Source organism: Bicyclus anynana, chromosome Z (assembly GCF_947172395.1).
Source record: "Bicyclus anynana chromosome Z, ilBicAnyn1.1, whole genome shotgun sequence".
In the NCBI taxonomy this organism is placed as follows: Eukaryota; Metazoa; Arthropoda; class Insecta; order Lepidoptera; family Nymphalidae; genus Bicyclus; species Bicyclus anynana.
Window position 1 is genome coordinate 14,678,243 of NC_069110.1, and position 267,923 is coordinate 14,946,165.

Here is a 267,923-nt window from a genome sequence, read left to right on the forward strand (position 1 = left end):
AAGGCAGGTCCTGCTGAGAAGATACCGGCATCTTCTAAAATCATCATTCTTTACAATATTTATTATCATTAGGGACATACAATAATTCATTCCTCCTAATAAAAAAGAGCCTCAATGGCTCAACGGTAAAAGCGGTCGGACTCATCACCGAGGGGTGGTGGTTCGATTCCCGCCCCGTTGGTCTATTGTCGTACCCAATAATCCTAATACAGTCTTTCCCGACTAGTTGGAGGAGAATGGGAATTAGTCATATTTAAAAATATGAGAAATATTCTGTTTAAAAAAAAATCTACTTCTTGTGAAAAGATCAAAGCCTCCAAGCTTCTTTGTCATTATTGAATTCATTACTTGTATAAGCCTAATGTAACTTTGTGCAACTGCATTTTATAGCAGTATTAGTCCTAGTAGGTACTAGTAAAGACGTGGGTGTAAATAAACCGTTGAAGATGAAGATCAACTCTATATGAATTCCTAGAACGTTTGCACCCTCTATAACGTCATAAGTAGGTATTCTTAGTACTACTTAGGATACACGTTTCATTGCTCGATTCATATTCCAGGAAATACAGCTGAAGCACATTGCTTTGAAGGCTTAGACGTACACGTGTTCCTCTCTTGAAGCTCTTGGGCAATACTTCTCAAAGTTTAGCAACCACAACACACTTTATTGACGTGACAACGTCATATAATTTGATGAAGCCGGCCGATCCGAAAAAAGATGACGTCATTCGTTGTTCCTTCACTCTAGGGTTGCCAACTTTTTTTACAAGAAATAAAGTAGGTATATTCTGGTGTATAAAACAGTAAACAGTATTTTAGAAAAACGAACATTTTCTTTTGAAAAATGCAGTATTTTCTTATGACGTTGTCAAGTTCTATCGTCCTATCGACAGTAAACTGACTTTACAGACAACCGATTTTTTTTTATAAATATATGTTGTTGGTGGATTATTATATTAATCCCACCAACAGCATCTTCACCTATAGGAATAACAATGCGTTGCTTTACTTTTGATGTACCTACAGTAAAAGAGCTTTATTCATTTCATTTGCGCTTCCTTTATCCGCGTTTTATACTATTCGCGGATTTAAAAATTGCGAGCCAATTCCTTTATTCACGGCTAAAGAGTTCGCCATTCGCGGATCTGATAGCCGTATGGGACGTAAAATCTGCAAAACTTTAACTTGCAAGTTTGGCAAGTTAAAGCAAAGTAAAGCAAGATTTTTAATTTTACAGTAGATAAAATTCGTACTATGCAATCCGTACGATACGAATCAGTATGACTTTCTATACAAAGAATACTAAAATCCGTTACATGCGATGCGTCCAATACGTACGATGTGGAACTGTGGACGCCTGCCATTACCCATCATTCTCTAACTCTCATATCTAGCGTATAGTGTTTTATGTGGATCCTAGTCTTGAACTTTTTGACGACCTCCTTGGCGCACTGGTATGCGCGGTGGATTTACAAGACGGAGGTCCAGGGTTCGATCCCCGGCTGGGCCGATTGAGATTACTTAATTGGTCCAGGTCTGGCTGGTGGGAGGCTTCGGCCGTGGCTACTTACCACCCTACCGGCAAAGACGTACCGCTAAGCGATTTAGCAATCCGGTCCGATGCCGTGTAGAAACCGAAAGGAGTGTGGATTTTCATCCTCCCCTTAACAAGTTAGCCCGCTTCCATCTTAGATTGCATCATCACTTACCATCAGGTGAGATTGTAGTCAAGGGCTAACGAACTCTACAGCCTATGCTAAAATATCTTGCTTGACCGTTTCGTTACTCAAGATTGCTCGTATTAAAAAGGCTACAGCTACAGGAAATCAAAAAAGCGTCCAATTAAAACTAATGAGAGTAGGAATCCTGTGTACTTAATTAACGGAACTACAAATTAACTACGTTAGAAGTTAGCGCTTACAGGTGCTAATTTCCGAATCTACTGAAAGGATTTTCATCTGGGTTTCCAGTAAACTAAGATAATTAATTTATAGTTGAAAAAAGTGTGGAAAATTTTCAACGTAATTTATTTAATCTTTCCGCTGTGTCAGTTCTTTTAAAATAATGAATTATGTCAAGTTGTTCTCGAATTTTAACGTCTCTAAAGAACAGCAATTTATTTTTTAAATTAGTAGAGAATATAATGAGAATTTTAAATAAAATGCGTCAAACACAGGGCATGCCACGTCTCTTGCCTACACGACTAAAGCTTAACTGACACGTGCTGCTTTCTGCGATCACAGCTCTGGCGGGGTTAATGTGACTGATCTCGCCATGACTTTTCATGCCCCAGCGCAAGTTAGCGACCATCTCGCTGCCAGTGCGTGGCAAAAATGGGACAGCGGCTGAAGGCTACACGAGCGAAGAAGGGGAGTGTCAACTAGTTTTAAAAAAATCTAAAACTCACGTCCCTCGGTCACAAGTTTTGACGGTCTCCGTGGCGCAGTGGTATGCGCGGTGGATTTACAAGACGGAGGTCCTGGGTTCGATCCCCAGCTGGCTTCGGCCGTGGTTAGTTACCACAAACCGACAAAGACATAGACGTACCTCCAAGCGATTTAGCGTTACGTTACGATGACGTGTAGAAAATGAAAGGGGTGTGGATTTTCATCCTACAAGTTAGCCCGCTTCCATCTAAGATTGCATCATCACTTAGAATCAGGTGAGATTGTAGTCAAGGGCTAAGTTGTAAAGAATAAAAAAAAAAGTCCGGGGCTTTGCTCGGGGTTGTATCATGTCACACAATATTTGATCTCTATTTCTATCCGATTGTATCATTTCAATACTTGTTATTAGATGGTAGAAGTATTTCAAGTGATCATTTTGATATTCATTGACAGTATTATTTTGTATATTCTACAATTCCTGACCTTTTATAGCGATGTACTATCACAATGTGCTGCGCTTCTGATTAGATGCTTGACGATATCGAAACGTGCAACGCAACTTCGACACAAAGTTGCTACGTGTGACTTAGCCTTAAGCGAAGTACATAGCGTCGGTAGTCAGAGCTAAAACGAACAAGATAAGGAACAATGCTTCCACTGCTGCTTGTTCACGTTAACATAATAAAGAGTTCATGGCTTTTTTTTTCATGGAAAGGAAATAGGTTGTCCTTTAAATACAAAGTAGTGAATAAATTATTTATCGATTGGTCCCATCTCAAACATTTTTAGCACAATGATGATCTTGTAAGGTATTCGTGTTATTTTTTATGGCTGCGAATTAGAACGATTTGTGACCTTGTGTAACGGATGTCAGCATCGAGTAAGATTAAAAATAAAAATCTTCCGCGAACCTCGCCATCTCACCGGAGCATCCAGAACTGATGATTGGGATCATAGATTATTTAATAGAAAACAATAAAAAAACACCAGCGACGTGCGTGTCTAGAGAAAAAATATTAAAATATATACTCTATTCACCAGGGATAATACAAATCAGTCCAGTAGTTTCATAGACTATTTAATTTAAATAAACAGACAATGAAATACTTAAATAAAGTGTTTGGCTGTGCTCTTGGAGGGTGAACATCATAACACCTGACTTTATAGACACTAGGCCATAGACCTCTTTAATCCGACCTTATCGCAAAATCTGTTTTTAGCGGATACCTACTAATTATAAACTACCTCCCCGCCAAATTTCATCTTTATACAAGTCAAGTGGTTTTTGAGATTTCGTGATTTACATATAAATATTATGATTTATATTTTTTGACGGCCTCCGTGGCGCAGTGGTATGCGCGGTGGATTTACAAGACGGAGGTCCTGGGTTCGATCCCCTGCTGCTGCAAAGACGTACCGCCAAGCGATTTAGCGTTCGAGTACGATGTCGTGTAGAAACCGAAAGGGGTGTGGATTTTCATCTCCTCCTAACAAGTTAGCCCGCTTTCAACGTTATAGAAAAGCGCCAACGCTGGGTTTTAACGCATCGCTTTTTTTTCTCTCGCGTGAATGAGGCCAATGTACATACTCATGTTAAATTACTGGTTTTTAGTAGTGTCTATGCGCTAAAAAGCGGACAGACGGACGGACAGACATACGGACATGGCGAACATATAAGGGAATAGCAAATGACAAACTATACAAAAAAGAAACTAACTTTATTAACTTATTGATTCCACTAATTAGAATATTTTCTACCCACTGATCAGTTTAAAGTCGGTGCAAAATGACAATGGGCACTTAGTTCGAAAAGCCGATGGACGTTGGGGTCCTAAAATGCTGGAATGGCGATCCCGCGCTAGAAAACGAAGTGTTGGTCGACCCCCCTGCTGGTGGACTGACGAGATCGAGCAAGACATTATTTACCTACTACAATACAATACAATAACGGAGGTCCGTAATTTTAATAGTGCCTACCTAAGCCTCACCTAAGCTATTAGGAGCTTAAACATCGCTGTTTCTAGATATTCCAGGAATATGCAACAAACGTTCTAGTTATGTCTGTATAAACGGATCGTTTGCTAGTTGTTGCGTTCACAAAGGGGTATAGAGCTACTTATGTGAGTACTCCTGGTACTTAGGTACTTACCTCTATTCACTTTGTGGATGAATACCTACAATAACTAGAATACGTACAATGTAGATATGTTCAAGATCTGAAGATCTAAACCAGATCCTCTTACATTCAAAGGGGGTTTTACATGCAGAATATCGAATAAGTACCTACTTCAATAACAAAATGTTTTTATTAGGGTTCCGATGTCCACAAGGAGTACAATGCTATAATTTAACGTAAGTATAAACATAAAAAATGTCACTAAATTCGTAAAATTAAATTTTGAAAAACTATTTTTAGAGTATCGAAAATCTAATTTATTTTAAAAGAAAATAGACTTAATAGAGCTCATATAGTTAGTTTAGTTAGTACTTAGTACAAGGTAAGTGGCAACAGTGCTATACAGGTACAGTAGTACCTACTAAGTAAAGTTTACTTTATGTACCCGTTATTAAAATCTATTTTTAACCGACTTCCAAAAAGGAGGAGGTTCTACGTTCGGCTGTATGTATGTTTTTTTTTTTTTTTTTTATGTATGTCCAGCGATAATTCCGTCATTTGTGGACCGATTTTGAAAATTCTTTTTTTGTTTTGAAGGGTTTGATTCCAGGGTGGTCCCATTTTTTTCATGTCAGGATCTGATGATGGCATCCTGGAGAAATTGAAGGGAACTTTCGAAAATCGTAGGGACGGCTAGTGCGTTTGTTAGTGTTTCCATAAGGTATTTTAAACCACTACAATTTTATGAAGGTTTGGAGTTGGTCTGATGATGGAGCCGAAACACAGACGATGGAACTCGTCAACGATTTACAGCAGGTACCTTTTGTTTGGGCTTGATTTATTTGTATTGATGAGTACTTTCCACCTAGATGGGTTGTGACTATATTAAGGGTCTGATGATGAAGACGAAGGATAGTTAAGGGAACTCCTCGACGGTTCACAGTAGCTACCTTGTGTTTTGACTTGATAATTTTGTATTGATGAGAACTTTCCACCTGGATAGGTTGTGACTGTATTAAGGGTCTGGTGACGAAGATGAAGGAGAGTTAAGGGAACTCCTCGACGGTTCACAGTAGCTACCTTGTGTTTGGACTTGATAAATTTTATATTGATGAGAACTTTCCAACTATATGGATTGTGACTGCATCGGAGGTCTGGTGATGAAGACGGAGGACAGTCACCTTTCACGTTTTTCTGAATATTCATATTAGGTGTGGATAAAGGGGGAGTGAAATTTTGTATATGAGTTAAGGTAGTATTTTTAAAATTGGGATTTTAGGACTTAGATACTTATTATAAGAAAATAACGTTTCATTTGTGTTCACACTCAGTAGGTGTGCTAACACTAAAAATTAAAAAATAAAAATTTTAATAAAAAAAATTCAACCGACTTCCTACTCGAAAATTAACCTAAACTAAAAAGCAAAAAAATAACATCTTACCTATATGCTAACTTCGGATCAGTTTTAAGGCGGTGCCAAGCCAGTGATGTTTTAATTTAAGCCGTTTAAATTACAAAATTTCTGTGGTTCTTTCAGAAACGGCTTTAATTAAAACATGACACTGGATTGGCACCGCCTTCAAACTGAACAGAAGGTAGCATATAGGTAAGATGTTATTTTTTTGCTTTTTAGTTTAGGTTAATTTTCGAGTAGGAAGTCGGTTGAATTTTTTTTATTAAAATTTTTATTTTTTAATTTTTAGTGTTAGCACACCTACTGAGTGTTTTCTTATAATATAAACACATTAGCGTACGTCTTCATATATGAGGATACGCGGACCCCACCCACTTGGTCTTTCTATTGTCTTAGTGGTTCTATATAAGCGTTAACTTTAGCGTCCCATGTTCTGTGGTGATGCCCGATGGACAAAAAGACGCACTGTCTGTATAGACACAAAAAATAAAAATATTTCAGGCTTTAGTGAAGTCTCCAAATACTCTTAAGAGTCCAACATAGTATTTTTTTTCTAATTGTGAAAGTGCCGTAGGCTCCTTATGGGACCTCAGCGGCGTCACCGGGGGGTTTGAGCGAGGGCAGAAGCATCCCCTGATGGGGCCCAAAGGCAGAAGCAGAGTAGATGGGCGGAACGACTCTCTAAGGGTGTCTCCTCCGAGACTCGGACCTCGGCTTAGAGGGCCGTTCGGGAAGGGTGTTTTGGCCTGAGTCCCAGGATTTTGTTAGGGTTGCCGAGGTACTGTACGAGTGGCATGTTCTTCGAGGCGCGGACTGATGGTTTCCATGCTATCATGCAGCTTCACTCCTGCAGCGTCTTCGCGATAGCCACAACAGCATACTGGGATTATACACAGGAGAGGCTGAGCTGCCCAATGGTGGCACGTTGGATAGCGGTGCCACAGGCCATAGTAGATTAATCTATACTTATAATAAATCTGTAGAGAGGTCAATTCTGTACATGAAATATATTTCCAAAATAACTATCAGGGGGTGATAAGTGATCGATACTGACGCCAAAAATGCAATTAATAAAATTTTTGTCTGTCTGTCTGTCTGTCTGTATGTTCTTTATAGAAACAAAAACTACTGGTTGGATTTTAACAAAACTTGGTACAATTATTCTACACACTCCTGGGCAGGTTATAGTATACTTTTCATCACGCTATGATCAATAGGACCAGAGCAGTGAAGAGAAATGTTGAGAAAACGGAAGAAGTTACTCCATTTTTTAAGCTTCCGTCGCGTGTACATCCTTAATGGTTAAGGCTACATAGAAATCATGTACGACGGAAATGTTCTCCTTAAACTTATATAAAAAAACACAATAGCATATATATGTCTATCTTTTATGGTTGATTCACAATAACACGTGTAACTCCCGATTAAGCTATCGGGAGTTCGAAACTTTCTAATTATATTTGTCTACTCTTATTAGTTATTATAGTTGCTAGGGTAGGGGTAGGGTAGGGGTAGGGTAGTGGTAGGGTAGGGATAGGGTAGGATAGGGGTAGGGTAGAGGTAGGATAGAGGTAGTTGAAAGTTTACATCGACTTTCACGCGGACGAAGTCGCGGGCGTCCGCTAGTATAAAATATGTTTAGGTTCGCTAATAACACTGATATAGTTATTTAGATAAAAATTGTTACTAACACTTATTTTTAATTCTATGGTGTAAACCGAAATGATAATTTATTTGTTTATTCATTCATTTACTTAGTATCGATTATATATTCCAACATTTTTTTTTAAATATCTTCAATAAATTCAGATTTGGATCTGTTACAGTCTTAATAAAAGTACCTATAGATCTACAACCCGAGCTAGGAAGTTTTCACGGGTGATAATCTCCCGGCCCAAAACTTGTACCGTCGTTGTCTGTGTTTTTCTATGCAGCCTAAAAATAGTCAGCTGCCATTCCGTTGGATTGAGGAGATAGAGCCTCTCAAAGTTGTAAAAAAAAGTGTGTGTAAGCTCCGACGCACGAATGGAGTTTACTCTTTCAGATCGACTGTCTAAATAGGTGTATGTTGCCCCGCACCATTCACTATGTACATCTCAATACTTACGCCTGAAATAGCACGCAAAATAGTTAAAACGTAACGCTGTCATTCGTTCATCGAATTTTACTGCCCATATTTTTTTCATACCGGGGGCTATATATGAAAAATCGATTCTTAAGGAGTAGGTAAACTCAAAGAATATTGTAGTTTTTTTTTAATTCTTTCGACAAAAACATTAGTCAGCTGAAATATAGTGGTGGAATGCACATAAGCTGATGAATAACGACGATGAAGACGTAAAAAATTATAAATACATATCCATACCTTAATAATATCATAAAAGCGAAAGTAAGTCTGCCCGTCTGTCTGTTACTTTTTCAAGTATAAGCTCTTGTACAAATTTGGATGTTTGGTATAGAAATAAATTATTTATTTATTAACGGTGAAGGAAAAACATCGCGAGGAAACCTGCATACTTGATAATTTTCTTAATATCTGTGTGAAATCTGCGAATCTCCATTTGACTTTCGTGGTAGACTAAGACCTAACCTGAATGATAATGAATTTTACGCGGACAAAGTCTACTAATTTCACTTAATAATAATAAAAAAAAGTTTTAATCCAATTCAGATATCTTCTCGACTGGAAATGTTTCATATATCAGAAAAATAGTCAGCTGATCGTAGAGTAGTGGCAGGTAGTGGTGGTGGATAAAAAAACACATTCCATGATTTCTTCCCGATTGCTTCCCCGATTGAGTCTTCCTCTTATAGACAGAGTGCCAGCGACAGCTAGACCTTCGTCATTTTATAAAAGCTGAAAGTTTGTTGGCTCATGCTCACACCATAGGTATGGTAGCCTCCTATTGAGTTTAGAACGTGGTAGCTTTGAAAGTTAGCAGGTTCCAAGAATCCAGATCCTCAAGCGTTTAAGTATAAAGTGTAGTTTTTGTATATTTTCATCAGCATAATATGAGAAACTACATCCCCAGTCGGCAGTCAATTCGCGTCAACTCTTCGAAAAACACCATTTTAGATAAAACTTTAAGGATCCTTAGCGAAGGGCTGCCATGAAGCTAGGTATCAGGCTAATGGGGATATAATTTTTCATATTGTGCAAGGAAAACATAAAAAGGTTGAGGATCTGGATACTTGATACCTGCTAACTTCCAAAGCTAACACGGTTCGAACTCCTTAATGGGCTACCGTACTTACGTAGGAGCATGAGCTGACAAAAATACAGCTTTTATAAAATGACGAAGGTCTGGCGTTCCAGGCTCTTAAACTATAATTATTACTCAATAACTACAACGTGATAGAAAGAGCTGTGATAGCCCAGTGGATATGACCTCTGCCTCCGATTCCGGAGGGTGTGGGTTCGAATCCGGTCCGGGGCATGCACCTCCAACTTTTCAGTTGTGTGCATTTTAAGAAATTAAATATCACGTGTCTCAATCGGTGAAGGAAAACATCGTGAGGAAACCTGCATACCAGAGAATTATCTTAACTCTCTGCGTGTGTGAAGTCTGCCAATCCGCATTGGGCCAGCGTGGTGGACTACTGGCCTAACCCCTCTCATTCTGAGAGGAGACTCGAGCTCAGCAGTGAGCCGAATATGGGTTGATGCCGTAACTACAACGACTCGTAAAAGAGTACCATTTGTTTTTCAAAACCATCGATCTCCTATTAAAAAGTGGATGCACAATCAGAAACCAAAAAACGTCCCCACTCAATGAGTGCCAGTCCTTTTATTTTATGAGGTCAATGTACAAAATGCAATAAATAAAATCACAAAGTAGTTGAAACAATTTATTACAAAAGAAATATTTTATAATACATGTTGTCTTTTATCTTTGTATGAACTATAAAAATAGCTTAACGATTTTCGACATACTTTTTTTTGAACCGCTACTAATGTTTAGTAAAAACTAATATTTAATGAATTGTTATTATATATTTATTAAAACCATAAGTATTATTACACGATATGCTATTTTTGTTGACTTTACTTACTATATTTAATCAGACTATACATAATTTATATATATTAGTTTTAATTTTAAGTTTACAACTTATCACCATTACTATACAATAGTGTAAAAAAATTACAAATTAATCAAAAACACTATATACAAGTTCACTTCAAACAAATTAATTTAATTTTGATTTTTCTTTTAATTTATTTAATGTCTCGGCGATAAACATAATTAACAGTGTTGTCTTTTAATTACAATGTAAAATTTAATATAAATATACAAGTGACAGAATTATACCTTAATAAATGATGTTGAAAATAATTATGTATTTTGTGATTATTTCCATATTAATTTTATTTTGAATATACAGCCATATTTTTACTGTTATTCTCATATAATACAAATAAAAATCATCATCAGTAATAAAATATCATAAAATCTTACTTTAAAACACATAAAAAAAAATTAAAAAAAATAAATATAATTTCAAAACATTAAGTAATTTTTCAAAGGCACAAAAATTTTACAGTTCTTTGTTGTTCACATAAAACATTGTACAGCTTGGCAAAAAAGTGTAGAAAAGGAACTAACTTTTTTTCTCTCTTACAACACTATTCAACTTGTCAGTTGTAGTGTCTATGCTGTCAAAAGTGATTATTCTGTCGGCTTTGAAGGTTATGTTGTTATGGTTACATTTACGTGCCTCGTATGTGGGTTGCCATATTGGCGATAGTGACGCCTCTATTTTCATATATCTACTCTTTTTTGCCAGGCAATCTTAATTTCAAACAACAACATACATTTCATAGAAATGCCGTTACCTTATGTACCAAGCCTTAGTCGCGTGTCAGAAATCCCCGAATTCATTCTTCTCTGACTCCTCTTTGACGTCTTTGCTAGCTGTCGAAACATTCTGATCGCATGCGTCTTCGTTTACAATTTTATCTCTGGGGACATGTAAATCTTGACTGTTTTCTATATACGATTTGAGAGACGGCTCTTCGTTCGCCACAGACAGTTCAAACTGTACAACAAGTTTGCTGAGAACTTTTCTCAAGTGGTTCAACGATTCCTTATCACCCGGTTGTGTTTTCGCATTGGTAACCGGCTCGCAGTTGTCGTTATCGCACGCATTTTCGTATTCCTGCTTCATGGAATGTAGTTCTCCAATGGTCACAGACAGGGCAGGGTTCTCCCGTAACGCTTGGGTCAAGTAAAGGCCTTCCTGGGAGTAGAGGAAGACAGCGGGTATATCAATGTCGTCTTTACCATCCCCTGACATCGCGAACAAAGTTGAAGTCTCGTGGCTGGAGTCCTTGACGTTGTCTAATACGATCGCGAATGTCGCTCCGGCGTTTTGTATGTGGCGCGCCTTCTCTGCGAACGTGCATTGTCCGCGCCCCACTAGCGCGAACTTGCCAGCCACTTCCTTCGCGTTTGTTATGTCAGAGCACGCGTCTATGGGGTCGACCGTCACAGGAGTCCCGACGTACCTATCAGACCCGGTTATTTCCCTCCCAAACTGTGCGGGCCCGGCTGGGAATATCTTGTCGTTGATTTTAATACCAGCTGCGACCACCCCGTTCTCCATATCGCTCAATGTACTCCATTTGGACATTTCGCGCATGAACGTGAGCCCTTCGGCCGCATCTCGCGGTGGACTGGCCTGCAGATGAAAAGTATTACTGTTATTTTTTTGTAGTAATATTTGACGGAACAAGCATCAGACGCTAATTTCGGTAGTTAAAGATTTTAAATTTTCTGTGCTCTGTTCTAGTGGTAGGACCAACTACAAGCGAGTAAGCGTTATTTTGCTGTCGATAATTTAAAAAAGGAAGAAACAACCTGTTACGATGTGTAATACAGTTTAGTCTGCAACATGATACGAGGGTTCGATTCCAATGCTAATTAGAAAAGGTTTATGGGACATTTAATTGCCCAAGAAACCGGTGGTCAGGGTTCCAGAGTGGAGAACCTCCTCACAATACGCGCCATCTCAAGAATCACTACCTTGATCCAGCAATTAATCGAAAGCTTTCCGCTAAGAGACCATTGACTGAAAGGACTATCAGAACAATAATAGTCTACAGGAGTTATTATTACGGTTCGGCCATCGATCTCCTATTAAAAAGTGGATGCACAATCAATGAGCAAAAAACGTCCTCAGTCAATGAGTGCCAAACACAACTTCTTGTCACTCAATTCAAGTAGTCGCATTTGCAAATTCCACCTTAAACTCAATATTTAAGGTTGAATTTGCTCTGAATTTAAGATTTTATTGAATATTGGACTATATTTAAAGGCCTTTAGGTATAATTTTCATTATCAATAATTCTAAAACTGTCAAAGCAAATTGGCCAGTTTTTAAGTGAAATTGTCTACATGTTTGTGCGTCCTTTTATTATAAGAGATCAATGGGTTCGTCATAACATAGTTCGATTCGAGTATGGCTTTTTTTAAACTACCGTACCTCTTCCAGGTAGGGACGCTTCCCGTCAGGATTATGATAGTGGTCATGCACTACTTTTGTTGTTATTTTATGTGGCGATGCTGTCTCGGACTGCGTCGCCATAAGCGAGGATCAGGCGGCCAGGGCCTGGTGGAGATTCCGACAGCACTGCAGCGACGCGGTAACCTGCAAGAGGTGTGCCAGTTTAACAAACCCATACTCGAAATCGGAACCACAAAAGTAGCTTTAGCATTACATATAAAAAACGTGGAATTGGTATCTCGTATCCGTAGTCGTATTGTCATTATCATAATCACTATGAACCCGTCTACCTAACATGTTGTAGGTACCTATGACTATCAACCTGTATTGAATAACTCAGTGACTTGAAAGGTACTGTACAAATTGATAACCTAAGTTTAAAGGCTAACTGTGAATACTTACTGTGTTGGTTGTGTATAGTAGCTGCAGCTGTAGGTACCTATGACTATCAACCTGTATTGAATAACTCAGTGATTTGAAAGGTACTGTACAAATTGATAACCTAAGTTTAAAGGCTAACTGTGAATACTTACTGTGTTGGTTGTGTATAGTAGCTGCAGCTGTAGGTACCTATGACTATCAACCTGTATTGAATAACTCAGTGACTTGAAAGGTACTGTACAAATTGATGAGCTAAGTTTAAAGGCTAGCTGTGAATACTTACGGTGTTGGTTGTGTATAGTAGCTGTACGCGTCCATCAGGCAGTGTCAGCACAGATATGCCCATGTTCGATAGAGCGTCTATCTGTCGCGGGTCGTTTAGCGGGAGGAGCCTCGCGGGCGGTCGCGCGGCTGTGGAGCCTAACATTTGTCGCATCGGTTCACGAAGATGCTGTGTTACTAGCGAAGACGTGCTGGGGCATACCCTGTGATGGAAAAAAAACAACTTGCGTGTATCTTATTATGTATTCACTAGCGGACGGCTGCGTATTCGTCCGCCCTTAGACCTCTTTAATCCAGCTTTTCCAGTAGTATCGCTGTAAAAATGGAGTAAGTTCTCCCGTTTTCCCAACATTTCCCTTCACTGCTCTGCTCTTATTGATCGTAGCGTGATGGAAAGTATTCTATGACCTGCCCAGGAGTATGAAGAATAATTGTACCAAGTTTCGTTAAAATCCATCGACTAGTTTCTATAACGAACATACAGACAGACAAAATAATTTACTGATTGGATTTTTAACATCAGTAATCACCCGATCACTATTTATCACCTTCACCCTTGACAGTTATTTTGGAAATATATTTCGTATACAGAATTGAACTCTTTCTCTCTCTCTAATTTATTATAAGCGTAGATTTATACCATGCAAACAAATTACTAACGTATAAATAAGGCCAATTATACGCGCATAATACTTTCTATAAAGTCGGGTGAATTTTCATAAGTACGCCTTAAGGAAATACATAATACTTAAATATTATTTACGCCTGCCTGGATTTTAACAGGACATACACTGAGATATAGAGAAGATAATAATTGAACATATAAGCTACTTTTTATCGCGGAAAATTACATGGTATCTGTGGGATTTGTGAATAACATATGTTATGCATATGCGATAAAAGAGTGTATATACAGGGTGCTCGGGAGTATGTCTAAGAAACATATGGTCTAAAATGAATATTTTCGAAGTAAAAAATATTTCTTTTGTAAATAGATCTTAAATTTTGTACCTTACATCGCATCTTTATATTATGACCTAGCCAAACTTATTCATTGATAAATATCATGAAGTAGCTTACTAGTGAAGTGCGGAGTGCCAGTTGCAATATCACGTCGATATCGACAGTTTTACCACTATGACTACGTATTTTAAAATGCAAAGATAGATAAAAGCGTGTGTTACATGGATAGTCGTAATTATTTTAATTGCTTTGTATGAAAACATAAAAAGTTATTTTCAGTTAAAATAATTAGTTGTGCAGTTCGGCTCCTATAAGTGAACTTGTCAACACCTTGAAGTTATGGGAAATACTCCCGAGCATCCTGTATATTCTAAACATTACCAATAATACGATGCGGCTCGTCTTACTTACTTTTTGTACTTGTCTTCATCATCATCGAATTTTAAATTCAAATAAGGGGCAGATAATCCATCAGTGGCCAATGACAACGGTAGAAAATGGGCCTCAGTGGTTAAAACATACTCCTCTAGATTCACTGGCAAGTCCTTGTCTTCACCAAACAACATGTAAAGGTATTTGAAAGTTTCTGCAAGTACAAAAGAGTCCATTCTATCTTCCTGTACTCTGGTTCTCACGTCGTTTACTGCCGCATAGCCACATGGTACTCTAGTGTGTTGTTGCAGTGCCTTTAGGACCATTTTACCCACTTGTAAATAATGCTCGTCCCCTGTAGCGCGGTGGAGGAAGTATGTGGACTCTAGAAACTCTGGACGTAGTGGGTGTTGACCCCAATGGACCTGAATTAAAAAGTTATTAACCTATTAATATACAGTGTAATTTCTATATAACGACAGTCAAGGGACTGTACATTTTATGGCGTTATAGAGAGTCGTCGTCAAAGAAGAAGAAAAATGTAATAAGTAAAACTTTTTCGTCAACACACAGTGATTTTTATACTAAACTTCTTTAAACTTTTTTAAACTTTCAACTACTAGACAAGGGTCTAGTAGTTGAAAGTTTGTGAGCAACTAAGAAGGTCCATGACTACATGACCATGACTATTTCAGATAGCATGGGTACGGTGACAGTCGCCTGAATGACGATCATAATACGTAATAATATCGTGAATCGCGGCAAACTTTCAACTGAATTTGGGATTTTATTGAATATTGGACTATATTTAAAGGTATTCTTTAACAATAATTCTAAAACTATCAAAGTAAAATTTGCTAGTTTAAAGTGAAATTTTCTATATGATAAGGTATGCGTCCTTTTATCATAAGAGGTCAATGTTATTACTATATAAAATAAGTCGTTATTGTTACTAAATTTAGCCCAAAATTAATACGTTAATAATTAAATTTTTAATGTTATTACTCGTTATAAAGATTAATAAAATACTAGCCGTAAATTGTACGCCAGTTCAAAGTTACATCGCCCATTCGATCACGAACTGTCAGAAACGCAATCTCTGAGCGGCCGGACTTTAGTATAACTTAAATAGATTAAAAAAAACACGCACCTGAAAGTCAGAGGTGAACGCTTCTGGTATGAAAGTGTGACGTTGCATCACTTGGTACAGCATTTCGTGCGTTTCGACCGCGGGCCGGACGTCCCCTAACATCACTTGGAGACCCGGCCAGAACGCGAGTAGGGCGTCCATGAAGTTGCGCGATTGTAAATGTGGTCTGCAAAGATCAGGACACGCGGGAGCGTGTTAAGCCAAATTTAAGCCAAGAGTAACTAGCTGGCGAGGCAGAAATGTTATGTACACGAAGCACTTGGTGACAAACTGAAGCTTGGGATTTGACTTAATTTAACAGTTATTGATATTGTAAGAAAATTAAACTAAGCAAACAACCGTCACAAGTTAAAGAAATAGGGTAGTTGACTCATATCAAATTCAATATAAACAATATTAATTTCGTGTAGTGCATGGAATAAGGATCGGAAATATATCGATATAAATTAATAAAAGTTAAGGATTTCTTTTATAACTTAATTTATATATCACGTATTTTTTTAAATTTTCCAAGCATCAAAAACGCTGTCGTCCATTTTGTGACATCACTAACACACTTGATGTACTAAACGTCGAACTAATTGTTATCTAATATTTTTGTCAAACGCTCCATTTGTACGGGATTTATTATGACGTCACGAAACAGTTGAAATAAAGACTGTCATGGCCGACAGAGGTTTTGGCTAGTATTGTCAAAAACATATTTAAAAACTAACATTTTCATTTAATCACGTCTCAAAAATATATGAAAAAAATATTTTCAATCTAGTAGAATGATAATGAACTATTTAAGACCATTTAAAAAATGTGTCAACTATCCTATTGAAGCTTGAGATTTGACTTGATTTAACAGTTATTCATGTTGTAAGAAAATTAAATTAAGCAAACAACTGTTAGAAGTTAAAGAAATTACATGTAAAAGAGCAATTGATTGTCACTTACCTGTGCATATGAACGGCGAGCATAATAGGCCCTCGGCTTATATACTTCATAACAGCATTGTAATGTCTATTGAACCTGACCAAGTATTTTTCATCGCCAAGGAGTATGTATGCCTTCAAACAGTATTCATAATAAGAGTCGATGCCAGCACCAACACTTGAATCCTTTCGGACCCAGTCTCCATTGTGTATGTTGAGGACAGAGCCCATTAAGTCTGAAGACCTAAATAAAAAAAAAACAAATTATTCGACCAACTACCTTGGCCCAGGACTTTATGCCAATGCTTAATTTATGGTTAATCTGTTTCAATTACATGAAATGAGGAATTGGGTCTGGGTATGAAAATATAAGAAATTTCTAAGTCTTCTAAGAAATTTTCAGTAGCAGACTGTAGGTACGAGACCTTGCTAAACCAAGAAGTTAATATTATTTTGATGGATATTAATATTACGTTATCACACTAATCCGTATTTTAGTCCCGCTTTTTATGGAACCCCCGCGGCTCACATTTCAATGGGAATATAATTAGGGATAAAATATAGCCTTTGCTACGAAAAGCTTAAATTCATATTCAAAATTCATTTATTTCAAGTAGGCTCAGTTTACAAACACTTTAGAAACGTCAGTTAACTATTTGTAAAGATTCTACCACCTATAAAATTATAGTATTATGTATTCTGTATAATAATAGTATATTAATAGGACATTATGATATAAGTGCAGTAAGTTGAAAATTACAGCCGAGGCGATATTGCAAGCTCGAGCCGAAGGCGAGAGCTATAGCAAGGAAGCAGAGGCTGTCATAATGTACTATTACACACCTATGTCTTATTGTCCACAATCGATCCATGGCCTTGTGTGCTTTCTGTTCGAATATAGGTTGTCCTGTGAGACGCGACAGTGCAGCCATCTCCAGCACCATGGTCCCAGCACAGGCGGTGCAAGTCTCCCTTGACTCAGAGAGACCTTTTATTCCATTACGAAGGTTTACCTAGGAAACCAAAAATATGACATAAAGTATAAAGTGATTAGTCCAAAGGTTAGCCAGATCAGTTGCGGTTTTAATGTATCTTGTTCTCAATTTATATATATTTTTTTTGTTTTGGATTCATATTTTTTAACATGATGATAATGATTGTTGTAGAGCAAAAATGATGTTATAGTCAGTCCGCATTGGGGCACTGTGGTAGGTTCAAGCTCTAAGCTCCAAATCCCCTGTCTAGCTATCCTAGAAAAAAGGCCTGACTTTGTAGTAGGCCTTTAAATTGTCCCGCGCCTTCGTCCGCTCTTAGACCTCTTTTATCCGGCCCTGACGGAAAATTCGAGCGTACCATACGTTGACTAACTATAAACTACCTCCCTGCCAAATTTCATCTTTGTACATCAAACGATTTTTGATGTTTGATGATTGAACCTTTCACTTTTATCATCATATCAGCCGATGGAGGTCCACTGCAGGACAATGAGCTTTTTCTAGGGACTTCCAAACATCAAGATCGTGAGCCAAATATTTTTATTTATTTTAATTTTGCTTATATATTTATAGAATATTATGACCCGAAGACCCAGTTGTTAAAGCGCTTATTATATTTTGATTATTACTTGACTTTGAAAACATGAAAAGGATTTTCAGTTTTGTATTTATGTTTACACTTACACGCCCATGTGGTATCCCAGTAGAAGTATTGAATGCGGGCAAAAGTCTTCGACCCAGATCTTCAGCCATCGCCAGCAGTTCGCCTTTGTACCATTGCAAGGCTGGTACATCATTTTTTAAAGCAGTCGCCAATACGTGAGCCGAAAGCAAGCCACTGTAAATGGTAAACAGTATAAAAACTACGAACGTTTCACATATAAAAACACGGTCGTTTCTCAAATAGATATGTGAATAAAATTAATCACCCAAGCATTCGTATGTTGGTTTCAAAGACTGACACTATTATGTCATGGTCGAAGGTGACATCACTGATGACCAACTTGATGGCTCTGCTGAACTCTTGGAAGTCACCCATTACCACCAGGGTGTCAAGACTGTCCACAAGAGTTAAGGAAAAACTGAAACAATTTATTCAATTTAATTACTTACTTACAAACTAGTTGCTCTTTAAAAGACATTTAATCACCTGATTTTAATAAAACTTTTTAAATAAAAACTGTCAATGAATTTACTTTTTCTCCAAAATAATAAGTATGAAAACTTAACTATAGAGTAGGGTAGAGTATGGTAGGGGTAGGGTAGGGGTAGGGTAGAGGTAGTTGAAAGTTTACATCGAGTTTCATGCGGACGAAGTCGCGCTAGTCTAATATAAAAATTATTAATACATATTAATCTTACTTTCCAAGCACGTCGTCCAGGTCTCCACGGTTTGGTGTCACTCCTCTCCATCTGCCTTTACAAGTGAGCGGCATCAACTCATCTGCTGGATAAGCATTATCCATGTAGGCATCATAAGCATGGTAGAACATTTGCCTTGATTCCTCCCTTAAAAAAACAAAATACAGATAACTGTAAGTGTCACCACACACGCGCACGCCACAGAAGACAGCCACAAACGCCGCTTCAAGAAGCTAGAAGGGGTCACAATAGTAGCTGAAGCGGGCGACAGCCACTTGTGGCCGGTGGTCGACACTTATGGTCCGTGGCTGTTACTTTTAACCCATACATCCAAAATTTATCATTAGTAGCTTTATCTTGATAAGACGTTGAACGAGTGCAACTTTTTTATTTATGAAAATTCTTGATTCTGGTATCTGTAAAACTTTCTGAGCGTAGAAACGAGATAATGTACCATGCAATTTGTATAACATTGTGGCTGTTAAGTTTTATAACTATTAATTAAGCAACAGTAAAAGAAACAGCTGGTTAGTTACAACATTTAATAACCTCGTTATAGATACAAGTTGGAAGGAGAGGAGTTTACCATAATTTGTTCTTGATTAAAGTTATTTTTTTTAATGACAAGTGGACTATTTGTTATGTTAAAAAATACAAATAAATTGGGGTGAAATAGGGGTAGAAAGTTTACATTTTTATGCGGACAAAGTTGTGGGCTAGTATATATTTCTTTAATTACTGCAATGCTGCTTAAATTAATTGCAGGAGGGTAGAACAGGTTCAAACAAATTAGATGGAGGTTGGTCTGTGGTGGATTTAGAAAAACAGGTTTTATACATCCTAACCTTCATCTTTTTTACAGGATATCATGAGGAATCATGTCTATAGTCCCCAGAACCAGACTTTGTATCAACCCTTTGCTACATACTCTTAAAGATTCATCTATTAATTGTTTCGATGCTAGGGTTGTCACAAAGCTAAATAAATAGTGACTTAGGCATAATATCTCATGCTAGGCAGAGGAAAATTTAAACAATATGCAATGTACATGCAAATTGAGGGTATGGACCCTTGACACCTTTCAAAGCCACCACATTCCCTACTTCATTATGGGCTACAGCACACACTTAAAATGGGAACATAGTTTGACTAACTTTCTATAAACACACCCAGATAATGGAAATTTTCCAGTTCATGGAATAGAACCCACAGATACAGAGAGCAAGATCACTAACTCACTACCCACTGTACCAAAACGCCGCCATGATATATGTTAGGTAATAGCAGGCTCTCAGTTTAATAGTGAAGTGTGAGGTAATCAAGAGTACACTTGTTTTTGTGAAAACACTTGTACACACAACATCTCCAGTGTACAAGGTTTCAGTATCTGCTATTTTTAGTTATGGATATGTGAAAGTTGGATCTTATCAAAATATACATGTGAAAATATTAGATATAAAACTTTCCACTGACTTTTGGGCAGAAACTCTAAGCTGTCCGTTGACAACAAGCTGCTTATATACATGTGCATCTTAAAGCCAGCTTGGGCCTATGGCACTTAACTGTGGGGTAGTGCATGTGACACTAGCCTAAATATCCTACAAAGGATGCGAAACCAAATTCTGTGTGTTATTGCCAACTTGTCGAAGTTTATCACAAATAATGAACTACACCAAAAAAAGATACAAGAAACGACTCCATTATCATCCTAATATCTCAAACAGCAAACAAACAGACAAAACAGCAAACAAACAGGCAAACAGACTCTTGACTGTACTGTAGCGTCTAAAACATAAACACATACTCGACATAGACATTTGAAATCAGGACACACCACATGAGCGCCAACTCCTAATGAGGATCAACCTCCACAAGATAAAAACAACACATTTGTTTATATTCTTAGGACTAACCGCAGATTGCAATCACAGAGGCCATACAAGAAAAAAAAGCAAGACAAATGTGTGTTGTTTATGGCAACAAAAGTACATTATAATATTTTTAGTTGATCACAAACTTTCAAACTGGAAACATGGCTAGTAAAAAAAAATTACTGTGAATTTACTAGAAAAGTTTTACTCATATAACTTTCTTCTTTCCATTTAACAACAGCTCTCTATAACTCCATAAAATGTAGTCTTTACAGTATTTTAGTATTGTTTTATAGTTTACACTGTGTATACATAAATAGATTTAACTGTATTATTTGCCACTGATGTTTAGTTTAAGTTAATCTCAGGGTTAGTCAACCACAATTTGGTTAAGAAAGTCTAGTCAACCACAATTTGGTTAAGAAAGAGTAGTTTGTAAATCACTACAATATATTATGTACAGGTAATGGGGCATGATTAGAAATTAGTTTCTTTTGCACACCTACTTTTTTTAAAACATAATGGTTTGTGATACTGATGTTGAAGGCAACAAAAGTAGCTTTCTATTTATATGAATGAGTTTGTAATCAAATTAGTGTTAAAAATATGCGACGTATTTATTTAACGTTTTGTAAGAGTAAAGTCATCAATGGCTGCATATATTTTGGCAATAGAATTTTCCCACTGATTACATGACAAATTCAATGGCTTAATGATCGAATCATTACCTTAAACTCATCCTCTCTTCTTTGGACATCTTCAATAAAGTTTCCTCTACTGTACTTACATATTCAATTGTAAAAACAAGAACTAATAAAACATAATAAATAATATACATTGTTATCACTTTAATTTTAGAGATGAAATGCCATAAACACAAAAAAACAAAACAAGTAATGCTATTATTATTTTCATCAATTAAACTGCAGTGTTACGAAGACGCAATTATCGAAATCGTGAATTTATACATCGCGAAAGATAACAAATATTGAGGTGTATGTATATTTTTATTGGTTACTTTCAATAGGCAAAGGCAAAGTTGACGAATGACGTTTTAACACACGAAACACTACACACGCACGTAAACTACTTTTGTTTTAATTTAATTACGGTTCCGGGTTCTAGTCACAGGTAGAATTTTATACGTGAAGAACATCTTTCTCTTTCTTGTCTGTGGCTGCTATATACTGCGATTGTTTCGCAATCGTTATTACGCCAATGTCAAAGACATCAAGATTTGTTCAGTTGCGCTTACTTTTCATATAAACCAGGCGCTGTAAGGATGAGTTGACAAAAATCGCATTATGTTTACAGTTTTGAACTCGCAAAAGCATAATGATTACGATTCTGCTTACAGCCAGAAGGTTTGTTGTTCCATTATTTTCTTACACCCTACCCCTTTCAGTGTCGAGTTTAAGGAATGGACAAATTATTATCGTTTGTATTGTTTGTTTTATTATGACTATCCAATTGTTTATTATGATAATAGTCAATCGATTAAAAAAACACAAGAAAATTAAAAACAAGCATTTTTAAACTACTACACTCCGAAAGTTAATAATATTTCATGTCGCAAAAATATAATAGAATGGGATGAAATAGGTAATTTTTTTTTATTTTTAATCATTCCTTCATCTTTCTTCTATTTAATAGAAGAAAGATGAAGAAATGGTTTCATATTGTAGTGAAAACATGTAGTAACAAAATTAATCAGACTAGCTACACATAAAACCATTTTAGTTTATATTAAAATTTTACTATCATATAAGTTAATACATTTACATAGCTAAACGTTTCATTTCAGTTTTGTAAGATTTGGGAAACTGAGGAAATAAGCGAAGTGTATTAGTGAGGGGTAATTGAAGGTAATAAGTCATAATATTATAGAGCTCCAATAATTTATCTTTTTAAATAAACGTATCAAAGACACACGAAAGATAAATTATTGGACCTTCAAGCTCCAATGATTTATCTTTCCTCTTTCTTTATTTCCACAAACAAACAATAAATTTCCTCTTTTTAATATTAGTAGGTATAGATTTCTTTTTAATAGACATTAATATTATTTCGCTTGGACACTCAAATGTCCCCCAGCAGGAGGGTTGATTTTTTTTATAAATTTTTAATAGTGTTTTACATTTTTTATTTATTTCCTACAGATAATCTTATTTAAAATAATAACTTAATATATCCTACGTCTTAGACTATTAAAAAGATTCTTTTTAATGGTCTAAGTCCTACGTATACAAGAAAATATCAATTATTATCAAGTATCAAGGAAGTTGCGATCCCAAGTGGACAGAACACAGGGTTACCCTATGAACGGCAATAAGTGACTACAGCGCCCTCATCATATTTTCTACTCTTTTGTGTCATCTTTGACTATTTATTTCCAAAGGTTATTTCTATTAGATTATTATTGGTCTGATGGTCTGATAAATTTATAGGCAAGTTTTGGGCCGAGAGGGAATGACAATGACTGGCTCAGCGACTTAAACTAAAAAATGGAACCGGAAATAGAAACGTCAGAATTCCACAGAATTACTAACATACTGTTCTAAATTTGGCGCATTTTTTAATTGTGTGGAACCTTCGATTATGTTGATGGAATCAATTAGTCTTTTAATCATGTAAAAAGAATATTTATTTTTTTAAAACATAAATGCGATACACTTAAATGAACTTAATCCTAAAATGTATAATTTAATTACAAAAATTAAATTCTTAGCTTTATTTTTCATTTACACTGGATGTCACGTGACTTTTGATTCATCGCCGGTAACGTTGCCAACTTGTTTGGAATTCCCTAAATTGCAGGAAGTTTTAACTCAAATAGGGAATGGGGATGATGACTAGTTTGAACATATTGATTTTTATGAGATATTCGGGTCAATATTAATCAATAAATATGTAACTTTTTTTTTTTCTGGATGTTTGCAAAATAAATAAGATTATAAAATTTATACATTTTAGCTTCCTAACATTAAATGTGACATTTTTCAATATATGAACTATAATAATAAATTAACAAAACACGCCCATAAAAATCTAACGATCATTATGATCAACGACGTCATTAATATTCGTGCCATTTTGTATGGGACGTTTTTCAAGGATCCGTGGTAATGCCGCAAATATGACCCTTTAAATCCCCATAGTTCCGAAAGTAATGATCGCAGATATCCTGTTACTTTTAAAAAATTGCTTTACTGTTAGCATGCTTCTACTTTGTAATCAATTTAAATAACCGTTATCATCCCTATTATATTATGGAGATTTATTCTATACGCAGAAGTTTATAATTCTGAAATAATCTGTCACTGTACTCTCATCAACCAGTTGTAAACCCATTTGAAGTTTTATTTTATTATTATTATGAAACTAAAGTCGAACTTCAAGTCAGTCGATTTACTGAAAAAGTGCCACAAACTTATCTGCTCCGTTGAGAGTGTCGCTGTTGTCGCGCTTTTCGTATAATGATAAGAAAAATAGCCATCACAAAAAAGTTACTGGTACTAGTGCAAAAAATTTTATTGATGCCACACACTTTTTCAAGATGGCTGAGAAGATGCCAACAATGAACCTCGCTTTGGAAGCCCCAGCACGTCAACAGTAAAAGATATCGTCAAAGAAGTGAAGAAAATTGTATTTGATATCCTCGAATCACCATAAGAGAGGGTGTCGATATTTCAGTCGGTTCGTGTTATGTAATTTTTTTAGATGTTTTGGGCATGAGACGTGTGTCGGTGAAAGTTACGAACCTTCTGAATTTTGATGATCATGAGCATCGCTCAGGAGCTCTTGAATGAGACGTCATTCAAGAGCTTGGGAGAGTGATGATCCTGATTTGCTCAAAAGGGTCATAACTGGTGACAAACCATGGGTAATAGTTATGACGTTGAAACAAAAGTCTAATCATCCTAATGAAAGCATCCAGGAGACCCAAGACTGAAAAAAACTTTGTTGCCAAAGTAGCTCAAGGTTATACTGAAGGTTAAATAAAATAACTATATGAAAATGCCTAATATTTTGGCTGGTGGGAGGCTTTCTTCCATGGCTAGTTTCACCACCCTACCGGCAAAGACGTACCGCCAAGCGATTTAGCGTTCCGGTACGATGCCGTGTAAAAACCGAAAGAGGTATGGATTTTCATCCTCCTTCTAACAAGTTAGCCCGCTTCCATCTTAGATTTTATCATCACTTATCACCAGGTGGTATTGTAGTCTAGGGCAAACATGTGAAGAATAAAAAAAAAATATTTATGATTTAATCGGTTAGAGCTTACACCTTTCACTCGCTTACAAAATTTCACTACCCGTTTACCTCTGTGAAACATGAATATTTTTGCCATCGAAACAGAACCAAATGAGCAACTGTCGTCATTCATAAAGGTTACGTTTCACTTGGGGCTTTTTGCTACAGAAAATTGTATTTTTTATCTAGATACCTATGCATATTTTATTTTGGAAATCTGATGAATAAAAAGTTTGTGTAAAATCCGAAATGTTTTTATTTACAGTATTAGACTGCAAGCCCTTGAAAAAAAAATTACCTGTGAAATGAATCAACGTGAATAACGCTTCGTAGGCTGTTACTATAACAGAAAATAACTCTGAGCACTATGCTGTCATTTCCGAGCGGTACAGTTGAGTACCCGAGTGAAAGGAATTTTTCAGGTACAAATGATGAATTACGACTATTTATTAATGTACGGCTTTGTTATAGTGATAAAGATGAATAAAAATAAATGTCGAAAAACCTAGTGTCGTACTAAAGTATTGGTACCGGAAGGCAGTACAAATTTTTGATTCGCCGACAGTTGCAGACGCAATATAGGTCATTTATTACTGTACGGCATTTGTGTAATTCCTTTTGTACACATATACAGATACTTTACCCATAAACGTCGTACATATTTCCAGCGCAGGAGTCAAAATATAAGGGTCGCAAGCCTTACTCTTCACTCGCGTACTCACCTGTACCGCTCAGAAATGACGGCATAGTGCTCAGAGTTATTTTCTGATATAGTAACAGCCTTCTAAGCGTTATTCATGTTGGCTCATTTCACATGTAATTTTTGTTCAAAGGCTTGTGTCTATATGAAGATGACTTTACACTTTTTGCTATAAATAAAAAGTTTTCGAACGCAGAGGTCGTTGTTACTTTTCCGCTGATCGTAAGACCTTATCACCTTATTTGTGTTGCAGTTCATGCGCTGTAGCATGCAGGTACGTGTGACAGTTTATTTCACTCTTGAAAGTTTTCATCAATACAGATTAAATAGGCCCATTAACAAGGTAACCACTGTAAACCATTGAGGAGTTCCTTAACTGTCCTTCGTCTCCATCACAAAACCCCTAATGATTGTCACAATACATCTAGATGTAATGTTCTCAACAATATAAATTAATCAAGCAACACACAAGGTCACTGCTGCTAATCATTGAAGAGTTCTCAATTCTGTGTTTCGGCTCTATCATCAGATCGACATTAAATTAAAGTGCTTTTAAATACGCAATGAAAAATCAAGAAACATACTGACAGGCCCTATATTTACAAAAGTCCCCTTCGAATTCTCCAGGATCCCATCATGAAATTCTGGTTTTTCTGTCATGGCACCATCTTCGGAATATCTTCTTACTAACAAAAAAAAAGAGAATTATCAAAATCGGTTCATAAACGATGAAGTTATGCGTGAACACACATATCTAGAGTCGAATTAAGAAACCTTCTTTATTAAAGTCGGTTAAAAAGAAAGTTTGAAAAGGGAATTGGCCATCCCCGGCCCAAGCCTACCCGAACCACCAGGAAATTTACTTATACTTGTATTTGAAAAAATCTTGATAATTCCACTTTAATAATGAAATAATTACTTTAACAAAAACAATTTGCTACAATTTTTTATGACACTTTCAAATCATTTTTAATAAGTCCACAATGGGGACAAGCTAAGATCGTTGACCATACAGCCAGAGTTTTACAATATTTTTTGAAGACTTGTGATTGGTATTTTTGTTCGTTTTCTTGTTTGTTATGCTTGTTGGTAACAGAAAAAGTTTCAAATGTTATTTGTTTATATATATATACTTTTATACCTGATTCTCTGGGCCGGCCCTTTGGGGGATTTCGCTTAGGTTTTGGGGGAATCAGATCAGGATAAAGAGGGCAACTCTGATCGCCGGCCATATTGCGTTTCGTCATTCGTGCTGTAGGCAGGAGTGAAGCGTCTCTAGTGTTTTATGATATTTTAAAGATTATAATTAGGTACTCACATTTCTGTATGTAAAAATTGAATGAAACTTGAATGTGTATTGTGCAAATTAAATTAACATTGTTAGTGTTCATTTATAATTATGATTAAGTTAGTTTGCCCTGGGTTAAACCATAACCAACTTATTAACTAGAGAACGTACCAGAAAAGCGTCAGCCACGGAATACTGCTAACTGGATCAGGTCATGAAAATATACTTATTTAGTGCCAAATCACAAAATTTTAGTGCCAAAAATATTTTTTCGTATCATAGTATCAAATACAATCACTACCGGCTTTTAGTTTGTTTACATTTCTAATGTGAGAAAAAACTTACTCTTAACCACGTTTTTCTAACTGAGTGTAATAAGATTAGACCAATTGAATATTTAAATGACATAAACGGAATTAAATTAATAGCTTTTAGATGAAATGGGTTGCCTAATATCTCAGATTTTGGAGCGAAAGTACTTTCGCTATCTGAGCATTCTGATTCGAAGTTCGATAAAGCTATTTTAAATTTTCGTTTAATTTATTATGAATGAGTTATTCCGATGTTATGAGCTTCTGACCTTTGCGGTCTACAACTCGTCTATACCTCGTACATGTATTTCTATAGATGTACCTATCATAGGACCGCCATTTTGATTCTAGTAATCAAGACGCCAAGGGAGGGCTGAGAAGGTCGGGAGGGGGAGGTCGTCCACTATAAAAAATATGATGCTCAGTTTATTTCTTACTACTTCATGAACATTATGACAATGAAACCATAACCTTATTAGTTCTATTTTTACAGGTGTTAGTTAGATGGAAATCAGTTTGATAATATGAATGGAAGAGAATGTGGCACAATGGAGACTTCAGTGGGGTTGTCAAATACTGGCTTGTTGGAAGAGTCACACACTGGCCCATTGAAGGCTTCAATTGAGTTGTCTTATACTGACTCAAAGAAAGAACTAATTGACTCATCTGCCATATACCCCATACAGGAGCCATTGGAGGCATCCCCTAGTGATTCGACAGAGTCTTCTTCGTCTCCTAATGACTCAAAGAAGGAGTTAATCGAGTCATCTGCCAAAAACTCAATAGAAGAGCCGTTGGAGGTATCCCCTAATGACACAACAGAGTCTTCTTCACCTCCTACTGACTCAAAAAAGGAGTTAATTGAGTCATCTGCCAGAGACTTGAAAGAGGGGCCATTGGAGGTATCCCCTATTGTCTCGACAGAGTCTTCTTTGTCTCCTGCAGACGCAAAGAAGGAGTTAATTGAGTCATCTGCCAGTGACTCTCTAGAGAAGCCATTGAAGGAATCCCCTAGTGACTCAATAGAGTCAATAGAGTCTTCATCGTCTCCTACTGACTCAAAGAAGGAGTTAATTGAGTCATCTGCCAGGGACTCAACAGAGGAGCCATTGGATGTATCTCCTAGTGGTTCAAAAGAAACCTCTTTAGATGACACAAATCCAACATCACAACCAGAAAATATAACAAATGGCACTGAAAATCATTGTAGTGGTGTGAATAATCAATTGAGCTCAAAGAGCACTGACTTATTAGATAGCAAAGAAAATACTGTAATAACAGATATTTTGGATAAAGAAGATAATAATTGTAATGATGATACAAGTATAATGACTGTAGATGATGATTCTACTAACCAGGTATGACAAATACTTATCTTATTGGGCATATATTATTTATGGTGTTTTTCAGTTAATATTAATTAATTAATTTTTGTTATTAACTAGCAGACACCTGGGTTAAATTTTGCTCCAAGGTCCAATTTATCTCTATACCAAATTTCATCCTATCCTAATTGGTTTAGCCATGAAAAAGTTAACAATGAGACAGACAGACCTGATTTCACTTTAATAATACTAATATGGACATGGATTTAACCTAATTAAAATATCAGGAAACAATCTAATAAGATTCTTCTATATAAAAAATACCTTCTTAAAAAGTTTCAAATTGCCAGCAAAATTATAAACAGCCTTATGTTGGCCACCACTCATTTTGTCTTTATGTATTTATTTGTGTTAGTACAAAATAGGCGAGGCCTAGACTCACTGTCAGCTTCTGAGGAATTTCTCTTCACTGATACACACATTTCACACTATAGTTCAAAAACATTACCCTCCTTCTGACATAGTCGGGTAAAAAGCAAATGGATGTTAGGGCCCCTAGGCGCTAAAAGGGAACACCACACTGGAAAGCACAGTGTTTGTCAACCAATAGGTGGACCAAGGACATCAAGTGTTTTGCAGGGAGCCTTTGGATACTTGCAGTTTGGGACTGTATTGTTTAGAAGTCCTTGTAGGGCCTATGTCCACTAGTGGATGTCTATAAGCTCATCACTTATGGGTATGAAATATAGATAACCTGTTCTTACACCTTATTTTTGGTAGGTTATATATTTGGTAGGACAAATATACATATTAAACTTCATTGAAATTTAATATAACTTAGAGAGAAATAATGTAGATTTCATGAAGTAGGCATTCGCTAAGAATTTGAAAATATATTTTACTCTGAATTAAAACATAGGCTACTTTTTATCCCGGAAAAATCCATGGTTCCTGTGGGAGTTGTGAAAAACTGAATTCCACGCAGACGAAGTCGCGGGCGCCCGTTAATCTTCAATAAGACTAAATATTGTAATTATGTTAAATAAAACATGACTATTAATATCAGTAACCTTTTTCATACTTTTATTTACAGATTTTCAATGAGGAATATTCTGAGAAAGGGTTGAACAAAACAGACAATGAGAAAAATAACCAGGAGAAAAATAAAGATACAAAACAGGGTGACATTGATGCCAATGTATCAAAAAAAATCCAAAATTCTGACAATAAATTAAAACGTAAACGGTTGTCCAGTTCTGATGTCCTAGTTCTTAGTGATAATGACGATAGTGTGATTGAATTAAAAGATGATCCACAAGCTAAAGAAGAAGACAAACCACCACTTCGAAGAAGTAGTAGGGTTATAAAAAGAAAAAGATATGATAATATGGAAAATAAAGATTATGAATCTGATGTTGACGATGTTCCTATGAATGATGTGAAAAGCAAACATAAACCAATAATGACAAATAGTACAAAACCTTTAATCGAAATTGCAACCAAACAAATAAGATCAGCAACCCATAAAAAAGAAAATACAGTAATAAATCTAGATATAAATCGAAAACATTGTAACAGGCCACAACTTATGCACAAAAATCCAATGCCAATAAACAAAGTGACTGCACAAAATTTATGCCAAAGTATTCTGGCACGTGGTACAACTGTGACTCCTGTGAGCACCAAACCAGCTTATACACAGGCTAGTAAGTTGCCAGCTCAGCCAGTATTACCTTCTCTTACTGATGATATGTTTGTTGTTGAGGCACCATCGTTTATTGTACCCTATGTTTATGAAAAACCATCTAACATACCGTTTAGAAAATTTGTGGATGAGTTAGGTAAAGAAATAGAACAATTGAATGTAGATGATCCAAAGAAAAATGAAGAGAAGGCAGATGATACACTTGATACAGAAGTTAAGGAAATTGATAAGAAAATTGAACAAGATGAAAATGAAAATGCTGAAGAAAAAACTGAAGACAATGCAGAGGATGATATAAAAACGAAAAAGTCAGTTAAAGGTGAGCACTTATAAATGAGCAAAAAATTATATTTAATGTAAGAACCTTTACTAATGATTATTTATGAATGTATTTTGTCATCATGAATAATTATTTTCTGTACATAACTGTTATGATCTCTTACTGTTGTGATCATGTTTTTAAAAAAGAGAGACAAATATCTTAGCATTCCATGGATTCACCATGCAGGTGCTGGGTCCATTGCGTGGTAGAGAGAATAACACCGAGCAAAGTCCAGGATTTGTGACTACAGGATGTACGGTTAAGGAATTCCTTGACAATCAATCAACACTCACCTTCTCTGCTCATGTTATTCTCCCTGCCTAGCCCTAATTTGGTAAGATCCTATTAGAGTAGCTTTGAATACCCATTCTAATATAGAACTAGCTGCACTTCTAGAGAGGCCAAGGTGTTTAGGCAAGTTATAGAGAGATTTTGCTGTTAATCCTCTCGCACCTACTTCTACGGCGTACAGACTAACTACATAGCCATTTTTAGTTATTTCATTTGTTCGATCGTTCGATTTATTCACTTTCATACTGTAATTTTTAGGTAGAGGTCGTCGTAAAGTTGAAGATGATGATTTGTCTTGGGATGGGTCTTCATCAGACTCAGACGAAGATATTGATGGTCATGAAAAATCGAACATTGTCATCATCAAATCTGAAGCATCCAATGAAATAAACGATGTTCCAGGCATAACAGTAGAACCCAAAACAGAAGGAAAATCAAACATTCATGCTGACATGCCACTAGGAAAGTTTTTTACAGAAATTGGACTACATTTGGTGCAAGAGTATGTACAAAATGATCTGTTAAAACAACAAGTTAGAAAACTTAATGTTCAAGAAAAGAAAGGGCAAAATACTAAATCTATTCAGACATGTATTGCTTCACTTACAAAAAATATAGAAATTAGTAAAACTAATAATGCACCATATAGATTTAAATTACGAAAATGTGAATTTTGTACTTTCAAAACTGAATCATTACTAGCGATGAAACATCATCTGGAGACCCCTCACATGAAAAATAGTGTATACAAATGCAATTTTTGTGAGTTTGACAGTAAAAGTCCTCATGATATATTGCATCATATGGAAGCACAACACAATATTCGGGGAAGGTTGGAAAGGGCACCAGCTTACCACCAATGTGCTAATTGTCCATTCGAAGACAATGGCAAGGGTAAACTTGCACGACATCTTATTGCTTGCGCTAAAAAATTCAAGCCTGAATTCAATTTAACACCACCTGTAGACTGGGAACCACCTGCAAAGATACCAAAGGTAAAATACAAACTGTATTAATTAATATTTAACATCAATTTAAAGTTCACATTAGTTTTTCATCATCATCATTATATCAGCCGATGGACGTCCACTGCAGGACATAGGCCTTTTGTAGGGACTTCTAAACATCATGATACTGAGGCACTTGCATCCAGCGAATCCTTGCAACTCTCTTGATGTTGTCAGTCCACCTGGTGTATGGTCGACCAATACTGTGCTTACTAGTGCGGGGTCGCCATTCCAGCACTTTGGGACCCCAACGTCCATCGGCTCTTCAAACTGTGCCCCGCCCATTGCCACTTCAGCTTCGCAACTCGTTGAGCTATGTCGGTGACTTTGGTGCTTCTGCAGATCTCCTCAATAATTCAATTACATACTAATAATACATACATAAAATAGTAAGACATACATAAATTATATATAAATTTATTTATTACTTAGTTTCTCCATATGAGATACTCTTGCAGGCAATGATATTAAATACTGTTAGATGTGTTACTAGCACATGGAAAATAGGCTCAACAGAGGAAATTTCCAAATCTCGATGTTAGTTGTGGTCAGCAACAAACATTATTTAAAGAAATAATCTACAATGTTGAGTTGTGTGTTTAGGAAGTGTAAAAACTATAATATACATAAATATATAATGGGATAAAAGACAAAATTGTGCATGTGTGTTCATTGTTATAGCCTATTATTCTAATCACTTTTTGCGGTGATTTTGTAGGGACGTAACCGATCTATAGTATAAAATTATCATTGCTTGCAGGAGAAATATAGGATACTTCCTCAATTATCAATCACATAAGACCATTTTGTTGACACGTTGTTTCTTATTATTACTTTCTTTGTAGATGGCTCGGGCAAATAATCAATTTTTGGGTGCATATCATAACATGCTAAATAAAGGTCAAAGTATTAATAACAATTTTGGACGACCGGTTGTGAACAGCTTAGGAGCCTCATCGATGTGTAAACCAAGAGGACGCTCTCCAATGAATGTACCGTCCCGATTTACTCCTGTACAGGGCATACCTATTGTTCGAGGTGCAACTGGTATGTATGGAAGAAATAACTCGACCCAAGTTCAAATGTCTTCAAACTTTTCTGGGGTAAGTCATGTTATCTACTAGTATCACTGACCCAATAAATCACATCAATAGTGTCAAAAATTTGGATACAGAACACTGTAGTGATCATAATAGTGATGTAAACAATAGGGTAGTTGACTCATATCAAATTTAATATAAATAATATTAAATTCGTGTAGTACATGGAATAAGGCTCCAAAGGATATCAATTAATAAAAGTTAAGGATTCCTTAAAAAACTTAATTTAAATATCACATATTTTCAAATTTTTCAAACGTCAAAAACGTTGTTGTCCATTTTGTGACGTCACTAACACACTTGATGTACTAAACTTCAAACTAATTGTTAGCTAATATTTTTGTTAAACAATTCGTTTGTAAGGAATTTATTATGTGACGTCATGAAACAGTTGAAATATAGACTGTCATGGTCAACAGGCGTTTTGGCTCATATTGTCAAAAACATTTAAAAACCAATATTTTCATGTAATCACATCTCAAGAAAATAATATGAAAAAAGAAAATCAATCAATAATATGAAAAAAGAAAATCAACTAGCCTATCGGTGCATTTGTTAACAAATATTGCGACAACCTTTTATACCTGTATGACCGCCATATCTTTTTTTAATATGACCAATATTCTCATTCCCCTCCAACTAGTCGGGAAAGATTGTATTAGGGGTGGGTACGACAATAGACCAACGGGGCAGGGAACGAACGACCACCTCTCGGAGATGAGTCCAACCGCTCTTACCATTGAGCTATTGAGCCTTTATCTATAATGGTGTAGTTAAAAAATAATAGTTTCAACATTTTAAGTTAAAATTGTTTTACTTATTATAATAAATTACAATTAACAGAACCATGAGAAGAATATGTCAGTGCAGTCAAAGACAAGTTACCAGCCGTCAATTTCTATCACACCACTGATGAGACAACCCAACCCACTTCAGCAGTCACTGGCTCCACCTCCTGGTCAGCAGAACAAGAGTTCTTGTGTAATATGTGAGATATGTGACGGATACATAAAAGACTTGGAACAACTTCGGAGTCACATGCAATGGATACACAAAGTGAAAATTCACCCTAAAATGATACATAACAGGCCACCACTGAATTGCCAAAAATGCGAGTTCAGGTATGTTTCTCTGCACAGTTATCGTTATCAACCCATATTCGGCTCACTGCTGAGCTCGAGTCTTCTCTGAGAATGTTTGTCTAATTAATGGGGGTTCCAAAAATTTTTAAAACTATTTTCTCAACAGCAATTTGTATCTTCTATCTGTAAAAAATACTATCGACCTGCCTATAAATTATATATTATAATAAACGCTCATTTTGGGACATGTCGTTTAAATAGATAGTAACTATTAATAAGTGCACTAGCGGCTAGCTCTAAGGGGAGTTAGGGGTTTATATACAGGGTGGCCGGGGAATCGACGTTCAAAACTAAAATTTGGATGTCTTGTAACGAGGAGTTTCCGAATCACCCCCATGTATATTTTACGATGTTGCTTAGTTTAGGAGATTATGATTTTTTCTGCAATTTTGTCCTAACGCTTTCAGCTCTTTATAATTTGGGCCTGAGTTTGTATAGAGACTGGGTTTCTCCTTTTCATGTTTGTTTGATTTGTTGTATTTTTACTCTTTCTGTTGAATAATTGTAATGTAATTTTGCTCATATTTTCAGGTTCTTCACTGACCAGGGCTTGGAGAGGCATCTTCTAGGATCTCACGGCTTAGTTACAAGCTCTATGCAAGAAGCGGCGAATAAGGGTAAAGATGGTGGTAGATGCCCTGTATGTGGAAGGGTAAGCAATGATAAAGTACTTAAGAAAATTAAAATTAGATATAACTGCAACAAACAAACAAGCAGTGTGTAGCAATACAATTATACTATAATGATCAAGACCTTGGTGATTAATAGATTTAAGTTTAGTTTCATCTTATAGTTTAAGTTTTTAACCAGACTGCTGTGTGCCTAGTGGGAGTTTTCAATATTTTCATACTGTTACTATCACGTTGACGTTTACGCAAATTTATATGGAATTGAAACAGTTGTGCAGTAGTGCCACTAGATGGCGCTGTTTCAATTCCTTAGAAATTCGCGTTTACGTTACGTGACAGTAACAGTATCAAACTGCCACTAGGCCCTCTGTGCTGTAATAGTACATTATGATATAAGTGCGGTAAGATGAAAATTATAGCCGAGGATATTGCAGCTCGAGCAAAAGGCGAGAGCTATAGTAAGGAAGTAGAGGCTGCAATTATCAAAGCGCACGTCATACGACGTTTTATAACACATTTGCAAGGAAACACACTTTGAACACACTTTATGAAAATGAATTTGCTTCTTTGCCTGTTTTCCATATTATGATTACATTTTCATACGCTTGTCATTTTTGCATAGACAGCGAAGTGCGTGTGGTTTTTTTTAGGAAAACACACCAAAAACAGTCAGTATTAGGTACTAATAAAGCAAATTTATATTTATGTGTTACTGATACAGATAAATGGTTGACATTTATCGTCGAAATTATTAAAATTAAAGAATTTAATGGTTCTTTATTATATTTTATCTCACAAAGTTAATTTTATTCATAAAATATAGAGCATTTTTCTGACATAGAAACTCTTTTCCAAGATTTAAAAAAGTACTGTTCGTTTGTAGATGAATGACAAAGGTTTTATGTTACATTGTGTAATGAGATACATTACAATATTGGAATTGGTGAAATAAGCGATACTTTACAAGCAAATGTGTTATAAATGACTGTAAAAGATGGCTGCAGTAGTCAAATTTTGTAACTGATTTATGTTTATAAATAATATAATTAAAATATAACAAATTAATTATAAATTATAACAATTTCAGGTATACCAATGTAAACTACTCAATCACGTAACAAGGGAGCACAAGCTAATGTTGAAACCCGCTCATCTCTCCTACAAGTGTACTGTTTGCACCGCCACATTTGGGATGTACAAGCAGTTTGAGAGCCACGTGTACTCCAAACACAGTGTGCTATCAAAACATGGGACATCTGATAAAGATAAAACTCCAGCCCCAGTCAAGGCTGGCCAGTCATTAAGGAAACAGTTTAAAATAAACAATGACGTCACAATTACACCCAAATCTGTACCCAGTGCTGAGAAGAGTGGCGAGAAGAGTATTGAGAAGGTTAAATAAGTAAGTGTGCTTGCTGATATGACATTTTATGTTAAGATCTACGGCCAGTTTCTTCATAGCAAGTAACAGTCGAAGTAACGTCAATCAAAAGTGACGGTCTTATTCACTGAAAAATAAAGTCTTCTTTACTACTTACTACTTTTATTGTTACTTTAGCTTTACATGAAGGAACTGGCTGCTAGGCGGCAAAATTATGCAATTTTGAAAGAAGTTTCTACAAGAAATAATCTATAACAATATTATAAAAGCGAATGTTAAGTTTGTCTCTCTGTCTGTTGCCTTTTCACAGTTAAACGGCTGAACCTTGGAGCAAAATATAAGGTACTTTTAGACCTTAAAATAAAAATAGAAGTGGGTGAAATAGGGGTTGAAATTTTGTATGAATCGCAATACATTTTTAGAGTTACAGTTTTAAAAATTTTTTCATAAACTATAAAAAATACGAAATATAATGTAGTAAGAGATTTTTTTAATTCTATCTCTAAAGTGGTTAAATAGGGGTTGAAAGTTTACATTGATTTCCATGCAGACGAAGTCGCGGACGTCAGCTAGAATTTAATATACAAGTATAAATACTAGTGGACTGATTCAAGCTTTGCTTTGGCTTCCTACCCAATCCTACCCCTACCCTCTTAAAAAAATCCAATTATCAAAAAAATAAACCACCATAAGTGTCTACCAACTTTTTAATTACCTGATATTTATCGTCATATTAACAGACACTTTATTTAAAGACTTATTTGAAAAGATGTATTTAAGAACTATTACTTATACAATAATTATATAAACTTACATATAAAAAAGGATTTATCTAAAGACACAATTTCCCTAACAATATTGGAATAAAGAATAGCCCACTGCCAAAGTTACTCCATATAACATCTGTTAGTGAGTCTCGTCAAAGTTGGACCAACTGACAGTTGTTAGAGCGATTAGTTGGTACAAATAGACAGACAATATTAATTTAAAAAAATGTTAGGGTTCCCACACACGAGCTACCAGTTACAACCACAAAACGCCGCTACCGGCATATTTCCTGTAGTTTTCATACATTTTATATGGACTCGCCGCACACGGTTGACGTCGGTGGCCGCCACACGCTCAATCGGCGCTGCTCGCTTCTTGTGGCCCGCACTGGCCACGAAACGTCGATACTAAACGCCGCCACACGCCACTCGCGCGATTATAATACTGCATGTATGGGTTAAAAAGTAGTAGCCACCGACCGCAAGTATCGACCACCGGCCACAAGTGGCTGTCGCGCGCTTCAGCTACTTTTGTGGCCCCTTCTTGCTTCTTGTAGCGGCGTTTGTAGCTGTCGCGTGTGGCCCGTGTGCGGCGACACTTAATAAAAGAGTACTGTATATACTTTCATATCATCATCATCATTATCAACCCATATTCGGCTCACTGCTGAGCTCGAGTCTCCTCTCAGAATGAGAGGGGTTAGGCCAATAGTCCACCACGCTGGCCCAATGCGGATTGGCAGACTTCACACACGCAGAGAATTATGAAAAGGTTTCCTCACGATGTTTTTCCTTCACCGTTTGAGACACGTGATTTTTAATTTCTTAAAACTACTTTCATATGTATTTAGTGTTTTTTAGTTCTTAATTTTAAATTACAAACAAATACTTACATTTTATTTATTTGTATAGATAAAGACCAAAAAGCTCCATCTTCTGTTAACTCTCTACAGTCAGTTTGTTGAAATTATCGTCATTTTAATTATTATAGGTCTAAAAAAGCTTTACCCACACTTTCCAGGACGCTTTCAAGTCTTATTTTTATATCAACATTGTTAAAAATTTTAAAAATTACTAATATAAATGAGAGAAAACTACTGCTTAGCGAATTGAAGGAATTAAATTATTGTTTTATAATGTAGAATTGGTGCAAAGCAAATGTGTGTACTTTCGTGTTTGCATTGCTAAATTCATAGCATGATTTTCTCTAAAAATATATTTTGTTCATTACATATTACATATTTTTGATTTTTACTAATTCTGGACTAAACAAAATAACTAATAAAACGTTGAAATTATCGAAAAAATAATAATAAAGTAACATTGTGCTCTATATTTTGCTTCAATCGAATTTTGATGACGCAAATATCACGAGAACTTTCCATCCATGCTAAAAAAAGAAAAAAAAGAAAACAATTGATAATGAACAATTAAATATGACAAATTGCTAATTCTAATATGTTAAAAAATTTAAATAGCGTAGCTTAATTGTTTGTCTACAATGTCTGAAATTAAAAAAAGCAAAACCCAGAGCTCTATTTGTGTTATAGAAGTAACAAAATTTGTTTAATTTAAATGATTTTGTTAAGATCAATGTAGGTCATTATCATTATATAATATGTACTTATATGTCACTATGATTATATTTAATTTAACAGTTGAGATTTGAGAATTGAAATTAACACAAATAAAATAAATTTATTTGTTTTAATTTCGGATATTTGCTTGCCCCAGTTTAGGTTTTTGCCCCATTAGTGCGTTACATTACTTTGCTTTGTGTCGTCGCTGGCAAACGAATCTACGCATGAGAGACGAAGCGGGGGGAGGGTGATGCACTGTACTGTTGACTACTGACAGTGAACCATGGATAACATTTTGTTTTGTATGCATTGTTGACACTGACTGGGTGTCCTCTTGCGCTGCAACGTTGTAAGTACTCGCAGCGCAGGAGTGTTGCGATGTGTTGCAACCTTCATCATCATCATCATCATATAAGCCGATGGACGTCCACTGCAGGACATAGGCTTTTTGTAGGGACTTCCAAACATCACGATACTGAGCCGCCTGTATCCAGCGAATCCCTGCGACGCGCTTGATGTCGTCAGTCCACCTGGCGGGGGGTCTACCAACGCTGCGCTTTGTACCCCTTGGGACCCCAACGTCCATCGTTTCTTCAAACTATGTGCCCCGCCCATTGCCACATCAGCTTCGCGACTCGTTGAGCTATGTCGGTGACTATGGTTCTTCTGCGGATCTCCTCATTTTTGATTCGATCACGCAGAGATCAACAGTTGCAACCTTGCGACGACGTAAAGCAACGCACTAATGAGGCAAAGCCTATAGTTAGATTTATCTGCAGGTTTCTAATCACATATTTGTACCGTATAAATATGATCAAAAGCCTGTAGAAAATATTTAAAATTTCACAAAAGAATATTTTTTCTTTTCAGATTGTCCCAGTGCTGCAATTTTAAAAGTCTTGCCAACTTGGTTGTACTTTATTTATATATGGGCATTATGAGGCCTTCTTCATGCATAGTGTACATTCCAATGTGTTATTAGTTTGCACCAAATTTTAAATATAGGATACAAATTTTAAATATATATAATAATAATTATTATTATAATTGAAATGTTTCGCATGCTGAGATTTTTTATGTTTTTAATTTGACAATTGTGTGTTTTTTTATTTATACAATACTTTGTGCTATGAAAGTAGGCAGAAAAAGTTCATGATACATATCATTGTAATTCATGTAACTACTGTTACAAAAATACCAATAGTAGTTAATCTGTATTACGAACGATCTTCACCCAACTGTTTATTGGATGAAAAGTGTTTTATATCAAATTTAGTATGTTAAAAATTGTATTGCGAGTAGGTTGCCTAAAAAATCCTGGGTAACTTAACCATTATTTATCATAACTGATGATAGTTTTGCCAGGACTTTTAGAGGCAACATACTCGCTTTATATTTTTTAATGTACTAAATTTGATATGAAACACTTCATCCAATAGACAGATGGGTGAAGATCGTTTTTAATACAGATTGTACTACAATATATTTTAAGATTTTGATATAAGGTAATTAGTTATTCACTCAATCTAGAGACATGGATATAGTTTAGAGGGATTTCCTAAACATTCGAGAAGTTATTATGTACTTTTTCAGCCAACTTTTGTCACAATTTTCGTATTTTGTGTACCAATTTATTATTTTTGTGTATTATTGAAATAATTACGAGATTATGTAGTCTAAGCGTGCATTCAAAGGATTTGTGTAAATTTGCCCAAGAATCAACATAGATTGACATACATCTTAAGTCTTAGCTAATGTGTGTAAAAATTAAAAAAAAAACACGTTTTTCAAATTAAGTTTATTAGAAATCCTTAACGTTTATTAATTAATATCGATATATTTTGGACCCTTATTCCATGTACGAAATTAATATTGTTTATATTAAATTTGATGAGTCAACTTTTAGCAGTTCAATTTGACGTGAACATATTTTATGAATATTGATTCTTGGGCGAACTTAGTGGAGTATGATCCCAGAGCGATTTAAAATAAAGAGTAAGACGTTTATGGTAACTGTGTTCCTCTTCCTAAACTCATAATCTGATTCAGTCTCTCTCGCAAACAAAATTTTGTGTTATATTTTTTTTATAACAGAACATCCCCAGTTTGGTTATTACTATCTGTTTGACTGCTCAAATATTTCTCAGTAATAGTTATCTTCATCATATCAGCCGATGGACGTCCACTGCAGGACATAGGCCTTTTGTAGGGACTTCCAAACATCACGACACTGAGCCGCCTGCATCCAGCATATCCTTGCGACTTGCTTGATGTCGTCAGTTTATCTGGCACGTCGATTCTCTTTCTACAATTGCAAACGCTTCGAAAATCAAAAATTCTATGGGAATGACAATATCGACAGGTCACGTGATCAAGCTATCGGAGTCATTACCATACATTTTTCTGTTTTCGAAGCGTTAGCTATTGTAGAAAGAATCGATGTGCCACAAGGCTACCGGCCCTGAAAACCTAATTCATCTTTGTGAAAATAAGTTATTTCAGATCGCTCTGGGACTTGGACTATGCGTTTGCTATAACTATAATGGGGATGATGACTAGGTTTGCATATATCGATTTTTATGATACATTCGGGTAAATAAGGTCAATGTTAACTGATTTATACATAAAAAGCAAAGATTGACCGGATATTTGCAAAATAAATAAGATCTTTTATCGTACCTAGATGAAAATTCATACAGTTTTAGCTTCCTTACATTAAATGTGACATTTTCCAATTTAAAAACTATAAACATAAACGCACAAATAACAAAGATATTAGTAATTATGTTTGACCGCCCATACAAATCTAACGATCATTATGGACCTATGACGTCATTAATTCGTACCTTTTTGTATGGAGAGTTTGTCAGGGATCCGCGGCAGCGCCGCAAATCTGAACCTTTAAATCCCTGTAGTTCCGAAAGTAATGATCGCAGATACCCTGTTACTTTTACAAAGTTGCTTTACTATTAGTATACTCCTGATTGATATACAATTTAAAAAACTGTCATCATCCCTATTGTCCTTTGGCCCACGCCGCTTGTGCTAGCTTTAGACTCGTTATTAAACAGACTGATCAGGGGTATTAATAATATGGAAAATGTTTTCTTATTTATAGAAATTTTAACTAGCAATGAAAATACATTTTATTTAAATATCGTATTGATCTCTCATATTTCTAGACTTGCGTTTTTTTTTCAACCAAGTTAATTTTAAACTAATTTGAAATATTTTGTATCTATGCTTATGACATACTCAATATGCACTGTTTACCAACGAACAAATTAAAAATGAAGGTTAAAATTCGCTGGTCATTTCACACCTAATAATAATTATAATTAACTTATTCTTAATTACTTTTATTTTTATTACAGGTTTAGGTAGTTAATTTAGTTAAATATTATTGTTTTATTTAATTGTACATAATTATAAATACATACTATAAAAATATAGTAAGACTTGTTCTTAAATTAATGAAAATAAATATAATTAGTATTAAAATAAAATAAAAACAATTACATATGAATAATACGTTTTGAATAACATTTTATATAAAAACAATACATAATATGCATCGATCTCCTATTAAAAGGTGGATGCACAATCAGCAACCAAAAAACGTCCCCATTCAATGAGTGCCAAACACAACTTCTTGGCACTCAATTCAAGTAGCCGCATTTGCAAATTCAACCTTAAACTCAATTCTTAACGTTCAATTTGCTCTGAATTTGGGATGTTATTGAATATTAGACTTTATTTAAAGGCCTTTAGGTATAATTTTCTTTACCAATAATTGTAAAACTGTCAAAGCAAAATTGGCCAGTTTTTAAGTGAAATTTTCTACATGATTGTGCGTCTTTTTATTGTATGAGGTTAATGATATTATGGAATAAAAATGTTATGAAATGACATGCATTTTTTACCTTAATTTCTGATTTATTTGTAGGTAAACAGTGCGCATTGAGTATGGCTTTAGTATAATTTCATCCAGAGGATGACGGAGGATGCCTGGTCATATCAGTGTTTGATGATTGAATTGATAATGTAAATCTAACTATGATAGGACTAAAAATATCCTAGTAAAAACATGATACTAAAACTCATTAATTGATTATGAAGCACTGCTAAAACTCACGTGATACAACGTCGGAGTATGCTAGATTAGTTTCAAACCCATACGGGGCCCTTAATCATGAGCTGGTTCTTGCAACGCGACACGACAGCGCGAGCGGCCGCACAAAGCGCGCTTTGGGAGAGGGGCTGTGGGGTAAGGCGTGAAGGTTCCGTTACACTCCGACGGTTCATGAATGAACCGAAACTAGTCGGGCATACTCCGACGTTGTACCACGTGAGTTTCATAATCAATTAATATGAATAACACTCACGATGATTTAAATACTAAAGTGATGTTTTTTTTTAAATTATGACTGTTTTTCTGTATTATCATAAAATAAGAATTTATATTTTTATAGTTTATCCTTAATGACATCATTCATATAATTTATCAATCATATAATCATCTTAGTCCTCAATGGAAACTGGTTTCGCCTGGAAATAGAAGATAGAGTTTGAGAAGAATCTTAGGCCGAGGTTTCCAACTCTACGAGTATGACATAATAAAGCCCTAATCTCATTTTCTACACACGCACCGAAGCGTGATATAATGAGATGCTAGATTTCCTTTACAATATGTATTAAAGCTCCAATTTCAGGCCGCGATCTACACTGCGATACCAAGTATTGAAGTCCGATACCAGGCCGAGCTCTCCATTACATTGTCATGTTCACAATGTAATTTCAAAGTCTAAAATTTAATCGTAAGGAAAACCCTGTTTTATACGAAATGGCCCCTTAGTGTAAAATTACTTGTAAAACTACTCACTATGTAGATAATACAGAATAAGTGTGCACTATATTACGTCACTGCCTCGGCTTTAAGCCAACTATATGTATTATGAGCAAATAAATCTTTATACAATTCGATGTTATAGCCGATTCGATGGATGATTGTATCTTAGTTAACGATAATTAATTATAGTGGTTAATATGCACTTTGTATGGATTGTAGTTATACAATGTTGCCAGTTGCCAACTGTATGTATTGACTATTACGGAATTTCGAATATTAAAAATCACATTCATACTAGCAACATTTTCATAAGTATATTTAACACGCCGGTGTTACTTCAAAAGTTCATCCATCGTATATAATTATGTATATTGTGAAAAATTTCGTTTTTCTATTTTGACAGCAAAATTAATCAATTTTGTTTTACCTTTTCATGTTTATACTTTATATGGGCAGTTGTATAAATAGTTTTCAATGAAAAAAAAATAATCTAAATAATGTATTTATAATTGTCTTTTTTAAGTAATTTCGATTACATAGTCGTAATTAATTAATTCCTAGTGTAGACCAAGTAGTATTTCAAGTAGGCTCATTTAAATGTGTTTAATATATGGTTGTAAATTATTTTGTTTCGCTTATAATAAAACAATATTATAAAAGAAAGTATTTGTACCAGTGGCGTAGCCTGCCTTGACGGGGCACTGTATCAATATTAGTTGGAGGGGGGCAAATAAAGGGTAAATTTCTCACAAAAGAAATAAAAATGCTTGCTTAAAATAAATATGACAGTGAGTTTTTTAAATAAGTATGTATATGATATATATAAAATGTTTCCAACTTTTGGGTGCTCGTTTCATCCGGAAAAAAGGATTACTTTTTTTACTTTTGTCATTTCTGGAGTGAAACTCTAAAGGCAGTTTTTTTTTGGATAGCATCAGATTAAGTGTGATTCTGGATAACATTTTACTAGCTTTCACACATAAGACCTCGTATCATTGATACGGCTGATACGAAGATAGCTACGCCCCTGATTTGTACACCCAACTTGCACATTATATACCTCAACGAATCTGATATATTTCAATAACTCAATTTTTAAAGGGCAATGCTCACGCACACTCTTACAATGTTGGTCTAAAGTCATAAAATATTTACCGTGGATCTGTAAATTATATCTATATATACATGGAAACTGTTTTAGAAACTGGTTCGTATTTATTGTTAAAACAAAGTGTAATTTTTTTTTTAGATGACTCAAGCTTCATCAATTGATCATATATAATAATCTATAATGAAGAAGATCCCCTGAAAGAAAATTGAAGGACATGTCCCAAAATGGTATCAATAGACACAAGTTAAAAAGAAACATTAAATCGTAGACAGAGAAGCATTAAACAAAGAAATCCTTAAATTGCTTTAAAAACGCCATAAACGAACGCTACTACGCGAAGATCACTGACAATTTGTCAGGGTGTGAGTTACAAGCATGTTGTCATGATAAAAATTCTTAATTAATGTCAGCTAATAAATATTTTATATAATTAATTAAAAAAATGCGGGTTCCAAATTTTTTTTATTTTGGGTTTTAAGCCTTATATTTTATGTTCTTTTAAGATAAAAATAATTTGTTCTGCTTAGTTAACACTCGGATTAAAGGCCCAGCCTCAGCCCAGCCAAAATTGGGACATGTTCTTTGTTGGGTTTTCAGGCAATAATATGACTCCACTGTTGTTTTAACAATGCAAATACCTGTAATATAAAAGTAGTGAGAGATATTTATAATATGTTAATGGATATTAACGTGCAAATGTAGAATAAAAATGCTTGAAATCATAATAATTATGTGCTCTTATGAGTAACTCTGTACTTACGAAGTGATAACTTTATATGTATTTATATAATATTATGTTTAATTAGTCCCAACACTTACCAAAGTTTGGGTAACGTATTTTGTTACCAACTTAGCATACTTGAAAACACTTACCAATTGGTAAATCAATACTATAATGACGACCTGTTAGAATTTTATATCGTTCGGTCAAGATTATTGTCACAGAGTTGATGAATTGATGATGATTATAATTGATTGATCAGTCAACATCACAGCATGCTCGACGTATGGCTTGGCGCATATCGTGTTAGGCTCAGTGGCGTAGCGTGCTTTAAAGGCGCTCTGTAACAAAATTTGTTAGAGGCCTAAATGAAGGGTAAAAATTTCTCACATAAGAAACAAAAACGCGTGCTTAAAACTAATATGACAGTAATATTTGTAACTTTGGATTTTGTCATTTTTGAAGCGAAAGCTCATAGACAGTTTTTTATGTTTTTTTCCCCGGAAGTCCACTTTTGGAATTCTAAAGGCAGTCTTTTTGTTTGGATAGCACCAGATTAAGTGTGATTCTGGATTACATTTTACTAATTTTTGCTTTCATACGTAAGGGCCCCCTATAGTTATGATACTGCGGTAGCTACGCCCCTGGCTAAGCTATAACTGACATACTGATTATAAATGACATACTATCGAACTGTTATTGAATGTGCTGGCGTTGAAATAAATACTAAAAGTAATATAAACGGCAGCTAATCTCTTCGTAGTGGCGAAACCTTAGGTAAAGCGCCTCTCCAGATGTGGGTCGGCCTTAAATATTCTTTTCAAAATTAATAATTATATTAGCTTTCTATACACCGTAGTTATGTAGTTCATTAAATTTTTATTCACAATCTGCTAAGAGGACCCAGTAAACTTGCCTATACCTTGTCGTTTACAAAATAAAACGCACCGTTTGTCTTTGCCTATGAAGCCATTTAGCCAAATATAACAGCATAGCTTAGTTGATTGAATTTAGGGTACAAATAACAGATTTACCGAATTTCGTTGGTTCAACGTTTAATAGGCTGTGTACTGATTTATGACGGAGGATATAAGCATAATATATATATAGGTATTTTCATTTATCATTGAATACGGTTTGTGTTGTATTCATCACAATATTTATATTGTTCAAAGCGTGTGTTATAATAATTAAAGAAATTTATATTTTTTGTTTAAAAGTGTTGTTGATTTTTTTTTAATTTTGTCTTATTACTTTTTGATCTGGAAATTCTATTAAGTAGTTGTCTTCTAGGAAAAGAGATGCAAAATTCACGAGAATTTTGATTGTATTTAGTGTTTTGCAAAAATAATCTTAATGAATACCAGTATTTTTTTTTATTTAATGTTATCAATAAATCTTTTGACACCAATTTCTAAACAATTTTGGTTTAATTTAGTTTAGTGCATCCTATGATTCTTCACTTTATCATTGTAAATTACGAAAATAGATGAGTAATATTGTGCCCTGCTTGTAAAACAAACTCACGAATTTTCAATATACTCGTAAATTTTTTTTTTACATTATAAATCTTATTTAATTATAATTACATTATAGTAAAAAGTACAAAGTGTAAATCAATGAAATGCTGGATTGTGTGTGTAAAAAAAGGAATTCAAAATTAATGTTCTTGGAATGAAAACATAATAATATTTTCATTTGTTTGGAAAGGCTTACATTGAAATAGTCTTCGAATGAGAGCCTTTGATAGTCATATATTATTTTATGAAGGCTAAACGCGAACCATAAGCACCCTACAAGTAGGTATAGCTTGGCAAATTAATTCGTAATACTCCCAGTGATCCACGGGGGCCGGGGGGCGAGTAGCGATGACAGATAAAGATTGACCTCTACACAACTTATTACATTACGAATTAGTCTTCAGACATCTCTGAATATCCTTTATAACATATGTAACTCGATATTAGAATATACGAATATGTGTATTATAGATTAAATATATCACACTAATATTAGTCGAAAGGCGAAAGTTTGTGTGTGTGTAAGCATGTTTGTTCCTCCTTTGTGCTGCGGCTACGGAAGCGATTTGGTTAAAATTTGGAATGGAAATAGATCTGTCTTTGGATTAACACCATACTTATAGGCTACTTTTCAACCAGAAAAGTTTCCCGCGGGATTTGTGAAAACTGAATTCCACCCGAGCGGAGTCGCGGGCGTCCGCTAGTATTATAATACTCGTATAAGTAAAAATAATTGGCGGAATAAAAAGTTTCATTTGTTGCACAACATTTATTTGTATATTGAAAAAAAAGGAAACATAACAAATCTTCCTATTATATATTATTAAATAAAAGTTATTTTAATAATGATATTTAGCAGTTATTGTTGTCTTGACAACCAATAACTTAGCAAGTCGTCGGACTCATTGTCGAATATCGCGTGCGTTTTATTTTGACACTGATGTACCTGACTTATGCGCGCCGCGCGCATGTTTTCACACCCACGCAGTCATACGTGCCCCGTCGCCCGCATACCATGGGACTCGCCAACGAACTTGCCAAGCTATAAGAAGTTGACTACTGTACTTATGATAGGAGCGTACGCTAACAAAAGAACTTCAGAAAAACGAGTGACTATTGCAAGCTCATTCGTTTTTTGGGGTTTGTTACATGCTTCCTGTTGTCTACGTCTGTTTTCATGAAGTTGACGTAAACGACCGGAAGTAATAAGTTGTTAAATATGACCTTGAAAATTGTAACCCATTTGATTGGTAAATAGTTTAAGGTTAATTTTAACAGCTTACATATCACATCAAGTAGCATGTTCTCTTAATAGCTTCAAGTGCCTAACACACCACGCTGTCTCATTCGGCACATTTAAAATTGCGCATGAACAACGTGATTACGTCATAGCTGATCAAGGTTTATTATTAAATGGTAAAAAAATATTTTCACATACGAAGTAATAGAAATCGTTGAGGCATTTCTATATAATATAATTATTATTGATTTCTGCAAGCAGCAGAACATGATTTATTTAAATTAATGTTCTTTTATTTCAACAAATTATAGTCCTTGTGCTCATGAACAAAATATTTATTCATGACCTTGCTGTTCAAAGTTTCTGTGTGATATTCATGCCGACTTGAACGAAACTGAACGAGGTGAATCATGTGTGTTGGGTGATTACCTTCTAAGCCATCTTCAAGACTTGCTGCAACCGAAATAATACAATAAGCACCCTGTTTATGTTTATATTTTACTCTGAAAATTCGATAAGGTTTGAGGAACATTTGACTCTTTTTTTCTTTCTTGAAGGTTATCATTTAATATTTGTAGTTCTGTGATACATATATTATATTTCATAATTACTTAGTCTGGAAGATTAATAATAGCCTTTATTTCCAATAATATAAAAGTAATTGCAAAACATTGTACATTAAAAATTTAGTATTAATTTTAAACATGTCAATTTCAATTTGTACATTACAAGTTTAGTATTAATTTTAAACATGTTAATTTCAATTTAAAATGTTAATAAATATTTTATGTCAGAGGAATTCTTCGTCATTGTTAATATTCTGTCAGTGCTTTATGTTAGTTAATTATTGGAACGTCCTGGAAGTCTGGAAGATTGCTTGTAAGTAAATGGGCACCATGGGCACCTCTTTCATAGTTTTGAATATCATTTTTTCAAACAAAATGGTCTTGAATATTTTTTTTATAATAATCTTGGGCTTAAGGATATTATCATTATACCTATTTGACATATTATTTCATTTGATTTATTGTGAAAATGTATGCTGAATAATAATTTTGTAAAATTTTGTTATATTATTGTACGATTGTGAATATTTGGTATCATATAAGTACCTATTTGTAATAAAGATACCTTACCAACACTTGTTTTACTTAACATTCAAAATTATTTATTTTAGGCTTGGTTTACAATCACTTTTTTAATGAAACGATGCATTTTTGGAAATTCATGGCACAAGCCGGTTCAGGCAGAGCGACACCGGTGCGAATAGTTAAGCCACCTTTTAGACCTGCGTGGTCATTATTGGGTACCTTTATTGATTTACAAAATACACTACAGCTTCTAGTCAAGTTTATTATATAATTGTTATATATCATAATTTTTTCATAGATAGCGAAGTGTGTACGTTTTTTTTACGAAAATGCACCAAAAACAGCCAGTACTACTACTACTTACTACTAAAGCAAATTAATATTTTTGTGTTACTGATACAGATAAATGGTTGACATTTATTGTCAAATTTATAAAAAAGAATTAAATGTTTTTTTATTAAATTTTATCTCACAAAGTTAATTTTATTCATAAAATGTTGAGCACAGCACTATTCTGAAATAAAACCTCTTTTTCCAAGATTTAAAAAAGTACCGTTCGTTTCTAGACGGGTGATAAAGGTTTTATTTTATTTTATTTTACATTACGGCACATGTGCATTTTACTTTACATTACGATATTGAAATTGGTGAAATAAGCGATACTTTACGAGCAAATGTGTTATAATAGTACATTATGATATAAGTGCGGTAAGTTGAAAATTACAGCCGAGATGATATTGTAAGCTCGAGCCAAAGGCGAGAGCTGTAGTAAGGAAGCAGAGGCTGTAATTATTAAAGTGCACGTATGTCATATGATGTTTTATAACACATTTGCGGGGAAACACACTTTGAACACACTTTCCGAAAATGACAAGCGTATCAAAATGGAAATTTATTATTTTTGTGTTTCTGATGCAGATAAATGGTTGACATTTATTGTCAAAATTATTATAATTAATGAATTTAATGTTTTTTTATAATATTTTATCTTACAAATCTAATTTTATTCATTAAATGTTAGCTTTTTTCTGACATAATAACTCTTTGCCTAGATTTTAAAAAGTACCGTTCGTTTTTAGACGATTGATAAAAGTTTTACATAACTTTAACTATTACATTACGGCACATGTGCAGTTTACATTACGGCACACGTGTGTAATGAGATACATTACGATATTGAAATTGGTGAAATAAGCCATACTTTACGAGCAAATGTGTTTTAAAGGATTTTACTATGTCTCGGTCTCCCATACTCTTATTTGCATCAAACCCAGCTCTATTATTATTATTATATTATAATATTAGTCTCTATTATTATATTAGTCTGTGCGCCTGCCATAAATTGTTTATGGAATTGAAGCCTTGAATTCAATTCACTGAAGCACTTATCTTTTGGGAGTGACGCTACAAATTCGTCCCGAGACTTTGTCAGGACATGCGTGTATAAAACCCCTGAAATGTCACTTACCTATACATTATGGAGTAGCCTTGATAGCCCTGTGGATACGACCTCTGCCTCCGATTCCGGAGGGTGTGGGTTCGAATCCGGTCCGGGGCATGCACCTCCAACTTTTCAGTTGTGTGCATTTTAAGAAATTAAGTATCACGTGTAAAGGTGAAGGAAAAACAACGTGAGGAAACCTGCATATCAAAGAAGTTTCGTAATTATCTAAGCGTAAGCGTATGTGAAGTCTCCGGAGTGCAGACTTCACATACGCTTACTCATAATCCGCTTTAGGCCAGCGTGGTGGACTATTGGCCTAACACCTCTCATTCTGAGAGGTGACTCGAGCTCAGCAGTGAGCCGATTATGGGTTGATCAAATCAAATACATTATGGACACTTCGAGAAATCGGCGTGCAAAGTGAAGGAAGCGATGAGTGCATCGCGCACTGAAATCTGATTCCTTGGGCGAATGCAAGTCGACACGAGATAGTCATCGTTCGTCGTTCGTACTTCGTCAGTCGGTGTTACAATGTATCGGTGGTTGGTTGTGTGGCAAGCGTACTCAATGTGCGTGGTTAGCGGCATGCTGGACGTGAGAGTGCTGAGTCCGCGATATAGTGGAACGCAGGTAATAATAATATTAAAGGAGCAAACCGCGTGGCGCAGTGACTAACCATGCTATCTGCATCCTTGCCGTGGGTTCGATTACCACAACTGGGAAATATTTGGATGAGCATGGCTTTTTTCCTGCGTCTGCATTTGTTTTTATGTATTTAAGTTATTGTAGCTGACGGCCGCGTGGTGCAATGTGTGACCATGCTCTCTGCATCCCGGCCGTGGGTTCGACTCCCACAACAGGTAAATATTTGGATGAGCATAAATGTTTTCCTGTGTCTGCTTTTGTTTTTATGAATTTAAGTAATTATGTCCGACGACCGCGTGGCGCACTGACTGACCATGCTCTTTGCATCCCTGCCGTGGGTTCGACTCCCACAACTGGGAAATATTTGGATCAGCCTAAATGTTTTTTTGTGTCTGCGTGTGTTTTTATGTTGGCGCGAGCCAACGCGTTGCAAGAACCAGCTCATGACTAAGACGTATAGGCTCGAAACTAGTCGGGCATACACCGACGTTTCGTCACGTGAGTTTTAGCCATGTTTTGGACTTAATAAATTTAAATGTACCTATAGGCATTTCCCTAAACATTAATTTATACACGCCATTGGCGATCAATTATTCTCAAGTTTCTGAAAACCAAACGGCAGTACCCACGCGCCATACAAATCATGTACGCAGTGACCAACACACGATCAATTATAGTTGTGGGTGCTACAGAAACGTGAGAATAATTGACCGTTTGTGGTTATCATTAGAAATTATACAATAGAACCTCTATATTTCAAACTTGAAACAAAAAATGGATATAGTGTAGGTACCTACGTCCCTACATATTTCACAACCTACGTAGGTATTTGCTTAGGTTGTAAAATATGTACGTACGAGTGTAACTCGTGCGCATTATCTTGTTGTCTGGCTACCAAACACAAGCAATCAAACACAGTACAAACATCATTCGAGCCAGGTGTCAAGATAATCCGTAGGAGCTGTAGGTAGGTATTCGAATCAGGTTACATAGCTAGAACAGTCGCAAATTAAAGGTAATGTAACTCGATACTTAAAGTTATGAGGTCACGTTCCATAGCAGTGATGTCTTACCTATACCTATATACGTACCAACTGTTTTGTTAAATGATTAAGTAGGTATTGTGCAATAATAAATTTGCTAATGTTTGATTTGTTTGCTTAAAGTCGAACATAAGTCAAAGTAATCGAAATTTTTAACATACCTTCATTATGAACCCATTTTCGGCTCACTGTTGAGCACGAGCACTCCTCTCATATAGTCCAATAGTCCACCACGCTGGCATAATAAGTATTGGCAGACTTCACACACTTAGAGAATTACGAAAATTCTCAGGTAGGTATGCAGGTTTCTTCACGAAGATTTTCTTTCACCGTTGCTTGCTTTATGTACCGGTATCTGCATGAACAAATACCGATAAGCACATGTTGATCTGCGCAGGCAACCTGCTTTCTCAGAGAATACGTCCTAAAGCCATGCTAGCCTAGTGGATATGACCTCCGACTCCAATTCCGAAGGGCGTCAGTTCGAATCCGGTCCGGGGTATGCACCTCGATCTTTTCAGTTATGTGTATTTTAAGAAATTAAATCAAACGGTGTAGGAAAAACATCGTGAGGAAACCTGCATACCTGAGCATTTTCTTAGTTCTCTACGTGTGTGTAATTTGGCAATCCGCATTGGGCCAGCGTGGTGGACTTAGCCTAACCCCTCTCATTCTGAGAGGAGATGATTGATGATAATGATGGCACCCTAAAGCGACAGTTAAACCGCGGCGTCCGAGGTGGCATGCACGGTACCATGTGTACGAACTTTTAGCAAAGTGTTCATATCGACGTGTTCTCTGATTCCGTAAATAGTACCTGAGCGCCATCGTGGACGCCATCGCGGGTACGTTCGTCGTACCATTGACCTCTTATTAATAAGGATGCGCAATAAGCGACCAAAAAAGTCCTCATTAAGGCCCAATTCGCACGGGATTTTTTAACGGACGTTAAAAAAGCGTTCAAATACAACAAATGCGTACCTAAGTATAATTATGTTCACACGACAGCGTTTTTAAAACATTCGAGCAGTGTTGTTTTTTCAATGTTGGGCGTTGGATATAGACCTTAATATAACTTCATACTATATTTGTACGCTTTTATAACGTTCGGTAAAAATACTCTCGTGCGAATGAGGGCTAAATGAGTGCCAAAAACAACTTTTGGCACTCACTTTTTAAGTTTTCATTGCAAATTCAATCATAATTATGTTTTTTTTTGCTCTGAATCTGGTGTTTTATTCGAAACAGCTTTATTGTACTTTAAGCGAAGGTTATTTTAGATATAATTGTCATTAACTAAACTTTAAAAACTGTTAAAACATAAACGTGTTCTTTTATTAAGCCGCCATTTGCACGAGAGTTTTACGGACGGACGTTAAAAGCTTTCAAATATAGTATGAAGTTAAATGAAGGACAATTTTGGACGTTGACTATTTCCAACGTCCAAAATTGAAAATGCAACACTGTACGAGAAAAACGTCGTGTTTTAAAAACGCTGTCGTGTCAACATAATATCTTTGGGAATGCATTTGTTGTATTTGAACGCTTAATTAACGTCCGTTTACAAAGCTCTAGTGCATATGAGGACTAAGTGAAATTTTCTATATGAATGTATCTCCATTTTAATAACATCTCAATGGGCGTGCATTCGCGCGAGTTATAACGAAGTTATAACCAGCAAGTCAATTTCCGTGTAGAGCGACCAAAGATTTTTGTTTTGCGAATAAATATTGCTTTAGCGAGTTAATTTAGCTGTTGCCTGTTGTAAGCATGTTATATATGTGTTAATTTCTTCCGCGATACAATCTTATCACGGAGACTTATGCGTGTTTGTTAATTAATTAATTAGTTGTTTTCACGGCTGATGATATGATTGCATTCGTTTTGAACTGACATCAAACCGGCAATGCTTTGTTTCCCAATTTTTTGTTGTTTATATATTTTTTAAATACCTTCTTCTATTGTTGTGTACTTTCTACTACATTTCGTTAATTGTACTTACTTACTACGCATGTGGCTAATTTATTTTCTTTATTTTTCTGTTATCTTAACGATTCGTATTTTTTTTTCAGTTCGAGTGTTTTGACTACCCATCTGCAATGCCTCTGAGATCTTTTGACTCAGGTAATATTTATGTATATAATATTAAATGCATTTTAGTAAAAGATCAGTATCAAATCACGACCCAGTACTACTCGAATCCAGGACCCCATGTTTAAAATTTATAATTATTATTATTTTTTTTATTATATGATGTATGCTTTTCCCAATTTTTCCCTTATGTATAAGATGTTGATTTGTACCAAATTTCAAGACTCTGTGTTCACGAGAAAATTTCCATGCGAATGTCGAAAATTTGCAGCATAGACGGCTGTATCTTTTGATTGCATTGACTTAGAAGTTCGATTTTTTCACAGCTCTAAGGAACAGTAGACTTGAGTTTTTGATATGAGTTTCAGCTTATTTCTTCCACGCGTTCCTGAGAAAAACGTCTTGACAGTCTTGTCTTGATAGAGAGACAGCCAGACGGACAACCAAGTGATCCTATAAGGGTTCTGTTTTTTGCTTTTGAGCTACGGAACCCTAAAAAGATGATAAGTAAAGTCGTAAATTTAAAATTAAAGCTATGCGAATACATTGCATCGATAGAACTGGAGAGTTCAGAGATTTTACGGCTTTACGTACTCTCCTAGATCAACAACAGTGTCTATCCAACATTTAGAATTATTTGAAGGAAAACCCATGAGAATTTTTAGTTGGCCTGACTCGGAATTCTAATCTTAGACCTCATGGAATATATCCGAATAAGTGTATTTCTGTACTTTAGCACTTTTTTTACATATTTACTAAGACATTATCTTTTCATTAGGTTGGCAAATTCAGAAGAAATTAACATCGATGTTGGACATAACAACCCCAAGATATTGGCCCAGCGCAACTCAAGACCACAACGAAATATCACGTAGAATCGATCTGCTCTGGAACCGTGACGATATAGTCAAAGAGCACGCTAAATTGGTTCAAGACATAAACAGTCTCAAGCAGGTTATGTACGTCGCACCTGTTGCTGAAGAGAGAGATTATGATGACAGCGTTTTTCCTGAGATAATAGAAACATTTCCTTCTACTACCAGTCGACCGACCAGTACAAGAAGTGTTAGACCGACCAAATCCAGCTTTCCAATTTTGTTGCTAGGGGGAGGAAGTCGAAGACATTCAACCAAAAGTCAACCACCGAAGTTGCCAAAGAAAACAATAAGCTTAGTTGGAACAGCTGCTCCCGTAGCCAGACATCCATATCCATTCGTGATGGCAGCATCATCCCATCAGCCTGTCAGAATATGTATGCAATCACCACTCATGTACTCAACTGCTACTCGCCGTCCAAGTCTATGGGAGCGATTAGTTAGAGCAATTGTTCCCAGATAAAAGTTAGGTAAGTATTGTAATAGTAGATCGGGCGCGATGTAATCCCCCGAGAGTTATTGTACGTAGGTGATTTATTATTGTAAGCAGTTTTCTCATTGTTTTTGTTGATGCACGGAAAGCGAGAGTACACTCGTTCATGCATACTTAGTTAGGACTCGTTCATAACGGCTGTAACTATAAAATAGGATAGAGTTTACCTAAGAAATTGGTAATACATAAGTTTGACTTAATAATACTAGTGGACGCCCGCGACTTCGTCTGCGTGGAAATCAATGTAAACTTTCAACCCCTATTTCACCACTTTAGAGGTTGATTTAAAAAAATCTTGAATTAAATTAAATTTTGCATTTTTTTATGATTTATGAACAGGTTTTTAAAATTATGCCTAACTCTAAAAATGAAGGACTTTCCATACAAACTTTTAACCCTTATTTTAGGATCAAAAGTACCCTATGTTTGCTCTAAGTTCCCATTTACCATTATACCAAAATTCATCTAGATTGGTTCAGCCGTTTAGCCGTGAAAAGGTAACAGACAGACCGACAGACCTACAGACAGACTTACTTTCGCATTTATAATATTAGTATAGATATAGATAGTGATACTATTTTAGTATTTTTATACATACAATATCTAATAACATTATCGTCGGAGATTACGTATTTGAGCCGTTTACGGTCGAAAAACTAGGACCGTGGGATTCGAGCTTTCTTTTTAAAGAAATCGCAAAAGCGGTCGATTAATTGCTTTGCGATTTTTTCTCTGCCTCCCGTGATCAGAAGACTGGACTATGTTTAGGTCAGAGAATCAGTATTGCCAAACAACGTGGGAATACTGCCAGCCTCTTTGGCACTTTTTCAATGAACATCGATTCGGACAAATGCTAAGAGGCTAAGTCAGTAAGTCTTTAGATATAATTTATTATATTTCTTTTTTTATGTAAATATATATGTAATTTATATTCCTATAGGCTTAGGTAGTCAATTTAAGTAGGTAGTCTTAATATTCTTATAAAATAAACATGTTTAAGTTTAGTTGATAAATAAAAAATTAGATAATACTTAACTATAAAAAAATAACATTACTTGTACATATTACTCTTTTAGAGTAAAGAATCCCACTCAGCACATCACATCGAAAATGTAAATAAAATTTTTAGACTAAAATATAAATAAAACTAAAATATAAATATATAAATTATAATTTGTAAAATTGCAGTGATTCCAGGCAATATGTAAATATTTATTTAACACTTACCACATTCTGGGTTATGGTAATGGCTTTTTAAAATAATACCAAACTGGGTTTTCGTGAGATCATTTTTCTTTCCAATATAGCGACAAAATTTATATTGTTATTATTAAAATCATTTGCATTTGGTGGTTTTTGAGTTATGAAGCTACTAGCCCTTTACTCCTCATCTTTATCTGTCAATTTCACCACTTTCAGAATTCCCCTTAAAACGTTCCTTATTTTATCTATCCTAGTATAATATCAAAATCAAAATGCGGTTATTTATAATTTTTAACTTTTAAATCTGAAAATTCGTGTGCATTGTTATCTCTTTCTTTTACATTCTGAACCATACAACACGATAGGTGACAAGTTACAGTGCCCTTGTAAGGATTCGTCTTAGATTTTAAGGCATTTACGAGTATATATTTCTTTAATTGGAAATTTTTAAATTATTTTTAGGTATAAACATTTTAATCCTATTTTCAAAACGTATTTTGATGTTAAAAAATATATACGATCGAATTAAAACCTCTTCCCTTTTTTAAGTCGGCAAAATACATTTATGTCTAAAAACTTGATTCAACAATATTGCCTTTATTATTGAATCAAGTTTAACTTTTTACTTAAAAAGTAATGTTAGTAGGTAAGTATAATATTATTTTCTTAGAAATACCTTCAAGACATTTCTAAGAAAATAATGTTAGGGAAATAATATTGTGTCCGTGTCGTGATGAGTAAAATGATAAACCAATTGGTTGATAGGCGCCGATGTTTTACGTACATTGTGACTGACACTTTACTAATATAGGTTGTGCGACTTCAATTTATAGTGCGTGCGTCGACGATTGAGGCGTCGACCGCATGGTTGCATGTTCCACTTTTAATTACAGCAGAAGATACCTACAATAATGTATTGTCTTTTTTAAATGGAAACGTCGAATAAATTCTCACTTTATCAATGGAATTGACGATAATGGTATTGTTAAACGCCTTTAAAGCGTGGGATTGCTACTGTGATGACATAAAAGATTGCTCCGTTCTATTGTTAGTAATCCGTTCATTGGATTATGTAAATAATTATTAAATTATATACATTTTATTTGATTTAAACCTGAAGAAAATTTGCCCTGAGATGTGAGTAAAAATTGTACTTAGATCAAAAATTTTAATAATAAAATAACAACGAGATAAATTCGGGTAGGGCGGTCAATTTATACCATAGTATAAAAGACGAAATATCTACGGAAAATATACGCTTCCGAGCTCGAAGGCTTCATCCTAACTTCAGACTATCAATACGTGAATGAAAACCCATTATTTTGCAGCAGCAGTGTCTGAAACGATGCGAAACACCACCGTAGATAGGTACTAAAAGTAAAAAAAGCCAAATTAGTTAGCCTTGACACTTCAAGGGAGTCACTGCTTTTTATAGAATTATTTTTAATTTTTAGATCTTTGTGTCTTATGTAGTTACTTGAATTTTTTTATGTGTTTACCTAGACTTTACTTGAGTTTTATAAAACTACAAAATTTAAGTAGTTAGGTTCTATTGACTTGTATAATAAGTTTCTGAACAAATAAGATTCTTAGTGTGATAAGCTGTAGATATACTATTAATAGTTATAATATATAATTCGTAATCGTAATTACGTATCAAGTAGGTAAGTACAGCTCGTGCTGATTAACTTGATAGAATAACTGACTGACTAGCTCGAATCAAAATTCAAAATTCATTTATTTCAATTAGGCTTACTTTGAAATCACTTTTGAAAAGTCAGGATTGAATGGTATTGAATGGTATTTGTACTGTGTTGTTGTGTGTGATTGTGTTTGGTAGCCTCTTGGTACTTGTAATTTTAAATTGCATTGGCAGCATCCTAACTTCAGGCTATTAATACTTGAATGAAAACCGATTTATTTTTTGTTTGCCGGAACTTTATCAACCGTGTACGAAACGATGTGAAATAACATCGTAGGTAGGTAATTATGTTCTAATGATCGGTTTGACGGAGGTGTCAATAAATCGAAGTAATAGTAGGCTTGGCACTGCCTTCAAGGCGGTCACAGCTATTTACCTATAGAACTACTAGCAGACCCGGTCAAACTTCGCTTTGACATATGTGCCCTTCTTTCCTACCCCTACCCTTCCCTACTCACACTTAAACCCTACCTTACCCCTACCCCTACCGTACCCCTACACTAACGTCAACCAATTGTTTTACCTTCCCGGAACTTCTTCACTAACACTTGATTTTTATGGTATGGTATTAAAGTTCAAATTGCCTTTTAAGTATTATTACGAATTGTTTATAAAGGAATATAGATTTTTTTAGGGGTTTTTAAATTTTTCTTTCCGTAAGGACTATCCTCGTACTTCAAGGAGTAGGTATTCTAAAAATAGAATTAGCGAAAAAAGTACAGCCGTTCGCGAGATTTGCGCTTAGGAAAATTCAAGTTTCATTTTTATATTAAAGATTTTTAATTCCATCTAAATGTTTGTGTTTTATGTAGTTACTTAATTTTTTTAAAACTGTTTACCTAGACTGTTGTAGTTTTAGAACTACTAAATTTAAGTAGCTAGGTTTTATTTACTTGTTTACATAATAAGTTTCTGTACAAATAAGATTCATAGTATGATATCGTAGGTTGGGGAGATTCATAGTATCGTATGAGAGTATATATATTTTTTTTGACTTTTTAAATTTTTCGTTCTGTAAGAACCTTCCATTTACTTCAAGGAGTATGTATTTTTAAAATAAGAATTAGCGAAAAAAGTTTAGCCATTCACGAGATTAGCGCTTAGGAAGATTCAAGTTTAATTTTTATTGTTCCGTAGTCCACAAGGAAGCCTTATAGTTTTGTTATGTCCGTCTGTCCGTCCGTTCGTCCGCGGTTTAGCGCAGAGACTATTACTACTAAATAAGAATATGTAAATTATAAATGTAAACAAAATAGTACAATAAAATTTTGAAAAATATTTTTTTCCCCTACATGTAAAGTGGGGATGATTTTTTGTTCGTTAATTTCATAGTGTGGAACATCTTTAAAAGTTGTAAGGGGTTTTCTATCAACATATTTCGATTCAGGGATCCGTTTGTAAAATATGAAGCTTTCAAGAGTTAATTTATGTTGTTTCTTGTCAGTACGATTACTCAGAGTCTGTTAAACTAGAAAGATGAGATTTGATAAAGCTATATGTATATTAATTACGTCTATAAAGAGGTAATAAGAAAATTGAAAATAAAAATATTGGGGTTCCTTCCCTACATGCAAAGTGAGGATGAATTTTTTATCATCTATCTTATGGTCTGGGGTATCGTTATCGGTACTTTTGTGCATTACATAAGGGATTAAAGTGCTAACCTAATCTACGGAACCCTACACTGCGCGTGGCCCGACACGCACTTGGCCGCTTTTATATTATAGATTTTTAATTTCATCTAAATGTTTGTGTTTTAAGTAGTTACTTTTTTTTTAAATGTTTACCTAGACTCAACTTAAGTTTTATAACACTAATAAATTTAAGTAGCTAGGTTTTATTTACTTGTTTATATAATAAGTTTATGTATAAATAAGATTCATAGTATGCTATCGTAGCTAGGTGTATGGGAGTATAGAATTTTATTTTAGACTTTTTAATTTTTTTTTCTTTAAGTACCATCCTCGTACTTCAAGGAGGTAGGTATTGTTAAAAAAAGAATTAGCGAAATAAATTCAACCGTTCGCGAGATTTGTGATTAGACAGATTCAAGTTTCATTTTTATATTATAGATTTTTAATTCCATCTAAATGTTTGTGTTTTAGTTAGTTACTTATTTTTTTTAAAATGTTTTCCTAGACTCTACTTTAGTTTTATAACACTACTAAATTTAAGTAGCTAGGTTCTATTCACTAGCTTATATAATAAGTTTCTATACAAATAAGATTCATAGTATAATACCGTAAGTGTGTGGGAGTAAGAAATTTTTCTTTAAACTTTTTAATTTTTCTTTCCGTAAGAACCATCCTCGTACTTCAAGGAGTAGGTATTCTTGAGAAAATAATTAGCGTAACCAGTTCAGCCGCTCACGAAATTTGCGCTTAGGAAGATTCAGTTTCATTTTTATATTATAGATTTTTAATTCCATCTAAATGTTTGTGTTTTAGTTAGTTACTTAATTTTTTTAAATGTTTTCCTAGACTCTACATTAGTTTTATAACACTACTAAATTTAAGTAGTTAGGTTCTCTTTACTTGTTATAATAAGTTTCTTTACAAATAAGATTCAAAGTATGATATCTTAGCTAGGTGTATGGGAGTATAGTTTTTTTAGACCTTTTAAATTTTTCTTTCCGTAAGAACTATCGTCGTACTTCAGGGAGTAGGTATTCTTAAAAAAAGAATTAGCGAAACTAGTTCAGCGGTTCGCGAGATTTAAGCTTAGGAAGATTCAGTTTCATTTTTATATTATAGATTATTAATTTCTTCAAAATGTTTGTGTTTTATGTAGTAACTTGCTTTTTTTAAAACTGTTTACCTAGAATCTACTTTAGTTTTATAAAACTACTAAATTAAAGTAGTTAGGTTCTATTTACTTGTTATAATAAGTTTCTTTGCAAATAAGATTCATAGTATGATATCGTAGGTGTATGGGAGTATAGAATTTTTTTTTTAGTCTTTTTTAATTTTTTCTTTCTGTAAGAACCACCCTCGTACTTCAAGGAGTAGGTATTCTTAAAAAAATAATTAGCGAAACTAGTTCAGCTGTTCGCGAGATTTGCGCTTAAGAAGATTCAAGTTTCATTTTTATATTATAGATTTTTAATTCCATCTAAATGTTTGTTTTTTTATGTAGTTACTTGATTTTTTTAAACTTTTTACCTAAACTCTACTTTAGTTTTATAAGACTACAAAAAGTAAGTACTTAGGTTCTATTTACTTCTTTATATAATAATAATTTTATGTACAAATAAGATTCATAGGTGTGTGGGAGTATAGGATTTTTTTATACTTTTTTAATTTTTCTTTCCGTAGGAACCATCCTCGTATTTCAAGGAGTAGGTATTCTAAAAAAGAATTAGCGAAATCAGTTTAACCGTTCGCGAGATTTGCGGTTAGGAAGACTCAAGTTTCATTTTTATGTTGTAGATCTTTAATACCATCTAAATGTTTGTGTTTGATGTAGTTACTCTTTTTTTTAAACTGCTTACCTAGACTATTTTTTTTTTAAACTACTAAATTTAAGTAGCCATTTACTTACATATATCAACCCTGTTTTTCCATCCATATGGTACATTTTTTATAACAATAACATGGGCTTTATCTATCCAAAAAAGAATTATAAAAATCGGTTTACGCTATAAAAAGTTAAGCGTAGCTTTACTTTAAAATTGATGGGTAGGTAATAAATTTTTCCCTGTTTTCCTACTTGTATAGGATTTTTTTTCAAAACTTATATAGGACGTAATTCGAAAAAAAATATCAAAATTGGACCTATAAGTAAAAAGTTACGCGTGTTCATTAATAAAAAATATACCTACAGGGTGTCCTGTAAATATTGCGACATACGTAACGAGGTGATAGCTGATATCAACGCTTACTAACATAATGCAATTTTAGTTAGCCGAAATTTTGAGGTTTTAAAGCTATATCGATTTTTGTACAAAATTAAAAATTCCCATCCTTCAGTGAAGTTTAATCATACCATGTTCTGAAAAGCGTTGATTTTATACTTGGTAATTATTTTAAAGTAGTTGTTTCAAGCGATAGTTTAAACGTTTAGTTTTTTCTACTACTAAGTAAGTTTTTTCCTAAAAATGGGACTGACTATTTTTTTATGTTTAAAATTTTTTGTGTATGTAATCTTAACGGTCACATTAGCTATCACCCTGTAGAGTATGTCGTACTATTTTTTTTTTACTTGTCGTAGCCAAATTAGTAGACTTGAACTCATGACTTCAAGGGAGTCAGCTGGTTATAGGATTATTTTTAATTCCCTCTAAATCTTTATGTTTTATGTGGTTCACTTGAATATTTTTAAAATGTTTACCTAGACTTTACTTTAGTTTTATAAAACTATTAAATTTAAGGAGGTACTTAGGTTCTATTTACTTGTAAGGTTTCTGTACAAATAAGATTCTTAGGATGATAAGCACGTGATACACAGAATACATAGGTACAAGGTAGATATATAATTCGTAGGTACGTATGAAGTACATAATATTGTCTTGCTATTTAATTAAGTTACCTAGCAGTAGTATTAAAGAAAGTGTAGTAAATCTTTTAACAACGATGTGTTGGGTGTCATATGTCCTGATTAGCAAATAGGTATACATAACTACTCGTATTTTCAGCATAGTTATATTTACTGCTGTACCTATGTATTTAAGTTTGTTGCTTGTGGATTTATTTACCTACTAATACCTGTAACCTGCTTCGTTGCTTTTACTTTTCTTTATTTTCTTTTTAAGCGCTTAATAATAATACTATTTCAATTGACTACCTAAATACTACCTACATATTATATAAAAAAAATATATACTAAGTACTAAATTTGAAATAAACCAACTTATATATACGACTTAGGCTTCGTAGAATTCCTCCGAATCGATTTCAATTGGTAAAGAGCCCTGAAGGATGGCAGTAGTGCTACGTTGTATAGCAATGCTGATTCTCTGAGCTAAATAAAAGCCAGCCTTCTGGTCACGGGAGGCGTCAATCAATCTCCATGCGATTTCTCTAAAAAGAAAGCGGGTACTGAGACCCCAAGGTCCTAGTGCTTCGTCCCTATACGGCTCAAATATGTAACTTTCAACGAGATTGCTGTATCTGCGCCGCTTGAGGGTCTCTGCGGATGCAGCAGCAACTCTCGCATAGTCTAATGTGCTAGGAAGGTGTGAAGGTGGCTACGGTGTCCATGTCAGAACTTTGCGAATGCTGATACCATCCAGACGTACTGGTAAAGTTGCCTGTAGCGACACTCGGTCATTCTAGGCCACATTTAATATTTAAGCAGAGAATTTAAATAATTTTGTCAATTGCCCCAGTTATATTGTCTGTTTGTCAGCTTATGATTTAGGTTAGTATAGTGTAGCTATTAAGTTTGGACTATGATGGCTCTAGGAGGATGCATGTTCCAAGAGTCCAATTAGCCTTACGTAGTCTTAGATTCACTTTGTAATATTAAAATTGGGTTGTAATAAAATAAATAAATCTCAAAAACCGAATTAGTTGTTTTATTGTTACCTACAATACCACGTGTTGTAGATATTTAAACATGGAAAACAAGCTCGGCAATAGATTGAGTTGAAAAGTTATTTGAATTTCGAATTGTGCGCCACTTCACAGATAAATTATCAAATCTAGAATCGTTATCAACCCATATCCGGCTCACTGCTGAGCTCGAGTCTCCTCTCAGAATGAGAGGGGTTAGGCCAACAGCCCACTACGCTGGCCCAAAGCGGATTGGCAGACTTTACACACGCAATCAATTCAGAAAATTATCTGATATGCAGGTTTCCTCACGATGATTTTCCTTCACCGTTTGAAATACGTGATATTTAATTTCATAAAATGCATACAACTGAAAAGTTGGAGGTGCATGCCCCGGACCGGAGTCGAACCCACACCATCCGGAATCCGAGGCAGAGGTCATATCCACTAGGCTATCACTGCTCTGCTCTGCTGAATCTAGAATGATCGTTATAAAAACACTTACTTCATAGAAAGAACCTATTGTTTTGTAATTAAATATTGTTATCTATAAAATTAAACAGGCCAAGTGCGAGTCAGGTCACACGAAGTGTAGTGTTCCGATTAAATTAGCACTCTAACCCTCATTTAAGAGTGTGCAATATGTAATTTGGTGGTTACAAATGGTTTTGGATCTCAGATTCTTTAAAAGTTAGGAGCCTGATATTTAGGTGAATGATATTTCAAAGTGTTAGCTTCGTTATGACTATACAAAATACACAATTTGTAAAACTTTTCTCGATAGTTTATTTTTTTGAAAAATACATGTTTTGCTCACATTTTGCTTTCAATCTCAGGAAAAGCAAGCTTATTTTCTTAAATTTTTGTTTTGTATAGAAAATTAGGTGTATATCTTGAAAATGGCCATTTTGTTTTTCGTTATGTTGTTTAATTTACTTGCAATTAGGTAAAAATGGTTTTGGCGCTCACGTCATAAAATTTACGTCGCGCGTCAATCGCTCCGTGCTTTTCACTCACGTGAAAGTCATAATTTGGCGTCTCGTTTGCGCTTCGAATTTTATCCATATCGTAACGACGCGCTGCGCGCTCTTAATTCACAAAAAGTACTGATTAATACCCCACATCATAAATAAAACACATAATTTGTTTATTTGAAAATCCAATTTTTATTATATTTAGTCGACTTACTTAACACAATATTCATACAAATGACTTCATAATTCATAAGTTATACACATCATACATACAGCTAGATCGAGCAAACGCGTCCTAAGTTAAGTCAGAATAATTGGCTAATGCCGAAAACACCTGGGTGTGTAGCCATGTGGCATGTCGAGTTATCGAGTCATTCAACAAACTTAACGTCTTTCTAACGTTTTGAAAATTGATAAATGTACCTATTGGAATAACATTTATTATCGACAGTTTACGTGGTCATGTTAACGACTGATCTGTAATTTTTTATTGCTGCATGGCTACAGGCCCTGAAGACTTGAAAATATTTTTTCATCGCACTTGCTCAGAAAAGTTTCTAGTACTCGGCAAAATCTGCATTCAAAAGTCATTTTATAAAATACCTTGAAAATTAGTAATTTACAAATACCTACCATAAAATATAAAAAATTAAATAACTTTGATATAATTTATGATCCCTAAATATATTTAAATTAAATGTTAATAATTAATTGTAATAATAATGAATTAAATATAAAGAATTAATTGTGAAAGTTCCAATACTGTACCTTAATAATTAATTAATAATTAATTAAGGAATATCGATTTTTTTATTAACATTGTGTATATGGCACTAAAACCTAACATAAAATATAAAAAAAAATTTGATATAATATAAAAGTATTTTATCCTTAAAAATATTTAAATTAAATAATAATTAGTTGTAACAATAATGAATTAAATATAAATAATTAATTGTGAAAGTTCCAATACTGTACCTTAAATAATAAATTAAAGACATATTGAATTTTTATTAACATTGTATATATGGCACTAAAAATAGTATGATGTTTTACATTTTTGCATAATCAACACTGAATCCAAAAATTGCATGTTTTTTTTGTCGGTCACGCACCATGCCGGAACCACTGAATGAGTTGAAATAAAAAATCTAGTTTAGAAAAGGACGACAGTACGGCTATTCTCTAACGATGTATTGTATAACTCGCATGTGCGAGTCTCGAATTCACCGCTATCTTTCTCATTCTATAGTATCGTGTTAAACAGAGAGAGATAGAGGTGAATTCAAAACTCGCACTTGCGAGTTATAAAAATATCGTTACACAATAGCCCAGACATCACTAGCGGATCTCTGTTTGGTCTCTGTTTGGTCTATGTCCTCCAAATGAGACTTTAGTCTCGTCTAATACGACTTACAGTGGAATTCATAGACGTTGTAGGGACACCCCCAGGGAAACATTCGGCGAGAGTTTCACCTCTATTTGTTTGAGAATTTGACACTCAGCGGCTGAGTAAACCCCCAAGGGTGCCCCTGCAGGATGTCAGTCGTTTTGCACAGAATGCGCTGCGCTGAATGTTATTCAGAAGGTTATATTCTATTTTTAATTAATGAATAATTGTGTGTGTGGTGTTTTTGTTTCAGCATTTGGTAAGTACGCCTTACAGTGGCATTATTATTCAGATTTATTAATAAAATTTATTGTAATTGAAATATTAGGTTATGTCATGCTTCTGAGTTAGTACGAAATAACAGTTCATCAGACTCGTGAGACACTACCACAGGATAATAATACAAACAAGAAGACGTTGAAATATATACGCTGTACTAAACATTGTTAGTAGTAAATGAAAAACAATAGAAAATTATTAAGCAATAGTTAATTTAAAGAGAAAATTGTCAAAGAAAATTATTAAATCAGTACAGAAAAGAAGCTGTTACAAATTATATAATTATATATATATATATATATATATATATATATATATACGTGATTTTTTTCATTATTAGGTATACATTTGTTTAATAGTTATGTATCTATTTATTTTCCGTAGTTAATGGACAATCTGTTTACATTTACTTTTGTTCTTTAATTTGTACATTTTAAATAATATATAGTTGTGTGTGTGTGTATGCTTGTGTGGGTGTGTATCTGTGTGTGATATATGGATGAACAGACAAACAACAAAAAATAAACATTTTTGGTATCAGTATGGATTATGCCCCCTCCCATCCAATGAAAGCTTTATAAAATAATTTCAATGTAAATAATTGAATTTGTTACAATTGTTGTTGTTGTTATTATAGAACTACACAAGTCAATGTTAGAAGTAGATATTATCTTAAGGTACCTAGCGCACTACGTGGTCACGATCACAACCAGTGATCGCAACGACTAGTCAACTGAAAAACCGTAATTTATTGAACGTCGCACTCAGCCAGCTCAGGGTATTGCGGTCAGATATTGTGCCGGCAGAGTTAGAACTACAGAAACTCGACTCCTTTTTTTTTAATTTTTTTATTCTTTACAAGTTAGCCCTTGACTACAATCTCACCTGATGGTAAGTGGTGATGCAGTTTAAGACGGAAGCGGGCTAACTTGTTAGGAGGAGGATGAAAATCCACACTCCTTTCGGTTTCTACACGACATCGTACCGGAACGCTAAATCGCTTGGCGGTACGTCTTTGTCGGTAGGATGGTAACTAGCCAAAAGCCTCCCACCAGCCAGACCTGGATCAATTAAGAAAACCTCAATCGGCCCAGCCGGGGATCGAACCCAGGACCTCCGTTTTATAAATCCACCGCGCATACCACTGCGCCACGGAGGCCGACTAAAACTTCAAGACTGGTCGTCGACGCCTAGTGCGCTGAGTCCCTTAACTACCTATCTTTATATAAGACATCATAAATCCCTAGTTCTTTAATGTGGACAAATGGGCAAATTAACTGGGAAAAACATATTAAGCTCAATAATTGCAGCCATTGCATTAAATGATGCATAAATGAATAGAAATGCTATAGCAACTTTCCAGTCCAGCTGGAATTTGTTTAAGTATAGAGAAATATAAAATGCCATTAATGTTGATAGGATAAATATTGCGCTATAAGAAAGACCGTTCGAGTTGATCGCCACCTGTAAACAAAACATGAAATTCATAAACAAATTTCTTTTTTTTTTAATTCACTTACACAATACACACATCTACTTAGTCCCAAAGTAAATATAGTCTGTGTTATGGGTACTAAGATAGCGGATTTTATGATATAAATCTAATTATTAACTACATATTAATACTTAATTATATAATGTATAAATACACCCAGACATTGGAAAACACCCATTGCTCATCCCACATGTCCAGTTGTGGGAATCGAGCCCACGGCCGTGGGTGCAGAAAACAGGATCACTGATTACTGCGCCACACGGACGTTATATGGATGTGATAGTAGAGTTATGTTTTTTGGCATATTATCGAGAAAAATCTAATCCCAAGTCGCCGGATGACAGTCGTAGCTTCTTTGCAACCCACTAGTGAGGTCTGGCTGGTGGGAGGCTTCGGCCGTGGCTAGTTACCACCCTACCGACAAAGACGTACCGCCAAGCGATTTAGCGTTCCGGTACGATATCGTGTAGAAACCGAAAAGCGTGTGGATTTTCATCCTCCTATTAACATGTTAGCCCGCTTCCATCTTAGACTGCATCATCACTTACCATGTAAAGAATAAAAAAAAACCTTTATAGCTGGAGACTGGGCACATGAATTTTTAAATTAAAAAAATATTTTTTATACTTAGAAGATTTAAGACCTAAGGACCTTCTATAGAAACTGTATACAACTACCAAAAACTAATAAACTACGAATAGGTAAAATAAAAAAATAGGTGGGTAAAATAAAAAAATAGGTAGGTAAAATCCTTATTGTATTCTTTCTCAGTAAAATCCTCAATTTTCCAAATAGCTCAGTATTAAGAGTATCTAACCTGACCCAGGACTCGAACATAGGACCAACGAAATAGTTTGTGTATATTCTACTACTAGTACGAGATCCGGCAAAAGAAATATATACCCTCATCTGTTATTTATTAGGGCTAAGTAATAAATGACAGAAAATATTCACATTGACACATTGCACATAATGGTCATTATCAACTTATTATTCGGCTAACTGCTGAGCACGAGTCTCCTCTCAGAATGAGAGGGGATTAAGCCAATAGCCCACCAATGCGGATTGGCAGTCTTCACATACGATACGTAGAGATTTAGATGAAAATTCTCAGGTATGCTGGTTTCCTCACGATGTTTTTCCTTCAACGTTTAAGACACGTGATATTTAATTTCTTGAAATGTCCATAACTGAAAAGTTGAAGTTGCATGCCACGGACCGGATTCAAACCTACGCCCTCCGGAATCGGAGTCTGAGCTCATATCCACTGGGCTATCTAGGCTCTCACTATCACATTGCACATAGGTTGCCTAATTACACTGTGAATAAGTACTCATTACTCACCCAGTGATTGTTGGGATCCGATGGAAAGAACGCAGACTTCACAAACCACGGCAGCCCAAGACACAGCAGGATGTCAAAAGTATTTGATCCTATGGTGTTACTAACACCCATCGTACCATGACCTAAACCATGAAAAGTAAACCTTAGTAATAAAAACATAGGACCAGCATTATTCACTTCAATAATAGTGGACCGATGGAAATTATTTTGTACGATAACAATAGAAACAGAAATAGTAAAACTATTTTGTGTGGTGAAGAAGAAATTCACGATTTTCCATTTCAATTGCAATGTAAGGATGGAAATCATTTAATGCAGTCATCGTCATTATCATCATACCAGCCGATGGACGTCCACTGCAGGACATAGGCCTTTTGTAGGGACTTCCAAACATCACGATCCATCAGATAGTACTACGAGTATGTCGGTGACTTCTGATTCGATCACGTAGAGATACTTCGAGGATAGCTCGTTCCATCGCTCGCTGTGTGACTCTGAGCTGTTTTATGAGGTCCATAGTTAGTTGGTATATTGTATTTTACCTTTAATCGTAACCAAAACACTTGACACAGCTTCTGGTATGCTCGCGCCCGCTGCTACTATGATAAGCCCAGTGATGCTGTCAGGAATGTCAAGTGTATCACCTAAAACAGTTACATTTCACAATGGGTAGAATATTACAATAAGGAACTTAAGCTAACTTGTCCTAATAACTATACAAATCATGCCCACGTGGAATGGTGGCAACAATACTGGCTGCATTTTTGCGCTAGAATATTTGAATTAAAATGAAATCTTTTACCAAAAAAATTTAACCAAGTTAAAATAATATCGTACGAGTGTGACTTTTCTATTGATCGGTTTGAAGTCGATTAAATATTTTGTTAAAAAGTTTTTTTTTTGTTTTAGTGTGTCCTAGCAAAGTGATCGTAAACGCCACAGTATTAGCAAATTCGTTTACTTATTTCAGTTAAACACAAAATTACTGAACCGATTTTCGTGAAAATTAACTTCTTTAAACAAAAAAATATTTTAAAAATTGATTTATATATGACGAAGTTATAACAAACAAAAAAAAGAAAAAAAAGATATACGTGTCGAATTGAGAACCTCTTCTTTTATTTAAGTCAATAGAAGTAACAAATAATACTTTCCGATACACATGAATTCTACTAATTTATTAAAACCAAACTTAATTTATAAATTAAAAATAAGGGTAAAAATCGCTAGTCATTTTACTATATGAGTATCACGTATGTCGGGACATTTGTTTTCGGCGCCAACTCTATCTTCCCTCGGCTATGTAAACAGTATAATAAGCTTAGTGGTTCACTGGTGGTCAATTTAAATTCGCCAAACACATTTCGGAGGTTAATCATCAGTAACCTGGTTAGCCAAGTATGACTGACTTGTTTTATTAGTTACCTTGTTTTTTTACTATTTATTGTTTAGCCTTTTCTTTTAATTTTTGATTATATAGTTTTAGATATTTTTGGTTTTAATTAGGATACATTAGATTTATAATTAAGTTTTAGTATTTTGTTTTGTAACATTATTGGATGAAAGTGGTTTTGCAAGCAATGTTTACTTTAGTACGATATTGCATACGCTAAGCATGTTAGTTCATAAGTTGATTTTTTTGTATGTGTAAAAATATGTAAAAGTCGCTAGCAAGCTTAATAAATAAATAAATAAATCACAATTCACATGCTCAAAGTTAGATATGTTTTGTTCCTGGGAAAATTACTCCAGTATCCGTGGAGCATTTTGACAATTGATTATTATCAAGTTAATTTTCCGTACTTCATCTTGATGCTAGATTCAGCCACATTACAAATTGCGTGGTACGTTATCTGGTTCCTATGCTCAGATTTTGTTAGCAACCAAAAATTCTGTTTGCCACCAGAATCAAGAATTTTTGTGAAAATTACGTAAATATAAAAGTTGAGCATCTCATCGAGATGAAACTAGTCACGGAAAATTAAAATAATGGTAATCAATTGTAAAATTGCTCCCTGGATCCTGGACTATATTAGACTACAAGCAATTGAACAAAAATTACATGTGAAATGAACCGATAGTCACCATTGTACCGCTCAGAAATTATGGCATAGTGTTTAAAGTTATTTTCTGATATAGTAACAGCCTTCTAAGCGTTATTCACATTGGTTCATTTCACAGGCTTGTAGTCTATATACACAAATCAGATAGAAAAGTGTACCAACCTATAATTGTGATAATCCATGCCACTAGATACGATACTCCAGCGATCCACATTATGCACATCATTAAGGATACGGGGTAAATGCGGTAATATTTTTTGCAGTCTGGGATTGTACACCAAAGCATTATGCGTATGGGCCAGCTTACTAACCAGTACAGTTTCTGGAAGATCGATGTCGTTTTATTTGGCCAGCTCCAAATCGGGTTTGGTTGTGACAAGCTTAAATAATCTAAAAAATTAAAGATAAAGTTCATTAATATACTAAATTTAAATTTTATCTAAAGGCTCAGGCGTCAGGTAGAATTCGTCCGAATCGACGATCATAGGTAAAGTGCCAAAAGGCTGGCAGTATTGCCACGTTGGATGGCAATACTAATTCTTTGGCCTAAATATAGGCCAGCCTTCTGGTCACGGGAGGTGTCGATTAAACTCTTTGCAATTTCTTTGTAAAGAACATAACATTTTGATTTTAACATAAAATTACATTTACATGAAAATGAATGGAACTATTCTGGAAGTATACTCTTTCAAACGAAAAAGAATGTTCAAAATTGGTTAGTAAATGATAAAGTTATGAGGTAACACAATTAAAAAAATAACATACGCGTCGTATTGATTAACTCCTCCTTTTTTTGAAGTCGGGTAATAAATAGAATTGTAGTTTTTGTCAGTGATTTAAAAATAGCCGTGTTTCTTCTAGAGCTTTAAACACGACACACGACACTAATACTTAATCAAACTTTTTAAATTTTCTAAACCTCTAGAACGGCTGGAGCGATCTTAATGGGACTTTCACTGAACGATAGAGGAGGTTATGGAACATCTTAAAGGCTTAACATATTATCCCGAAAAATACACGTTTTTTTTCTTGCGGGAAATGTGAAAAAGGGAATTTCCGCTATAAATATATAATATGGTATATATTTATAGCGGAAGTTCCCTTTTTCACAATATATATCGGTATAATAGTCGGTATTAGTACGTACCATAGTCACCAGACTCAGAGGATTCATGTTTGCCCCGTTCATTGATATTTATTTTTTGTTCCCAGTAAGTGCGTTGCGGTGATTGTGCTGTATCATTACCGTTAACTGAAAAATATTATGGTAAAATGGTGAAACTATGGTAAAAAGATAACTACCTACGGAAGAGCCAAATATAACAAAATACCCACAGCAATAAAAAATCTTTACTTCAATTTAAATTTCCAAAATATAGACCTCTGTTTTTTTTTAATTTAATTACAAAATGTATAATTTTCAGATTATTTCTTGCATTTGTGGTTTTAATCAACATTATTTGCCAAATTTCATAGTTTTAGGTCCACGTATCGCTATAGTACGCGCGTTAACAACTGAGTCTTAGGGCCATAAATCATTTCTCTATATCTATCTCGCTTGCACTTATGGGTCTTATGGAGCCGTCTAGTGAAGGGTGTAACAATGAAAGACATATTATCGATAAGTAAAGTTTATTATCGTATCTTGTTCACAAAATTAAAAAAATTAACAATATTTGATTTAATATAATACATATTTCATATTATATAATTATTAACTAAATAAAATTAATCTTCATCTGAGTCTTCATCATCAGAATCTTCGTCTTCTGCCAAATTTATTATAAGCGGCGCGTGATCTCTAATTAGAGCTTTTTGTAAATCTTTGTTTTGAAGTTCTTCGGCATGCCTAACACATTTGGCCCAGTCTTCTCGTGTGACATTTTCTATGGCTCGGTGGAGGTGATTTTCGACATCTGCTATCTTGAAGGTATTATTATTCTTCGCAACTTCTCCCTTTACTTGTGCCCAAATTAATTCTATTGGGTTATATTGACAGTGATATGGAGGGAGCCTTATTACTTCATGACCTCGTTCATTTGCCAGATGGTCTAAAGCGTAGACCTTCTGCGGGTTACTGGCTTTTACTTTTCTTATTAATTCTTCAATAATTTCGTTGCTGGAATATGGAATCTTTTTCTTTGTCAACCATTCTTGAATTTCAGCTTTCCTCGTGTTTCTTGTGGGTATCTTTTCCAACTGTATCGAATGATAGCTTGCGTTATCGACAATTATAACTGAGGGCTCTTCAAGTAGATTCAGGAATTCGGAAAACCATGCCATATATGTTTCGCCATCCATTTCTGTGTGGTAATCAGCATCCTTTGATTTCACCGCTTTAAATATTAGCTTCGCATCTGGAACGAAGCCAGTCCTTGCAGAACCCGCATGGCAAACTATTAATCTTTGGCCTTTTCCCACAGGCTGATTCTTGAAACCTCCTTCATCGTTGCTTCCAAGCCACATCCTCTTTCTTGCATGGTTTTGATTAATCCATGTTTCGTCTAGATAGAAACGTGGTCGCTGATCGTTAGTTCTTCTAAGTAAATCCAATTTCCTTAAAAAGTCCATTCTAGCACAAACAATATCAGTTCTTTCCATTAAATATTTACGTCCTTCGCTATTTTTCTTATACTGGAACCCAACCTCCTTCAGTAGTATTCTCATTGAAGTGTTGCCGCATTTAAAATCGGGTAATTGTTCACGGAATTTTTCTAAAATTTTCGCCACGGATGGATACTCTCCATTCTCATAAAATGAAGCTACAGTTCGCTTCAACACACTTTTATCAAAATCGTCAATATTAGTGACGGTTTGTGGTTTCTTAAAATTTGTTCTTGGTATACAGGTACTGCCTGATTGTGATACTTCCGTCTTGATTCGGTCCACTGTCGCTCTGCTCACACCACAAACAAATGCGGCCATTTCACGTGGTTTGTTGAAATTTAGAGAAGCCACTTTATTCGGATCACTTTTCAATTCATTGAGAAACAGGAATACGTTGTGAATCAGTGTTCGAGCTTGAGGGCTAATATCGCCATGTAATTTCTTCAGATCAACGTTAGAAAATAAAGTATCCATAGTGCGCAACGAGTAACACATGAATGTATTTATTTAATTGCAGTAAACACATTTATAGCAAAAAAAATACGCAATGCAATTACATTAGAAACCGACCAATCAGAATCGTCCAAATCATTATTGACTCATCATTAGCACGTGCGCAGGTAGCCGTTTATCGATAATTAGGGTGCGCAGGTAGGCGCGCTGCACATTCCTATCTTTTTTGACTTTTATGACCGGACGACTCAGATGATAACGCGCATACTATAGAGTAGAGGTAGTGCAGGGTAGGGTAGGCTTTAAGTCAAAGCGAAGCTTGACCGGGTTTGCTAGTTTGTTGTAAGCTAAACACCGATTTTTACTCATATAGGGTTAACAATTCAATTATGAAACAATAAATTCCTTTGACGTTCAGAGTGTAAGCATATAAAATTAAAAATATACTACAGTAAGAATTTATCTCCCTCATTTGTCCTCTTTTCTATGTTGCAGGCCTAGCGCTTTAGTAGGCTGTTAAAATAGGCTTATAAATTAATAATGGAGGCCCGCGACTTCGTCCATCCTTAGATCTTTTTAATCCACCCCTCTCGCAAATCCGTTCTAAGCGGACGTCTACTAAACTGCCAAATTCATCTTCGTACGTCAAGCGACTTTTGCTATTTCGTGATGCGTGAGATTTCGCTTTTTTATGTAAAGATTAGATGATAATTATTTATGACTTATAACAATTATAACAATTATGACTTATAACAATTATTAAAAACTCTGGTTTATAAACTCCTTCATGTTAGGTAGCATGGAAGAGATCACTATTAGTGATAAGGTCGCCTGTTGCACTGCATTCTATCATTAGTTTTAAGTATGTTTTTATATTTTTGTTGTAATAAAGATATTTAAACAAATAAACATTTACTTACCGTCATAAAGTAACGGTGCTGCCTCAGAGCTGTCGCCGAATATGCAGCATGTTTTCGCCATTTTACTAAGAAGCCCGTCATATACCATGGCTACAACAAACAAGTTAAAATTAATTAAAATTCCTCTTCAGTCACACTTTTATGTCAGGAAATTGTTCCACTATGATAAAATAATGCTGATGCCCTTGGGCCTAAGAACAAAATATTCATTAATGATTATGCAACTATTGCAATTAATCAATTTGGAGAAATTATTGTTTAATAATAAAGTAATTTCAATAAATTCAACAACACTTTTTGGCGATTTTTTTCATATATTTCATATTGCTATACTGCCAAAAATTTTAGTGACTTTTTTCTACTTTACTGTTGAATCAGAAGTCTTTCAAAATGTATTGCTTATTTGTCTTCATTGTTAACTATTATTATTTTGATTAAGAAATATAAAAAAAATAGAAGAGTGAAATTAGTTTCAAAATAATAATAAATAAATAAAAAAAAGCCTTTTATTTGTGTTTTATAAGTAATGTGCACACTGCACAACTAAAAATAGAATTTAAATTAATTTTACTTACTTTTATACTAAAAACAAATTATTTTTTTTAAATGTTTTTTTTTAAATATCAATACTTACCAACAATATACCAAATGTATGCCAGGATCAACAGCAAGGCTTCGTACCAGTACACTTTTGAGTCAAGCAGAGTCAAGATGAGAGCCACGACAGCGACCGCGTACATCATACAATCACGGGATATTGACCACCAATCGAGAATTATCACCTGCAATGTGAAATAACAGTGGCAATAGTATAAAAACTAAATAAGTGCCATCATCATATCAGCCGATGGACGTCCACTGCAGGACATAGACCTTTTATAGGGACTTCCAAACATCACGATACTGAGCCACCTGCATCTTGAACTATGTGCCCCGCCCATTGCCATTTCAGTTTGTTTTCCTTGGTTTGGTTTCTCGTTGTGGAGTTTTTGAGGTGTATGTAAGCGCTAACGGCTTGACAGCCGATAAAGCTGATCGCGTGTTGTATGTGCATGACATCATGCCTATCGCGACCAAGACACGATCAGTTTTATAAAAACATCAAGCCATTAGCGCTGCAGGCATGTGAGATTAATTGATCGTCAGTGGCTGACATCAGACAAGTTCATTTTGATTACCTTTCCAGCAATAAGGGTGCAGAGTATATAAACTAAATAAGTGCCATCATCATATCAGCCGATCGACATCCACTGCAGGACATAGACCTTTTGTAGGGACTTCCAAACATCACGATACTGAGCCACCTGCATCCAGCGAATCCGTGCGACTCGCTTGATGTCGTCAGTCCAACTGGTGGGGGGTTGACCAATATTGCGCTTACTAGTGCAGGGTCGCCATTCCAGCACTTTGGGACCCCAACGTCCATCGGCTCTTTGAACTATGTGCCCCACCCATTGCCATTTCAGCTTGTTTTCCTTGGTTTGGTTTCTCGTTGTGGACCTATTAAGATGTATGTAAGCGCTAACTGCTTGAAAGCCGATAAAACTGGTCGTGTGTTAGTTGTGATGTGCATCATCACATCATGCCTATCGCGACCTACACACGATCAGTTTTATCGGACGTCAAGCCTGCAGGCATGTGAGATTACTTGACAGATAAGTTCATTTTGATTACCTTTCCAGCAATAAGGGTGCAGAGTGCAGGTACTGCGAGAATGTTGAACACTGCCGAACCTAAAATGGCACCCACGCCTAAGTCTCCCTCTGTGATGAACGTGCCGACACAATTAATAAAGAGCTCTGTACTTGAGCTGGCTGTGGCCATAAACGTTGCACCGACGATATCCGCTGGCATCTTCAAACCTGTGAATTTACATTATTTAATTACTTGCCACCATTCCACGTGGGCATGATTTGTATAGTTAGTAGGATAAGTTAGCTAGTTCCTTATTGTATTCTTTCTCAATAAAAAAAATATTCGTTTAATTTCTTTTTGATTTTAATTTTGGCTGGTGGAAGGTTTCGGCCGTGGCTAGTTACCACCCTACCGGCAAAGATGTACCGCCAAGCGATTTAGCGTTCCGGTACGATGCCGTGTAGAAACCGAAAGGGGTGTGGATTTTCATCTTCCTCCTAACAAGTTAGCCAGCTTCCATCTTTTAGTTTTTATTTATTTATATATTATTTGGACCACCAACAAAATTATTGTATACAGAATTAAAAACCTTACTAACTAGGGTATTGAAACACATATAATTAAAGATAACCACATGATGCATAAAGTTAAGTAAAGAATAAAAAAAAATGCCTCCGTGGCGCAATGGTGTGCGCGGTGGAATTACAAGACGGAGGTCCTGCGTTCGATTACCGGCTGGGCACATTGAGGGTTTCTTAATTAGTCTAGGTCTGGCTGGTGAGAGTTACTAGTTACTTACTAGGTTCGGCTAGTGGCTAGTTACCCTTATCACCCTACCGGCAATGACATATCGCCAAGACTAGGTAAGCCCGTGTCTTTACTTCTTAGAGGCCAGTGACTTTCCTTAGGTACATATTCATAGGTTCAATAACATAAATGAAATGAAACCACTTAGCATACAATATGCAAATCGTTAGAATTTTTAAAAGAATATAAAAAATACCAAAACAATAATAAAAAATAACATTTTTTTGGATGATCTGTTTTGTAAGTAATGAAATGAAATGAAATGTACTCGTACTAGTTTTACAATATCAATTTTATTTGTGGACTAGATATTATCTACAATACTAGATATTTATTCGATTTTCCGTACTATGTTATTAAATGTGGGTAATATGGATTTTATCCGCTTATTTAATGAGATTTAGATTAAATAAATATTATTGGCATAGAAGCGCTCCGGACATCTAGTGTATGTTGTCGGTAAGGGTGTAATTTTCGAAAAACGAATTCAGCCCTATAACTTCACAAACTTTACCTCTTTTTATTAATATTATTTATTTATTTATTTAAGTTACATTTTCATTATAATATTTATTTAACACATGTCATATATAAAATGTCATAATTACTACAAAAAGAACCCTGTAAGGGTGTTGTAACTACAACGTATAAGTAAATTAACTTAACATAAGTAGAGAGGCGGATTCATTCATTTCAGTCAAAAATTATTTATTTTATAATATACTTTTCAAGCTAAATCTTTTTTAATGTTGTTAAAAACTCATTAATGTCTTCTTTATCCTTAATGCTTTGCGGTAATTTATTATATATTTTATTATTAGTATAGAATATGCAACACTATATCATGGAAATGACCCACAAAGTAGGCATACCACAGGACACTGACCGCGTTGCCCATTGAATCCTTCTCAATACCACTTTTCCAATCATACTTAGTAACCAATCTGCATTCAAACTCAACAGCATAAGGGCAGATGAAAATACGAAAGGGCGTAGATTCAAATACTAGTAAACTCCAGTAGATGAACGTTTTTAGTTAAATAAATAAACCTTATCTATTATAATCTATACAAATTTTATGAAGAAGTAAAGTTTGTGGTATTGCAGGGGGTAATCTCTGGATTAAATGAGCTGATTTTCAAAATTCATTTACTACTAGAAAGCTACGTTATTTGTGAGTGTCATAGGCAATACATTTCCTCTATGTTCTCACAGGAACGGGAACTACGCGGGTGAAAACGCGAGACGTCAGCTAGTATTTATCGTTATCATCATCACTATCCACTGCTGAACATAAATAAGCCTTTTGCATGGACGTATAATGTAATTGTAAGCCTCAATAGCTTAACGGTTAGAGCTCATTACCGAAGGGGTGGTGGTTCGATCCCCGCCCTGTTTGTCGTACCTACACCTAATACAGTCTTTCCTGACTAGTTGGAGGGGAATGGGAAAATTGGTCATATTTAAAAAAACAAAGTTTAGAGCCGCCAGCATCCACCGGCTCCCGCTTGATGTCCTCGGTCCACCTAGTGTGCATCCTTTTATTATAAGAGGTCAATGTTTGCTAAGTAACAATAAAGTTTAATTATCAATTTAAAGATGAGCTTCGTGTTTGCAAAACTAATGCTTTTTATTAAGGCTTATAATATGTGTTACCTACCTATAATTTCTTAATATTGTTGCCACGCAAGATACATAGTTATTTACACCGTACGAAGAGAAACGGCACGTGTAAATGATTTGTGTAGGGACTGATAGTATCAATGAATGTTTGTACCCATTGTTCAATGACAAAAGTTACCAAAAAAGATGAGGCATCTACTTATAATACTTAGCATAAAATGTCAAAAGATCTCATAAATATCTTTGATTTATTACGAGACTAGCTGATGAAATTTCGTTTTGGAAGACTTATTTTATTCTTATTTTCCGTACTTCAAAAAGAAGAAATAGGCCCTTAAAAGATCACTTTGTTGTCCATCTATCTATCGTTCAAGACGAGTTAGCTGCGTAAAAGTATAATGTTGACCGTATACTCAAGTCTATGTCCCTTATAGTTGTGAAAAAATCAAACTTTTAAGTTTAAGTAAAGAAGATCATTCATTTATTTATTCATCAAAAACGCTTATTTAGACACTCTTAGGATCTCAAATTTCATAGTTCTAGGACATCGATGACCTAGAACTACGAAATTTGGCAAATAACATAGTACCACCACCTAGTAGAACACAAGTACGTACAAGAAAAAACTCAAAATTACATTATACATTTACAATTTTGAATACAAGGAGTCTTAATTATACAAATTATGTTATTTTTTACTTCTATTTATTCTTTGAAATATTAAAATGAAATAACTAAATCTTCAATAGTTGTTTTTAAATATTTTATTATTAGAAGATAAAACTTAAACTGATTTACCATTGAATATGGTCTTATTTGGGCCTAACTAATATTTATAGTATGTACCTACGACCTACGTATATAGTATTAATATTAGGTCCCAATAGGTATTAACTTTTCTGAGTCACAACCAAAATATACATTGCGATAGATGTATTTATTTATAAGGCAAATACAATTTTGAAATTGATGATAAGCCAAGACACTTATGTTTATATAAGGTGAATTATGCAATGACACTCACGTTCAGACAATATTTCAATTGCGGGTACGAAGTATTCTTCGCAGATGATTCCGAGCAGGAGGAAGCAGTAAATCGCCAGCACGCAATGTATCAGTATGTAGCCCTGAGAGTATGAAATACGAGTGATTTAGTCATGTAAAATCTATACAAATATTATAAAGCTGAAGAGTTTGTTTGTTGAACACGCTAATCTCAGGAACTACTGGTCCGATTTGAAAAATTCTTTCAGTGTTAGATAGTCCATTTATCGAGGAAGGCTATAGGCTATATATTATCCCTGTACGCTAACAGGAATAGGAACCACGCGGGTAAAACCGCGCGGCGTCAGCTAGTATTTTTTTGTTATTATCTGGTGAAATTGCAATACCAAAGTTTGCAGATTGCAAGTGTCGTAATTCAAATTAAATGGTGATCTGAAAATTGAAATGGCTTCCCGTCAATTTCATTTTTAAAAAATATAAATTAAAAAAATAAGTAAAATTAATAAAACTCACATTTTGTCTCTGAGTTTTGTTCAGACCATCGGAGGGGAATTCTAAAATTGCTGCAGGGGAACAGTTCTTATCCTCCTGATCGATTAGGCCAAGTAGGTGGCGGGAAGAAAATCTGACTGTCTCCTGACCTGGATGGGTACATAAGTGTTATGTGTAAATACTTATTATTATATTATAATTACGAGTATAAGTATAGCCCCATTTCCCTTGATCACACATTAACTTGAGAATCAACTGAGAAAGCTTTAACAGACATTCATCTTTTTAAAAGGTATTTTTGTATTTACAAAACCAAATGTTCGGAAAATAAATAAATAATTTTAATTTTTCATAAAACTACTAAATTGTTTTTCAGATAGCATGGATAGGGTGACAGTCGCCTGTATGGCATTTATAATATGTATTATTATCGTGAATCGCGGCAAACTTCTAAGAGTGAAACGAATTGTCACCTGCACCATCCTACGTGAAACGAACTATACCAACTATTATGTGACATTTTGTTAATCATTATCGGCTGAACGGATCTAAATAAAATTTGGCGCATAACACATTTTTTTTTTTTTTTAATATTCCCGTGGGTAAAACCAAGCTGCCAATGATAAACCAGCTACAAATTATCACACGTTTTTATGGATACTTGAATAGGTATATTAGTAAATTCTTTTGTCAAACAACTTACCAGAGTAATCATTCGTCGTGGCACTAAAGTTATTTGTAATAAAGAACATTAGCGGTACACCGAAAAACATTATACGAATACAAAATGCTATTTTAAACCTATTCCAACGCCGATTCATTGTCCAAAACATCTTGTTACCGATTATAACTTAAATACAAAAACTAGAACTTAAAATGTTTAAACTACAACGTCCTACACACTGAATTCCTTTTGTCAAATGAAAAATTCGAATATTTCACCGTTGACCCAACTTAACTTCATGAGCAAATAATATACGGTTCTTAAAATAAAATGGAGTAACATACGCGTACAAGTTACTTCGCCGCCAGCCAATGACGAGTATGTATTAAATTTTCTTGAACCCTCATTTTGTATAAGAAGCTCTTTATCATTGGATAGTGTCGATTAGTTTCATTTTATCACATTTATCAGGTACAGGGTAAACAAATAAAATCTCAGGCAATCGATATGCAATGGGTTTATTCCGTCGCGGCAATCTTTGAATATGAAATGGTAGCATATTTTTGTCAATTATGTACATATTGGATGGATTAAGTGATTACTGATATCTTAGCTGTTAGTATATAGTGACACAAATTATACATTGATAAAATAAGCTATATTTTTGATACTACACGTGAAAAGAAAAAATAAACAACAACAATTTAAAAAACTTATAAAATCAGGATAAGTTATTTGGATAAATAATATAAAAAAAAAAACTAATATTTGTCTCAGTAGGTTCATAAAATACGAGTTTTTACTTAATAAAAATAAGGAATCTTCACACTTATTAACATTTTTCTATTTATTATTATATATTTATATGAATATGGAGCTTCAACTATACTGTATATTCCTGTACAAAAATATAAAAATAATATAGTTATATAATATATGAATAAGGTTTATAATTATAGTGTTTACATCAAACACATATTATGTAAAAATATTAACGTGTATTTCGCGTTCCCGTAGTGTTGAAGATGTAGATTTTAAAGCTGAATATAATTCTAAAACTGGTGGAGAGAAGATGTTGGGTTACAAACAAGCAAACTAAAAAAAATCCTTTACCTACCTAATTATTATCATCATCATTATAATTATTTAAAAGTAAAGAAAAGTACTTTTAAATAATTATGAATAATATAATATATACATATATTAATACCCTTTTAAAAGGGTAAAAGATCCTTAGAAACTACGTAGTAAAATATGTTTTGATATTTTTATAATTTTTACTTTTTTATACTTATATAATATATATATATTAGGTATTGTATCATATAATTATATTCATTATCTAGGAAGGTAAATTTTTTTTACACAAAACATAGTTATCTAAAATTCCAAGCAGCTACTTTTGTGTTCCCCAACACAAAACCAGAGACATAGAAGAGGTACGGGACAAGCTTTCAATTTGCGTTAAATACTTACACAAAAATTACTACTAGCTGTCAGACAGCCGAAGTGACGTAGATACGTTGTTGGAGAACGAGGCATTTCCTTTTTGTGACCGAAGCGTAATAATGACTTTTACCGCTATTATTTTTTTTGACGACCACTGGCGCACAGCTGTGGTAGTAGTTACCAGAGATCCAGAGATCCTGGGTTCGATTCCGAAAATCGCCAAGCGATTTAGCGTTCCTATACGACTGAATTATAAAGGGAAAACAGGTACCTCTTCTTAAGCCCGCTTAGAATGCATCGTCACTTAATATCATTTAATTATCAAATTCATATTAAAAATAAAGTATTTTATTTTCTGCTAAAATATTCCATTGAAACAAGATTTATCGAAGATTAAAGGAGTGGGACATTCCACTATCTACTTGAGCCGTAGTGTTTAGTTTTAGCTGGTAATCTCTTATCAAACAGTCCATATAGGTGTATACTGTATACCTAGTTTATTTACTTCAATAAACTTTACTACTTAAAAATGTCTTTCTCAACGTTTTTGTTTTTATTAAACTACTAATCGGGATTAATAGTCGGGACGCTCCCGATTTTACCCGTGTATTTGTTTTTAGGGTTCTATCCTAATGGCAAAGACGTATTGCCAAGCGATTCCGATACGATGTTGCGTACCGTCAGTTATGGGTAAAATAAACTGGGCCTGTAGCCATGCGGCGCGTCGATTCTCTTTCTACAAACGCTAACGCTTCGTAAACTTACTAAATGTATGAGAATGACAGATCCGATCGACAACTTGATCACGTGACTGTCGATAGTGAATGCCATTCCCATGCATTTTTTAATTTCTGAAGCGTTAGCGTTTGTAGAAAGAGAATCAAAATGCCACATGGCTACAGACCCTGGTACCTCTTACAAGTTAGTCTGCTTCCATCTTGGACTGCAGCGTCATTAGCATCAGATGAGAGGGCTAACATGTCACTAAATAAAAAAGAACTATATTCATTACCTACGGAGTAATATTTTGGGACACACAAAGTACATACAAAATTATGACGGTTTTCTGTTTTGTGATACTTTAATACATATTATCTAAGCGCTATCTTTATTATTATTTATTATCTCTATCTCTTTTAAAGTACATAATATAAGTATATAAGATTATCTAAATGTCTAATTTCTAATTATATTTCAATCAGTTTCCTATGAAAGCACGAGCGCCAATTGTTTCTTAACTAACTACCTATATACTTAAATATACAGGGATCACTGAAAACGTATAGCAATCCCTTTAACGGTTATAGTAGTTATCATTAGCTATCAAATTGTTAAATAAAAATAGGTTAAATGGGGCTAAAATTTACCGACTACGAAAAAAAGGCTTTTCTCTTTAAGAAATGTGGGTACTCTATTTCAAAGTGAATAAAATAAAAAGCGTATTTAGTTGTTGTTTTTGGTTTTTAGGTTGATAACAGCCTATTACATAATAATAATAATACAAAAAAAAGAACACAAATATCGTACTGTTTTAGAATCATGTGACTTAGAGAATCTAAAATTTTTGAAATGTTTTTCTGTATCCTACTTATGAGTAAGAGCAAAATTATTTCAAAAAATTAGTTAGCAACTTATTTATTTATATTTATTTATTCCCATTATCACATGTTAATGGGAACTACGTGGGTCCATGGTGGTGGGTGAAACCGTGTAGTGTGGTAAATATCCAACAATTTGAAGATTCTAGTATAAGTATTTTGTGTTGTATTTAGTTCAGAATCAGAAAGGAGGAGATCCGCAGACGAACCAAAGTCACTGACATAGCTCAGCGAGTCGCAATTTATTCCTATTTATTAAAAATAGGCGCGTTTCTAAGCTATAATGTGTCTCATATGCAGCAATTTCATATACCTAGTAGGTATATTTAATAGATGATTCAAAAGGCGCGTTACTTACTATGTACTAGGTTCAATTTCATGTAATTAAACGTAATTGGTGTCGCGCGTCAGGGGCGTAGCGGGGAGTTGGATGAACTCTTAACCCGGCAGATTAGTAAAATCACAGTCGGTGTCAATTGCAAGGATCTAGTTACAGAGCTTATTCATACGCAGTTTCCTCGACGTGCAATATCTGAATAATATATCTTTTTTGAATGTATCGAAAAACAGAGTAAAGTTATACAAGCGATAAAGATAGCCAGTTTAAGTTTAATAGTTGGACACACTATAATTAGATGTGCTACAGTGATTTTAATTAATTGTAAATCTATCGTAATATTGTACATACACGTAAACATAAAAGAGCCACATCAATTAAACTGTATAATAAAAAAAATCAATTGAATGAATGGCAATTCATACACAATGCTAGCTGGAGCAGAAGCTGGGCTCGGAGTCACTCCATCACTGCGCCCGAGCGCCGCCCGACGTACGTGTATTGTATGAGAATAAATAATTGGCTCCCGTATTCTTCTTTTGACGAGCTCGCTGCCCGGCCCATTATGTGCCGCCGATCGCCGCCTGCGGCATTTGGACGCCACTGACGACGCTCCCGGTCGTCTCCGCGCGATCTCTCCGCCATCACGATGAATGCCTCCGATCGAGGTACGTTCACACTCTACCGTGTACCGTCCCCAGCCGGGACCGTGAAGTGCACGCCGCGTACCCGCAAGGTTATTATATCGAAACGGGTCGGAAGTGCGTCCTATTCTCTGTGAATGGCTAGGTCACACTATTGCGATGATAATAGGCAGGGGAGAAGAATATACCAGCGGTACGAGTGCCGGTAATTCGAAGTGTATGTAGTGGCTTGTGGCACCTGTGAGACCAGCGTCTAACCTGTAAGTATGGAAGAGTGAGGACGCGCCATGGCTTACGCGACAGGTATGTGTTGTCGGGATACTCGCTTTCTACCGTCATCTAGCAGTTAACATTCGCTTATGATAATCTTTGGAGCCCTTTGTTGGATTACCAAAAACTGTCACAACCGGTAAATTTACAAATTACGGGTGTGGCTGCGTGTACAATGGCCATCGGTGGACGAATTAATGTCCATTATGGCGTAATCTTTCCACGCTTATGAACAAATTTTAAATTATGTAGACCTTTGTTCACAATTATTAGGATTAATGCCATTAAAAGAGCCTGATGTCGTAGAATATTAATTGACTCGATTCGCGATAGGTATTTTTAGATGGACTCAGTCCGTCGAATTGACCGCTGTTAAGGCCCAATATCTCGCTTCGTATGGCCATGATATAATATAATCGTTAGATACGCTTCATTGATTGTACGAACACCAAACTTCAAAGACTAGAAAATTCGTAAAGTGAATACAAATATTCATGTTTACTAGTAATTTTATGGCTAATTTAATATGTTAAATGGTTATGACATTATTTTAAATGAGCAATTAATTATCATATTTAAAACATCAATTGATCCAGATTTGCTTGTAAGTTTTCACTATGATTTCTTATTGCTTAAAGTACATCTATATAAATGTGTAGCTGTAGTTTACTTAAGAAGCAATTTTATTGTTTAAAAACCACGAGAGTCGATTACACCTAATATTAATTACTTTTCCATCGATCTATCATTCGCCTAAACAAAATTAAACTTCATATGATCATTCAATTAATTCTTTGTCACGTCGCAGCTGTGTCTGTGATATAAAGCACGTAATGTGAGGTTTTACTATTACGAGTACATCAATGTCAGTATCCACGGAATCATACTATTGCACCAGTTTCTATCTAAATTTTATGATATTTATTGTATTTGCTTAAGGAACCTGATTAATAGGTTCACTAGCCTACTGTGTGGTGCATTATAGAAACTATAATTTTTGTGAGTGGTTGATCAGTTTGTTTCCTCGCTTGTACACTCCAAAGGCATGTGTGTAATTGAGAAAACTCCCGCTCGTGATCTTTATAGCTACTTCTTTAAATATGAGTAACATGACCAACTAACTTCTTCAACAATCTTTGATCATTTATTGTTGTTGCTATGAAGAGTTCAGAAAGCTATTTTGTTTGGTATAAATATATAACATATATATAACTAAGTTAATGATATATACTCATAATAATGAAATAATAAGCCTCCGTTTTTATATTGTAACGGTTTTAATTTATTTCACGATCACGTGGAGATACACTCTCTTCATGGCAAATTGAGATTACTTACTTGCTTTTAGTTTTGATAAGTGGTTAATTAAAATGATTTTATATTACGTCTTTGGCCGAGTTTAACGGGCCGCTTACGTCGGGCAGTTCCTAAAGTTAGAAGTAGGGGAGGTACAGGAGCGGCGCCTCATCCGGTTAACAATTGACAATTTGTTAGGGCTGTCACTCTCTCAGTGTCAGCTAAAAGACCTTGTTAGAAGTTGAAACCTGGCATCAATTGCCTGAAGATCATGACATGATCTTATAATTATGCTTTAGCTACATTGTAGCTAGCATAATTATATTGGTTCAAAAAAAGTGCCTCTTTTGACCAACTTTGGCTATGTATAGCTCAGAAATGCGGAGAACATGAAAACTTATCTTAGATAAGTTCTCATGCTCAATGCCAGTATTTTGTTTAACGTGAAATATTGGGTTTACTTTGAAGAAACTCAATGGTAATTCAGTGGTTTTTCCACCACTCGTCCCTGGCAGAGCACATGAAACCGTCGCATTATTTTTATAAATTCAAACTTATCTTAAGGCCACTATGAAAAAAAAAACAAAAACATTTTTCTTGATTTTATTGTAAAAAATGGCATCAAAATCAATATCAATTTAAAGCAATCGCAAGGGGTGGCACAAGGTAAAGAAATTTGGTACAATTTATTTAATAGTTATAATATTTATTTTAATTTATCATACATACCGCACAACCTCCTTAAATAATCAGAATAGCTTCCTGAGGTTTCGAGCCGAGACTCAACGGAAACTCGTTTGAAAAAATGGGAAAAATCATTAATTTGTATATCACTTTAATCTTACAAATAAGTTTTTTTCATTCTTTTATAAGGTATGGCAGAAAATAATATATAATAGGAGAAGTCAAAGAAAAATCCATGTATAATATGCTATATGTGTCTTTATTACATTTTCCACTTAAGAAAAGGGGGAAGCAGGATGTCGGCTTTGTTTTATCTATAGTACAATTGATACCTTTATTATATTGTCAGGGTTGGCATAGACCTTTATTATGCTCACGTGATTAAAAAAAAATATTAATAATTTTTGAAAAAAAAAAAAACAAATAATAACAATTATTATCAATGGATGTAACCAAAAAGCTGAGTTTTCTCGTCGATTACGCATTGTAAATGATAATAACGTGAAACACACGATTCCAAAATTTATTGTAAGTGCGTAAAGAATAATGTTAGGTCAGGCGGTGTGAGGTATTGAGTCTATATAATTCGAAGACCGCATTCTGTTTACAGTTTTAAACTCAGAAAAGTATGCAGATTACGATTCTGCTTGTTGCCAGGTTGTTCGTTGGTCTATTATTTGAGATACTTCCTACTTACTACTACTTACCGAAATAAAAATACAAGGGGCGAAATAGGAAAGTCCTTCATTTTTAAAGTTTATTATAGTGTTCAACGGGTTAATTGTTAATTTAAAACCGATTAAAATTACCCTTCTCCCTGCCTAGCAAATCCTACTAGAGCAGATTTTAGAATTTAACCCTTTTAGGGGTTGAATTTCGAAAATTACTGCATCACATTAATTGTAATATTTGTCTGATAGTAGATAATAACAATTTTTATAAATGTAACAAAATGTAAAAAAATAAATACTTTCATACAAACTTCGAACCCCTACTTCATCCCGTCATATTTTAATTTTTGCGACATGAATTTCATTACCGTATTATGAACTGAAATCATTTTAAATTTTAGTTGAATTCACCCAGTAGTTTTGGGGTGATACGATTTAAATAAACGCTTCTTTTTACCTTTCTTGTTTCCTATTAATATTATATTTGGATGGTTTGTTACTCTTTCATGCCGCTACTACTGAAGCAATTTGGCTGAAATTCGGAATGGAAATAGATTTTACTTTGGATTAACACATAGGCTATTTTTATCCCGACAAAATCCATGTATTCCCGAGATTTGCGAAAAGTAATGATTTTTTTGAATGTTCGTTACTTTTTCACTCCTCGACTACTGAACCGAATCAGCTGAAATTTGGTATTGAGATATTATAGCATATTATTATAGCACGGATTAATACATAGGCAACTTTTTATCCTGGAAAAATCCATGGTTTCCGAGGGATTTGTGAAAAACTAAATTCCACGCGGACAAAGTTGCGAACGTCCACTAGAATTTTAATATATTAGCAATAAGTGTAATAACGTCATGATAAAAATTGGATTGTCGTCATGAAACAAGCAATAAAACTGTTACAGACATTTGTTCAGACCTAACCCTGGCAACTAAAGGGGATAGTGTATAACAAAAGGAAGGACCAAAGAACCTCCTGGCATGCGATTTGTTGGTCCTCCCTTTTGCTTTGCAGAATCCTAAACTGCATGCTTTTCTAAATCCAAAACTGTAACAGAATGCAGTCCTCGAATTATGTACGCTCAATACCTTACAGCGCCTGGTCAATATGTCATGTTACATTATTTATTTATGGCATGTTTAAACAATCATCTTAATTTGTCTTTTGTTAGACACATAAAATTAATTAAGTCGATCGATATTTAAATAGTTTTAGTTAGAACCACGCAAAACCTCCTGTATAAAAAAAAAAACTCGGTAAATTTACAATAACGGACGTTTTTCGGTCACCCACTTTGTTATGCTGCGACTGCGCGAATTTAATGTCGAGCGAAGCGTGGAGAGTCATGTAAACTTTCAACTCCTATTTCACCCTCTTTAATTAATATTTTCGCATGTTTATATAATAAACTAGCGGACGTCCGCTACTTCGGCCACGTGAAATTTAGTTTTTCACAAATACCTCGGGAACCATGGATTTTTCCGGGATAAAAAGTAGCCTATGTGTTAATCGATGCTATAATATATCTCAATACCAAATTTCAGCTAATTCGGTACAATAGTCAAGGCGTAAAAGATAAAAAGTAGCCTATGTGTTAATCCAGAGTCAAATCAATTTACATTCCAAATTTCAACCAAATCGCTTCAGCAGTGGTGGCGTTAAAGAGTAACAAACATCCAAGCAAACATTCAAAAATCCATACAAACTTTTGGGTTTATAATATTAGTAGGATGTCCATTAATCATTTTACAAATAGATAACTCGAAACATGAACGATTTATAAAAAAAAAACTTCAACCGCTTTTTAACTCTTTAGAGGTTGATTTTTGATTTTTACAAATATAACTTGAAAATGAAAGACTATCCATACTAACTTTCACCCCTTTTTAATTTTATTTTCGCAATAAAAAGTATCTTATAAACCTTCTTCGTGTAATGTCTCTAATAGTGACAAAATTACTATTATTACAAAATATTTTTTATTCTTATTCTGTTTAAAAGTGAAAATTTTTGAAAATTGAAAGAAACATATAGTGTAAATTATTAACTGTCATATTATAAATATTTTATAGTCCATTGAAATGTTACATTTTTTAGGCCTTACCTTGCGGTTTTTAGAGGACGCAATTTTATTTTTTTGTTGTGTAGGGGGGGGTCAGTATAAAGCTAAAACCAAGTTTGTGGGGTCGCCACCTCTGTCCCGCGGCCGCCATATTGAAAATAAGGGTTGAAATGGTTTTTACAACATATCTCGTAAAATATTTACCTCATAAAAAAAACTGGTATTATTTTTTTGCAAATTAAATTTTCTACAACTTTAGTTCAGTAACTTTTTGCCGTAGAACAATAAATAAAAAAGTTATAAGCAAAAATGACAAGGGTGGCGAACCTTTGGTTTTAGCTTTGTATTAACCTCCCCTACACAGCAAAAAAATAAAATTGCGTCCTCTAAACAACGCAATCTCAAATATAACTTTTCAATGGACTGAAGCAACCATATTTCAAAATTTTCTTAATTTAAAAAGTTACTTTGTAAGGCTTCAAAAACGTCTTTTGTTTGATGAAGCCGAACAAAAAAAACATTTGCGAGCAAATTACTCAATTGCCCGGAAATGTTTCTATGTTTTCTTACCTGTAATACTCTGGTTTGATGAAAAGTCTTTAAAGTTCTGTTAATGATCGAACTTTATTTATTTAAGATCTGTACAAGTATTAAAAGGTATACTTAATATATAACAAAAAAGAATTTTCAAAATCGGTCCATAATTGACGGAATTATCGCTGGACATACATAAAAAAAAAAACATACATACAGCCGAACGTAGAACCTCCTCCTTTTTGGAAGTCGGTTAAAAATCTATTAAATAATAAAGACCAATAACTAAAAAGACATTGACTTATTATAACGTCCTCTTATTCTTAACTTATTCCTTGTACAAAGTAGATCAAATGTTATTATTATCTCTATAGCTATTGGTATTATTAATTCCAATTTACTCAAAAATTGTAGCAGGAAATACATATCAACAATGTTAAATTAGCAAAACTCCTTGTCAAAAAGATCTTCAAGTATCATAAACATTCAAATTACGGTACCATTACCGTAAACTATGTAGGTACTATTAATTTCAATGCCCACCATTGATCGAGTACTTAAAGACCCTGATCTCATTTTCTAGAAAACTAGCGGCCAATAGAGATTGTACTATCGAAGCACTTAATGCGGACTTCCTGTCTTCTCTCATTTGTCAATTTCCTCCTTACTGCATTTGACGGTATCTCAACGAGATGAGGCACGCACCATTCGACATATTGAGAGATTTACACGTCAAACATTGTAAGGGACACTTTACCTAGTTAACAGCACAATTTGAGGTGACACGCGATTTGTATGTAAGTATAGTTTAATTGGATAACGCTTAGTGCCCGTGGCTTAAGTTGGTTTAGATTGAATGTTATGATTGTCCATCCTTCATCCATGTATATTAACTACTAGGGACATAAATCGCTGTACTCATTCATCAAGATGTCCTTCTTGGTCTACGAGTGATGTTTGGTATGTCTGAGAATATGAATAAAGGTGACTACCGAATATGTTATATTGAAAATTTTAATTTAAGCGGCTCGTACAATCATAGTTAGATGACGATATATTGAAGTCAAGTTTTCTTCTGATTTATTTAATATATTTCATATACAAGATTAGTAATTCATGATCATCATTGTGCCTATTATCAACGCTGATAAGCCCTAGGCAAAAAAAAAAATTGTTAGATCATCAAACTTAATTCGTTTTATGGCTAGACAGCATTGGCGTATCTAGGATTATTTACTAGGGTGGGCCCAGGCCCACCTTAAGGGGCCAGCCCCTGACATACCGTTGAACAGAGTCGACACTCATTACAGAAACGTCGTTTACAATGTTTGTGGACGCTGGCCTCTGAAACGGGTCGACTGATTTTATTGATTTTTCTTTGTATATTTATTATTTTGGCGTCCATCACAGAATTTTAAATCGGTAGCTCAGATTTCTAGAGTGGGCTCTGGACCATCCTAGGGTGGGCCCGGCCCACCTGGCTCATCCGCTATATACGCCTATGCTAGACAGACGCAGTGATTTCTATACTTATAACTATTATTTGAAGTAGCTTAGCCGCCATTCTTAATTACGATAGTCAGTTAGCCCTAACGCTGTACGGTTATGCAATAATCGGCGAATGAAAACCGCTTGATCAGGATAGCGTTATCAACCCATATTCGGCTCACTGCTGAGCTCGAGTCTCCTCTCAGAATGAGAAGGGTTAGGCCAACAGTCCACCACGCTGGCCCAATGCGGATTGGCAGACTTCCCACACGCAGAGAACTAAGAAAATTCTCTGGTAAGCAGATTTCCTCACGATGTTTTCCTTCACCTTCTTAAAATGCACACAACTGCAAAGTTGGAGGTGCATGCCCCGGACTGGATTTGAACCCACACCCTTCGGAATCGGAGGCAGAGGTCATATACATACTGGGCTATCACAGCTTATTTGATCAGGATAGCGTTCTGCCAAAAATATTCATCCCGGCCAAAACTGACTTTTCTAGTCCATAGAGTTCGCCTGTAACATACGCGTATATTTATTCGTAAGAGCTTCAGATTATTCTCTAAAATCGGTTAATCCGGTTAGGCAAGTTGACGCAGAGGCCATTTGAGACAATTTGTACTTGTTGACTTTGCTATTTGTCGGAGCGTTTTTAGAGAGGAAGTCGCATTGTTTGTTTGTCATCAACGATTCCTCCGTTTAGCCGTACGTACATCATTCGTTATATTCAATTATACTTCATTTAATACACATACTCGTATTTCATACACATTTTAATTACAATACATTTAAGTATCTAGAAAGAAATTAAATATCACGTGTCTCAAACGGTGAAGGAAACCTGCATACCAGAGAATTTTTTAATTCTCTGCCTGTGAAGTCTGCCAATCTGCATTGGGCCATCGTGGAGGTCTATTGGCCTAACCCCTCCCATTCTGAGAGGAGACTCGAGCTCAGCAGTGAGCCGAATATGTGTTGATAATGATCATAAGTATCTAGGAGGGTTGCTATTTCAATTAAGTTTTTCAAAATCCCACAGTACACATTAATTCGATTTTTTATTATTCTAGTAGTACACGTACAATTTTTTACAAATGTAGCTTGAAATTAAAGACTTTCCATACAATTTTTCACTCCTTTTTGATTTTATTTCCGCAATTAAAGTATCCTATAACTTTCTTCGTATTATGTCTGTAATCATGCCAAGTTTTATTTAAATTCATTCAGTAGTTCCAGCGTGATGCCCAGTCAACAAAATCACGAACAGGCAGACAAAAAATAATAAAATATATTTTGGCTTCAGTATCGATTATAGGTATAATGCCAACTAAAATTTTCAAAATATCTTTAATGTACATAATTTGACCTGTTACAGTTTTATTTTAAGTATAGATTCTTTCTTTACAGTACGAGTATTAGAGGCAATGATTTGTGACAGTTTTGTCTGATCCCACAGTAAACATGAATTCGATTTCGATTTCCAGATATAAGATATATAATAATCCAGGAAAATACGTTATATTCTATTTCATTCCTTTCAGTAATTATTGCTTGAAAGAGCAGTAAGCAAACATCTATACAAACTTTTGCGTTTAATACTATTAGTAGGTTGTTTGTATTTCAAAATTTTGTTAAAAAATCAAAATGGCCACAAATTCTTGTTAAAAAGTATTAAAAAAAACCGGTTTTGTAAGGCTGTGTTAGTTAAGTAGATATTTTCATACTTAGTTGTATCTATAATTAACTTTGTAACACCTAAAACACAAAAAAATTAAGAAATGTAGATTTTTTCCGTTTCTCAACTATTTGTTTGAGATATTCCTGTTTCATTGATCTACTAGTAGACGCCCGGAAGTTTGCTCGCGTATTTTCCGTTCCCGTGGGAATACGGGGATAAAAAATACACGATACTCGGTGAAGATGTACTGCCAGCTTTCTAATGGTGAAAGATTTTCCATGATAGAAGTAGTGTTCGAGTTACAAACAAACAAACATATTTTACATACTTATAATATTAGTTTGGATAGTAAATTCCGCGATGCTATACATCTTTAAGGATAGCTCATTTTATTAGGATACATAATTCAAAAGTCCTTTCTATGTATACTAACATAAAAAATATTAATTTTAATGTCAAGGTTTATTCGTCCATGTTAAGCCCCGGGTACTTTAGATAAGAGAGATTATTATTATTATTATTACTATCGGTAAGTACTTAGACAGTACTCCTGTTCAAGATCTCTTATTTTAACGGAAATTGTTGTCAGGAATGTTACTACAACATTGTTAGACATACTATAATCAATAATTATGATTCTAAAAAAAACTATCTACATACATTGGAATGGCTTGAGCGATTTGAATATTTTAAGACTGAGACTAATAATAATAATAATAATAATATCAACAACCTTGAACTATAATTTTTGTTTATATTTATTTGGTAATCATTGGTTGGACGGAAAATTATTCTATTTTTGTAATCATACAACACTAGCTGACGCTCCTGCGGTATCATCCGTGTAGTTCCCGTTCCCGTGAGAATAGGGGGAGGTAAAGGATTAGATTTAGATTATTCCCTACAATACCTATCACAAACATTACCTATTTATAATATTAGTACAGATAATTAGATAGTATAGAAGACATAACAATAATTTATAAAAATTTAAACCGCCTAAAACATACTTAACGTTATATTTTAAAAACTACGGAACCGATTTTGATGAAACTGGCACTGTTTCCTACGTCGAGGCATCCAAACAATGAAAAAATATTTTTGTGAGTCTTTGAGATAATGTGTGCAGAGAAACTTACAGACATACTAACAAAGAAAAGAAAGATTTTAGCGTTAGGGAAAATCTAAAAATATTTTTTATAAATTTTTTCGTGTTAATCCTATCCTACTAATATTATAAACGCGAAAGTTTGTATGGATGTTTAGATGTTTGTTACTCATTAACGTCGCAACTACTTAACTGAATTGAACTGAAACTTAAGATGAAAATAAATAATACCCTTGATTGACACGTCATAGGCTCCTCTTCATCCCGAAAAAATCCGGGTTTCTCGAGATTTGAAAAACTGATGATTATGATGGTATGAATGTTTGTTACTCTTTCACGCCGAGACTACTGAACAAAATTAGCTTAAATTTGGAATGGAGATAAAATAGAACCTGGATTAGCACATACTTTTTATTCCGGAAATATTTAATTAGGTTCGTGCAGGTACATATTTATTTATCGCGGGTAATACCGCGGGGCGCAGGTAGTAGTGATATAATTGTCTGTTGTGAGATTAACATATACAAACAGAAACCCTTCACTTTTATTATTTTCGTATACTCACACTTAATTAATGAAAGGTTAAATTAATTGACACTCTAATGTTATGAATTTATGAAGGTCAGCTATTAGTTAGACAAATTGGGTTATTGATTTACTTATTGATTCTCTTGATGTAGTTTCAGTTAAAATATCAAAAGCTCTTATTTAATTATTTCAAACTTACTTCATGGCTGTTCGGTTTTTTTTTTTAAAATAATAAGCTGTTCGATATTTTTTTGATTATCAGATTCAGTATCATTTATTTGCAAGAAATATTAAATCTAGCTATACAAAGATGTTCTTATGTATTAGGTAACAATGTTTCACCATTAATATGTATCATCATTATCAACCCATATTCGGCTCACTGCTGAGCTCGAGTCTCCTGTCAGAATGAGAGGGGTTAGGCCAATAGTCCACCACGCTGGCCCAATGCGGATTGGCAGACTTCACACACGCAGAGAATTAAGAAAATTCTCTGGTATGCAGGTTTCCTCACGATGTTTTCCTTCACCGTTTGGGACACGTGATATTTAATTTCTTAAAATGCACACAACTGAAAAGTTGGAGGTGCATGCCCCGGACCGGATTCGAACCCTCACCCTCCGGAATCGGAGGCAGAGGTCATATCCACTGGGCTATCACGGCTCCTGAATATTAATATGTATACAAATATTTAATTAATAAAATTAAAATTATATGAATTAAACTAAATGACATTAAGTTAAAAGAAATATAATTACAACTACTTTTTGAAGCATCAGCAAATTACTTTTGAGTGGTAACATTTTATTTTCTTTATTGCATTCTTATCAATTTAGGTCATAAATATTTAGGTAATATAAACTAAGTAAAATAAAACACATATTATTTAAAAATGTACAAAAAATTGTGTAATTGTTAGTACTGAGATGACGGAACTTTGAATTGTATTTTTTTGGTAAATCGACGTTTTTAAACGTAAATCACATGCTTAATAAGTTACATGAAAATCGTTGGAGTCATTTTCAAGATTGATATTATATAATATCAATTGTTATATATTATATCATATATAACAAAGCTTTCATTTGTCATATTAGACGACTAAATAAGTAACTGATGAGGGTATTTGTATAACGTTCATTGACTTTTAAATTTTTAAGGCAACCTTTACGTTTTCAATTCTGTTGGGTATCTAAGTTCTTTTAACTAGTGTACGGTTTTTATTAATTAACCAAAGAGGGAACTAGATTCAATAAATTTAACAAAAAAAATTAATGATTTTATACTCACCAGGCGCAATTTCACTACGCAACCTATTTGCAATGTGTCAATATAAACATTTTCTATAATTTCTTATCCCAAATAAATAACAGATGATGGTATATATGCCAAATCTCGTATTTCTAAAATTAAAAAAGCGAAAATCACTCGTCACGAGGCAAATTAAATACCCTTAGACCCCATTTTTTCAGAAATTTAATATCACGTGTCTCAATCGGTGAAGGAAAACATCGTGAGGAAACCTGCATACCAGAGAATTATATTCATTCTCTGCGTGTGTGAAGTCTGCCAATCCGCATTGGGCCAGCGTGGTGGACTATTGGCCTAACCCCTCTCATTCTGAGAGGAGACTCGAGCTCAGCAGTGAGCCGTATATGGGTTGATGACGAGACCCCTTAATCTGGCATTAAGGGGTCTAAGGGTGGATGAAGTCGCGGGCGTCCGCTATTACTAGTATAGTGTTTTCGTCCAAATAAAAATATCTTTATTTAAATTCCTGTGAAAGATCATACACACATCTTCTGTTCACTGAACGCCAACAAATTGTCGTGATGTGTTGGTAAAAGTAAACGATTGCATGATTACCGCACGTACAATCTTTCTGTTCCTAGTGACAATCAAACTTTTTCTAACACAAGATATATGGTAATTAGCGTTGTGTAACGGTAGACGCTCACGCACGGTACTGTGCGTGTGATATATTACTTAATAACATTTAGGGTTGTCAACTTTTATCTGACGTATTCTATGCTATATCATCATCATCATCATCATCATTGTCAGCCGATGGACGTCCACTGCTGGACATAGGCCTCTTGCATGGACTTCCAAACAAAACGGTCTCGAGCCGCCAGCATCCAGCGGCTCCCTGCAACCCGCTTGATGTCTTCGGTCCACCTAGTGGGGGGTCGAACAACACTGCGCTTTCCGGTGCGGGGTCGCCATTCCAGCACCTTGGGACCCCAACGTCCATCGGCTCTTCGAACTATGTGGCCTGCCCACTGCCACTTCAGCTTCGCGACTCGCTGAGCTATGTCAGTGACTTTAGTTTGTCTGCGGATCTCCTCATTTCTGATTCGATCACGCAGAGTCGCTTTGCTTAGCGTTTGTGGACTATGAGAAAGCCTTCGATTCGGTGGAAACTTGGGTTGTGCTGAGGTCTTTGCAGAGATGCCGGATCGACTACAGGTACATCCAAGTGTTGAAGTGTTTGTATGAAAGCGCCACTATGTCAGTCCGTATACAGGATCAGACTACGAGACCAATGCTATATCATATATACATCATACAAAATTCATTTATTTCAATTAGGCTCAGTTTACAAGCACTTTTGAAAGGTCAGGTTTATGTCATAATTTAATTTAATCTAATGGTTTTAATAACAGTCGAAAACTTAAAATTAAAGTTACTAGGATTCCTTGGTCCGAGAAGAACTTACAACAAACTCAGCCATGGTTTATTTTTTTGTTTACCACCATTTTATAAACTTATTTAAAGCTTTTTTATCTAATATATAAAAATAAGTCGGGTTTTCCTTCCTGACGCTATAACTCCAGAACGCACGAACCGATTTCCACGGTTTTGCATTCGTTGGAAAGGTCTCGGGCTCCGTGAGGTTTATAGCAAAGAAAATTCAGGAAAAGGTAGGGGTAGGGTAGGGTAGGGTAGGGTAGGGTAGGGGTAGGGTAGGGTAGGGGTAGGGTAGGGTAGGGGTAGAGTTGGGTAAGAGTAGTTGAAAGTTTACATCGAGTTCCACGCGGACGAAGTCGCGGGCGTCCGCTAGTCATTTCTATAATCATTAACACTATAATAAGACTTTCCTAAAAGCTTGCGTTTAATAAATACTTTGAACTTTTCAACATATATATATAAATAAAAAAATACTTGATGCACTCGGGGACTGCCCCGGTAAAGCTATTGCATAGCATTTTTCATCAATCGAACTCTGGTTTAATAAGTTTTGCTCCTTAGTTTAACACCACTTGTCCAGTTAAGTCGATATGACAACGTCGAAATGTGTTAACTTGGTTCACGGCTTGGGTGTTAGGTTTATTTTCGTTACGGAATTTCTTGATTCGGTCGCCGCGCTCAAAGCCCGCGATAAAAGTTATGTAAAAGCTTAAAATTGATGTGTCTATCTGTGATTTGGTCTAACTGTCTGTCTTTTTGTTTGTCTGGGCTAGTATCTGCAACGGCTGAACGAATTTCAACAGGTCTTTCACTGGAAGACAGAGGAGGTTGTTGAGCAACAGATAGGCTACTTTTTAACCCGAATTTGTGGATTGAACGTGGTCAAAGTCGCGGTCATCTACTAGTCTATATTCATCATCATAATTAGCTTATATGCGCCCAATGCTGGACATAGGCTTTTCAAAGAAAACGCCACCATACAATGATCTTCCACCTTCCTTATCCAGCCACTTCCTTATTTTCTTTGGACCATCTAGCTGTGGGGTGTCTTGAAATATTATTTTACCAATAGAAAGCCATGTTATTTGGCTATATTTTATCCCCGTATTCTCATGGGGATGGGAACTACGCATGTGAAACCGTATTGTGTCTGTTAGTATAGCTATAAATAATTTAGCGAAATTGTTTATGCAAATATGTCTGCTTTACCAAACACTTACGCAGCCAAATGTAAAATCATCTATGACAGCGTTTACTCCTATTTACATATTAACCTCCGCGTATTTACCCGTACAGTTACTGATTTCGTAGAAATCTATGGAAAATAACATAAAATTGAAAATTTGGAAAAACCCCCGAAATTCATTAATTTATTAATTGCACTCTCGATCAAGTCATCAATATTCTTTTTCAGTGCACTTTCATTTGAGACCCCACTTGAGTATATTTGCAGACATTCGGATATTCTTCCCCACTTTCAACCCCCAGAACCTTTAAACAGCTCAACCGATTTTCATCAAACGTATCTAAAAACACTTTCCTGTAAGTCACTTTTCATACAAAAAAAAACTAAATTGAAATCGCTTCACCTGTTCGAGAGCTATGGTGCCACAAACAGACTGACAGACTGACGGGCACGTCAAACTTATAACACCCTCTTTCTTTATACATCGGGGGTTTTAAAAATAGCCTTATATTTGCTATTTGTTGATAGTGAAACTAAACCAAGTTTATTTGTTATAGGTACTTATATAAATACCTTTTAGCTGGTTATTCTCAAATTCCGCGTGAACCATGGATTTGTCGGGATAAAAAGTAGCCTATATATTGCTCTATAGCCTCCTCTATCTTCCAGTGAAAGTCACATTGAAATCCTTTCAGTCGTTCCGAAGATTAGTCTGGATAAACAAACATACAGGCACACAGATTGATAGACAAAATTTTAAACGCTTGGTTATATTTTAGCATCGTGTAAACAGCAACAATCACACTAAGAAACACAGTTAATTAGAAATCACAGTCAGACGTTTGAATTTTATTTATATGTATTGATGATTGTTAGATAGATAAAAAGCCATTATCAACTAGAAAGTAGGCATGCAATCATGCCCCAGACCGGTTTCGAACTTACACCCTCTGGATTCGGAGGCAGAGGTCACTGGGCTATTACGGTTCTCCAATAAATAAACAATAATGATAAGTACGTACTAAGTCATAACTAGTAAGACACTTAAATATATGACACTAAAACTTTTCCTGTCATTTAACCCAGAAAGAAGGCTTACATAGAAAATCAGATAATTTAACATTAGATGGGATCACGCTTGATGGGAAGCAAAGATACGACGTGCTTCCTTATATGCTGACACACTGGCTTTGAAGATGGTAGGAAATGAGAAACACATCATATTGGAAAGTACAAAAACGCTTCAAACGACATTATTAATGTAACACCTTTCTGTGATAGGAGAGGATCAAGATTATATAGTTCTTAGCCCGCGACTTCGTCTGCCCTTAGACCTTAATTTGACTCTCTTGCAAAATCCCAACTTCCTTGGCAAATTTAATCTCTATATGTCAAGTACTTATTGAACTTTCGCAGATGAATTCTTTAGAAAACGGGTAAATCAATACATAGGTACATATAAATAAAATTGAAGTGTCTGTCTGTGATTACATTATAAATGTGTTTTCTCAAGTGAAAACTTTTTTTACACGAAACAAAATTAAGCTTTTAAATATTTTGTCTGTCTGTATGGCTGGCTGGTTTGTCCAAGCTTCATTCTGGTACAGCTGAACACATTTAAGCAGGACTTTCACTGGTAAATAGAGGAGGCTATTTAGCGATATATAGGCTACTTTTTATCCCGAAAAAAAAACCAAGGTTCCCGCGGGATTTATGAAAAATTGAATTTCCCGCTAACGAAGCTGCAGGCTTTCGCTAGATTATAATAATAGGGGCTTAGTGCAGAGCTCCATGGAATTCAATTTTTAGATTAAAACCTGCATACCTGAGAATTTTCTAATTTCTCTACGTGTGTGAAGTTTGCTAATCCGCATTGGGCCAGCGTGGTGGACTGTAAGCCTAACCCCTTTCATTCTGAGAGGAGACTCGTGTTAAACAGTGAGCTGAGTTTGCGTTGTTAATAATAGTTTGAAATTGTTTCAGACGGCTACATTCGCAACTGTACTCCACCGGCTATCGACGACTTCCCCCCAGGACTGTTCACGGAGCTGCAAAGACAGCATGGAGCTATCGTCTTGCATGCACTTATTTCTATCTACCTCTTTCTGGCTCTTGCCGTCGTCTGCGATAAGTTTTTTGTACCAGCAGTCGATAGAATATGTACTGGTAAGTGATAGACAGAAAGTATATCATTTATTTATTTAGGAATATAAATATCGATTGGGCGAGGTATACTCGTATGAAGAAGGTACTCGTACTCGGAAGAGCTGATGAATACAGCGGCTAGCGCTGTGAAGGTTGACCCCTCATATAATGTAATGTATCATGTAGGCAGCTCATAATCGTGGTTTTTGGAAATTCCTACAAATAACCTAAGTCCTGCAGTGAACGTTCACCGGCGGATATGATGATGATGATAATGTTAGTGATGGAAGAAAACAGTAGCGTAATCACATCACATCACACTATTATATTAATATATAAATGCGAAAGTTTGTGTGTAAGTTTGTATGTTTTTTCCTCCTTTATTAGGCTATTGAAGCGATTTGTCTGAAATTGGGAATAGAAATAGATTTTACTCTGGAATTAACATAGGAAAAAGCCATGGTTCCCGCAGGATTTGTAAAAAACTGAATTCTACGCGGACGAGGTCGCGGGCGTCCGCTTGTTTATAATAGAATTAATTTAAAAAATAAACTATAATTTTATTCTATCATTAAGGTCTTAACGTTTTAATAGTACCCTGATAATACGTTTTTAAGCAATTTAACTTACCGACAGTTCACATTCATTTATTAATAAGGATATTATACAATAACAGTATTTATTTTATGGTTTTACAAATAATTGGTTTTTGTATGGCAATAAAAATATATAATAAACTTCCTAACAGTCTAAAAGAGAAGCCCTGGTCAATATTTAAATGTAAAATTTATAATTTATTATTAAAAAAAAGCTATTATGACATTCAAGATTATTTTATGGACATGGACATTTTGTAACTTATTATTTTGTAATTGTGACATTGTATTAATTTAGTTTTATTTTTTCGTTCAAATGTATTTAATTATATAAGATAATTCATACACCAGTTATGGCAAAATGTATAAAGGCTCAATTCTATAAATGTACCATTATTTTAAACCTACATTTTCATGAATAAAATATCATTCATTCATTCATTCATTCATAAACAATTGTTTTACATTACAGCACTCAATATGACAAACGATGTAGCTGGTGCAACGTTTATGGCAGCGGCTACGTCGGCACCGGAACTGTTCGTGAATGTTATCGGTACTTTCATAACAGAAGGAGATATCGGAGTCGGTACCATCGTGGGATCCGCTGTGTTTAACATCCTTGCAGTAGCTGCTTGTTGCGGTATAGGAGCAGGAATGGTATACGACTTTATATTCTTTTTTTTTTATTCTTTACAGGTTAGCCCTTGACTACAATCTCACCTGATAGTAAGTGATGATGCAGTCTAAGATGGAAGCGGGCTAACTTGTTAGGAGGAGGATGAAAATCCACACCCCTTTCGGTTTCTACACGGCATCGTACCGGAACGCTAAATCGCTTGGCGGTACGTCTTTGCCGGTAGGGTGGTAACTAGCCACGACCGAAGACTCCCACCAGCCAGACCTGGACAAGTTAAGAAAATCTCAATCTGCCCAGCCGGGGATCGAACCCAGGACCTCCGTCTTGTAAGTCCACTGCGCACACCACTGCGCCACGGAGGCCGTCAAAATTCATTCTTTATATATTGAAATTATTTTGACTTTTAACTTCGATTATGCGAATCGCAGATCTATTTTGAAGAATTGAGAAACCTCCTCTTTTTTTTAAGTAGGCTAAAAAGTCGATGGAGGTTGAAGTCCCCCTAGGTAGACTTACAGTATCAACTGGTAGCTGGCGGCTCGAGACCCTGGGTTTTTGAAGTCCATACGAAAACCAGCATTGGAAGTCCATTGGCTTCATATGGCTGTCCTATCCTATTCTACTTTTCATGTCCTCTTCTGAATTCTTGTTTTCTATAGCCTTAAAGCGCCTGTGACCTATACTGTAATAACACGGTAGAAATCGGATTGGTTACTACTATTAGGTACTATTTCTGCTGGATGTTTTGTATAAATTAAGCAAAGTTTGGAGCACCAGGTTATGCTTTCATTTAAATCTGATATAAGGAATCAGGAAAGAATTAATAAATAAACAACAAATAATAATAAATATGATTTATTTATAAATTAATCCCTATTTCCCTTGGCTATGCCGTAACTTGAAAACAACTTAACTGACTTCATTAAAAATATTTTTTATGGTTTGTCTTTAACGCAACATAACTGCAAACCCATCTCTATCACGTAGTTTATTTATTATTGAAAAGTTTACGATGTGAAAAATGTGAGTATGAGAAAAATGTTTGTGTACGAGAATATGTTTTAATAGCTTGGTGGTTCTAAGCTTCAAATCCTCTCCACACATATCTAAGAAGAGACGGCTAATTCCTGTAGTGGGCCATTTAACTGGGCTTATAATTATGATAAGCAACAGTCCAAATATTTGTGTTCTAGGTGGTACCTCTAGACTGGTGGCCTTTAACAAGAGATTGCCTCGCCTATGGAATAACAGTCTCGATTCTTATCTGTATCATGCACGACGAATACGTGCAATGGTACGAAGCCTTCCTCCTGGTCTTATTATACGGGGTTTACATTTGTATCATGTATTATGATAAATCTATTCAAAATTTTGCCAAAGGTAATATTTGTTTTATTTCCATTGATTAAGTCAGTAGTGATTTTAATTTAATTTAAACATTTGTGTTTGTCAAAACAGGAAGTTGGAAATGTGTTTCCGATATGTTAAAGAAAGATGGCGAAAAGCAAGATAATTCTTTGCCTGTTGACAATGGTTTGTATAATTGTTTTATACATATTTAACTATTTGTTAATTAGTTTATTTCTCCATAAATATTTAATTGCAGAAAATAAAGATTCTAAGTCAACGTCAACAATTAAGAATGAGTTGACAGTAGATCACCACCAACACAATGGTAATATCAAAAGTATATCTCTCTACACAGATGCAAATGAAAAGAAAGCAGTAGTAGATACTTCTCTTCAGATTGAAAAAAGTAAGAATGATGATGATAGTATAAATGTGCAAGTTGACCCTAAGGTTAGTACTATGGAAATCGCAATTCAAGGAGATAATCAAGAAATCATTCAAGATATAGAAGAGGCTAGCAAGGAACCGACAGATAAGTATGAACATTCACTATGGAAATGGCCATCTGGACGAAGTAAACTTACAAAGGTAATAAATATTTTGAAATGTAAATTATTACTAAATTAGTATTACTCATGCAAGACTGAAAATTAAAAATATTTTCCAGATAACGTGGCTGATAACTTGGCCAATTCATCTCGTGTTTCTTTTCACGATTCCGGATTGCGAGAAACCTCGATTTAAGAATTGGTTTCCGTTGACTTTTATCATGTGCATTGTCTGGATTGGTTCACTTTCTTACATTGTTGCGTGGATGATTACTATAATCGGTAGGTTTTATAGAAATAGTTATTTCAAGTGCGTAGGTACTATATTTTGTATAAACGTTTCTAAAACTCTTTAACTTTGATCGTGTTTAGGTGATACACTGATGATACCAGACTCAGTTATGGGTATTACGTTCTTAGCTGCAGGAACCTCAGTCCCAGAGGCTGTTTCAAGTGTAATTGTTGCTAAACAAGGTATAAACAAATATTTTACTTCTTTTATCTTTTGAATTTAGCATAAGTACGATGTACGATTACGAGTGTTGCTTTTGTTTTTTATAGGACACGGATCGATGGGTATAAGCAACTCGATTGGATCAAACACTTTCGACATACTTCTCTGTTTAGGACTACCTTGGCTTATTAAAGCCTCACTCACACCAGCAGAACCTGGCCACTATTGGGTTAGAACACAGTTATAATTTTATGTAATATATCAAAGCGAGTTCCTATTTACGAATGTGCTGCGAATATAAAATGCGTGTTGTATTGCTGTGCGATTTGGGCCCATAGTTTAATAATGAATAATCTCTCGATAATTCTAAAGTTTTAATTTTTAATAGTGAATTGTACAAGTGCTATAAGTATTTTAGCTTGAAATTATTTGTTTAGTGTTTTATAGTAATAATATGACTCAGAGATTTTCATAATTAAACTTTCTTGTTGAATTTGTATTATAAAACTGTATATTAGTTTTGCGTTGCGTTGGTTGTTTTTTTATATTTGTATGTAATATTCTGTTTCTTTAATAGGTGAAGATAAACTCGATGGGCCTGGAATACTCGGCCATTTCGCTGTTGTCGACTCTTCTGTTGCTGTACCTTACTTTCTGGTTTAACAAGTTCAAACTAGATGCAGCTGTGGGCAGAGCGTGTTTGGCTATGTACGCTATGTTTTTGGTGCTAGCTACACTTATTGAGTTGAATGTCTTCTTCCCGGTGAATGTGCGCACTTGTAGGAGAACCGAGCTTAAAGTTTGAAATATTAAACAGTGATCTGAATTTTCTTCATCTACATTGATGATTACAATTTTATAAATGTTTAAGAATTTTAATGTTTTAAAGCAATTTTCAATGTTCGTTTTGTTACAAAATTAGTATTTCGAGTACGTCTTTAAACTTATTTTATTATTATTGAAATTAGAGAAAAAAATGGTAGAGTATATTTTAATACTAAGATTACTTTCATTAATGAATAAAATAAAGAGCATTTAGGTTTTATTTAGTTTAAGCGTGGAAATGACTTGACACTTTTCCGTTTTGTTTTAAACAAAATGTTGTAATATAATATTTTTATTTTTTCAATGTGCAAATTGCTCTTTTTTGTTTTTTTATTGTGACACAACATACCAAAGAGTTGTAAAGCATATTATGTGGACAATATTTAGAATGATAATCGATTTTCCGTTTATAATACTGTTTTCATCTATTCCATTCAAAAACTGATGATTTGGCGGTCTTTGCTTCTACCATAATGTAATTATGGAGTTTGGATCATGATGTAGCAAAGGTCCAATCATTCAATCGTCCATGTCGAAAGCGAAACTTTTTTATTTTTCTTCGGTATAACACTATAAATCGTGGCAACCTTTGGTCTGACACCGTCAAAGATATAAACTTTAAGTTCGCCAGGTTGCTATGCAGCTATGAGAAAATGATTTCATGATGTTATTTACCAAAGCCACCATGATAAAAACTCCATAATTGCCTACCGTACTCGTATATTTGTGGTAGTTCAATCTTTTATCGTTAAATAATCATGAAGTTCTGGCCCCCCATTCTCTTGATCTAATACCTAATTATGTTCAACAAAAAAGTACAAAGTCAATAAAAATCCGTATAAATTCGGATTTTACTGCATGGTTCACCGTATGATTGTTTCCTAATAATATAATTATTAAAAAAACACAAAGGACTTCAAAACATTGACGTACCCGCGGAACTAAAAAAGGAAAAATAACATATTTTCTACCTAATCACCACTTGAAGAAGGTTCCAAGCCAAGCCAAGTTAAGCTATTAATTCATGGCGTACCTATCGTAAAAATTTCTGTTTCTCAGACATTCGTTTTGTCTTTCATGTAGTTTTTTCAGTAACGACTAAAATCAACACCACAAGGCACCGACTTCCCAGTAAAAAGTTACACGTGTTCATACATAAAAAAATATACACATCGTATTGTTAACCTTCTCTTTGTTTTCGTCGGTTGAAAATTGATGTGGATCAGCAAAATTCAGTATGGTTACCACGAATATTGCATAGATGTAGTTATTATGAAATGGTTATTCGATACTTCTACTGTCGTTTATAGGGCAATATGCTGAGCGACGTACTTTATGTCTACAATACCTACTGGTGTCTAGTTCGAATTTAATAAAGCCAAATGTTTTATTTAAGAATTTAATATTTTTTCAAGTACTTGCAATTGATCTATATAGGTTGTCATATTATATTGTATCTATTTAGTAAATTATGTATAATGGTACTATCTTAAGACCATGATTTTTTTTGTAAATAGCTACATTTACTTCGTAATGTATCAGCTATTAAGGTTTTAAATATATACAGATTTTTATTTAAAGTGTTTTTTATTACCATAACTACCATCTGTAATCGTGTCCAATTATTTTATAGAATAACTGAAAACCTTTAATCTGAGGTTTTGTTTTTAAGATTTACCGAATCGATTCAGACCGTTTTCCAGTACAAATAGATTTTCCAAAAACGGGGTGAAATTAATATATTCTATAGTTAGTACTAATAACTTTGTGCTGAAGAGAATTCTGATGGAAATAAAAGCGTATAATGTGAAAAATATATGAGTAGGATGGGGATAGATACATGTATAGAACATACGAAAGAAATAAAATGCTACTTAAATATACCTTTTTATTAAATAATTGATCAAATAAAAACCATAGCAAATCAATTACAAACTAAAATTGTTGTTTCTTTGCGTTATGTAGTCGTTTTCTCGGTCAGCTTCATCTTTCTGGAAACAAAAAAATATTTCTAAAATTTCATTAGAAGTGTAAAATTAAGCTTTTGGTTAACCAAAATCTTCAAAATCAAAATTAATTTATCAAGTAGACTTCGTTTACAAGCACTTGTGAAACGTCATGTATGACTATTTGTAAGGTCCCTTGCAGTATAAGGTTCTGCTGAGATCAGCCGGCAAGATACTTAACAGTTACTAAAAAAAAAACATATATCTGGCTATGATCATCTCATCATCAGTGCTGAGCATGGATTTCCTCTCAGAATGAGAGGGTAATAGACCAATAGTGCACCACGCTATCCCATGCGGATTGACAGACTTGACACACGTAGAGAATTAAGAATATTGTCAGGTATGTAGGTTTCCTCACGATGTTTTTTCTTCACCGTTTGAGAGACGTGATATTTAATTTCTTAAAATGCAAATAACTCAAAAGTTGGAGGCGCAGGCCTCGGACCGGATTCGAGCCTATGCCTTCCGGAATCGGAGGTAAAGGTCATATCCACTAGACTATCAAGGCTTTAGACTCAATAAAGTTTTGGGCTGTGTGAGGAGCTGCGTATTACGTATATGGTACGATGTAATAGTCCAACGGGCGGGGCATTAACCCAAGATCGTTTTCTGTATTCTGAGAATTATTTATTAGAGATTACCATAGCGCTAATACAGCTACTAGAGCGATATCATGAGCACTGTCATCAAGTGAAATCAGTTTCTTACGCTTGCTAGAAGTGCAGTGCGAGCCCGTAAGAGTTCCATCTCCCTTGCATGGAGCTCGATGTCATGCTGAGTAAGTCTTGGCCGACGGCAGTGTACGTCCTGAGGGGGCAGCCAGCGATGAATCACTGGCGTTAATAGGTCCCGGTGTACCTGTTTAATAAAAGAAACTTGAAGATTCCACGATACTTGAGAATTCAGCTAGAATAGTGGTGATATGTCGTTTCTTTCCATCATAATTAAAAAACGTTTGCTGTACTTGTATATGTGCAAATGGCTTGCCGCTTTTTGGTTAGATGAGAGGAGGGAAGGGGTAGGCTTACGAGTCCTTGATCAGTCTTTGAGATATAGAGTTTTTCTGAAAAGGGTTAATAGTTGGTGTAAGACTTCCGTACCTCAGAAAGCATGATGGTGCCAGTCGCTGTCAGCAGAAATATTTATGTTATCATTATAGATTCAAACACTCTATGCCCATTAACATGCATTAGAGCAACTTCTATAAGGAAAGAGGTCTGACTATATATTAAAATAGGCTAATGTTTTAATTTTTTGAAAAAAATTGATGATAATTAAAATGTATAAGTAATACTCACCATAGAAGGCTCATTCGGCTGCGTGAAATACGTTATAATGGATCCAGTTATTATGCATACCATCATACCGATAAATGTGTAGTAAAGGTAACTCACTCTGTACAGGAAAAACGTCCCTGATCTGTTAAAAATAATTAACAATATATAAAACACGAAGATACTTTATTTTAAAATAACAAATATTTCTTTATAATCGGATTTTATTTAGCAGTGTTGAAGTCTAAGTTGTTAAACAATTTCCTAGAAGATGTCTATACCGTCTGGCTTTTAAGGTATTGGAACAACTGCTGATAAGACACATAGATGCCGGACGCAGTAAGCTGTGTCATTTAAGGCTAGGGAAATTATTAGAAGGGCCTAATTTTTTGTTTAATGTTATATTACTTCTGAGCAATACAGCCAATCAAGTCTGGGGCCCTTATTGACCATGGGCCCGTGGCATTTTGACAGTATTGTTAGCGTATAGTTACGCGAATGCGGGAATAGGTATTGAATCAGAAATGTTCTGTTCGAGTAGGTAAGGGTACCTACCATTGATAGGCGTCGTGCTGTCACAGAAAACATAATATGTTGGTGCTGTTCGTTGCAAAGGGGAAGGAGGTACAAGAAGGCGGAGTTCCTTAGCACACACTCAAATCATGAAAAATGTGATAGAGATAAGCAACATACTGACGGTGCTCCAAATATTGCAATTTTTTTGCGCTATCGAGTCATTGACAATGATTGTAATATAATGTAGTAGTATAATATCACTTTGGCTGGTGGGAGGCATCGGCCGTGGCTAGTTACCACCCTACCGACAAAGAAGTACCGCCAAGCGATTTAGCGTTCCGGTACAATGTCGTGTAGAAACCGAAAGGAGTGTAGATTTTCATCCTCCTCCTATGTTAGAAGTTTCCAAATTTTGGACGCATGCTTAACTCGGAAAAAAAAAGATTACTTTTTTTTGACCTTTGTCATTTCTGAAGTGAAATTCTATAGGCAGTATGTTTTATGTTCTTTTTTTTCTGGGAAGCACCAGATTCAGTGAGATTGTGGATTACATTTTACTAATTTTTGCTTTCACACGTAAAGTGCCTGTAGTTCGGGTGTTCCGTATCAAACCAGAGTACATTGATGATTTTGAACTGCAGATATAACCATGATACACCAAGTTAAGTAGGTAATTGTCATGTCATTATCTCCTCTCATTCTGAGAGACTCGAGCTCACTGCTGAGCTCGAGTCTCTCAGAATGAGAGGGGTAATTGTATAAAGCAATAATAAAGTTACCGTGCATTTATGAAATTACCAGAATAATTGACCTGTCAAACTCTACAATGACGTCAGGCGTCGGTGTTGTGGGTAGAGTGAAGTTATCGGCGCATCCCGACACGCTGACCGGTTTTGGCACCACTACTATTTCTCCTCTCAACATGGCTGCCTGCGTACCCAAAGAAATCCAGCCCACGAGGAGTGTGGAAGTGACCCCACCAACTAGTGCACCCTGCAATTAAACAATATACAACTAATTTGAACTAATCTTCCCTAACTCGATCGCTTTAACAAAATGGAAGTCAACAGTTTATTGGTGTTCAATATAGTAGCTATGAAATATTTTTTTGTATCAAACTTTGAAATTGCTGTGTAGATTGCAGGAATGTCAAACCTGCTTTATTGACTTTATCTTCTGATAGACACCGAGTCAGCGAATAACACAACAGAAATAGAATCATCATCATCATCATCATTTCACTATTGATGAACATAGGCGTCTTTCAAGAATTTCCAAACAACGAAATGATTTCTCTAAAGGCGCTGATAGACTTGAGCATTCACTTCTAACAGAACATCGAGCATCAGCCGTTTTTATATTTGTCGTGCTGAACAAAGAGTCGAGCCAAGCATAGAGCCAAATATTGCTACGAACATCTTCAGAACTCTAGCAACGCTCTATTCGATCATGCAATTCAGCTCGTTAAAATGTTAGCCAGAACGCTCGATAGAATGCTCGCTAAAATGTTCTCATATTTTTCTGTGATGTAACATTCGCTCGTGCGAATGTTTCACTTGTAATGAGCATACGAATGCTCATTACAAGTGTATGCTCAAGTCTATCAGCCCTTAAGGTTGAATTTGCAAATGCGACTACTTGAAAAGTCCCCCTAAAGTTGTTTTTAGCACTCATTTAGTGAGGACGTTTTTTGGCGAATCAATTTTTTAAAAGACATCAATGATGTGTACACAAAAATGTATACATCATAATTTAAAAAATGTATTTACCGTGGCATTAATCCATGGCATAAAAAGCCCCATAGTAAAAAGTCCCAGCAGACTGCCGGCAGTGATGCCAGCTAAGCTTTTACCCGCTTGGATGAGGGCTCCCATGTGCTCCACGAGGAAAACAAGGGCCACACATATAGCACCTGAAGAGTATTAGGTAAAATATTAAGAACCAGCCGACGTCCCGCGGTTGCACCCGCTTTATTACGGCATTGGTGATAAGAACTCGGGGATAAAATATAGCCTTTGACACTCACAAACACTGTGACTGGTGAAAGAATTTTTTAAATCGGTTCAGTAGATCCAGAGAATACCCCCTACAATACCATAAACTTTACTTCTTTATGATATTAGAATGGATATGAGGAGTTACAAAATAAGCAGTTATTTATTTATCTGAAATGGAAAGCCATCACTGTTCTATTACATCATCATATCGAGCTCGAGTCTCTTCTTAGAATGAGAGGGGTTAAGCCAAGTCCACCACGCTGGCCCAATGCGGATTGGCAGACACAGAGAATTAAGATAATTCTCAGGTATGCAGGTTTCCTCACGAAATTAAATATCACATGTCTCTAACAGTGAAGGAAAAACAGCGTTCTATTACATAATCTGAGTTAAATATGTTACAACCTCTGAGCTGATTTTTGCAGAATAGACAAAGAAATCTTTCTTTGTCCTAGCCTCGTTGAACAATTTCCAAAAGGCATATTTGTTACCGGACGCACCAAACTCTGGAAGATGACTTGAAAGGAAGATGTCCTACCAGTATGATTTACCTAGTTCATAGTTTTGTCCTACTCGCGTTATCTCATACTTACGTGAAAATTAGGGTGTGGTTATGAATCAAAATTCTTTTCCTAGGCTCAAGGATGATAAAGAAAGAAAGATGTTTATTTTTAAGCAATGCCATACATCACATTATTAAATTATAAAGTAGATGCCTTAAATGTTCAATCAAACAGTGGAGCAGTAAAAGAATGCCCTGCAATGTGTGGCATAACGTAGAAAAAGGCCCTAACTCAGATTTTGCCACATAATTTCTATAAAAAAGCATGCAGCACTGATTTTCAGTTAGGACCCAGTTCAGAGGGCTTATTCTGTAACGATGTTTTGTAAAACTCGCAAGATAGAGTTTACACGGGACATCGTTACAGAATGGCCCTGCACAATACATCAATGTGAAGAAGATTATAACAATCTATAATAACACATCTTTAATAATATTATTCGTACCAATAATTACGACAATGATTTTCATGATAAAACTTGCAGTCTTCTCTGAAATGGGCTTATTGTATGCTGGTCTTATTAGGTCCTCAAATATTACTCCACACAAGGAATTCAAGCCAGTGGACATCGAACTAAAACATAATTATTATTGATATATAATTAGATTATATTTAGATTCAAATCTTATTTATACCCGCGTATACATTCCCATGGAAATACGGGAATAAAATTGGTATAATGAATTTTTCAATTGGTGAAAAAAAATTAAATTAGTCCAGTTAGTTAAAGAGCATATACAATACAACCAAACAATCAAATGTTTTGTTATTGCAATATTAGTATAGATATATCTATGGCGCCTGCTCGAAATAAATAGCGTTCTTGATAAAGGATTTCAGGCGACGATTTTTACCCGACTGCTAGAACGGTTATGTTTTTCGCGCGTACCTTGTATGTCATGTACATATATATTCCAAACCGCTGAACGGATTCACATAATTAAGATATCGTTAGATTTGTCTAATAACCCAAGTTTTCTTAGATAGGTAAAGTTGAAAAAAAATATCAACAATACGACTGAGACTGAGGTTCGAGGTAAAAAAAAAAATTCTTTCGAATATTACGATATGGGTATCAAAGTCAAGGGCTCATCAAGAGGATTTCAAAATGGCACGTAATAGTCATATTAAAAAGACCTACAATTACAAAAACATTATTTATTAATCGCTATACAAAATACGCTAGACTAGGTGCGAGCAGGTTAGGCAATCAGGATTTATAATTTTTTTAATTATTATTGACTTGTTCTAACAATAACGTCATATTCTCACCAATTTATACCAAACCTAATAGGCCAATACTTACGAATTTCGTATCTATTTGTAAAATGAAAACCGCATGCAAATCATTTCAGTAGTTTTGAATTTATCGCGACAGGCGGAGAAGTTTGCATATTACGATTTAATTATTTTATCCAACTTATTTATGTATCTGTACAAAAAATTTTCGCACAAGACACAATTGTACTAAAATAACAGATATTAGCTTTCTACTTCCACACACGCTAACTACTGGAGGCAGTTTGAAAGGTACATTATGACATTATAAGGGAACTAGCAGACGCCCGCGACGTGGTCCGCGTGAAATTTAGTTTTTAACAAATCCCTCGGGAACCATGGATTTTTCTATAATGTAAAGTAGCCTATATGTTAAACCAGAGTGAAATCTATTTCCATTCTAAATTCCAGCCAAATCGATTCAGTAGTAGCGGCGTTAAAGAGTAACAAACATCCAAACATACATCCATACGAATTTTCGCGTTTATAATATTAGTAGGATTAGAACATACTGTACCTCAAAGCAGCGCTAAAGACTCCGCTCATGAATATACCTGGCAATGCAGGTATGGATCCCGTAATGGTCATCACGAAGTAAGGCAGGAGCTGGTCACTTTTTCTAATAGCTTTTGTAGTGAGAGGATCGCAGTTCGCAAACGTCGCGTATATTACTAAGCCGGTGTAACAACAAAGTGACACGATAATAAAAATGCCGGCAGCCATTATGAAAATTGTTCTGAAAATAATTCAAATGTAACTTGATTATTTATGTGGCTATTTTCTCCGTTTCGGCTGTTATCGCCTCATGGCGTAAAATAGCACTCGTGTGAGGCATAATTTAGACTGGGATACTTCTTGTTTACATAAAATAAAATAAAATAAAAATAAAAAAGCCTTTTATTTCCAGTACAAACATACATATACAATTTTGTGAGAATTACCTACTTTTAAAAATTAATATGTAACTATTCTATGGTATTTATTTAAAAAAAACTATATTTTGCTGGAACCCCCCTCAGGGGGGGTTTCATTTCCATTTTTCCCGGTCTATAGCGATTTGAAGCCATTGTGGGCCTGCAATTTTTTTTATATCATCATCCCATCTAGAGTATGGTCTACCTCTGTAGCGTTTGCCCGCTGGACCTTTCCATGATGTCACGGTTTTGGTCCATCTTGTTTACATAGGTACATTTTATTAAAACAAAAAACCAAGTAGGAAAATATAAGAAAATAGATATTTTTGTTTAATAAATAATAAATAAATAAAATATATATTTGAACAATACACATACATCGTTATCCAGTCCCTAAGTAAATGCAGTCAGTATGAATATCATCATCATCATCATTACATCATCCATATTCGACTCACTGCTGAGCACGAGTCTCCTTTTCAAGATTAGAGGGGTTAGGACAATATTGCACCACGCTGGCCCAATGTGGCACACAGAATTAAAAACTTCTCAGGTAAGCAGGTTCCGTTTGAGACACGTGATATTTAATTTCTTTAAATTTAACTGAAAACTTGGAGGCATGCCCCGGACCGGATTCGAGCCTACGCCCTCCGGAATCGGAGGCAGAGCTCATATCCACTGTGCTATCACGGCTCTATAAGAATATACATAATATATACTTACATCCTAGCCCGCTTGAGAGATGACAATGCCAGGCATCTCTGAATCATGGCTTGATTAACGGAGCACGAAGCCAGCCAGCTGAAGTAATTTCCAAATACGGTATTCCAAAACGTATGGCGAATTGTTGGATCCATATCCATGCTGTAAAACAACATTTTTTTTAAAATAACGTAAAATCAATCTTGAACAAGTAATTTCTAACGAGGTTTTTATATTTGGGCGGTTAAAACCTAGTAGAACCTTCTAAAGCCACTATGGTCCCAAACTTAAAAGTTATACTAAAGCCATACTCGATGTGCACTGTCTTCTAACAAAAAATAATAAATATAGGTAGAAAAATATTATTATAAAAAAATCGACTGGTTATGCGTAATGAAAAGAAAAGAGAAAAACAAGTATCACAATATCCATATAAGATTTTTGCTTCAATGATCCCAATGTACATTTTTTGACAATTTTTGTTTAAATAGTAACATATATATGCATATATTTTTATAATGCATATATTTTTATAATGGTCCTTTTACGACCTTTCATTTGATACCTATATTGTTATGGTAAGAAAAAATCAAACCCTCCTTGTTTCATTTACGACCGCAATTTTTAAAATTTACATAGCAACATATATCACAATATTGACAAACCAATGACACCCTATATGTCAAAATCTATCCAGCCGTTTGGGGTGTAGGGCGTGCCCAAGAAATGGACAAACAAACACACATACATACATACGCTTGCTAAACAATAACGCATGACATTTCATAACTTCATCATATCATCATCAGCATATTAACCGATAGATTAGATAATTAGGTAGCCGATTAGTAGGGTAGTACCATAGGCTGATAAATTTTTAGCCTTCCTAAAATGAGTTATATATGGCCATCACAGGCTCTCTAGCTGCACAAATTATACATTATACACAAAACAAAAAAGTAACTTACATAAAGAAGTCAAGCCTGTCACCTTCTTTGTTGATTCTTAACACTTCTCCAATTCCACCGAGACGGCAAGTACCGTAGACTAGTACGAATATTACTCCAAAATACATAAGTATAGTTTGTAAGGCATCTGTCCATACCACAGCTTTTAAACCACCCTGAAATTTTCAAGACAGCTTTTGATTCAATAGATATACGTATTAATTTATTTTGACTCACTCATTTCTTTATTAGTCCTTTTTTTAATTTTTAACAATGTTAATATAAAAATATAATACAAAACACTATTAAAAATTTATAAAAAAAAAACCCTCCCGCTGAAGGACATTTGAATGCCCAAGTAACCGGCGGTCAGGGCTCCAGAGTGAGGAACCTCCTTACAATACGCGGGCTAACTTGTTAGAAGGAGGATGTAAATCCACACTCCTTTCGGTTTCTACACAACATCGTACCGGAACGCTAAATCACTTGGCGGTACGTCTTTGCTGGTAGGGTGGTAACTAGCCACGGCCGAAGCCTTCCACCAGCCAGACATGGACCAATTAAGAAAATCAATCTGCCCAGCTGGGGATCGAACCCAGGACCTCCGTTTTGTAAATCCACCGCGCATACCACTGCGCCACCGAAGCCGTCAAAAAAACTTAAATATATTTATTTTATTCTTCTAGTAACTGGATAAACTGTATATCCATCCTTATTAGTCCAGCAATTAATTAGACGAATGACTAGCACATATATCCGGCTTCCGGACGAATAGCTTCAGCCTTAAATTAAAAATACTAAAAGTTTCATTCAACTACTGATAAGATTAAGAACGTTTCGTTTACAAGATATACTTACAAGTGTTGTGTAGAAAATACAGACAATGCATACAATTGGCGTTATCATGTGGAGGTTGACCCCAGTAACTGGAAAATAGACATTATTATCATTTACAAAGCAATAATCTCCACCTTAAGTCGATTAGTATAATCATATTTAAAGAATATATGTATATAAAAAGTATTTTATTTAAGTTTCGCACATCAAGCCCTATCCCTTGATACCCATATTGAGGAATCGAACATTTATTTTATTTCGTTATAAAATAAATAAATTATCTTATTTAAAATAAAATGAGATTTTTACCTTGACTGAATGCTAAAGCTGGTACGTAGATTACGATGGGTATATACAATAACATTTTTATAATAAATATAACGGATCCTAGGAGACGAACATTCTGGTTGAATCTCAATCGCAAATACTGAAAACAATATTGAAGGACATTAATAAATTAAAGAGTTCGTGCTTTATATCAAGTAGGCTTAGCTTACAAGCTTATTTTTGTAATAGGTAGTCTGTATGTAGTAACTAGTGACTCTACCACCGGTCCAAAGGACTGTATCTGCTGAGAAGATCAGGCAATAAACATAACAGTTACTTTGTTACGTACATTTTAAAATAGTTTACAATGATAAAATTCATTACAATCTTTTATCTGTTAAAATTCATTGTGAATCTGAACTTAATTCAAGCTAAAAAACTCGAATATTCATTCATTCATTCTTCGTTTAACGACAATCTCGCCTACTACTTTGCACAGTGAGTTTATTATTAGACAGAGGTAATTTTGAATTCTGGAAAATGATACGAAATGATTCATACGTAAGGTCATTTCTACGCTAACTTGCAGTTAAATCAAGGATGTCACCTTAATTCGATACGTGATTTTTAAATTAGTTCGTGGTTGTTTTTTTATCTACTAATTACTTATCGCCTAACAGTGGATCGAATCTTTGCCAACTTAATATTAATATTTATTTATTAATATAGAAAATAACAAACTTAACGGATATTAGCTATTGAAAACCTGGTAAATGATCGGTATACGTGGAGGAATTTGTGCGCTTTTAGATTTAACTTGACGCTTCTAATGAGAACCAGGGCTGACTTCTACCTCACAAAGTATACTTACTTTATAATATTATAAAGTAATATTACCTTATAACTTAAGCTCTGGTGAACTTTGTAAGGTTCTGGTTAACTCTGGATCTACTGAACCGATTTTGAAAATTCTTCAACTAATGTAAAGCCACGTTACTTGAAGATATTATTGGTAATATTTTATCCTATATATTTACCTCATAAGTAGAAGTTATTTGTAAATTGTAAAACACAGGCAGATAAACTATGGCTATGGTCAGGGAAACGACCCACTCCGATAGTACAATGGTCCAAAGTTGGGTTCCGTATGTGTACATTTCAGCCGGTAGACCCAGTAACGAAATTCCGGAAACGTAACTGAAAAAAATATAAAGCTAAATAGGTAATCTTCACACAGGTACCTATAATACTTCGAAACTTAAAAAAAGGCAAACTAGCAACTCTATTTTCAGGAGAAGCTTAACTAAGCTCTACTTAGGATATATATTAGTATATATTATGGCATTACATAAAAAATAATTAAAATCCATCTTTATCCTAAGTAGAGCTTAGTTAAGCTTCTCCTGAATATAGAGTTGCTAGTTTGCCTTTTTTTAAGTTAAAGCTGAAGAGTTTGTTTGTTTGATTGAACGCGCTAATCTCAGGAACTACTGGTCCGATTTGAAAAATTGTTTCAGTGTTAGATAGCCCATTTATTGATCCCGTTTTCTTACGGGAACGGGAACCACGCGGGTAAAACCACGCGGCGTCAGCTAGTGTTATATAGAGAAAAAGTTTGTAAATGTATTCGGTTGTAGGTATATTTTATCCCAGTATGCCCATGGAAACGGGAAGATCGCGGGTAAAATCACGGCATCTATCATTGATTTCAAATTATATACACTTATTAAGATAGAAAGCGCAGTGTTGGACGAATTGCCCCTGTAACCAAGTGGCACGTCGATTCTCTTTCTACGATCGCAAACGCTTCGAAAACTAGATAAATGTATGGAAATGACAGATCTTGATCACGTGACCTGTCGATAGCAAATGTCATTCCCATACATTTTTCTAGTTTTGGAAGCGTTTGCGATCGTAGAAAGAGAGTCGAAGTACCACTTGACTGCAAGGGCAGGTGGACTGACGACATCAAGTGAGTCGCAGGGATTCGCTGGATGCAGGCGGCTCAGTATCGTGATGTTTGGAAGTCCCTATAAAAGGCCTATGTCGTGTAGTCGTCCATCGGCTGATATGATGATGATGATGATAACGATTAAATAGGTATTTTTTTATTTAAAAGAATATTTGCCATATCTTTAAAATATGATCAATATTCCCATTACCCTCCAACTAGTCGGGAAAGACTGTATTAGGAGTGAGTACGACAGTAGTCCAACAGGGCGGGGTTAAACTATCAACACTACCGCCACCGACTGTCTTTGTGCCACTCATCATCCAATAAGTGTACGTGCTTGCAGCGCTAACGGCAGGACGTTCTATAAAACTGACCGTGTGTCGCACATCGCGCATGTGATGTCATGTAGGTACATTGCGAGTAACACATCAGTTTTATCGAATGTCCTGCCGTTAGCGCTGCAAGCAAGTACACTAATTGTATGATGAGTGGCTAGCATAAGGCAGTCTGTGGTGATGGTAGTGTTGGTGGTTTAAGCAGTGTGCAGGCACATGGACTTATTGGATGGTGAGTATCTATCTTTACCGTTGAGCTATTGAAGCTTCTTTGTACCTACATTACCTTAACAAGAACTGTTTATGAAATGCGACACTACTTGCAAGATAAAAGTGCTGAATATCACTACCCACGTCATTTTTGTATAATAACAATGTGGCTCCCTCTAATGGATGTGTCACAATATGTATTGTTACTGACGATATAAAAGCTCCGTTGTTTTGTTGTCATGTCAAATATTGAATAAAAGCAAATATTACTTTACGTATTTTTCCAGAAAACAACAAAGGGCGAATCTTCAAAGAGAAAAGAGATTTTCATTTAAGAAAATTTCTATACGACAAGGATATTTTTATTAGATTTATTATTATGTAATTTAAAGAATCGTAACTATATCGCCTTGCCTTCAACCAGACGTTGAATGGACCACGCGGCATTGTTGAATCGTTTCGGTGTAGAAACATCTTTTTATAGCTTGGCAAGTTCATTGATGACACTCCCATGATATGCGGGCGACGGGGGAAAGGCCTGCGTGGGTATGAAGTAGTGCGCGCGGGGGATAGCTACCCCCCTCCCGGTCTACGCGTACCATCTGGAGTGGAAGGTGAAAGGTGAAAGATGATCGCGTATAATCTTCCCAAATAGACGAGTGTTGAAAATCCAACACGTTGATACGTGTCTCTCGATAGGTGAATCATAAGATAAAAACTACATCGAGTAACGCAGCTTCAGTAAATTTGCTCACTTGAAATCACCAGCTTGTACCGTATGATATTTCATACAAGGAACAGAGTATTCAGTAACAGGACTTATTACCGTGTTTATGGGCCAGGTAGTCATCTCGTCTTCATATATTTACTTATTGTTCCTAATTTACTTCATCAACCAATTATGTACTATAAAGACCCGGTCACATGCTCACATATGTGATATGTGGGATAAATATCCTTATGAGTTCAAATTGCCATTTATGAGATCTGAGTTCTGATCTATCAATTTATTGGGACACCCATTAAGTTAATAGTTATGGTTCAGTAGCCCTGTGGGACACCCATTATCGTAGAAGACATGCGCGAGTTTATACAGCGAAACTTTTTGTGATAAGAAAAAAGCAGATTAAGAGCGTCATTTTTATGCCATATTGGCTTAAGTAAAATAATTTTATGGTCAACCCAATCTAATGCTTTGGACAAATCACAGATTACACCAATAGCATTCTTAAAACGTAGAAATCATAGATATGTAATTAATTTTTATCAGATTCTTATTATTTGTTATGTTCTACGTGGTTTGTACCATATTTTGAGATTCAATTGTTTTCTCTTTGATGTGTGACGATCTTATAGAAGTATAACAATCAAGAGACGAATATGCAGGTTGCACCAGAGGGTACCAGCAATAAGACCCATGAAAACTACTACGATTGTGTAACAGATAGTACGAGATACGGCATAAGACATATATTATACCCTCATCTATTATTTATTTGGGATACGAAACAAATTGTAGAGAGTGTTGACATTGACACATTGCAAATAGGTTCTAGTTTTTTTATCAATATTATTTAATCATCTTTCCTCATTGGGTAGTTTAAAGAAAACGTAGACTAGTTAAAATTATATACCCAACAGAGGGCCTAGTGGCAGTTTGATACTGTTACTATCGCGTTAACGTAAACGTGAATTTCTAAGGAACTGAAACAGAGCCATCTAGTGGCACTACTGCACAACTGTTTCAATTCTATATAAAATCGCGTTTACGTTAACGCGATAGTAACAGTATAAAAATATTGAAAACTCCCACTAGGTACACAGAATGAAAACGTAAATGTTGCCTGCTTTCACGCTGCAATTGTGGTACTGCCAGATTTATACAGGTGAGTAAACGTTATTTATGTATCAGTAATTTAGTTGTCTAATACGTCAATAGAAAGCTTATTTTATGCTTAATTTACTGTATTTAGTTGACTTTCTAGTTCATGAATTTCTTGATTATGTGTGTAAAATATGTCTGGCTGCAATTTGTCACTGTGAATATTATCTTTTTTGACGGCCTCCGTGGCGCAGTGGTATGCGCGGTGGATTTACAAGACGGAGGTCCTGGGTTCGATCCCCGGCTGGGCCGATTGAGGTTTTCTTAATTGGTCTAGGTCTGGCTGGTGGGAGGCTTCCGCCGTGGCTAGTTACCACCCTACCGGCAAAGACGTACCGCCAAGCGATTTAGCGTTCCGTTACGATGCCGTGTAGTAATCGAAAAGGGTGTGGATTTCCATCCTCCTCCTAACAAGTTAGCCCGCTTCCATCTTAGATTGCATCATCACTTACCATCAGGTGAGATTGTAGTCAAGGGCTAACTTGTAAAGAATAAAAAAAAAAAATCTATCATTTATTTCTTATCACTAATAAATAACAGATAAAAGTATATATTTCGCATATGAAGGTATAAAATAAAGTCATCGGCATATGTTTTGAAAGATAGTTGGACAAACATTCGGCTTTTTAAATTTAGGAAAATTTAAATTCTGAATAATAATCGCGTCACATGTTTATTTCTAAGTAAATATATCGTATAACTTAGAAGTTTAGTTAATCACTATAATGAACAACTGTTACGTATGATTTTACAACCAGCTCTTGAACTAAAAACGTATATATTAAAATGTACACGGCAGCTTTAGATTTTAACTAGCTGTTCTTCGGCGAATCGACTCCTGCCATCAGCAATGTATCACTGCATGTAGGTACTATCTCACGGTGCTTACGGTAGCTAATAGATACGGTTGCTTTTGCTTTGGTCATATTAATTAGTAGACGTCCGCTAAGAACGGATTTTGCAAGAGGGCCGGACTAAGGAGGTCTAATGGCGGACGAAGTTGCGGGCGTCCGCTAGTTAAGTAATTATTACATAAGTTTTCGAACAATGCTTTATTTTATTGAATAGAATATTTTTCTGTAAGTCAAACGACTAATAATCTCGCTACCCTCCAATTAGTCGCAAAAGACTGAGTTAGGAGTGGTTACTGGGTACAGGAATAGTCCAACAGGTGGAAATCGAACCACGGCTACTCGCTGTTGAGCCAAGCCCCGTAGCGCTATTGAGACTTCGAGGCAGGAATAAAACCGTTTATTTAGCCAAATACATAAAATAAAAAAAAGAAATCTTGAAACTTAATACTAAGGCTTCGGCTGAATGTAGCGCTGCCTCAGCTCTATGCTACAGCTAAGTGTTATTAAATTCTCTTCTTAGTGACACGTTATATAAAACCACAAATTAGGGTAGCCCATTTATTACTAAAAGAGCTTAACGAAAGAACTGTTTGGATAAAATTTGACACATAAACACAGACAGACATCACACACGTAGAAAATTATGAAAATTCTCAGGTATGCAGGTTTCCTCACGATGTTTTTTCTTCACCGTTTGAGACACGTGATATGTAATAATAAGTAATAATAAAGGTGTTAGTAATAATAAGTATTTATTAAAAAAAAAGAATCATAATAGCATAAAACATTCGCAATAAATCACATAGTATTACTTAAATACCTGGCTATCAAGGACATCGATATGGGGAACATTCCCATCGTCTTTCCTCCCATCAGATATTCCGCTGTAGTATTCTGTTTCTTCGTGGCAAAGAATGCAAAATACACCCCGATCAACGCTGAAAGTAGCAACATAGCACCGAACACTAAATAATCTAACCAATCGAAGTATACCGGCGCTTGCGACATGTTGAGGCGTCCACGCTCGTCCGCTACCACACGAGATGTTCATCTCAGACTATATAGTTAGAGAGCTAGTGTCAAATTTGGCCTATAAAATATGTCATCAGAATGATGAACACACGGGGAGATATAGGTCAAGAATGTCAATTCATTTAAACATGGCCAAACAAAGTTTGGAATAACCTTACCTCTTGGCTCACTCCAGCTTACCGTTGAGCACGGTTCTCCTTTTAAAATGTGGGGTTCGGCTACTCCACCAGGCTGGCCCAATGCGGATTGGCACACTTCACATACGAAGAGAATCAAGAAAATTTTCAGGTATGTTTTTCCTCATGTTAACTTATATACGTATTTATATAACCTATGTATCATAAAGCCGGATAATCGATTTCCCATTACACTTATTATTAGTTACTTTAAATGTAATCTTTCTATATTATGAAGACTTTCAATAAATTTTCTTTAAATTTTAACTTGTAAAATTTACCGAGCGAGGCGAGTGCGATAACCATTAAATTTATTAAATTTATACTTTAAAAGGAAAATTAAATTTTTATGGGTAAAAAATCTTGATACACATTATGTGTTAAAAACGTGATACACATTCTTGATACACATTATGTGTTAAAGTAAACGATAGTAGTTTTTCAAACTTAAAAATGACTGAATAATATTAGTGGAATTTCAGAAATTATTAACTTTTATTGTATTACATATCTATCTAATAAAAAATTGCGAATGAGGCCATTCTAGTTAAATGACTTAAAAAATAAAAGACTTAAATAAATTTTCACCCTTTAATTTATTTATTATTAAGTAGCTTTTTTTAAATGTTTTTCTCTGCAATTTAATTTAGCACAAAAACTCATCACTTACGGTAGGTATCTTAGAAATATTATAGTAGCAAATAGACAGATAGATTTCGCATGTAAAAAATACCCGTTCCCGTGGGGTAAACTATAGCCTCAAGACATTTACAAATAACGTAGCCTTAAATAATTTTTAAAATCAGTTTAGTAGGTCCATAGATTACCTCCTAAAATCTCAAAAACTTTCCCTCTATAATTTTAATACAGAAGTATGGATGTGCCAATTGAACTAAAGATTCGTATTTTCTACCACAGACTCTTATGCTATTCGTAGCGTAGCGTGAGGAACAGGAGCTATCAGCAGTAGAGCTATATTTAACCTCCGAAGGATCTCGGACGGGCCCATTAGAGGGATGAGGATCACTAATTGACTATTTACCGGTCTACCGAGTCTTGCACTCGTCACTCTATATACGATAGTCAAAAGTTTGTGGGCGAATTCGACCTGGGTATACCCAGCCCCTGCATTATGTATAGTTTTATTTTATTTTTATTTATTGTTTTGATCCACAGTTTATACATAACTCTATAAAATATTCAGTTCGAAGTTTTGATTAAAGATTTTACAATTCCTTCTAAAATAAAAAAATCAAAATTTATTAATTTCAAGTAGGCTTAATTTGCAAGCACTTTTGATACGTCAGCTGACTATTTGTAAAGATTCTACCACCGGTTCGGAAGGCAGGTTCTGCTGAGAAGAAACCGGCATGAAACTTAACAGTTGCTCTTTCTTGAACCAACCAAATTTTCTGAACCAATTCTGTGTAATATGACCTATTCTCTACTTTGTATCATTTCTAGTTGCGTGACGGATAATTGAATTTTTCGTCACTGGAATTCGTGTCAGTTTCATCACTCCACTGCACAATTTCTGATCGAGTTTGGTTAATCTGGCTAAACTTTTCTATCTTCCACGACTCGCTTCAGTTGTAGGTGGTAGAGTCCAGTCCACTCTCTATCGTGTAACCATTTTTGTCTTTGATGTAAGGCTGGGGGGTGCTCTTTGTTCTCCTTCTTTCCTTTCCTTTAATTTTTCAACAAAAGTGGTTCTGGTGTCAACCCGTCTCCGACATGTACATAGCACGTGGAATTGAAATAACAAACTTTCAACAAGTAGAAAGTTTTATAAAAACTTATCAATCCAGGCTAATCGTTGGAATGGCTGAACTGTTTTTAATAGGATTTACACTATAGGATAGAGGAGGTTATTGCACAACATATATCCTACTTTTTTCATTTAACCCAAAAATTTGATGGTTCCCCGGGATCTGTAAACTGAATTTCACGCGGACGAAGCCGCTATTTATTAAATAAAACAAACAAATATGTGTGAGTCGTGCTTTTATTGATAGTAGGTATTGACATAATATGCTGGTTCAAACATCGATACAGACATCTAATGCGTTGTGATACTATTTGTGGCAGAAGATTAAAATCTATCTAATGGTATGAAGTTTGTATGACAACGATTTTGCATAAAGCGTGCGGAAATACACAATTCTTATCATACTGTCACATTTATAATTATTGTTGTTCTAACACATAAAAAATATTAATATTAAGTAATTAGTTCTTCTAAACAAACGACTAAAATATATTTGTACATGTTTTATGCTCGTCAATACAATGTAAAACTTATAAGTAAGAGCTTCAGCACATAAAAATTAAGAGGCTGTTTTAGCCAGGCCTTTGTAATTTTATTACTGCTGAAACCTTGTTAACCCATGTAGCAACTTAAATAGGCTTTGTGAGTCAAAAGTTTTCGAGAGTCCAAGTGTAAAGCATAATGTTTCTCATAAATCATGCCTCTAGACGTCACGTAGCATCGTAGCCAAATGGAAGGCTTGCCAAAAAAAAACAAACAAACAAAAGTGAATCCAAATATCCCTTGGTCACGCCATCACGCGTGAACGGATTTCACTATTTTTTTTTATGAGTTTGTTATTGTCAGGAGAAGGTTCTTAAGATAGAAAAAATTAAAAAAATTGAAGGGGTAATAGGGTAGGGGTAGGAGTGGGGTAGGGTAGGGGTAGGGAAGGGGTAGGGGTAGTGGTAGGGTAGGATTAGGATAGGTGTAGGGTAAGGATAAGGTAGAGGTAGGGTAGAGGTAGGATAGGGTAGGGTAAGGCAGGGTAGGGTAGGGGTAGTTGAAAGTTTACATCGAGTTTCACGCGGATGAAGTCTTGGCCGTCCGCGGCTAGTGATTGAGACAATTGAGAGCCTTGAAACCTGCTATATCCCAAAGCCATGATAATCCAAAAATTACTATGGATTTATCATGACCTGTCAAACATTAAACTTTTTTAAAATGACAAAGATCTGACCATTATAGGCTCTTAGTATCTACTGCAATAAAATATGGCAACACAATCTGAATATTATATACTCTACTACTAGTGAGTTAAAATTTTGTTGTGAAAAGTGTTTTTTATTTCCAAATTCAAATTACATTTATTTGCCTGTATAACTATAGGATTTTAAATAACGAAAGCTTACACGTGTTCAGACATTTTCAAAGACAAGGCGCACTGTTCTACACATTTTAATTGTACAGTGCTGTTTTAAATTCAGAAAACACATCACATCAATACATTTAGATAAAATAAATGTACTGGAATAAAATATGTGCATTTTATTTCTTGTATATAAAGAGCCTTAACTATGTGTCTACTGTATGGAAAACGAGGGATTCTGATTCGGTGGTAACGACCACCTACTTACATATACAAGCTTAAAAGCTATCGCTTAATATCTAGTTCTATGCATCTCCCGCGTAGATACAATATATAGACGGAACTTTTGCAGCGCGCTACGATTATTTTTTTTAAAGTAGTTAAATATAAATTATAATATATATTTTATATATATATAATTATATATATATACAACAGTATTAGGCAAATTAAATTCCCGTTCGAATTTTTTTCGAGTTGGGGGACATTAATTATATTATTAATATATCAATTGCTGTACTTTTGAGCCGATTTAGCTGATTTTGGTTTTGACATTTTTGTTGTACTCCAGGGGAGGTAAAAGTAGTGGCATGGTAGAGATAGGGTAGGGTATTTACGGTAGAGTAAGGGTATTGTAGGCGTATGGTAGGGATAGGGAGAGAGTAAGGATAGAGTATCGTAGGGGTAGGCTATTGTTAATCTTAAATTTTGATCCATCTACCATCAATCTCTGTTATTATATATTATATTATTAATTCTCATAAAGCAAAACAATTAGGTAGCTAGTAATTAATAAATAAACCAATACGAGTATACCTACTTAATAAGCCTTATCTATTTTAAATTACACTGGATATATTCGTAGGCGACGGATTGAATCGCAGATACAAATATAAAGTCCTAAATGTGCTATATTTTCTGAACAACATAGATTAAGTATTTAGATATTGTAACTACGTTAATATTATGTCAATTTATTAATAACACAAATAGCAGATCAAATAAAGTTATAAGCAGTGACAGAATTCACATGTGTTAGTTCATACACTATAATAACCTTTATTTTAAGGTAATGTATATGATAGACATCAAATATAAATAATTAAATATATTACAGGTGTCATACACACAATTTTTTTTTATTTTGCATTGTTACACAATTCTTTACACTGAAACATGCACCTACCTATAATAATAATTATTTCCACGTGATATTTTAGTTCTTAATATTTAATAAACATTTATTAGTATAAAATTTGAAAGGTAGGTACATTCTCACATCAATTAAGTGTAAATGGTAATTAACACCTATACATACATTCACATTTAAAATCAATTGAATAAATTATCTACAACATTAATATCCTGAGTAAGAATAACTTATATTGAAAAATATTACAGAACTAAAAGCTTGTGTACGTACGTCACTCATAAGACGACTTTCTGTCATACTATTATTCTATATGATTTAATTAAAATGATAAAAAAGCGACTGCGTAATAGTTTTTAAAATGTGATTGTGCCTGTGAAGTTATATATTCAAAATTATTTTCGACAATGAAGAGTTGATTTTGAAAACAAACATGTTTGTAAATGAAGTAATCAATGACTCCTTAATATTAGAAATAACATGTTAGATAAAGATTTTTTTCTCGAGCAAATTCACACGAGTATTTGAAACCTGACTAACCACTAATGCAAGCAGTGGGAAGCGATATCTTTGAATTTTACAATTTTTTTCTTAATAAACTATCTCCCTTAACTAGTATCCAAAGGAATCATTTAAACAGACCTTCAGATATGTACTCCTCCTCGATCTGTCCTTTATAGCTACGCCATATGCCGCATCCACTCTCAATATGTAATACCTATTCATATAATGAATTCTGGCTTAATAAAACGAAACTTGTTAATATTATCGAAATCTTTCTATAGCTCAATAAACGTATTATTAATTCATAGATGTCGTGTCACACTGCTCTCAGTTTTCCTAATCATATACGAAGAATTGGCCGGATCTTTTATAGGTTTTAGGTAGCGACTTGTCGCATGCATTCTAACTCTATAGATAAGAGCTATAGAACTATCTATTGCTTGGAAATAATGTGCGATGCTATTAATTATAACTTAATTTAGGCAACCGTCTTATATTAACAAATCAATTAACCATACAAGGATGATGTTTACAGCTAAAATATATTTTAGAACAACAAAAAATATTAATATTATCAACTATATCTTACCACATACTAAATTGTACAAAGCCTCTATTAATATATATATTATGTTAATATTCACAAAATGTTTATTTCTAAACATATAAAAATATAGATTACAAATGTGATTCAGCGAATATTTTGCTGCTTATAGGCATTAAGGTGAACGCGGCATTTTATTTCATTTCTATAAATATCATCTAAGTAAGACACGCTAAAATGCACTGTAACGATAGTAACTACAGATATTACACAAACTATACATCTATCACTTACTCCATTTATTTCCTTATATACAAGTTACTTTCCTATCTTTCCATGTACCAATACTACGGTGTAACACCTAGTAAATAGGTGTCGTTTACTAAATATGTGCTGCTAACATAATTTTATTTTTTAGTATGTTAATACGTTTAATATTAAAACATAGCATCACATAGTTTATTACATTTAAAAACAACATCAAGACATTTATTAATTAGGCACACCAAAAGTGTTAATAAACGATAACATTGAAGTAACTACACATAAACATACATCTATGAAAAATATGGTACTAACTTAAGGCTAGTTTTTGAAGTGCTCGACACTAAAGTCTTAAAACACTATTACTTAACCAGCATTACTGCTATATTATGAGATTAATTCTCCTCCATTTGAACAATTATAATAAATACATAATTAAAAACACGCATTCACAGACTGTCCGAATTTCGTTTGTCACGTTTATGCGATTTAATAGCGTCCATTTCACAAGTACTTAGAAAGATATCGTCAGCAAAATGATCATTGAAATCTCACCTTAAGAAAGAATTTCAAAATCGACACCCTCGCCTCAATTGACATTATCATCAAATAGATGATTAAGGAAATTCAATAAAGATAGAATTTCACGTAGATTCAACATTCGAAATCAAAAGAATCAATTATCGTTACTTTAGGACATTTTGTGTGTCTTGATTTACAAGTCTGCAGGAGAGGCGAGATCGAATCTAGATCGTCGCCTGTCCCGAGACACGGAGAGCTGCCCTGAGGATGATCTCTGTAAAGAGGATGATCGTGGTCTGGAGTTATCCGATTTGGATTTCTTCACTTTACTTCCGCCCGATGCTGGTTGTTTTCCTTTTAATGATGATACTGATATTACTACATCCGTCGAAACGCCGTCATGTTCTGAAAGTAAAAAGGGATTACATATGTTTATAATTAGTATCGTTAGTACTGAATGGATATTTTGGTGAAACTTGTTTTTTTAGAAATTGAACCTAACTAGTTCGATTTATCGCCTCCGAAAATGATGATGTGCAGGGGCACACCAAACATCATAATAATACGTTTTCCCTGTATTCAGATTAAATACTTAGGTAATAATAGGTAATATTCTCTCCGCTCCGATAGATAGATAGGTATTATCATTTTAATGTAATTTAAGAATGTATGATAATGATAATACTTACCTACACGTCGAATAACTTCACCAGCATTGTTCAAGAAAAACTTAGGCTTGCCATCCTTAACTGATTCCTGAAAGAAGAATATTTCATGCAATCTTATTAACATGAATAGGTATATCTAAAAATATTCATTATTAACCCATTTCGCATTTTTTTCGCTCCATCGCCCGCTGAGTTATTTTGAGCCTTCTTATAAGGCCCATGGTCAGCGACCCTAGTCTCGGATCCGTAGGTCATCACTGGCAACACGCATTGTTCGAAGACTTTCATCTTCAAGCACTGAGGACTTTCCGACGAAAAGATGTTGCGGACTTTCCCGAAAGCTGCCCAGCCTAGCTGGATTCGGCGATTCACCTCTTTCTCGAAATTGGACCTACCTAACTAGATTGTGTGTCGTAGATATATAAATACTGGGTGGAGCAGTGCATGAGCATTAGTCATGATCTTCGTCTTGCTCATGTGCATTTTTAGACCCAAACGTTTATATTAAAAAATATATTAGTCAAGAGAAATACCTTTGATTTACTAGATTTGGAAGCAGAGTCAGTGCTTCCGCGCCACCACAGTCACTGAAGCTGACAAAAGCCCCGCCCGGACTCTTTAGCGGGGGAGGCATCGGCGTCAGCTTCGGGCTCAGGCTTCGGTGTTCCAGCGCCAGATGTTGAAGCACCCCTGTGTGTAAATAAAACATTATTTGTATCACTCACATCAATTAGAGTAGAAGGTAAGTTTTACTCGTTTATCTCCCGCAAGTAAATGTTTGTGTGTTGTCAAAAAAAATCATTTATTATTGAATAGTGATCGTGAAAACTAAAATCAATCTTGAATTAATAATAGGCGTAATAAGGCCATTGCAGGGATTTAGTTGCCTATCTAACACACCATGCCTATTAAAAAAGTAATGCCATGAAATAATTTCTCTTCTATAATAAAGTAGTAATGGTGAACTCTACCGCGTGGACTCTACTTTCACAATTTCTAAGTATTTTTCTTTATTATTTTGATATCAAAATATATGTTGTATATTTTTTTTAAACAATTATACAATTTAAACATTTGGATACTGAAATATTTATTAAATTTAATACATTTGGATACTATAATTGAGGGCATATCATGCTGCCGCGGGAGATCACTGCTCGTACATACAAATCAGCATGAATATGTTCAGCTTAATAGGACATTGAAATGTTGAAATTTAAGGACCAAATACTGCATTTTTTAGAGGACGTAATTTTATTTTTGGGACATGTGTGTTTTATTTACATGTCCATGCAAGCAAAACAATTACTTTCAAATTATGACTGTCCAATTTTTTGTAAGACGCATAGTTTCCGAGATATTGCGAAAAAAGTGTTTTCACCCCATTTTTCAAGTGGCGACCGAGGGACAAGGGTGGCGACCCCACAAACTTGAAGTTAAGCCCCAAAAATAAAATTGCATCCTCTAAAAAGTGCAAAGCTCATGTAACATTTTAATGAACTATAAGAGCTTTATGTTCTGTGGCTGTCACGCACCGCTAACTTTTTGTTGTTCACGTGAGCAATTTAGGTACCTACTGCATATGCTAAGGAAGGAGTCTTAAGCAACTCATCGTGTTTTCGTTTGAGATAATATTTGTAATTATACTTACGTCATATCTACTCGTACAGTGTTGGTATTTTGCTGATTGCGCATTGCAAGCGTCGACACCATGGGTGGTCGCTGCGGTTTGTTTGATAATAACCGCTCGATGTCCGCCATCACCGTGTGAGTAAGTTGGGGCACAATCTGTGATCAATGTTAAAATAAATTAGCCATTTGGTAAGCTACTTCATGTTATGGAACGACAGTCTGCGATTTACATACCTCATTTTATGAAGACTGAAAAATTGTCTCTTACCATTGTTAGTACATCAGTCAATTATGCAGTTTGAAGCGTGGTTTTGGAAGGTAACTAAGGATATAGACCCTTGGAACCAACTATCTTCTAAAGCCAACACAGTTAAACTCTACAATTGGCTATGAGGTGGTTTAGGAATGTAACTAAGGATATAGACCCTTGGAACCTACTATCTTCTAAAGCCAACACAGTAAAACTCTACAATTGGCTATGAGGTGGTTTAGGAATGTAGCTAAGGATCTAGATTCTTAGAACCTGCTATCTTCTAAAGCCACCAAAGTCCAAGCTCCACAATTGGCTACCGTAATTACCTGCGAGCATATATTGGCAAACAAACCTTCTTAAAATCCATACTAATATTATAAATGTGAAAGAGTGTGTGTAGGAGTATAGTAGATATGAAAGGAGTAGGGTATGAGTGGGGTAGGGTAGGAGTAGGGTAGGGTAGGTAGGAATAGGGAAGAAGTGCATATAAGTCAAAGCGAAGCTTGCCCAGATCCGCTAGTAAGGTATGAATGGCTATCGTAGTCTGTCAGTCTTTACAGTAATGGACTTACCTGTAAAGCATGTATATTTTCTTTGAATTGCTCAACACTTGTAGCTCCAAGTAACAGGCAATTGACCGATTCATTCTTGAGACACCAGGCCACAGCTAATTGACTCATGGTGCAATCTAAAAAAATAAATAACTCTTCTATCATTATTTTTTTTTCAAGATTTTTTGCCATATCGTTTTAAATATGACCAATATTCCAGTTCCGGAAAAGACGACAGGAGTGGGTACGACAATAGTCCGGCGGGTGGGGATCGAACTACCACCTCTTGGTGATGAGTCCGGACCTATTACCACTGAGCTATTGAGGCTAATTGTGCATTAAAGCAACAGTATAAGAATGTGCGTAAAGATTTAGGAAAATAGAAACACGAAATGTCGGTCGTAATCCAGGGGCATAGCTACCGCCGTATCAGCCGTATCAATGATATGTTAAATACGTGTGAAAGCTAAAATTAGTAAAATGTAATCCACAATCTACTTTGGTTAGAAGAAACTTTATGAATTCCTTTATATTTATAGGTACTTCAAACACTGTTCACACACACTCGCTGTTCTCTCTCACTCTCACACACTTTCTGTTTTAAGAAATCTTCATATGGGCCCAAAAAATTCTGATGGTCCCCTTCAAGGCACGCTACGCCCCTGTCGTGAGCCTCTGTAAATATTGTTTAATTATAAATAATTAAAATTATAAAATAGCTTACTCAGTGTATTAGCAAGATTGGACAGATCACGTAACTTATCTCCATAAGTACGAGGTTCTTCCCCAGTTACCTGATCCTTGCTGCCTGATATTCGCAACTGGTAAAAATAGAAATTTAAAAATATTAAAATATAAACTTAAACAGGTGCACATTAAAAAATATATTTTCATATGTGCTTTTAAATTCTGAACTAGGTACAAATAACAATTTATTTGAACAATGCTCTTAACATTTTGAATTCAAATAAATGATTTACCATTTCCATAACGTAAGAATGCTTAAGATCCTTGGAGAACCTTGGACATTGTAATCGTAGTGCAAATTTTATTTTTAATTTTTTCAGTGTGGTTAGTTGTGCCGATTGGTTACGGAACGACCTATTCTTGCCACCATTCCACGAGGGCATGATTTGTATTGCTACTAAAATAAGTTAAATTGAGTCTCTTTTTATATTATTTCTCAATAAAAAAGACTAAGCTATAGTTAGGGTACGTTGAGTATAGCTTAGCAATCGGAATATTGATCGTACCATTTACGAATTTAGTTGACCTAGCGTAGTGCCGGCTTCAATATTCAGTTTCCTACTCGTATGTCTTAGAAAAGTGTTCCGTACAAACCTCGCTCACGTCCGGTACAGCAAGATCCTCCTCACACCAGCTAAATGTACTATACTTCCTGTTGAACCTGGATTTTGCAAAGAGTCCAGTGATTTCTTCACGACCCAGGCCTTTGTCTGTCGTGATCGCGGACCAAGCCATCATCCCTGGGATCAGACACATGACGCCTATGAACAAGTAGAATCACAGATAATACGACACACGCTCGTACCTCCTGCCAGAGGCCATTCGAGCTCGTCTATCTACAATTTTACTACAGTTCTGTGATTCAATTGTTGTTCACTAAGTATACATAGTAAATATAAAAAAAAGTTCTTTACAATAAATGATATACATTGTTATATATAATAGTGAGATATTTGTGTTCGATTGAACTAATAGATTGTGTATTAAACCGTCAATTTTGTTAAAAATTGGATATTATTGTGTTTGTAACTTTGAACGACATTTAACATAAAAACATACAACATAAAAAGCCGTATCAACTTAAAAGCTTGTGAAAAAAGTTCTAATTTTAAAATTTCTGGGAATATATTTTTTTCAATAGCCAATATTCTTAATTTTGTCTAAAGTACTATGTAGAACTGATTTTCAGTCCAATAATATGGCTATGCTCACTTAAACGGGTGCACTGTATAAACATCTAAAGAACTTAGTACAACATTTCAAAACATATAAAGCACGAATAATTCGGCAGGAGGTTAAAGCGTGTCCCAAACAGCAAGTAGAATTACCAGAAGTCATAATTTAGATTGGTTTTTAACTTCTTTAGTTGACTCTTCGTGCTAGTTGGGGTAGGGACATCTAATTAAACATGCATCTAATTGAACACTCAGACCAATTATTGTATAGGACCTGCCTCGCTAGACGTTACTTTTCTGTCAAAGTATATGATCAACGATCTAATGTGATTATAAAAACTGTCTATATAGAATCGATGTTAAATAGTTGTAATCGTGTTCGTCGGTTAAAGAGCTCAGTAAAAATACCTTTTATGTAATTGAATTATGTAAAAAACGGGCAGAAACTTCTAATTTAGTATAAAATATATACCAAATCTAAGCTCGTTTTCATCAGAAAATGACAGACAATTTCGTTCGTGACTATGAGTGCGATACAGGTCCTTCTATAATTGGTCTGAGAATTGTACAATATGTATAAATTTTGTACTTACCAACACCAATTTTGTGATATAACTCCGGCATGTATAGTTCAGGTTTTTCTCTACAGAACATGTGGTATTCTGTTTGTTCAACTATTGGTGTAATGCAGTTGAACTGTCTACAGTTTGTGTACGCGTCCATAATCTAGATAACAACGATCCAATATTGGTCTAAGATCCGGCATTAGAAATATATACTCTCATATATAATTCATTAGTGCTATGAAATAAATGATAGATGGTGTTCACAGTGAACCCAGCACCGGCCGCAATTTAACTAGGCAACTAGGTCAATGTAAATATTTTCTGTCATTAATTTCTTATCCCAATTTAATAACAGATGAGGGTAAATATTTCTTATGCCGGATCTTGTACTATATTACTATCTAGATGTAGTGACTAATAAATTCATTTTGTTACCCGCGACTTCGTCCGCGTGCAAATCATTGGAAACTTTCAACCCCTATTTCACCCCCTTCTATTTATATTTCAAAAAAATATTCCGACGAATATATATACTAATAATATAATAATCCTCCTTTTTTTAAGTCGGTTAAAAAAGGAGGAGTGTATCAATTCGTCGGAATACTTTTTTTTTTTTTTTTTAAAGTTATAAATTAAATACCTAATCTTTATTTAAGAAGCATACCATTTCGTAAATCTTTGAAGTACCTACTATGTTTGTGGTACATCATATATACATGGTACATCACATATACATAAATTATTTTTGTTTTACATTTTACAGGTTAATTAATAATAAATTATCATCTACTGCTAAACTTGTAAAGCTTACATCAAGTTATATAGTATTTTTATTACACGGGCTATGATCTTGTATTCGTTTTGTAATTTAACTATAATAGACCAAGAGCGTGCGATAGCCAGACAGACCTATTATGAAGAGTGAAAGTAAGAATTAACCTACCTTAAATAATTATGTTGTTTGGAAGGTAACTTGTTTCAGCCGTCTAAGTATAAACCGTATTCTAGAATATTTTCCGCGGCACATTTATTTTGAGAAATCACCAATCACCACTTATTTAACTTTACGGCAAGCAATATACCGAGCCTTGGAAAAATACTTAAGGGTCTCTAGGTTGCCACGAAGCTAACGGTATGGCGACTAGAGACACGATTTGTCATAATATCCTGCATGTAATGTTGATAAGTTTTCGTTTTATACGATCCAATATATATAATTGGCATCCATACTTACCGTTACCGACAGGCAAAAGAAAAGAAGGTAAAGAAGATGAAGAGATTAAGAGACAAAGATGAAGAGAGGAAGAAAGTAATTCTGGCTACGAAATATAAGGGAGTGTGGACTGTGTGTAAATATATTAGGAGAACTTTTCCGCCTAGTCATGAACAATAAGAAGTTTAGCGAGCTAGGATCTTCAGTAATGGAAAGGCACTTTTAGAACAAGACTTGAAGGTAGGAATGTGGTGAACTTATTCGATCGTCAACTCTAGGATTGGCAACCACCATTTTCTAATTTCAATTCCAGAATTTGGTCTACCTCAGACGCGTACAGTATTTTGTTATTTTCACTAATTATACCTATCATTCAATTTCATCAACTCAACATCATTTTAGAACCTTTTTATCACACTAATATTAAAAAATGCGAAAGTTTGTGTGAAGTGTGTGTTTGTTTGTGTAAGTGTGTATGTTTGTTCTTCCTTTGCGCTGCGTCTACTGAAGCAATTTGGATTTTACTATGGATTGACACATACGCTCCACGCGAATAAAGTCGCGGGCGTCCGCTAGTTTTATTCCATTGTATATAACATCTCGTATGGCATTGCTCTTACCACCACGGCGATAGGAGCATGCGCTGACAAACTGTCAGCCTTAGTCAAAATCAGGTATGTGTGGCAATCGCAGGCTCCCATTCTATAAGATTATTAAGGATATGGGCGAGCGGATACGTTACGATAAATGTCCTTAACTGCCAATCATTGGTGTGAAACGAACCCGTCCGCGCGACGTTGTTCTGATTCGATCATTTCTTTTGTAGGTCACTACCATAACAAAGAACCCAACAAACTCTATAGCTATTCGAACGACGCACATCCAAAAGTATGATTGCATGCTAAATATGTTTACATTTTTTTACATCTATTATATTATCTTTATGCTTTGAACCTATTGCTGTTTATCTATATCTATACTAATGTAAAATGTAGAACCGTTTATCAGGCTTAAAGTATATGTATATGTATGTTTACTACTCTCTGCAGCTCTAAAATAACTCTGGAATTAAGAAATGTATGCCTGGCGAACTCCGCGTTTTAGCATAGACGTACAAGTTAATACGTACGACGTATAGGGTTAATACAGCAAAGTAGGTGCAAAACTAAAAAAGGTTGGTATTAACATTACTTATAGGTACCTACAAATAAAATGTAGCGTCTGATTTATTCACAATTTATTGACATATAGCCCCTTCATCCGCGTGTAAATCCTGACAGTCCTTAAAAACTCTTTCCTTGAATTACTCTATCGATTGTCGACAACCGTTAAAATCCGCTGCGTTGGATAAAAAAATTAAGCGGCGCGAAGATACTAGTTCTATATGTTTTTTTTCACAAACGTTAAAAACTAATTTATCAGTATTATTTTCTGTACATGGGAAACAAAAACGCAAATCAATTACTAAAAAAAATCGTTGTTTGTTTGTCGAAATGCTGACTCGAGTTTTTGCTGGGAAAAGAGAGTCTTAGGTTACTGCAATACTTCACCGTTGTCAACAAATATACTTCTGAGTAACGAACGTTTATAAGAAGCATTGAATTACATACCTAAGTCAGGTAGTAACCCGGATCAAACCACAATAGATTTATGGTAATAACTTTGATTTCTAACCGACTTTAACAAAAGGAAGAGGTTTCTCAATTCGACCGTATATATTTTTTTATGTGTTTTCGCGCATAATGATTATTATGATTATGATTATCATTCGTCGTTTATGATTTAATTCTGATGATGATTTTTTTGTTAGAAAGGAGATATTCCGAGGGTGGTACCATAATAAGGAAATCAGGATTTGATCAGGGATCCTGGAAAAATCAAGGGGATCTATTGAAAATTGTAGATGTGGCCAATGCGTTTCTTAATTTTTTCATAAAGCATTTTAAAGCACTATAACTTAATGAAGGTCTGGAGTCAACCTGATGATGGAGCCGAAACACTGACGAGGAAACACGTCAACAGCTTACAGCAGTTACCTTGTGCTTGGGTTTGATTAATTTGTATTGGTGAGAACTTTACATCAAGATGGGTTGTGAGTGTCATTCGGGTTCTGGTGATGGAGACGAAGGAAACTCAAGGGAACTCATCAACGGTTTACAGTAGCTACCTAGTGATTGGGCTTGATTATTTTGTCTTAATGAGAACTTTTCACCCAGATGGGTTGTGAATTTAAAAAGGGTCTGATGATGAAGACAAAGGACAGATAAGGGAACTCTTCAAGGGCTTACAGTAGCTACCTTGTGATTGGGCTTGATTATTTTGTCTGAATGAGAACTTTTCACCCAGATGGGTTGTGACTGTTCTAAAGGGTCTGATGATGAAGACAAAGGACAGATAAGGGAACTCTTCAATGGTTTGCAATAACTACCTTGTGATTGGAAAAAAAGAACATATGAAAACTTTAAGAACCTACTTTTTTATAATGAAACATAGCTAGCGATTATCCACTTTGTCCACGGAAAGGAAAAAAAATATGATGTTTTAAAAGCATATTTTCACTATATAAAAGTTATACTTGAGGAGCATTATAATCGTATTAAAAGATCTAAAATTAAAAACTATAATTTTTTTTTAATTTTTTTCATTACGTCATACGGACACAGTAAACATCAATTGATCCATTTATACATTTATTTCAAATGTATAAACGGCTCTCTTAGGTTTAAGTGAAAAAGTAGGTTCGCTTACCTCGGAAGGGGACCAACGTGCCGTGCCCCAATACATAACCCATCCTTGATTGATCACGAACGTCATAGCTCGCACCAATTCTAAAATACAAAACATATTATAATAGGCTAGCTTTGACACTTTTTTTTTAATCTTAAATTGTTCATTATAGTTCAACTAGATTGAAAAAAAAATATTAATTTTTTTCAAGACGTGATTACATGAAAATTTTAATTTTCAAATATTTTTTAGACAATTCGAGTCAAAATGCCTGTGGGACATGATGATCTATATTTCAACTGTTTTATGTGGTCACGTTAACATTACTAACGGAGCGTTTGACAAAAATATTAGTTAACAGTTTTTAGTTTGACGTGTAGTACACAAAGTAACATTGTGACGTCAAAAAACGGACGACAGCGTTTTTGAGGTTTGGAAAATTAAAAATACATGATTTTTAAATTAAGTTTTCTAAGAAATCCTTAACTTTTATTAATTAATATCGATATATTTCGGACACGAAATTAATATTGTTTAAATTAAATTTATTATGAGCCAACTACCATAACAGACATTTGGGACTTCGTCCACGTCAAAGTCCTAGCCGCGGTGAAATGATTCGGTGAATTTTTTTGGCACTGCAACTCCAACGCCCAAGGGTCTCCACGGCAATAGGTACAAATATGTAACTCTCAGTCAGAGAGGCATACTTGTGCCATTTACCGGTTTCATCTATTTCTGCTGGTTGATATATTTTATGATTGATGCTTTTTTATTGATGTATTGATATAAGAGTAATCATACAGAAACATACCTTCCATGGGACAAACAGGATCAATTTTATGCAAAAGCACAACATCTATATAATCAACTTGAAGTCGTTGCATTGATGCCTTCACACTTTCTATGACATGTTTCCTAGATAAGCCCCTTTCATCTGACCTGTTAGCATGAGGACCTGTTAGCCTAGTAAATGGAGATAAAATATTAGATTCTATAAAAGCCAAAAGCATTATTTTTGTATTAATGAAGCCTCAAGGGAATCGCACAAAGCAAAAAGCGAAGAAATCATTTCGCTGAGCATGAGTCCTTGATATCATGTAAAATGCATCGCTGTAGCTTTAAGCAAAGGCCAATACCACGGAATCATAAGAGGCTAAGTTCTAACCATAATTTTTGTTCTAACAAAAGTGTCTTGTAATAGGACATTTTCACAGTTTTCACACCACACTGTATCACAGAAAACATTTAGGTTATGGCCTTTGCTTACACCAAGAATATAGTAAAATTAAATTTTTACTTTCCTTTGTTAATGTGAGAAATCATTAAATAATAAAAAAGTATCACTATATATTAAAATTTAAACTATAGTCGTTTTGTTTTTTTTTGTTATTAATCTCGGCAGTGCTTGAATTAAAAAAATATTAAACCCATTTTCAAACTACGTGAACTAATAAACTAAGTAATTTTATGAAATGACCTAGTGTAGCCTATGTGTTAATCCGGGGTATCTATCTTTATTTAAAACTTCAGCCAAATCGGTTCAGTAGAAACAGTAACAGACATCCATACAAACTTTAGCGTTTATGATGTTAGTAGGAAGTAAGATTAATGAAATTTTTTAATGTAAGTTATTGATGGTAATTTTCATTTCATTTGAACTGTATATAAATTAAGAAATCCTCTTGAATTTTTTATCTTTATGATTTGAGAATGATATGAACAAATGTAAAATTACTTTTACATGCGCATTAGTCAGTTAGCTATGATTTATATAAAATTGCTAAAAGTAATTAAAATCCTACTTAAAAAAACAATTATACGCACTTGGTACTCCAGTAAATTTTGGTTGTAATAATTATACTGGTTCGTCTCACATTTCTTTTCTTTAGTATTTTCCCTAGCTCCGCCTCTCCTCGGGCTACAAAAATTAATATTTATAAAGTTCATATTAAGTTTTTAATACTATATGCATTGCCAAGGTAATTCGGAGATAAGTTTATTATTTATGTATTTACCACAATGAGCTTCAGATAAATCAAACAAGTTGATGCCATTTTCCAAGGCTGTCATGATGATGTCTTCAGCGCAATCTTCATTTAACATCGTCCACAATCCCAAGCCAATGTTAGGTACTCTAAGACCAGACTTGCCCAAATTCTTGTACCGCAAACCAGGTGTAACTGACGACGGCATGCTAGCATGGTTGCCCATGTATGCCGACATGTTGTGCTTAGATGACATATTTATGTCACCGGCTGAAAATATATATCCGATACACTTGTTTGTTCTCTTATCAGTTTCATTAATTTGGAATACTTTACTTAACTTAAATATAATAATTTTTCATGATACAGAGTATTATGAAAAATTATTATATTTAAGGTTGTATTGTTAAGGTACCTACTATCAATAAATTAATATATTTAAGATAGATAAAGTCAAAGGATAAAAACTATGTAACAGTAGCACTTACACTGTAGTAACGCACTAAACAATATAAATTTTGGTGGGTAGAATTAAAAATTGTTTGTTTCGAGCTGATTGTTAAAATACGTACCTAGTAAGATTTATTTAAAATTGTTTCTCTCTAAGTAAATGTGAAAGAAATAAAGATTATTTGATCATAAAAGTGACAATATTTATAATTTAGACCAGTTAACATAAGTATTACAATTATGTTAACTGGTCTAAATTATAAATATAGAATTCATCAATTATAAAGATTCTTTGATCATAAAGCAGACCAAATATTTTTCGTATATTGCTGGGTCTTATTATGATGATTGAACCGTTACAATATCCAAATAATAATATAAATTTTAGACTGGTTTAATTTCAAATTGACAATCAAGATATGGGTAAGTACGAATACATTATAATAAAATGCACCATTACAACAAAAACACACATTTCAAAAAATACTTTGCGTAATTAACAACTGTGAATTCTAATTATTTATGATGATTTTGATTAACTATAAAATATTTATTTATATTAACTATAAACAACAGATTTTCATCGTTTATTTTTTTCTGTAACGTGTTAGCCCGGTCTCCTTTAGTCTATTATCTTACCTTGATCCAGCATCTGCTGCGAGTTGGCGCTAAATTCATCCATACAATCGAGCGATGCGATGGGAGCGCGACATCTGCGAAACAAACAGTTGACAAATATCATAAAGTCTATTCATTTCTTCAAAACTTTGACTATGTGAAGTGTTCGTTCTCTCTGTGCTTAGTGTTTTGTAAAAATGTCTATATGTAGTTTGAGATATATCTTGTGAAGTGTCTGTGTGTTATATTTTTTACTAGCGGACGCCCGTCTTCTTCGTGGAAATCGATGTAAACTTTCAACCCCTATGTCACCACCACTTTGGAGGTTGAATTAAAAAAAAATCTTGAATCATGTTATATTTCGTATATTTTTTATGATTTATGAACAAAATTTTAAAACTGCAACTCTAAAAATTAAGAACTTTCCATACAAGCTTTCAACCACTATTTCACCCTCTTGCAATTATATTTTAGGGTCAAAAAGTACCCTATGTTTTGGCTCCAAGGTCCCATTTACCGTTATATACCTACCAAAATTCATCAGTTCAGCCGTTAAGCTGTGAAAAGGTAACAGACAGATAGACTTACTTTCGCATTTATAATATTAGATTACAATATTTATAATTTTGACCAGTTAACATAAGTCTATACATATTACAGTTATGTTAACTGGTCTAAATTATAAATATTGTAGTTTACTTGAGATTTCAACCAGACTCTCTGAGCGTTTTTAATATATTTTTTTCATAATATTTCATAATGACTACTAGTTCTTTTTTTGTAACCTCTTTACTGTACAAACTTAAACTGTATTTTATTGAATTAATATTTATAAAATCTAGCCAAGACCAACGGTTTTATTGTTGACAGCGCTGTCGTGTTATTTTCAAAATTCATTTATTTCCATTAGGCTTTGTTTTAGTTTTAACTTTTCAAACATTTTGATTGTAAAGACTCTACCACTGTCTCAAAAAGCAGCTTTAATTTATATTAGAGTAAGATGCCAGAGCGATCTGACACATTTTACTTTCACACAGATGAAACCTTAGGTTTTTAATAACGAATCATGTGCTTTGAATACTTGAGTTTTTGTGGAGACTTGGTCTGTGACACCTGGAGATGTGAGAAAGCTAATTAATAGAAAATTGCTACTCGACTACTCAAAGTTGCTTGAAACGATTTAGATAATTATTTTTTGTTTGTGATGGTACGACAGGGGGCTATTGTACAAAAAAAAAGAATTATCCAAATAGGTTCAGGCATTTTCGAGTATTTGCGTGACTTAAATTCAACTTTCTTGTAGTTACCTGCCCAGATGTCACAGAGCAAATCTCACCGATATACAAAGCACATGATATCATATTGAAAACCTAAGGTTTCATCTGTGTGAAACTATAATATGTTAGATCACTTTGGGATCTTGGTCTATTTAGTTTATTTATTTATTAATATTTTAATGCACAGAAAACAATTACAAAGAAAATAATAAAAGGTAAAAACTCTACCAAGAAGAGCCAGCATATACTCAACGGTAGCTGACTGACTTTAAAAACTTCTGACTTTAAAAAAGTCAGTAGGGGCTGCAAAAATTGTACAGTCAAATTGTAAATCATCTGAAATAAAACTATAAATTCAGATGTTGCTGTTTAACTTAGCTGTTTGTTAATAAATTATATTATATGCTTAGATTTCTTGCAAATAGTAGTAGTAATAATCGATCCAATTTATTCATACTAATTATTCTTTCTTTAATCAATAACAAAGTTATAAATCTTAAAACACTCTTGGTTATTAGAAGTTTTCTAGCTAGTCTATGTTTCTAAAGATGCTGTCTAATATAAAGGATCTAAATCACTAATCCCTTTTCAAAAATGTTAGTGTTTATCAAATTAAACTGTATGAATTTCCTTCGTTATGATTTAACTACATTTCTATAGAAAATTGTCTAAACCTACAATCTACGTTTTATTGATAACTACATCTAATTCTGTGGTCTTACTAGTTTAGAATTTTACTAATTATACAAATTTTCTAAGTTAGATGTTATCTAATAATGTTTTTTACATGTAACTAAAAATGAATATTCAATAGGTACTGTTTGAATTAATTACTTATTGACTTTTATGTATGGTAACTAACTACAAGTATTCATCTAATATACCTACTAAATGTAAATGAAAACCTTAATTAATTAAGTATTCTTGAAAGCAGATGTTGCTTTTAACTTAAAATGTTAATAAATTATTGTTAAATATTGGAATTTATTTAATATTTATTCTCTCTCCTATAAAGGAGGGAAGCCTGGCTTTAAAGTGGGCTGTTAATATAGGCTAATAATAATAGTAATTGATAAGTATCTGCATGTCAATTTACAACATTGAGATTGTCATAAAAGGTCGCCGATAGTTGTAATAAATAAGTATATGGAATACAGAATAATTTCTAAAATTATTTTTATTTCTATAATTAGCTGATTGCAGCGTATAAGTAACTTTATTTTATTATTTCGCTACAATGCAGGTATTTATTATCTTGGAGGTATTTTGTTAACTTGCCCTTTTTATATAAAGCAATATACTTTTAAATACGTATTATATTTTCAAAATATCCAATTTTTTAGGCCAGCACATATTTACCATGGTAATATAAACATAACAAATGTTACTATATACTGAGTGTTAGAAACAAAATGTACCTACTCTAAATTCTAATTTAGAAGAGTTCGATGTTTTTACACAAATTCCTAAGAGTTCTAAGTTGCACTTAGATCAGGTACTTAGATACGAAGCGGTACTTGTGGTTCTACAAAGAGTGATGTAATATAGCAAGGAAAAGGATATTAAGAAACATGAGGCTGTGATAAGCGACAATGAGGTTTTCTGATACCATACCTGGCATATTGTAGTCGTCGCAGTCAGCATGAGGCAAGCCAAGCGTCGTACAAAATGTCGGCGGTATCTTAAGCTGTTTTGTATGTACTCGTAAGGCTATGGTCGGATACATGAAAACTGTTAATTTTACTTGTGCTTTCTGGCTTTCTGCTTTTAGCGACACACATCCAAGAATCTTCTGTGCAAAGTTTTTTTATTGATCTGACCAAAGCTTTAGATGTTCAACAATACTTAACAACAACGCCGCTAAAGATACATCGCCTTCTTGGTGCCTACTCGCATGCGTCGGTCCCTGTGCGCAATGCAGCGAAGTGCTCAGCTTTACTCACCGCTGGGGGAAGACATATAGGTATGGCGCATCGGGACTGCAGTCTAATGAAGGTCATGGGACGTGTGGATATACCGTATTGGCTATCGTGCAATTGCGCAGCAGCTTGAGTCGCAATACACAATCGATTTCATTAAATATTAAACAGTTTGACTCCTTGTAAGTACCAGAGTTGGAATCGATTGCGCAACGACTGTCGGAGGTACGTCTTCTCCCCAGACGGCGCGGCGCAAGGGTCCGCAAGGGTCCAGTTACCGGTATATGGTGGGCATGGGATTGGAGTCGACGCTGACGGAGTCGGGCGGGCCGAGCGGCGTGTGCGGCGTGCAGCGGCTGACCGTTGATTCGCTGCGCGACATGATGCCGTCTTTCCCGCCGCCCTCCCGTCCCTGCATCTCGAGCCGCCTCATTCTGCTCCTACGCTTAGCAACAGCATCTTAACTCCCTACAAATATCTTATCTGTAATGAAACGTACACTTCCACTGCCGAAGGAAAGGATATTGCGGGTTAAGTTTTAACACTCAAGGACATAAACATAGAAAAGCATGCATGCCCTAATCGCTAACATCTAGTCCTCTATTTCGAGTGGTCGACTTCAGAAGAAACATCTAAGCACTATCGCGATATACTGAAGGTAACGGTGATTAAACGGCGAGTGGGGCACTCACCAGGCTGGTGGTACTGTCTAATTGTTAAAATGTGTGGCGCTGACGTGGAGGTTTCTGCTGCGAAATCGGATACTGTGTCGTAACGCGGAGAGCGTGGCCTAGGGGTTGGAACAAAGGGCTGCGCGCGCCGCTTCCCCGCGCATGCGGCTCGCGCTCTACCGATCTGATCTATTTCTAGACCTACCAGGTACTGTGTCGATTACAAAATGTCTGGATATGATTGATTTTAATGTTGAAATACGGTGATAACCGTTCCCGCCCAATTCAACAAAAAAAAAAAGTTCACAATTTTCCTTATAAACTCAATGATTTTTTTCTTTGTTTTGATAAAAACAAAAAAAAAACACTACTTTGTGAGTAGTCTCGTTTGAAATTAGCGCCATCTTTACTTGTTTCGAACGAGACAAATGTATTACCTGTCTCACGTTCCGAACGTCACACTCCATGAAAATATTTTCTACGGAATAATGTGGATCGGCCCTAAATTAGTTGAAATTGGAAAACGGCTAAAGTTGCAATCAGTTGATATGCAACTGTGCTCCGTTAAGCATCAAAGCTCGTACAATCCTTACATTAAATTTTCCCACAGCGTAATTGTTTAAATAAGATAATTTAAGTATTTTAATTTTAGTGTATGATTTAAATAATATTGTTTAACATTGTTTTTTACTGTTTTAGGCCTTTCGGTATCGGTGACTTATTTAATTTTTTAATGTGGCGTCATTCAAAGAATTCTACTTGTTGATTCCTAACCGGCTTACATCAAATCAACTTGAACCTTATTACCAGAGTTTTGGGAGTTTCTCACGATCAGTTTGTGTAAATCGGTGTGTTGCAATAATATAAACTTCCTGGATTTAGTGCGTGCGTGCATTTCCTGGGTGCGTATTTAGTGTAATGATATGTTTTTTTTGTTTTATTTTATGATTTACTATTCTTAGCTTATTTTTAGGTGTTTGTAATTATTTGCGTGTGTGTCTATCAATCGGCATTGGGCCAGCGTGGTGGACTATTGACCTAACCCCTCTCATTCTGAGAGGAGACTCGAGCTCACCAGTGAGCCGAATATGGGTTGATAACGAAAATGAGGCATATATGGCTATCATACGAGGTTGAAAAAGCACCTAATCTGTATATATCCTATCCTTATAATATTTTAAACGCGAACGTTTGTATTGGATGTTTGTTTAAGTGTTTGTCACTCTTTAGCGCCGCTACTACTGAACGGATTTGGCTGAAATTTGGAATTGAAATAGATTTTACTCTGGATTACATACAACACAAAGGCTTTTCATCTCGGAACAATACACGCGCGGACGAAATCGCGGGCGTTCGCTAGTGGACGCCCGCGACTTCTTACTCGTGAAATTTATTTTTTTGCAAATCCCGCAGGAACCTTGGACTTTTCTGGGATAAAAATTATCCTATGTCCTTCAAGGTCCAATTTATTTTTATACCAAATTTCATCTAAATCGGTTAAGCGGTATGGCCGTGCAAAAGTAACAGAAGGGCAGACAGACAGACTTACTTTCGAATTTATAATATTAGTATGGGTATAGCCATGTATTTAATCATCATCATCATCATCATTATCATCATCATCATCAACATCATCATCATCATCATCATCAACCCATATTCAGCTCACTGCTGAGCTCGAGTCTCTTCTATAAATGCACACAACTGAAAAGTTGGAGGTGCATGCCCCGGACCGGATTCGAACCCACACCTTCTGTAATCGGAGGCAGCGGTCATATCCACTGGGCTATCAAAATGAAATCAAAAATCATTTATTTCAAGTAGGCTCAGTTTACAAGCACTTTTGACACGTCAGTTGACTATTTGTAAAGATTCTACCACCGGTTCGGAAGGAAGGTTCTGCTGAGAAGATACCGGCAAGAAACTCAACAGTTGCTCTTTTGAAAAAGTCATACAGTATTATAATTTACAATTGATAACAATTACTGTTTAGATTTCTTATAGTTTTACTTCCTGTGTGAAGGTGGAAGCTGATCCAACGGGCTCCAAGCATCTTTATCATTAAGGAACTCATTAATGTTGTAGTACGCACGACTAAGTAAATGTTTTTTAACACATTGCTTAAAGCTATGCATTGGCATGTCCATCACAGTCTTGGGGATCTTATTATAGAAGAGTACACCCAAACCTACAAAAGATTTTTTTACTCTTTGGAGACGATATGCAGAAATAACTAACTTATGCCCGTGTCTAGTAAGACGTGGGTTTAAATCTCCTTTTCGTTTGTACAAATTAATATTTTGTCTTACATAAACTATACTGTTATATATATATTGACAGGCTACTGTTAGTATATCACAGCTCTTATATTGTGTTGTAGTTATGTATTGAATAGGAATCTTAAATTACAGCTACGAGAACCTACAATAAACTTTGCCAAATAGACATAAAATCGTAATTTAATCCAATAAGTTACAATTACTAGAAAATACGTCATAGGTCTTTACCGTGAATCAAATTACAAAAGCATTGCAACTTAGGTCGGTACATTACTATCAGCACGGCTATTCTCTGACGATGTTTTGTTTAACAAGTTCACTGCGGTACGGGGTCAATTGACCTCGTATGTCTAGCGTGTTCAAAAGTTACGAGGTAGATGGACCTCGTACCGCGCCAGAGGAAAGTACAGAAAAATCAGTGCACAGCGAAAGTGTTAACTCACATGTCCGAGTTTCGAATTCACCGCTATCTTTCTTATTCTATAGGATCGTGTTCAGGGGTGTAGTTACCGCCGTATCAGCCGTATCAATGACTAGCAAACGCTGCGCGGTTTCATCCGCGTGGTTCCCGTTCCCGTAGGAATATGGGGATAATATATAACCTATAGAATTCCTCAATCTATGGGCTAACTAACAATGAAAGAAATTTCAAATCGGACCAGTAGTTCCTGAGATTAGCGCGTTCGCTAATCTCAGGAACTACTGGCGGCGTCAGCTAGTACTTAATTTGCATTATTATTTCTTAAGATGTTTTCATTTTCAATTTATGTATAGATGTGAAATAAAAATAATAGAGACTAAAGAAAATGGTTGCGGCGTTCATCGTTCTAGAAATCAAGATTGAATACATAAATCATTTATTTATAGAGCCGGGTCTGAGTTAAGCCTTGTCTATTCAAAGGTCACGTTTATTTTTGGTCTGTTACAGAAGGGATCCATTTTACTACACGTGTTGGAACATTGAAGGTTTTAGTCTTCCCGTAGGCTATAGACCCGCAGATTTAATTGTGTAGTTGAACTATTCAATAAAAACAAAAAAACTGTGTTGTAGGCAAAACTGAGAACTGTATTCACAATGAAAATCAAAATTCATGTATTTCGGTAGGCCTATTTTACAAGCACTTTTGAAACGTCAAGTTTGACTATTTGTGAAAAACTCTATCAACGGTTCGGATGGCAGGTTCTGCTGAAAAGCCGGCAAAAAACTCAACAGTTGCTCTTTTGAAAAAATCATACAATATTGAAATTTATTTTAGTTTTACTTCCTGTATTAAGATAAAAGCTGATCCAATGGCATTAAAGCAACTCATCAAAGTGTAGTAACCTCGATTTTACTAGGAGTATGTATGAGCTGTAGCATGGTGCGGGTGACATTTGCCTTAGACGTTCATAACACGTACTATTACTGTGAATCGCGGCAAACTTTCAAGAGTGAAATTGTGCGCTGTAGCATGGTGCGGGTGACATTTGCCTTAGACGATCATAACACGTACTATTAACGTGAATTGCGGCAAACTTTCAAGAGTGAAACGAACTTTCAACCGCACCATGCTACATCGCACGAGCTGTAAGTAAATGTTTTAACACATTGCTTAAACTTATGTAGGTATTGGCAGGTCCATAACTGCCTTGGAGACCAACATTAAGCATCCATCCAACACACCCAACCCTACGGCATTTGTTAACTCTATATAGACGAGATTTGAGATTTCTATTAGATAAAACTGTACAGTAAAAACTGCGCTGTCAAAACTGAGGAACGTCTGTAGTCAGCCTTATTATGAAAGAAGGCTTAGATTGTTATTAAATCAAGATACAGCTAGAGTTACGAGCGACGAGAGACGCGCGGCGCGATACCTATTGAATATTTGCAAAAAAGGTATTTATTTAATTTATTTATTCATTCGGAAGCCAAAGTTGCATTTCGTGCGAACAGATATACTTACTATAATTGTACTTGTGTTGATAGTGCTCAATAAATTAACCATTTAAAACTGAACTATCATTCGACGAATAAAAAAAAAACAATAATAAATATAAAAAAACCCAATTTTACAACCAATAGTTAGTAAAAGATTTAAATTTTAACAATAAATGAGTAAAAACACTTTTTTATAAAAAACAGTTACAGTTCCTTTTCAAGTTATTTGATAGAGTTACTAATATTTAAAAGAGGTAAAGTTTGTGGATCTACTGAACCCATTTCGAGAATTCCTTCACTATTAAAAGCCACGGTATTTTTGAGTATCATAGGCTATATTTTATCTCCGTTTTCTTATGGAAACGGGAAATAATCGGTGCAACAGCGGGGCGTTGGCTTGTCATTATATATATATATATATATATATATATATTTTTGCCATTTGCTATTAGTAAAACAGCTTTGTGTAATTTATATACTTGTAGGGGATTATGTTATAAACAATGTTAATTTACTGTAATTAAGCGTCTGGTTATTAATTATTATTTATTTAATCACACTTATAGAGGCGAAAGTTTATGTGTGTATAAGTGTGAAAGTGTGTAAGTATGTTTGTTTCTCTTTTACGCTGCGGCTACTGAAGCGATTTAGCTGAAATTTGGAATGGAAATAGATGTTACTCTGGACTAACACATAGGCTACTATTCATCCCGGCTCCCGCGGGATTTGTGAAAATTGAATTCCAGTCTATAAATATTGTCTATAATTACTGAAACATCTTTAGATATCGTGAGTTTTAATTTAGACTGTACAGTTGTTGTTGCTTCGCGATTGGAACCATTTGTTGTTGTTTGTATCAGTTTTACAGTGACTCGAAAATTAATTAAATTAAATGGATAACTACTATCTGAATAGATATAATAATATTATAAAGAAAGAAGTAAAGTTTGTTGTGTTCTAGGGGGTAATCTCTTGATTTACTAAACCGACTACTGAAAATTCTTTTACCAATAGAAAGCCACGGTATTTCTGAGTGTTATAGGCTACTAGCGGACGCCCGCGACTTCGTTCGCGTGGAATTTAGTTTTCACAAATCCCTTGGGAACCATGGATATTTCCGGAATAAAAAGTAGCCTATATGTTAATCCAGGCTATAATATATCTTAATACCAAATTTCAGCTAATTCGGTTCAGTAGTCGAGGCATGAAAGAGTAACAAACATTCATATCATCAAAATCATCCGTTTTCGCAAATCTCGGGAAACCATTGATTTTTTCGGGATAAAAAGTAAAGCCTATGTTTCAATCCAGAGTAAAATCTATTTCCGTTCCAAATTTCAGCCAAATCGCTTCAGTAGTAGCGGCGTTAAAGAGTAACAAACATCCAAACATCCATACAAACTTTCGCGTTTATAATATAAGTAGGATATTTTAACCCTGTATTCTTACGGGAATGGGAACTACGCGGGTTAGACCGCGGGGCTAGTGACCAAATAATTTTTTTTTGAAAAAATAAATAAAAAAAAAAAACATGTCTCCCACTTACCATGAAACTGCAGTTAGTAGCAGCGCTGGTTTTCAGTGGGAGCCTCCAAAAGGGATATATCACGGTATATAATACAAAAGCAAACAAAACAACATAGATACTGAACCATGACATTCTAATATTGCGGTTATGCGGTTACTGTTATGAGAATTCTAACTGTAAAATTTAAACGTTTCACCCCTTTGTAAAATTGTCTTTGTTAAATCATCAATGACAATGAAACCGCTTTGTGTATCCATGCGCTAAGATTTAATTGCCAGTGTTTTCTAATAAAAATCTGTAAATCGTTCTATCGTCAATTAATTATTTTATATTTGTCGGTACATTTGTGCACTTATTTCAATCGCCAATCACTTTCAAATTCAATTTCAAATCGGACCAGTAGTTACTGAGATTAGCGCGTTCAATCAAATAAACAAACAAACAAACAAACTCTTCAGCTTTATAATATTAGTATAGATTACTAAAATATATTGTATAAATATCATATTAATATTCCTATACTATGTAATAACAAATTAACATTGTAAAGAATGATGATTTGACAGCTACTGTTGAGTTAGCCATATAGTATAGCCAGTTCTTCTCAGCAGAACCTGTCCTCTGAACCGGTGGTAGGGCTTTTACGAATAGTCTAAGTTGACGTTTCAAAAGTGTTAGTAAATTAAGCTTATTTGAAATAAAAGATTTGATGGCCTCCGTGGCGCAGTGGTATGCGCGGTGGATTTACAAGACGGAGGTCCTGGGTTCGAACCCCGGCTGGGCAGATTGAGACTTTCTTAATTTGTCCAGGTCTGGCTGGTGGGAGGCTTCGGCCGTGGCTAGTTACCACCCTACCGGCAAAGACGTACCGCCAAGTGATTTAGCGTTTCGGTACGATGCCGTGTAGAAACCGAAAGGGGGGTGGATTTTCATCGTCCTCCTAAAAAGTTAGCCCGCTTCCATCTTAGACTGCATCATCACTTACCATCAGGTGAGATTGTAGTCAAGGGCTAACTTGTAAAAGAATAAAAAAAAAAAAAGATGTCATGAGGTTCAGGCACACAGTTATAGCAAGTCAAGTAAAGTGTAGGGTTAGAATGTTAGTAATTTCAATAAATTGTACAAAGGACTTCGAATAAGTTCTCGCCTAGCTAGCTGTAATCGCCTATGGGGAAGTTCTACCCCACCCGCAGTATTCACCGGATATCTCTCTTTTCAATAAATATATATTCCAGTCGAGTCCAGCATATCTGGCAAAGCAGCCCTCCATTGAAATGAAGATACACAAAAGTGGGTTGATTCGTAGAAACTCAAATGATGAATAGGTTTTTTTGACCTGATTTTCCTATACCTCTCGAAATAATATCTTAGCTTTTAAATAAAGCATTTGTTTTATTAAAACAGTGGGAACTTATTCAAGGTCTAATATATTCAATATCCTTCGGCAAAAACATTTACTCTAAAATTTGTCAATAATATTGACAATATCATACAATATTGTCAATGTTGTGCAGGTTTCCTAAGTTTATTATATTCAATTGATAATGTTTACGTAAAATTCCCAAACTTATTTATCGTTTTCCAAAATACTAAAATGTCTTCCCAAATCATATAAATAATTGTATACTTAGTTAAATAGATATAAGTATATGAAATAGTATGTATCGAGAAGTAACAATAACGTATTCTATTTATGTATCGCTTTGGTTCCATATAAATGAAAAGGTTAAAGGTATATTCATTTATTCAGAACCGTACACGTAAATAGCATCCAACAACTACCCCCGCAGTGTGTGGGAGTGCATCACGTCAAGGACCGCGCCCTAGCATCCTCATATTAATATGAGGATGTTAATATTCAAAATACATTTAATAAAAACTTGAAAAAAAAAAATACTTACACATTAAATATAATTATATCATTGCATTAAATTTTAATTATTATTAATTATTTAATATCTACTATACTTATAATAAATCTGTAAAGAGGTCAATTCTGTAAATGAAATAAAATAATTAGCAGGGGGTGATTAGTTATCGAGCCGTGATAGCCCAGTGGATATGACCTCTGCCTCCGATTCCAGGGGGTGTGGGCTCGAATCCGGTCCGGGACTTGCACCTCCAACTTTTCAGTTGAGCGCATTTTATGAAATTGAATATCACGTGTCTCAAACGGTGAAGGAAAACATCGTGAGGAAACCTGCATGCCAGAGAATTTTCTTAATTCTCTGCGTGTGTGAAGTCTGCCAACCCGCGATGGGCCAGCGTGGTCGACTAAGGCCTAACCCCTCTCATCCTGAGAGGAGACTCGAGCTCAGCAGTGAGCCTAATATGGATTGATAACGAACGATTAGTTATCGATAATGATGCCAAAAATGCAATCAGTAAAATTTTTGTCTGTCTGGCTGTCTGTATGTTCGTAATAGAAACAAAAAACTACTCGACGGATTTTAATGAAACTTGGTACAATTATTCTTCAGTCTCCTGGGCGGGTTATATATAGTCTACTTTTCATCACGCTCCGATCAATAGGAGCAGAGCAGTGAAGCTAATGTTGAAAAAACGGGAGAAGTTATTCCATTTTTACAGCGATACCTACTACTGCAAGGGTTGGATTAAAGAGGATTAAGGGCGGACGAAATCGCGGGCGTCCGCTCGTACAAAATAAAACGATTTTCCGTTGAGCCATTTTCATCCAACCCGTGTTATAAACTTTAATTTGATGTTATATCATTGGTTCAGGGATTTACAGGGGTAGGTGCATGTCATGATGTCTTATGCATCGCTTCAAGCTGTCGAATTTTCATCGCTCCGCGTATCGTTTGCACTTTATTACGTAATAAGGGGCACACATTTCGGGGTATAAATGTGCCTTGTCAACTTCATAACAGAATGAAACCTTAAGAAACAATGGCTTATTCAAATGATTTTTGGGGGAAAAATAAAATGGAAACATTTTAATTACTTTTTTTGTTTTGTTTTGAAATTATTTTGTAGTTCTTCTTCGAAGTCGAGTCTAAAGAAACAATTCAAAGAACAATACCACAAGTTAACTTTATTATTACCCGACTACGGCGAAGCCAAAAGGAAGGGTAATGATTTTGGCAGTCTATGTATGTATGTATGTATGTATGTATGTATGTATGTATGTATGTATGTATGTATGTATGTATGTATGTATGTATGTATGTATGTATGTATGTATGTATGTATGTATGTATGTATGTATGTATGTATGTATGTATGTATGTATGTATGTATGTATGTATGTATGTATGTATGTATGTATGTATGTATGCATGTATGTATGTATGTATGTATGTATGGATGCATGGATGTATGTATGTATGTATGTATTTCTCTCATTTTTGTTCCTATGCATTTATCTATTTCAATCTGAAATGTTTTCTTGTTTCGTTCTTTTTAGTAGTCGTCGTTATGTAGTCGGGTTATAGGTTTTAAACATTATTTTTTATTTAGATAAACAATAACATGTCAGCCGCTGTGTGATTCTGAGCTTCCTTATGAGGCCCATAGTTAGCGATTTATGTATTAGGATGTAAATTATTTGTATGTATGTGTATTACTAATACTATGGTTATTTTTGTTTTACGACTGCTGATGTCCTTAACTGTTGTTAATGTTTTCCTAAACCGAAGGTTGCCTGGAAGAAACCGCTACTAAGCGATAAGGCCGCCTTTTGTATGCTGATCTCTTCTTAATATGTTTTAATTTCACTTGTATTTGTCTTTGTGATGTGCAAATAAAGTATATCTATCTATCTATCTAATTGAAATTGGACCTACCTAACTGGAACATATGTCGCAGGGGTTCGCTGGATACTGGCTACTCAGAAATGTGATGTTTGGAAGTCCATACAAAAGGCCTTTACCCTGCAGTGGCCATCCATCGGCTGATGTGATGATGATGATTCATACAAATTTTTACATGAAGGACTTTCCATACAACCCATTCAACCACTATTTCGCCTCCATCTGATTTTATTTTCGCGACGAAAAGTAACTTCTAACCTTTTTCGTATTATGGTCACAAACACGGAATAATGAATTCTATGGAATTCGCTTCGGTCATATTTAGTTTTAAACACTCCGTGCCCGGGGGCGTGTAAATAGCGCACTAAAAAACTTCTTACATTATTGGAAATTATCATGTTGACTGAAAATAATAAATATGTTATACTTTAGTGTTGGAAAAAAGAACTTTATTGTCCTAATTTAGAGCTGAAAATTGTTTATTCTTTAAAATTACTTATTATTTTTTATAGACACAGATATACTTAAAGATTTCTTTCGTAAAAGTTCCATTTGCCACTGGTGATCTTTTGTTTTTCGAGAAAATTTAATTTATATTGAAAGAAAGGAGACTTAATAGAGCTCATGTATATAGTAAACTTTACTAATTAGCACTCAACTTGTTTATTTCAAGGCACTAACTAAAGTTTACTCTATGTAACCGTTATTAAAGTTCATTTTCTTTTATTACAAACACATAAGTGTTCGTCTTTATATATGAGGATACCCCTTGGTCCTTTATTTATTTTATTTTATTTATTTATTTAAATATAAATACACATTTTTTTTAACTTAACATGTAACGGTGTGACAAAAACTCGATTGAGTTAATGTAATGCAAAAGCGTTAGCTTTAAAAATCTCAAATCTTGCCAGTTTCATTTGAATTCATCCAGTATATTCAGCATGATGGCCGGTCAACAAATGAGTCAGGCAGACAGACAGACAAAAAATATTTTTGGCTTCAATATCAATTATACCACAAAAAACATATGTACAACATTATACTTCAATCTCTACAATTAAAATTTTCAAGATATTGTCAATGTGTACTGTGCACTTGGACCTGTTTGTTATAGTTTTATTAAAAGTAATAGATAGATTTATCATCATCATCATTATCAACCCATATTCGGCTCACTGCTGAGCTCGAGTCTCCTCTCAGAATGAGAGGGGTTAGGCCAATAGTCCACCACGCCGGCCCAATGCGGATTGGCAGACTTCACACACGCAGAGAATTAAGAAAGTTCCCTGGTATGCAGGTTTCCTCACGATGTTTTCCTTCACCGTTTGAGACACGTGATATTTAATTTCATAAAATGCACACAACTGAAAAGTTGGAGGTGCATGCCCCGTACCGGATTCGAACCCACACCTGTGTGGGCTGTCACGGCTCTCTATAGGTAGATTATGCAAATAATAATTAATATGTATATTGTTATGTATTTATCTTCACAATCACATATTATTTGTAATATTGTCATTAGATGATACAAAAATATCACGTTTTAAATACAACCAGCGCTAGCTACGAGTAGTTACGCTTCGAAAAACTTATGAGTATGCTTTAAATATAAGGGGACAGGTTCTAGTGGTAATTAAATTTTTCACTAATAAGTATAAACTAACGTCGCATGTGTATGTGTTATTTACTGATCGTTTTGATGTCGGTGCCCATCCAAGTATTATCATATAGTTTTGTGTGATATAAGTAAGTACTTCTTTATCTACTGACACTTTATACTAAAATTATAAAGAGGTATAGTTTGTGTTGCTGTAGGGGTAACTGACTTAGCAAATTCTTTTACAACTAGAAAGTCTAAAAATAAAAATAATATAAGACTTAGTCTATCAATTTTTATTTATTACATTTATGTTGAAATTCTCAACTCTACCTAAAAGATTTTTCAATTAATATTTTAACTTAAGTCTCAACTTATTAGCCAGGTTTATTATTAGTCTCGCTAATAATAAACCTAATCAGGGTTCGAAAATCTCGGAAAGGGATTTGCCTGTATTACAATGTTGTGTACCTACCTATCCTATCGAATAATGGATCGATCGCTAGCTGTGGGCGTCAGTACTAGACCAGCTTGGTCCCAGAGCGATCTGACAGAGCTTTTTTTTATTCTTTACAAGTTTGAGTAGCCCTTGACTACAATCTCACCTGATGGTGAGTGATGATGCAGTCTAAGATGGAAGCGGGCTAACTCGTTAAGAGAAGGATGAAAATCCACACCCCTTTCGGTTTCTACACGGCATCGTATCGGAACGTTAAATCGCTTGGCGGTACATCTTTGCCGGTAGGGTGGTAACTAGCTACGGCCTCCCACCAGCCAGACATGGACCAATTAAGAAAATCTCAATCTGCCCAGCCGGGGATCGAACCCAGGACCTCCGTGTAAATCCACCGCGCAAACCACTGCGCCACGGAGGCCGTCAGCATATTTTGATAAAGATGAAACCTTGGATTTTCAGTAGCGCCCCATATGTGCTTTGAATTCTCTGCGCCCCATATGTGCTTTGAATTCTCTGCGTCTTTGTAGAGACTAGCTCTGTGACACCTGGGCAGGTACCAGGTGATAAAGGTAACTAAAACATTTGTTAAGTAGCTTAAGTTCACATGGCTGATTTATATATATATATTGAAGAATACTATTCTGAACTAGTATCAAAATTGTCAAATACTTTTCATTGACCAAAACTTTAGTCCAGCCCAGCATCAAGTTCTGACATGACGATGATGATAATGGGATCACCTCAGATACACAGAAAAAAAAAAGAATTATCCAAATCGGTTTATAAATGGGTCTATAGTGTCTGACTAAACTTTTGGTGCCGTAAGAGCCGTGATAGCCAAGTGGATATGACTTCTGCCTCCGATTCTCGTGGGCGTAGGTTCGAATCCGGTCCGGGGCATGCACCTCTAACTTTTCAGTTATGTGCATTTTAAGAAATTAATTATCACGTGTCTCAAACGGTGAAGGAAAACATCGTGAGGAAACCTGCACATATGAGAATTTTCTTAATTCTCGTTCGTGTGTGTAGTCTGCCAATCCGCAAAGGAGACTCGAGCTCAGCAGAGAGCCGAATATGAGTGGATAATGATGATGATGATGAATCATGTCTGACTCTTTTAATACTGCTTCAGAATTACATTCTGATTCTGATTATTATGGCTGCTTTTTATATATATTATTTTTATATTTGAATATAAGCTATGTAATACTTTTTTTAGTTACCTTTCTTACCTGGTAGGTATCACAGAGCAAATTTCTACAAAGACGCAGGCATTCAAAGCACATGAAACACTGAAATCCTAAGGCTTCATGTTTGTAAAAATAAGCTACGTCAGATCGCGCTGCGATCTCACTCTTGCGCACGTGCCAATAGACACGACCAATCAACATAAGTTTTGAACGCGAACTGCTTGTGTCGACTCTCATTTGACATTGCGTTCGCCGTGCAATAACGTGGAGAATAGCCATCTCAGTCGTTTCCAAAGTAAATTTGTATACTCCCTCTCGCTTCTCCGTTAAATTTACTTTTATGTAAAATGTTCAGGCGAAGTGTTAGATCCGTAGAGAAAAATAATGTAACAGTAGTGCTCGCCAGTGTTACCAACCCTACTCTTTAAAAAAAAAACATACATACAGCCGAACGTAGAACCTCCTCCTTTTTGGAAGTCGGTTAAAAAGTAGATTTGCTGTTTTCACATTGATGTCCATGTTTTCTGTTTCATTCCTATTTTCACCAAACATTTTTTGTTAACTACGTAATAGATAAGGCAATTGAAAATGAAAGTGAAAAAAAATAATACTTTGATTGTTGTTATACAAAATAAAAAACAATAATAAAAAAATTCAATTCAACACCATTCGACCCCTCTCCCCCCTGCGGGACATTAGAGTGTCCAAGCAAACGTTGTTCAGGGTTCCAGAGTGAGGAACCTTCTCAAAATTCTCAAAATACGCGCCGTCTTAAGAATGCGGCCTTCTGAATCCGACCAGGCCCGCACCTGATCCGATAGTCGCAGCCTTGACCGGTACCACAGTAGATATAATGTAAGTTTAGTTCCCTCTGTCGCCCCATAGTACGCGCTCTCATTGAGTGGACGAGACCATCGCATGCGGCGCACTACACCACCGGTAGCGGGAACACTCACAGGAGCCCGCAGCCCCTCTTGCTCCAAGCTCTCCGGTAGCGGTACATCATCGACGTCCTGCTGGTGTTGTTGTTCTTGTTGTTGTTGCCGTCGTCGTGTGGTGATACCACGATGTTTTGTCCGTACTGGAGTGGGCGTCACATCCCCGCAGATGTTAGCGGGGTCTTAAATTCGTCCGACGACGACGGCGACGTCGACGTTGAAGTTATTGTTTCGTGCGCAGGTCCTGCTGCCAACTCGTCGCATATTTTCTTGATCTTGTATTCATTGTACTGTTTCTATTTGGACTGTTTGTTGCGTTAATATTTAAATTATTTGAATTTTATTTAGTAGTTTCAAAAAAATATGTCATTCTCGACGGATAGCAGGTGTCAATCACGCAATCAGCAAATATCAGCAAAAAAAAAACATGGAATAAGCCTTTTTTACTTTATATTAGTTGGTGTTTTTTAGTTGTTTGAGTTTGAGGTTGGCAACACTGGTGCTCGCGTTGTGTAGCTGTGACGTAGATTTTTAAAAATTTTGTTTTTGAGGTAAGTGTATGTTTTTATTAAATTGTTTTTGCGAGTATTAAAGAAAGACTTCCAAAAAGGAGGAGGTTCTACGTTCGGCTGTATGTATGTTTTTTTTTAATGTATGAACATGTGTAAATTTTTACTGAGTAATTTTCGAATTAGGTCCCATATAAATTTGGAAAAAAATCCAACATTATGGGTAGGAAAACAGTGGATGGTTGATTGTATACCTATTCACTGTAAAGTAAAACCACGCATAACTTTTTATAGGGTAGTCCAATTATATTATATACTGAGGCGCACAATAGTGTATATAATTGTATACAACTAAATGTTAACCGCACGGTAAACAGCAAGAGCGCAGACGTTGAAAGTTGAGTGTAATAATATCTAAATATTGTCTACAATGCCGTGTTGTGCGTTCAAGAAGTGTAAAAACTATAGTTTAAAGGTCAGGGAGTTACATACCCTATGTTAGTACATAAATATTACACTTATTTTGCGTAAATTATTATTATATTGCATATGCAGTTGTTAAAGGACCGCTTAATTTAGCTACAGTGTAGTGTAACAAGACAAATAACGTGCGTCATAGATTATTACGCCAGAATCGAAACTATAGGCATAAATGGTGACGAACAAACTAAAACTTTTGAATTTGGATTCTCGTATGTTTGTTTCTAAGTCATATTGAAATATATTTCATAAGATGTTATTAACAATTGGGACGATGACCAGGTTTAAATATTATGATTTTCATGAGACATTCAAATAAACAAAGTCAATATTAACTAATTAATACATAAAAAACAAAGTTCGGGATGTTTGTAAAATAAATAAGATAATAAAATTTCAAAATAAAATAATTTTTTTTAACATAATAAGATCTGAAACACAACATTAATTCATACATTAACAGCCTCCGTACATTCAATGTGACATTTTTCAATCAATATGTGAAGTATAAACATATGTGCACAAACAACAAAGATATTTGTAATTTTGCTTTGATGCCCATAGATCATTACATTTGATCTCATAAAGCGATGACGTCATTCTTTCGTGACAGCGCCTTTAGCGAACCGTGGGAGCGCCGCATATTATACATTTAAGACCCTTTAAAAATCCCTGTAGCTCCGAAAGTAATGATCGTCAATAGCTTTGTTAGCATATTTTTCATTTATTATTTACGCTTAAAGATCGAAAACGCTCAGTGAGCGGAAAAATAGCTCATAACGCGTTGTGGTCACAGTAAAACATCAACATGGCGAAATTCGTGTTATGGCTATAATAAAAATGCACATGACGCGTTGTGGCAATCACAGAAAGACCAAATAACGAAATTCCTGTCGTGGCTGACATGCTATTCGAACTAAATTCGATTAAAAAAAAACAGTCTAAAATTAAGTCGCTTCTGCTGTCTATTCGGTACATAAATATTATAGTACAAAAAATATATCAGTGATTAAAAATGTGGCATACTGGCTGTTCCTAGCAGTTGGCGGGCCGTAAGTTCACCCCGGTGGGCAGCAATCAGCGGCGCGGTGCCGTAAAGGTTACGTATTATATATACTAATCATTATAATATTATTAATCACTTTACACTATCCCATATTAGTATTTACATAGCACCCAAGCGAAGCAGGGGTAGGTCACTAGTTAGGAATAGTACATTTCGATTGACTTTTTATTTATCTTTAATGTTTCTCATTTCTATGTGACGAAATATTAAAATATATGGTGTTTTTTTACATAATCGTAGAAATAGTTTCTTTTTTTTCAGTCTTAGTATAAAATATCAGATGTTAAATAAATACCATCTGTAAGAAAATGACCCGAAAAGCCGGCCTTTTCACCAACTTTGACGTATGTTAGCTACCAAAATTAAGATCAAATTAATAAAAATCGCATTTTTTGTATTCTGTAAAGTTAATGAAAATCACAATAATATCAACTGGGCAATATCTATCACTATGAAGTACTAACAATAAATAGTTACTAAATTTTGACTAGCACTTGGCCGGTTATTCATTCGATATTTATACTTATAGCTTGGCAACTTCGTTCGTAACACTCCCGATGGTCCACGTGGGCCTGGGGGCGTGAAGCGAGGAATGAAACCCACGACTCATGCACCTGACTGCCCCGCACGCATGATTTCACACCCGCGCAGTATTATCCCCCGTCGCTCGCATATCATGGGAGTGTCATCAACGAACTTGCCAGACTATAAAATAAATTTAAACAGTTTTCCTTTAAATTTATCAATAATCCATATAATTTGAAAACATAATTATTAGTAATACAACTTTGGAAGAATTGTACCTTCTACTAATCTATTTTACTTATCTTTGCCAGTCGGGCAACTCTGTAATATGAGCGAGTGAAATGTAAACAGTAAACACGGGAACAGTTTGGCGGGAATCGTAGGATTACATGTAGCTCTCGTGTTATTTTCATTGATTTGCTACATTTTAGAGTTTTATTTCATAATGTAGAATGCATTATAATCAATATAGTTCTGTAAAGGTGCACAAGTGAAGTGAACGTTAAACAAAAGTGTTTTAAACGATTAATTCGATTTTCTCGGTGGACTCAAGCAAAAGTTTTAGTAAGGTCTTCGTCTTACTAAAGCATGGCGTGACTTGACTACGACTGACTGACTGCTAACGATGGACGATGGACTATATTTGACCACTTTCGTCCTAATAGGGCAAATTACTTGATATAAATTAGTACTTGATAACTGGCTAAATGTATGCAAAGCCATATTGAAAAAAGTAAACAATATTGTGCCGGTGTGCGCCCAGTGGAGTAGCTGAAAACGCCTCAGTTTTTGCGGTGATTTTGTAGACAAGTAACAAGTCTTTAATGTAATAAATGTTGTTTGTGTAGTCTGATTTTCATAAATCCTTTTTATTAGATACCTAGGACTTTAAACTTAATCCCATATTAGTTTGAAAAATAATCTATTCTAAGGATAGGAAAATAGGGATGATAAATTTATTTATCCACCCGCGTAGTTGCCGTTTCCATGTGAATAAGAAATGCTCCTATTGAAAGAATAGTGAGATCGTATAATAATATTTTTAAAATGGCAAATCTGGATATTTTCAATAGCGGTTCTAATTCTTTTAAAAGTAAAGTTTAAAAACATATGTCGATGAATAATGCACTTTAAATGCATTCTGTTTTTTGTTTTAAATGTAATTTCTTATGTTAATTCCCATTATTATTGTTGTAATTACATTTTTTTTTCTTTCTTTCTTTTAGTTTCGTATTTTTTATTTTTAGTGGTAGGTAGATTTAGTTTTTGTTTCTTTTTTTTTTAATGGTAAATTAAGAATTGTATTAAAATAAACGCATGTTGAGTTAGCCTGTAAGTGGGGTGTACAATGTAGCATATTACTTTTTAATGCATGTTATGTTTAATTAGTCATTAGTTTTTTTGTATACAACGTTGGCTTCCGAATAAATAAATAAATAAATAAATAAATAAATGAAGATGAAATATAGCCAATATCACTTACAAATAAAGGAGCTTTCTAGTAATAAAAAAGTTATCAAAATCGGTTTGGTACATCCAGAGATTACCTCTACAATACTACAACAAACTTTATAACCTCTTTATAATATTTAAAAAAAAGCCCCGCGGTTTCATCCACGTATTTTCTGTTCCCGTAGTTATATAGAGATAAAATATAGCTTAAGACATTCACAAATGACGTGGCTTTCTATTGGTAAAAGAACATTCAAAATAAGTTCAATAGATCCAGAGATCGCCCCCATAACCTCGGAAAATTTATCTCTTTTATTAATATTAGGATAAACTCGCTGTCGCCGCCGTCGTTCGCGGTATCACCAGCGTTGTTCTCGTTCCCATGACAATACAAGGATAAAATATAGCCTTTGACAAAAATAACGTGGCTTTCTAACGTTAAAATTTTTTTAGATTTGGTTTAGTAGATCCAGAGATAAAATATGATCCCATAAACCACATACTACATACATACATACATACCACAAACTTTACCTAAGTATTATATTAGAAGATTAATATTACAGATTCACAGTCTAAATCTGATTGCTGAGTAGTGTATTTTACCAATAAGAAAGCATTTACTAAAGATTCGACTTTCAAAGGGAGAATGTTGGGATGAATTTACTATGAATTTAATTGATTACATTTATTGATGAAACTAAAATACTTATTCACTATTATCCCAATTATCATTGCTACTAGTTACTACCTCACTTGGAGGAGGTGCCGAGACATTGATCTATTAATACAAGGCGTACCTATCATTAAGATTTTTGTTTCTCAGACATTCTTTTTTTATTTTGTGTGTTTTTTCAGTGATGACTAAAATCAACACCACACGGGCTTGGCACCGATATTATATAGTAGATCGTTATACAAGGGGCTAAAAACCCCATTTTAAACGACGTAATAGAAACGAAATAGAAACTGAGTTTTTAATGGGTTTAGCCCTGCGTGTCACACAATACTTTTCAATACGATTGCGAGAAAACAAAATAAATCGGTACAGTATTTAATGTTTTATTTTATTTTAAAATTAAATGTAGGTACAAAATGCTACAACTTTGGATGTTATGGGAGATGCTTTTACCCGGTAACTTAATTTCCGACTACTGTGAAGTTGAATATTGCGTAGGTATAAGGGGTAAACATGGGAGATAATTGTTTAATAAAAATTTTAATAAAAAAAATTCAACCGACTTCCAACTCAAAAATCAGCCTAAACTAAAAAGCAAAAAATAACATCTTACCTATGTGCTACCTTCTGATCAGTTTGAAGGCGGTGCCAAGCCAGTGATGTTTTAATTTAAGCCGTTTAAATTACAAAATTTCTGTGGTTCTTTCAGAAATGGCTTTAATTAAAACATAACACTGGATTGGCACCGCCTTCAAACTGATCAGAAGGTAACATTTTGTACATTTAATTTTTAATTAAATTTAATACTTTCCTGAATTATTTTATTTTCTCGCAATGGTAGTGAAAAGTATAGTGTAACACGCGGGGCTAAACCCATTATAAAATCGATTTTTATTTAGCGGTCCTCGCCTTACTCGCCTCGGCTCGTGCCCTAAAAATACCTCGTATATAATGGGTCGTTTTAGTCCCTTGTATAACAATTTACTATTTTCCCTTTGTAGTTTCGTGGGTATGGTATTGTTTAGAAGTCGTATGTATTAAAAAAAATTAAGTATAATAATGTTTATGTTTGAAATGATTTGTATATGAATTTTTAATATATATCGATGGAACTAGGTTGATTTTGTTTTATGTCTTCTCAGATATGTGCAGTAAACAAATTGCTTAAAGGATACTGATACTTTTATATTTACAAAAAACTTTCTGACTTCTGGTTGTTTTGGATTGTCTTTTCACAAGCTATGAGCCTGATTGTGTCACTATTAACCTAGTAACATAACACTAAGCCTACATACATATATTAGCCTATTGTATAGTCTGATTGTACATTACCCTGGACACGATGGAACTTTGACGAGGTCTCCTTTGATTGAAGGACTGACATCGTTGGCAGAAGCTCTCCAAGCTCTTGTTTCTTCAACATTAACACAACACGGTGTTTCACAACATCCATCGCTATCTATTGATTCGTCTAGAAAAAATAAAGAAAAAAATCTTTATCATATTATTTAGTAGCATGAGTTTACATTTACGAGTAGTTATGATTTAGATCCTTAAATGTACTCGTTATGTCCTAAACCAGTAGTCTTGGCCTTTGGAAGTTTATTTGCAACTCTTTGGTGGTTTCAGCTAAACACATAGGCTATAGGCTTCGTGGGATACATATTCAATTTATTGTATTTGGTTTTAGCATGATTTCCCTTAGTATTTTTGACGGCCTCCGTGGTGCAGTTGTACGACTAGGTACAAATCGGAGGTGCTCGGTTCGATGCCCGGCTGGGCCGATTCAGATTTTCTTAATTGGTCCAAGTCTGGCTGGTGAGAGGCTTTTTTCAAATCAACACAAATTATATTGTGTTGATTTACAGTTGTGTGTGTATGTGTATACCTACTGTGGTTAGTGCGGTTAGTACTCGGCTATGATATGTATTCACCGAGAATCTTGATTTTTAATTTCAAATTAAAAATTAATTAATTAAAGTCGAAAAGTTGATATTTCAAAAGCGCAAAGAGCCTACAACAAATTCAGCCAAGGCTTATTTTTTTTGTTTATCACCATTTTACAAAACTTATCTAGAACTAAGTACCTACACAATCGAACAATCGAAATCTGTGTAGTTAACGCATTAGCATGTTTTTGATCGCTAAGCACCAGTCAATATTTACAAAAATATTAAAACTTGTACCTATTCATTTGAAATTTCTATAAAGAATATTATTATATAAAATATTCTTTCCTTTTAAGAGTTCAAACAATATTCCTTTTTCTATCCATTTATTCCATCTAATTACGGAGAAAAGCTTGCGCTTTAATCTAGATAATCTGTAATTCATTTGACTAATGAACCCCGAGGATAAAAGATAAAAGGGTATTTCAGAAAAAGAGAGTCTGCTATTTAATTAATATTGATTGTATTCAATGGCTGCCGATTGTTGCAGTGAGTGACCCTGTTTACTGCAACCAAAGCAATGGGTTTGGTTACAACAACTGATGAGCGTGAATCTTTAATTGCCCGAGTGGTTTCGTTATCAACCCATATTCGGCTCACTGCTGAGCTCGAGTCTCCTCGAAGAATGAGAAGGGTTAGGCCAATAGTCCACCACGCTGGTCTAATGCGGGTTGGCAGACTTCACCTGCTAGTGAGTTAAGAAAATTCTCTAGCAGGTTTCTTCACGATTTTCCTTCACCGTTTGAGACACGTGATATTTAATTTCATAAAATGCACACAACTGAAAAGTTGGAGGTGCTTGCCCGGACCGGATTCGAAACCACACTCGGAAATCGGAGGCAGAGGTCATATCCACTGGACTATCACGTATCCGAGTGGTTTCTAATTTACCTACTAGTATGTTATATATACATTCATTAATTTGTTATGACTTAAGTATGGGTGGTATTAATATTCATTATTTATATTATACTCGTACTCGTAGGTGTACTTATCTTTCACATTAGTTGAATACTTTTGCATAGCTTCGTTACAGGTTATCTCGTAATTAAAAAATAAAACGCAAAATAAATACAACACCTACTTAATTATCTAAAACTAATTTGAATAGTTTTGAAAATATCTCTATGGTGACCAAGTTATATTTTTTCTTACGACTTTTAATTTTTTTTTACCTTGAATAAGTTTTAATTATGAACGAATGGCTAAAGCCACTTCAGTGGCGTGTTTTAGTTTCTGAAAGAACTACAGTATTTTTTTAATTTAAACGGCTTGATTTAATCACTGGCTTGGCCCCGCTTCAATGTGATCAGAAGATATTATTTATACGATGTTATTTTTCGATTTTTAGTTTAACTTGACTTCCAACACAAAAATATACCTACCCAGGTTGAATTAAAAAAAGTCAGTTGAATTTTTTTATTAAAATATTTATTACTAGGTACTAGATTAAATAATGGTCACTGTTTACTTACCTCTACAAGATCCCAAACGGGAAAGGTTTATAAATATGCCTTCATTGTCGCTGATACTATGACTCGATTGTGGTTTAGTCAACTGTGCGCTGCAGGCTTTCTTCAGAACATTCTGTACTGCCAAGAATATCAGAATCTTTTAATACGTTTAACAATAACAAAAGACCATAGTCATTAAATTTATAATAAAACTCACGTTATACAATGTCAAAGTATGCCCGACTAGTTTCGAACCCATACGGTGCCCTTAATCATGAGCTGGTTCTTGCAGTTTGGCTGGCACTGCGTCACAAGACCCAGGTCATATGACTTAAGGCAACGTAAGGGGTTACGTTGTAATATAAATAGACTCGCAATAGTTTAAATTAAAAAATAAACCAATGTACTTGATCGGTCTCTCATATAGGTATTACATGGTGTATTTTACAAGGTGTATTTTAATACAAATTTACCGTTCCTATGCATTTGATTGTCGAAAAATGGCCTTTTAAACTGTGTGTTCCTACAATTAGACCAATAATTTTTGAAACTAAAAAAATATAAAAGTAGCATGAAATCCATTAGAAAAGGAGTAAATATGATAAAAATGAAAGGAAAAATTAATTACAGTCGATCCGAGTTCGGGAAGTGGGAGTGAAGGGAAATGATTAAGGGGAAAAAATGGTTTATCTTTATTTCTGGAAAAACTACAAGTCCTATGGAAAAAGATTAAATAGCAAAGTTGTAGGTAATAAAAAGATCTACAACTTTTGTATTCACAATTTTTTCACATAACCTCAAAATTTAGGTGAAAAATTCAAATAACCAAGCTTTTGGATTTTTATTTTTATCTCTTTCAAAAAAAAAATTTTCTACGAAATTTGGTGAAAGCTTACCTTATTATGTCCCAAATACACTGTAATTTATTTGATTTAAAATATTAATTTTTTCGCCTCATTTTAACTTATATCAAAAAACCATCCTAATTTTCAATAGAATATTGTCGCGTCAAAATATCAGACTATTTTTCCAACGACTTTTTGTTCGTCAAAAACACTACTTTCCGATGGTGTAAGTAATATACATTGCTATAAAAAATCTTCTCGGAAAATTCAAAAAATTTACTTCACAAGAACCATTTTTTACCCTTATACAAACTTTTTTCCTTTCATTTTTATCATTTCCCTTCTTTTCCTAATCTGTTTCATCCTACTGTAATTTTTTTCACTATTTACCATTTTTAAAGGATTCGGCCCTGGTCTAAACAGGGCTGGTTTAAGTTTATTTCCATAATGTGCAGATTTAATATCTGGTAATGTTGGCTTAACTAATACTCACTCTGTAGTGCTTGGTGTCTGGTATTGAAGGGCGACTGTTACGCCATCTAGTGCCAGCTTGCCGCTGCAAATCACAGAGTCTGTGATGCGACCACGAAGTATTTAAGCCACGAAGTTCTTCAACTGCTGCGATCTATATATTTTATATATGTTTTCATATTAAATAAAATTTGCCTATTTTAGGGATTGTAATTTATAATTATTAGGTTACTTTATATTAAGTAGATAAAACTATTGTACTTTTGAAAAGTCAAGTATGTGTACCGGACAGGGCTTTTATATCGTTTTAGAAGCTAGACCTCGTTAGATGTGACGGTAAACTAACCAGCAGTTGCTCTTTTTAAAAAATCATGCCTTGAAAATAATTTCATGACATGAAAATCATGAACGACAAAAGTAATACATTATTTGTATTTTTTTTGTCGTTCATATTGTTGCTAAAATATACGAGTATTTGAGCAGGTAGCCTGATCCTTCAACAGTTACTATCATCTATACTAGTTAGGTTAGATAGATAGAGCTGTGTCAGTATTGGTACACTTCTTTTGTGTAGTTCTTTCACTACTCCGTGTTCAAAAGTTCAAAGTTCGCATTCACAAGTTGTCTAGAACATATTACTTGAAAATCAAAATAAAGATAATAAATAGATGATAATATAAAATGTTTAGTTGTTACCTCTCGCTTATGCTCTTCCTCAGCTTCGATGGCTCGTTGGTGGAGAAGTTTTATGTCCAACTTCCTAACCTCCTCTGCTTCTCTTGCTTGACATTCTTTTTCCTGATTAGAAATAGGTATATAAAATCATGATCTCTAACAGCAAATAATATATGGAACACGGAACGGACGCCCTGCGGTTTCAGTCGCGTAATGCCCGTTCTTGTAGAAATAAGTAGACAGAATATAGAATATGTCGCTCGATGCTAATAAAACCTTTCCATGGGTGAAAGATTTTTGAAGTTTGCTCCTTAAGAATCGATATTTTATATATGCCCCCGGTATAAAAAATATGGGCAGTAAAATTCGATGAACGAATTACAGCGTTACGTTTTTTGTGCGCAACCTATTCTGCGCATCTTTCATTTTTCAGGCGTAAGTATTGAGACGTACATAGTGTATGCTGCATGGCAACATACACCTATTTAGACAGTCGATCTAAAAGAGTAAACTCCATTCATGCGTCGGAGCTGACACGCATTTTTTTTAATCGGTTTGATCGGTCTTGAAAGCGTAACAAACAAATTAAATCACTTTTCCACTTATAATATAAGTATGAATATGATAGATGTCATAAAAAACAACATTTGTAAAATGTAGCAATTCTCGAAACTCAGTTGATCTAACCCTTAAAGGCTACAATGATTTTGTAAACCATTAGGAGTGCAATGGGTAAAAATACACCTGGTTTTAATTATTGGAAAAATATGTAAATAAACATATAAAGTAGCCTATAAAAAACGGTCCTCAAAATGATTATAATCTTGAAGGATTTTTTTTTTTTTGACATTTGATTAATATAAATAAATAAACCTTTAATTTGACACATTGCTTATCCTTATATCTTTCACAAATCATTTTTTTATATCTCAATGAAACCTTTAGTCCATTTACTCATTCCGTAGAATTCTGACATTTCTATTTCTGTTTCCGGTGTTTCTATATGTAAAACACTTCCCATAAAAAAAGATGACAAGTTCAACTAAAACGAAACTTATTCTTTCGATTCTAAAACTGAAATTTATACAGACTTAAGTTTCAATTTAATTATAAATCAATATAATATTATCTTAATTTTAAGCAACACAATTTACAAAATATCAAATTCGATAGAAATGACGTGGGGAAAAAATATCATCAACTAGCCAGACCAGGAAAGACAGCAGATTTCACAAACCTTTTTAATAAATTGAAGTATTATTTGCGATGTTATTTTGGACTCTATAAAAAAATTTATTGAATTTACGATCAAATGCAATTTCCATAGCTTTATAAACACCGTTTATATACCACACAAATATAGAAGCCCAGACAGTTTTTATTTGTTAACACTAGAATCGCCATCATCACAATATTGTCCCATCCGCAAGTTTGTTTGTCTGTAACTTTTTTTTTTTTTTTTAGGTCCTTGGAACTTATTGACTTTCACTTATTTATTGCATTTTATTATGTTTTTAATTTGAAACCAATAATATTTAATATATACTAATATTTATAGAGGAAAGAATTGATTATTTGTTTGTTCGTTTGTTTGCATTAAATAGGCTTCAAAATTTCTTTCTGCTAATAAAATATTATAAACACGTGGGACAAAAGCAGCCCTGCGACGAGTCTAAGTACAACAGTTAGAACTGCCATTGGACTACTTTTGTCCCACATGGAATCTATAACTATAATTCGATGTTCAATCATCTTCATAAATATATAATAAATTCATCATAGATTTAGCAGTACAACACAGTATCACTATTCTTTGTTTACCCCCTGCGAGTCTGTGCAGTTCACTGCAAGCTCAACTCAATCGAGTTGGTTTGGGTCTAGCAGGGTACGGGTCATGTGGCGAGACCACCACCTAATTAATAATGTTGATTCTTTTTACGTTTAATATTGGGGATAATGATGATGATGTTGATGAAGATGGCGATATTGGCCACGACTATGATGCTAATCGATAAATAGAGCTTTCTTTAATTACTTCTGATGTTTATTTTTTCCTAACATAGCAAAATAAATTATTTTAATTATACTATAAAGTGTGCATTATTTGGATTTTTTTATTAAAATTACTAAATATTTATTTCTGTAATAAATTTAGGTGAAATCAATTTTCATATTAAGAATGATTTTTTAGTTTGGTTTGATGAAACAAACAGCAGAAAAAAGGTTTGTGACAACTGAAATTTCAAAAGTGGAACCGGAAATAAAATTGTCCCAATTCCGCCGAATTAATAAATAGCCTATAGTAATCTAAACAAATAAATATAACGGAGATTATAATATACTGGAAGTAGTATTATCGTCAATATTTTATACATCTTCTTCATCAATATCGTCATCAACAAAGTTCACTTCCTCTGCCAACCCTTCATACATTGCCAGATAAGCGTATTCTACCTTTCAGTACCTCAATCGATCGATCTAAAATAAAAATAGACATGATCTCTTATCTTCGCGGACAGGCGCCGCCGGTGAGACGATTTTCTCGGCCTGATTTTGTTTAGTGACAGTTAAGTGCGGCTCAAGCATAACTTTTGCATTTACTAGTTAAATTTGAACATAATTATAACCACTGTTAACAATATAGAGAAACTCTGATTTATTCAACTCCGAATCATTCTCTGCAAATATAACAATGTAATCCTATATATGTATTTACAAAGTTATTAATGCAAAACTGGCATGAAATTTTATTTTTTTCTAATTTTTCCTTTATTCATACACTAAACACTAATTGTATTTTACGTTTTTTTAACGCCCATTGAAAAAAACTTTGTTGCGAATGAGGGCTTAGAGTTTTAGGCAGGTTAGGCAGTGAGTGACAAAATTAGGAAACTTTGATGACCAGTTGTAATTCTTAAACTGCTCGTTTATAGATATAGATCAATGCGAACCTTTTGCATTTGTCTTTCATGTTCAATTTTTTGTTGTTCCAGTTCTTCTTCTGGAATTGGTGGCGTTTCATCTCCACTAGATGTATGTTTCGCCCCTAGAAAGAACCAAAGAAAATAAAATATTAAAGGTGGACATAAAGTGAAGCACCAAGATGCATCCTTATAATTTGCGGGTAAGCAAAACTTACATTGTTTTATAGAATAATCAGATATTTTTTATCATTGACATCTAACCATCATGCATGTAATTGTTTAATTTTCGGTATCATGTGTCTTTTTTCCGATTTTTGTGTTATCTAAGTAATTAAATGTAATAATTTAATTGATATTCCATTTTTGAAAAAGGGAAAAAACCAGAAAGGACCATGCGATTGCCCTTTGGGATTTTAAGGGTACCTATGCTGTATGCTGTACTTATGTTTTAGTGGTGACAAGGTTGATGGGTTGTAAACAGATTACAGTTCAATATCAATTAGCATGATCTATTTTATCTCATTTTCTTTTTTATTTTCTATAGCTACATACTATGCCATAGAGTCTAAATACATATAATCATTACTAATATTTTTATTCTTCTATCATCTTGAGTGCTATAGTGGTAATATATATGAACTTTGAATTCATTACTAATGTATGTATGTATATATATATATATATATATATATATTATCAGTCGGTAGGTAGGTCCATTTGGATGGCCATAAATAAAATCTAGTCAGTCATATATATATATATATATATATATACCTACCGAAATATTCTTTAAATTGTACATACACTCAGGTATTAGCGTAAGCTTTAGCGTTATCTATGTTCTGTGCATACACTAGACCTGACATTATAATATCTGAGCTTTAACTGAACATTTATATAACTTAACCGTTTTCTATGTCGGTTGATTTTTTTATTAAACAAAATTGCAAAATATTTTCGCTAAACTGAAAAGTAAAAAAATAACATCATATGTGCTACCTTTTAATCAGTTTGCAGGCGGTGCCAAGCCAGTGGCGAATTAATTAAAGCCATTTCTGAAAGAACCACGAGTAAAAACTTTCTTAACATCCAAAATCACTATCATGCAAACGGCTAGAGTCAATGGATAACATCTTTGCATCTTTGTGATCGTCTTTGCATCTTTGTGATCAGAAGGTAGCACATATGTATCACATATGATGTTATTTTTTGCTTTTCAGTTCAATAGTGAAAACATTTTAAATTTTTTAATTACGATGTTGTTTTTCGCTTTTTAGTTTAGTGAAAACATTTTTGTGATTAAGAAGTCGGTTGAATTTTTGAAATCTCGTCCTTTTTTTTCATTTATCCATTTTTACTGATAACACTTATGTTGCAAGTATAAAAAAATATTAGGCATTTAGATTATAAATCCTTAAACCACGTCGTTATTTTCTTATGATTACAAAGTTGTTCTAGTTACAATCCCGATTTAAAAAATACCTAACGCTTTACTTGCATACAAAATTTCACTCCCCGTATACCCCTACGAAGTATAATTATTCAAAAAAACATGGAATGTATCATAACAGATGAGAAGTTCCCTTAACTGTTGCTCGTCTTCATCATCAGACACTAAAAGACATTCACAACTCATCTAGGTGAATAGTTATTATCATTACAAATTAACTAAGCCTAACTACAAGGTTAAGTGCAAGCCGTTAAGAATTTCCCTTAACTGTCCTTTGTCTTCATTACCAACCCCTTAATGACAGACACAACATAAACAATTAATCAATCCCAATCTCAAGGTAACCACTGTAAACCGTTGAGGAGTTCTCTTAACTACCCTTCGTCTCTATCACCACATCACATCGAATGACAGTCACAACACATCAACATCTAGATTTAAAGTTCTCATCAATACAAATTAATCAAACCTAAACACAATGTAACTGCAGGCTGTAACGATCGTTGATTTCCCCTCGTCTGTATTTCGGCTACATCATCAGATTGACTGCAGACCGTCATTAACTTATAGTGCTTCAAAATACTTAATGAAATAAATAAGAAAAGCACTGGCCGCCCCAACGGTTTTCGAAGGCTTCCCTCGATTTCTTCAGAATTCCATCATCACATGGTACCACTACCAATCACATGGTACCACTCTCGGAATATCTCCTTTCCCCCAAAAAATAATCATCAGAATCGTTTCGTAAACGACGAAGTTATGCGCGAACACAAATTAAAAAAAAACAAATATACACAATGTACATACGGTCGAATTGAGAAATATCCTCCTATTTTTGAAGGCGGGTAAAAATAAAGTGTTTCGAAAGAGCCTAAATACACAATAGCTTGAAGAGTCATTTTTATTGTTTGTATTAAACTTTTTAAGATAACAAATGGATTTTTGACTTAAAAGAAAAATTAAGCAGAAGTACGTTACGGTGCATGTTAAGCATGTTACGGTATTTTTATTTATGAGTACATACCAGTAGGCGGGTGGTAAGAAATCCAAAATTGGTGAGCCAGTTTAGAAAAATAAATTGAATCTTTATAGTGATCAAGGCTATACAGCTTCCGAGGTTGAAACCGACTGAATGTGTAAACCGTGAAAATTTATTCATAGATGTTTATTTTCACGGTATCGCGTATAGTGAGATATTGGCAAACGTCCAAAAGCTCCATATTCCTAAATCTGTGTTCCAATCAGACGCTCTACATAAACTAGATGGACAAGTGAAAATTCACCATAACGATCGATAAAACTCAAAATATTATCTATACTAATCTACTCGTATACTAATATTATAAAGCTGAAGAATTCGTTTGTTTGTTTGTTTGTTTGTTTGTTTGAACGCGCTAATCTCAGGAACTAATGGTCCGATTTGAAAAATACTTTCAGTGATAGATAGCCCATTTGTCGTGGAAGGCTATAGGCAATATTATATTTTTTTGAAAAATTAGGGATCCTTCCTGAAACTGCAATGCTGTAACCCACGGTGTACAAAAGTTTTGTTTACATGGAGTGCGCTGCAAAACTACTGATGTTTGAATAACATAATTTACTACAACTTTGCAGAACACATTATTTTCTACAAAAAGTGTAGCGACAGCATATATCTATCTACTATACTTTAGCAGATATAGTACCTTTTGTACTTTAATAAATTATTTAAATCAAATACTAAGGTTTACGTCATTATTTACACAACTAAACTTAAATCCTTATATAAATTAATTACTTAGTAATCAAGACGATATTATAGAGATAAGATTTCCCTTTTACAGTGTGTTAATTAGTCATATAGCTTCGGAGATAATACAAAATTTCTAAAAGGCGCAAAAATTCCACTAAAAGACGCCCCACGGTTTCACCCACATAGTTCCTGTACCCGAAAGAACACGGAGTAAAAATATGCCTATGACACTCGCAAACAACGTAGCTTTCTATCGGTGAAAGAATTTTCAAAATTGGTTCTGTAGATACAGATATTACCCCCTAAAACCACACAAACTTTGCTTAGGGTAGGGGTAGGGTAGGAATAGGGTATGATAAGGGTAGGGTAGAGGTAAATGAAAGTTTATATCGAGTTTGATGCGGACGAAGTCGCGGGCGTCCGCTAGTAGTATATAATCCTAAAAATATTGATTATCGGCTCATAAAGGTGCGTCTGGCTGGCTCAGAGAATGATGAAACAAAATAACAAAGCAAATGTAATTGAATATGTTTGTCCCTTTCGATCACGACTCGTCGGAAACGGGAACTCTGATCGGCCGGACTATAATGCAACACTAGAAAGTTTTTATTTTATTGTGATTCAACTTATGTGGATTATATTTGTCTAAAATATCTTGTATTTATACGAAATGGACATACGGATCACTCGGATTTCGGAGCAATGTTGTAGTATAATGTTAAGTCCGCCAATCCGCATTGGGCCAGCGTGGTGGACTATTGGCCTAATCCCTCTCATTCTGAGAGGAGACTCGAACTCAGCAGTGAGCCGAATATGGATTGATAACGAACAGTAGGTTATTCTCGTAGCACTTTTGCTAGATGTCTATCAACTTTTGTCTTGAATGTGCACAAATATTGTGAGTCGCTGTTTCAGCACCAACTTCCCTACTAGCTATTACCTACAAATTATTGAAAAAAAGTAGGTGCAACTAAAAACTTCACAGTCCGACTAAAAACCTCACAGTCCAACCAACCAACCATTGGAACAACAAAGTTAAGAAAAGATTTTTTGATTTGATCAGCCCATAATCGGCTCACTGCTTAGCTCGAGTCTCCTCTCAGAATAAGAGGGGTTAGGCCAATAGTCCACCACGCTGGCCCAATGCGAATTGGCAGACTTCACATACGCAGAGAATTACAAAAATTCTTTGAGCAGGTTTGCTCACGATGTTATTCCTTCACCGTTAGAGACACGTGATATTTAATTTCTTAAAATGCACACAATTGAAAAGTTGGAGGCGTATGCCTCGGACCGGATTCGAACCCACACCCTCCGGAATCGGAGGCAGAGGTCGTATCCACTGGGCTATCACGGCTACAATAAGAAAAGAAAATATAAGTAAATACCTAGGTAAACGTAGACTACCATTAAAGCTTCCAATGTCGCATCCCCATTTACGTTGAAATCAAGTTACTCTTATTACCTTTCAAGCTAATTTAATAAACTTGTTTTCCGAGAAAATAATGGCATTAAGAGGAGTTCTTAGAAAAGCTCAGTTTTTTACTCACGTATTTAAATGGAATATCGACAGTAGTTTTATTTTCAAAGACTTTTCATATTAAAACGAACATTATGAAAATATAAAATAATATTATAAATAAGCATGCAAGCAATAAAGCATGAATATTCATAACAGCATATATTGTATTCTGGAATTTTCCATCGAATGCACTGTATCTAGAGCCGTGATAGCCCAGAGGATATGACCTTTGCCTCTGATTCCGGAGGGCGTAGGTTCGAATGCGGACCGGAGCATGCACCTCCTTTTCAGCTATGTGCATTTTAAGAAATTAAACATCACGGATCTCAAACGGTGAAGGAAAAACATCGTGAGGAAACCTGCATACCTGAGAGTATTCTTAAATCTCTGCGTGTGTGAAGTCTGCCAATCCGCATTGGGCCTGCGTGGTGAACTATTGGTCTAACACCTCTCATTCCGAGAGGAGACTCGTGCTCAGCAGTGAGCCAAATATGGGTTGATAATGATGATGATGCACTGTGTTTTATGTTAAACCCACAGAGCAGGAAACGCTAAAAGCTAACGCTGATATACCGTAACACTTAATATTCATATAAATTACTCAGGTCCTTTAAGCTGTAACAAAATTAAGCTTCTTTTAGTCGTAGAATTAGATATATATTTAGAGATAGAGACTTTTTTTATTCTTTACAAGTTAGCCCTTGACTAAAATCTTACCTGATAGTACCTATGTGATGATGCAATCTAAGATGGAAGCGGGTTAGGAGTAGGATGAGACGACATCCTACCGAAACGCTAAACTGCTTGGCGGTACGTTAGCCGGTAGTGTGGCTAGCCACGGCCGAAGCCTCCTACCAGCCAAAACACTAAACAACGCAAAACTAGGTAACTAGCAATTTACGAATAAACTAAGAAGACTTTTAAATTCAAGGTTCATATATTTTATCTATATTATTCATATTATTATTATCGCATAATACGTATATTAATCACAAAATATTAGCTGACATTAGATTGCTTTATTTTTAGAGAATATAAAAATAAAATGCTACTGTGATGCTATTAAAATCAGCTAAAAAATAAATGATTATCCCCCTAAACTTTTAGTAAGCTTTTGGATAGAATACCTTATACCCAGCGTAGGTATATAGGTTTGCATGTTTTAACTTTTAATGTTCTGATACACATATTATATAAAACAGTTTAACACGCTGGAATGCAGAACCATATTAAATGCCTTAAATAATCTTAAACAATTTTAAAAGAGACAGCAATAATGCAGTGGCGTGCACTTTATACATGCATACCCTAAGAGTTGTCTTCTTAATGCTTATTAAATACAGACCATTCCAGTTTGATTAATTTTATTACTAGTGCATACCCTGATCGACAGCCTTATACACGCATGCAACAATGACTTGGTAAAACTTTAGGGAATACCTAGTCGGGCTATCAGTAAAAATCTTGTATAGTATTAAACATACAGACTATACATATGTATAAGACTAGACTAGATTATATACATTATTTATTCTGATAAATTACATTGTTTTTTTATAATCTACCATATAAGTTACCTATATACTTTTACAACACAATAACTTGTTATCTAATAACCTACTATTATGTTTAATTGTTGTCTTAGGTACCTACCTACTAATATATTACGTTTTTTTTCATGTAGGTATTTCTATTTACAACCTTTACTATGTTTCACTGTTTTACTTTTAAGTTTCCACAGTATGTGAAATAATTAAGTAATACATTATTTAAAACATTTCCGATATATTAAAAAAAATGCCATTCATTTATGTTATAGTCCCTCTGACTGACGGACACCTTCGCGTTTTACTGTGAACTTTCATAGTAATGTTTCTAAATATTCTTCAGCTGAAGCATGTTGTATCAAACACTTCATTGAATACCAGTTCTACACTTCATTTATTTGGCTACCAAATTTTGTTTGCAACCCATTTTTCTTTGTCTTTTATGCAAAGCTTTTCTTACATAATTATACGTATACGTATATGTTTATAGATCTTACTCTATACTTTAATTAAACTTAGTCTATGTTTTCTTTTATAGCTATTCGTATATACCTACCTATAATTATTCTTATATAATACTTTTTAAATAACAAAGTGGCCGCAGTAATCTCTACTTGTTAAATACTTCTATACCTATATCTAAGGTACTCGAAAATCTGAATATCATGTTACATGATATTCAGATTATACCAAGTAGGTACATGATTCATGTACCTACTTAGATATTCCTGATGCCCAGTTTTAAATCACTTGTGATTAAAATAGTTGTTAAATCTTTCTAATAATAATAGATTTTATGTTAGAATCCATCACTTCTAGTTCTATTTCAACCATCTATACAAATTAAGACATAATTTTAAATGTATCAAACATTTTTTATGCAAAGCCATATATACTCATCTCATTTCATCCTTTGATATTGAAAACAATTGAACAAGTGGTGCATCCACTCCCCGCGCACACTCCGCTAATAATAATAGTTGGCGTAATTTAAATCGAATGATTTCAAAACAGGGGTGTAGCTACGTATCAATGATACGGGGCCCCGGACTACATAGATCCCTAACGTGTGAGACTACATACATTATTAAAATGTAATCCTTAATGTAACTTAATGTAGTTCTTCACGAAAAAAAAAACATAAAAACCTACAGAGTTTGGTTATGCGTGAGCCCAGAAGTTGGAAACATACGTTAAGTCATATTTATAGCGAGCATTTTCGTTTCTTTTATGAGAATTAACCCTTAATTTGGGCCCCCAACTGATTTTGACACAGACCCCTCCAATGCACGCTACGCCACTGTTTAAAAAAGTATATCTACCTACTTTGCGTGTTGTAAGACTTGTAACTTCATTATTTTTGCATATTACATCATGATTTTTTATCACATTATTTATATTATTTTTATTATAAAAAAGACATCTTTTGACATGAAAAAAGTCTTTACAAAAATTTGGTGTAGTATAAATTGTTAGTGTCGATTTATTCAACTGTTTTTTCAACATTAATTCTACTTTATATTTAATAATTACTTCAATTAATAATAAATTTTAATATAAATAGAATGATTTCTAATGCATGTACGAGTACGTATAATTTAACATGCATCATATTACATTTAACGTCAAGCTTGCTAAAGCTCTGTATATAATAAAACTAAAGTATCTTCTCTTTTTCTATAGCTAGCTATGTAGTGCAATAAATACATTTTTATAAATAACTAGCTGACGCCGCGTGGTTCCCGTTCCCGTAAGAATATGGCAATAATATATAGCCTATAGCCTTCCTCGATAAATGGGCTATCTAACACTGAAAGAGTTTTTCAAATCGGACCAGTAGTTTCTTAGATTAGCGCGTTCAATCAAACAAACAAACAGTTTTCAATCAAACAAACAAACCTCTTCAGCTTTATAATATTAGTATAGATTGTCACATTATTTGAAGCATTTGTCTTTGTTTCTCAGAAATCAATCCGCAGGAGTTTCACTCCACCACCATCCTCAATCGACAATAGACCCCGAAGTCCTATATGGCTTAGAAAATCAGTAAAGTTTGAAGAGACCACAGCCTTGCTCTTACCCGAGCAAACTAAAAGCTTTGGTGTGGTAAGTATAAATTAGCGACCTAATTAATGGTTATGTTACATAATTATCTAAAGAACTGTAAACAGGTAATATGGTATCAACATTGACCTCTTTGGTATCAACTAACATAACTTATATATTATATATTATATATTAAAAGAAGTCCCATGATTTTCGCGCATATTTGCTCTTACGCTGCTTACTAAGTACTAGTCAATAATACCTACTATTCATTCTACCTCAATATGTATATTATGTATAAAAACACTATAGAAAACCGGCCAAGTGCGTGTTGGGTACGCGTAGTCCAGGGTTCATAGTTCAGTAGATTAAATTTTAGACCACTCTAGACCCAAAAATACCGATAATGAAACCCCACACTATGGGATAGACGAGTAAAAAATCAGCCTCACTTTGCATGTAGGCAAGGGACCCCAAAACATTCATTTTGCTAAATTTCTTTTTACCACTTCATAGATATAATAATTATGTACCCATGCCTAACATAATTTTTCTAGTTTTAATAGATACTGAGTTCACTGAAAACTTTATCCAATTAATTAACAACGGAATTTGTATGCAATTTTGTTCTGGGTAGGTTTTTAAGATGGTCAACTGTAGCTTTTTAAATAGCAATTGTTATTTAGTAGTAATAGTTTTCCTTCTGATTTAATTTTACATCCTACTTCTGTATTTTTTTTTCACGTATCCGTATATACGAGTAGGTAATATTGCATTTTCCTACTAATATTATAAACGCGAAAGTTTGTATGGGTGTTTGGATGTTTGTTACTCTTTAACACTGCTACTACTGAAGAGATTTGGATGAATTTTGGAATGGTAATAGATTTTACACTGAATTAGCACATAGGCTACTTTTTATCCTGAAAATAATCTTGGTTTCCAGAAATCAATCCGCAGGAGCTCCACTCTTCTACCGTCATCCAACGACAATAGACCCCGAAGTCCTTTAAATCTCACAAAGTCAGCAAAGAAAGAAGAAGAAACCACAGCCTTGCTATTTCGCGAGAAAACTAAAAGCCTTGGTGTGGTGAGTATAAACTAGCGACCTAATTAATGGTTATGTTATATAATTATCTAAAGAACTGTAAACAGGTAATATGGTATCAACATTGACCTCTTTGGTATCAACTAACATAACTTATATATTATATATTATATATTAAAAGAAGTCCCATGATTTTCGCGCATATTTGCTCTTACGCTGCTTACTAAGTACTAGTCAATAATACCTACTATTCATTCTACCTCAATATGTATATTATGTATAAAAACACTATAGAAAACCGGCCAAGTGCGTGTTGGGTACGCGTAGTCCAGGGTTCATAGTTCAGTAGATTAAATTTTAGACCACTCTAGACCCAAAAATACCGATAATGAAACCCCACACTATGGGATAGACGAGTAAAAAATCAGCCTCACTTTGCATGTAGGCAAGGGACCCCAAAACATTCATTTTGCTAAATTTCTTTTTACCACTTCATAGATATAATAATTATGTACCCATGCCTAATATAATTTTTCTAGTTTTAATAGACACTGAGTTCACTGAAAACTTTATCCAATTAATTAACAACGGAATTTGTATGCAATTTTGTTCCGGGTAGGTTTTTAAGATGGTCAACTGTAACTTTTTAAATTGCAATTGTTACTTAGTAGTAATAGTGTTCCTTCTGATTTAATTTTACATCCTACTTCTGTATTTTTTTTTCACGTATCCGTATATACGAGTAGGTAATATTGCATTTTCCTACTAATATTATAAACGCGAAAGTTTGTATGGGTGTTTGGATGTTTGTTACTCTTTAACACTGCTACTACTGAAGCGATTTGGTTGAATTTTGGAATGGTAATAGATTTTACTCTGGATTAGCACATACGCTACTTTTTATCCTGAAAATAATCTTGGTTTCCAGAAATCAATCCGCAGGAGCTCCACTCTTCTACCGTCATCCAACGACAATAGACCCCGAAGTCCTTTAAATCTCACAAAGTCAGCAAAGAAAGAAGAAGAAACCACAGCCTTGCTATTTCGCGAGAAAACTAAAAGCCTTGGTGTGGTGAGTATAAACTAGCGACCTAATTAATGGTTATGTTATATAATTATCTAAAGAACTGTAAACAGGTAATATGGTATCAACATTGACCTCTTAGGTATCAACTAACATAACTTATATATTATAAAAGAAGTCCCATGATATTCGCGCAAATTTGCTCTTACGCTGATTACTAAGTACTAGTCAATAATACCTACTATTCATTCTACCTGAATATGTATATCTATACTAATATTATAAAGAGGTAAAGTTTGTAAGTTTGTAAGTTTGTAACAATTCTTTGAAATGGGGTCTTCGGAACTACTGGTCCGATTTTAAAAATTCTTTCACCAGTAGAATGCTACGTTATCGGGGAGTGCTATAGATATATTATATTTCTATCATATAAAACTACTGAGTTATCGCGGGTTTTCTCTTACAGGTCGGACCGAAAAACTTACTTATTCGCATGCGCTGCCTCAACCATTGCGTATAACTGAAATAAATGTATGGAGGCTTTTTGAACCTTTAAAAGTTCTACAAAAAAGTCCGCGACACCATATATCTATTTTTTATATTTTAGCAGATATAGTACCTTTAGTTCTTTAATAAATTATTTAAATTTTAAACTAAGGTTTACGTCATTATTTACACAACTAAACTTAAATCCTTATCAAAATAAATTATTTAATAATCACAAGGATATTATAGAGATAAGATTTGCCCTTTACAGTATGTTAATTAGTTATATAGTTTAGGAGATAATACAAAATTTCTGAAAGTCGCAGAAAAGTCGCTATATGACGCCCCGCGGTTTCAATTACGTGGTTCCCGTTCCCGTTAAATATGAGGACCAAACATAGCCTATGACACTTGCAAATAATGTAGCTTTCTATTGGTAAAAGAATTTTCCAAATCGGTCCAGTAGATCCAGAGATTACCCCCGGCAACCACACAAACTTTACCTCTTTATAGACAAGGTAGAGGTAGGGGAAGGATATGGAACGTATAGGGTAGGGGAGGAGTAGGATAGGGGTAGGGTAGGGTAAGGTAAAGTAGGGGTAGGGTACAGGTAGGGTAGGGGTAAGGTAGGGGTAGGGAAGGGTTAGTGTTAGCGGTAGGGTAGGAGTAAGGTAGGGGTAGGGTAGGATAGGGTATGGATAGGTTACGGGTAGGGTTCGGGTAGGGGTAAGGTGGGAGAGGGTAGGGTTAGCGTTAGCGGTAGGGTAGGAGTAAGGTAGGGTAGGGTAGGGTAGGGTTGGGTAGGTTTACTAGCAGGGTAAGGTAGAGGTAGATAAGTTTACATCAATTTTTCCGCGGACGAAGTCGCGGGCGTCCGCTAGTTATGTATAAAAACACTATAGAAATAAACCGGCCAAGTGCGTGTTGGGTACGCGTAGTCCAGGGTTCATAGTTCAGTAGATTAAATTTTAGACCACTCTAGACCCAAAAATACCGATAACGAAACCCCACACTATGGGATAGATGAGTAAAAAATCAGCCTCATTTTGCATGTAGGCAAGGGACCCCAAAACATTCATTTTGCTAAATTTGTTTTTACCACTTCATAGATATAATAATTATGTACCCATGCCTAACATAATTTTTCCAGTTTTAATAGACACTGAGTTCACTGAAAACTTTATCCAATTAATTAACAACGGAATTTGTATGCAATTTTGTTCTGGGTAGGATTTTAAGATGGTCAACTGTAACTTTTTAAATAGCAATTGTTATTTAGTAGTAATAGTTTTCCTTCTGATTTAATTTTACATCCTACTTCTGTATTTTTTTTTCACGTATCCGTATATACGAGTAGGTAATATTGCATTTTCCTACTAATATTATAAACGCGAAAGTTTGTATGGGTGTTTGGATGTTTGTTACTCTTTAACACTGCTACTACTGAAGCGATTTGGATGAATTTTGGAATGGTAATAGATTTTACTCTGGATTAGCACATAGGCTACTTTTTATCCCGAAAATAATCTTGGTTTCCAGAAATCAATCCGCAGGAGCTCCACTCTTCTACCGTCATCCAACGACAATAGACCCCGAAGTCCTATATTTCTAAGAAACTCAGTACAGAAAAATGAAGAGTCCACAGCCTTGCTCTTACCCGAGCAAACTAAAAGCGGTGGTGTGGTAAGTATAAACTAGCGACCTAGTTTATGTTTATGTTACATAAATATCTTAAGAACTGTAAACAGGTAATTATAATAAAGGTATCAACATTGACCTCTTAGGTATCAACTAACATAACTTATATATTATATATTAAAAGAAGTCCCATGATTTTCGCGCATATTTGCTCTTACGCTGCTTACTAAGTACTAGTCAATAATACCTACTATTCATTCTACCTCAATATGTATATTATGTATAAAAACACTATAGAAAACCGGCCAAGTGCGTGTTGGGTACGCGTAGTCCAGGGTTCATAGTTCAGTAGATTAAATTTTAGACCACTCTAGACCCAAAAATACCGATAATGAAACCCCACACTATGGGATAGACGAGTAAAAAATCAGCCTCACTTTGCATGTAGGCAAGGGACCCCAAAACATTCATTTTGCTAAATTTCTTTTTACCACTTCATAGATATAATAATTATGTACCCATGCCTAACATAATTTTTCTAGTTTTAATAGATACTGAGTTCACTGAAAACTTTATCCAATTAATTAACAACGGAATTTGTATGCAATTTTGTTCTGGGTAGGTTTTTAAGATGGTCAACTGTAACTTTTTAAATAGCAATTGTTATTTAGTAGTAATAGTTTTCCTTCTGATTTAATTTTACATCCTACTTCATTAATTTTTTTTCACGTATCCGTATATACGAGTAGGTAATATTGCATTTTTCTACTAATATTATAAACGCGAAAGTTTGTATGGGTGTTTGGATGTTTGTTACTCTTTAACACTGCTACTACTGAAGCGATTTGGATGAATTTTGGAATGGTAATAGATTTTACTCTGAATTAGCACATAGGCTACTTTTTATCCTGAAAATAATCTTGGTTTCCAGAAATCAATCCGCAGGAGCTCCACTCTTCTACCGTCATCCAACGACAATAGACCCCGAAGTCCTTTAAATCTCACAAAGTCAGCAAAGAAAGAAGAAGAAACCACAGCCTTGCTATTTCGCGAGAAAACTAAAAGCCTTGGTGTGGTGAGTATAAACTAGCGACCTAATTAATGGTTATGTTATATAATTATCTAAAGAACTGTAAACAGGTAATATGGTATCAACATTGACCTCTTTGGTATCAACTAACATAACTTATATATTATATATTATATATTAAAAGAAGTCCCATGATTTTCGCGCATATTTGCTCTTACGCTGCTTACTAAGTACTAGTCAATAATACCTACTATTCATTCTACCTCAATATGTATATTATGTATAAAAACACTATAGAAAACCGGCCAAGTGCGTGTTGGGTACGCGTAGTCCAGGGTTCATAGTTCAGTAGATTAAATTTTAGACCACTCTAGACCCAAAAATACCGATAATGAAACCCCACACTATGGGATAGACGAGTAAAAAATCAGCCTCACTTTGCATGTAGGCAAGGGACCCCAAAACATTCATTTTGCTAAATTTCTTTTTACCACTTCATAGATATAATAATTATGTACCCATGCCTAACATAATTTTTCTAGTTTTAATAGATACTGAGTTCACTGAAAACTTTATCCAATTAATTAACAACGGAATTTGTATGCAATTTTGTTCCGGGTAGGTTTTTAAGATGGTCAACTGTAACTTTTTAAATAGCAATTGTTATTTAGTAGTAATAGTTTTCCTTCTGATTTAATTTTACATCCTACTTCATTAATTTTTTTTCACGTATCCGTATATACGAGTAGGTAATATTGCATTTTTCTACTAATATTATAAACGCGAAAGTTTGTATGGGTGTTTGGATGTTTGTTACTCTTTAACACTGCTACTACTGAAGCGATTTGGATGAATTTTGGAATGGTAATAGATTTTACTCTGAATTAGCACATAGGCTACTTTTTATCCTGAAAATAATCTTGGTTTCCAGAAATCAATCCGCAGGAGCTCCACTCTTCTACCGTCATCCAACGACAAAAGACCCCGAAGTCCTTTAAATCTCACAAAGTCAGCAAAGAAAGAAGAAGAAACCACAGCCTTGCTATTTCGCGAGAAAACTAAAAGCCTTGGTGTGGTGAGTATAAACTAGCGACCTAATTAATGGTTATGTTATATAATTATCTAAAGAACTGTAAACAGGTAATATGGTATCAACATTGACCTCTTTGGTATCAACTAACATAACTTATATATTATATATTATATATTAAAAGAAGTCCCATGATTTTCGCGCATATTTGCTCTTACGCTGCTTACTAAGTACTAGTCAATAATACCTACTATTCATTCTACCTCAATATGTATATTATGTATAAAAACACTATAGAAAACCGGCCAAGTGCGTGTTGGGTACGCGTAGTCCAGGGTTCATAGTTCAGTAGATTAAATTTTAGACCACTCTAGATCCAAAAATACCGATAATGAAACCCCACACTATGGGATAGACGAGTAAAAAATCAGCCTCACTTTGCATGTAGGCAAGGGACCCCAAAACATTCATTTTGCTAAATTTCTTTTTACCACTTCATAGATATAATAATTATGTACCCATGCCTAACATAATTTTTCTAGTTTTAATAGATACTGAGTTCACTGAAAACTTTATCCAATTAATTAACAACGGAATTTGTATGCAATTTTGTTCTGGGTAGGTTTTTAAGATGGTCAACTGTAACTTTTTAAATAGCAATTGTTATTTAGTAGTAATAGTTTTCCTTCTGATTTAATTTTACATCCTACTTCATTAATTTTTTTTCACGTATCCGTATATACGAGTAGGTAATATTGCATTTTTCTACTAATATTATAAACGCGAAAGTTTGTATGGGTGTTTGGATGTTTGTTACTCTTTAACACTGCTACTACTGAAGCGATTTGGATGAATTTTGGAATGGTAATAGATTTTACTCTGGATTAGCACATAGGCTACTTTTTATCCTGAAAATAATCTTGGTTTCCAGAAATCAATCCGCAGGAGCTCCACTCTTCTACCGTCATCCAACGACAATAGACCCCGAAGTCCTTTAAATCTCACAAAGTCAGCAAAGAAAGAAGAAGAAACCACAGCCTTGCTATTTCGCGAGAAAACTAAAAGCCTTGGTGTGGTGAGTATAAACTAGCGACCTAATTAATGGTTATGTTATATAATTATCTAAAGAACTGTAAACAGGTAATATGGTATCAACATTGACCTCTTTGGTATCAACTAACATAACTTATATATTATATATTATATATTAAAAGAAGTCCCATGATTTTCGCGCAAGTTTGTTCTTACGCTGATTACTAAGTACTAGTCAATAATACCTACTATTCATTCTACCTCAATATGTATATTATGTATAAAAACACTATAGAAAACCGGCCAAGTGCGTGTTGGGTACGCGTAGTCCAGGGTTCATAGTTCAGTAGATTAAATTTTAGACCACTCTAGACCCAAAAATACCGATAACGAAACCTCACACTATGGGATAGACGAGTAAAAAATCAGCCTCACTTTGCATGTAGGCAAGGGACACAAAAAATTCATTTTCCCAATTTTCTTTTTACCACTTCAGAGATGTAATAAATATGTTCCCATGATAAACATAATTTTTCTAGTTTTAACAGACACTGAGTCCACTGAAAACTTTATCCAATTAATCAACAACGGAATTTGTATGCAATTTTCGTGTTCCTAGTAGGTTTTTTAAGATGTTCCACTGTAACTTTTTAAATAGCAATTGTTATTTAGTTGATAGTTTTCGTTGTAATTTAATTTTACATCCTACTTCTGGAATTTTTTCACGTCTCCGTATATACGAGTAGGTAATATTGCATTTTACCACATAAATAATAGCAGGTATTATTATTTTTAGTTAGTTCACTCCCGGAGTTATTTTTTATGTATCCTTTTCTTATTTCATCCTATAACTATAAATATATATAACTATAAATGGTTTTACCCGCGAGGTTCTCGTTCCCGTAGCAATAAGGTGATATAATATAGCCTATGTCAATCGGGAATAGTGTAGCTTCCCAACATTTTTTCAAATCGGTTCAATATTTACAGAGCCTATTCAATGCAAACAAAAAACAAACAAACAAACAATCAAATATTTCTTCTTTAAAATGTTAGTATAGATTATTATCACATACCTACTTTATAAAGTTTTTTTCTTTGTTTATCAGAAATCAACTCGCAAGAGCCCTCAGCCACCGCCACCCGCGGATAATAGACCCCGAAGTCCTATAATGCTTAGAAATTCAAAGACAACAGAGGTAACCCCGCCAAATCATCGTCCAGAAAGTCGCAAATCGGTAAGTATTAAATAAATGATAACTACTTAATGCCTTTGTTTCTAAAGAATAGTTGTAAATAGGTAACAGATACGATGTACGAGTACGATGCTCTCAACTAATGTAATTTGTATATAATGTCAACCACTGATGATCAAGTAATCTCACATGCCTGCAGCGCTAACGGCTTTACAATTAATAAAACTGATAGTTCATGCAAATCGCGCCCAACACACGATCAGTTTTATCGGTTGACAAGCCGTTAGGGCTGCAGACATGTGAGATTACTTGATCATCAGTGGCTGACATTATAAAAGGAGTCCATTTTCCTGCATGTTGCTTGCTTAGTACTTGTCAATAATACCCTCTATTCGTTCTGCCAATTAAAACACTATTGAAAAACGTATTTAAGGCTCTCTATTAAGGGTTTCGTAGTCCACAAGGAACCCTTGTAGTTTCGCCATGTCCGTCCGTCCGTCCGTCCGGCCGTCCGCGGTTTACCTCAATTGGCCCAGCCGGGGACTCCCGACTTGTAAATTCTCCGCGCATACCACTGCGCCACGAAGGACGTCACAATCTCTTATCACATTGGCGATTTGCGGGCACGCTCAGCACTCTTGTCACAAGTGAGCAGCCTGAGAGTACCGGGCTTGTGGAGGTGTGATCGATGTCATGAACAGTCAGTAAAAGCAATTCAGGCGGGATAACAACTTTGTAACTACGGGGACCCATTAACAGTTTACTCGTAATCCGAGAAAGATTATGAAATGGACGTGTTATATATGCGGACAACAGGGGCCCCTTGTGAAAGCAAAAATTTGTAAAATATAGGTTATCTACAATCTCTTTTTGTTCCTGATTAATTGGAAAAATGGAAACATCTTACATAGGTTAAGTCACTGTCATATTTGTTTTAAGCGAGTATTTTTGTTTCTTTTTGAGAAATCTTTACCCTTTGTTTGGGCCCCTTAACTAATTTTGATACAGTGCCCCTCCGAGGCACGCTACGCCACTGCGCTGTGCTTCAAAAATCCACGCCGAACAATGGCGGACGCTCACAGCTTGAGAGCAGTGAAGCAGTTTATCCGAATATACCCTCAAAATTGCTGACAAAAGTACCCACTCAGATTAAGAAACTTTTGAATTTAGAATCAACGAACACAGCATTAAAACTAAAAAAGAGAAATATATTGAAAATGATTTGATTGATAACATTTCAAAAATAGCGCAACGATTTGATTAATTTTTGAAAATTAGTCAAGTCAATTTTTATTGTAGTCTAACTTTCCTTTTTCTTTCTGCCAGCGAGCCCCGACTGGCTTCACGCGACTTACAGTTTAAAACGCACTAATCTAAAGCATATGCCTATGAAAATAATATTAGTTCCTACCCTAAAAGACCCTACTTACTAAAAAAATGTATAAGCTTTACCTCTACCAGCAGTGGCATGCACTTCATACAAGCATTAAAACACTGCATGCAAAAAAAATATTTTGTTAATGCTTATACAATAGGTACATATTTTCCAAGTTTGGTTGCATTGTCACACTAGTACCCTGATCAACAACCTTATGAACGCCACTGTCTACCAGTAGTTAAGCTCGTACAGTGTACGCAGCGCACTTGGACCCTGACCACCAAACAAATTCTGTGATATTTCTCCCTTGCTCAATCGTAACATTTTTATATATACATAGTCACGTCATAGCTATGCTTTCTTGTGTTTTGTAGAACACAATAACGAACTAAATCATAAATAGGTATCTAAGTTTTGCGCCTTTAAAATATTTTATCTACTCTCATATCATAAAATTGCAACGATGAAATTAAAAAAATTATAATTAAATATGGTATTGTTTTTTTAATGCAATAATAGCAGGCTAACGAGTATGTGGGTCACCTGATGTAAAGTGATTACCGCCGCCCATTGCAGCGCCAAAGGCACTGCCGACACACTAGATAAATTCTTAAGTAGTTTTATTTATTAGTTCCTCAATTTATTGTGCAAATGTGTGAGGAAAAAACGATCTGGTAAATATGTCGTATTTCGTAAACATTCACAGAGCCCCGACTGGCTTCACGCGACTTACAGTTTAAAACGCACTGATCTAAATCATATGCCTATAAAAATAATATTAGTAGCTACCCTAAAAGACCCTACTTACTAAAAAAATGTATAAGCTTTACCTCTACCAGCAGTGGCGTGCACTTCATACTAGATAAATTCTTAAGTAGTTTTATTTATTAGTTCCTCAATTTTTTGTGCAAATGTGTGAGGAAAAACGATCTGGTAAATATGTCGTATTTCGTAAACATTCCTTATGGAATTTGTGTCTAGAATGCGTGGGTCGGCAGTTGAAGACAGAGGGTAGTTCTAACAACTCTTCAGAACAGCCACGATTTCACACACAAAGAATGAACATACTGTATGGTCACAAACCATTGCCTGTGCGTGTACAATAGTCGTACCGTAAAGAATAAAAAACATGGCGGTATCTATTATGACCATCATCATCATAATCAATATCAACCCATATTCGGCTCACTGCTGAGCTCGAGTCTCCTCTCAGAATGAGTTAGGGTTAGGCTAATAGTCCACCACGCCGGCCTAATGCGGATTGGCAGACTTCACACACGCAGATAATTTAGAAAATTCTTTGGTATGCAGGTTTCCTCACGATGTTTTTCCTTCACCGTTTGAGATACGTGATAATTTTAATTTCTTAAAATGCACACAACTTAAAAGTTGGAGGTGCATGCCCCGGATCGGATTCGAACCCACACTCTCCGGAATCGGAGGCACTGGTCATATCCACTGGGCTATCACGGCTCTCCATATATTATGCTTTAAAAGCCATAGATTTTTGTATACATTTTCATCGTTGTAGTGAGATGAAAATTTTCACATTGCAAACGCATCTAATTTTTTTCCTCTCAATTCCTCTTCAATTTTGCCGCCTAGCATATTCAACAAATACCTATGTAACGGTTTTAATAAAGTGCAGTTAGGACTCCAGATTTATAAGATATTCAGATTTTATTTATACTTTATAAATACACTATGGCACACGTGACTTACCTACGAGTAATAGTACAAGATCCGGCTTATGGAACTTATACTCTCATGACATTATTTAGAATATGAAATAAATGATAGAAAATTCAAAATATTCACATTGACACATTGCTAATAATTGATTAAATTTATTAATCTATTCCCTCTTTGCTTAATTAATAAAATGAGTACCTACACTAGTTATACCCATAGATATTGGTATATATATATACCCAACAAAACTGATGACGTAAAGTTTGCCTGCTTTCACACTGCAACTGTGACGTTGCCAGATATAAAAAGTTAATTAACGTTATATAAATACGTCATCAGTTACTTAGACTCTAATATGTCAAATGAAAGCTTATTATTTTATGCTTAATTTTACTATATTAAGTTTCCTTTGAGTTCATGGTTTCCTAGATTTTAATGAAGAATGTATCTAGCCGCAATTTAATTAGGCAATTTACTTGCAATGTGCCACTGTGAATATTATCTATCATTGATTTCTTAGCACTAATAAATAACAGACGACAAACTTCTAAATATGTGACGACATATTTAGAATTTGTCGTCTTACTTGAATTAGGTGCCTACCTGCCTAATATTACCTACCTAATTGGTAATTGTTTCCTTTCGTTCAAAAGTTTTATTGATATGAGATTAGATAAAGTAAGTAGAGTATGAAAAGATGCGCTTCGGTAGTATTATAAAATTAATTCGAGTTTTAATAACCCTTAATATGCAACAAGTAGAAATTCATTACCAGTAGATAATATACAGGGTGATTCGATCTTTAGTGCGGATATTTTTTTTTGTGGTTCTGTATCATTCATAGAACATAAATCTACAAACTATTCGGTACATTTTATGTAATATTTCAAAAAAATAACAAAATAATGGACACATTATTATCACTGTGTAACTGCTGGCGGCACTTCCTGACGTCCTTTAATTATAAAAAATAATAGATAGGTATCAAACGAAAACGCACAAAGATCAACGGCCCTAGGCGCGGGCGCTCGCTAACATACCAGCTGATTTTGTTGTTACCTATTACCACAGTAAAGATATTACAAGCAGTATAATAACTCGGCCGTATTTTTGAAATAAATACCTACAGCCGCGCGGCACGTAAACATGTGATAGGGCTGCCCGCCTGCAGCATTTTAATTACATTTGCTAACTTTGTGTTTCCACTTAGTTTTGTGATTGTAAATAAACTTTTTTTATATAAACAAATAAAATACTTTGTAAATTGTAGTAAAATGGGAAGTGATAAATAAAAATGCGTGTTTTTTGATTGGTTGATTTAATTAAGGCTGATACTACGTCAATGATCTTGAAGGATTGGTCGTATTCTTAAACATATTTATTTCGGTGATGCCATCTAGGTATTACCTCCACACTACGTGAACAAATAAAAAAAAAGATAAATACCTTCATGAAATTGTAGTGATTTAAAATAGATAATGAAACAATGAACAAACGCACTAATTGTCCCTACGATACGATAGTTCCCCTAGATTTCTCTAGGATGCCATTATCAGATCCTGACATGAAAAAAATGGGACTAACCTGAAAGAATATTCATCCAAACAAAAAAGAAACGGTTTACAAATGACGGAAATATCGCTGTAAATACGATACGATCCTTTTTGGAAGTCGGTTAAAATTCTTGTCACCAATGCCAAGCTGAGCAAAAGTTTTATGAGCTTGCACATTAAAGCGCATAAAATCCGCCATTTTGATTTTTTAAGAACTAAGTTACCCAGTGACACTCGGCCTATCTAGACGAGTCTAATGACATATCATTTATCAGTATGTGTGCTTGGCAAATTTGTTCGTAACACTCCCGAAGGTCGGCGCGGTCCGGGAGGGGGGTAACGATGCCCAGCGCGTACGACTTCACACCCGCGCAGTCCTTTCCTCCCGTCGCCCGCATACAACAACAAGTCATAACATTCAAACACATACTCCTCCTTTGGGCTTCGCCGCAGTCTTGTAACAAAACACAAATGATCCGAGCACAGTCACACAAAACATTGTACAAGCAGTCGAGGTTTTAACACAAGCTTATCGTACCTACTGTATCGTGATTCATGAACCGCGTATAACTACCTATTTCAATCGTGTCAATCACTTTCCTTTACTCTATTCACTTTATTTACTAATCCAGATACCTACCTTTATTCTGGAGATAAAAGAATTTACCTTATCCATTAAAAAATACAAGATTATGTACCTACCTACTAATAAGTAAATTTATTTTAAAGTCTTACCTTTCAGAGTTTCCAGGTAACTTAAAAAAAGTTATCTCTGGATGGGATAATTTTGAATTCATGCATCCAAAAACGGCACAGTATTTCCTACTGGTCACAATTAAAAAAATCTAATACTATTAATACACTTTACTCTGTTAATACACCGTGCGTTCGTTCGTCACCGCGGCACAGTCGCGACTGTCTTCACCCTACGATCACCCCATGTTCAAGGTGCGTAGGTATAGCTCGCGTTTCGACCTATGAAGTCCAACTACTGGTTGTAATATCTTTACTGTGCTATTACCTAGTACGGCGATAGGGTGACCCTCAAATTCTCTTTAAAAGTAAATAACTTAAGCTAACGATAACTTTGTTATTTTTCAGTTTAAAAAAAAAAGAAAAAATACGTGATCACTAAATTTTGTTTATGTACAAAATATAAAAATATCCGTACTAAAAAAAAAATCTTCCTGTATATGTATGTATTTTTAAACATATTTAACTAATTTTTAATAAATGACTACACCACTGACCCTTATTTATAATTCAGATTAAAATTGTTTCAATGTTTTGGAAGGATTTCTGCATTGATTTTGGAACTAGATATCGAAAGATGCGACTTCGCTTCACGTCTGGATTATCCCAAGTAAAGACACTGCGTATAAAACGCAAAAAAGATGGAGTCGAGAGGAGTGTACGTATCAATGGTCCGTACGTACGTACGACACCATAGTATGCTATCGTGAATATTTCAGTACCTCACCTTAAATATTGAAAGTACCTTAAATTATATACTGTAAAACTTAGACTTACACCTAAACTATATTGTAAAACTAAATCTATTATTATGTATATATAATGTGTATATTACTAATAAGTATTAATAAAGATTCAGTATGACAAAAGACGCGTTCATTTCCTCCTTTTTTCCATTTTAATTATTAAGTATATTATTTTGTAAGTAATTTATATATTATCTTAAGTACGAGTATATTGAAATAAACGAGTATTAAAAGATTAAAGTTATAATGAACAACTAACGCATTATGAATATCTACTTGAATTTTCTGAATACATAGTTACGATCAGCGGTAGGGGTCTAAAGATTAGTAAATTATGACCGGCCTTTGTTATTTTTCACAAATTAGTATATAATATCAAATGTTGCGCTATTTTACACCGATAGTGGACCTCCACACAATTCCAATTTACTCATAATTTTATAAATGCTATTAGGAGTTTGTTATTACACTAAATAATTAAATTTATTTCAACAATTTATTATAATGAAAAATTACATTATTTGCAATATAAAATAATGAAAAATTATATAATTAGCAAATAACATGTAAAAATATAATATCACCCCTACCCTACCCCTGCCCTACCTCTACCCTACCCCTACCCTACCCTAACCCTACCCCTACCTATAGAGTATAAAAGTAGAGATATTGAACACTTTTTTAAATTACGTAAACCTTGGTGCAGTCGTTCGAAAGAAAGCGGTCACATTTTTTTTTAATTATTTAAGTGTAACATACATTTCGAATAACCATTTTTTTTTATTTAAGATTTAATAAGAGTTGAGTCCATGATCCTTAAAGTGTACTTACTAAAGCATCGGTACTATTCAAGGAGAATAAATGGTTATATCATATTATTATTATGATCAGCAGTGGGGCAAGAACCTAAAAGACAATCTTTATTATTTTGGCTTGCCGAAAAAATAACGTCACGCTCCTGGCTCTTAAAAACAAATACAAGAGTTTTATTTTGCAACTTTGTAACTCCTCGGATTCCCTCGAGTTAATGGTACCCGATTGGACTGGACTGGTCGATTACCTTTCTACAAATGCTAACGCTTCGAAAACTAAATGAAGGGGAATGACAGATCCGGTCTACAACTTGACCACGTGACTACAGGCCTTGGTATTTCTGAAGATAATTTAGTTTTGGTTGCCCTAAACGTACCTACTGTGTGGAGGTACTGAACAACATACAAGATATTCTCCCTTATGTTGATCAAGAGCGCCCGAGTAAATCTTCGAGTCTCCACTTATAAAATATTTTTAAACTACGTATAATTATTAAAATTATGTTGCAACTATGTACCTACTATTTTAAAACATACCTATTTATACCAGAAGGCGTGATCGCGCATACAATTGAAGGCGTTGAAATTACCCTTTTTATTTAGGTGTAATTTCAGGAACAAACGATTAGTCGTGGTTTATGCCGTGTTGTGTAACGTGATTTACAGGTGACAAATTTTATGAAATTATGCCGTCTTGTGTTATTCCCTCGTGTCCAATGAATGACGTCATTTGTTATTCCCTCGTGTCCAATGAATGCCGTCTTGTGTTATTCCCTCGTGTCCCTCATGTACAATGATGCCTAAAAAATAAACTGGATGGGATTTCTTTTCATTTGTAAGTACCACGTTCAAATCTTGATATAATTAATTATTAATTTAATTTTACGTATTTAGTGGTCTTACAGAATGATGCATCTATTTTGTTTAATGATTTTCTCTACTTTTAATTTGTATGCAAGTATTTAATATTAAGGTAAGTATAATATTTATGCAGCTAAATAGATAGGTATAGGTTCAAGAACTTGATAGTGTTTTTTATTTTTATTTCATTATACTAATATTTTAAATAATAACATAAAAATTAACATTTAATGTAATACGTTATAAACTTTTACCAATAGACTGCAAGCCCTTGAACAAAATTACAACCACAAACCACACGTATTTTTATTTGCAGTATCAGTTTATTCATTAACCTTTCCACTGTGCATCCGAATTTCTAAAAACAGCCCACTGTGGAGCCATCTTTAAAAATCGAGCGTTCCAAGGTCACGCGTGTTTTAAAACGCCCGATTGCATTAAATGTATTATAGGAGCTATTAAATATATTTTTTTGTTGGAATTGTTATTAAACAAGCTAATTTTAATTAATAAATGTAATAATACAGTAAAAACAAGTAATTTTCAAACGATCCTTAAAGGTGCACATTTGGAGGTTAAGAAAGTTTTTATTTTTTTCCTGATTGTGTAAGTGCCGTAGGCTCCTTATTGGACCTCAGCGGCGTCACCGGGGGGTTTGGGCGAGTATAAAGCATCGCCTGATGGGGCCCGAAGGCAGAAGCAGAGTAGATGGGCGGAAAGACTCTGTAAGGGCGTCTCCTCTGAAACTGCAATTAAGAGAAAGTGTTTTGCTTTCGCCTTAATAATGCATGACCTGGCTTAGGGCCCGACTGACGGTCAATGATGGACGATGGACGTCTTGTGACCACTTTCATCCTAACAGGGTACATTATTTGATAAAAAAGTCTTTACTTGAAGATTGGCTGCATGCAAAAACTGCTAAGCCATAATAAAAAAATAACGAGCCAAAATATTTCTTTGAATTATTTCTCCACGGCTATTTGCCTATATGGATGCGTTTAGGGGACACATTCTAAGATCTGCTTTATCTCTTTCTTATTACTCTGAAAATGTTCATTTTAGAACCCTTGAACATTTTGAATTAATTTTTGTTAAAGAAGAGAGTATCTATGAGAGTATGATATTCCCTAGAGTTATGGGAAATGCTCCCCAGCATCCCATATACAAGTGAAAGTCATATATTTTGCTGGCCTCCGTGGTGCAGTGGTATGCGCAGTGGACTTACAAGACGGAGGTCTTGGGTTCGATCCCCGAATGGACCGAGGTTTTCTTAATTGGTCCACTGGCTGGTGGGAGGCTTTAGCCGTGGCTAGTTACCACCCTACCGACAAAGACGTACCGCCAAGCAATTTAGCATTCCGGTACGACGTCGTGTAGAAACCGAAACGGGTGTGGATTTTTATCCGCCTCCTAACAAGTTAGCTCGCGTCTATCTTAGATTCACTTACCATCACGTGAGATTGTAGTCAATGGCTAACTTGTAAAGAATAAAAAAAAATGTGCTAGCCAGAGTACACGTAGCTTAAAAACGTGTTCATTTAATAAGGATTCTATAGAAGTTGTTGAAAATTGTTTTCAAACATTTCCTCACAATTGCTAATTTGGCTCCGGAAGGGGTTGATTATGTAAAAATCGTTACTTACTCGACATAAATAATGTTTTATTTGGTTTGTAGAAATGAAATAATTAGGAATTTAACAAAAAATTGATCTTTAAAATCTCAATTACTGCTACACCATCGTAACTATACCAATTACGTTAATTCTTCTTCTTAAGGTGCCTCTCCGACTAGCGAAGGTTGGCAGTCAGTTTCTTGAACTCGTCCCAATCCTTCGCGAGGCGAAATAATTGTGCGGCGCTCGCGATCCCGAACCACTCTCTGAGACTTTTCCATACTGACGACTAGGGAAAATTACGTTAATTACGTAGGTCAAATTTACGATACCAGTTATAGACTACAAGCCCTTGAAAAAAATTAGAACTTTAAGTATAAGTAATATCTACATCAAATTGGATTTAACTATCTAATGATCATTACAAAATCAAACATTATCAACCCTGAGCTCGCGAACCCGTATATTTGGTGCATACTGCACTGGTGATGGGTTAAAGTTCCATATCGTAACCCATTAGGAAAGAAGATGCCTGGCCTTGTAGTAGGCCGTTAAAAGAGGCTAACAATGATTGTGTCATTAATAAGCTGATAAAAATGAGTGATTCTCTCGTTGTTTGTCTTCTCATTTGACTAAGTATGCACTGTGGCGGATTTATTCATTTACCGCTTGTAGGCTATTCGAATATTGCCGCCTTAAGTCGATACTCTACAAAGCGATATTTTTAGCCATAGGAAACCCCAGTAGGTAACACATATTAAAATTATACGTAACTTCGCTTACTAAAGAGTGCTGTATTATCTTCTGGTTACAGAAATGTTTGTATGTAAATTGTGATGATTGTGATTTCTTCATATATTAGGAATCAGCCGACTTCGTAAAGCATTTCGTATTTTTTTATTACTTACTATCTACATTTATTGGGGTTGCCAACAGTCAAAGCGACGTTTTGATCGCTGGTTCCTAAATTGCTGCCATTTAGAAGGGAAACATTAGAAATCAATTTATAATAATTAAAATAAGGTTCTGTGGTTCTGTACTGTTTCAAGACTGGTCCAAACTAGAAACAAATAGACTATAAAAATTCTTTAACACAATCTTAAAAAAACATTAAAGCTTTGTTTAATAGCTATATCCGTTGTAAAAATTTAAGCCCGGTTATGAGTGTGAGGATAAGTGAAAGTGATTATGGAAAAACTAATAAATGCACATGTAATATTTGGTATGGAATAGTAAATATTTTATTTACTTTTGAATAATTAAAAACTTGTAATTATATTTGTAACATTTTGATTACTTGTCCTTGGAGTTGAAAACCAACACACATTACTGAAGAAAAATGCTACTCTATTACTTTTTTATAGGGTATTGGGTATCTATACAGAATACACAATAGAGACAGAAAACTTGTGACCTCCGGAATAAAAACCGTTTTGGTAAGTACTTACATATCAACTTCCCAATCTGAAGATATTTTACCATTTCAAACAGATTACTTTATTTCACATGACTTATAGTTTCCCAACAACTTATACTTAAAGTCGTCCTGCTACAGTGAATTAGTCTAACTCGCCTTCGCCGTTCGCCTAGTCATACCTTTTTAACATAAGATAATAAAGTCTGTTATCAGGCGGTAACAAAGTGCGTGCCTTCAATAGCTGGGTCATGCCCTTACTCATATACACTTTTGACATTCTAAAGTGGACTCAAACCGAACTGGATTCCCTGGACTGTAAAATCCGCAAACTGCTGACGTCACGTCACCGGATGCATCACCCCTGTTCATCTGTAATGAGATTGCAAGTGTGAAGGACGCTTCTTGAACGCCGAGAACCTCCATAATCGTGAGATGTGCAACCTCAGAGATCATTTTCTCAAGATGAATGTGAGTATGTATCAGGATGTCTCTTTGCCAAGGGACTTGCCCCGCTATCCCTAGGCAAAGAGAACTGGCGCGAGCCTATAATAATTAGTAACTCAGATCGTGTGGCAATATGGAGGAGCAAGAAGTTGCATGGACGATTCTACAAGGCCCTTACTGGGTCGGATGTAGATCAAATAACATCTGTATCTTGGTTGCAATTCGGTAACCTCTTTGGGGAAACCGTGGGTTTTGTCTGTGCAATTATGGACGAAGTTACAAAGACGAGAAACTAGATGGCACTCTAGACATCTGTCGAGCGTGTCATCGTCCTGGGGAGTCCCTCAGGCATATTGTGTCCGGGTGTTCTCACCTTGCTAACGGTGAATATTTGCACAGACATAATCAAGTAGCCAAGATATTCGTATATTTACTATTTATTTATTTATTTATTTATTATGTCGTATTAAATAATGTATTTTTATTAAAAATAGGTAGGTAAATTGGTAATATAATGTAAAATTGTATAAAAAAATTATATGAAAGCAATGCTTTGTTTTTAATTTTGTCATGAATTCTCATTACCACATATATATAAGCTCAAAAGTAAAGCCACAGTCTCAAAGCTTTTTTCTTTTAGAGAGGTTAACAAATTTCAAAGATTTAATTTGTTTTAAAACATACTTCTTTTAAATTTCACGCTGTAAAACGCCACTGACGAAAATAATAAAGGCACCAGTGCCGATGGCGCCATCTGCGTTTAGCTTTCACCGGACAACCCGTAAAAACTATTTAAGGGCACAGAAAACATATGTACAAGTACAGAAGATTCACTCCGCAACGCAAAGACCTTATACTTATAACAAGACTGTGCACCTAAAATTTTTGCTAAGCTAAAATGAGATCTAATGTGTTTGAGTTAAGGTAGCTATTTCTTTATAGGTGATAGCTAGCAAAAAGCGGTCGTGGCGAGAGGGCTCCCAATGGTTGTGTGTCCTTGTCTGACGTCTTGCCAGCTTCACTAATTATTGGGCTTGGTAGAAATGGTAGAAAATTTTACATTTTGCATCTTTATGATTTACCAAAACAAACAATCTATAATCTTTGAAACATATTTTAATATTTATACGGTTTATATAAATAATAATAATTTCGTTGTATTTAAATCATAATCTATTAAAACTGAGTAAAAGTAATACTTAAAAGTTTTAGACTGGTAATATTAAATGCAAGATGGTGGTTTGTTTTTGTTTACTTGTTTGGTTAATTTTCGTGCTTTGATTTGCGATTTCATAAATTTTCTTATTTAACCTGTATGTTTTTCATGAAAAATGGTAAATTCATATTGTGACAGTAACTTTAGACAAAATTCAGTTTAGATTTTTTTTAAATATTAAATTACGATCTTTGCCTGTCCCCGAATTTAGTTGGGGAAAAATAAACAAAAATATTTAACTCTTCACAGTTGATGACAGCAGTTCTAATTTTAAAGTTCATTCCGGCCCTTAATTGCCTTAATTCCGGTGGGAAGTAATTTGTATGAGTTATTCCTTCCCTATGGTGGGAAGCAGCATTTTCCACCCAATACTCAGATCGAAACAACACTACTTTCCGAGTATGAGAAATAAAAAAATATTCCAATTTAAGTCTTTCTTTTAATCCAAGTGTAAGTGAGCACATTCTAAAATAATAAATTTTTACTCACAATAAATTAGGTAGATTTAGGTAGCATAGTTATGTAGCATCAATATTTATTAGTATAGGTACTTATACAATCGTTTTTACAAGCAATTTGTACTGTGTCCTGTTTTGTCATGGTCACCTAATTAGAAAAAGACACAACCATGGAAAGCCCTCTCGCTCGGACCGTTTTCTTCGCCATAGTGCACAGTCTAGTTAGTAAGTATAAGCTCTTTGCCGCAACGTCAATAAAATATATAGCAACTCTCGCTATGACATAATACGGCGAAATTCAGTTCGAACAAAATTATTAGCAAGCTGTTTTATTTACCAACAGTTTTCATTTTTATTACATCTACTAAAACAACGTTAACGGTTGCCTTCAAATAAAAAATACTTACTACTAGATTTAACGCGCGGCGATGTTCGCATATCTTGTTGATAAAATAAAAAAGTAGTGCGTGCGTCATTGATTGGTCACTGGGCAAACAATATATCAACACATAACTTTTTAAATATTCAACCACATTACGTAATGCAAGAAATTGACGTATTTTACATTGTTTGCCCCAGGTACTCTACGAAGATATGCCTACAACGTACGTTACAATGTATTTTGTATATGAAATTAAACTTCATTAAGAATTTAGACCATTTAAATAACAGGACCTGCCTCGCTAACCGTTACCCCTCTGGCAAAGATTAAAAATCTATGATTTAACGCGTTTATAAAAACTGTTGCTATAGAATCGATGTTTCATTGTTGTAATCGTTTTCGTCGTGTAAAGAGCTCCCTAAAATTGCCGGTTTGTCTAGTTAAATGGCATAAAAACAGCCAAAAACTTGTAGTTTAGTGAAAGATGGAGTAACGTTTCATTTGAAAGTATTTAAACCTAAATTTTATCAAATTTGTAATAAAAACAATTTATAAAAAGAATCTATTCTTTTGACGAAACAGCAAAACATCGACCAGTAATCGAATATTCTATGTATTTAATCTGTGGATAGTCAAAGCAATGTGTTTCTTAGTCTGTGTAAAAATTACGCGTGTGTGTATTGCGAGTCGAATTTATAGTTGTGTGTAGTGTATGGACATCAAAGACCTTATATTATAAGTATAAAGTCTTTGATGGACATAGAAAATTTTTAATGGTGTTAAATATTTTCGATGTGTGAGTTTACCTCGTCCCCCTCAAAAAACGACAGACAATTTTGTTCGTGAATTTGAGTGCGATGCATCTCCATTTTCTAACTCCTCTATGGTTAAGAATGATTGGTACGAGACTACGAGTACATAGGAAGGTATAAATTACTATACATTTCAAATAGGCGTTAAAACATTCCTACCAACCTATACTATAACAAACTTATATAGGTATATCAATAACTTTATAAACGAAAATCGGTTGGGAGGTAACTAGGTACCTAAGTATACCATAATAATATTAAAATTTATATTCTAACTACATACTTGAACATACATACAATACAATACAATGTACTGAGTTTATTCAAATAAAACAATTCTTATTCTTATTCTTATTCTTATTCTTATTCTTATTCTTATTCTTATTCTTATTCTTATTCTTATTCTTATTCTTATTCTTATTCTTATTCTTATTCTTATTCTTAATAGCATACCTAACATAAACAAGATAATCAAAGTAATTATTCGGTAAATATTATTTAAGTACCTACTTAATATAATTATTTAATTACTGTCCTACATCATTAAGAAGTAGTCTCCGATCCTTATTATTACTTATTTATGCAGCCAAATACACAACAATATTTTTTTCCCATTATTTTTTGGTTAATTATATTACAAACGACGAACGATAACGAACGGGCGAGGCACGTCGCGCAGCGTGTGCAAAAGCGACCGATCCGGGCGGCGACACTCGCCTGTTTAATTCACTCCCAGGGAACCACGACCATGTACCTATACGTTTGCGCTAAAACACGGAATGCGCCAGGCCTGCTAAGGGCCATCCCCATTTGTAGAAATCATAGGGCGAAATAGTTTAAATCTAGTTCAATTCATGTGAAAAATACAGCAATTATTTTTGAAGAATTTAAATTCAGAGAAAGAATTATTATCTTCTCTGTGATGTGAGAAAAAAAATGTGACTCGATCACATCCTTAGCTCATATATACTTGCGCCTCGTACATCGTCTCGTACCTTGCCTCGCATTTCGCGAAATAAAATGATACTCTCGCGATGCGTTCAGTATTCTTTGTGTCAGCAACTGAACTCAAGCGCCACGAGTAGCGCGACGAACTACGAGCACACTCTGTGGCTGGCCCTGCATTTCGATTTTCGCCTAGCGGCTCGTCTCGCCGCTGACGCGAGAGTAAATAAGGTCTAGTTGACACTTTTTTAAATCGACTTAATTGTTTAACGTTCTAATAGATTGAAAAATAATTATCAATTTTTTGAGACGTGATTCCATGAAAATTATAATTTTTATTTTTACAATAAGAGCCAAAACGCTGTTGGCCATGATGGTCTATATTTTATCTGTTTCATGACGTCACAAATACGACGATAGCGATTTGACGTTTGGAAAATTAAAAAAAATTAAGTTTCTGAAGAAATCCTTAACTTTTATTATTTGATATCGGATGTATTTATTTATACGTCACAAAGACGACGATAGTAATTCGACGTTTGGAAAATTAAAAAAAAATAAGTTTCTGAAGAAATCCTTAACACGTTCGCTGCGGTACGAGATCTATTGACCTCGTACTTTAGTGCGGTATGGGGTCGTTTTACCTTGTATTTTCTTTTACTTATATACTCTAAACAAACGATCCGCTGATGTACGCCTTCAAACATAGATCAGCTGGTTCTTTATTTAGCATTATCGAAAATAAATTCCTTTAACTATATTATTTTGAAGCCAAAAAAAATTTAGCTTCTTCAAGGGTTACGAGGTCATACATTACCACAGAATATTTTAGTACGAGGTCAAAAATACCTCGCGCCAGAGGTAAGTACAGAAATTCAGCGCCGCTGCGAAAGTGTTAACTTTTAATAATTGATTATGGATGTATTTCAGACAGTAAACCATGTACTATACGAAATAGGTGTCAAAGGTTTATAGATTAAAAAAATTCAAGTCAACTATGTGTATAATGCACAAACGGCTAAAGTATGATCTCCACGGTTGTCAACACAGTCAATCAATGCTGTCAAAATGGTACCAAAGAGTATGTACTCAGCCAAACTTAGACGGTATGCACTCCAAAATGTTTTACTGTGTTGGCATAGAGTAACAAAAAGATGCGAAGAAAAGAATATATAAATATAGACTAGAGTCTACGGCTGATGCCTTGACGCTAGTCGATTAATTTTAACTTTTTTATTGACATAAAATTTTATTTACTGAAAACGACGCACTTATTATGTTTATTATATATTAAATCATTTTATTTGAATGTCTTACTTAAGGACATTTTTAAAATCTGTTTTATGGATCGAATCTTTGTATAGTTGCGTGTAATAACATTTTAACATGTGCGTGAAAGAAATGTCACTACAGAAGAATAGATAGAGTACCTACCCTACCTACGTAAAATTTTAACTATTGACAATGTAGGGTATTAAAGGCTGAATTTAGCTTCTAAACGTGAATTTTGTGCCGTACCGTCGCAGGAGTAATAATCCGTTGTGATGTTAAAAAGAAGATTCGGTTAGCTGGGCTGGGTTTTGATAGCCGGCTGGCTTGTCGTAGGTGACTTTACATTGGCTTCCTATAAAAATGAACAGTCGCAGCAGTGTAAATGAAACGAATTTGGTGAACTTCTCGGCGGATCTTTCTAACCAGTTGGACTCGAAAGACGGCTTGCTGAGTTTTCCCTTCGACCACATCTACGCATGCCACTCGCAAAGTTCGGATCGAAGCCAACCTCTGGACTTGGAAAAGGAGATTGAAATATCCACACACTGTATTGTGGAAGATGAGAGCTCCCCCGAAGTGGCAAAGTTGAATGAGCAAGTTGTTGTAGCTGAGAACCAAAACAGAAAACTAAAGGACTTGATGATCTTTCACCTGGACCTCATTCAACAACAGAACGAGCTAATTACAAAGAGGGACAAACTGTACATTGCTTTAAAGCAGGAAAATGATGCAGTAAGTTTTTGCTGACTGATCAAAGGTTTTGAACATTTTGTGCACATTATGCTTTGTTTACACACTCATAATATTTAATATTAGCGTTAGTCTGCAGAAATATAACTTACAATGCTGTTCTTATAGTCAATAGAGCATTTAAATGTGTTAAATTTGCAGTGCAAAAGTAACCAATCTGCTATTTATTTCAAGTTTTTTCATCAATAAATACAATCAATCAGTCAAAACAGTTGTAAAAAATGTGCTTTGTATATAGTTTTATGAATAGTAAACACTAAATATATGCATATATGTACATACATAGTATAGTAGGTATCCGTGCTATGTAGGAAGTGTGTCCAAGGTGTACTAAAAAAAATACAAGAGTCATATATATACATGACCAAATGTTCTTGATTTAGCTGTATTGCTTAAGCTATTCACAGTAACACTTTGCCTTTCTTAGAGAATAAAACCATAAATGCAAAAAGCTATTTTTTCAGGAAAAATAAGAAACACATTTTTGATAGTTGACAAAAGCCTAGTGGTATAAAAGCATATGAAAGAAAGATATAAATTTAAAAAAAAAACAAATGAAAACAAAACATAGTGTTTTTATAATGTTGGTTATCAAAATTAATTAATTTCTTTAGCTAAGGTCTTTCATTTTGGTCTCAAGAAAACAGCTAGTTTCTAACATTTCAACTAACTAATAACTGGATTCCCTGAACTATAGTGTCCATAAACTGCTGACACGATACTTGATGTATTACTCTCATTCATCTTTATTGGACTTTCCATGTGAATATGGAGGATGTGGCTTCTTGAATGCCAAGAACCTCTATAATTGTGAGGTGTGCAATATCCAAGATCATTTTCTCAAGATGAATCAGAGTATGTATCTGGATGTTGTTGCAGTGGACAAGGGTCTTATCCCGCTATTCCTTGGTAAATAGAATTTTTGCAAGCCTATAGAAATTAGTAACTCAGATATTGTGGAAATATGGAAGGGAATTTTTTTGGGGAAACCGAGGGATTTGCCTGTGCAATTATGGCTGAACTTCTAAAGATGAGAAACTACTAGAAACATAGTATGAATGATGGTACTATAGACATCTGCTGAGTGAAACAATATGGCAGTTCATCTCATTTTAATAATTTGATCTACCTAACTGGATTGATGTCTTCATCACACTTCAGCATATCACAAGTTTTCATCAACTCGAATCTCATAATTCATAAAGGCTAAGCAAAGTTCTTGTTATTATAGTCTTTTTGGAGTCTGACTTGTTCTATTATGCCTTGTTACCGAATATTTTGACCCAAGTTAAGATACAGGGTGATTCGGTCTTTAGTGCGGATATTTTTTTTCGTGGTTCTGTATCATTAATAGAATATAAATCTACAAACAGTTCGATTTATTTTATGTAATTTTTTTTTTTAATTTATGTCTCTAAAATAACAAAATAATGTACATATTATTACTAAACAAGATATATTCAGCTTAAAAGTGATCTGGTGACGTTCTTTAGGTATCAAACGAAAATAAAATAAACGCACAATAGGGTGACCCTAAAATTCTGTTCAAAAGTAAATAACTTTAGCTAACGATAATTTTGTTATTTTTGAGTTAAAAAAAAAAAGAAAAAATACGTGATCATTAAATTTTGTTTATGTACAAAATATAGAAATATCCGCACTAAAAAAATTTTCTTCCTGTATATCAGGCTTAGACAATTTGAGATTATCCTGATCAGTCATCGACAGACTGACATATCTCTCGTGAACACTTTTGAGTACAAACAATTGTATCTTTTACATGTCTGGTTTCTATTTGTCATAAGTTGCATTTAATGGAGTTAATGGAAGCTGGATGTGTCCCCTAGAGAGTTAAAATCTCATATCTTGTCTCTCTTCCTTAAGCTTGATCATTTGGTCTGAAACACTGTTTTTTGCACAGAATTTCTCTTAAGAAATCATACTCAACTGTATGAATAGTTTGCCACCACCCTGTTATTCAAATTGTCTTTATTATTGATATCTGGTAGGAAATCAGAGTGATTTTATCAATTCTTACAGTTACAGCTCATGTTGTTCAGTGTGCCTCATACCTACCGGTTTTGAGCATTTAGTTTACATCATAAAGATGCTTTTTATCACTGTGAAGTATTTTGTTTGCTCAGGTCTTAAACTCTGAAGCAATTCGCTAGCTTAGATTTTGAATTATTAATTTAGCAATACACAATCAGAAACAATATTGGTTTGTAAAAGCTCACTCACATCAAAAAGAGACTATTCCTCATTAATTTTAATTTATCTAGGCTCCGTAAAAACGAGTCCAAGCGAAAATGTCCTCTCCGTGTGATTTACTCCAAAACCCTTCCTTTTTGATAATCCTCAAGAGATGTAGAGTCAACAAAAAGTTTGTCTTACTGTTCATAACCAAAAAAAAATTGTTTTAATAATATGTCTTACAAGCAGCGACAAGGTTTTGAATGAGAATAAAATTAACTGATTTTATCATAACATCACTTAGAAGTAGGAATATATTATGGTAATATTATATTACCATTAAATTCTCATGCCTTTATGCCAGTGAAAAAAAATTGAGCAGATGTATTAACCTATAGATCCCAAAAATTAAATAATACTAAAACATGCTTAATAGCAGTTGCTTACCATTTTATTCTCTAAGAATGGCAATATGTGTGACATCTGAGTCTCGTTGTGAACCATTATACATTTGACTGAACTGACACACAGTTGCAAAGAAGTGGGTGAGCTTACAACACAAGTTATAGTGGCTGAGCAGGAAGTAGGCTACATATTTTATTGTTGTTATGAATGGCAGTTGTCACTTTATCACTAAAATGCTCTGTATAGAAAGACAATTCATATTTTTATTTTAACTTTTATTGAACAATTAGTAGTTAGATGAGTAGGCAACTATAATCCAGAACATAATTGTTAAGTTTTTTAGACTATAAACAGTTTATTAGTAGGACTCCTAGAGACAGACAAAATACTGGATAGCCAAATAATATTACATTTCCAAACTTCCTAATTATAGTTTAAATTTTAAAATTTTAGTGATAAAGTGTCGAAAGAGCTAGGAGTATATTGCTTGTGTGACAAAAATATTAAACAATAATAAAAGTTTATATCAAACATTAAAATAGAATATTAACATGGGTCATAATTCATTTAGGAGCAGTAGTGCCTTAAATAATAAATCATCATAGTAGTATTCAATAATTTTATTGGAAAATTATAAGAACATGCTTTGCGAACATTTACTTTAAATCAACAACTATCATACTAAATCTTAACATCCCAAACAACATATTTTCATCTGTGCGCTGACCTTGCGAAAGTTCCTTAAATGTATTTGGTTATGCTGGTTCAATGCAGATTAGTGGGCAAAGGGTATTGACATTGTAATGACAAGTCAGATGTTAAGAGAGACAAGTTGGTGTAATATCGCTAAATTTACAACTCCAGGCTGATAAGAATAATTTTTACTGAAATTTTTTGGAAGACAGAAAAGCACAATATTTATAGCTCCACCCAAAACTCAAACTTGGAACCTCTTGATCTAAAGACACATAGGCTAACCATTAGAACACATCACAAAGAGGCAACAACAAAACAAGGCAGTTAAACATACATTAACTTAAACAATCTAAGCTTTATTTTTTTTAATTTCCCTGTCCCCTCCAGCTATACCTTACATTACCTTATCAGCCGATAGACGTCCACTGCTGGACATAGGTTTCTTGCATGGACCTCCAAGCACAACTTTCTCGACTGCTTGATATCCTTGGTCCACCTAGTGGGGGATCGACCAACACTGAGCTTTCCGGTGCGGGGTCGCCATTCCAGCACCTTGGGACCCTAACGTCCATCGGCTTGTCTAACTATGTGGCTTGCCCATTACCACTTAAGCTTCGCGACTCCCTGAGCTATGTCAGTGAACTTGTTTTGTCTGCAGATCTCCTCCAGCTATGCGAAGCAGTAATTGAACCATTGGCCTGGCAGATTTAAGTTCAGTCCTTTAACCATGGAGCTATTGAGACCTAATTAGGCCTGCTTTGTTACTTGGAATGTATAATATTTAAAAAAATATATTGTAAAAGTAATAAGGTATTATAAAAAAATAAAATAAATAAAAATATTGTGAAATTTATGTTTATGGAAATACTAAGTATTCAGTTCTACACAGAGGTGCATATTATATATTAAAAATATGAACATATTAAATATACATATTTAATATTATAATATATTTGTCTAAATATCTAATGCTTAGCTTTTACAGCCAAACAACATTGTCCAATATTCTGTCTGAATAGCTCATTCTTATGATATAATCATAATTAAATTCTTATAATATAAAATGCTGAGTTTAATATTAACTGAAAAGCTTATATGAGGCAAAACTTAATATAAAAGAACTTTTGAAATATAAAATATGTCTAAATGCTTATAGCTAGGTGACCTACATTATTTCCTAATATTTAGGGGTGGGTTACGCCTATCACTTTGGGATAATAAAAATAGATATTGGCCAATTCCCAGACCTACCTGATAGGCACACAAATTTCATGGTTCAGTTGTTTTAATGGTGCAATGATTTTTAAGAAACACAGCAACAAAATAATTTTATATATATTAAATGTCGCTAGCGAAGTCGTTTTAGTATTATTTAGTAGTATTTAAGTATCTTTGTAATAATAATCTATACTAATATTATAAAGCTGAAGAGTTTGTTTGTTTGATTGAAGGTGCTAATCTCAGGAACTACTGGTCCGATATTAAAAATTATTTCTGTGTTAGATAACCCATTTATCAAGGAAGGCTATAGGCTATATATTATCCCCCTACTCCTACGGGAACGAGAACCACGCGGCGTCAGTTAGTGTAATATATAACTCTTTTTAAAACATGCTAAATATGTAATTAAAAAAAAATATGTGTCAATGCATTGTAATATTGAGTAAATTAATATATTGACTTACTATTTATGTACATGCTGCAAGTAACATTTTAATTTTAATTTATTCTATAAATAAATAAATTATTTCTTAATGTTTCACTGTTCATTGCAGTTTATGCAGTTTATGAATTTTCCCTACAATGTTTAACCACCACATATTTAATTAGTTTTATTAAGCTTGATGTGAATACATGTTCACATCTCTCTTAGTAGGTCTACGCCACTCTATTCAACATGAACATCTCTCTTAGTAGTTTGTCTATGCCACTATTCAACATGGACATCTCGCTTTTAGTCTATACCACTATGCAACATGGACTATAATTGTAACTGAACTGAAAAAAATTGATTAGTCTATATGAATAAGTGTGTAATGGATGGGAGCCAAAGAGTGTGTTTGGGGATTTACTTTAACTCTCAAGCTCTCAGATAAGCCTGAGGATCCCTTTAGTGCCATTGATTACCTCCACCAGGTATGAGCTAATATTGGTAGGTTAGAGCAATCAAAGAAAAATAACTTCAGAAATACCCAACTAGCATGCGTTGCTTAAAATATGTGTTTGCATATCGAAAATCGGACTATTTGAGCGTAAAGTAAGTAAATGGTAACTTACAAAGTTGCAAAATTTTGTAAATGATGCGGTTACTTTTTTTTTTATGTAAAGTCTGATAAATTTTTGGCACTGCCAGAAAGCTTCTTCCTGTTATATAATCTACTAAATCTATTAGGGCCCTGTTATACTTCAGAACATGTTTAGCATAGTGAGCTCCCCTAAAATAATATACACTAGGCTTGATACTTATAGTAATATGTTTCATATTCTACATAATAAATTTCTACATTAGTATACAAAACATCTGTCGAAATTATGGACTGAGTTTATTTTATCTTGAACAGTATTCTGTATCTTGTTGAATTTATCTGATGAAAATTCAAAAACAGTTATATTAATACAATTTGTATATTGTGTATTGCGATTGTGAGAGGCAGGATATCATCTAGTGATCTCTACATCAGGTCTTCCTAAACTGTCGCATAGATTACAGGAGCCTCAAGTAAATTTGCCACACAAATATACTACATATTGATAAAAGTATATATATGTAATACAATTTTTTCACAATTCCAGCTTAAAGCTAAGCTGATTCGAATGGACAAACGAGTTGGGTTTACTCCAAGGCATACCCAGCAACATATCCCATCATCTACTATTACATCAAGCGTGATTAAAGCTGAACCAAGCACTTCTCAGGTAACTTTTGAATTTAAATCAAGATTAGATTGCCGTTGCCGCGTTACCGTCATTACCGCGGACACCTTAAATCAATTATTTATTATTATTATTATTGTGCAACGAAACGTCATAAAGATTGTTTCCGTTTATACAATATGCTGACCTTTCAATTTTACACTGTATAGATTTTAAACCGTTGTACATACAGAAGAATTTATTTATTTATTAAGTTTGCTAGCGACTTTTACATATTTTTACACATACAAAAAAAATCAACTTATGAACTAACATGCTTAGCGTATGCAAAATCGTATTAAAGCAAACATTGCTTGCAAAACCACTTTCATCTAATAATTTTACAAAACAAAATACTTATATTTTACAACTTAAATATAAATCTAAAGAATCCTAATTAAAAGCAAAAAAGAAAAAATTAAATATGTATTTCTGTATCTAAAACTATATAATCAAAAATTAATAAAAAAACTAAACAATAAATAGTAAGAAAACGCAAGGAAACTAATAAAACAAGCCAGTCATACTTGGCTAACCAGGTTACTAATGAAGAAGAATCTCACTAATCCAGCACTACTACTGTATACTGTACTGTGTAGTGTTCAGTACTGAAGGGTTTTGGATTATTGGAAAATTATACTAAAGCCAAAGTCGAATGTGGAATGTTTATCTACCCACAAATTAAAAATGAGGGTATAAATCGCTAGTCATTAACACTAAATAATGATGGATTTAATTAACAATTAGAAAATATCGATATATTTCGGACCGATCGATATTTTATTCCATGTAATACGAAATTAGTATTGCTTAAATTAAATTTAATATGAGTCAACTAGATACAATATACAATAAGATATTGTATCTCTTTATAACATTAGTATAGATAATAATCTATATTTGTACACCAAAATTGATTGACATTAGTAAAAGAGGTTGTCTTTTGTGTCTTTTGTATTGTGTGTATGCAAAAGACTGTCTTGTCACTAGTAGCAATCTCTGCCAGCAACTTTAACCTTTTCCCAACTGTACGAAAATACTACAAATTATTCATATGCAAAAGAGCTGTGATAGCCCTGTAGATATTACCTCTGCCACCGTTTCCGGAGGGTGTGGTTTCAAATCTGGTCCGGGGCATGCACCTCCAACTTTTCGAGAAGAAAATTAAAAATCACGTGTCTCAAACGGTGAAGGAAAAACATCGTGAGGAAACCTGCATACCTGAGAATTTTCTTAATTCTCTGCGTATGTGAAGTCTGCCAATCCGCATTGGGCTAGCGTGGTAGACTATTGGCCTAACCCCTTTCCCCCTTAATGATGATGATGATGATGATGATGATGATGATGATGATGATGATTTATATGCTAATATTTTGTATTCTGTTGAACATAATATTTTTAAATATGGATTTCAACTGTTTTCAGATGATATTAAACAGTTTTCGAGATTTGCTTCCACCAGATCAAGGAAATTCTCTGATTTCTGAGAAGAATAAGGCTTTTGGGCATGAAACTTTCGGAATAGCGAGGGTCAAGCTGGAACCACCTGGTATGTTCAAAAATATTCCTACTAGAACCTAATACATATTTTACAAATTTCATTTCATTTCAGATATATAAGTATTTGTACATGTTATTTTAAAAATGCAGTAGACATAGTAGTAGTGTAAAATTAAATATTTATTATATTATATTTTTCATTATATGTTTCAGGATCCCCAACATACAATCCGCCCGAAATATTACCCCCTATAGTCAAAGTACCGCCACCAGTGGTAGAGAAACTGAAGCCAATTGGTGATCCCTACAAAATGATTGATAATAAACGTTCGCTGGTGAAGAAAGACGTGAAGACTGAAAGCCGTTCTGAAGCACTGTATACAGTGACTTCTAACAGGTAGTTTTTTTTTATTCCACAGTAGACTTCTTTAAATTAGTAGGGATAAGAGATAATCATTAGAAAAAAATTACAACCAACTTCATAACATAAATGTACCAATGAAACTAAAAAAGGGAAAAATAACACTAATATTTTCTACCCACTGATTTTTAAAGGAGGTGCCAAGCCGGTAATCTGTAATTTAAGGCTACCTGTCAGATTATTGTTTCTCTTCTTTTGTCTATCATGTGGTTTTTTCAGTAACTAAAATCAGCACAACACAGGTTTGGCACCGACTTACTTTATCTTCGCATTCTCACGGGGACAGGAACTATGCAGCTGAAACTGCGAGAACTATAGTGACGAATATATCACTCCTATTTTCCCTTCCTTAGGATAGAAGCTTTTTTTTTCAAATTAATATGGGGCAAATTTTGAAGCCCTATCTAATTTAAATTAATTATCAAAATCGGACAACTGTATAAAAAGTAATTCGTGGTTACAATTAATGGGTATACCATCAATCATCCCCTGTATTCCTACCCTGACGATTGGATTTTTTTTCCAAATTTATATGGTATTAGGTACCATATAAATTTGGAAATATAAATTTCGAAATATACCCTTTCGAATTAAAAACAAGCATCAAAATCGTTCCATTCAGTAAGAATATACATATCGAATTTAATGTCAAGTTAACTGCGATATCACCTGATTTTAAGTGATGATACAGTCTAAGATGGAAGGGCTTACTTGTTTGAAGTTCAAGTGTCAGAGAGATCCTTAATAATGAAAGAGAGCATTTCGAGACGCCGCTATTTGTCGACAGTATGTCTTTTGTCTTCCACAGACAATACAAAGACATAGCATACGAAAGTGTTGAGGTGGCAGGTAAAAATAATTTGTAATGTGATTGTTTCAAAATGTAAAATTGCTTTTTAGCGGCAACCCGATAATCCAAAGAATACACAAGAATAGACGTAAATCAAATAACATTGGAAGCCTGAGCCGCATGTCAAAGACGCCTAAAGCTATACCAGCAACAGCCACATCTTTAAGTATGTATTTGGTATCATTAGTTGTATTATATTGTTCTGCTGCTGATCTAAAACATAATATTACTGAAGTCAATGGCATAGAACTTACAAATATAATTGACTTAATATTGAATAGACGACATACAATTTTCATACCGTATGGGTAAAACTTAAAATCAAATTAAGGACAAAGACAAACATATCTTAGCATTCCATGGATTCAGTGGCGTACACAGCATACAAAGTGGAAAATTCCCATAGCAATACAGGTTTTTAATGACTTTTCAGGATAGGTAAGGCATTTTTGCATCTATGGTGTGCACGCCACTGCCTGGATTCATTCTGTAGCTAACAGGTCCAGCACGGTTATTGTGTATCTCGGTGCACCATTCAAATAATAAGTCACTACATAATTTTTCATCGTATTTTCGTTTTTGCAATCTGCGCTTTTTAGTGCGGGGTCTCCATTCCAGCTCCTTGGGACTTCAACATTTCGGATTTCCTCATATTTGATTCGATAAACGCAGAGATACTGAGCTTAGAGCATAGCTCGTTCTATCGCCCGCTGTGTGACTGAGCCTTCTTATTAGGCCCATGATTATCAACCATAACATACTTTTCACTAATTACAGGTAAAGTACCAGAACCAAACCAAAGTTACGATAACACTTATGGATTTAATAAGAAATCCAAAATGATAAACACCTATGGGAAGTCGCGGAACTCTACAACTATTCCGAAACGAACTATGCATTTCACGGGCTCTCTCTCTGATAGACTGCAACTTATCGATACAACTCCAACTGGAGAAGATCCGTACCAGCTTGGCGAGGCTGACATGAGGGAGCAGTCCCCGATCCCAAAACTCATGCTGCAGAAAACTAACCACGGCCGTATGAAGATTTGCAATGATTCTATGGGCGGTACAGGCACACGACGCATCTACGATATGCCTGATACCAAAGCAAAGATAAACAGGTTCATGTCTGTCTACGAACAGCCAAAAAAATCGCAACCTAAAAAGGAGCAGCCTAATAAGGAACAACCTAAAAGGGTGCAGCCTAAGAAGCAGCAGCCTAAAAAGGACCAAACAAAAAAGGAGCAGCCCACAAAGACCATAATTGTCCATGAACCGGATTTGGACATGATCAAAACTGAGCCTGGAATCGCTTGGCCTTCAAACATGTTTGATCAACAGGTGAATGAACCCAGTATGTGCGATTTCTCCTACGGCGAGTCTGCTGCATACTTGCCTAGTTTGGATGCCACTGAATTCCAAGAGTTATTTACATCCGATTCTGCTCTCGAATTGGATCACTTGAACCAGTTGGATGATCCACCAGAAAAACTGGTCCCAGATAAGACGACAAAGCGTCGAATGGTGCGTACAACCAGCTTAATGGTGCCAGACGTTAAAGTAAATATGTTTTCTTTTTATTTCATGATTTGCTTAGTTTTATATTATTTTTAATGTCTTTTTAACTGTGTCCCTGGTCCGGTTGTTAGCTTAATAAATGACTACTGAAATACTGAGCTATTGTCAGGCGTACACATTTTCAGTCTAATGAGTGTTCTGATAGTGCTCGTTAAAGAATTTAAAATTATCACATTCAGGTTTTAGATTAATGACCAGGACCCAAAGGCTATGTGCTTTTTAAGGCCTGGGTTGTGCTACCACCAGATTTTCAGCTTTAAGCTATTAATGAGAATTTTTTTGGAGAAATAAAAGTGAAGAATTCTTAAGAAATACTTCATTGCGCTTCATTACGATAATAAATAAAAAAAAAACATTAATTAACTTTTATTTGGCTCTCTGTTGAGCATTAGTATCCTCTCAAAATGAGAGGAGTTAGACCTTAGTCCACCACGTTGGCCCAATGCGGATTGGCAGATTTCACACACATAGAGAAAGAAAGACAATTTTCAGATATGCAGGGTTCCTCGAAATGTAAAAAAATCATTAAAAATTAATACATACATAGTCAAATTCTTGAAATCAGTACCAATTTGATCCAGCCCAGTGAACCAACGAAGCGAACTTAATATTATTAGTTTGATAAATAGCTTTGTATGCTTGACAAGTAACAGTGTGTTAATTTTTGGATATTAATTGTACTGAATTCAAGAAACAATATTGTATATCAAATAATCTAAAAATTTAAATTAGTGATATATGTCTTAAAAATACGAGCTACAGTACTATTCGTAAACTATTTTTTCCTCTGCAACAAGAATATATTATTGAAAGCGGTGTAATGTTTTATTTTCAGGAGGAAGTTACGGATTCAAAACGTGGTATGGAAAGTCGTCGTGGCAGAAAACGGGCTTTTTCTACAACAGGCCTGGTCAAGCCGCAACCACCAAAGACCCAACCGAAACCAAAAACTGCAAAGGCAAGAGGTAATGTAACAATTCCTTTTAATATATTTGGTAGTGACTTAACCATAGAGGGTCTTATTTGGTCTTCACTTGTATACTAACTATAACATTTGTTTGATACTACGAGTACAGCAGACAAATTGTCAACAGGCTGTTGAGTAGTCATGTGTAAAACGGGGACATTATATATGTTCCATTTTTAAATATAAGGACTATAAAAATAAACGCACAAATAACAAAGATCGCTAATAGACAGATCTCTTGTGAAAACTTTCGATTCTTGATTGTTTTCAATCGCATTTTAAATACGCTCAGTTTCAAAGTTTTGCAAGTCGCTGGTTTGTTTAGAAATCTGTCTATTAATTCGTCGATATTTTGACATATCCGCTGAAGACTGTGATCTCATTTCTTGCCTTACTTCCATTTGGAAGGTGGTAGTTATATATTCTGCTATCAAAGCGGTTCCAGCTGAGAAGACTCGGGTCTTGAATGTAGGTACAATTAGGTCGGGGACTTCACTAGTCTACACCTTACAGATTCAACGTGCCTCTAATCATTCGGTGATCACGATGATCTTAAAAAGTGCTACATAGATCACTAACTGGAAAATGTTATAAGTTTTATGTTAACACTATGGTGTATGGACATGGTTGCATGTAAATTGGAGTTGGTTCAAAACTTCTGAAAATTAGACATAATTTTCTTAAATATGATAATGGTAAATATGTTAAATAGGATAATGTCTCGGCAGACAGACTATAGCTTGGCAAGTTCATTCGTAATACTCCCGTACACAAGCTGTAGTAGCAATTATGGGATTATGGATATTAAAAATAATAATATAAAAAAGAAGGCTCAGAAAAGTTTGGTATACTAGCCATCATTCCTCGGATAAAAGCATCTGGTCTCCGTAGCGCAGTGGTATGCACGGTGGATTTACAAGCAGAGGTCCTGGGGTTGGATCCCCGGCTGGGCTAATTGAGGTTTTCCTAATTGGTCCAGGTCTGGCTGGACTGGCTGTGGCTAGTTACTGCCCTACCGGCAAAGAAGTACCGCCAAGCGATTTAACGGTACGATGTCGCGTAGAAACCGCAAGTGTGGATCTTCAGACTCCTAACAAATTACCCGCTACCATCTTAGATTCTTAGATTGCATCATCACTTACCACCAAAAAAAAAACTCGTTTTTCGCCAACCGTGAGTGTTTTTTGGTGGCAGCAGTGAATATAACACCTTATTTAATTGAGATCTTATCAACAAACAAATTAATAATGAGGTTATAAATCTCTAGTCATTTTACACCTACTGATAATTTTAATTAACTTTTTCCGAAATTAATGACAATAAATTTTATTAATAAGCTTAGAACAGTTAGATAAAGTTAATATTTTTTGCATAATATTTTATAGAAAACCTTCAACATTTTCTTTTAATAAAATAGTTATGAAATGGCATGCATTTACTAACCTGTTTTTTATTTGCTTGTTGATAAACATTCCACATCAAGCTAGGCTTTAAATGACAATGAGTATTCACCCAAAATGAAGTGAAGACAAAAAACGATGTATCTGTATTCACAGTACTCACTTTAAAACTAAAAAATGGTACTTAGGCCATGAAAAATAGTGAAAGTACAAAATGCTGTGAATGTGCGTTTTCGAAGTTTCTAAGTGAAGTTTTAGACACTGACAGAGAAGTTGACCAGTTTTTGTATTGACTTACAATTAAGTTTACCAATATAAAGTTGCACTTCTAGAGAAGTCTGAAGAGATTAATAAAATTGCTTGAACTTGACAACACACCAAGATTCAGCTTAATAACGGCTTAGGTATTACGATGACTTCCATAAAAGTAATCATGTTTGGGACTCAACTTTTTAATGAAAGTTTGAGAAGGTCCCGCCCTACGAATATCTGGAAGGTTTGGGAAATAATCAAAACATGAAAGGGAAAAATATGAGCAACAACCGCATCTGCCTACATCTTAAAGCCTACTCCAAGGTATTTGAAAAGATAACTCTGTCCAGATTCAAAACATTTTTTCATGAAAAGAAAATAATTTGGATTCAGAGATAGAAGAGAGTAGTCAAAAAATGTACAGCACATTTGGCTAATAAACAATATAGCTCTGCTGTGTTTTTGGATGTTCAACAGGTGTATGACAAGGTCTGGCACAATGAAATGCTCTTTAAAGTGAAGCATTGTCTCCTACGCAACATTTTCACAATACTAAATTAATTTTTGTCAAACAGAAAATATTAGGTAAGTTCATTCATAATTTTATCTGGACCTGGAGCTTACTCGATCTTATGACTATGTATTTTTTTCTACGGTGTGTGGTGACTGGTGGTGGTTCCACTATACTACAGCCCTAGTCGTACTAGAAATGGTTTGTTGATAAACAGTACACATCTAGTATGGCTGTGGTATAGAGTGTTTCTGGTTCAGGTTCTTCATTTGAACAACTTTCGTTTTGGCCTTGCCAACTATCAAGTTTTTCTCTTCAACTATCAATGCGTGGAAAGAAGCAACTGTCATAGGTATTCAGAAGTCGAGTAAACCCCGCGATCTCCCTACCCTATCGCCCTATTAGTTTACTGAACACTATTGCCAAGGTGTAATTATTGTTCTTAACCGTTTAAAGTCTGTATGCGATCTCGCCCAAACGACACTTACACAATCAGAAAAAACAACTGACAGTGTTTTTGGCGTTTGGAAAAATAGAAAAAATACGCAATTTTCAACTTAAGTTGCAAACGTAATCTTTTACTGTTAAAATTGGTATATTTCGGACCCTTATTCCAAGAACTATAGGAAATTAATATTGTTTATATTAAATTTAATATGAGTCAACTACCCTATTATATGATAAATTTGTTTTTCTAGTAAATTTACATTTTTTGCAATTTTACTTTGAAAAAGTTGCTGTTGGGATCTGGTGTTCTCATTTCCTGAAAAACTTTATTCCTTTCCTAAAAAGCTTTATCCGAAGAATGAAAATTTAAAAGTCATCCAGATGAGTTTAAATTTACTTTCTTGGGATGGTCTTTCATTTTCTCTACAAGTTGATTGTTGTATTCATTAATTTGTATTTGCTATCTTTTGTCTTCCCTTTTTTGACAAGTAGTAATTCTTTTCTAGCTGGTTTTCAAATTGAGGACCAAGGATGTGATGCAGAGTGAGAGTGTTTACGAGCGGTTATTGTGATTCAAGATCTCAGTGATTCAATAGTGACATTAGCGGGCATTTAAACATAGTTTGTTATGTTTTATTTCAATAAAGGCATATTACGGTACTAGTATTTTATTCAAACTTCTCCTGACATATCCGGACTATAAGTACACAGTCATAGTAACTGATGCCTACCATTATATGCATTACGTCGATCATGATGTACCGTCTAGTTACGTCATCAAGTTGAGCAAAATAGAAAATAATAAAAAGTTATTCAAATCTCTTCCCCTACATATTGACAGCATGCGATAACCAAATTTGTGACTTTATCAAAGCTGCGCCAGTTTAGAAAAAACCGAGTTAAAACAGGAAATTCTGTAATGTTTTACAAATGTAACGAGTATAACCAATGTGGATTGTAAGTCTGTGTAAAAATAACACGTTTGTGTATTGCGAATCAAATTTATCGTGGTGTGTAGTGTATACACAGAATATATTTATTGGATGATTTAATATTTTCATGTGATCATACCCCAACACCTTCAAAAACAACAACAACAACTGCAACAAGTTTGTTGCAGAATTTGTGTGCGATGCATCTTCATATATCGATCATCATATCTGATTTGTCTATATTATTAGCCCATAACATAAGTAAGTATGGTAGCCAATTATAGTATTTAGATAGTGGTGTCTGTGAGAGGTTTCAAGATTTCAGATCCTCAACCGTCCAAATATAAAGCATATTCTTTTTATAAATGTACTCTCTAATTTTTCACCTTCTAAAAAAATTCACTTATAAAATTTGTCAATTATAAAAGTTTGTCAATCCATATTGTCAATATGGATTGACAAACTTTTAGAAAGTGATAAAGGTCTTATATATCACAGTTTATAGTCCACTATGAGGAAGTAGGCCATTGCAATAAGCTGATGATGATAATGATGACGCTTTTATCATATCATCATCGTCATCATCAACTCATATTCGGCTCAATGCTGAACTGGAGTCTCCTCTCAGAATGAGAGGGGTTAGGCCAATTGTCCATCACGCTGGCCCAATGCGTATTGGCAGACTTCACACACGTAGAGAATTATGAAAATTGGTTTGCAGGTTTCCTCACGATGTTGTCCTTCACTGTTTGAGACACGTGATAATTAATTTCTTAAAATGCATTTTTTACATAAAATATACAAAACACTATTAAAAACTTATAAAAAATACATTTATTATTTTGTGACGTCAATTTATTGAACTCTCGATGATTACAAATAGTTTAATCAAAATGGCCACATTTAGCTTTGGTATAGGCCCATACACTGTATGGACATGAATGTACGGATTTACGCACTGTTTTCATACGGAATCTGGCCACTGCTTTACCTAGAGATTTCTTTAGAGACTCAATCATCACTCTTATGACTCATCTGTCTCTTATGGCAGGGGAGACCAAGTCCTCTTAAACTTGACATAGTTTGTAATATAACATCAACATTTTATAAAATAATTATAAAATGTTTACTTATAACATTATTGTAAAGATGTAAATTTTAAATGGTGAAATTATCATTTGAATCATTAAATACTTAATAAATAATTTGCATGCCAGATTGGCAAGATACATTTACCATCTACATCTACCGACAACCTGTATATATATAATGCATGTATCTGCAAATAAATAAATTGATTGATTGATTGATGTTATACCTACTATTAACCTCATAAAAATGAAGAATGATAAATAGTGGGTAATCAATCGAAGATTTTATTAGTTTTAAGTTTGAAATTAGAAAAAATAAAATTAGAAGTGGCCAGGCTAGTCTATACTTATATAATAAAAGTGGTCGAATTCTATACATTTTATTCACAATTTGAGATTTTACTAATACCATTTGTAACACCAAACGTTACCATGGAATAGTGTACTACTAGCACTATCTAGGATCTATACTTATAATACGAATTCTGTACATTTTGCACATTGAAGATATTTTGAAAATTTTTGTTGGAGGGCATTATATAATCGATACTGAAGCTAAAAATATTTTATTTCGATTTTTTGTCTGTCTGTCTGTCTGTCCGTGTTTTTTTTGTTATTCGGGCATCACGCTGAAACTACTGAATGAATTCAAATGAAGCTTGGCAAGGTTTAAGCCCATAATACGGAGAAAGTTATAGGATACTTTTTATTGTGAAAATAAAATAAGAAAGAGGTGAAACAGGGGTTGCAAGCTTGTATGGAAAACCTGCATTTTTAGAGTTACAGTTATAAAAAAATGTTCATAAATCATAAAAAAATTCAAAATATAATGGGATTAAAAAAAATTATAATTCTAAAGTGGTGAAATAGGGCTTGAAAGTTTACATTGAATTCCACGCGGACGAAGTCGCGGACGTCCGCTAATTAAATATATATATAGTAAAATACCAATTTTAAATAATAAATACAGGTGATTTAAAATTTTTTTTTAAGTTTATATCCATATAATATTTAAAAAACTATTATTAAAAGTAATAAATAATCATTACAAATAATAAATATTAAAAACATAAAGAAAGAAACTCAAGCCGTTTAAATCATAAACTTTTACAATTTTCAAAGTTCTTTCCCGTGGTTCTTTATGAAAACGGCTTTATTTAATACGTCACTGGCTTGACACCTCCTTCAAAGTGATCACAAGGTAGCACGTACGATGTTATTATTCGCTTTTTAGTTTATTTTCTGATTCTGAAGTCGGTTCAATTTTTTTATGAAAAGAAAAGTCGGTCGGTCGTCGGGCATCATAGCGAAAAAGTGACCTTATGTGGATGTTTCGGTTTTGACCCCTAAAACTAGTTCGGTCGGACAGTATCAATTTGCACTGTAAAATACTCAATTTTACATTTTACTAATGAAAGAACAGTGTTTAAAATTAAGTGTTTAAAAAAAATAAGAAACGCGCTGGCCACCCCTCCTATTTTCGAAAGTTCCCCTCGATCAATTCCACCAGAATTCCATCATCAGATCCTGGTTTCCTTATCACGGAACATCTCCTTCGGAACATCTCCTTTCCAAGAAAAAAGCGGTCTGGTATCAGAATCGGTTTATAAACGACGAAGCTGTGCGCGAAAGCGCCACAGAATGCGGCAATTTCATTCATTTCTTTCACTTATTTTCATTTTAACACAAAATTACTGAACGGATTTTTCAGACAAAAAAAGAATTTTTAAAATTGTTTAATAAATGACGAAGTTATAAGGTAACAAAAATTAAACAAAAAAATGAAAAAAACACGCGTCGAATTGAGATCCTCCTCCTTTTATTTAAAAGTCGGTTATTAATTATGAAATATCCTGTCCACCGGTTGTCCAGCTTGAGGGCCCAAGCAAACTGATGGTCACAGGTCAGGGTAAGGTACCTTCTCACAATATGCGTCTCATTGATTACTGCCTTCTATATCCGACCTTTTTTTCTTTCCTTGACTTTTTTTCTTGACCTGCCTTACTCATCAGCTAAGCACAAGTCTCTTAAAGCGTCGGTTGAAGTTATTATACTAACCAAAAGGCGATTAATATTACCGTCGGAAGAAGAATTATTTTATCGCGGAAATTTTGTGAGCAAAGTTCAAGTATTTTAAGGTTTTTCCTTTACATTCTTCAGATTGACCTCATGTGGGACAGTAATTGTGCGGCGCACTGTCGGATCCACTAGCACTATGTTTTTTTTCTATTGACTAGAATAAACCTGTCATCGATAATAATCTTTCGATTTTAGTAGAGCAACGTACTGCTATTTTCAAGAACTAAAGCTGGGTCGTATGATATCTTAACATCGATAAGACCATACTGATGAGCAATCTGTTAATGGATTATCCTGGCTACTTGATTATGTTTGTGCATGTACTTGTCGTTGTCAACATAAGAACACCCAGACACAACATGCCCTAGGGTCTCCATAGGCCGTCTTTATAATCGTGTTTATAACTTTCTGCAGAATTTCATAGACAAATTTTCTTTTAGGACTAGATAGAGTATGAAATGGCACATACCTGGGTTTTAAACTCCTCGAGTTTTAAAAACCCCTATCATGCAACCATTGAATAACACGATTGCGTTTATATTGCAGGCGGGGCTGCTGCCCGAGGAAAGGTATCGCCATTGCCAGATTTAACGACTTTAATAGCGTATGAAACTTTGGTCGGTGATTCAGATTTGTCGTGGTATTATGGCCTAGACCCCAATTTGAAACGCGAAGATTTGGATCCTCCTGTGGGCAGCCAAGCTTCAACGGTTGAGGTGAGCGAACTGTTGTGCTATTATTTGTGATTTCGCCTGTTACTTTGCACCTTCTCTGCTTTTGCAATTTTGTACTCGTGCCAATACAATACAATATATTCATAACGACTATCACTACATTAGCTTACACAGCACAACACAACACACATAACATTTTGTAAATTATTTTACTTTTATTGTAAAGCCTTTACTAACTATAATAATCAAACTTTTACCTAATCGTCTAAGATAAAATAATAAATTAATTGATACAAATAATAAATATAATGAAGACTTAAAGATATAATAAAGCATATTTTGCTTATCATATCATCAGATTAACACAAATAAACAAATGTTTCCTTATATTTTGGCACAAAATATTATGTGATGACAATTTTATGTTTATTTTTTTTTATATAATTTTGTTATTGTGCTTATTAATTATTGTTGTAACGCCAATGAGTACACGATAGACTAAAGGCAGACGTACACAGATCCGCATCGTACGTATCGGACGCATCGCATAAACAAATTTTTATTTTACGGTAGATTCGAGCGATCCGTACTATGTGGATCAGTGGACGCACTTGTATTACTTTCTATACAAAGAATTCGATTCGTTTGATGCGATGCATCTGAGATCCGTCATAACCTATCTGCCTATAACTATCGTGTTAATTTATTTAATTTATTTATTTTTATCCTTGTCTGTAATATGTTCGACATTGACAGATATTTTATCAGAGTTGGGCATAATTCTTACTTTACATTAATTAAAGTGAAAATGTAATAGAAATATCTCCCCTACATGTACACATGGAGAGGAGATATTTCTATTCTTCTATATAGTCTCTCCATGTTAATAATAATAATAATAATAAATTAATAACTCTCCATGTTAAATGGGGATAAATTTATTTTTACTTATCTCAGTTTGGTATCGTTGGATAGGTTTTTGAAAGATGTGAGGGGTTTTCTAATATAATTTTTCGATTGTGATGCGTTTGTGAAATATTAATGTTTTTGTAATTTTTGTTAGAGTCAAGTGTCCCCACTCTGTACCAGCTAAATGTCACTTATGGGTACCTCAGAAAATTCACAGAAGCAGTTTATTTAATAAATTACAAGGAAAACTATAACAGCTAGTAATTGCTATTTAAAAAGTTATAGTCGACCATCTTATAAAACGTACTTGAAGCACGAACATTTTATAAAAATCCCGTTGTTAATCGTTTAGATAAAGTTGTAAGTAATATAACTCAGAGTCTCTTAAAACAGATACAATTTGGCGTGGATATGATAAATTATGCCTACAACTTTTGGATTGAGTGGGGCTTTCTTGTAGAATTTAATATTTAGCCTTCTCTGATGAAGTTAATTTGTCTTTTATTTGTTAACCCGTTTAAGTTCTAACTACTGGAAGGCTTATAAGCTTTGCGTATAATTTGAAATAATCTATCATGACGACGTGGGTAAAATTCATATCCAGGAGCGCTTTGCATCAAACCAACTTTTGATGTTCTTATTGCTCAATATTGTTCTCACCATAAGTATAGCAAGATTTTTCAGTTACTATGATCTAAGTCGGTCACTTGAAAGGCATTAAGATAAAATTTTAATAAGGCAGGGTATTTGTATTTCATTTAGCTACTTTAATTAAAGTAATCCAAATAATGCCCAACTCTGATTATAAAGTACGAGGGATGATCCACAAGTAATGATAATTGATATAAAATAAATAAAGGTATATTAGTAAAAAAAAATATTTCTCTACATAGTCTCTCAGCAAGTCAACAGTCCATTATTTAAAACCCATAATTTTCTTTGAAAAAAAGAAATATTTGCCTTGGCCCTCCAAAACCTCTACAGCAGTCATTACCTCGCTATTGTTGTCAACTTCTTTATCTTATAGGTGTTGTTGTGTACTTGCGCCATAGAAAGAGGTGAAAGTCACTGAGGGCCGGGTTCAACGAATAGGCTAGGAGTTGGAGTAATTCGAGTCCCTTTTCTAGAATCGAAGTCATCGCGACGGCGGCTTTGTGAGACGGTGCGGTGTCTCGTTGAAAGAAGACTACAGCTCGCAGTTTGCGTCGTCTTTCTCCCTTGATGGCCTCCGGCAATCTTCTTATTTGGTCTGCATTGTAAGAGCTCGTAATAGTGGCTCTCTTTTCCAAGTATTCTACCAAGATAATTCCTTCAGCGTCCCAAAAAACGCACGCCTTAAACTTTCCTGCCGAACTTGACACCTTGAATTTCTTCGGCGTCGGAAGAGGCGTTTTTCCAAGTCATCATCTGCTGTTTGGTTTCCGGATCAATATTGTGGATCCCGGTCTCCTCCATGATCACGAATTTTGATCTGTTTGGAATTTTTCGAGGTTTACACTCCCTTTTTTTGCTCATCCGATTGAATCCGATTACATTCAAACCACAGAGACTTTTTTCATATGCCGTTCGTTTGCAAAGATTTTTTGAACACTGCCATATAAGATCTTTATGACCTTAGCTACACGGTTCGATCTGTCAACATGACATTTTTGACTTTTCACGTTTTCTGTAGTGAGAATCGTGGATGGGCGTCCTTCGCGATGTTTAACTTCTGTAGATGTTTCTACCCATCTTTAACTTCTTTGTGGAATAACTAAATATGGCGGAGGTGCAAAGTCCCCCAAACAGAGGTATCTTGATGAAAGTTGATGAAAGCTCTGATTTTTTTCTCCATATTAATGTTTGCTCAACGATTGTTTGTATTGAAAATAATGCACTTCTTAGAATTGACGCCTGTTTATATGATTTTTATGCTGATTTGTGTAATATATATGAAGAAGCAAAAGATATTATTTTTATATTTGTATGTGATCTACAAATATTACTTTTGGATCACCCCTCGCATCCTGTTTTTTTTTTCCTCGCAAAACTAGTGAAAATTGTAAAATACACAGCCTTTATTTAAAATGACTATACAGGCAATTCAAATCAAATCAAAATTAATCTATTTTAAGTAGAGTAGTGTACAAGCAGTTTTGAAAAGTCTATTTTGACTATTTTCACTATTTTTGTTTAGTTTAGGCCAATTTAATAACTTTGACGAATGTTAGTGGACATTTACAAAATTTATCAACTAGCTATAGTTATTATTAATGATTTCGTATTCACTATTTATTTAATGCTAACTGATCAAAGTTTAGATTATAGGTAAACAATATTATCCAGAGGCTATCATAAAGTAGGTAGATGACATTGCCATGTGCTTTTGTGCTTGCAACAATGTGCTTTTCCCATCGTTTTATGGAATACTAAAAATGCGGAAGTTATTGATTTTATGTTAGACAGCTAACATACGTCAAAGTTAATGAGTTGGCTAGAATTTCGTTGGCCATGTAAATCAAAATATTATAGGCCTATTGATATAAAAATTATCTTTACAAAAAAGGTCTAGAATTGCTCTTTCAATGTAAAAACATGAAAGATAATGGTATGGACTCATCACGAAATATCAAAAACCGCTTGACGTATCAAACGTCAAGCGGTTTTTGATATTTTTCATTATTACGATGAAATTTGACAGATTATAATTAATTGAGTAAATGAATAAATGATTTCAAAGAGGTCTAAGGGTGGACGAATTATATGTATGGCAAAATCTACATATGTATATATGTATATTTTGCCATACTTCTCTGAAACGGCATGCCCGATTTTGATGAACTTTTATATGTGTAGTTGGTAGGTCTGAGCTTAGGTTGTGATCTTTTTTCATACCTCTAAATGATAAGGGTGGTCCACCCCAAAATTTTCATTTTCTTTTTTTTAATTTGATAACCCGGCAAAACAAAGTTTACCGCGACAGGTAGTCATGTTAAATAAAATAAAATAAAAATAATAAATAAAATTCAACTGACTTCAAAATTACAAAAATGTTTTAACTTAACTAAAAAGCGAAGAATAATATCGTATGTGCTGCCTTCTGATCAGTTTCAAATATATAATAAACTTTTCAGTAACACAATTACAGAAAAGTTTATGAATATTTTAACTAAGCTTAACAATTAATTAAGTTTTATAAATTGTCAGTGGGTTAGTTAATATTATCTGAAAATTTTATTTTAGTAGTATTGATATTTTTTGTTTTATTATTTTTTGTAAGGACATAATAAAACCTTTTCCAACTGCAGCTATTGTATTCTGTCTCTGGCTGTTCGTTGCCATGATTTTACTGCAACCCTGACTATATCGTCACTCCACCTTCTTAATGGTCTACCTTGTCTATCTTTTGAGTCTCGTGGGTACCATTTTGCGACCATCTATCGTCTGCGTATGTCTACAAGACCGTCGTAAGATCGATGACCTGGAGATGTGGTGTTGGAGACGTTTGTTGAAGATTCCTTGGACAGCATTCAGAACCAACATTTCCATTCTCAATGAACTAAAGATAAAAGAAAGACTTCGGTCGACTGTGCTTTTACGGGTCTTAAAGTTCTTTGGCCACATCTCCAGAAATCATGATTCAATAGAGCGGTTGGTAGTGCAAAGCCAAGTCCAAGGCAAAAGATCCAGAGGCCGATCTCCAACTCGCTGGACGGTATTAGTTAAGGCTGTTAACTGTACTCAAAATGCAGCCAATCGCCAAAAGTGGAGGAGCATTGCACAGAAGGCGTCGCTCATCGCTGCAACCATGACCACTCTGTCAAGAGTGTACGATTAAGAAGAAGAATCGTCTGTTGTTCTTTGTATGTGGCCTGCCCAAGAACATATTGAGTAGCATCTTCTGCTCGAGTTCTTTTCCTGATGGTATCGTTTCTGATCGGCTCTGTCCTTTAACTTCAGTTTCAATAAACTACGCCCCATACCCCTTTGGCATTTGCTCACTTCGTCCGATCTGTTTTTATTTATTGGCCAGCCTTGGGCTGCGTATGTCAAACAAGGTGTTAGGGCAAATATCCATAGCTTTTGTTTTTAATGTTGTATGTATCATCCCTCGTCCTTCCTCATGAAAACTTCCTTCATGGTCCAGTATTTATTCCATGTACTTTTTATTCTCCTATCAATTTATTTTTCTGTGCTAGACTTGAAGAAAATTAAATGACCGAGGTCTTCGACATATTCTATTCAAGAGGATGTGATATAGATTGGCTTCAATTTTGTTTGTTTCATTCTTATTTTATATACGTTATCTATTTTTTATACCCAAGTGACAAGGGGACCACCCTTGTCATCCCAATTTTTTTTAAATCCTTGATAATAATTCACAAGGCAAAACAATGTATTTCGGGTTAGCTAGTTGAGTAAAACTTCTTTATGATGAGTGTAACGAGTACAGTACATTGAAGTTAGGCACCTCGCGCACTACACGGCCATGAACACGACAACCGATAGCTATAGCGAACACGATGTTAGTCGTGTTCGCAATAACTACGGTGGGCTACGGGCAAATTTGTAGCCTCGATCCCGACCGATCCGACCGAAGCGGCTATTTGTCGGGCACATGTTGAATATCCAAAGTGATGTAGGTGATGCTGCCAACGAGGTAAGCGAGGCGTTTCCGTCGTGTTTGAGGCGTAATAATGAGTTTCGATCATTATACGTAGCTTGATCGTAACGACGTTTTGCGGCCAAGTGCTATATCATCGTGGCCGCCTAGTGCGCGAAATACCTTAGACCTGGGCTTTATGTGTGGAAGATGAAGCTTATGATACATGTTAAGTTTATAATCCAACCTTTCAGGATGAGGATGATCTTACCATGGCAGAATTTACAATAATTATCGTGGATATCATGTATGATCGACATTAGATTAGTTTTCGTACACAATTCCATTATGCGAGAAAGTTTCAACGAAGCGGGTCGTTCATGTGCGATCAAATTACCAAAGGAGACCGACTTTTTTGGATCACGAACGTTACAAAAAATTTATAATATATTTTTTTTTCGATTTATTTTATTCCGTTTTTTAATAAATCAAAATTCACTAAAACTAATATTAGCATTCACAATTACTATTTTTTTTTAATGTAAGTATATCCTTTTCTTGATATCGTGTATTTTATAATGTTACTTATCCATCTTATCCATCTTGATTATGCTAAAAATGCTAAAAATGATATTGTTTTAATTAATAAATTACACTAATTTGGACATTGTAACAGTTCGTTCATCAAATATGGGCCCATCGATGTATGAAAAATGGTTGGTCTCCTTTGAATTATTAAATTAAAATGTACCCACGCGTATGCGTGCATGTATGTCTATGTTAACAATCGAGATAGGCTAGTTGACACTTTTTTAAGGTCCTAAATTGTACATTAACGTTCGTAAAAAATAAACATATATTTTTTACGAACGTTAATTAGACTTCAATATTGATTTTATGATTAAACGTCAGAAAACACTGTCCGCCATGATGCCTATAGGTTATCTGTGCCATTACGTAAAGCAAGTCTTGTTCAATAGTATTTTCCTTTCTTATTTTCATTAACAAGTGTAAATACAAATTTTTACAGCGAAAGTATAGTAATTTCCATCTCTGTTTTTAATGAGACTCTAGGAAAACTGTGAGACAAATCATTTAGATCGGTTTAAAGCGAAGTTATCACAGAACACATCTGCTTATAGGTATTTTACCAATCGCAGAAAAACCCAGAAGAAAAAAAAAGATCAGTTTAAAGCAAAAACTCAGGCATTGACGTGCATAGGTTAACAATAACTTTAGGTTCTAGTGACGTCACGAAATGGCCGACAGTATTTTTGACGTATTGAAAAATAGATAAAATGCGAAATTTTTTACTTTACTCATAATACAACTTACTGAAAGCTTGAAAATTTTACTATTTTTAATTAAAATTGCCTTATTTCGGACCCTTATTCCAAATACTATACGAAATTAATATTGTCTGTATAAATTTGGTCAACTAGCCTATTATTGATTGATGACTACATATTGATTTTGTTTTTTATGAGACTTTCGATATAATTAAGTTAATATTAAATAATATTTGTTAGAAAAAAAACAACTAAAAATCTTAAAACGTACTCAAAATTACATATAAAATCATATAGTTTTTGCTTCCTTACATTCGAGTGGTCATTTCTCATTATTGGAATTACAAACGTAAATGAACAAATAAAAAAATACCAATCCAATTGAGAACCTCCTCCTGCTTGAAGTCAGTCAGTCAGTTGAAGATTATTTGTAATTACGTTTAAACGCTCATTCAAATTTTAAGGATTTTACGTATATTGTGACTCCATAATTATGGGGTACTTTTGAACGATCCAGTAACAATCTCAGATACTCTGTTACTTTTAAATTGCTCTATCAATATTTTTTATTGTATACAATAAAAAAAAAAACTGTCATCTACCCTATTATTAATTGTCGTATTAAAAACATAATAATGATGTCTAACACGCTAAATGTTTGTAGATATAAACCTTTTTAAACGGCATTAAGAAAGATGTATTGATTAATAATTATCCAAGTTAGCACAATACCATCTCGTCATTTAACATCAAATGACGTAGAAGTTATGCGTTTACATGACGTGGATAAAAAAAAATAAGTGTTGAAACATAGTTCTTCTACTTATTATTCTCTATTGTCTATTGTCGTATTAATTAACAAAAAAGTATTAAAGTATTAAGTATTTGTCGTATTAATTAAGAAGTATTATATTTCTGACTATTAGATAGGCAGTTGTCGTCAGGTAGTTTGCAAGATTAATGTTAGATATATTGTCACTTTAGATGTTGTCATAATATTCGTAATTGTATCCAATACTAATACATACTAATATGATATATATATGATAGATGCGAAATTGAAGTAATTTGTTATGCTTTCACGCTTCAACTAGTTATATTATATAATCGTTGTTAGGATGCACATAGCTTGCATAAAAATATTTATACACTATTTGAAAAAATAAGAATATATAAAATATATAGAAAATTTCTAGACATCACCTTTAAATTTTTAAATTCTCGTTAATTGATAATATCGATAGTTATAGTCTGGCTAAATAGGTGAGATAAAATACGTGAACGTTATGTCAGCGTGTATTATCCTTGTCCTTGGTGTCGCATGAAATCATGTTGTCAACAATTAGACCAGGCGCTCTGAGGAGTTGAATGTGCATATTATGTGGACGACAGTCTGTTCACAGTTTTGAACTCAGAAAAGCATGCAGATTATAGATGGTACCAGGAGGTGATTTTGCTCCATTTTTTTTTTGTATACCACCACCACCTTCAATCTATAATTTTATATACAAGTGTATTCTATTTATAATTTTATATAAGTAATTTTATTTTCGGAACATCAAGTATCCTATGTCCTTCTTCGTATTCGGCCTCACATTGTGCCAAGTTTCTTTTAAATTCATTAAGTCATTCCGGAGTAATGTATGAATTCTTGTTTTTAACTTTATTGTTTTTTCTTTATATTTTTATTATTCTTTTTTTGGTTACATTGACCTTTTTTCTCATTTAAATTGGATATCAATCTATAATTATTTAAATTATCGCATATAAAGATGTAAAAAGTAGCTGCCAAATAAATTTTACGCACTTAGTTTTAAACAAAATATATATTTATAAATATGATTAATTATTTACACATATAAATCTATTTAATTCCTTATTAAAATATATTATTTTATATGGGATCACAAGAACATCAAGAGGATAATATTATCTTTTACAATAGTTTTATTTGGCAAATAATAGTTTCGGAACTAATACAATATTAAAGAAAAGTAAGAAAAAAAGTAATCCAATTAAGCTGAATTCGACGCGGACGAAGTCGTGGACATACTCCATTTTTTGTAATTTTTTCAAATATAAAAGTTGAACTGGAAAAGTTGAGGGTTGAACTCCTGAAAAATTGTTATCTCGCCTCGTTAGCCTTACTATGTCCCTATTAAATATAGGCCACAACGGCTAACACCATTGTTAGGAGTTTTACTCGTATTTATTGATAAATGAAAATCAAGTTGTATATGTTTATTATTGTTATAAAATATAAATATAAAATTTAAAATATAAAATTGTATTCAAAAATTTTAGTACTTAAGATGAAATATTATTCAACTGTAATTAGCCTCAATAGCTCAACAGTTAGAGTGGTCGGACTTATCACGGACGGGTGATGATTCGATCCCCACTCACGGTCTATTGCCGTGGCCACTTCTAATACAGTATTTTCCTTCTAGTCGGAGGGGAAGGGGAATATTGGTCATATATGTAATTCGAAAAAAATAAGTTTTTCTTCAATATAAAGGTTCCAATGGATAAAATAATATATTATAATGTTAATCAAACTGTTTATAGCACGTTCTTTCATCTAACCAAAGAAATAATGGTGAACAAAATCATATTTTTTATTACGTTATAATATTCCCCTAACCCCCTAATCATCGTCATTGGTAGTAGTTATTTAAGGTCTAGTCATTCCTAATTATAGGAGAGGTTATATGCGGCTTAGACTCACCGGTCTGCTCTAATCAGGGGCGTAGCTACCGCCATATCAGCCATATTAATGATACGCCCCTATAATGAGAGGCCGCTGTAGACCGGGGCTAATTGAAAACCGGGGAAATTTACTAATTTTTGCTTTCACACTTAGCCCCCTAAGTGTGAAAGCAAAAATTAGTAAATTTAATCCTCAATCCTTCTTAATCTGAAGATTCCCGGAGAAAATAACATTTTTCATGTTTTTTTTTTCGGGAATCTTGAAAACTGCTAGAGATTTTTAGGATTTGCCGCACATCAATTGAGCCCCCCAACTAATTTTGATACAAGGCTCCAAGGCAAGCTACGCCACTGGCTCTAATGCAGATTTGTGGGCTTAGGTGATTTAGCTTGTCTCTTTAAACCCTTAATAATATTGTTATACTATAAATCTATTACACGTGTATCTATATCACGGCTAGTTGTAGTAGAGCTCATTATATTAGAGTTCGTCCGGGGAAGTACCACGGCCATGCTTATTTATGACGCCATCTATAATCGCTGTAATAGGGTAGATTACTGCATTCGATTACTAATTTAATGAGACTCCAGAAAACGAAGTCAATGTTAAATAATAATAAAATAAATACATAGAAACATAGATTGTCGAGATGTTCTTCTAATAAATAAGGTGATAAATTTTCAAAACATACAAAAGTTTCATTATGAAATTACATGAAAAATGAAATATTTCTGGCTTCCTATGGACGGACAACAAAGATGTTTGTAATTTTGTTTGACACCCCATATTATGGTCTATAATGATTTCACGAAATTGTAACGTCATAATTGTGCTGAAATTAGTATGAGACGGTTTTGGGCGATTCATTCATTCATTGGGTAACGCTCTTTATCTCTAAAAGTCGCAAATACCTTGGTACTTCTACAAAATTGTTCTACAATTACCATACCCTTAATATTTACAATAAAAACTGTCATTTACCCTGTTACAGACAGATGAGGCTTGATACCGATGCCTCAGGTTGGAGGTTCATTTGCGCCATCAAAGTTTTGCTCTGTAAGAGCAGTATTTTTCAACAACATATTAAAGAGGTAAAGTTTGTGGTGTTGTAATCTCTAGAACTTCTACTAAAACGATTTTTTTACTACTAAAAAATCACATTATTTGTGAGTGTCACCAGCCCTACATAATATTTCATCATCTGTCATGGTTATTTCGATGAAAATGTCATTTTTACACCAAGAGGCAGTATTTGGTTTTGCGATCATCTAAAATGTTTATTTTAACGAAATTACGTTGATTAACTAACGGGTTTACTTTAAAAGGACGTTATTACTTGCTACTGCGGTATAATAAATGCCACTATATAAAACACAGATTTAGGATGTAACAAGATTTATAAAGTGCCAATTCTTTGTATTGAAACCAACGTATCCGGGGGCGTGGCTTAAACAAACACATATATACTGATAAATTCTTCACGTAATTGGCTGTTTAATATTTAGTGAAAAAAGAAATAATATTCAACCCTTACATTAGAGTTGAATATTATTTATTCCTTTTGTCACAGAACAAAATACAATGTCAGTAAACAAAACAAGACTGCTAGTACATGCGTGGAAACGCTTGCGAAGTTCCGCACACCCGGGTGTAAGCAGGCCACGCCCCCTTGCTATTTTTATTGCTAAAAGCGTTAGTTTTTAGCACTGTCTGTCAGACAGACAGAAGCTTGCCTATGACACTCATAAATAACGTGGCTCTTTAGTAGTAAAACAATTTTTGAAATCGGTTTAGTAGATCTAGAGATTACCCCCTACAATACCACAAACTTTACCTCTTTATTATGTTTTTAAAATCCAGGTGTCCATCGACATATAACATATATCATGGTGCATGGTCTTCCCTGGTAGTATTAGTATTAGTAAAGTAGCATAAGTAAAAGTAACATAGTAGCATAAGAATAGGAAATGCAAATGCGAAATATTAGTCCATATAGGTATTTAAAATATTCCGCATCCAAACAGCTTGACTAAACGAAGCATGAAAACGAGCCATTTATGTCAGCAACGCATTCTTCGCTGGCGATGGCGTAACATCTCAACGGTCTGGTTTTTCAGCTTGCTCACCTGCATCTGCTATTTGAAGCCTGCTAAGGGAATAATTACATATAATTCAGCTAAATAGTTCATCACAAATAATTATCTCTACATCATATAATTGTTCATCTCTATCTATTTACAAAAAAAAGGAACATAAAATCAAGTCTACTATGTTTTATCAGGCAAATCTTTATGATTTATAACTGCTTACAGAGCTGATTAAATGTAATTATTCTCTAAGGCATAAGGCTAATTTTTGCATTTTATTCTTTAAAAATAATTTTGTAATTAAATATTTATAATCAATTAGAATCTAGGGAATTTTATTACTCTTCCATTAAAAATATCCTTTTAAAGGACATTATTAAAATATGCCCCAGGATGTCTAATAATCATATAAGCATATTTAACAATTTAAAAGAACCAAATTCTATAACCAATTTTGATAATGTCCTTTGGCTGTACAGTAAAATAAATAAAAAAGACTACAAAATATGCTCCATATCTGCTTCTTTCTTAGTTTCCTTGACACGCCTTAATTACTCATGATTATTATGAAATTTTGCGTACACACTAAAATGATAATCATGAAATTTTGCATACACACTAAAATGATAATCACGAAATTTTGCATGGAAATACATAGCCATCCCTTTAATGGTTGATAGTAGGAATCATTAGCTATCAAATTGCGGTAGTTTAGGTTTCTGTTCTTTTTTGTATTAATATTATGTAATAGGTTTTTAACCAACTAAAAACACCAAAAACAACTACTAAATACGTAAATTTTATTTTACAATCAACTTTGAAGTTGAGTAACCTGCATTTCTTAAAATAAGAGATAAGGCTTTTTATTCGAAATCGGTACATTTTTGCCCCATATAACCTAATGCAATGTGATAGCTAGATAGTAGATCCTTAATATCACCCCTTAAAGGGATTGCAAGTATTTCCGAAAGGATAGAAAAATAAACACGGGTTTAAACTTCAAAATTATTGCAAGCCAAGCTGAGGACTATAAATATTACTCAGTAAAACTGTACTATGAAAGTTGTGTTGCTTCTCAGCTGCCGAAATGCCTAAATTATAGAAAATCTTCTAGATACTAGGTGCAATAAAATAGGCCTTGCTGCTGCGTGTTCGAGAACTCATCATGGGATGGCGACCGCCGGATGCAAATGTAGGCTACCATTCAGTCATGTGCACAAACTGAAGGTTCTTTGCGCCTTTAATCGCAATAGGCTAGTTGACACTTTAAAAGGGTCTTAAATTGTTCGTTATTGTAGTAGATTGAAAAAAAAAATATATTTTTTCGAGTCATAATTATGAAAATTGTAATTTTAAAATATTTTTTTGGCAATATGAGCTTATGCGCTATCTGCTATGATGCCTATATTTTATCTGTTTCATGACGTCACGTAAACACTAAACCATAATCAAACGGTTGTTTGGCAAAATTAGTTAGACATTTATTCCTCTAGTGACATCAAGTAACATCGTGACGTCACAATTGGACGACAGTGTTTTTGACGATTGAAAAAATTGAAAAACTACATAATTTTTTTAATTATTTTTTCTATGATATCCCTAGCTTTTATTAATTAATATCGATATATTTCAGATCCTTATTCCATGTACTATACGAAATTAATATTGTTTATATTAATTTTGGTATAAGTCAACTACCCTAATATGATAATCGGCGTGCAAAGACCTAAGTGACCTGAAGACTGTCTTTGTTAAAGGTATTTTTGACAAATCTGTCTGTAGGCTTTAGACGCGTAACACGACATAATAAGACATATGTCGTACTATAGCGGCTGAATCGAAAATATCAATCTCATTGAGTTGAGACGAAAGAGAGAGCAATATTTCGACTCTGCCGACATATATTTTTCTCTTACTAGAGCGGCTAACAACCAAAATCTCTACCGCTAACTCTTGGACCACAATGCAGAACTGGTAGCAACATTATCTTTGTAATACACGACGTAATAAGGAACATTGAAATAATAATAATCAAAATACGACGAATACGATGAGGTAATCTCTTAATATCAATAACTTGACCTCTTATAATGAAAGGAAGCACGATCATGTAGAAAATTTCACTTAAAAACTGGCCAATTTTGCTATGACAGTTTCAGAGCAAATTCAACCTTAAGGATTGAATTTAAGGTTGAATTTGCAAATGCGACTACTTGAATTGAGTGCCACGAAGTTGTGTTTAGCACTCATTGAGTGGGGACGTTTTTTGGTCGCTAATTGTGCACTTTTTAATAGGAGATCGATTCACCATTTTGTACTTATTGACCAAAAGTACAAAATGGTGAATGTTCGAAAAAAAAAGAAACAATAAAACGGTATACTTTCTTTTTCAAAATAAAAATTCGTGTTAGGTATTAGTGTTTGGAATTTCTTATTATAATCAAAGCAATGTGAAAAACTATTGTCTAAAAAATCACAAAAGTTTTGTGATTCTTTTAGATTTTAGAGTACCTATTTTACATAGTGGTCCAAGAGTTAGGTGAAAGGTACATGAAAACCTAAATATATTTTTCGGGCTAAACCGCCCGTCGAACGAGGTAGGTATGTGACGCATGCTGGGCCTAATGGTCAGGCTCAAGAGCTCCCGCAGACATGCAATAGCAAGTTGGCTGACTAAATCGCAGAGTAATCTAATAGGTATAGTGGTATATGGTAATAAGACCTCGCACGTCTCAACTAAATTGGACACCTATCGCATCAGCATTCCGATTTCCTTTCTATTAATAAAAAGTTATCCAAATAAATTGTAAGAGTATGCATTAAAGTCGGCCAACTTACACATGTCTCCGGGTACTCTTGACACGTCTAGATAGCTCATGCTCTCAAACAAATCTGCTAGACTTTTCGTCAACGATTCACATCATCTGATAAAGTATGTCGGAGTATGACAGGCTCCGCTTACTATCTACCTCTTAAAAAAAATAAGTAAAAAAGGACCAGCATGTAAAAAGCCCCGATGATTAGAATAAAGTTTTGCAAAATGGCGACCTCCGTGACATTAGTTTCAGTTTTGGCCACTTTGAAGAAAACTTCGAGGCACTATATTTAAGTACTAGCAGCACCTCGCGGTTACATCTGCGTAGTTTCCTTTCCGTAAAAGTAGATGTAGGCTGTAGCAATCGAGGATAGTATACCCAGTCAAAGTATTAAGTAAGTATATTAAATAGGCATATTATACAAAAATGTTATAAAGCATGGAAGATTTTTGAAAGTACTCGCATTAAGAAATAATTAACTTAATAATTAAATCAATAGGATTCCTTCAAACTTACGAGTCTGGCTAATGAAAGCAGAGACTGAAAATCACCTTTACTCGTATTAAGAAATAATTAACTTAATAATTAAAGCAATAGGACTCCTTCAAAACTTAGAGTCTGGCTAATGAAAGCAGAGACTGAAAGCACCTAAATGTATAGAGTCGTGGCACATAGCTTTGTTCTCAGTTATCACAGATAACATGGTCAACGATGATTCCGTAAACAGAGAAGTAAATAGACAGTATTCATGGCATTCCATCAATAAAGAGAACAACTTATGTTTTGTTAATCAGTAATAGTTTAGTATACCCAAATTAAGTAGAATCTAATTAAAAAATATATAAAATAAACATAGTGGAAGCACTAGATTAGCTTAGGCCTCAACTTTTAAAAATCTAATCTATCTATCTAATTATAACTACTTTATTATTCTAATTATAACTACCTAATTTAGCTTGAAAAATATTGTTGAAAAAATGTTTCACAGTAGTATTCTCTGTCTATGATGGTTCGAACTATAAAGACAATTTAGGAGTAGCTTATTTTATTGATCTATTATTTTTAAATGCGGGCAACACAACTTTCCATAAACGCAAGAAAGAGACAAAATACTTTCGGCACAGCTCAGTCGTCTAAACGTAATCCTATTAATTATTGCGATTAGTTTATTCTAGGCTAACCATATCCACTTTATACTCTATACGGTATTACGGTAAGTCCAATCTTGGTATTCAATCAAATGCGAAGAGGAAATATATAATCAAATGATCTCGTTTGACATATTTGTAGAGATATTTTATTCTTAAAATAGATCGACAAACATTTCAAAGTTGCATAGTTTTTCATAATGTTTTGTTAAGCATTTGGCTTGCTGTTTCGCATAATGGGTTTAGGGTAGTGATCTAATAAAAATAGTAGTTCAAAGTGGTACTCTTAAATTTTAATTTTCTTTAGAGAAAATACTTTGGACGACTATTTGTTTTTTGTATTGATTATTAACCTTATTATTTATTATACAATTATACATGCATAAAGCTTTAATTTGATTAATGATCTTTTGTCTTTTTGTCAAAACAACATTGATAATGGCACACATTCTTTGCTCACTGCAGCAATTGTTATACCTAAATATTGACTGTGATTGGAATATACTTATTTTAAATAAGGGCACAAATCGATTTCAATCGCTTATCATATATTAGGTACCATTATATAGATGACTTATGGTGACTTAGGTAGTAATTGTGAATTTGCGCATTGCGTTTCAAACTTTGAGCATACAGCATTGACCTCTTATAATAAAAGGATGCACAATTATATAGAAAAGTTCACTTAAAAACTGGCCAATTCCGCATTGACAGTTTTAGAATTATTGGTAAAGAAAATTATACCTAAAGGCCTTTAAATATAGTCCAATATTCAATAAAATCCCCAATTCAGAGCAAATTCAACTCTTTGAGGATTGAGTTTAAGGTTGAATTTGCAAATGCGACTACTTGAATTTAGTGCCAAGAAGTTGTGTTTGGCACTCATTGAGTGGTGACGTTTTTTAGTCATTGATTGTGCATCCACTTTTTAATAGGAGATCGATGGGATGTGACTGATTGTTGGATGGTTGTCTCAGATAATAAAAACCAATCTTCTATCGATTGCACTTACACTTACTTGTGTAGTGCAAAACTATTCATTAATACATTGGATATGGAAAAATAGATGGAGTATTTCGGACTTCGTTCGATTTCAATTTTAAACATACCATTCTCAAATTATCGCTACAGATACAATATGCAATTCCACTAAGAACAATATAATATACACACTATTTTCCAAGTAACTATAACTGCTAATCATTTAAATTAGCGCAGATCTTGTATATACCTGTAAATCATTCCTAAAACTTAACCAAAATTACTTACAAAATATAAGTATGTAACGCATAAAACACCCAGTAACACGCATGCAAGCACACCGCTACTAATACAAACCTATATATAGATTTTTTACTAATAACAATGAATAAGTAAGTTGTGACAATGTTTTTTATTTATAGTAGTAAGGGCATAGCACAAGTAGCAACTTTGATATATATTACTTTTGCGGTAACCGACAAAGAGCAGCTTGTACGATTTTCATATTATTTATCCAAATAGCGAGTTATACTGATTTCTACAGTTTTTGGTACAATCGGTAAAATAATAATCAGTACCAAGCTGCAACAAACAAAATTACAAGTGTTTATCAGTAGTGTCAAGTAGCTGGTTTCCACGATTGATAACTAACTTGCAACGTAGGTATATAACAACTAAATATCTGCACCGTCCCTCATACTTTTAGTTGTAGTAACCTTAAACTAGGCCTTTGTTTGTTTGTTTGATGAAATATCCAACGGTTAATCAAAAGTTGTATAAAGTTCATGATTACTTAAACTCAAGTTGCTACGTGTGCTGAGCAGCGTAGTTAGAATGTAATTTTGGGACCATTAAAGGGTATTTTTTAACTGGTTGATAAGTCCATTATTTTTAGGAAAGGCGTCTCTACAGTTGGACAACTTATTACTAGTTTAGATTCTTTGGATTCGATAATTACGTTTAATTGTTGTTACAGGTTCCCCGGTGGCGTATAAAGCATTACACTAGTAGTTATACACTAGAGGGCACAGAAAATCTTGATGATAAGGTATTTGAAAAAAGGCACCAAAAATATGAAGCCGAGGAGAGGAGGCAATTAAAGTAAGGTTCATTCTTAATAAGTCAATGGTGTCAGGAGTGGATAGAAAAATTGAAACTCAAAGTTATAACATGCTGTTTGATTATATATTGTACAAATTAATAACATACATACAGATTTTCATACATAATCTTCCCGTATTTCGACAAGTTAAAAAATTATTATACTTCAATTCCAGGTGGCATATGAGGAGGATAAGGGAACAACGCCATGTTGAGAAACTCCGTCAAAGGCAACGGGACTCCTGGTGCAGTTCACCCGTTAATCAACCTTCTGTATATACTGTGTGGCCTCGACCTCAAAGGGATGCAGAGTTTATTGAAACAACAAAAGTGTTACCTGTAAATGCTTTCGGGGAACCTGTGCCAAAGATGCCTGACTCGTTAGTAACTATTTTCCTTTCGCACCTGAAAAGTGAAACCTTTCGCTTTTCAGGTGTAAGTATTGAGACATACATAGTGTATGCTGCGAGGCAACATACACTATTTTGACAGTCGATCTGAAAGAGTAAACTCCATTCGTGTGTCGAAGCTGACACACACTTTTTTTAACTGATGTTTTTCTAATGTTGTGCTTTGGCTTGCGCTTGTCTACAATTATGCCCGATGGAAAGCATTGATGAGGTCTAAGATGAAACGCACTTGCCTAGAACATGCCTATTCACTCTTACCTATTCTGTTAAGCGTCACGCAAAATACGAGTACCTTTTAACTTTACGAAGACATTGTTGATTTTCTAAAGGCAAAAAAGCTCAGAATTTATGTCGTAGTCGGAGTCCAGGCCTTATTTATTCTAACGGCTCATTGCTGCCGTCACTCCCTAGCAATTCGTCATAATTTTTTTAGGAGGGGTATTAATTGAAAAGTGAGAATGATATATATACTTCTTGGTAAGAAAAAATATAATATATAATATAGTTCAGATATTTGTTATACTAATAAAGCAAAAAGTTTTCGATTCTCAGTTGGTTTTTTTTCTTAATGTGATGATTTTATTTCGTTTCGAAACGTGTGCGCGAAAATGGAGACAATTGAAGTTCGCGCGGTAATAAAATAAGAAAACCTAACCTGTGCATGAAACATTTCAATGCGGAACAAATAAATTAAGACTTGCGAGAAATATAAGGTGTTAATGCTCCTCCATATTCTACAATTGCACGTTGGTGTAATGAGTGTAAGCGAGGAACAACTTCCACCAATGACGGACCACGATCGCCTTACGACAGCAGTATCAAAATAAATGGTTAAAAAAGTGAACTAATGCAGCGGCGTGGCGGACGCCATTTTGCTAAACATACCAAAAGTTTTATTTGACGTCTGTGACACGGCAACAGGAACACCCTCACTGGGCCGGACAAGTTTCTGGCACTATACCCTCACTTGGGCATTGAACAGACTGATAGACAAAAAAATAAACATTTGGCTTCAGTATCGATTAAATAATGTCCTCAACAAAAAAATCAAAATATCCCAATGTACATAATATGACCTTTTACAGTTTTATTATAACTAATCATTAGTTATGATAAAACTGTAAAAGCGCAATGTGGGAGCGTGAAAAAGATTAGCGTTTTAGCTTTTAGTGTTTTCTGATCTAAAGAGCTTATAGTTAGTAAACGTCCGCTAAGAACTATTCTGCAAGATTCTGCGCGAGGGCCGGATTAAGTAGGCCTAATCCTAATTAAAATAAACGAATTTTGACTTTGACTTTATGAGCAGACGAAGACGTCGGCGTCTGCTTGTACTTTATGTGGTTTCAACACCACACTTACTCTATAAAAATCTGTGCAGACTTTTTGAAGTGGCACTTTATTTAAAGGTATAATCATTTATTAAAGATATATTTTTTTTTCATTTCAGAAATTTCAAGTTACCCTGGGTACGGTCATCCAAACCTATGAAGCGATCTAAAAGATCAAAAACTCTGCATTAAAGTCTACAAGATTTGTATTTAAATGTGAAAATTGTGTGGTATTCAAAAGGCTAAAATACAGAACTAAGGTTGACATTTATAATAACCTTAGTAAAATTTATTAATATTAAACAAATCTAAATGATTTGTAGTAAGCTGAGCAAAATATTCTGTAACATTTTTTGGAATTGAAAATGACAACATCGCGTATACAATGTTTAACAAACTCTTACGTAGTATGTAGTTATTAGTCATGAGTTCAAATTGTATGGAGTCTTTTGCTTTAAAATAAATTAACTTTTTATGAAATTACTGAGTGCCCCGGGGTAATACACGGTGGTTCATTTATGTAGGTACAAATAATGGTCTAACCATTGATGAGCCGTACAATCAGAATATAAAAAAATCGTGGTTTTCTAAACAGTTTTATGCTACGCTCTGCATAAAAAAATACGTTAAGTGTTTACATTTCAGTTGTTTTAGGCTTAATAAAGACTAGATTTAAAATTAACCCACTAGGGACGAAAGTCGACGAAGTTTCCGAAATTCGTTATCAAATATTTTTTTTACACATTTCGGTTAAATGATGACATCCGGATAACACTGTAAAAAAAACCTTCTAATTTTGAAGACCGTGGAAGACCGGGACAAGCTAGGCTCATAAGAGTACAAAAAATCCGATTTTGTCTTATTACTTAGAAATTAAAACGAAATAAAACATGTGAGACACAGCCCAACGTCCATTTTTTTTAAACGGCTCTGTTACGCCATTTTTTTATTGATAAGTAGTTTTCTTCATCGTATCTCACTCCTTCCAAAATTAAAATGTAAATGAGGCAAAGTCAGGAAGATCTGAATTCTTTCACATGTAAGACCTTACGTCTTCTTACCTGTGGATGTACCAAAGATTCAATCAACACACCAGACGTTGTCTGCATAATCCACATTCTAATGTCTGGAGGCTCAATATTTGAAAGTTTTAAAGGCTTTTTCTATTTCTTGGTCCGAAACAAAACTACTCGCACGCATTGATAAAATTAATTACTGAAGTAAAATTGCTTTTAATCATTAAATAGTGTATGAAGCTATTTTTTTAGAATAACAACGGATGGCGGCGGTCTATAGTTTTTTCAAAAGTGCTTGTAAACTAAGCCGAATTGAAATTAAATAATTTTGATATTTTATGATCATTTGATCTTATGGTCACATAAGTCTCTAGTGGGTTAAGATGTACAAATTGTCACAATGAGTTAGATTTCGAGTCACTTATATTTTAGGCTCTGTATTCTATGTATACAGGATGCTGGGGGCTATATTCTTTACCGAAAATTAATTAAAAATGTCCAAAGTACAGGTGTTCCAAAATTGATTGTTTAGGAGTAAATAATATTTCTTTTGTAAATAAATCTTAAAATGTGTCCCTTATACGCATCCTTATAATTATTTTGAAGCCAAACTTTAAAATTTTAAAATGCAAGGATAGAAAAGAATAAAAAATAAAGGCGTGTGTTACACGGATAAAACGGAGTTATTAGAATTACTTTGAAATGAATAAATTATAAATGAAAACAAAAAAGTACTTATTTTAGTTAAAACTTATAGTTATGGGAAATACTCCCCAGCACCCTGTATACACAATTTCACATGCGTTGTATATAGCTTTGTTATCAGAAGACAATGATGTTTTTCATATTTATTATCTGCTTTAGTATTTAATATAGTAATCAATCGATGTGTATGACAAAAAACATCTACAGTAGATAATTTCAGCTGAAAAAATACCGAGTATATACATATATATATACATATATATATATATATATATATATATATAATACTCGTATATAAATGTAAATCGTCTATCTATGAAATGTGTCATTTCCGTTAAATACCATATATGTGTCACAGAACCTTTATTGGTTATCACTTTTAAGATATATGATTGTCTTGCCATGTGAAGATTTTGTCTTTACTAAATAGATGTGATTAAAATTATTGGACCAGGCATCTCAACCAATAGTTCAAGATTCAATGGCCGCAAAACTTTTTCTAATGAACTTTCTAATTAACTTTGTAGGAAATTAGACTAAATTAAATAGGTTGTGATATTTTATTGTAATACATGAGTTTTTTTTTAATTTTACTAATAATAATAATGACATTTTAGGTATAGCATCACATTATGCATAATATCTAAAAAATTATTTATACTTGCAAGATATATTAAAATACTTGTTAGTTTTTTCAAAGTTTTGTTGTTTTTGGCAAAAATACTCATCTCTTTTTCAATCAACGTTAATGATTTTATTGTTTAATGACAAACAACATCTTTGTTTGAAAAAATATTGTTCAAAGATTCATGATTTTTTTTATACAGTTTACAGAGACGATGTATTCCAATGTTATTTTTCATTATTATTTAATGGCAAATATACTCGTACATTAACACATTTTTTTATGTATGCTTGCAATGATTTTTCAAGTTATTTCTTTGTTTTCAGAGAAAATTGATATTGAATTAGTGTATATTTCAATTAGTGTATATATACACTATTTTTTTATTTATGACTATTGTCTAAATTATTTGTTTCTATGTGACATATATGACAATTAGTGCTGTTTTCTAATGACAAATAATAACATCCCTTTTTAAATATGTCATGCAAAGACTCTTGAAAGTTATTGGTTTCGTTAACGGAGAAAATCAGTGATAAATTTTTTTGCTTAAAATGTCAAATATTACAAAATACATTAATGAACTATTTTTCAATATAATCACGTAAAAAGGTTCCTGAAACTAATTTTTTCAACTAAATTTATATGATAAAGTCGGATTTGCGGAGTAGAAGACCGTTCTATTAGAATATCTGACTGCTGGTATTTAGTAATGAGTAAGTCATAAATAATGAGATAAAATCATAAAATGAAATCATGTTACAACACTTTTACAAAACGTCATTACGTCAGTTATTATAAGTAATAATATATATTTACTTGTAACCTTTTAGGGTTCCGAACGTATTTATTAAATGGTTCCCCCTTTACTACACTTCGTGTAAACCAAATAGTAAATATAAAGTACTTTGTATTGTAAATTATGTAAATATTTTTAGGATATAAATAAGAATGTTTTGAGTTTTCGATTAAGTTCGATCAGTTGCTTTAAGGTTTGTTTGCACTGCAGAACTGTCTTTATTTACACAGTCCATTATTTTGTTTTATTTTTTTTTGTCTTTTTATATAATATCATAAGATGAATGCCATGTATTCTAGGGTGTATGAACAAAATATTAAACTCTTCCATTTATATATAATATTGATGTCTTAGTATCCATGTATTATGTTCGCAGCAGTGGACATAGAATTCTACGAGTGACTCAGATTGAAATAAAATTACACAAGTATGCATAATATAAAAAGATTATAGATAATAAATATAATTTAATATAATTATGTTATAATAATCTCTTGCAACTAATTAAGTGGACGTAACTAATTATTGATGATTAGTTTTAGCTCTTATTCTATGTCCAGGTTGTATGTATATTTTTGAGATTGTAATATATTAAACGGTGACAGTTGTCTATTCCTTTACGATGGTAAAGACAAGTTTATAAAAGATATCTTTCCATGTAGTATTATACAATCATGTTGTACTAGCCTAGAATTCGTTAGTATGAAGTGGGAAGTCACATTTTGCAATAGCATTCTCGCTCTATTGTAATTTATTAGTGTGTGAGAGGGTTCACTTTTCGTTTATTTGTGGCATATTCTGTTTGCGTTGTATTTAAAATAAGGAGTAGTAAGAAGTATTTGCAGTCTGTGATCTCTCATACAGGGCTCTAGAGCGCCCAAACAAGTGTCTCCGCTTGGATTTCTTAAAACTACGAACCAAAACATTAATGGGTTCCTAAACTTTCCTGTTGGGTAGCTCTGCTATCCTTTTTGCTAACTCGGTCGTTTTCAAATTCACTGTGCGCGTACTTAAGCATGGTTTGTGGCACGTTTAAAAGGGTCGCTTCACTTAGTCGGCGATTCAAAAATAGTATTTTGCAGCTTAGCTCTGATGGATAAACATTAAATGTTTTAAAGGTTGACCACAATTTTTTGAAAGTTACCGAGTAGTTCCAAGCTAACACTCATTTCTCTTAATTGTTGATTGTTTACAGTGAATAAATGACGATGATGGGGTTCAGAGATCCCCAGTATTTCGAAATCTTGCTTTTTAGGAGCAGCAGCTAAGGCGATCTAAAATATAAGTACTCTATTAATTAGGGTTGTCCCTCTAGCTGTTTTTGACTAACTCCTGTATTGAAAGCATTAGAACTAAACAAACAAAATTATTCAAATCAGTCAAAACGTTCCAGTTGTATCCAAACTAACGAACATCAAGTCATATATAGCTAAAAAGGTGTATTTGTCTGTAAACAATGAATAATTAAATATACGTATTATATATTAAGTAAGTGGAATTAGATTTAATCTGTATTACATTTAATTGTGTGTAATGTTGTACGAGTATAACCTAATGAAATTTCATAATCGTGTTTAAATAAAATATTGCATTGTCGTAGCATTGATAATATGACTTTTTGCTTAATATATCTATTCTGTAAATGTTTGTCGTTGTGGGGACGTCAATGTAAAAGCTTGTTCCGGTATGTCGCGTATTTGAGATTATATATAAAAGGAGATCGACCATGTTTCATACATTGCAGGGCCCAAAACTGATGGAATGAACCGTTACAATGTTCAAATTAGTGTAATTTATTATATAATAATATCAATTTCAAACTGGTTTAATTTTTGATTGATTGACAGTTGCATAATCGAGATATACACGTAGCAAGTACGTTATAAAATAAAATATACACATTTCAAAAAAAAAATATGTTTTTCAACTGTAAATTCTATTTATTTTTACTAGCTGACGCTACGCGGATTCACCCGCGTGATTCTCGTTCCCGTGGGAATACGGGGCTAATATATAGCGTATAGACTTCCTCTATAAATGGGCTATCTAACACTGAAAGAATTTTTCAAATCGGACCAGTAAGTAGTTTCTGAGATTACCGCGTTCAATCAAACAAATAAACTCTTCAGCTTTATAATAATAGTATAGATAAAAGACAGAAGACTTCTATATTAATTATTTATATTTTCGTATTTCTTTTTCTGAAACGTACTGGGCCTAAATTGGTCGGCCTCCTTTATACGGTTGTACACAGTGAAGCAACGAATTCTTTTCGCAGCCGCTATTGAAACGACGACCCGCATTGAGTTTGTGATAAAAAGGTATTAAGTAGTACATTTTTGAAAAAAATATATATGTAGTTTAAAGTACTCAGTACTCGTACGACCTTCATAATTGCTCGATGTCTACAATTTTATATAAGATCTCATTAAATATATCTTAAATATTGTTAAATATAATATTGGATAGTTGAGTGCAACTAATCAAACTAAAAACTCTTTCTTTACACTAGTTTTTCTTTCAGCATGTTCGTTTGAAAGCTAGTGTGAAGGTGCACTTAGCTGTTATGAAAAATATTTCTTTTTTTCACCAGCATATCACTCGATTCCAAATCGGGATGCCAATTTTGTCTTTAGATGTAAAGTATATTTTCGAATAACTATTATTGTATATTAGTTAAAGTAGGTGTTAAAAAATGGCATTTAAATAATCTCCCTTTAAAGAGGTGTCTCTGTGTATTGTAATTCTGGTGAATTTAAGTAGCTTAGTATTTATCTTTCCCACTAAACTCCTATGATTACGATTCATGTGATACTTCAGATTAAGTTGTAAAGTATTTGGAATTAAAGGCTCTTCGATTCTATTATACCGACTTTTATTTTTATTATTGCCTTCGAATGTAAGTTTTTTTTTTTATTCTTTTACAAGTTAGCTCTTGACTACAATCTCATCTGATGCAGTCTAAGATGGAGGCGGGCTAACTTGTTAGGAGAAGGATGAAAATCCACACTCCTTTCGGTTTCTACCCGGCATCGTACTGGAACGCTAAATCACTTGGCGTTACGTCTTTGCCGGTAGGGTGGTAACTAGCCACGGCCGAAGCCTCCCAGCCAGCCAGACCTGGACCAATTAAGAAAACCTCAATTCCAGCCCAGCCGGGGTACGAACCCAGGACCTGCGTCTTGTAAATCCAACGCGCATACCAATGCGCCACGGAGGCTATCAAAAAGTGCATAGGAATGCCTTCTGAAATATGTCGCGAACTATGACGGTCTTAAGAACTGTTATTTAAAATCCAGTTAATAGTCAGTCAAATAAGATAACAATTAAATTAAAGTAGGTACCTGTAAATTTAAAATGAAGCAAAATTATGTATAAGTTTAAATAAATAAGCACAGAGTAAAAAAATATTTCTGCAATAGGTATAGTACGTAATGAATTCCCGGGGCAAGCAATGCATTTTCGCGTCTATGAAGTGCACACTAAAACAGACCTAAGCAAAAAAATTTAAATAGAAAAGTGATCTGTACTTACTGGGAATGTAACCCACGTAGATATTAAACAACACAATGACATATTACAATTATTCAGAGTACAGGCCGATTCAACCTGTAGGACGCTTAGATACATAGATAATCAAAAGTAATGAGAATGATATTTATACTTCTTAATATAACTGTTTGCCAGTATTAAAAAAATATAAATACTGGCAAACATAGTTCAGATATCTGCAATCTATACTTATAATAAATCTGTAGAGGTCAATTCTGTACATGAAATATATTTCCAAAATAATCAGCGGGTGATTAGTGATCGATACTGATGCCAAAAATGCAATCAGAAATTTTTTGTCTGTCTGTATGTATGTTCGTTCTCGACAGATACAATCATTCTTCATACTCCTAGGCAGGCTGGGAAAACGGCAGAAGTTACTCCATTTTTATAGCGATACTAATATAAGGGCTGGATTAAAGAGGTCTAAGGGCGGACGAAGTCGCGGGCGTGATGGCTGCCTTTGAATTGTTGGGGCACCCACCATATTCACCGGACCTCGCTCCTAGTGATTTTATTTCTTTCCGCGGCAAAGAAGCACCTCAAAGATCAGAAATTTGACGTTGATTACGCAGTGATCGCTACTGTACACGATTTTTACAAGGAATCAGGACGAGGACTTTTCGATAAGGAATTTTATGTCTAGAAAAAACATATGTCAAGTGTATCTACTCCTAAAAGGTACGTTTAAAATAAAATAGCATTTATTATAACTGCATCTTAGTCATTATCACAACTTAATGAACAACGTACTCTTAGGACATATACATACCTAAACTACACTATTGGGAGAGAGCAGCGCGCAGGGTAACGCCCCGACTCAACGTGCTACGAATTTTTTGACAGCCTCCGTGGCGCAGTGGTATGCGCGGTGGATTTACAAGACGGAGGTCAAGGGGTCGATCCCCGGAGCCGGACCTGGACCAATTAAGAAAATCTCAATCGGTCCAGATCCGGCTTAGGCCGTGGTTACCACCCTACCGGCAAAGGCGTCCTGGCACGATGTCATGTAGAAGCCGAAAGGGATGTGCATTGTCTTCCTACTCCTAACAAGTTAGCCCGTCCCAATAGAAACCATCCTAGATTACATCATCACTTACCCTCAGGTTAGATTGTAGTCAATAGCTAACTTGTACAGAATAAAAAAATTCGCCGATATCTATTTGCATTGCGCATCTTGAAGCTACAAACTATGAAGCACAAAAGTAGGTACTCTTGGCTTCCATTATTTTGAAGATAATAATAGGTCCTAACAGCAATTGTGTTATCCCGAACAATTCGTAACGATGCCAAAGTAGTTTTGTAAAAAAGGAGTACCTACCTACTTAAATATATAAATAAAAAAACACTTCGTTAGGCTATATTTATTGCGCATATTATCATTAACAACTAACACTAGGTAATATAATAATGAATGTATTAATTTATGCCAATTAAATATTATATTGAATTCGAATAAAAAATGTATAAAAAATAACAAAATATTTAATTCCTTACATAGGTATAAAGGCCAAATTTGATAGAACAATAAAGATCATTTATACGTAAAATTCATTATTTTTAACGTTTACAAATACTAATCAAATTACGTAGTATTGCTTTAATTAATGTTCTCAGCTAATAGAACTATTTAGACCCATGCCACACTTCGCTGCCATTTATGATTTTGTTAATAATGTATGTAAAATGTAAAATTTTTGAGCATCTAATTAATTCACTATAACTGTTATAGGATCTCTCAAGGCGTTTAGACGCATTTTATAGTAAGCGACACATTTGTCACTGAGTCAGTGTCTATTTGAATTCTAATATTCGATTTCGATTTAATCGATTATGTTATTGATCATATTGATGTATTATAAAAAACGAAAGAATATTAGAATTTGCATATGTATAAAACAAACAATTTACTATACTGCGTCAACATATCAGACATCTTGGTGTGACATGAGTTTAATATAATTGCTATATTATAACCATAAGGCACGTTAACGACACTGAACAATAATTTAAACTACAACTCGCTAGTTATAAAATCCCAAAAACCAGATCAATCAAACTTAAAAATAAATCGGTATGAAAATACATAATTTAACACAAAATTTATTCAAAGTAGACTCCTCTGATATAATTTAACAAACGCAGTGCCAATAAAAGTCCATTCTTAATATTATAACGTAATGTTATTTATCTTATAAACGTGGTAAATAGAGTAACAAATTATTGCACACTTGTATGACAATACGTTTATAAATAGTAATAAATTTACAATTATAAAACTACTATCAAGAACCGTTATTATTAGCACCTGAAAAAAATGTTACAGCACAAGTAAGTAAACAACTTTTAACACCTTGGTATTTACGCCCAAATATATAGAAATTCAGATTATAAATAAAAGAAATATAAACAACATAGTTTAATATAACATAAAGCACAAATCGAATAATTTTAGGCGAATTTAGCGAAATATCGTTTGCTAAGTTAAGCTCTAAGCATAGAAAACGTGAAAACGAAAGATCATTTCAATAATATGGCTGATTGATAAAATTATAAATCCTATATTTTAATTGTTTTTTTTTAAATTCCAAGATGAACACCATTGTTATAATTGTAAATAATGTAATTGTGTATACTCTACTATGTAGTTTATAATTATACAACGTAACATCTAGTGTATTCAGCTTAAAACACAATTTAATTTTTATTAGATTTTGGTTCACTCATTGGACTTGGAAAACGGTTTATGGAATTCACTCAAATTAGAACAAAAAACAAATTAAATGAAATGAAAATAAATAATAATGTAAATGTGAAATAGTTTCAAGTTCAAATTGTATGAATGTTGGAATTATATTTAACTATATGGGTAAAAGGCCAATAAGTAATATCTATCAGTATATGTCTTTTAGAAACAATGTAAAAATGTTGCTAAATATGCTGCTATTTTATCACAGTCACTAATTTCTTCTAAATAACTATTACGCAATTTGAACATGTGTAAATTTTAAACAACTGTGCACCTGCACGATGGAAACAAAAAACTATTAGATACTTTTTAACCAAACATTTTTTCTCTTGATCGTCCATTACCGGTATTCTTGGTTATTTAACGCTTGAACTACTAGAATATACTAAATAAATTATTTTTATCGAATAATACATAAGACAATAATTATTTTAGACACTTAACATTACGGTGCGTAGCACAAAGAGATAACTCTACAACTCTCAATAAATAAATGACAACTAAATTCACGTGGAGTTTATTTATTTTATTATTATGAAAATACTTGAAAATATATTTACCATAGTTATACTTGAGAAAGGGAAAATACAGAAGAAGCATTGAAAACAAAGCTGGTGTTTTGGAAGGACCGCGCACAATTTGCCATTTTAGTTTGAAACGTCTTATTGAAATGGGAAAGAAAATTAATTGGAAACGACGATGTTTTTTTTTTGAAAATTATCAAATTAAGTGGATCCTGGATATTATATTATAGTCTTCACTATTGTATAATTCTACAATTATCAATCTAACTTAACTATGCTAGGTAATTATCTAGACAATATAGTTATAAAAAATAACTAAAATTAAAACCAAAAGTAAATTAATTATATTTCTGTCTCTATTTATATTGCTTATTCATTAGTACTTAATCACTGTTTATAGCGCAATAGTGCGTAAGGCATAAGTGAATAAGGCATAAATATAACTTAGCTAAACATACGTCATGTTTATCTATATTAAAGTTTGACTTCCGTTCTCAACGAATACATTTTACGTAGACGATTCAGTATGTACGAACAGTATGCGAACCTACTACAAGCATTATTGAAAATGCACGCCAAAGCCGGCCTCGTTTTATACTAAAATAAATAATTTGCATAACTATTAATTGTTCTTGTATATTTAGTCTATTAAATAAAATAAATTGCACTAAACACGCCCTACTTGTACAAAGTATATCAGAAAGGTATCTAACATTACGGCTCCACATATTTTAATACAACAAATGCATATCGTATACATAATTGTTTCACTTTCAACGTTATTTGAATGTGTTATAAAAAACGGCAAGTATGTAAATTAAAAAGTCAGATATGTTGCCTAATTCATGAATACAGTAAAGTACCTTAAATTTACTGCTTAATCTAATATGAATGTCATTTAAGCTTTGTGTAAATGATTAACTTACAAAAACAATTTAATAGACTTACCATAATTACCAAAAAAAGCTATAAGCTATAATTAAAAATAAACTTAAATGACGATAAGTTGAATGTAGGTTTTTGTCATTATTCATGAGGTAAGGTTTCAGCAAATACTGGAACGATTTGAGATTTAAAAAAAATATAATAATACTTCTTTAGAAATACATGGATACGATATCAGTTTTGGCAGGCATGAATAAATTATTTATATTTTAAGTTAAACTATACTGACTATCTAAGTCCTGATTACTGTAATATAATGGAATTTGCATGATGTGAGTCAATTATTTCAAATAATATATAAAACAAGGTGCTAACAAGATAAATTATCGTGAGCTACTCTAGAATGACAAGACTAAAATACTTCTATCCTCTTTGCTCTTTAGTTCACCTGCGAATTTAGCATTGACCTCTTATAATAAAAGGACGCACAATCATGTAGAAAATGACACTTAAAAACTGGCCAATTTTGCTTTGACAGTTTTAGAATTATTGGTATAAAAATTATACCTAAAGGCCTTTAAATATAGTCCAATATTCAATAAAATCCCAAATTCAGAGAAAATTTAACCTTAAGGATTGAGTTTAAGGTTGAATTTGCAAATGCGACTACTTGAATTGAGTGCCAAGTAGTTGTATTTGGCACTCATTGAGTGGGGACGTTTTTTTGGTCGCTGATTGTGCATCCATTTTTTAATAGGAGATCGATGGAATTTAGCTCTTATTACGCGATGTCTAATATCTGCCATCTGACCTTATATTAAGTAACAACGCAAACTGTAAAACGATATTGATTTATCGACACAGCCTATCGGTTTAGGACATCACATAGAAATATTTGAAATATCTATTTAATTGGTACGGCCAATTTTTTTTTAACTAGAAATTGTGTGTAAATCGCAAATTTGAATTTCGATTTCACCTCCATTTTTATTTCATATCATTCTATAGTATCATGACTCATTTATTTAAATTTATAATATAATATATTATGTATAGAAAACTCTGAAGATGTGTGTCAGAATTTTCATTTAATTCAATTAATAATTATACATTTAAATTCACAGGTTCATATTTTACGTGGCATCTCAAAACATGAACGTATCTTGCCTGTATGATGCATATTTGTAAAAGCAAGAATGCATTTTAATAATCAATAATAAATCAGTGCGACTACAAGTCCATCGTGCTTAAGATAATAATAACAAACAAAATAATACTCCTAACAAGTTAGCCCGATTCCATCTTAGACATCACTTACCATCAGGTGAGATTGTAGTCAAAGACTTGTAAGAATAAAAAAAAAATCATGTACTTTAATTTTAGTCTTTGTACACAGACCAGGCTTGGATTCCGTACAAATTTGGACATAGCCTTAGTCTTTCTCTCGTCCATATATATGTCGTGGTGCGAATCCTAAGGTGATACAATCTGTCAATTAAATTGTAAAATTAATTGAATCAAGTGAAAATATTTCCAATAATATTCTAACTGTATCAAATATTTGAAAATTCTTGACAAGACCTCTTTTAGGGTCACCGCAGGTTGGGTTATTAGGGTTCCGTAGTCAACTAAAAAGATAAAGTCAGATATCAGCCAGTATCATAACTCTGAGTATGTTAAAACTAGAAAGTTGAAATTTGGTATGGGTATGTATATTAATTACTTATTATAAAGTGATATAAAGAAAATTTGAAAAAAATATTTTTTATCGTCGGTGTGGTGTATCGTTATCGGTATTTTTGAGCATTAAATAAGGGATAAGGTATAAGGGATAAATCTACAGAACCCTACACTGCGCGTGGCCCGACACTCACTTGTCGGTATTTATTGTAATACTATGTCAAATACTTCCTTGAACGCATGCTGAAAAATTACTAAGATTTACCTATTTTTATTTTGTTCAGTAGTGTTATCTAATAACAAAAATCGAAGAATACTATATTAATAATAATAACTATTATTCTTATGTTATAAAACTAGCTTAACCGTACAGTTTCACCTCGGTTTCCACGCATTTATTCATCAAGTTGTCCATTTCATCGATGGTCTTCTCATTTTGTTGGTATTTTTGGATGAATTCATCTATCTCGTGGAGGCAACCACGTTCCATATCTCGAAGGACTTCAGATATTTTGTCATTATTCGCACTCACCATGTGTTCGCCGTGAAGTTTGTACAGAGCGTGTTCTCTTTTAGGCTGAAACAATTGAGAAGTATACAATACTAGCGGCGAACTTCGTACCGCATTAGAATTTTCCCAACAGCAGGGCCACCTATGGGGTCTAATTGAATTTTCAAATAATCCAGGAACCTAATTATTGAAATATGACACTCAAAATGACCCATAGTCTATAAGGCTTCAATAAAAAGACCCGGGCAAGGAGGCTAAGCCTCTAGGCCCGAACCTCATCCGGATTTTCATCTGGGAAGAGTTAGTTGCCTGCCAATTATTTACCCCGAAAATATTAATTTTAGAACCCATGTTTTTTTAGCATTTTTAATTAATTTTCGATAAAGATTATAACCCCAGAGGTATGGGAAATACTCCCGAGCACCCTGTATATTATCCATTAATAAATATGTATCACAGAAAATGCATTACCTCTTTCGGACTCTCGGTAAGCGGAGAAACCTGTGCATTCGGTGTAAAAATGAACGGCTTGAAGTATGAAATGCTTGGGTCCGGTGTAGCGGTGAACCAATGCACGCTTATTGAATTTGTAGATAGCGAGGAAACCTGAGGAGATTCAAAATTAAAATTGCTTAATAATATATTTAAAAAAAGTGTGTCCCCAGTATGTTGCCCCGCAGCATACACTATGTACGTGTCAATATTTACGCCTGAAAAGTGAAAGGCGCACCTTTCACTTTTCAGGTTCCACAGAATAGGTTGCGCAAAAAAAACGTAACGCTGTCATTCGTTCATCGAATTTTACAGCCCATATTTTTTCATACTGGGGGCTATATTATATGAAAAATCGATTCTTAAGTAGTAAACTCCGATAAACTACTTTGGATCTTGCGAGATTAAAGTCATATGAAATATTGAGTCAACGTGATAGTTTCAGTGAATGGACTTATTTCGAAAACCTTAAGAAGCTTTCACTTGACTGTTGGATTAAGAGACTCATATAGAAGGCAGTATTCCTAAAACGGCACAAATAGTAAAACCCTCTGCTTACTCTGAGCCTAGGAAGCAAAGGCAGATTCTTTTTTGTAAATCTTAAAATTGTTTTTTATATTATTTTATCTACATTATTATTTTTTTCATTTTTAATTATAATAATTAAAATATTTTTACCTGGCTCCCTTGAGTAGGAAAAGTATCATCGCAGCTACGGCAAATGCCACTGTCCTTATGCCTCAGGACGTTGAACATATCTTGAACCGTGAAGGGTCCTACTTCAGTGCTTTCTTTCAACAATCTTTCGCCTTCCTTTTGACGTTTTTCATCACCACCTGAAGAAAATGCGCTGCTAAAATCAAATTTTCCCTGAAACAAAGGTAACATTGGGATGAGTAAATGGCAGATTTTGTATTCTACTATAAATAAACATGGAGTGGTGTTCACAGATCCATATGGGCTTATTTCTCGAGTCGGGCTTTACAAGAAAAAAAGGTAGAAGAACTAAGAAGAAAAAAGAGCTCAGTAATTCATAAAGTACTTCTTCCCATTCATTTCATTACACTGTAGTGCGTCGGTCGCTAGTTTGGGACGTCAAAAACTCGCTAATTCGCATTGGTGGGCCTAAGCTTCATATCCCAGAGTTTCTCAAAGTGGGGTAATGGTGGCTTGATAACTGATACCCAGTCAGAATTGAGGTTAAAATTGTCCAATATTACTCATTTGCGACAAGAAACAAGCACACTCATCACATTAATATTACAAATACATTTCTTTTAGTAGGTACTTTATGTGGTAACTTTTATTCAAATAAAAATCTTATTTTCTTCAACAGTCAAATTTATTTTTTCTTAGTAAGGGGTTCGCTGTCACTTGGAAATTTTAACAACGGGTTTGTGGAGCCGAAATTTTGAGAAACCCTGCTCTATCCTATATGGAGAGAGGCCTGGCTTTGTAAAGGCTGTTAAAATTGGCTGATTGAATTAATAATAAAATTATATTCATGATCGACTTCGCATTGATTACTTAACAGGTGTTTTATTAAAAGCGAATAAGTGTAACTCTATTAATTTACTTACTTTGCCATTCCAAACACCCAGAGCCATTGCTTTTTCAAGCAAACCTTCAGAATGCTTATCAATCTTAGTGCGGATGGTGAGACCGTTAGATATATTTCTATATCCTGAAATGATCTTCTCAGCTGCCCACAGTTTGCCACTAGTTTCTAGCACCCAGGCTTCCTTGCAGTCGGCTATTAAGAAGGAATTGTGATAGATGTGACTATCGTCGTTTTCCGAGCACGGGCCTCCTTGACCATATTTCTCTAGTAACGAAGTGATGACATCTAACGCTTCTTCAGCGGTGCTACCTCTTTCGAGACCTAACCTGTGTGTACATAAATCCGTTAAATTACATAATGGACTATTGAGCCTGCAAACGCCAGACATGCCTCATTTAATGAAAGCTGAAAATTAGTCAGCTGTTAACGTATAAGTACGGTAGCCAATTGTGCAATTGAAACAACTGTGGCTTTGGAAGGCAGCAGTTTTCAAGGGATCTTCTAATCGTATTTTTTTTAATATTATTCCTCGACGGAATAATAACAAAAGAAACCAAGTCCCTATCGCCCCTTCAAAAAACATTTAACGTACACCACTCCACGTTTATTAACATCAGCTTAAGGCCCTGGCTACTGGAGACATGCTTATTTATGATATACCGTACAAAATATCAATACTATATACATGGATTATTGTATTAGATTTCCTTTCAACCTTCATAAAACATGGTATATCTGGCTATCGCAGGCTCTCGCTCTATAATAGTATTAACAACTCAACCGCCAGGAAGAAGTATGGTAGGAGTAGGGTAGGGTTAGGGTAGGAGTAGGGTAGGGTAGAGGCAGGGAAGAAGTGCACTTAAGTCAAAGCGGGTCCACTAGTTATTAAATATAAAACCACCACACACGGTTGGAACAGTGTGGTGGTTTTAATATAAGCTCGAAATCCCCTTTCTTAAAATGTAAAAGGCCTGCGGCTGAATAGGCTGACAATTTTAACTAATAGGTACTATAAAAAAAGGAAGATTTGATTTTTTGTTTGTTACGAATAGGCTCAGAAACTATTGGAACGTTATAAAAAAAACTTCACCAATGGAAAACTACTAAAAGGTCTGCGGGAGTTCGATAATAGGCTGACAATTTTAACTAATAGGTACTATAAAAAAAGGAAGATTTGATTTTTTGTTTGTTACGAATAGGCTCAGAAACTATTGGAACGTTATAAAAAATAACTTCACCAATGGAAAACTACACTTTCAGCGAGTAGCAGGATAAACACACGGGTGAAACCGGAGTCTGCTAATGATGAATAAATTAAGTGACCTATTTGGCGGACACTCACCTTTTGTTTAAGAATTATTGCAAACATGAAATTAAAAACATGCATACCTTTTAAAGAGGACACGTGCGACACTTCACCCAAATTACATTACCGTAATCATTGCGAAATATTGTTGATTGATATAGGTGGCAAATTACATGAATGACGCACTAACCAATTTTGAAAGCCTCGTCATTTTAGCGTGGTTTCCGTTCTCGTAGAAATTTGGGTATAAAATATAGCCTATTGCACTCGGGGATAGTGTAGCACCCCAACATTGAAGGAATATTTCAATCGGTTTAATTGTTTCAGAGCCTATTTAATGCAAACGATCAAATCTCTCCTCTTTACAGTATTAGTATATACTCTTATTACGTTAAAATAATAAACATATTTTTAAGTTAAACGGTTTTATGACGTAGAGGGTGTACTAAAAGTCAAAAAATAATTCGGTAAGCCCTATTAGATACCTCTCGTCATCAATCTAGGGCACCTATTGACAAGACAAACTATGTACTCGTGCTATCAAATCTACATAAAACTGTTAAAATATATATTTTTTTTTCTACGGAATAAGCTCGCTTGTCTACGATCTCACCTGATGGTAAGTGTGGATGTGGCCTAAGGTAGAACTTAAAATAACCGAAAGGAATTGAAAGAAAGAAAAATAGAGAAGAAGAAGATTCTGGGTTAAGCTTTATATGAGTACATACAATTTTGTTCCATCAGACGCCACATTGAACTCTCAAGCCTGATATCACAAATAGATGGGGAGTCGAATAGGGGATTTTGAGATTTACTCGAGCGCGTAGACAAGCCTAAGATTTAAACCTTTATGCTGTTGAGTACCTCCATAAATTATGAACCCTCAATTTCGATGAAAATTCTCAGGCGACATGAATTTTTCCAACTCTGCCAAAACCCACCGAAATGTGTTTTTCACCGATATATACAAAATCTGTGATACAAGAGCTGTGATAGCCCAGTGGATATGACCTCTGCTTTCGATTCAGAGGGCGTAGGTTCGATTCGGGTCCGGCGCTTGCACCTCGAACTTTTCAGTTAGGTGCATTTTAAGAAATTAAATATCACGTGTCTCAAACGTAGGAAAATTTCCTTAATTCCCTACGTGTGTGTGTACACTCCACTAACCCACAGTCAGCCAGCGTGGTGGTGAAAAATCAGTAAATATTTTTTTTAGTGTATTGCGAATAGATAGACAGACAGACAGCGGAGAGGTGAGAATTTTATTTTGTAATATTTACATATTCTACATCGTATGTGAAGAGTGAAGACAACTTATCGACTCACTCTTACACAGAAAAAAGTAAAAATAACGAAGCCTAAAGCTTACAGACTTATTTGTAATTAGAAAAACCACTCTGTTGGGACCTTCAAAAGTATCATCCTAATTAATCTCCTATTATCACGCATAGGCTGTTCGTAACATTTATTAACTTAGTCAGCGCCAACACATAGCTGAAATATACCTAATGCAAATTTGAAGAAATGAATTATGTCTTGAACATCATCACCATCATCATTATCAACCCATATTCGGCTCACTGCTGAGCTCCTGTCTCTCTCAGAATCAGAGAGGTTAGGCCAATAGTCCTCCACGCTGGCCCTGGCAGATTGGCAGACTGGCAGACTTCACACACGCAGATAAAGGTTTCTTCACGATGTTTATCCTTCACCGTTTTGAGACATGTGATATTTAATTTCTTAAAACGAACACAACTGAAAAGTTGGAGGTGCAGGTCCCGGACCGGATTCGAACTCACACTCTCCGGAATCGGAGGCAGAGTTCATATCCACTGGGCTGTTACGGCTCTTGAACAACTTCCTTATTTAGATCATCTGAAGAAGAGTCTAATAAACCACGTGGGTGAAACCGCGGAGCGTCTACTATAGTCTGGCAAGCTGATAACACTCCCATGATATGCAGCGACGGAGGGGGGGGGGGGGGGGAAAGGACTGCGTGGGTGTGAAATCGTGCGTGCAGGAAAGTGAGGTGCATCAGTCGTGGGTTTATCATTCATCGTCACACGCCCCCCGGCTCGCGCGGACCATCGGGAGTGTTACGACGTTGCCAAGCGATAGTCTAAATTAAATGTACTCACCGAACTAGATCCATCCCAAGAAGACGTTTCTGCCGCGCGTCGCCTTCACCTTCATTGTTGCTCGTCCACACGGCTTCATTCCCGATAACTACATTTTTATCATTGGCACCCATTTCAGCACCCCACATCCATGCCGGTTTGCTCAGTATCACATTGTTCAATTCCTTGGGACTCTCGTCAATTGTAATGTAAGTACACTGAAACCAAAAAAAAAAATTACATCAATAGGTTAACACGTAGTAGTTACGATATTTTAGATACATCAAGTACAATAACCTAACCTAGAGTAACGGTCACGGAGAAATTCAGTTTTCTTAACAAAAATCCATACTTCCGAACAAAACCCTAAACGGGATTTCCCGTTTAATCAAATCTCATCCATCTGGTGTGGAAATATCGTCTTCATTAACCAAGATATAGTCATTTCAGCAGTTTTGGATGATAATGTATGAGTTTTTACAAATACAAAATTTTTACTTCTAAGATCTTCAGACCTTTAAGCTACGAGTATCTACTACGTGTGTCGTCCAACACAAACATACGAGAATTGTTGAGTTATGATTTTTTATACAATAATAGTTGACAGAGCAAGCAGATAGTCCTTATCTTACGTTAAGAGGCCTGTAACCATAATCCATAATATGCTATACAGAGCAAAACATCGCAGGTTATTCAAGGGACACTCTAGTTACTACTACTACGCTACGCATCCTTATTTTATGGAGGATGGAGAAGTCTGCTTAAATCACTATGTTTATGTTCTCAACTAATCTGAGACATTCCCATATAACACAGGTAAAATTATGATGGATATACCATTTCGCAAAGGAAATCGAGGCTATCAAATAGTATGACGTGACATGTGACGACGACCCGATGACACATCTTCTAGGTCTGAATGAAACAAAACAAGCATGTTGTTTTCATTCATGTATGCCATGCCATGACTTCAAAATTAATTATATCTCTCATAACATTTTAATAGGAAAAACGCCATGATTAAGCAAGCTATATAGCTCTTATTCGTAATCTCTCAGTAAAGTACTGTGAGGATTAAGATCTAGGCAAAACCATAGAGGGCTCAAACCATCTGCCTGGAAAATACCTCGCCTCATCATCATTAATATCAGCGGATGGACGTCCACTGCTGGACATAGGCCTCTTGCATGCAAACAAAACGGTCTCGAGCCGCCAGCATCCAGCGTCCTCGCTCCATCTAGTGGGGGGTTGACCAACACTGGGCTTTATGATGCGGGGTCGCCGTTCCAGCACCTTTGGACCCCATCAGCTCACTTTAGCTTCGCGACTCGTTGAGCTAAGTCAATAACTTTGGTTTGTCTGCGGATCGCCTCATGTCTGATCCGATCACACAAAGAAAGTCCAAGCATATCTACATATAATACATAAAGCACATCTCGCCTAACCGATAAAAAATATATAGGACAGGTTAATGTACTAACAACAACAAAAACAATTCAGATTTAACGATTTCATTTATTTTTTTAATCTATAACTATTTTATTTACCAAGTACGTAAATCAGAATGAATGAATTATGTGGAGTGCAATACATACTTAATTACCCCTAAATAGGACATCATTTATAAATATTTACGAGTCTGTTTGACTGTACATTGGTCTGTCTATATGTACTTGATTGGCTTCTTTAGATTAAATCGAAAAGTATACCAAAAAACAGAATTGCACGCGGATAAGTAAGACAAGTCTTTTAATAATAATTTGAAATGTGAGCCAAATTCAAAAAATAATTACGTAGCATGTTCAAGAAATACAAATAAAAAAAACCAACAACGATCTTGCGTAAGCAACGTGGTTGTTTTCAATTTAATTCAGTTTCTAATTTACCTTATAGATGAGCCAGCTAAATATCTTTTACGATTCCCATGAGTAATATTCTTGATTTTACGTATTAAATTTCATACACTTTTCCTTATACTGTTATATAATTCGAAATTTTCTCTGGCAATAGAACATTCACTACATATACGTACTTCAAGGTTTTCTTATTCAGATTTTACTTTTATCAATTTGAATATGATGTAAACATGTGTAGTCCGTGTTTATCGACCCATGCACTAACCAGGTAAGTATGGAATTCGTACCTTAGTGGTTTTCATATGTAGCAGGTTTTAAAGCTCCAGAGTATCGCAGTGGTATTCGCGGTGGATTTACAAAACGGAGGTCCTGGGTTCGATCCCCGGCTGGGCAGATTGAGATTTTCTTAATTTGTCCAGGTCTGGCTGGTGGGAGGCTTCGGTCGTGGCTAGTTACCACCCTACCGGCAAAGACGTACCGCCAAGCGATTTAGCGTTCCGGTACGATGCCGTGTAGAAACCGAAAGGGGTGTGGATTTTCATCCTCCTCCTAACAAGTTAGTCCGCTTTCATCTTAGACTGCATCATCACTTACCATCAGGTGAGATTGTAGTCAAGGGCTAACTTGTAAAGAATAAAAAAAAAAAAGTATTCATCTTCGAAGTATATAGCGCCAGACAGTTAAGTTCGCGGCAACCCTTCGCCAGAAACCTTCAAAGCTTAATCTTAATAACTTTGATACCATACAACTTTGACATAATTGAATATCTCGATTATTAAGGGTTTCTTTTATTTTTTCAATCACCTTTGTACTTATTTATTACTAACAGACGCCGCGCGGTTTCACCCGTGTGGTTTCCGTTCCCACAGGAATATGGGATAAACTAGCCTTTAGCATTCGAGGATAGTGTAGCTTCCCAACAGTGAAAGAATTATTCAAATCGGTTCAGTAGTTCCAGAGCCTATTCAAAACACACAAACAAACAATCAAATATTTCCTCTTTATAATATCAGTACAGATATGATAAGTCCTTAAGATTTGTTTTTTTTAATAGTCGAACTGGCCCCTGGACCTAACTTGTAAGTAAAAAATAAAATAAATAGATAATGGAAAGTTTGGAAGTTATAAAATGTTCATTAAAGTTCTAGGATGGTTTTTTAAAATTTGAATAATTTCCGGAAAAACCACAATAATAGGCCTTTTCCTTTTCCCATACAAATGTTTTCTAATTAAAATGTAGTCAATTTGAGCTTTATTGTTATTGTATAAAGTTCATATTAATAATTTAAAAAATTAGATAACAAGGTAGGGCTAGGGTTGTAGGGTAAGATAGTGTAGGATAGGGTAGGGGTAGGGGTAGGGGGTAGGGTAGGGTAGGGGGTACGGTAGGTGTAGAGTAGGGGGTAGGTTAGGGTAGGGGTAGTTGAAAGTTTACGTCGAGTTTCACGCGGACGAAGTCGTGGGCGTCCGCTAGTTAAGAATAAATAGTTAAAAATTAAAAAAAGTCTTGATAAAACCTAGTCAATATAGCATAAAAAATTAGGAAGCTAATATTTCAATATTCAACTCAATAAATTGTGAACCTCTCATGTTCTCTAGGTCTAGATCAAGGATGGATATAGAATGATGAATTGAATTATGTCACTACTTTGGTTCGTTCATGGAACAATGGACATAACCTCATGACCTAGTTATAACAAAGTAAGGCTTTATGAATTAGTTAGATCGTAAGTGAATGGATGTATGATCTATTTACAGATTCACAGATTGTTATCATGAATA

General features: G+C 34.4%; 10 protein-coding genes and 1 long non-coding RNA gene across 20 annotated transcripts; 6 read left to right on the plus strand and 5 right to left on the minus strand.

The window, feature by feature from the left end:
- Positions 1 to 9,754: 9,754 nt before the first annotated feature.
- LOC112055104 (ER degradation-enhancing alpha-mannosidase-like protein 3) lies at positions 9,755 to 21,814 on the minus strand. The gene is made up of 10 exons (XM_024095103.2): positions 21,450 to 21,814; positions 18,851 to 18,997; positions 18,418 to 18,570; positions 18,173 to 18,326; positions 17,337 to 17,506; positions 16,516 to 16,737; positions 15,574 to 15,739; positions 14,463 to 14,848; positions 13,090 to 13,291; positions 9,755 to 11,600 (listed from the first exon to the last, which is right to left on the minus strand). Exons 1-10 carry the CDS (start codon positions 21,557 to 21,559, stop codon positions 10,782 to 10,784), a joined length of 2,529 nt encoding a protein of 842 aa, XP_023950871.1. The 5' UTR covers positions 21,560 to 21,814; the 3' UTR covers positions 9,755 to 10,781.
- Positions 21,815 to 26,909: 5,095 nt separating this feature from the next.
- LOC112055106 (uncharacterized) lies at positions 26,910 to 49,103 on the plus strand. 2 transcript variants are annotated; one of them, XM_024095106.2, is made up of 9 exons: positions 26,910 to 26,985; positions 27,768 to 28,632; positions 29,693 to 30,623; positions 31,176 to 31,912; positions 32,770 to 33,027; positions 33,868 to 34,145; positions 34,698 to 34,818; positions 35,883 to 36,197; positions 39,394 to 49,103. In XM_024095106.2, the coding sequence occupies exons 2-8, from the start codon at positions 27,799 to 27,801 to the stop codon at positions 36,195 to 36,197; spliced, it is 3,474 nt and encodes a 1,157-aa protein (XP_023950874.1). In that variant the 5' UTR covers positions 26,910 to 26,985; positions 27,768 to 27,798; the 3' UTR covers positions 39,394 to 49,103. The 2 variants fall into 2 exon arrangements, with proteins under 2 accessions (XP_023950874.1, XP_023950873.1); XM_024095105.2 differs by having other exon boundaries at positions 26,916 to 27,174.
- Positions 49,104 to 50,996: 1,893 nt separating this feature from the next.
- Positions 50,997 to 63,343, plus strand: LOC112055109 (uncharacterized). The gene is made up of 3 exons (XM_024095111.2): positions 50,997 to 51,129; positions 54,260 to 54,311; positions 55,057 to 63,343. Exons 1-3 carry the CDS (start codon positions 51,031 to 51,033, stop codon positions 55,614 to 55,616), a joined length of 711 nt encoding a protein of 236 aa, XP_023950879.1. The 5' UTR covers positions 50,997 to 51,030; the 3' UTR covers positions 55,617 to 63,343.
- A 1,842-nt stretch (positions 63,344 to 65,185) lies between these two features.
- Positions 65,186 to 82,172, minus strand: LOC112055105 (sodium/potassium/calcium exchanger 4-like). The gene is made up of 11 exons (XM_052890562.1): positions 81,834 to 82,172; positions 81,152 to 81,279; positions 80,658 to 80,760; positions 77,243 to 77,430; positions 76,203 to 76,350; positions 75,569 to 75,658; positions 72,736 to 72,840; positions 71,751 to 71,978; positions 70,068 to 70,169; positions 69,526 to 69,647; positions 65,186 to 68,150 (listed from the first exon to the last, which is right to left on the minus strand). Exons 1-11 carry the CDS (start codon positions 81,961 to 81,963, stop codon positions 67,938 to 67,940), a joined length of 1,557 nt encoding a protein of 518 aa, XP_052746522.1. The 5' UTR covers positions 81,964 to 82,172; the 3' UTR covers positions 65,186 to 67,937.
- A 3,461-nt stretch (positions 82,173 to 85,633) lies between these two features.
- Positions 85,634 to 108,151, plus strand: LOC112057662 (sodium/potassium/calcium exchanger 3). Of its 3 annotated transcripts, none has more exons than XM_024098149.2 (10): positions 85,634 to 85,846; positions 102,015 to 102,197; positions 103,245 to 103,432; positions 104,606 to 104,792; positions 104,871 to 104,945; positions 105,118 to 105,350; positions 105,430 to 105,592; positions 105,683 to 105,784; positions 105,872 to 105,993; positions 106,342 to 108,151. In XM_024098149.2, the coding sequence occupies exons 1-10, from the start codon at positions 85,828 to 85,830 to the stop codon at positions 106,567 to 106,569; spliced, it is 1,500 nt and encodes a 499-aa protein (XP_023953917.1). In that variant the 5' UTR covers positions 85,634 to 85,827; the 3' UTR covers positions 106,570 to 108,151. The 3 variants fall into 3 exon arrangements, with proteins under 3 accessions (XP_023953917.1, XP_023953914.1, XP_023953915.1); XM_024098146.2 differs by having other exon boundaries at positions 85,635 to 85,846; positions 105,019 to 105,350; XM_024098147.2 differs by lacking the exon at positions 85,634 to 85,846 and adding an exon at positions 85,975 to 86,125 and having other exon boundaries at positions 105,019 to 105,350.
- Positions 108,152 to 108,463: 312 nt separating this feature from the next.
- On the minus strand, positions 108,464 to 124,174 carry LOC112057666 (sodium-coupled monocarboxylate transporter 1-like). Its single transcript, XM_024098161.2, has 13 exons — positions 123,949 to 124,174; positions 118,931 to 119,090; positions 117,936 to 118,053; positions 117,648 to 117,715; positions 116,811 to 116,965; positions 115,864 to 116,004; positions 114,744 to 114,962; positions 113,394 to 113,521; positions 112,158 to 112,300; positions 111,200 to 111,381; positions 109,897 to 110,017; positions 109,307 to 109,456; positions 108,464 to 108,580 (listed from the first exon to the last, which is right to left on the minus strand). The coding sequence occupies exons 1-13, from the start codon at positions 124,134 to 124,136 to the stop codon at positions 108,518 to 108,520; spliced, it is 1,836 nt and encodes a 611-aa protein (XP_023953929.1). The 5' UTR covers positions 124,137 to 124,174; the 3' UTR covers positions 108,464 to 108,517.
- Positions 124,175 to 126,323: 2,149 nt separating this feature from the next.
- On the minus strand, positions 126,324 to 176,167 carry LOC112057664 (voltage-gated potassium channel subunit beta-2). 6 transcript variants are annotated; one of them, XM_024098158.2, is made up of 19 exons: positions 176,081 to 176,167; positions 173,634 to 173,728; positions 170,704 to 170,805; positions 170,030 to 170,161; positions 168,713 to 168,824; positions 166,621 to 166,759; positions 143,046 to 143,119; positions 141,987 to 142,226; positions 141,796 to 141,889; positions 140,783 to 140,910; positions 139,990 to 140,069; positions 136,056 to 136,188; positions 134,882 to 135,027; positions 134,265 to 134,361; positions 133,562 to 133,677; positions 132,756 to 132,892; positions 131,638 to 131,794; positions 131,126 to 131,192; positions 126,324 to 130,841 (listed from the first exon to the last, which is right to left on the minus strand). In XM_024098158.2, exons 2-17 carry the CDS (start codon positions 173,640 to 173,642, stop codon positions 131,689 to 131,691), a joined length of 1,845 nt encoding a protein of 614 aa, XP_023953926.1. In that variant the 5' UTR covers positions 173,643 to 173,728; positions 176,081 to 176,167; the 3' UTR covers positions 126,324 to 130,841; positions 131,126 to 131,192; positions 131,638 to 131,688. The 6 variants fall into 6 exon arrangements, with proteins under 6 accessions (XP_023953926.1, XP_023953925.1, XP_023953924.1 ...); XM_024098157.2 differs by having other exon boundaries at positions 134,882 to 135,048; XM_024098156.2 differs by having other exon boundaries at positions 140,783 to 140,934.
- A 7,882-nt stretch (positions 176,168 to 184,049) lies between these two features.
- Positions 184,050 to 190,650, plus strand: LOC128199746 (serine/arginine repetitive matrix protein 1-like). The gene is made up of 6 exons (XM_052890820.1): positions 184,050 to 184,088; positions 186,001 to 186,144; positions 187,031 to 187,174; positions 188,061 to 188,204; positions 189,091 to 189,234; positions 190,301 to 190,650. Exons 1-6 carry the CDS (start codon positions 184,050 to 184,052, stop codon positions 190,442 to 190,444), a joined length of 759 nt encoding a protein of 252 aa, XP_052746780.1. The 3' UTR covers positions 190,445 to 190,650.
- Positions 190,651 to 206,638: 15,988 nt separating this feature from the next.
- On the plus strand, positions 206,639 to 251,771 carry LOC112057663 (uncharacterized). 2 transcript variants are annotated; one of them, XM_052890588.1, is made up of 11 exons: positions 206,639 to 207,473; positions 213,579 to 213,701; positions 215,124 to 215,247; positions 215,412 to 215,595; positions 216,520 to 216,635; positions 217,247 to 217,995; positions 218,885 to 219,014; positions 226,275 to 226,444; positions 243,901 to 244,025; positions 244,202 to 244,405; positions 245,883 to 251,771. In XM_052890588.1, exons 1-11 carry the CDS (start codon positions 207,102 to 207,104, stop codon positions 245,953 to 245,955), a joined length of 2,370 nt encoding a protein of 789 aa, XP_052746548.1. In that variant the 5' UTR covers positions 206,639 to 207,101; the 3' UTR covers positions 245,956 to 251,771. The 2 variants fall into 2 exon arrangements, with proteins under 2 accessions (XP_052746548.1, XP_023953921.1); XM_024098153.2 differs by having other exon boundaries at positions 206,640 to 207,473; positions 217,247 to 218,031.
- Positions 219,023 to 222,286, plus strand: LOC128199710 (uncharacterized). The gene is made up of 2 exons (XR_008252287.1): positions 219,023 to 221,253; positions 222,133 to 222,286. It is a non-coding gene; the product is annotated as an uncharacterized LOC128199710 (long non-coding RNA).
- Positions 251,772 to 253,809: 2,038 nt separating the features above from the next.
- On the minus strand, positions 253,810 to 264,503 carry LOC112057667 (secernin-3; the record flags this gene model as incomplete). Its single annotated transcript, XM_052890643.1, is given in 5 exon segments — positions 253,810 to 258,875; positions 259,281 to 259,415; positions 259,980 to 260,171; positions 260,882 to 261,188; positions 264,307 to 264,503. Coding segments are annotated over 5 exon segments (1,047 nt in total), but the record flags the coding sequence as incomplete, so codon positions are not given.
- Positions 264,504 to 267,923: the final 3,420 nt, after the last annotated feature.

Coding starts and splice junctions, on each gene's coding strand:
- LOC112055105 (XM_052890562.1), bottom strand. CDS start 81,963: ATGTTTTGGACAATGAATCGGCGTTGGAATAGGTTTAAAATAGCATTT. Junction 80,761..81,151: donor ACAAAACTCAGAGACAAAAT/GTGAGTTTTATT, acceptor TCATACTCTCAG/GGCTACATACTGATACATTG. Junction 69,648..70,067: donor TGTTTTGGTTACGATTAAAG/GTAAAATACAAT, acceptor TTCATGGTTTAG/GTCATGGTACGATGGGTGTT.
- LOC112055106 (XM_024095106.2), top strand. CDS start 27,799: ATGAATGGAAGAGAATGTGGCACAATGGAGACTTCAGTGGGGTTGTCA. Junction 28,633..29,692: donor ATGATGATTCTACTAACCAG/GTATGACAAATA, acceptor TTTTATTTACAG/ATTTTCAATGAGGAATATTC. Junction 33,028..33,867: donor TGTCTTCAAACTTTTCTGGG/GTAAGTCATGTT, acceptor TACAATTAACAG/AACCATGAGAAGAATATGTC.
- LOC128199746 (XM_052890820.1), top strand. CDS start 184,050: ATGGTTATGTTATATAATTATCTAAAGAACTGTAAACAG. Junction 184,089..186,000: donor ATCTAAAGAACTGTAAACAG/GTAATATGGTAT, acceptor CTTGGTTTCCAG/AAATCAATCCGCAGGAGCTC. Junction 186,145..187,030: donor AAACTAAAAGCGGTGGTGTG/GTAAGTATAAAC, acceptor CTTGGTTTCCAG/AAATCAATCCGCAGGAGCTC.
- LOC112055109 (XM_024095111.2), top strand. CDS start 51,031: ATGTATCGGTGGTTGGTTGTGTGGCAAGCGTACTCAATGTGCGTGGTT. Junction 51,130..54,259: donor CGCGATATAGTGGAACGCAG/GTAATAATAATA, acceptor TTTTTTTTTCAG/TTCGAGTGTTTTGACTACCC. Junction 54,312..55,056: donor TCTGAGATCTTTTGACTCAG/GTAATATTTATG, acceptor TCTTTTCATTAG/GTTGGCAAATTCAGAAGAAA.
- LOC112057664 (XM_024098155.2), bottom strand. Junction 140,070..140,782: donor TCCTGTTTGTCCCATGGAAG/GTATGTTTCTGT, acceptor TTTGTATTTTAG/AATTGGTGCGAGCTATGACG. Junction 134,362..134,881: donor CTGTACCGGACGTGAGCGAG/GTTTGTACGGAA, acceptor TATTTTTACCAG/TTGCGAATATCAGGCAGCAA.
- LOC112055104 (XM_024095103.2), bottom strand. CDS start 21,559: ATGTATATTATTTATTATGTTTTATTAGTTCTTGTTTTTACAATTGAA. Junction 18,327..18,417: donor ACCAACATACGAATGCTTGG/GTGATTAATTTT, acceptor TACCATTTACAG/TGGCTTGCTTTCGGCTCACG. Junction 17,507..18,172: donor CTGGGATACCACATGGGCGT/GTAAGTGTAAAC, acceptor TTGGTTTCCTAG/GTAAACCTTCGTAATGGAAT.
- LOC112057663 (XM_024098153.2), top strand. CDS start 207,102: ATGAACAGTCGCAGCAGTGTAAATGAAACGAATTTGGTGAACTTCTCG. Junction 215,248..215,411: donor GGTCAAGCTGGAACCACCTG/GTATGTTCAAAA, acceptor TATATGTTTCAG/GATCCCCAACATACAATCCG. Junction 216,636..217,246: donor AGCAACAGCCACATCTTTAA/GTATGTATTTGG, acceptor CACTAATTACAG/GTAAAGTACCAGAACCAAAC.
- LOC112057662 (XM_024098146.2), top strand. Junction 103,433..104,605: donor GCGGTATAGGAGCAGGAATG/GTATACGACTTT, acceptor TTTGTGTTCTAG/GTGGTACCTCTAGACTGGTG. Junction 105,593..105,682: donor GTGGATGATTACTATAATCG/GTAGGTTTTATA, acceptor GATCGTGTTTAG/GTGATACACTGATGATACCA.
- LOC112057666 (XM_024098161.2), bottom strand. CDS start 124,136: ATGTCGCAAGCGCCGGTATACTTCGATTGGTTAGATTATTTAGTGTTC. Junction 117,716..117,935: donor AGCTTTAGCATTCAGTCAAG/GTAAAAATCTCA, acceptor TCTATTTTCCAG/TTACTGGGGTCAACCTCCAC. Junction 116,966..117,647: donor GTATTTTCTACACAACACTT/GTAAGTATATCT, acceptor TGAAAATTTCAG/GGTGGTTTAAAAGCTGTGGT.